Source organism: Lissotriton helveticus, chromosome 8, assembly GCF_964261635.1.
Source record: "Lissotriton helveticus chromosome 8, aLisHel1.1, whole genome shotgun sequence".
Classification (NCBI taxonomy): Eukaryota; Metazoa; Chordata; class Amphibia; order Caudata; family Salamandridae; genus Lissotriton; species Lissotriton helveticus.
In genome coordinates, this window is record NC_136069.1 from 131,324,840 (window position 1) to 131,613,197 (window position 288,358).

Consider the following 288,358-nt stretch of genomic DNA (forward strand, 5'->3'; position numbering starts at 1 on the left):
TCGCTGTATGCCTCGGGTGGAAGTTGCCTGCGGGGCATGCCGCTATTCGGGATGCTTCCACAAGCACATGCCTAAATATACAAATTCAGTTTTCTCATTTGGGGAACGGTGATGAGAGGTATCCATTTATGGTGAGCCACCACAATGCCAGGGGTAGCGAAAGTCACATCATCCAATGACCGTGATGGCATCCAAAGGTTAGCCTACAGTCCAACCACTAGCCCCCTAATCGGCCTAAGATTTAGCTTAGGGAAATAGCAAGGAGTTGAAATTGCAGACCAAAACTAACCCTTTCATAGTCCTGTTTAGTTTCTGTTCTTGTCAATGCTTTCAAGGCCCCTAAGACTAGAGATAGCAAGAGCAGTGTTACGGCAGGGTAGTTAAATACCCCCAAGTGACACCCAATGGTATCTGCTATTTATTGTCATCACTTTATTTAACTTTCTAAGCAACCCCTCTCCTCTGGTCATCTCTGACAGCCATGCCTAATTGATTCCAATCTCCCCGGGTGTGTTACAAGAATATATATCTAAAATGACCGATCAGTGTAAGAAATTGGGTTACTAGTTTAGAGGGGTGGATGCCCCACTCAATAATATACCCAATCCTTGTCAAAGTGAACCACAAAATGTAACTAAAATAACCTGTGCTTAAGCCTCTGGTATCTTGACATAAAAACAGGCAGGCTTAACTTAGAAGCAATGAGTAAAGTATTAATGCTTCTACAAAACCAAAAGAACAAGCTTATTGTCGTCTCAAAAGACCAGCATCCTGTTGGTCACAAACGTATTCTACCTTAAGGAAAACCCATCAGGTTTTTAAAAGAACCCTCACCCACCAACTTAGTTGGTGGAATCCTTCATCATTTGGTTCCCATCTAGGGGGCCAAGTGACTTCAAGGTGTGCTACGATGCCTAATTACAGCAGAGTGGGAATTTTGGGGGGTGAATACGTGAAGTTAAGTGTGTGTAAATCTTAAAACTGCCTTCAGGATACTTAATAAAGTCCTAAACATTTTTAATAGAGAGTTTCTGGGGCAGGAATAAAATCCAAGGTGGATGATAAGGAAAAATGATCTCACAGATCCAGAGAAGGTGAAATGGTCTACATATTTCAGCCAGTCAAACAAGTGTCAGGTGTTTTTTTCAGGACCAGTGCTATGAGGGCCGTGATAGACCCTAAGCAGGTATTGTGTATGAACACTAGTGAGGGTCTCAAGGCACTGGATAGCTAGCTGCTTCATGGTGATCTATTCATTCGAACAGTTAGGTGTTGAGTCCTTTTCTGAATTGCTGGAGTAATGAGGCAGTCCTGAGGTTCAGGGGAAAGTTCTTCCAAAGCTTTGGCCAGCAGGTGTGAGAAGGAGTGTCCTCCTCTTTGGCTTTAACAGATTCCGGGGGTGTCTCCGAGAAAGAGGGGGGTGGATTATAGGTGTGTGGTCAGTTGGTCGAAGGTCAGACATTTGTTGATGTATGCTGGTCCTTCATTGTGCAGAGCTTTGTATGGGTCAACATCTTGAACTGACATCTCTTTTGGATCAGGAGCCAGTGTAGCTTCTTGAGGTGGTGTGTGATGTGGGTCCATCTGGGAAGGTCGAGGATGAGTCGGGCGAATAAATTTTGTATTTTCTGTAGTCTCTTCAGGAAGCATGTGCTGATTCATACTTAGAGTGTATTCTGGTAGTCCAACTTGCTGGTGACTAGTGCCTGCATGATGGTCATTATGGTGTTGACTAAAAGCCATCTGAAGATTTTGCAGAGCACGCAAAGGGTATGGAAGCAAACGGATGAGGCTGCGTTGACCTGCTTCTTCATTGAAAGTTTGCCATCCAGGATGATGCCAACCGAGGTTGCAGGCATGGCCTGTCGGTTTGGGTGATGGGCCAAGCTGGGCAGGCCACCAAAGTGATGTGTTGTTCCCAAAGATGAGGACTTCAGTCTTTCATGAGTTGAGCTGGAAAATGTTTTTCTTCATCCAGTTGGCGACATTCATCATGCCACTGTGGAAGTTTGCACTGGTAGTCTAGGGGTCTTCTGACAGCGAGAGGATGAGCTGGATGTCGTATGCATAGGAAATGATGTTGAGTCTGTGTGATCTGACGATGTTGGCCAAGGGGGTCATGTAAGCGTTGAAGAGGGTGGGGGTCAATCCCACCATTGATTAACCTTCGTTGGACCGTAAGTCACAGGTTTTGGATTTTGGTAGGAGAAGGCCACTTTAAAATCACACCAAGGCTCAAGAACCTGGGGGCACAATTGGGAACTAGGACCCACTCTAACGGGGACCTGCCGCAGGAGGCAAGTAAGTTGCAAGGCCTCTGGAGCTTGATGTGTCTCTTGTTCAGACAGCTAGCTATCCTTTGAAGTCACGTTGGTGGTCTTCCCTCCTCAGGCATCAAGACAGCAGTGCAGTCCTTCCAGCAGTGGGTCATCAGGGCAGTCCTTTCAGCACCAGGGCAGCATGGCAGTCCTTCTTCTAAGTCATCCACAGGTCCTGAGGGGATCTGATTTGGGTTCTGAGTGTCACTTTTTATCCTGAGTGCCAGCCCTTGTGTTGGGGGCAACACCTAGCCAACTCCCCTGTCCTTCCTGAGTTTGGCTCCCAAATGTCTGGGATGAGAAAAGGCAAAGCCAGGTCCTTTGTGTATACTAAAGACAAAACCTTTGATGGGCTACTTGGGGCTGGACACATCTTCCCAAGTCATCCTACCGGGGGAGAGTCGTTCACCGTCATGTGACCGAGAACACTGGCACACTGGCAATAAGGCACACTGGTTTAAGGCACAGAAAATGCCAACTTTCTAAAAGTGTAATTTTCTGAATTGTGCCTTCAAATTCAACTTTACAATTAAAGAGGATTTTAAATTACAGTTCCTTTAAGAACAACCTTAGTTTCCCTACTTGCTCCCAGACTTAAGTTATAACTTATTCGGTGTAATAAGATAACTCAATGTTACTTTATGGGAGATATGGGCCTTACAATAGTGAAAAAAGACTTTTGGAGTTTTTTCAGTACTAGAGCATGTAAAATGTAAACCCTCATGTCCTATATTTTAAATACCCTGCATTCTGCCATAGAAGCTTTCAGGGCCTACCTTAGGGGTGACCTAGAAATATTTAAAAGTAATGCTTAGACCTGGCAAAAGGTTTGTTTTGTGAGGTCGAAATGACAGTTTAAACTGCACTGCAGGCTGCAGTGAAAGGACAAAGACATGTTGTAAAAGGCAATTTTAGTGGTTGGCAAAATAAGTGCTGCAGTCTCACCAGCAGCATTTATTTTACAGGTCCCTGTCGGCATTGAATACCATTTGCTAGGGGGTTGCAAGTAAATTAAATGTGCCAACTGTGTGTAGACTAATTTTACCATGCTTAAAGGAGAGGGCACAAGTACCTTAGCACTGGTTAGCAGTGGTAAATAAAAACAAATTCCGCAAAACAGGGGGGCTGAAGAAAAAAAGTCTGGGGACTACCACCCACCCCAAAGATGTCAGTACTAACAATAAGGATACACAACAATAATTTGTCTGTAAAATCCATGTTTAACATCGCTTGAGCACCATTTGCATTATTGGCAACCTCGAAGCCAAGACCCGGCCGTCACTCGGGTGCAATGTGATTCAGTGACTACTGTGTTCAATGAACAGCGTCATAGGTTTGCGGTGTACAGCTTGCCGTCAATAGCCTGGTGTTGTGATAAGCTTCATGGAGCAGGCATTGACCACAGCGAATCATTCTGGCTCTTTCATTAACTCGGCCGGCCATGGGAAAAATGTTAATTCACTTTGTGCTGAAGACAGAAGAACCACGAGGTAGTAAATTCATTAATTAGGGGAATGCAGAGGCAAGGTTGCAGAACATAATTCAGCAGGAGTACAAGCACTCAATGCAATGCTCAACATGGCCTTCGCTTGTAGAGCACTTGTAACAAAAGCAGAGAGCATAAATGTAAATACCACAGGCTTGTTCAGGGGTTCCCCAGATGTTTCAGAGTAATAGGTGTAGTCTCACATAATGAAGAGTATGTCACCCAGCATAAACAGCAGGTAATATATTTTGTTTTGCTGCCCCCATACTTTTCTATCCCAAAAATGCACCATATAGCCCCTTCTCCAGTTCAATCAGAGCATTAGAATGTTGGGATCTCCAATGAGGATAGTGGAATGACTCAGAGCCAATAGTTGCTGGTATATACGGGGAACAGTGTTTACTACGCAACTTTTACAACGCTGTGCCTTTACGACGCAAATTTTACAACGCAAGTCGTTACAACGACTTGCGCTGGGGGGCGCTCCAGGATAGGGAATAGTTTAATTTACTATCCAACTCCTTCCCTACTATCCACGGGGACTGGAGTTGGAATAGTAAATTAAACTATTCACTATCCAGCGCCCCCCAACGCAAGTCGTTGTAACGACTTGCGTTGTAAAAGTTGCGTCGTAAAGGCATGCGTTGTAAATGCATGCGTAGTAATGACATACATCCGTATATACTTCCTACTCCAGCATGCCAGTGTTTCTCTTTCTGTTTGTCACTGTTTCTTTAGGACTGTGGTTCTCAATGTACAGCCCGGGGGTACATGCAGCCCTCCTGACCTTCACATGTGGCTCCCTGCTGAATGGCTGCGCTGGGGTGCAGTTTACATTCAAACATTTGTTATATAAACAGGAAAACATGTATTTACAGGCTAACGGAAGTAAAGAAAAGAAGCAAAGAAGGTGCCCTGCATAACGTAACTTTAGGAACACATTCATTTTTCAATAACTCTTTCAATAAACTTGATTTTTTTTTATAAAGTCTCTTTAAAATTCAAAAAGTGTATTTCATTAACATGTAGAAGCATTACACATTAGTAACTCAGAATCGATAAGTGCATTCAGAAGTACTTTATTTAGAACTGTTTTAAAAAATGAGAGTAGAAATATTCATGCCTCCTCACACATGGAGCCTTCTGGATGTTCAGGGTTTTTATTACACATGGGTAATGTTATAGTTTATTAAATCAAACACCAGATTTGTACACCATACATCCTAAACTCATGTCTTTCATGGTGCTCTTATATGTCATAATGAAGAAAACGTAAGTAAAGTGAAATTGTGAAATTGCCTAGGATCAAACAGTTGGGTCAAATTGGGAAGACAGGATTGATCCTAGATTTTCTGGTTTAACTGCATCTCTCAAAGTAGTTATAGCAAGCAGAAAGGCTTACCTCAAGGTGCTGTAGGGGGGTGGATAGCTATTCTATTCAGATTCAGAATTACACAGTATTGTCAAATCTATGACTCTTTTAGAGACTATGGACTTAATTTAGAGGGCAGTGGAAAAGCCTCTTCTTTATAGAAGAGCAGTGGAAAATCCTCTTCCTTATCGTACAGCAGTGGAAAAGCCTCTTCCTGATAGAACAGCAGTGGAAAAGCCTCTTCTTTGCAGTGGAAAAGCCTCTTCTTTACAGTGGAGCTGTGGAAAAGCCTCTTCCTTATAGAACAACACTGGAAACGCCTCTTCTTTACAGAAGAGTAGTGGAAAAGCCTCTTCTTTACAGAACAGCAGTGGAAAGCCCTCTTCTTTACAGAAGAGCAATGGAAAATCCTGTTCTTTATAAAACAGCAGTATACAAGCTTCTTATTTACAGAAGATCAGTGAAAAGCCTGTTCTTTACAGAAGAGGAGTGGAAAAGCCTCTTCTTTATAGAACAGCATTGGAAAAGCCTCTTCCTTATAGAACAGCAATGAATAACCTCTTCTTTACAGAAGAGTAGTGGAAAAGCCTCTTCCTTACAGAAGAGCAGTGGAAAGTCCTCCTCTTTACAGAAGAGCAGTGGAAAAGCCTCTTCTTTATAAAACAGCAGTATACAAGCTTCTTATTTACAGAAGATCAGTGAAAAGCCTGTTCTTTACAGAAGAGGAGTGGAAAAGCCTCTTCTTTATAGAACAGCATTGGAAAAGCCTCTTCCTTATAGAACAGCAATGAATAACCTCTTCTTTACAGAAGAGCAGTGGAAAAGCCTCTTCCTTACAGAAGAGCAGTGGAAAGTCCTCCTCTTTACAGAAGAGCAGTGGGAAAGCCTCTTCTTTATAAAACAGCAGCGAAAAAGCCTCTTATTTACAGAATATCAGTGGAAAAGCCTCTTCTTTACAGAAGAGCAGTGGAAAATCCGCTTCCTTACAGAAGAGCAGTGGAAAGCCTCTTCCTTACAGAAGAGCAGTGGAAAGCCCTCCTCTTTACAGAAGAGCAGTGGGAAAGCCTCTTCTTTATAAAACAGCAGTGAAAAAGCCTCTTATTTACAGAAGATCAGTGGAAAAGCCTCATCTTTACAGAAGAGCAGTGGAAAAGGCTCTTCCTTAGAGAAGAGCGGTTGAAAAGCCTTTTATTTATAGAACAGCAGTAAAAAATCCTCTTCCATCCTCGTTCTGAATGTATAGTGAGCCCACAGACTGAGTGGCTTGTGCTGACCCTCCCTGTATTACAGGGAACAGAGAGTATTTACTCCGCTCTTATTGAAGGTACTTGTATGCCCCCTTTGTTTAGTGACATTCTCTGTGGCTGTGGTAATGGTTGGATACACACGGGTCTTTGGGGTGTGTGTTGTTCCACCTTTAGGCTCTTACATGGTTTTATTCCACGGTCTTTATTTTCTATCATTTTCCTATTCTTAGTTTGGTTTTTGGTTTTTGGCATTTGTTTTGGTCTTTTCCTCTAGAACCACCTGACATTTTTGGCACTGCATGGTCACATAGGGGATAGTGCAACATTGGTAGAATTTATTGTTGTTTTCAACGATTATCATTATTGTTTTAGTGACATTATACCCTTGTCCTGATGAAGCCTATAGAAATGACTGGCTGAAACGCGACCGCGACTGCGTCAACACTTTGACGAGGAGTCCTGTAGAAAAAGGGTCAGGCAGATCAGGTCGATTACCCTCTTTCAAGGTTTGCCCGGCGTTAGCCGCCTCTCACCCAACTCACGGTTTACCAAATAAAGAGGCAGGCGCTGGAGACTGGAAGGCAGGAAACAGGAGTTTATTCCGACGGAGCAGAACACGTCAAATCAGACAACAGGGTATCTTCTCGAGGTGCTCTGTCTGCATCTCTGAGGCCTGGCCTCTTATACACAATTTGATGGTTTTATTGCATACATTGCATCCGTAATATTACTTTGAAGTACAGCATGACATCCTCGGAATCCCCGGTCCAGGCCCGTTCCCACACACATCTACAGTAGAGTTCCCACCCGATCTCAGCATGTGATGGCAATCGCGCAGCTGGACATTCCGCTGGGAACGGGAATGTGGGCGATCAGTCGGATCTAGGGGTGTGAAAGTATTGATTAATCCCAGCTCCTTTGATGTGGGGTGAGTTCCTACAGTAGGGGCAATAAACTGCAGCTGCAGGGCAAGGTGGTGGCCTGGGAACGGTTCGGACAATGGACGAGGAGGAAGAGGTTATCAATGTGAAATGAGATGAAAGGAGTCTGGGGGTTCAGCACAGGATGTGGCTCTGAGGCAGGGTCGCGCTGGAGGTGCGTTTATGGCTCAGGCAGGAGAGATCGGGGGCTATCAGAGCACGGGGGGTGCTTGCGAGGCCTGAGAATGAGGGGGGGGAGACGCGCTGGCTATCGACAGTGGGCAGAGAGGCCATGGCATTCAAAATGGCTGCTGCTTACGCGCACGTACGAATCTGAAAAGGGTCAAGATGGCGCCGAAAATGTTTATGCCACAGTCTAGATTTTAACAGTCCCTTAAGTGTTGAGTTGGTTTAAAGAGATTACAGCACCTACGAAATAATTATTTAGGGGTGCTTCACCTCTGGCGCATTTAGGATTTTCTCTGAGTGTACTACTTTTAGTTAGAAGTGTACACTGTGATAGTTCTATTCCTATTAGGGGTATATTTCTTTTGTATATATTATTTGATTTATGTATGTATTGTATATGTTGTACATGTTGTGTATATAATGTATTATGTATTGTAATATAGATATGAATGTGATTTAAATGCGATTAAGAGTGTTATGTTTTTGTTTTACATTTATGAAGTGTATATATACATTTATGTTTATTTGTGCCCTACCCCGCCCTTTGACACGTATATATGTTTTTTTGACCTATGGATATACAGGATATGTAAATAATATTGAGAATATCAGGGTAATTAGTCGTACCTTGTATGAAAATAAATGTTAAATTGATCCCTCTCTACTTCTTTGTTTTTGATATACATCTTTGATGTCCCTTGCTCATGTATAGGAGGGTGATTTGGGCATAACCCCTTATTGAGTTTCTCGTCTTCCGTCCAGAAGAGCGGTTGAAAAGCCTCTTTTTTATAAAACAGCAGTGGAAAAACCTCTTCCTTATAGAACAGCAGTGGAAAAGTCTCTTCCTTATAGAACAGCAGTGAAAACGCCTCTTGTTTACAGAAGAGTAGTGGAAAAGCCTCTTCTTTATACAACAGCAGTGAAAAAGCCTCTTGTTTACAGAAGAGGAGGGGAAAAGCCTCTTCTTTATAGAACAGCAGTGAAAAAGTATTTTCTTTACAGAAGATCAGTGGAAACACCTCTTCTTTACAGAAGAGCAGTGGAAAAGCCGCTTCCTTATATAACAGCAGTGGAAAAGCCTCTTGTTTACAGAAGAAGAGTGGAAAAGCCTCTTCTTTACAGAACAGCAGTGGAAAGCCTCTTCTTCATTGAAGAACAGTGGAAACGCCTCTTCTTCATTGAAGAACAGTAGAAATGCCTCTTCTTTATAGAAGTACAGTGGAAACGCCTCTTTTTTATAGAAGTACAGTGGAAACATCTCTTCTTTACAGAAGAGCAGTGGAAAAGCCTCTTCTTTATAAAACAGCAGTGGAAAAGCCTCTTCCTTACAGAAGAGCAGTGCAAAAGCCTCTTCTTCATTGAAGAACAGTGGAAACGCCTCTTCTTCATTGAAGAACAGTAGAAATGCCTCTTCTTTATAGAAGTACAGTGGAAATGCCTCTTCTTTATAGAAGTACTGTGTAAATGCCTCTTTTTCATTGAAGAACAGTGGGAATGCCTCCTCTTTATAGAAGAGCAGTGGAAAGGCCTCTTCCTTATAAAACAGCAGTGGAAACGCCTCTTCTTTATGGAAGAACCATGGAAACGCCTCTTCTTTATAAAACAGCAGTGGAAACGTTTCTTCTTTATTGAAGAAAAGGTGAAATGCCTCTTCTTTATAGAAGAACCATGGAAATGCCTCTTCTTTATGGAAGAACAGTAGAAACGTCCATTCTTTATAAAACAGCAGTGGATACGCTTCTTCTTTATAGAAGAACAGTGGAAACACCTCTTCTTTATTGAAGAGCAGTGGAAACGCCTCTTCTGTATAGAAGTACAGTGGAAACGTCTCTTCTTTATAGAAGAACCGTGGAAACGCCTCCTTCTTATAAAACAGCAGTGGAAACGCTTCTTCTTTATTGAAGAACAGGTGAAATGCCTCTTCTTTATAGAAGAACCATGGAAATGCCTCTTCTTTATGGAAGAACAGTAGAAACGTCCATTCTTTATAAAACAGCAGTGGATAAGCCTCTTCTTTTTCGAAGAGCAGTGGAAACGCCTCTTCTGTATACCGTGGAAACGTCTCTTCTTTATAGAAGAACCGTGGAAACGCCTCCTTCTTATAAAACAGCAGTGGAAACGCTTCTTCTTTATTGAAGAACAGGTGAAATGCCTCTTCTTTATAGAAGAACCGTGGAAACGCCTCTTCTTTATGGAAGAACAGTGGAAACGTCCATTCTTTATAAAACAGCAGTGGATACGCTTCTTCTTTATGGAAGTACAGTGGAAATGCCTCTTCTTTATAGAAGAGCAGTGGAAACGCCTCTTCTGTATAGAAGTACAGTGGAAACGTCTCTTCTTTATAGAAGAACCGTGGAAACGCCTCTTCATTATAATACAGCAGTGGAAACGCTTCTTCTTTTTTTGAAGAACAGGTGAAACGCCTCTTCTTTATAAAACAGCAGTAGAAACGCTTCTTCTTTATAGAATAGGTCCAGCTTGAGCAGAAACAGTGTAAACTTAACTCATTCTAGAAACGCAGCCCATTCTTTTTCCATCACAGGACCCGTAAATATCAGGTAGCAACAGTGCAACCTTACTTCCTTTCAGCCGCGGGCCGTGGAGGGAGTTAGGGTGGGGCAGGGAGGCGGGGAGGGAGAGGGGCAGGGTGGAGGGAGCTAAAAACTGGCATATGGATAATTGCCGGTAAGTACACAATTTAATTAATAAAACGAATTTCGTAGCGCGCACTGCATCGCAAAATGTGATGCTGTGCGCACTACGAATTTTGTTTTATTAATAAAATTGTGTACTTACCTGCAATTATCCATATGCCAGTTTTTAGGTCCCTCCACTCTACCCCTCCCCGCCTCCCTGCCCCACCGTAACTCCCTCCGCGGCCCAGTGGGTGCCTGAGTGACCTTTCTGGAAGCAGATGGGTGTCCATTACCTCCCTTTTATCAACCAGCAGAGGTGTTACTCCTTTTCTCTCGCTGGGCCGGCCCATTAATTTATGCATATTGAGCGGGGGCAGGGGACCTGAGCAGAAGTGGCCTCACTTGTTTTCAGGTGTGTTTCACCAGTGTAAACAAATCCGTGCATTTTTTTTATCCTCCCCCCCACCACCCATTTTTTTTTTTAAATAAAATTTCGACAAAGCAGTGTTTTGCTGGAAAGCAATATGCAAATGTGGGCCACTTTTTGTTGCCGTGCCAGGGCCGATTTTTAATCCCAATCCAACCCTGGGTACACAGGTGCCAATCTCTTTGTAAATGTTTTGTTTGCGCGCGCACCAGGCTCCGTATAGTCCCAGCCTCGGTACTGAGCCTGCTCACAATGCTGACGGCTGCAAGTGATTGACAGGACACAGGAAGGCCCCGCATCACTTCAACCCAAGGCAGCCGCTTCATGCAAACCAAAACAAAAGGCAATCCATGCATTTATTAACGGGTCAGCGGCCGCTGAACAGTTATTGCTAAATTACTTGGTTTGCATGAGCCATTGTCATTGATTTTGGCATCTTCCGGCCTCGGTGATAGCACGTTAGAACTCCGGGTCAGACGCATACTGTCTCTATTGATTGGGCAGACACCGGATTCGGCATCTTGTTTTTCTCGTTTTCCTGCTTGGTGGTTTAAAATTAATTGTTGCGGCTCCGGCCTCGACCGCAGCGGCAAGGCTGGAGCAGTCCAAGAGGTAACCGAGGAGGCAGGGAGACATCCACAGCTGAGCTGAGGCGGAAGGACCTCTGATGCAATGGCCTGGAGAGGGGTGTGCAAAGAAGGACACACTTTGCAGAAGGTGGGGAGTATACACTGGTGTAGAGGCGCACACAGAAAACTTCCTGGTGGGAAGAGATCACAGAGTGTGAGGCAGAAGAACCTGTTAACTATACCTTGGAGAAATTTCGTTTATGCCCGAGTTATCAAGCCTAATTTGATTTGCTGTGCATAAAGAATATTAGGCAAAATAGTATAAGGTTACATATTTTTGTCACGTTGTGTAATTGAGATTTGATTGGGATTAAAAAAAATCTATTGCAGCAACACAGGAACAGCTCAAACAAACAGAACACAAACAGCTCTTGTTTATGTCAAATGTAATTTTGAGCTATTTTTTTGTAGTTGAAATGAGTCCTCATGTCAAAATAGATAGGAGGATGCATTTTGTGTTAAATATAGTAAAAATGGGCCAGGCTGACATTTCGTGCAATTGTGCTTAATTTATGGGTATTGTGCATAAATTAGGAAAGGGAAATTATAAGAATTTCAAACAGGCCTCCTGTGGATGAGGCAGATGAAATGAAACCCTTCAAGCTGGGTCTGGTAGCTTAGTGACTAACGCGTCCTCTATATGGAGCTATGTTCGACCTTATAGTCACAGGTTAAAAATCCTGGCGGGTCCACTCAGCATTTCATCCTTCTGAGGTCGATAAAATTAGTAAACATCTGTTATTCAGCGCCAAGATACCTTAACCTGAACGAACGTGCGCTTTTCCAAAATACACGTTATATTATAGTAAGTCTATCACCGTTTTTATAGTGCTTTCTACCATAATGTTGGCGACATAGCGATTTCTTTATCTTTTGCGTCTTTTACAAATGGTTGTGAGATTTCATTCATCAATAAAATGAGATAGATCCTGCTAAAGCCCTTTGTGGTGTGTTGTGATATTGCGTATGCCTGGGTGTGCAGGAGGACTTTGCCGTCTTCCATTGCATCATCAGTCGTTGATTCCCCAAATGTTTAAATGAGTAGGGGAGCTAATAGAATAAAGTCACCTCTAGACATCTTCTCCATCTCAAACGTTATCATTAGGGAGTGCGGATATTTGAAGCGAGATATAGCCAGGTCCATACAATTACTGGTACCAGTACATCACAGAGTATTAAATAGACACCTCCAAGATTTAAGGTACCACATCAGGGCTCCGGTAAAGATAAAAACCGCTCAGGATCACTGTGCATATCACGAGTAGAGCAAGGCCTTTACATGATGAGCCAACGACATCAATGAGATACACAGATCTGGATAGTGGCCTTCATACACAGTCTGAGACCTTCTTGATGTCAGAAGTACCTGGAAATCCAGGGAATAATAATAATGACAGAGGTACAGAGTGAGGAAGACATTTGTTGGAAATTGGGTTATGGATTGAAGGGGGTGGAACCCCACAAGCAGCAACCACAATGTCTGTCAGGCTGAAACACAAGCAAACCCCAAATGAACCTGTGCTTAACCCTCTGGTAGTTTGGCACAAAAGTAGTTAGGCTAAATTTAGAGACAATGTGTAAAGTGTTTATGCAGCACTTCAAACAGGAATAGAGTGAAGACAGAACCCAAAAAAACATTTAATAAATTATGTGAGATTAAAATGACAAAAATCGAATCAGTAGATGCAGAGTGATGTAATTTTAAATATTTAAGTGAAAATAGTGCCTAGAAGCACAAGTTCATGCTAAGCGCAATGGGGTGCAGGCAACCTGCAGGTACCAAGATAGGCCTGCTGAATAAAATACCTTAAATCCTGGTCTGAGGAGTGTTGCAAGATACTTTGTCAAGCATCAGTCGTGCAGTAGGGGGTCCGAGGAGCTGTGATGTTTTCTTTTGCAGAGTTTTATATAGCGCGAACTAGACCCGAACCGAATCAGGTATCAGAGCTCTTTACATATTTTCCAGTTACGTTACATGAGGACACACTTTCATTTATTTTTTTAGGCACGGGGAGATTAAGTGATTTGCCCAGAATCACAGGAGGTTTTGGCGTTATTACCGAGACTCGAACCCAGATCCCCAGGTCCGAGGTCAAGCGCCCTAGCCATTAGGCCAACAGTCCTGCTGTTGTTGTTGAGGAAGCCATTAACGAGGGTCTTGCAATGCAAGGGCCTCAGTCGAGGATGCATCATGCAGCGGTGGTTAAAAGGGGACAACGGCCTGCGATGCGAGTGCTGGCATTGGGGATACATCGCACTGTAGTGGGGTCAAAGTGAAGCTGTACAGAGATGCGTTGCGCTGCACCTGTTCCTCCCACAGGACCACAGCTGGGCTGACAGAGCACCTTCACGCCCACTTCAAAGGCCTTGGACTGGGTTGGCACTAATTGGGGTGGGGTAGAAGTTGCAGCAGAAACAGTCCATCTGTGGTGTACATAGAGGTGTGATCCTTTTAGAGTTGCTGATGGAAATGTTCAGATTGTGAGAGCAGGATTATAAGAAGATAGTGGTACAGGAAGATCTCTTCCTACTGTGAGAAATAGGATATTTTGGACTACAGAGGTACAGAGGGGGCACTTCACAATGCAAGGGAAAGGAGACAAAATGATTGAGGTACAGAAGGAGCCCATCGTGGAATCTGAAAGGGGACACTCAGGATGATAGAAAGATAGAGGGATACCTTCACAGTGTGAGAAAGACAACCCAAGATGATGGATGTAAAGAAATAACTGTCACAGCGTGAGTAAAGACACAAGATAATAGTGGTTCAGATGGAGCCCATTACAGTGTGCGAGAGAGACCACAAGAAGATAAAGGTACAGAAGGAGCCCGTCAGTGTGTGAATGGACATAGAAGATGATAGATGCACAGAAAGCCAGTTACATTGTGAGAGAGGAAGTATATGATGACAGAGGTTCAGATGATGCCCTGCACAGTGTATGAGAGGGAGCTTAAGATGCAAAAGGTACAAAAGCAACCCTAAGGAGCCCTCCTTCACCGTATGGAGCATTGGGTAAGATACAGAGTGGCAAAGAGTAGCATTCACAGTGTGAGGTGACGGTACATGATGCCAGAGGTACAAAAGGAGCACTAGGGAGCCCTCCTTCACCATACGGAGCATGAGGCAAGATAGATTAATGGGGAGTCCATAAGGTGGGGCGGGGTATAGATAAAACCTGCCACTGTCAGACCTTGAAGGGACAATGGATGGCTAATGTAGGCCTTTCACATGTGAGACATATAGCATGTGATGGTACAGGTGCAGAGGAAGCCCTTCACAGTGTGCGAGAGAGATGCTACAAATATCGATAGAAGTACAGTTGGAGTCCTACTGCGAGTGAGACAGAGGTCAGAAGGTTAATGGTACAGAAGGAGGGTGCCAGATGATGTTATGTTATGTTAATATGAATTTATAAAGCATGTTATCACCCAGAGGTTTCTAAGCGCTATCATCGGACGTCCAGTACTGGTTGAGAACAAAGTGAGCTGTTCAGAGTGATCGCCATGCCTCTGAGGAGATTCATTTCCTTACAAAGTTTAATGGGGAGGCGGTTCCATGCCTGAGGGGCTATGGTCGAGAAGGCTCGCCCACCCAAGGACGAATGATTGTACCGGGGGCAGGCCAGGTTACAGGCATCAGCCGACCATAGGGCCATACTCAGGCAGTAATTAGTCAATCGATCCTTAATGTAGCTAGGGGCTGAGCCATGAACAGCCTTATCCACATTACGGAGACTTTTAAATATAGTTCTCTGTAAGATCGGGAGCCAGTGTAGGTCCTGCAATAAGGGCGTGGAATGTGTATGTCTGGGTTTTTTAAAGATTAATTTCACCGCGTCGTTCATTACCACCTGAAGCCTGGCCAGAAGATTTTTTGGTAGACCATGATATAGAGAGTTACCATAATCGAGACGCGACAGAATCAGAGCTGAAACTGCCAGTATAAGGGTGCCGAAGGACAACAGTGGAGACAGTTTCCGAAGCTGACGCATTAGGCCCACAGTGGTTCCAACCACCCCCGACACTTGCTGTGTCATGGATAGCAAGGCATCAATCTTGATACCAAGACTTTTTACGACCACGGCCGATTCGGGGAAGGGCCCCAGTTCTGCAGGCCAGAACAGGTCATTCCAAGGGTTTGAGATTGTGGTGACCGCTAAAACCTCCGTTTTCTCAGGGTTGATTTTTAGCGAATTTGCCGACATCCAGTTGATGGTGAACTTGAGAATATCTTGCATTCTCAGGTGGGCCCTAGATGAATGGTCGATCTGGATCAAAATTTGGGTGTCGTCGGCATAGTTATAAACCCTGCAATCCATCTGATTCAGTGCATCAATTGGAGGCTGCAGATAGGCATTGAAACGCAGGGGATTTAAGGCTGACCCCTGGGTTACTCCACAAACCAGTGTGGCTGGATGGGACACCAGATCTCCTGATTATACTCGCTGGGATAGCTGTTTAGTGCAATGGCGCAACAAAGGCCCCCGCAGCCTCAGCAGTGCAGGGGACATGAGTTTCAGTGGCCCTCTCCGCACTGGCAGGCCTCTGGCCTGAGAGTTTCAGACTACATCAGAAGGGTGGGGGGGGCTGATTGAATGTACTTTGTAGGAGGGCCCGTCAAGTTTCGTCATGCCACTGGTTCAGTGGAAGCCTGTCACAGTGGTCCAAAGTGAGTATACGCTTAATTTAAGCTGGTGGTTGCCGATGGGGGCCACCAGCCCTCATTTTTGAGGACAAGCACTTATTTTTCCTCATCAGATGTTTTTTCAAAAAGAGAGAAAGGGTCTGTCTCATAGTGGATGAAAGAAGCATGAGGTGGATTGAAGATTGCGCATCCTTGGTATTCGGCACACTGACATTTAATAGCACTAGTCACAGGTGTCTGAGCAGAGCCTTGGGCACCGGCATTCTCTTAGAAATAACACTGGGGGTGCCCCCTATAGTGTAAGTGAGAGGGAGGACACACATGATCGTGGTACTGGGGCACATGATGACAGACGTATGGGGAGGATGTCACGGACCCTCAGAGGAGCCCTCCACCATGTGTGAGCGAGAGAGGGAGAGAGGGGGGACTGGGTATGATAGTGGTAACAAGGGAGGGCACGTGATGATAGATGTGCAGTGGGTGCCTGTCATAGGAGTACAAGCAAGCCCTCTACAGTGTGCGAGAGATGTAGGAAACGTATTGATAGACGTGCAGTGGGTGCCTGTCACAGGGGTACAGAGGGAGCCCTTCACAGTGTGAGAGAGATTGAGGGCACAGCGTGATAGTGGTATAGGGGGAGGTGACGTGATGATAGACGTGTGGTGGGTGCCTGTCATAGGGGTAGAAGCAAGCCCTCTACAGTGTGCGAGAGACGGAGGAAACATATTGATAGACGTGCAGTGAGTGCCTGTCACAGGGGTACAGAAGGAGCCCTTCACAGTGTGAGAGAAATTGAGGGCACAGCGTGATAGTGGTATAGGGGGAGGTGACGTGATGATAGACATGTGGTGGATGTCTGTCATAGGAGTACAAGCAAGCCCTCTACAGTGTGCGAGAGACGGAGGAAACATATTGATAGACATGCAGTGGGTGCCTGTCACAGGGGTACAAAGGGAGCCCTTCACAGTGTGAGAGAGATTGAGGGCACAGCGTGATAGTGGTATAGGATGAGGTGACGTGATGATAGCCGTGTAGTGGGTGCCTGTCACAGGCCCTCTACAAGCCCTCTACAATGTGCGAGAGAGGGAGGAAACGTATTGCTAGACGTGCAGTGGGTGCCTGTCCCAGGGGTACAAAAGGAGCCCTTCACAGTGTGAGAGAGATTGAGGGCACAGCGTGATAGTGGTATAGGATGAGGTGATGTGATGATAGACGTGTAGTGGGTGCCTGTCACAGGGGTAGAAGCAAGCCCTCTACAGTGTGCGAGAGAGGGAGGAAACGTATTGATAGACGTGCAGTGGGTGCCTGTCACAGGGTTCAGAGGGAGCCCTTCACAGTGTGAGAGAGATTGAGGGCACAGCGTGATAGTGGTACAGGAGGAGGGGCTGTGATGATAGACGTGCGGTGGGTGCCTGTCACAAGATTCAGAGGGAGCCCTTCACAGTGTGAGAGGGAGGGCTGGGTATACTAGTGGTACAGGGGGACAGTGGGAGTCCTTCACAGTGTGAAGGAAGAGGGGGCAATGAATGGAATAGTCTCACACATTTCTTTGCGCATTAAAAGAGACAAGCCAAGCGAGTGCCCCCACATCAGCCACTCAAATCCTCCTCCCCTATTGAGCTATGGACTGCTGACTGTCATGTTGGTTATATTTACAGTATGCAAAAGGAAATCCCACAGCAAATGATAAATGGAGGACAATTCTGAAATAAGCCCCACTCCCTTCCCAAACCCCGCTGGCTACTGGAAGCCAATCCGATTGCTCTGAGGCGAACAATAATAAAGCTATCTCCAGCGCTCTCTCCCTCGCAAATGACTTTTAGTGCAGTTAAAGACTGTTTTCATATCAATTAATAATTCATTTCATAACACAATTAACGCGCAGCTCGCCTGGAGCCATCTCGTGGAGGCAAATGAGAGGCAGGGAGGGGCGCGAGAGCCCGCGAGGTGCGCGAACCCCTCATCAGACTTCCGTGCGCGCGATCACCTCTGCGCCCCTCGGTTCCAATGACGTCAGCGGGTTCCAGGGCAGAGGTCAATGTCAGACCTTCTTTCTGCGGTGGGTACCAAGGCAATCTGCGCAATGAACTGGAGATGGTAGTAATCTGCGAGCGTCGTAAAGGCCACAGATGATTGAACAGTAAATTGAAATACACTGATTCTGCTTCACGTGAGCAAAATCCACCCCTTGCTGGTTGCCCATCAGTTCACCTAGCCTTTCCATTAGCCACAACAAAAGCGATAAGCCAAGAGCATCTCAACGACACTAAAGGACATTGCAATATTTTAACCACAAAGACTGGAAGGAAAGTACATTAAAGATGTCTCTGTATATTCCAAGAACGTCAATAGTAGTCTCAACCACAACTATAGCGGAAAACACCTGACAGAAGACTTCAAGGAGCTGTAATCCAGCCATGTTGTACCATTCAAAAGAGTCTGCGACTCGAGGTATCGCAGGCAATTTGACTGTGCACCTGTCATTCCCTTCTACTGTAGTAGTGATTGAGTTGAAGATCCACACCCCGATGGCTTGAACACATTTTGGTGCTCAAATCTAATAAATGGAAGAACATTGTGTTTGACCATTTTCTAGTAGGGTGCATTTTGACGTCAGTCCTGTAGCACTGCACGAGTGATTGACTGAGTCTCAGACCTGTAGGCCCTTTAGCTGCTAGGTAAGTGAGAGTTTTTATCTCAGTACACTCTTTACCAGGCGCGACCTTATGGAACAAAATATGTTGCATTCAAAAGTAACTAGGCCAAGGTCAGTTTCTGGACAGGGATCCAGTGAGTCTGCGCCTAGAAGCCTGGCTCTTCTAGAGGCACTGTGCAGGGTGGACCTGTAGTGAAGCAGACTCCTTAATACCTGACATGTTGATGCTCCCTTATGTCAAGGAAGTTAGCTGCTGGGGATCCTGACAAGGTGAAGTCCTGTTGGCATTGGAGGGTGTGTGCCGAAACATCATGCCCTCCAGGTTTGGAGGTAGAAGGGACTAGGGATATTAGGTAGACCCTTGGGGGCATGGTATAACCACCACCAAAGAACATAGTGGATTTGCGGTTCAAGTTGCTGCCTTATGAAACAACCCCCTTCCCCCAAATTCTGACGACAACTGCTGCTCATATCACTTTCCATAAATAGTTAGGAAAGTGTTCTTCATCCAGAGTAAGCCTGCAACTGGGGAAACGGCTGGTCCCTCAGGGCACAGAAACTACTAGAGTGATGGAAAGTGTTCCTTAAGCATAGTATAACAGACAGCATGGAATATTACCATCAAAGGGCCATATAATCAAGAACGCCGATAACATTATCGCTTCCTGCCCCTAAAGCGGCGACAAGGTGCTTGATAATATGCCCTAGAGAATTCCAATAGAAGCCCAGGTTCTGGTGTGAAGGACCACAAACCTGGGCTTCTATTGGAATTCTCTAGGGGAATATTGTCAAGCACCTTATTGGCGCTTTAGCAGCAGTTTCCTGCTGCTAAAGCGGCGATCATTTTATCGTTGTTCTTGATAATATGTCCCAACGTATTTTAATAAAATGTAACATAACAGCAGAAGCCGCAACATCACACCAGAATATAAAACAGCAGAACACATGGTCCACTCCCCCATGCTCCCACCGATTCTGCTTGCTATAATGTGTTTTACAGTGTCCCTTCTCCCAAAATTATTTGTGGCACCACCCCATATCCTCCTCGCTCCCCTCCCCTTCCTCCCCACCCTTTCCTCTCCATATATTCCTTCTCCCCTCAGCTTTCTTCCGATGTCCTTCCTACCCCCTCACATTTCCCTCTGTATTGATTTAAATCCCTCACTCCTACCCACATATGTGAACAAATGGATGCTTGTTAATACAAAGGCTTCCAACAGCAGACACCCACACTCTGCTCCGCCCCTTACAGCTTCCTCCCCTCTCACAGTTGTGTTCCGGCATCTTCGTTTTCTGTTATTTATTTCTGTTTAATTTGTACTCATGTTATGCTCACGCCCAGCACTTTGGTTTAAAGACCCTCTTCACATAAACAGACAAACACGACTTCGAGAGCAAAGCATTTTCAGAGAGTGAAAGAGAAGAAAGATGTTGAAATAAAACACCCCTCTTTTATGTCTACAAACACAACATGTATCTCAGCATCACAGGAAGCCATTCAATGGATTATGAAACGTGCCTGTCTCCTGAGATCAGAACCACACTTGGAGACTAAAGCAATTCTTTTTTTCATTTTTTCTTTTTTGTTATCAATTTTTTTTGTGGACTATTGCTGCCGCTTTTATACTGCTGCTATTCCTACGTCGAGTCACAGGGAGGTTGGGAACATCTGCTTGTCCTTGGCAATAAATATATGGCTGATTAATTTTTGGATTAACTTTCTAGCACTTCAAGTACCATAAAAGGGAAGGGAAGGGGCTTTGATTGAGTGCTATTGAGCTGTGAAGCGGGACTGTAAAATTACTAGGTCTGGGCGGAGTTCTGCTATGCAGAACTTTGCGACGTGACCTAAAAAAACTGTTGCGCTATGCGGCGTTCCGCAAGTGGTGGAGTGCATTAGGTTGCGCCGTTAGCGCTGATTTTTAGCGCCGGCTATTTAGCCCATGCTGTAAAATCAGCACATACTGCACTACATGCAGCACAAGAGGGCGATGCTTCTTTCTGTTCCTCAAGAAGATGTTATACTCAAGCGGGAGCTTCCTCAATGCAAACGGAAGGTTTCTCAACGCAAGCGGCAGCGACCGGCCGTGTTGAGAAATCTCGCCAGGAGGTCATCTGGAGTAAGATTTTCCTCGCTCACAATCGCCAATTTTGTGCTGGCGAGTGAGGAAAAAACGGTGCTCTGCATAGTTTTTTCAGAATTCTGTGCCCTACGCATTGCGTGGAGTAGGGAAAACTCTGTTAGCATAACGGAATTGAATGCCTAAAAATAACATTATTGTCCTGTGTAACATTTAATAAAAATTTCACAAAATCACACTTTTACTGAAAAAAAAGTGGTTTGCCTGAGTCTCTGGCAGTTTTATTTTTTATTTTTATGCAGGGGCATACCTCATGTCAAACATTTCCATGAGACTACTGAAAGTAGACTGGTCTGAGAAGAACATCTCTTGGCGAGACATATTCTGTGTGACTCAATCTTTCATAGGCACAAATTACTTAATAAAAATGTTCAGTAAATAATTGCAATTTAGAATATCACACAGTTAATGTATTTTGCAGATTTCACATCCATAATTACAATTTCGCCAGGGCTCATGTTGCACAATAGCAAGAGCGTCATGTACATATATGCAGGCCATGCAAACGGGACTCTGTTTCATTGTTGGGTAGTACAAGACAACCCAACTTGGGTCGCATTGGGCCCCCGAGACCCCAGAGCTCTGTTACCACTGTGACTGCTCCACTAATGATAGCTAATTTCTTGTGTGAATGGGTAGAGCAACGCTTCAGTCAGAGATCCTGTGTCAACAAGTTGAAAACTGGAAATCTCTGTATGGCAACTCCAAGGAACGGCTGTGCTCTTGCACACATTTTAGAGCAAGCATGCACAATTGTTTGTGCTATTGTAGTACGTTATATATAGTAATAAAAAAATAATAATAATAATATAATTATTATATAATTATAATGCATGCTAGCCTGCAATCCCTCAATAAAAATCTGTACATTTCTTGTTAGAGTCTACTTGACATCAATAGTCTCATGTATTTAGAAAATGACAAATCTGCTCAACTGTCATAACCTGAGTTATGACTTCACAATGTCCACTGATAGCCTGTGAAGTCGGGTCTGGTGCCCTAGTGGGCTAATCCATCCACTTAAGGATGAGTGTTTGACCTCGTGGTCACAGGTTCAAATCCCGGCAGGTCCGGCAGGTCCGCTCAGCCTTCCATCCTTCTGATGTTGATAAAATGATTGTAATTGATTTGGATAACAATAAACATCTGTCATTCAGTGCCAAGATGCCCGTGGGTGAGCGTGCAGTTTACCAATACACAATGTTATAGCAAACAGAGTGAAAGAAAGGTCTCAGAGAAGTACTGCCCCTAATGCCTAAACAATGGAAATAAGCTCTTCTGGACTGTGACCTTGAAATAAACTGTCTTGAATAGCAAGTAGCCATTTATAGATACATGGTAATTTTTGTCAAGACTGTAGTTCTTTTTTTCCTCACCCCTCAGTCCCCAGCAACCTCAACTATGGTCTCAAAACCTCAACTCGCTAAACTGCACTTTAACTTCTGTGACTACATAAAATTATTAGGCAACCCACTTGACTCAAATCTAAACATGTGAGCACATATACAAGCTACATCCAGAAGTGCAAACATACATCTGCACATTCTAAGAAAACTGAAACCCTTCATCATACTGCTAGGAGACCTCAAAACGGCGGTTCAATCTCTAGTTCTCACAAGACTGGACTATGGGAATGCTACAATCAATCAATCAATCAATCATATCATTTGTAAAGCGCACTACTCACCCGTGAGGGTCTCAAGGCGCTGGGGTGGGGAATGCTGCTACTGCTCGAAAAGCCAGGTCTTGAGGAGTTTCCTGAAGGTCAGCAGGTCTTGGGTCTGCCGTAGGTGGATGGGGAGGGTGTTCCAGGTCTTGGCGGCGAGGTGGGAGAACGATCTGCCGCCTGAGGTCGCTCTTTGGAAGCGAGGGCGAGGTCGGCGGAGCGGAGCGGAGCTGGCGGGTGGGGGTATAGAAGCTGAGTCGTCTGTTGAGGTACGTTGGTCCGGTGTTGTGGAGTGCCTTGTGTGTGTGGGTGAGGAGCTTGAAGGTTATTCTCTTGTTGACCGAGAGCCAGTGCAGGTCTCTCAGGTGGGGTGTGATGTGGCTGCGGCAAGGGATGTCGAGGATCAGGCGTGCAGAGGCGTTCTGGATGCGTTGGAGCCATCTCAGGAGTTTGGCCGGGGCTCCTGCGTAGAGAGCGCTTTCATAGTCTAACCTGCTGTTGACAAGAGCCTGGGTGGCTGTTCTTCTCGTTTCAGTGGGGATTCACTTGTAGATCCTACGGAGCATGTAGAGGGTGTTGAAGCAGGAGGAGGAGACGGCATTGACCTGTTTAGTCATGGAAAGGGTGGGGTCGAGGATGACCCCTAGGTTGCGTGCGTGGTCGATGGGTGTTGGAATGGTTCCCAGTGCGGTCGGCCACCAGGAGTCGTCCCAGGCCGAAGGGTTGGATCCGAGGATGAGGACCTCCGTCTTGTCCGAGTTTAGCTTCAGTGGGCTGTTCCTCATCCATTCAGCAACGGCCTTCATTCCTTTGTGAAGATTGTTTTTGGCGGTGTGGGGGTCCTTGGTGAGGGAGAGTATCAGCTGGGTGTCATCAGCGTAGGAGAGGATGTTTAGGTCGTGCCGATGGGCGACGTGGGCGAGAGCGGCCATGTAGATGTTAAACAGAGTTGGGCTGAGGGATGAGCCCTGGGGTACACCGCAGATGATCTCTGTGGCTTCGAAGTGGAAGGGGGGAAGGCAGACGCTCCGTGTTCTGCCGGAGAGGAAGGAGGTGGTCCAGTCCAGGGTCTACCAACAGCCAGCCTAGGCCCAGTGAAAGCAGCAATAAACGCAGCAGAAAGACTTTTAACAGGCACTCATCATTACAATCCCATCACCCCATCATTCAGAGGCCTCAACTGGCTCCCAGTTGGAGCTAGGATTCAACTGAACTTTGCATGCATAACACACAAAGAACTACGCAATTTGAGCCTACAATATATGGCAAAGAGTCTCAAGCTCTCAGGAAGCAAAAGAGACTCCAGAAGTGCTAAATCCCTCATACTAGAATCAGCCAGATTAAAAAAAAGGAAAACTCAAGGCCGCACTTTCACCAGATCTGCTACAAAAATAGAGAACTCTCTTCCTCCTTCAACAAGAGCAATTACTTAATTCGGGCTAATCAAGAAGGAAGCCAAAGGCTTTCCACTAGCAAAACATGTGTCATAGGAGAGCTCTTTGGAAACTTGCATCGACCCTACTCGACATTGTATACTATTGTTTTTGCCTTGCTCTTCGAACTCTATGCAGGTGAACCCTTCTACCGCCGCCATTCACCTTATTCAATACTGTCTACCCTTGTTTTATACCTTGCTCTTTGAACTCTATGTACTGTGTATCTTTAAGAGACAAATGTCTACTGTACTGTAACCCACATCAGCTCTTTGTGTACAGCGCTCTGATACCGTGATGGCCATGTTCCTGCTTTATAAAATACTTTAAATAAAATGTATAAATATATCATTGACTGATGTGTTCCTTTATGTGGGTGGCAAGGGCCTTCTCTGTGATTGTTCCAACAAAGGGGAGGTGTGTTTCAACACAGAGGTTGGCAAGGTTGGTTGGATCTAGTGAGAGCTTTTTCAGCAGCAGAAGGATCTGACCAGTCTGTAGGCTGTCTGGGAATCTGCCCTAGATTAGTAAGGAGAAGGGGTATGAGGGCTTTCCCTTGCAGAGACGTAATGCTGGAAGAGGAAATCACATCCCCTTTTAGGAGCTGGCTTTGAGTGACTTCAGAACGTGAGAGAGGTCTGTGTGGAAGACAGTGTTGAAGGGTGGCCATTTAGTGGTGTGGTGGCTGGGTATATGTGACAAAATGCATGACTAATGGTATAGGCGAGTCTGTGGATAATGCTTAACTTCTACTTCAGTTGCTATAACTGAGAGGCCTTTGGAGGGAAACAAGATACAGATAAAGGAAAGGCAACAAATGGCTGACTTCCCTACCGAAAAAATTAATGCACATGGTTTGTTCCTTCTATGCTTGAAGTAAAACTAATCTATTAAAACCCAGTGTAAGTCAGGAATGCAACATATGAAAATCTAAGAAAACAGTTATGTTCTTTGTTTATAACAGCTATTTAATACGTTGTAACCAGACAAATAAATGCTATTTATTATTTTCACTGTACACTTTAAAAAGAAAAAGATCATTTGTGCATAAATATCTTTAGTATTTATATGAGTGATCCTAGTCAAACGTTCCAGTTCCTCAGGACGTAAGTGGAGAAGCCCTATAGCCCTTTTTTATTTCCTTCCGTCTGATGGTTACCTTGGTGCAGATGTGCGGAATAGAATGCACCAGAGAAGGTGGAACTATGAACCAGATATGATGCAGGCCAGCAAGAGGAACGAGTAGAGCTCCATCTGAAAGGGAATTATGTGGGTACATTTATTCAGACTCTGCAAGAGGCATGTTGTTGTGTGTAGGATGCCCTTGAGGGCAACCAGTGAGAAGTCAGTGAGGCCTTGCACAAGGACAGTGCTATTTTCACCTGTATAAGTATGAGGGTTTCAACAGCAATTCTGAATTTGTTTTCTGTGAGGAACAGTTTCACTTTCCATAGAATATACAGCTGGTACCAATGTGCCTCTGTTTTATTGCCAGTATGTCCATTCAGGGTGAAAATGGTGTCCGGGTGAATGTAAGTGACTTGGCAAAGGGGGAAATTTGGGGTTTGAATTAATCTAGGTCCAGGGCATCAAGCTACATTTGGGCTAGGGAATCTAGTCTTGGTAGTGTTCAGCTTCAGGTAGGTGCTTGGCATCCTGATCTGGATGAGGTTCAGGCTTTTTGTGAGTTTTCAAGTGTCTGGAGTGGAAAAGGCTTTCAAGTAAAGTTATGTATCAGTTTCATATTGGTGAATTTAAATGCTGTTATCACTAACAAGATCCCCAAGGGGCTTCATGTTGAGGTTCAAAATGATGGGGTCATGATGGAGCATTAGTGGACAGGGTTGTATGAAGATGGGATGGTTGATGGTGTTGAAGACATCTGAGAGATACAGCAAAATCAGGAGGCAGGGGTCATCTTCATCTCTACTGATGAGGGCAGCTTCTACTATTTGTAATATGGCTGTCTTCATGCTGCAGAGTAGTCTGAGGTCAGATTCATAATTGTGCTGGAGATGTTTGGCATTGATGTGATATGGAAGTTGCACATAAATGGCTTTTTTCAATGATCAATGATCTTGGTGATGAAGGGAGCCATTGACAATGATGAGTAGGGATGAGAGAGATTCTCCAGAAAGGGCTTTAATTAATTATGAGAGTAGTACATTATCTTCATACAAAAAGGCTTTGAGTTCTTGATGTGCTGATGGATCGTCTTTATTTTTTTCACTGAGAAATACGCTTGGGCGAAATTTGAAATATAGCGTAGTAAAAGATTTTGCCATTACTCTACATCACGTGATTTTGGGGAGAAATGCTAAAGAGAGGTGTACCGCTCAACTTATTTGTAAATGCAAGCACCATTTCAGGTAGAATTATTTTACCTGAGTGGACCATTTTGGTGATTTTGAAACATGGATCTAAAAATTTGAAGGCAAACAGCACTGTTTTAAAAGTGATTGGCTGTTTCATTAATGTGGGTGGTCAGCAAACATTTCAAGGAGAATTTTAACTGATCAGACCAAGTAATTTTTAAACACAAAACTGCAAATTGAATTTCGAGAGGCACTGTTTCAAACATGACCAACTGAATCCCATCTCAAAATCACATTTTTTAGTTAAGTTTTCATCTGAACGGACCATTAAAATAATACTCATTTTCAGTGGGGGATGCAGTTGGTGTTAATATGCACAATTTCACTAAATATGCTACCTGAAATTACATGAGTTACGCCCACCCCTACTGAGATAGCATTTTTCTATGGAGTGTGGAATAGGATAGTCATGTAGAGGACTAATGCAGTGGTTGGTATTCTTAAAGTAAATTGCTGTCCAGGGGCCTGGGAATTTTACATTGGATAGTTGTAGATTTTTAAGTGGCGAGGTTATGCAGGTGACATTTTGTACTATACCGAGTGTGCTGATGAGTTTAAGAAGGATGTCACTTGTTTTTTTGTGCTTAAATTGTCTGGGAGGTTGAACTCACCCATGAGGGTGATGTGTTATGTCATATGGTTGAGATAGTGAAGAGAACTGAGCATTCATCAATGACATTCTTGTCCTGCTCAGGAGACCCAGAGAAGAGATGGAGGGTGACTGACTGAGTTGTGGAGAGTGAAACGTGTCATGGGAGGGGTTTCATGGAGTTTAGTGTCTCTTACTCGCCTTGAAAAGGAAATGTTTAGAATGTGTAAGGATGTTGAGGGCAGCCATGTTTGAAGAGTGCATTAAGCTTGTGATTGGCAATGAGGTTATCAGAGAGTAGGCTAAGGAAAATGAGATGTAATGTTTACATGAGTGTGTATGGTGGTTATTGGGATCTGTAGAATGCTATCTGTGTTGTGAGGATTTATTGTGGGTGAGTGTGGTCCAGGTGTGAGCAGTGTGGGGGTCTTGTTAGGCAGATTATTTCATTGTCACATAAATAAACTAACGACCCCACAGCTGACTAGATGTTTAGCACCTCAATCTTAAAGTCCCAAAAGTATCAAGTCATGTGCCAATAGCCACCAAGACCTGCTGCGGTTGGGTCCCACTGGACATCCAGAGACAAAACTTAAAAAAAGTCTAGAGGCAGCACCAGGGATGAAGTCACAGATCAGCCAATGTATTCTTTTTCAATATTCTTTATTCTTCTTTATATGTTTAAATAGGACAACAGCCAATGCGTTTCATTCCTGTTATGGGAACTTCAGCAGGGCGAATACATTTATTGATAGATCCAAATTTCAGTTCGGTGTGTGCAGGTGATATAAAGTCAAATCTGACGAGACCAAGTAAAATCCAATTTCTAGGATGCGTCTATGTAAAGTTACTCTAGATCAATCAACTCGATATTCCTGTTAGGATATGAGCAGAATTAATTCCATATCAAAGGATCCAACGTGGTTCCATTTGTACGTATAGTGCGACTAACTAAAGACCAAACTTCTATAAAACGATAGACCAATTTGTGCCGGGCCAGTCAGTACGATAATAACAACCCTGTATGTTCCAAATTCGAACGATAACAAGGTGTGTTTCCAGAAAAAGTGTACTTCAAAGTGCAGATACAAGTCTACCCTTGTACAGAGCGCTGATGGAAGAATCCAATAATATTGATTATCAGTATAAGCGAGCCATCTTCCAATATAAATGAGGCTATGATAAGCCACTAATGCCAAGGTCCAATCAGCCTGTACTCGAAACAGCGCCCGTTTCCACGATAAGGAATTGTCCCATAAATGTATAAAAGAAGATGTTTTAACTGGTGGAAGTGTTTATCTATAAGGAAACCCAAATTCAAGAATGTGCATCATTATTCTCCTTGGCTAAGTTCATGATTTCCGTCAGTGTTTGTAAACAAACTGTTCTTGTTTTGATGGCCTGGATACAATGCATGAGCTGGTCTGTGGTAACATATTCTTGAAAGTCAAAAAATTGCATGCACATTAATAAAGCTTTGGATTTTACTGTAATTTATACACCAGAGTAGGAATAAACATTTACTAACATTTCCATGATCCTTTATGATTCAACTTTTATATATGTGCAAATTTGTAATTCTTCAGAGATTCTCTATAAGTGGTCTTTAACTTGTGTGGTTTTATATGGGGAAATTTGCCCTTAGATCAATAGAAAAGGGAAAGGACGTCAAGGCGCAGGTAGTCTTCAGAAACCTCAGAACCATATCCTGCCATACAAAAACAATGTATTCAAATCAGTATCCAAAGAGGATGATGGACAAACAAGTAAAGAGGCAAACAGTAAAGAAATATGAAGAGCAAAAGGGACAGAAAGAATATGTTGTGATGTGGCACATGACAAGATTTAGTCCTCAAATTACCATGTTACAATCCCTAAAAGCCATCCCTTATCTAGAACCTGGTGTACACCTGCATGGAAGAACTAAGATCTCCCAGAAACTCTCATTGAACCAGTCCACAGTCTACATGAGCTATTCAGCTACTATCTGGAGTCATGAACCCTAGTTCCCAGCTCTGAGGGTCTAGCATTCCAGAAATACTGTCAAGGGGCTGAGACATACGGTTTGTGAAATAGTCTTCCTGAACAATTATGACTTAATTAGAAGTTGGTCCCTCTCTGGAAACCTTTAGGGACTCACGTGAGGGTGCACACTACACTAGCACTTGGATATCCTTTAGAACTATAGAAAGAATGAAGAGCAAAATAGGAAAGCCTGTAATCCATACTATGGTTCTAGCACCCCAGCTAACCCCATAAATCTATGCAGCCTTCAAGAACATATGTTTCTGTCTAGGTGCTTTTGCCCATTAGAAGAAGATCTCATAAAATGTCTAACCCTGGTTGTGAGTAGAAATTTACATCTTTCTATAAAACAACATTAAAAAAAGGCAGAACGTCGCCTGATTCATTGCTTACCACAGCTTTTAAAGAACTCTGGGGCATATTACCAACAACTAGCGATAATTATCGCTATGTTGGCTTAGCGGCAATATTTTTATCGCCGAGCTGCGGCAATTTTTATCGCTTAGGAACCTTGCTATTATCAAGGTTTATCTCCTAAGTGATAAACATCTGCCGAAATGCATGAATATCGCTGAAAAGTCAGCGATATTCATGCATTACCGAGCTAATGCTCTTAGCCATGTTATCCACCTACCATTGGATAACATGGCTAAGAACTGCTCCGGGGCAGGTGTTAGCTTTTGGAGATATTCGCGCCTAGCGAGAATATCTCCAAAAGTTGGTAATAGGAGATAGCGATGTTAGCGACTGTTTCTAATCGCTAACATCTTGGCACGCCCACTTCCCATGTCATTAGTGATAAATTTCACTGACATGCAAAGCGGGGCCCAAGATGGTTGCTATCTCCTACTAGCTGTCGCTAACTGGTGTTAGCGACAGCTAGGTAATAGGGAGATAATTTTATCTCTGCTTTCTTGGCTTTTAAAGCCAAAAAAGCGGAAATAAACCCCCTTGATAATATGCCCCTCTGAGTTTGAGCTGTATGTTCTTCAGCTGGAGTGTGGGGACCCCTTGTGGTTAGTTCTCTGGCTGCAATTTGTGGCCTAAAAATGTAAATGTAAAAAATATAAAAAACATGTTAATGTTTTTTTTAAATGCTTCATTGAAAATCTTTTGTAACAATCATTATTATTAAACATTACAATGTGTACATTTATCAAATATACATTTGATTATAGTTATTGATGTGCTGGCCCTTTGAAAAAGTCTTTACACCCTCTTTTGTATATTTTCATGTTCTTACCCTTTGAGAAAGCCAGTAAATCTGCCTTACTTAAAATGACATCCTTTATATTGTATAGTATTCAAGAAGAGCTTGCTACTTTGAAAACGCGCATGTTGTATGTGTCTATTTTGGAAAACCTATTAGCTTTTTAGCAGGCCCTCGCCCACCAACCTAGTTGGTGGCATGCTTCATCATCGGGCCCACCCGAGGCACTGAGTGTGCCTCAGGTGTGCTATGACGCCTGTTTACAGCAGAGCAGGTTGTGTTAGGTGAGTGTGCAGTGAAGGTGTTTAGAGTGGGGTTAAAATGCTGTCCTAGAGGTCCCAGTCAGTTAATTTATTAGTGGACCCTAGGCAGAGTTAAAAACAAGGCCTTTGGACGTGGTAGGAGAGACTCGGTGCCTTGGGTGGGGCCCGAAGATGAAGAATGAGTTGGTGGCTGAGGGCCTTCTAAAAAACGAATAGGTTTTCCAAAATAGACACATTCAACATGAGCGTTTTCAAAGTAGCTAGCTCTTCTTGATTACTATACACATACCCTGGGGAAGTGAACTAGCTACTCTAGTTCCTCGCTCTCTCTTGTGATTGTAAGCATCCTTTATATTGTTACACGACATAGTCAGCTGTTTCCGGCTGTGGGCGCAACCAGGCCCTGGGCGAGCACACAACCACATGGCACGCATGGCAATGCCATCTTATTTTACGTTAAAAAAACATAGAAATTCAATTAAAAAAGCAAAGGTTATTGTGCCATTATAGCTAGAACTTGCAATAATATCATTACAAAAAAAAACAAAGACATTAACTAAAAAACAACAAAGGTTAAAAGGATGTTTCAATAATGAGCAAATGTTAGTTAGAACATACTGTTCTAAACTAACAAAACCACTGAAATTCACCAGTTATATTTATCTCAAGTAACTATAACTCGTGCCTTAAAGTGAGTATAACGAGCCCTCACCATGCACTACTAATTACCTCACATATTACATCACTCATGACAAGTCACTGCTACTTCAGAAATGACATCTGTGATGACAAGACTGAGCATAGTGGGGGGCGATGGACTTATATGATCTCATTATTTTTCTAAATTCATGGATTCTGGGGTGAAAGTGCGAGTATGAGCATTTTTTTAGCATGAAATTAATCATTTCCGTTCTCCCTTTCTTCTCTTTTTAGGTAAGTGCGGCTGTTTTTCTTTGGTTTTCCTGAGAAGACTCTGCTTAAACATGTATCTGCAAACAGAGACTTAAGAAAGAAGCACAGGACATTGTTTGTCCTGGAGTTATGCACCTTACTCAGGTACCAAAACCTTTTAGTATTTTAATCTGTGGTCAATGAATTTGAGGAGAAACACAGCAAGGAATATACAATGGTTTCTGAATGCATTGTGAAATTAATAATGTTTGTAGAATGCACTTTGTAAAACAATGAGTTGGAGATTGTGAGATTAATGTTTGTGTATTTGTGTGTGTACTTATGCGCTATTACATAGACACACATTTAACATTGAAATCCTCATGCTGAGCAACATATACTCCGAAATCTAAGGTTAATGGGATACATTCATACATTTGAATTTAGCTCTTTAAAAAAAGGATCTTTGGGAATGCCAAGTTGTGAAAAACAACTTAAAAAACATCAGCCCTGACAAAAATTCAAAATTGACCAATAGCCAATTTAATGAAAACAAGGTTAAAAAAACTAGTGGGTGAGGAGGGTACTAACAAAGAAGGTTTGGGGAGAAGTCTCTCATAAAAAGGGACAGAGGTAAAAAAGAAAACAACTAATGAGCAAAGTCCCTGATTTATTAATCTCATCGGGGGTGTTTTTCATATGAATCCTATAAATGAACCTGGATTGAAGTTTACCACAAAAAGAACAATGTATTTAGAACCGTATGTTGTGCGCTACTTGTATTTCCTCGTTTGTAAATTGAGTGTTTTAATCTGTAGGTCTGAACAATTTACAGGTCAACAAGCACCAGTTTTTATATTTTAATAAAATAGGGAGTGTGGACACGAAGGTGGTGGAAAGAGGTTGGGTGGGGTTCAAAATATCCATAAATTACATGATCTGACCTAAATTATTGTCAGATAGGTTTAGGTACTATTGCAGGAGTTCAGGCCTGTATTGTAGATGTCATGAGTAGGACATATCATTTCTATTACTGTTTGTCTAGGTGGGTTGAATAAAACTCTGTCCTTTGAAGTTGTTTTGATGTTAGAGGATTGCTTTGATTCTCTCCTTTCTACTCTTGGATAACAAGCCAGCATGTAATATTGATGATGTCCAATACAGAGCTGTATCTTCTTAATTTCATGAACCTTACATCTTGTCCACAACAGGCTGACACCAGCATCCAATCAGTCTTTTATTCTCACAATCGCAGGGTAGATGTAAACATTTTCAATCTTTTTTCCCACCTTATAGCCAGTGTTTTCTACTCAATCGGCTCCTCCCTTCATTGATTACATCTGATTAATCCAAAAATCTGAAAAAAGGGATCTGTGACCTTGCTTAATCTTAGCTGAGCTGCTAGAAGTGCTTTAAAAATGAGTGATCTATAGCCAACACCCCTAGATTGGTAGTTGGTGCTACAAGGAACAATCCACTTGCTACATATGCAGACAACAAAACAAAAAAACTAAAAAGCAGTAAATGAACTGGGAATTTATTTCACTGATCAACATGTGTCCAATATTCCTTCTTTACCAACAACAAAAGAAGCTTTAAAATCAACCAGGTTCCTTGGGTCAAGTATTTAAATATTTTCTTTGAAACGTCTATGGAGATGTAGAGAGAGACCAATTGGTTTTTGCACAAAGGTCATCTTTCTGTAGTTTCAACAACGTACTCTTCCCTCCACTGCATCTCAGCTCCATAACGAAGGCTGTTCAGCGGTGTAGCTATCAATGACGCAGCGGGTACCATGGCACCGACACTCGGGCTTATGTCGGGCTCACTTCACCCAAAATATAGCTATCTTTTACTACTTAGCCAGGTTGCCCACTTTTCGTACATCCCCGAGAGCCCATTGCACCATTTCTATGCCACTCAGCAACGCAGCTCGGGTTGGAGACAGCTTCAGTGCGCATGTGGGTTTGGCCGTCCTTAGATGGCTGGACAAACCCACATGTGCCCTGAAGGCAGTGCATACCACTCCCCCTTCAGTGATTGTCATCCCCCTGGCCCCACCATCCCATCTCTGCACACTTAGAAGAAAAATAATACAATAATAAAACGAGTTTAAGACCTGTTTTATGATCGTTTTAATTTTAATGTTATTGAGGGTGCTGGCGGGGCGTGGTGACTCTCCTTCACCATAGTGGAGAAGCCACCGCTGCCTGAGTTTCCAGCTGCCACATAAGTGTGCATGGACTGAATTGTACAGTCAACACCCCGTCTCTTGTGCTATTCGCATGCTGTGCCAGGACCTCATTACCCATCATATGGAGGAGACCCTACTATGAGAGTCAAAGGTCTGAGGTTGGAGTATCCCTACATCCTCCTCCCATAACCAAAGGGCATGTCCACTGCGATTATTGGATGGACCTAAAGCTATGTGACGCAGATTACGTGCAATCCACATCTGTAATAGTCACACCTGGTACCTACAGCACTTAGTAACAGCAGACCTTCACATGAAGTCTCCAGCTAAGCATGTACATCTATATGGCACAGAAATATACACATGCGTGCTTATATGCATTTGTACAGCTAGAATGCATGTTGAAATTCATAGCCTCACATTTACCGCCTCACATTCCACAACTTCTACCAATGCATAGACAAGTCCAACCCGCATGTACGCAGTCGTATCTATATCCCTGTAAGATGCTCAGGGCCATATGTATCAACACATTTCCCATAGACACAGAATGGGCAAAACCCTTTGATACATCTGACCCTCAGAGAGCGGTATACATCCTTTACAACGCAACTTTTACCACGCAGTGCCTTTACGACGCAACTTTTATAACGCAAACCATTACAACGCATTGCGCTGGGGGCGCTCTAGGATAGGGAATAGGTTTAATGTACTATCCAACACCTTCCCTACTATCCACGGGGACTGGAGTTGGAATAGTAAATTAAACTATTCACTATCCAGCGCCCATAAGCACTATGCGTTGTAATGGTATGCGTTGTAAAACTTGCGATGTAAAGGTAGGCGTTGTAAAAGTATGCGTTGTAACGTCATACATCCCAGAGAGCTGCATTAATGGCGTCTCTTAGAACCACTGCTGCAAAGGGCTTTCTACATGAAAAAGAATCTTTTCATTTTATGGCAGCATTTCCTATATCCGAGTATATAGCAAGCAACATATCCTCGTAAGAAGTTTGCAAAAAAAAATTACTGAGCACTCTGAAATTTTTTTTTTTTTGACCACCTTCTTCACTGTCTGTGCTTGTGCACCAGCTGTGTTATGTACAGAAAAAGCTAATAATTTCTTTGTCTAAACTTTTAAAATCTACTTGTTTTCCCTGCATGCCACAGTGGGCAGCCTTTAAATCTCTCCATGTGTGGTCCCACCCACAGGCATAATATCGCATTGTGGAATTTATTTACGGTACCTGTGGGGTGCAGTTGTACCCCCTTGCCTCTGCTTGCCTCTCCTCCAAATTACTTTGCATTTCCTGTTATTTAATATGACAGCTGACAATGGTTTTGGTGTTTCTGAGGTCTCACGATAGAAGCTCTGATCCCTTGCCAGGGGTGGGTGGAGGAAACAAACAGAGTCTGTCTCATGAATATGCATGAACCGGGCTGAAGAGCGCCTGACCCCTCCTCGTCTAGGGCCTTTATCTGATAGGCAGAGACTGCACCACGTGGTGAATCCTCGAAGAGAGCAAAAGGTGTGAAGTGAGAGCGTGCGGAGGACAAGATCATCCTAGGGATTGTCCTATTTTGCAGTTGCTACCCCAATAACTAAATTGTTTTTTGCGACTCTCCCCCCACAGCACCCCCAGCCTCTTTGTAACCTCTGTAGCTTAAACGTGTCTACTGCTTCTTTACAAGTGATCATGCCTCTTCCCTCACTTTTCAAGGCGGGCCTTGAAAGGGGCGGGGTCTCATGCCAAGACCTACCTATGATTCAATACAAAAAGTTTGCCTAAGTCTCTATTTATTACAAGATTTTTTTATTTTTAGCTCATAAGCCAAACATATTTCTTTATGTTTTAAGCTTGTACTTTATTTGTACTTGTTTTAGAAAACTATTTTATACTTTTGTCATACAGTTTTTGCAATGAAAAGGAAAAAAAGTGCATATTTGACAGGTGGTTCAAAACATATTACAATACACAAATATTTACAATACACTTACTGTGCTATACATACTATGTTACAATACATATACATATATCCAAATACCAATTATGACCATGAGTAAAATTTATACAATGAACCAATCAGTTTCATAGATTCTCAAAAAATCCATACGAGTACAGAACTCTTGAACATTCAATTAATTCAAAAAGTTAGAAAAAGTCACTTATTTATCTGTACTGCTTTGTTTTGTGGATATGCCTACCTACTTATGAGGCACTTTTGAACACCACCTCGCCCCAACCCTCCTACCCACCCCCCAAAAGCTTGCTGGGGCTGGTGCTGATGTCCTGGGGTGGTTTCACACCCCTTAGTAGGCATGAGCAGTTCAAAGTCTCCGAAAACGAGCTGGAAAACCACTACTTACAGTGGGTTTCACTTCGTTTTCCTTCCCACTTTGTGACATCAGCTCCTTACCAAGAGACCTTGTGATGGGAGCCAGTATTGTGTGTCACACAGTGGCACTGTGTGAGTTGGCAGGTCTGCTATTGATAACTAATGTTTAGTAATGCGCATTATGCCTCATTTTTTTGTAATAATGGTTAAACAACTGCAGGTTCTCCTTTGTTCGTTCGTTGATCTCGTTGCTCAGACTTGACACATATTCTAATTTGTTGTCAAGGACCAATGAGACGTGAATGCAAAGCACTTCCTCAGTAGCCAATGAAGAGCCCACTGAGAGGAGGCCCTCTAAGAAGGGGGCGTGGTCTGGTGGCAAAATTGCGGGATTAGAACATGGGGCGTGGATTCTAATCCTGGCTCGTGACGGCACTTGATTGTAAATCACGTGATTCTGGACCAATCACTTATTTTCTCTATGCCTAAAATTGTGAACATTTAATGCAATACTAAATATGTGAAATGTAATGTCATTGTGAACTGGGAATGCCTACATTTACATTTGATTTACATTGATATGCAACTAGGTTATCCCTGATGTAAATACTTCAACATACACAGAGGAAAGAGGGGGAATTCTCCCCTATATAATAATTGCTAGTTTATTTAAAGTATTTATTTAGTGTGGGCCAAGACACATTGATCTCTGTGTGCCTTAAAGAGTGCTAACCAGACAAGCAAAGACTGTAAAAAATTATTTTCAAACCCTTGAGGAAGGTGAGGAGGCCAGGTTTCAGCCTGAAGCCATCTTGAATGGAATTCCCGAGTTGTGGGGCTAGACATGAAAAGGCCTGTAGATGTTTTGGCATTGCCAGTTATGGGGGATTTCAAGAATTAGAAAGTTTTTTCCCCTCATTACAGTGGTAGTTCATCATCAATTAAACTTTATTCGGTTGTATCAAACAGCCACAAAAGCATAGTATACTTGCAAAATACATAAAACCACAGTTTAAAAATATGATCTTCAGGGTAAAGTGTCGTAAGGGTAACAAGTTCATTGTGGCGTCATGCAATTTCGGCAAATCTCTTAATAACAGGAAAAAAGTAATTACAGTCATTTTTAGGTTGAGGCTCCAGAGAACAACACTTCAACACGACTGTATATAAAGTGCATGGTGCTTAGGTGAGAAGATTATGTTAATTTTAAGATCAGCAATTAAACAATTAAAAAAACAGCAATCATTCGCTGCAACATGTTAAATACTAGTAAAATCGAATAAAATCATATCAAACTTTAACAGTAAGAACAGGTCGTAATAAAAATAAGCACCCCATGTCAATCCAAGTCTTGTCTATGACTAACGACTAAGCTCAGGAATTTTGCTATCGATTTAGCGAAACACTCTGCGTAAAAAAATTGCAGGGCGAGAAAGGCGGGACGGCACTTTCGTAGCCACATGATTTTTTTAAATCGGTGTGAGCCAGCGTCTCCTTGATTCATGGTAGAATTTACAAAACAATATTGTATGAATCGTTGATTGAGGGGAGGTATCGTCGCAGAGACAGGGTTGTAAGAGCTTTGCCCAATTATTAGTTGTAGGAAAACTGACCAAATGATGAAAAATACGTAGCCTGAACCTAGTTAATAAGAATCTTCTGAAAAGTTGAAAGTTAGGTATGGCTGGACCGTCATAGTTGTTTGAATTAGTAGTGAGTGTTGAACTGTTACTTTAGTTACCTTATTAGACAGCCTCAGGGATTCTAGATGAGCTAAACAAGCTTTTTTTAACAGTTTTCTTGGCAAAACAGCAATTGAAGCGGGGGAATGATAGTATTGTAGCATACCCATTTCATTGAAGAATTTCCTAATATATGCAATCCATCCAATCTTATGGGCATTGTCTAAGGAGATGCAATCCTGTATGAACCTTTGGCAGAGAATAGTTTCACTACTAGACCAAATGCGGTGCCATAAAAGAAGGGGTTGGATTTTGATTATATCTGTTAAATAAGACAGGCCCACTTCCAAATGGCATGCATATGTCGATGTGCCCCGCAGGACTGCGAATAGAAATCTTACAAAACTGTTTTCTACCCTTTGGACAGGTTCAACCTTCCCATATCCCCACACGCCAGCCCCGTAAATTACAGTAGCTAAGCATTTTGCCCTATAAATCTCTATAAGCTCGGCCGTAGGCCGGCTACCCAATTTATTTGCAAAATTGACCAAAGCAACTGTCGCCCTCATAAAGGACAGCTTCCTATGCTCAATAGCATACTTCCAGGTAGATTTATGATCGAAAACAATACCCAAGTACGGATAAGTAGTAGTGCTCTCGAGTTTTTGCTTATCAATGTAAATTGCCTTTATGTTCTTAATCTTAGAACCAGCGGACATAACGAAAGTTTCTTTAATATTGATCTTCAGGTCCAGGTTGGCCATAAAGGTACAATATCTCATGAGAGCTCGCTGTAGTTTCATGGGGGCACGGGCTAGGATCACAGCGTCATCCGCATAGAGTAACACCGGTATTGGGCGTTTGTTAATGGTGAGGAGGTCCTGGCATCCTATAACCATTGCTTGTTCCAGGCCGTTTGTGTAGAGGTTGAATAAAAACGGGGCCAGGACACAGCCCTGCCTTACTCCCCTCTCTACTGTGAATGACTTTGTTAGTTCCCCTCCCATGCCATACCTAACTCTAGCTGTAGCGTCTGAGTATAGCTCGCGTAGGAAAATTACGAGGGACTCCTCTACTCCCATGTCCGCTAAAGTAGCCCACAGCTTAGAGTGGCTGACACAGTCAAAAGCTGCCGAAAGATCGACATACGCCATATATAGAGACCCCCTTTCGCATTTACGTATTTGCCAATTAAAAGAGACAAATTGAGGGCTTGCTCTGTGGTACCCAAACCCTCTCGAAACCCAAATTGTTATCGGACGCCCACTGCTGAAGACGCTCTAGGATAACACGACCAGCCACTTTCCCGAGCGAGTCCAGCAGTCAAATAGGCCGGTAACACGAGGGTAATTGGCGGTCCCCTTTTTTAAAAATGGGGACAGGAATTGATTGGGACCAAGAGTCAACGAGCCCCATGGCACATGATGCTTGATGAACCCTAGTTAAAATTGGGGACCATAGTTCCATTTTAAATTTAAAAAGATCAATTGGAACCCCATCGGGGCCTGGTGCCTTTCCATTCCTGCTAGCCAACATTGCGAGCTCGACCTGCTCATGGGATATATGTATGGCTAACGGGAAGGGATTCAGCTTTGGGCTGGAGATAGCCAAAACTGGGGTAGTTTGCGTTGCGATTAGTGAGAGGCCGAATATCTGCTCAAAATATTCCACCCAAAGGTGCTCATCAATCGCAACGCCAAGACTGGGGTTAGCCTTTGAGTCTGATAGAAATGGCGACTTAACGACCTTCCAGAAGGAGGCGCTATCCCTCAGATTGCAAGATTTGTGCAATTGATCCCAGAGATCCTTTTTCAAATTCTCCTTCCTGCATTTTAAGGCCTGGTTATAAGTCTTCCTGAGAGTAACAATTTCCTTTGAGTCTCTAACCTTTTTGTGTAAGGCTACTTTCAGATTCTGATAGGCATTTGTGCAAGTACTATCAAACCATCCATTAGATCTGAACTTACTAGTTTTCAGTTTAACAAATAGAATTTCCTTTATTGATTTTAATAGTGTTGCAAAATTAGACATAACGGCCTCATTGGTGGTAGCAGGATCGAGACATTTGTCGATCATTAATCTTGAATTTCTGACCAATCTCACAGTGACATCCAACAGGTCCACTTTTTCCCACTTGAGTGAGTAACCATTTATTTTATGTAGTAACAGGTTGTTTTGACCAAGAATCCTCATGATATCATATCTGGGACATTTCTGTGGAATTTTTAATGTGATACTATTGGGATAATGGTCGCTAATGGTGATGTCGTGGGTCTTACAGTTCAATATTGGGGATCCGGCTTTGGAGGACATAAAAATAAAATCAATTATACTTAGCCTTCCACTGCCATTAAAGGTCGGAATAAGAGGTACGGTAGGATTTACCATATCATTAACGAGGGCAAGGTCTAAGCCACAAAAAGTTTCGTTCAAGCAGTCCCCAGCTAGAGTGTGAGGGAAATGAGTTACTGGATTGTCGTGTTCATCCACAACGCCACAAAGTTTATTTACACTATGTTTACATAGGATTTGATTAAAATCCCCTCCCCAGATTATTACCACTTCCTTAGTGGCTTTGTTTAATAGATCATGGAGGATGAAAGATATGTCTTTTATGGTTTTTATTAGATCGTCTGTGGGAAGATTATTGTAGTAATTCACCATTAGAAGAGCGTTAGTTTTACTCTGGTGTAGAATGAGTATTTGGACATTTATTTCCATTTTAATGGGAAATATTTTCATGATCTGCAAAATGTTGGACACAAAGATGGTCAGTCCACCTTTTGCTCTGCCAGAGGGTGATGGTCGGGCGGGGGAAAAGTACGTTTTATAACCCTCTATATGTATTTCAGATGTCGCCCATGTTTCTTGCAGGCAAAAAATACTGAAATGATGGACAAAATCAAGCCAGATGTCATTCACCACCTTGGCACGCAAGCCAGCAACGTTCCAATATATTATTTTCAGGGAGGGTTTTTCCTGATTGATTGAATTTTCAGAGTCTGGGCCCATACTTTCTTCATGGTGACAAAACTGGGTCATAGTGGGCAAAGTCTCTTCACTGTCAGGGATGCCTTGCTCCAAGTTGACTAGATGTTCAGTAGGGGTATAGGTGTTAGACTTTGCATTAGTAATCGAGCCCGCGGACTCAAGTCAGTCAACTACAGTGGTAGTTACAGAGTACAAACCTACCCAGAAAACATAAATAGAGCTACAGAGAGGACTAACTGACTGAGACTTCACTCGGCAGACTCCACTCTGGAAAGCATTGGCTGTAAAACATCACCAAACAACAAGGATACAGGAAGTGCTGCTGAAAGTATGACAAGACAGAAATACAGACATGCACTCAAGGACTCGAACCACTACCCCCACTGATAAGTGGAGTTATCCTGCAGATTGCTCAGCCCTGGCAAAAATGTAAGTTGACCAGTTCCAAATTGTTTCTCCTTTCTGCATTTTCCTGCAAGTGGGTTTCTGGACTTCTACTGAACTTTTATGAAGAAAATTCACACCTGTTGCAGCTTGGAACAGGTGATTTATGTCTGACGGTGCTTGTTGGATCAAGGTTGTAATTTTAATTTATCCTGTTGAATGTCATTCTTTTTGTACCACACTGATATAGTCTTATACCCAAAAAAAGACTTATGCTAGAACTAGTTCCAGTAGAAACCAATCGTAACTTGTGTGCTGGAATTTCCACGTGTACCATTATTACATCTACATAATTCAAGACATCATTCTGTAGTGAAAAATTGCATTAAATCCCAACTAATTGACCATATATTTTCTACTCCCATGAGACCATCAGCCACTCATACTGAAAGGTGGTAGAGTGTTTGTTGCACAACTCCTTGCTGCAGTCCTCTCCGACAAGCTGAGTTAGCAGGAAGCTACTTTAACATTCACAACCAATTCTAGTGAGTAGCAGCTATCCTGTCCATTGGTGCTTGTACAATGCACATTGCAGAACTCTACACCTCCGTGCTCCTTATGGGTCAAAAGGCCCTCCTAGTTCATTTCAGGAAGCAGGGCCAACATTTGCAATTCTCCCCAAATGCATTCTAAAAATTGGTCCAAAATGTTTTCCAATCGACTTAGAGAGGTTGATTAAAAAAGCAATTGGTACATCTCATTTCACCTTGGTTAAGCAAATCAATCCATTTGCAAGGCCAAAAACTCAGCCTGATATGCATTATTATAACTAAAAGAACTGTGGGGCATATTATCAAGGGGGTTTATCTCCCCTTTTTTGGCTTTAAAAGCCAAGAAAGCGGAGATAAAATTATCTCCCTATTACCAAGCTGTCGCTAACACCAGTTAGCGACAGCTAATAGGAGATAGCGACCATCTTGGGCCCCGCTTTGCATGTCAGTGATATTTATCACTAATGACATGCAAAGTGGGCGTGCCAAGATGTTAGCGACTGGAAACAGTCGCTAACATCGCTATCTCCTATTACCAACTTTTGGAGATATTCGCGCTAAGTGCGAATATCTCCAAAAGCTAACACCTGCCCTGAGCAGTTCTTCACCATGTTATCCAATGGGAGGTGGATAACATGGCTAAGAGCATTTGCTCGATAATGCATGAATATCGCTGACTTTTCAGCGATATTCATGCATTGCGGCCGTTTTTTATCGCATTTGCGATAAACCTTGCTAATAGCAAGGTTTATCTGCGATAAAAATCGCCGATGTGCGGCGATAATTTTTGTCTCTAAACAAGTTAGAGACAAAAATTATCGCTAGTTGTTGGTAATATGCCCCTGTGTCCTCACAAATCGGATTTGAAAATAATGGAATTCTCTAACATGGTAGGATTTCTGCGTTTGAAAAGTCAGAGTTCAGGGTGAACAGCACAATGTCGTAGATTTGCTGTTATTCACATATATTCTGCACTTTGTTTCTCAGGCAGAAAAGGCTTGCAAATGTACACCAGTCAAAGCAAAGAGAAAGTGCATTTCTCAGATATATTTTATTGGTGTTTTGGGGTAAGTATTCTCTCCATGAAGAAAAAACTCTGGTCATGGGGGTGCGAAAAAAAGGTTCCACATGCAACTGCACATGGCATCACATGTCGGCATACAAAAATGGTCAACCTGGTGGAAACTTCAAACACATAAATGTTATGCACGTGTATGCTCTTGGAAAAGAATTAAAAAAATAAAGTTGTAGTAGTGGTTTTCTAAGAGTACTCCTGGAATTCTTTGAAAAATTCCATAAACGTCATACATTTTTCCTAACATAGGGGCTCATTAGGATCGCGGATTTCCCGCATCCTCCGGGCCGGCGGAAGCCACCGCCGGCCCGGAGGATGCGGGAAAACCGCTGCGGATGCTTTAAAGACCCACCGCCAAATTAGGATGGCTGATGGGTCTTTGAATCTGTCCGCCGCTTTTCCGCTGCGGTCGCCTTCCGACCGCGGCGCAAAAGCATTAGCATGGCTGGCGGTGTCTATCAGACACCGCCAGCCATATTAGGATGGAGTAGAAAGTATGCTTTTCCACGGCAGCTTTTCCGCCGTGTAAAAGCATACGGACCTTCACTTCGGGGGCCCGTTGCGGGCCCCATGGGTGAAGGGGGTGGGGGGTGCACATGGGGGGTACCTATGGTACCCCCCTGCATTTGCGTGAACAAAGCGGCAGGCACCATGCGGTGCCTGCCGCTTTGAGCCCGCAAATGCCGTGCATGTATTTTTAACATTGCAGCGGGTGCAGCTTGAAGCTGCACCCGCCGCAATGTTAAAGATAGAGGATGTGACCGCCACCCTGGCGGTCACATCCTAATCTGCATGGAGGGACCGCCGCTGCCCCTGCGGACGGTCCCTCCTTTTCTATGGTGGCGGACGGACTCAGGTCCGTCCGCCATCATAATCGGCCCCATAGTAGGGTTCAATAGAAATAGCAAGTTTTTCCGTGGGAAATAGCTCTTTGTGGGCTTGTCCTACAATGAGAAGGTCTTGTAAGAAAGTAGAGTCTTAAGCTAACCAAAAATATTTAACTGGAGTGTTAAAAAAAAAAACGAAAATGCAGGAGCAGCATTAACTCTCTTCATTTCTCAAACTCATCTCATTTTACAGTTTTTCCTCGAAACGTAATCTGTGTTCGTACTTTCAAACTGGGAAAGTTTCCTTTTTATGCTCGGGGGATTTAGCTTTACACCATAAATGTATGGGAAATGCAATTGGGCATTCAGCAGGCCCGGAAAGTGCTGATTTCTTAGTCCCACGCTACAGTACAGTTTCCCGTAATCCGCCAAATGAAAGGAAATATAGTGTTGCATGAGTGTTAGGGAGTATCACACACGAATAATTACATTTTAAGTGGAATGTCAATAGTGTCAATGACAAGGCAGGAGCAGGAGCCGGGAGCGTGTCTGGGCACACTTGACTCGCAGGGAAAATCCAATAACACGGAAACGAGCACCCAGGTAACCGGATATGCTCCATGCTCCACAAATGGGCTGTTTTGATAATCACATTATTAATGTTATCCGAGGCTGGAGCTCAGCTTCCTTGGTACTGTAGTGTTTCTGGTTGCTTGGAGAGTAGGCGAAGAGATGGTGGATTTCTTGACTAAGGGTCTCTGGGCCATCGATCGACAAGAGAGGTAACTCGAGCGAGGATTGGCACCTCTGCTCATTCGTCATCCTGTCTGTAGGTTACCGTAAATGGGCCTATTGTATACCTGTCTCCATGGGATACAGGCGCTGTGGTCCAGCACAGGATGAACCTTCAGAGCTGTGATCCAGCGGATGATGAACATTAAGAGTGTAAAGCGCCAAAGATTCCGGGGCATATTCTCAAGCCCCTATCGCCACGGGAACGTCACTTTTTTCCCGTTCCTGTGGCGATAGGGCCAGTGCCCTATTCTCGAGGCAGCGTTAACCCACTTAACGAGGCTTTAGGCCACATTAAGTGGCTTAACACTGCCTTGAGAATAGGGCCCCTTTCACTCTAAACTTAGCGGGAAAGGGGCGTGCAGTGGGTGTTGCGGTGGGTGTACCACCGGAACACCCATTGACTTCGACGCTGCCACCTATTATCAAGGGCGGCAATAATAGGTGGCAGCGCCGAACTTAGGACCAGAAAAATCCTGGTCTTAAGGTGGCGAAAAGAGGAAAAATGCTTAATTTCTCCTCGTTTTTGCTACTTCCATGTGTGCTGCATAGTGCAGCACACATGGAAATAGCAAAATGCCATGGTTTGTTTATGTACAGGAAGGTGTCCTTTCCTGTACATAAAAAAACCTTTTAACAAATGCTGTTTTGTAACTTACATGTGTGCTGCATGAAGTAGCACAAATGTAAGTTACTAAACGGCATTTTAGGTTTGTTTTTGTGCAGGAAGGGAACCCTTCCTGCACATAAACAAACCTTACTGCTTGCAGACGCCCTTGAACTCTAGTGCAAGGGTGCCTGCGTTGGCGTTAAGTTGTGAGACTTAGCGCCACCGCAGGGGGAAACGCCAGGCTGCACCATATTCCTGAGAGTAGGGGGCAGCCTGGTGTTTCCGAAGTGGCGGTGAGAGGCGTTAAGCCAAGGAGGCTAACACGTCTCACCACCACTTCCTCGTGAATATACCCCTCCGAGTCAAGGAGTATTTCAAAATCACCCTATTTGGCAATGTGCTGCATTTTGGTACATACTGAAAATGTACCCGTCTCTGACACAACTCTGAGTTTTTCTAAATAGGAATTTGCCACATATTCTCCTATATATGGCTTAGATTTCAGATTTTTGCAAACATAACATGTGGTAGCTTAAATCGAAGAAAATGTATTCAAATCACCCCATAAGTAGTGCAAGACCCCTCCTGTGACTTTGCAAAAGTTAACTGTTCACAGGGCCTACTTTGCACAAAATAATAAGTGCTCTCATCAGGAGGCCAGTGCAGCTTGCACCACACACATCCCCTGCCATGCTGCTGATTATAGTAACAACACAACTACTAACAATCACACTCAAAACAAGTGTGACAATTCAGGATATTTCATTCCCCAAAAGCTATAGGACTATCTCAGGAGGCAGGTTATAGTCATTGTTAATGTATACAGACAGCGCCACCTTGTGGCAGACTCACAAGCACCGGTTGTTGACATTTCAGTGCTGGTGCCAAGCCTGGAAACAACGGCTCAAATTAAGCACTGGCTGGTCGCATTCTATATGCAGTGCCTGGAATTTAAAGATATGTTAGTTCTGTCCAGATACTGTTAACTTCACCAGTACTAACAGAGACAGGGAAATTGACTGCATTAGGAATCAAAAACCTAAAGTCCTTACATGTAAATTAAGCTGCTTGGAAAGAATGATTTCAGCTCCTATTACAAATAAGTTTGTTTTCCTTACCCACTCAAATGAATCCCAGGAAAAGCACATGGGCCATATTATCAAGAACGGCGTTAGAAATTATCGCCGTTTTTAGAGGCAGAAAACTGCCGCTAAAGCGGCAATAATGGGCTTGATAATAGGCCATTGAGAATTCCAATAGAAGTCCATGTTCTGGTGTTAACATGGGCTTCTACTGGAATTATCCAGGGCATATTATCAAGCCCATTATCGCTGCTTTAGCGGCAGTTTTCTGCCACTAACCCAGCGATAATTTTAACGCCGTCCTTGATAGTATGCCCCCAAGTTATTACTAGAGGAACGTGCGACTTTAAACGGATCCCAAACACGGAGCAACGGTTTTAGACGTTCCATGTGTTGAATCCTAAAGTGCCATCCCTTGCGACATATACATAATATATAGAATTATAGATGGGTAAGAGTGAATTACGGGGATGCTTTTCACCGAGGGGTTCTGAGTGACATGAAATACATACAAGGAGAGTGAAGCGTGAGCTGTTTATTATGTCACTCAGAACTCTGAGGTGAAAAACATCCCGTAACTCACTGTTATCCAGCTGTAATTTTATGTTATGTGTGACCCGCACACATCATCTACCTCTGCTTTTAGTAACTATGCAGGGGTTCAGGACATAAGGCTTCTTATATCAAAGTTGTAAATTATGCCGTATAAAAACTTGTTTATATCTCGGTAAACATGTCTTATTTGTTTGTGTAACCTGCTCAACATGTTCCATGTAATATGTAATCTTGTAAATACATAACAATGGATTAAATCCAGATCTGTGACTGGGGGTGAATGTTTTGCCATTGTGAAACATTCCGCCCATCATCTTGTGTGTTTTGCTGTTCACCCTATGTGGGAAGGGTATGCCCAGACGTGGGTCCCGTGCTCACTACGCCACTGGAATCAAGCTATCCTGCCTGAAGACGGCTGATAGCCAGAAACGGGTCCTAGGATGCTTGGTTCCGGTCCAGGGAAAGACATGGCTTGGCAGTTCGGGCTGGACTGTTCCCATGAGGCACAGGTTCAAGGCTGATTTGCATATGGCCATGTCTGAACTGGGGTGGCTTGGTGAGCAAAATAACGATGGATTAAACCCAGATCTGTGACTGGGGGTGAATGTTTTGCCATTGTGCAACATTCCGTCCATCATCTTGTGTGTTTTGCTGTTCACCCTATGTGGGAAGGGTATGCCCAGACGTGGGTCCCGTGCTCACTACGCCACTGGAGTCAAGCTATCCTGGCTGAAGACGGCTGATAGCCAGAAACCGGTCCTAGGATGCTTGATTCCGGTCCAGGGAAAGACATGGCTTGGCAGTTCGGGCTGGACTGTTCCCATGAGGCACTGGTTCAAGGCTGATTTGCATATGGCCATGTCTGAACTGGGGTGGCTTGGTGAGCAAAATAACGATGGATTAAACCCAGATCTGTGACTGGGGGTGAATGTTTTGCCATTGTGCAACATTCCGTCCATCATCTTGTGTGTTTTTCTGTTCACCCTATGTGGGAAGGGTATGCCTAGACGTGGGTCCTGTGCTCACTACGCCACTGGAGTCAAGCTATCCTGGCTGAAGACGGCTGATAGCCAGAAACTGGTCCTAGGATGCTTGGTTCCGGTCCAGGGAAAGGACATGGCTTGGCAGTTCGGGCTGGACTGTTCCCATGAGGCACAGGTTCAAGGCTGATTTGCAGATGGCCATGTCTGAACTGGGGTGGCTTGGTGAGCAAAATAACGATGGATTAAACCCAGATCTGTGACTGGGGGTGAATATTTTGCCGTTGTGCAACATTCCGTCCATCATCTTGTGTGTTTTGCTGTTCACCCTATGTGGGAAGGGTATGCCCAGACGTGGGTCCCGTGCTCACTACGCCACTGGAGTCAAGCTATCCTGACTGATGACGGCTGATAGCCAGAAACCAGTCCTAGGATGCTTGATTCCGATCCAGGGAAAGACATGGCTTGGCAGTTCGGGCTGGACTGTTCCCATGAGGCACAGGTTCAAGGCTGATTTGCATATGGCCATGTCTGAACTGGGGTGGCTTGGTGAGCAAAATAACGATGGATTAAACCCAGATCTGTGACTGGGGGTGAATGTTTTGCCATTGTGCAACATTCCGTCCATCATCTTGTGTGTTTTGCAATACATTACTCTCACCCTGAATAACCGTAGTAGCCATACGTTTGTCCCCTACTGCCTTTTTACTCTAAACCTTCTCCTGTAGCACTCCTCGCTCTAATGTAAAGCGCTTTGACACCTCTGGTAATGTACATGCTATATTAAGTTGCATAAATAAATAAATACATTTGTTAGTCATACATACCGTGGCCTCTTCTCCCAGTCCCAAATAAAAAAAAATACCTGACCTCCTGTCCCCCGCCACATCACTCTCTATGCCTTCCGTCGCATCTTCTTCAGAAGCTGCACTCCATGTATTCCAGCCCGGCTTTGGTCGGCCATCACAGAGCCCGGTCTGAGCAGCCTGGAATTCCTTTATGAGGTAGCAGCAATGAGTTATGAGATCTGTAACCCACCATTGCCACGTCACATTAGTAAATTATCACATTTAGAATGTGTCATCAGGGTAATCACAACACAAATACAATCAAATCTGAAGTTTTGCTTGGATGTTTCTTAGCTTAAAGGGGTGCACCCAGAGGCCCTATTGAATGAATGGGAGATGACCTTTACCACGCGGGAGTTTCACCGCGGGCGCTTTACAACTCGGGTTTTAGAACGCCAGTCGTTTCAACGACTTGCGCTGGAGGGCGCTGCAAGCTAAGGAATAGTACAATTTACTATCCAACACCTTCCCTACTGTATGTAGACTGGTGTAGGAATAGTAAATCGTACTGTCCCTAAGTCCAGCACCCTCCAACGCATGTCGTTGAAACGGCTTGCGTTGTAAAAGCCGCGTTGTAAGATACAGCGATCAACATGATCGCGCTGTATCATCACATATTCTGTATAAATACAGCATAACCTGGAAACTAAAGCTACGTTTTAGAGCATAACTGTGATGCTTTAATAAATAAGGTACAACTTTTCTTATAAAAAGTGTGTGCATGTATTTTTGTTTTCTGCAATGTAACATTGTATAGATTTTACACAATCTATATTATTCTATGAGTTAGACACTGTTGATGAAATGAGAATCTTCTACTTCCATGCATGGCAAAATAATTACTTGTTGATAAATAACATTTTAAAAGGCAGCTGCTCAATCTGTAATTTTGTCTTTCTTGAGAAACCGATTCATTTTATTACCACTGGGATTCATTTTGTATGGGTGTGCGATGGAAGTTAAATAAAGCTAGTAATGGCACATAATGTGCAGCATTACTTACCTTCAATCAAATAATATTGCCTTTCCTTGCCACATAATGCCTTTTCTTTTCCCTGCTGCATATTTTCATACTACCTTGCTGCATAGCTCCATTGATCCCGTGTATTTGTCACAGCGCTTCCAAAGTAAGTCCCACTTATTTTAACTAGTACCTGTTACTGGTGGCTTCAGTTTGTTGGTTAGCACTCCCTCTGTTGAGAGATACACCAAGGGAGAGGGTGATCATTTGTCCATGGCCGAACTTTTTTTTTTTCAACTGAGGGAGTTGTGACTATATTTGAAGTGTCTGTGCTTTAGTAAACAGACACTTTGTCATGCTTGCAAATGCCTTCTCTAAATGATGATTTGTAGCTAAAGGTAAAAAAAAGGTGATGTAATCTCAAAGGAATTCCTAAATTTTGTTTAGTAAGAGAACTCTTCCAAGAGCTGATCTGTAAAGGGATATACCACATAATGGCGCGTTTGAGGGTTTCTCTTTCTTCTAGGAGACGTGCAGGAAGTAGGACACCAGAGGACAAACATCTAGTCTCACATTGCAGCTAGTGACCATCCAGAGCCTGGCACTAGCACTAATCCTGACTCTAAAATGGAGAAACCACCAAATGTAAATGTAGAGGCACTTGTATTGTGCACGACTACCCGGAGGCATCTCGGCGCTTGTACGAATACTGCTGAAGAACCCTTCCTGGTCTTTCCCTGTGAAGTGCCCACTCCTGGGCACCCCCACGGTGAAGCCAGGCATCCTAGCTTTGTTGGGGCAGTTGTGGAGATTATGCAAGCTATTTTCCAGAGTAGCACTCATGATTAGAATAGGCACCGAGGCGTGAATTATCAGGTCCGAGGAAATTGAGCCCAAGACCCGCCGAGGCGGGAATTGAACCCTGGTCCCGGGCCAGACTTCTGCATCAGGGTCTGCCGCTCTAACCATTAAGCCACACTTCTCCACTCCAAGAGACTGTTTGCTAAAAGGGGAAGATTGACTCATTGATGGGTGTGACCTGAAATGAAAGTCCGGTCTCATCTGCCTTCTACTGTAGGAATATTTCCATTTACTCCTCTCTAAGTGGCATGGCTCGATTCTCGGAGGATGTCATCGAGTGAGTGAGAATACTGCACTGTGCAAAGCAGCTACCATCTAGGCATCCATAGATAATGTACTACTATAGATTCCAAGAACTTGGGGTTCTTAATTCTTATCCTGGCTTTGCCACTTGACTTGGACATATATATTTTTTTTAATGTTAGACCTTAAATCCATTATAGGTTATTGTTGGCATTGTTAACGTCAGTATAACCATCCCACTCTCGGAAGTAGAGAAACTGTTTAACACAAAAAAAAACAGACTTTAAAAGTGATACAGTTTCCAGAACAAGATGATTTCTTGTCATAGGAGACAATAGCACAAAATTGATCAAAGAAGCTGACGACCATAATCACCTTGTATTGTTATTGAGAATAACATTGATTAAAAGAGAGTTGTATGTTCCTACTGGGACAGAACAAACACATGGCATAGAATTCTGCTGTACAAAATACTGATTGATGCTCTGTAGCTGATGTCAGATTTTGGCCGTTTTGGAAATTGTCTACCGATTTTATATCTATCTTAAATTTCCAGGCAGAAATAATGCATGCAGATGTTTTAGGAATTTCTCTGCTCATAAATTTGGGGACTCGGTGACAGCAGCCATCAGAGAATAAAACTGTACTAGCAGTACCGGCTATACTCATTAGTTCTGACTGACAGCACAGCTGACTGCAGCACATATAGTTATCAGTTCTTTAAAATATACATAGAGTGGGCCTTGGCTCCTCCCATAAAAATATATATCTCCCGCACCTCATTTTCTTGGCAAGTAGATAGACCATTCCAGCTTCGATGATGAGTTTCCGTTGAAATGCACGAGTCCCTTTTAGATACAAAACCTCCACCCAGGATCTTATTACCAGTAAACTGGACTATGGCAAAAAAACATTTTATTTCAGCATCACCTCCCATCAGTGGCGTAACAAAGGCCCCCGCAGCCCCCGCAGTGTGGGGGGGCCTGAGCTCCAGGGGCCCCCTCAGCACATACAATGGCCTGAAAGCACCGGAGTGAGTCGGGAGAGAGGCCCTCCATGTACTTAGCAGGGGGGCCCAATTAAGTTTTATTAAGCAACTGCCTCCTGTCTGACCAGGTGATTCGAGGTCATGCAAAACAAAGTGGTCAGATTCCCACTCAGGCTCTCACATCGCACACACTTCACCCCACACAACACCCCACACATCGAGAGCTCGACTGAGTCCCAGTCCACAAATGTGCACTATTTAAGCTCCTGACTACTCACATGTACACAAACCTTCATAAGCTAGGTCCTGCTTACCTTAACCCCTTGCGTGCTGATGACGGCTCCCGTCCGTCATGCGTCACAGTGCTCCTGTGCTGATGACGGCCGGGAGCCGTCATGACCACGCCCGCGATTGGAATGTCCAGCACAGGAGCGGAATTCCGGCCGCGGGCAAGGGGTTACATCACTGGCAATGTCCACACCCCGACCTACCATTGGCCAGTCTCGTTCACATCCCCCACAAGCACAGTGCAAGTGGCAGCATCTTCTCGTAATTCACACCCAAGGCTGGAACACCCTCCCCCTGCACATCACACCGTCCTCCTCCTCGGTCCTTGAATTTTACAAGAACCTGGAGGAATAGCCCTTCATTTTGACCTCAGACTTGGCCAGTTCAGTCCCCTCCTTTCTATGCCTGGATACCCTCCCGAGTGAGATGTGCACTCTATAAATAGTCATTATGCAGTAATCAATCAAAAGCTGTAGACTACTGTATTTCATGTAGATTGGTTTATTCAAGTAAAGCTCTTCATCGACGTGGTGCTCCACTCATCAGCCAGCAGCAACGGACACGGCTACTGGTTTCTGACTCGAGCACCATGACAACAGAACCTTAGATACAGAAGGTTCTATATGTTATGTCGGCAGCCTTCATTACAAGATCACAACATATTTCCTTTCCTTCAAACATGAAGGAAAGGCACAATGTGCACATGTTCCATGGATAATATGAAATGGAAGCGAACATGGAAAGGAAGAATAAATAAATGCAACAATGATGGTAGGGTTCAGTAAGAAACCCTTATACACTATCCAGACATAGCTGCTATGAAATGATTTAAAGAAAAACAACTAATGAGTGACTAAGGACATTATAAGTAATAGCAACATACATTCTGAGTAAATACAATAGCAGACACTTAAACTGTATAACACAATAGTATATGTACGAAAGTTACAATAAGACCCTGTGTAAATATGGCCCCAACCTCCAAATATCAAGGAACACACGTTCAGTGTATCCGGAGTGGAAGGACTATTCCACTACAAAATCCTGTAGGTAAGTATCGGGCCTCCTGACATGCATGGGTCTCTGACTACGCAGTGCATCCAGAACATTTTCTCCAACTTCAAGACTCACATCTAAATGGCCACACAGCTCTCTTTGCACCATTCACACGCCCCTCGCTTAACAACTGACGATCCTGTGCTAACATGTACTCCCTACTTGCATTTCCATTCTCTCGCCTTATGGGTGTTTTGTCAGCTGCACAATACTGTGCCACCCTCCAGAGATTCCACCTCTCTCTATTAACCAACACCACATGCCACTGATGCATTTCCTTGACTTAGAAAGGGCCACAGAACTTCCTCAAACTACTCTTAATGCGTCCACCCTCCCTTTAACCCAATCATTTTTGTGGATGCCTGGTTGATCTTTTCTCTCACTTGGAAAACAGAAAGTCTCAAGCTCCAGCCTAACTCCAACCATTCTCCCACCTATCAATTCCCTTGCCCAAGATGGAACAAGTTTGGTCGTAGCCTTTCTCCCTCTCATGGCACAATAGAGCCCCCTACTGGTAGTGATATTCTCTGTGGTGCAGTAAGCCCACGCCACATCTGAAATGACCGCCTCTATGTCCGGGTTATTGGCTAATGCCAACTCTATTGCCCCCTTAACCATGCGGTTAGCTCTCTCCATAATTCCATTAGCTTGGGGATTGTAAAGCACAGTGCATGAGTGTTTGATTCCAGACACATCCAAAAACAATCTCATCTACACCGATGTCAACTGAGTCCCATTATCTGTAATGAGCACAGCAGGGTAACCCTCATCTCTGAACGTCTCTTGCAACATCCTTCTGGTACTTCTAGTTATAATCGCGGGCACTAGTCGTACAACCAGCCAGCTGGAATGAACATCCACTATGGCAATTCCAAATCTCTTGTTGACCTCAACTCCTGCCATGGGGCCAATAAAATCCAGACACAAACTTTGCCATACTTAGCCAGGATCATGGATCCCTGGGATGGTTTTGCACGGTCCCCAGGTACCACTGAAGGACATGGTACAGGGACATGGTACAGCACAGACTGATGCCAATACACTTCCTGGCAATGCAGTAAATCGCTAGATGGTGCTCTGAAATCCCGCTAATCCTGCGGGGCCTCTAGTACCCTCAATACGCTGCTCCTGACACTAGGGTGGGGTTAGTCCACCAGATGCCTCTTCCCTCTAAATTTGTGTCATGTTCGGGGCAAAGTGGTAAGGTGCTATGCGGGTCTATGAAATACTGCTAATCCCAAGGGGCCTTTAATACCACCGATACACTGCTCCCGTCAATAGACCGGTTCTTTACAGCAGCCTTGTCTGGTTATTTCTCCTCATATGCTGGCTGCGATGTTGGGCCCCTTGCAACATTCCACTTACAGCTTCAATGTTCTCCTCTGGCCTCTGTGCTGCTCAGCGCTGTGTATTGACTCCAGCCTTGGACATGTTGACGCCACATGTTATTTACATAGGGCACAGTCTATGCCCCCATGCCGCAAACTTGTTTAATTAAGATATTGATGTACACACCACATCCAGCTTTTGCGCGCACACATGTACTTATCTGATTCGCAATTAATTTGTAGGTCCTCCACCATATCTGAAGAGCATCATAATTAAAATATGTAGTAATCAAAAAATATGTAGACTACTGTATTTCATGTAGATTGGTTTATTCAAGTAAAGCTCTTCATCGATGGTGTGTTCCACTAATCAGCCAGCGGCAACTGACACAGGTACTGGTTTCAGACTCGAGTATCATGACAACAGAACCTTAGATACAGAAGGTTCTATATGTTATGTCGGCAACCTTCATTACAAGACCATAACACATAGCCTAACTATATACAGTACAACATAACAAAACATACTATTTTGCATCAGAAAAGTACACTCCATCATTCCCATGTCACATTCAATTTGGTATATATAATAGGCAATGTATAAAGAAATCAATATTTTTTGCTATGTTTTGCTCTTATTAGCAAGTTTAGCAACTCAGGCTTTGATGTGATAAACCGCATTTGTGCATGTAACACATGCAATTAGCATTTTTGCATTCTGTGTCTGCACGAGTTTTCACACTAAATCTAGACCTAATGGCTTTATTAATGTTGTTTATTGCAATAAAAGCCGAGCTGAGTTGGAGGGTGTTCTGATCAGGAATTAACTGCAAAATGAGTCATTTTAGGTGATATGCCCATCACAAGTCCCACATCCCCTAAAATGAAACACTGCTATACGTCTTTGGTCCTAAAGACACAAACATACAATGTGGCGGCGAGGTATGCGTTAGCAATGTGTGTGATGAGACACATAACTAGACACAAACAATGCGGCATTAGAGAGAGATGTCGGAAAAATGGACCAAGCTCATTTCAATTTTAAATGTTTTTCTTTCTAAACATTTAGGAGTCTGAAACAATAAGCACTATGAGCAGCGTTCCTTGTTACTTCATAAATATCGGCATTAAATTGAGAAACACAAACATTTATTTTTCTAGTCTTCACTTTTTTTGTGATTTTTGCAAAGATATATTTTTTTGCTGAAAATAAAAAAACACTTGAAAATGTTCTTATATATTTCTATCTCTGCCCTTATAAGATGTGCTATTTTTCAACTGAGAAACATAGACGAACCATGGTGCTCAAATAATAAGGAAACAGAGCCTTAAAGGTTGTGTTCCAGCTGAATGGAACGTTTCTGCCTTGGAAAAGGTAAATAGCCTGATTGCAGTCTCCTACCCAGACTGATTCGCTGCCAGCGTGCATCAAAATGCGTTTTTTAAGTCTACCCCATACCTAAGGTTGTGCTGATTAGGGCCATGCATGCTCATGAGAAAGGCATTCAGAACCTCATTCTACAGGCTGCTGCTCCCACACTTGGCACTGTCTTCCTCAGAATGTGACACCCTGTTTCTAATGAACAATATTGCTTCTTCTTTTCTGCTTCTAGTCTGTTAAGAATGTATCTTGCCCAACAATTTTCTGCATTACAGATTAGACTTTAAGTACTGCAATGAGTTGCCCAGATTCATCTTGTGAGGCAAGTGGGAGTGTAAGCAGTGCTTAATTTGTAAAAAAAAAAATTGCCAGGCCCAGGCCCAAGGGTGGCCGGCATAGCTTGCGGGTGGGCACACAGCATGGGGGGAGCGGTCTGTATTGAAATAAATAAATAAATAACACTTATCTTTCTGATGCCGGGTCCTGCGTCTTCTCTCCAGCTTTCCCGTATCCAATTCCAGGTCGGAACAGGAAACAGGCAGCCAGGCTCTCAACCCTAAGCCAATCAAAATGCTGCAATGCAGCGTTGTAATTGGTATGAGCGCTGTGACACGGCGCTCAGCCGGGGGCTGTAGGGGTGGGCATGTTCTCCATGCAGGCTGTAATGCAGCCTACATGGAGAAGGGAGAATGGGCGCATGACTGTTTTGTGTAGCCCGGGAGGGCCGACCAAACAGTCATTGTGCACAGGAGTGTTCTACCACTCCTCCCCTTCAGCTCCGCCCCACCCCCTCATGCACCGCTGCAGCAAGACACAATAAAATGATAATAACATTCTGTTATTATAATTTTTTTTTACTTTCTTTTGCTGTTTTCGGGCAGTGGGGCGATGCTCCTCCGCCTTAGTGGAGGAGCCACCACTGGCCTGGACCCTTGTCAGGAGGCCACTGCAGCTTGCACCACACATTGCCCCTTCCAGCGCTACCCATGGCAGTACCAACACAATTACTAATCATCACACTCCTACAAGTGTGACAATTCCGCCTAGTCCTGGCCCGCAAAGCTATAAGAATGGCTTAGATGGCAGTCAATTGTCACTTTTAATGTATATTTAATTAATAAACAACTGTTTTGCTCATCCTTTAATTAATTAGACAGTATCACCATGTGGCAGACGGTTACATGTCCCAGTGTTGAAAATTAAGCACTGAGTGTAGGATCTTTCTGCTATTTAGTAGGACTGCTCAGCTACACAACATGGTGCAAAACAACAATATGTACCATTTGGTAACAGAACTGGTCTGGATCTTTGGAGTTCTTTCTGGTGAGAGCAATACTTTTGACAAAAATGATGGACTGTGAGCTTTCAGTGCCTGGCATTCCTCTCTAACAAAAGAAAAATCCCTACATCCTAAAATACGTGTGCTATGTACCCTACAATTACATAACAGTCTTGCTGTGTGTGTGTTCAGTACTGTTGGAAATGGAGTTTGGCCATGTAGTCCACCAGGAGTTATTGCTTTTGATCTTCTGGCTTTTGGAATTATTGGGAGGGTGAGTCTCACTGGAAGACTCTCGCTCATGGTAATTTCAAAGTTATTAGACTGAGAACTTTTATCACCAGGGCCCGACTTTTAAGTTAATGCAGTACATCTAGGGTAAGGGGCAATAGGTTGGTTATATGTGAACACTTGTGCACATGCAGGTGCGCACATTTGCAGGCTACATGTTAGAGACTACCATCATGCACAGCCTATAGCTGCATACAGACAAGATGCCTGTGGCAGTCAAAAACTGTAAATTGAACCTACCATATAACCCCTTCTGACAGGTCTGCACATTCCTTTTAAATATTAATAAGTTAGCCCTAACTAGGCCTTATTGCCCATAAAGGTAAGACGTATGGTATGTAAAAGTAGGACAGATACAAGTTGATGCTAAACATATCCTTACAGTCAATTATCTCCAAAAGCTATTTTCACTGTAGCAAGGCTGGCTGCTTCGATAGGAAAACACAGGGCTACATTTTTACATTTAATAAATGCTAAATTCTGATTGTCCATCTGTTAAGCAACATGTAATTTAAGAAAGTTAAAATTTTCCTGCCAAGCATTCAACCGTCACCTGGCAGTTTGATTGCTCCCCTGTTGGTAGCTGTTTATTGCTCACATAGAGTGGACAAAGGGCTGTGTGTGTGAGGAGGGAGTTTACCTCTTTGACAGGATGGCCATGGGGCTGTACCTAGTAACTGCATTAACATCACAGCAGTCTTCCCTGTCAAAAGCAGATTAACCTGATGGCAGGCCTTGTCAGTCTAGCCAACTTGGCTCTGAAACCAGTGTAAGGGGAAATTGCCCCAGAACTGGTTTAGAGTGATAACACAGGAGGGTTTCCCCATTACCATGGCCACACCTCTGGGTGGGCACAGGAGTTCGTACAAAGGAAGAAGGGGTTTGCTATGTTGGACTGACCTAGAATGTTGTCCTGCAGGGTTCAGACAAGAGTGAAGGGGTGATGTGAAATACAGAGATAGGCTAGAGATGCCAGGCATCTATAACTTTCCACCACATTTCTAAACCCCTGCACAAGGGAGAGAGAGTGAGCAAGATCCTGAACCTGGAAGGTGACAATGGAAGAATTGTGGGCAGCTGGAAGCAGAAGCCCCCTGTTGGACCAAGGATGTTGCCTGCAGCTAACCCCCAGGACTAGATGGGTCTCTCCAAACTCAGTGGCCCCCTTTTGCCACCTAAGAACTAGTTGGGGGAAGACCTTTACTCCACTGCCTCCATCGGGGCACAAGGCCAGGGGGCCTGAAAATGACAGGCAGAGAAGGAGGGTGGCGCATGGAGCCATACAAGCCAGGACCCTGCAAAGTGTGCACTTTGGAGGGCAAAGGGCCTCCTACAAATGCCCCTGGTGGTAAGAACTTGCCATGAGGAGCAAAATGAGCCCATGATAAAGACAGTCGATCCAATGGTGCCAAGCTATACTCCTTCAAAGCTTAGACCCTAAAAAACCAGCAAGTGACTATCTGCGCAGTTCCCAAAATTCCCCCTCAGGAGGGTTAAGTCCCTAGTGGTTGGTGCCTCTATAATGTATTCCTTTCCATTTGTAAGGAGGCGTGTGTGGGGTCTCCTTCCAGAGCAGGGCCTCAGCCCTAAGGATCCCACACCCGTGGTCCAGCGCAGTATTCGTGGGCTCAGGGTTTCCATCCCCTGGACCCAGGATGCAAAAACATAAGAGCAGCAATGGCCAAGAGACACTTCGCTAACCCAGTCACGCTGTTCGCAGGCTGGGTGCAGAAGGATCCTCATGCTTGCCCCACTCTAATGAGACCAGCATCAGAGGGATAGCAGTTAAACAATTGCTGACTCCCCCACAGCACAGCAGTTGGTCCAATGTGGCATGCATACTGGGTGTTTATCACAGTTGTTAAAGGTAATGTCAGATGTAAAGGACTTGAAGCACTCTGCAGCATACCTGAACTCTCTGCGAGGCTGTGGATGCTCAGATTGTTACTGCAAAGTGTACTTTCAATGTCATCATAATAACCCCTGAGATTATTTTTTTCTCTTCTGCTTTACAATGAATTTGGTCACAAACTCTTGAATCAACTCTTTTTGTGATCCACAGTACCTAGTCTTTCATCTACCCAACTCTAATTATTTTGATGCAGCTTGGCATTTTTTGTCTGCCTCAAAAGTTTGAGACACTGAATCACAGCAAGAATAGTATCCAATTTTGGGTCAGTCGAAAATGTGATGGGGTGGGTGGCATTCTTGGTTATTATCAGTAGAGCATATGCATATTGTTCTATGTATTCAATTAGAGACTCTCTGGCTGTGCCTCGAAATGTTTGGTAGTATGGTATATCCTGCACATCCTCTACGAAGACTTCAGGCACTGGAGTAAATTCCTACAGCCGAAAAGAAAATGTTTCTAATTTGAAGATATGTAACAAGCATGGCTGCTGTTTCGGAAATTAGTATTTCACATGCGCTTGGGAAGACAGTGACCAAAAACTGCTGCATATTTTTAATAATCAAATGTTATTAGTTTTAACAAATGGTAGCTTCATCCACCAACAATTGAGGAATTGCACCACAGTGTGCATTGTATATTGGAGCACAATACAGGTATCTGTAAACATCAACAGAATTACACTATGAGTCTATGGTACGCCCACAATCCACCCAATATTTTATTGTGTTTTTGGGGCATCCCTGTGTCTCATAAACTGTTTTTTTCTTGACACACACACCATTACCCCCTTTTCCTTCAAACGTCCAAAGAGGGGTGCTCTTGCAGCTCCCAGGTGCTAGCAATATCCCTTTTGGATAAAAGTGAGGCTACTCCAATGAATGCCCTTTTGGATCTCGGCCCCCTAATCTCCTCTACGAGACTCAGCATGGCCGTCAGAGGACCCAGGTCAATGTGGAGGCCCAGTACCTCAGAGAGCTCACAATGTATCTTTACCCAAGAACACAGATAACACCAGGCAGGACCAGGTCATATGAAACCAGTCCAGGCAGGACTCATCTCTCACATGCAACCTGAGCAGCACGGCCCACCCGCTACATTTGCTAGGGGGTCAGATATGTTGCGTGAAGGTAGTTAAGTTGGACCATTCAGAGGCGTGAGGAAATTGCTAGTTCTCTCGGGCCACGCCTGTCTCTCTTAAGTCATCGTCCAGCTCCCCCACGCAAACCTCCCACTTTCATCACATGGCCAGGTAGCGATCGGGTGCAGTTACGATTAATGAGCAGTAGAGCATGGAAATGGCTCCCTTGCCCAGTCTCCCCATCTGAGCCCTCCCCTTATAGGTGGAGGTTTTCAAGGCATCGGGCCTGAAGATTGGACAACTACTGCTTATTTAAACAAGCATTGGCAATGCCAATAGGTCTTGCCTCTCAGAGCTATTGGCTTTGCCAGCGTCTTTTTGTCGATGCTGTGCAGCATTGGCCAAAAGAAAATAAAGCACAATGATGAGGTTGCTACTGGTGGCTGTATCATCTCATAGGAGCACCTGTGTGATGATATATGCATGTGCAAGTGTCATCACCCATGCACGTGCCTATGAACAGTGCCTGTGCCATTTTGTTTTTTCAATTACCGATCTGTGATTGATCAGTAAATTAATAAAATTAAGTTAAAGTAGCTCAAAACCTCTATTTAAATTCAAAGGGGCAGACAGCAATTTGCTGCTCAGGCAATCTAAAAAATAGATATTAAATCAAAAGGAATGTGGGGATAGGGTAAGTATAGAGGAGCTAGGGGGAAAGAGAAATACAATAAAAATTAATTCGGTGGCATGGGTAGGTAAAAAGAAGCGCAAGAGGGAGAGAGCAACACAGAGGGAGATGCTCAGCGTGGAGAGAGTAAAACCGACAAAGGAAGAATGGGAGGGAGAAAGCAACATGAAGTCTGGAGATGAGAATGTTTGGTGGGGAGAAGCACTAGAAAGAGAGAGTTGTTAGCACATGAGGGAGAGAGCAACAGAATCTGAGGAGGGAGGAAGAAAGAGCTGAAAAACACATGCACTCTTTTGGAGTGCTTAACAAATAAGAAAAAAGCAATTCCCTAAAACTGAGCAAAAGAAGGAAAGGAGTCAGCCAATCAAAAGGACATTAATGAGGCTATGATCCAGGTGATGGACAAATGCAAGAAGAGGCAGGCAAGTCTTTCAAATTGTTCAACAAGAAAGTTGCCTACGTGCATGATAGGAGCCTCCATGGAGTCCAGGTCAACATGCGGGTGTCTAAAATGGAAACTACGGGGACTACAATGGTGGCCCCATTACTTCATCTTGCCAGAGATTCCTGACTGAAGGTTATCTCAGTATAGGCTGAATCTGAGAATCAGGGAGCATGGCAGCTAAGAAATGTGTATTTGAGCTCAAAATCAAAATCAGTGAACAAAGACATTACTAAAAAGAAAAGTGGAGTTAGGATGAGTTGTGTTTTTCATTTTGCCTGACTTTAAGATGGCACATTAAGATTGTGGCCCTATACGGACAGTGAAGCTTTCTGTTACGGATTCAACAGCACATGCTGCTCACAGTGGTTGAGGAACTTTAAGAATCACTCCTCTACTCAATGTCCTTCCACACACTCAGTCCATAAACTCCCCTTCGTCAGTGCATGGTCCATATGGAGGAACTGTTGTCAGAGTTTCTGCTGCCCTATGAAGCTGCTGCCACAGCTGAGTCTACGTCAAAGACACATCACGGGTACATAAAATATTTTCCCTGTTTATCTCTTCCGCCCAGCACATTTATATTTATAACAATGGGCAATCAAATCTCTGTGATTATTTATTTGTGGCAAATACGATAACCGGTGCAATTTAGGCTCTTTTAAAGTGGTTAAAATTTGCTGTCAGTGGCACCTGGCATGGATAGAGAATGGTGGGGCAGAAATGGGTGGTACTAAAATAAATAAAAGAAATTTACCCTTACCGTGGTTGCTGCATGATGTCCTCCTCGCTCAGGTGTTTCAGTCTTCTCTCTTCGAGGCTTACAACAAATGACCCAGGCAACTCCGCCAACAAGTCCTGCTGTTGCTCTCATGCAGTTAACCAGCATGAGAGACGTGCCGGGATTGGAGGGAGCAGCCTCTTTCAGCGCTCTTAAGATCACTGGAGGACTGTGCTTTCTATAACCCAGCTGTCTCAGACAGCTACGTTAGAGAAGTTTAAAATGCTAATGTCTGGATGGCCGTTGCAAGACATCTTGCCAAAATGAGATGTGTATTTAATATTTAAATGCGCAGATCGCTGGTGCCACTCAGCAGTAATGGCCCAATCCTGTCCTAACACTAGGTTTGGGGGGGTTTGGTGAAAAGTAAAATAATAATAAATAAACTTTATAACCATTTTATTTTTCAGCTCTGGGGCTTTTCTGGGGGCATTTTTAATGGGGCAACGTTCCTCCACTCCAATGGAGGTGCTGCTAATGTTTTGCTTGGACGTCAGAGTTGTGGGTCACGCAGGAGACCCTGGTCATGCCTAGCACTGTGCGCGGGGCAGGAACGCTGCGCACAAGGACTCAGGCGACACCACTTGCCTGATTGGAAGTGATGACCTAGAGTGGCTGCCCTCCTTTTATTTTAACCCCGCAGTCCACACCTGGCCTGCGGATGTGGTATGTGTCTGAGGCGGCCACTAGACCCCCAACTATTACATCCCTATCCAACTCAGTCTTGGAAACAAACACAGTGTTTAAACATGTCAATTGACAAAGTACATAGTCTCAGTACTTGCGTGGACCTCGAGCCACGGTGGCCGGACACCATCAGCAAACAAAGTCCCTCAATCGTTGGCTCGGACGGGGATTCGGCATCATGCTGTACCTCTGGGGGGCGCTACGCAGACCAGTGCTGTCCGGGCCTAGGTCCTCGGAATGAGGGCCCGGGCTGAAGTGAGGAGTTCGTCACTGAGGTCTCCTCGCCTCTGCCGCTTCCCGGTCTTTCCTCCCTGTTCTCAGGCGAGGGGTGGCGATTGAACTTGGCTGGTCACTTGAGGACCCCCGGGGGTGTTCTGATGGGACCTCCTTGAACCATGAGAGGTTCCGGGGCACCTCCTCTCCCCCTCTTTGCACGGTTATCATGGTTCCACGGTTCGCGGTGACTGTACAGGTGCCTGGCTCGTAGTTCGTCCGGAATTTTCCTCCCGGACGGCGGTCCCATAGAATGATGGTAGCCTCTGTGCGGGTCGTTCTTGGTGTGGCACGGCGGTGGAGACTCACTTGGTGGTTGTGTCATACTCTCTTACCTTGCACTTCTTCCACTTCCAGTGGAGGTGATGACCACCCTGGGCAAGTGGGAATCAGGTCTCTTCTGGGGCGATGGAGCATGAGTGCCCACAGGCGTCTCTGTGTTGTACAGTGGGGTGTACTCCGGTATTCTCTCAGAAACTCATGGAGCCTCTGTACTGGGTCCGCTTGCTCAATGACTGCTATGCAGAACATCTTGTTCAGGGTGCGCATGAAGCGTTCAACATCACCGTTGGCCTGGGGCCATTGAGGGGTGATTCATCGGTGATAGATCCCTCGCTGTTTTAGAAACATGGCAAACTCTGATCCTTAGAACTGCGGACCATTATCGCTGCATACTTCATGGGGAAACCCAAACATGGTGAAGACCTTCTCTAAGACTGGTCCCACGTGGTTGAATGTCGTGGATACAACGGGTTCCACTATGGGGTACTTTGAGAATGCATCGGCAACCACTAGCGTGTGCTTACCTCCGGGAAAGCTCCCAAAGTCCACGCTCACTGTAGACCATGGAACGGAGTGGAGAAGCGCGGGTCAATGGTTAGAGTGGCAGACCCTGATGCAGAGGTCTGGCCCGGGACCAGGATTCAATTCCCGCCTCGGCGGCTCTTGGACTCAATTTCCCCGGACCTGATAATTCTCGCCTCGGTGCCTAGTCTAATCATGGGTCCCACTCTGTGACTCTGGGCAATAGCTTGCTTAATCTCCACAACAGCCCCAGCAGCGCTTGAATGCCTGGCTTCACCTTGGGGGTGCCCAGGAGTGGACATTTCACAGGAAATCCAGGATGGGTTCCACGGCGGTATGAATACAGCGCTATGAGACCTCTGGGTAGAAGTGCGATATATAAATACAAACACATTTACATTTACAACGGTGCAGGCTTCCTCGGTGATCACTGGGATTGGTCTCTCGGGGGCGCTTGTCAGCTGACACGGTGAACAGCGGCGGACATATTCCTCAACCATGTCCTCCAGGTCAGGGAACCAGACTTTTTCCCTCATTCGTGCCTTCATTTTGGTCACCCCTTGATGCCCTCCATGGGCTAGTTGGACTGCCCGATGTTTAAGGATTTGCGGCATTACCAGTCTGGACCCTCTCAGCAGGATTTTGCCACTGGTGGCGCTGAGCTCATTTCGTACCCGCCACATTTTCGTCAGGTTGTCGCAGTCTTCAGGGCTCCAGGTGTTGGCCTGGCGAAGTTAGTTCATCCAAGATCCTTCTTGGACCACTCGCAGCGTCTTGGTGTGTACTGCATCGGTGGCGGCAGCTTCTTTGACGTCGTCTAGGGTCATGCTCTGCGGGCACGCTGCTAGGGATATTAGGTGGGCTCTGGCGGAACTGGGTGCCTTGATAGGAAGTCGGCCGGGTTTTTAGATCCTGGTCGGTACACTACCTCCATTTCATACGGTTGCAGCTGAACCACCCAATGCTCAATGCGCGGAGGTGGGTGAGGCATCGTCCCTTTGAAGAGGGGAACGAGGGGCTGGTGGTCAGTGACCATGGTGAATGGTTGTCCCTTGAGGTACAGATGATAATTGGTTGCAAGCCCATTTGATGGCTAAGGCCTCCTGCTCAATTTGAGCATACCTCGTTTCCGTGGGCGTGAGAGACTTGCTGGCGAACGCTAGGGCCGCCCAGTGACCGGGTTTGTGTTCTTGAGCCAGTACGGCTCCAAGTCCTACAGGGCTCGCATCTACCAGTACTTCTGTTCGTTTTGTCGCATCAAAGTAGGCCAGTCCCGCAGGAGGGCATCTTTTATGCCCCAGAAAACCTCTTCCTCTCTTTGACCCCACTGCCAGGTTGCATGTGCTCTTGTGAGGGCCTGCAGCTGTTCCACTCGGGTGGCCAGGCCAGGGATAAACCTCTTGCAGTACATGGCCATACCCAGGAAACCTCGTACTTCCATTGGTGTTGTCGGCACGGGGGAATCTTTTGATGGCCTGTGACTTCCTCGGGTCGCACTTGGATGCCTTCCTGGTTGAAAACAGACCCGAAGAACTCAAGGGATGGTTGGAAGAATTGACATTTGTCTTTGTGCAGGGTTGCTCCATACTCGCTGAGGCACTTCAGTGTGTCACGAAGGTGTTTGTGATGCTCCGCGGCTGTCATTGAGTGGATCAGAATATCATCGCTCACGTTTAATACTCCGGGTAGTCCCGATAACAGCTCTCGTATCGTGTTTTGGAATACTTCGGCTGCCGACAATATTCCAAAATTCAACCAGTTGTACCTCCGTAGTCCTACGTGGGTGCTGAAGGTGATGATGTATCGGCTTTCTTCTGATAGGGGAAGTTGGTGATACCCTACAATCAAGTCAATTTTTGAAAACCATTTGGATCCATTGACACCTGCGCTTATGTCATCCATCGTTGGTGTTATGTGGCGTTCCCTTCAAATGGCTTTATTCGGCAACCTCATATCAATGCAGAGGCGTATGGCTCCTGGTTGTTTCGGCTTTTCAGCAATAACCATTGGGGACACCCAGGGCGTGGGCCTGAATACTTTTTCGATGACCCCCTGTTTCTCCAGAGCTTCTAGCTCCTTTTCCACCAGCGGCCGCAGGTGGAACGGGACTCTCCTATTCCGCAAGGCGACTGGGGCGACCGTCAATGTGTAGTTTTATGGGCTCACACTTGATGCATCCATGCCCCTGGAAGAGTTTGGGGAACTGGCTGAGTAGCTCCTCTACATGGTACGTCTGGATCCTCCTTGCAAAAGAGATGAGCCCAAGGTCTTCCGCGGTGTGGCTGCTCAGTAGGGTATCTGCTTACCTGTTGATAACATGGATGGTTGCCATTACTTCGAGATTATCTGCCTTGATAGGTACTGAGATCTTTCCTTTCAGCGGGAGGGGTGTGTCGGCCCCATATGCATAGATCCTGGTTTTAGACGGCATTACAGGAGGGCGAGGTCATAGGCGGTGGTATTGCTGGAGGCCCATAACGTTCACTGTCGCTCCCATGTCGATGACCGCTTTTATTTCTGTTCCTGCGACGTGGACCATACACATGGGCTGTGGCCGGCGGCGTTGCTTGAGTTCCCTCGTGAATTATACCAGGTACACCTCCTCCTCCCCGTCTTCTGAGGAGTCCCCCACCATCGGTAGGTGTTTCTCGTTCTTTCTCTGTGTGTCTTCAGGTAACATGGCGTCCGTCACGGACAGTTGTCGTACGGCCCGTGTTGGGGGTCACTGGTTGCGGAAGTCCCGGCCCCTGGTGCGTCTTCGGCATACAGAGGCAAAGTGATTGGGTATTCCACAGTTGGTGCAGGTCTTCTCCTGGGCATGGCAGTCTTTTGCGGCATGTGGCTCATGCCCACAGTTCCCACATCTTGACTTGGAAGTGTCTGACTTTGATTTATTGAACGCGTCTCCTCTTGGTATGGCTCGAATGGCATCGGCACGTTCCGTCTTGATGGCATCAGACCGCCCTTGGGGTTTGATTAGGGCCTGGTCCATCTCGTTCACCCTGGCTACGGATAGATCATGTGATCTTGCTAGTATCAGCATGTCTTTGAGCGCAATCTTTAGCTGGTGCAGGATGAGGCCTCTCAAGGTCTTGTCATGGCACCCCTGGATTAGCTGCGCTCTGATTTCCTTCGGTTGGTCATCTTCGGTGCACATGCTGGCAAGTTCACGAAGTCAGGCGTAGAAGGTGTCAATGGACGCTCCCTCTCTTTGGCAGGCTTGTCTGAGCTTGAATCGTTCAAAATCAGGGTTCAGCTGCGGGTCAAAATGGCCATTTAACGCCGTTACCGCCGCGTCATAGTCAGTAGCCGCCCCTGTGTTGGGCAAGTGCTTGAAAAGCATGAAGATCTCATCCCCAGCATAATGTAGCAGCAGGGAACTCTTTACTGCATCGTCTATCTCCCGGGTTGCAACAATATAGTTGTTGAGGCATTCAATCCAGATCTTCCATTGGGGCTGACACAGGATCTTCTATTTCACTGAATGGGGGTAGGACCCCTGAAGCCGCATGTTGGAACGATGTGCGGGCTGGCGCTGCTGCCTGGTGGTCATACCCCATGGTGTCTGGTTGTAGGGGACTCTGGAAGTGTTAGAGCGGGTTGTGTGCTTCACGCTCTCAGCGCAGGCCTAGGGGAGGTGATTGCGCAGGTTTGACCCACGTGGTGTCGTGTGCTAATGCCTGTCTCCTTCCTGTACAGATGCAGGCTCCTTTTGTTGGTCTTTTGTCGGTATGGGTGTCACTCTCTGTGCTTGGCAGTCTTTTGGTAGCTCCCCTGTGGGCTGAAAGTCTCTTAGCAGCTCCCCTGTGGGCTCTGTGGCTTGCTGAGGCCTTGTGTGGGGGCGTGGCTTCGCTGCGTGCAGCTGCCAATGGAGGGTGAGCGTGGGTGTCCTCGCATTGGGTGAGTGCTTGTAAACTCGCTCACCTTTCCTTGCTGCTGCCGCTGTAGGCGTGCTGGCGTAGCGCGGTAGGCCACCCTGCCGCGGATGTCGGCACTGCCTGGTGCCCTCCATCGGGCCGAGCTCCTAATCTTCCGTTCTTCCCGTGACCTCGCATATGTGTGCGACACAGCATGCGGTCGGCGGGGAGCGAGGGTAGTAAATCCCTCCACTCGCCGCCAGTGTTGTGGGTCACGCAGAAGACCCTGGTCAGGCCTAGCACTGTGCGCGGGGCAGGAACGCTGCGCGCAAGGACTCAGGCAACACCACTTGCCTAGTCAGAAGTGACGACCTCGAGCGGCCGCCCTCCTTATATTTTAACCCCGCTCGCCACGCCTGGCCTGCAGATGTGGTGTGTGTCTGAGGCGGCCACTAGACCGCCAACTATTACAGTCAGGCCATACCATCAGCAAAATCACAAATACATAGACAGAACATTTTTAAGAATTCTTCATTTTTTTTCTCACTGTGAGATTAAATTTACAGAGCAGTTGTGCTTCAGAATCAACTGAATTCTAAATGTCTTCATTGCTCTGTTAAATATGCAAATTACATTCTTTATTGACTCACTTTTTCACATGAAAGCATTTCTCTATTCTTTAGTAAGTTTTGACAGGGTGCTAATTTAAAAAAAAAAACTGAGAATCTATACATAATTTAGCAAGTTAAAAAACGTAGCCCTGTTGTTCTCTCTTAGATGGAGTTTGGCTAAGCTTCTTCACAGTTCACATCAATGGGAAGTATTTCAGTTTTTGTTCTGCTGTTTGTTGCCTGGTCCCCGATTCCGGGGAGGTTATATCTTTATAAAGGAACTCCATTTCATTTGAAGAAAAACTAAGAAAAAGATGCTTGACATGCTGAAGTACTGATCTCACAATTATCTCAATGATAATGTTATGTTAAATTATGTTACATCATGTCATGGTGTTTGATTTAGAACAATTATTATGATATTAATAACTTTTCCATGGATTCCCATCCATGCGGACTTTGGAGTTCTATGAATTAATGGTGTCCTTTGGTTCTCCGTGCTGATGTCAGAGGTTTATGTGGATTTATGTAAGATGGTTGTGTATGTTAGTGTGAAAGGTGTGTGTTATTTGCGTATGGTAAGGTACACAAAATATTTTTTCCGTTTTTTTTTCCCTTGATTTGTTGGCAAGTTCTTTATTTAGCCAGAGTAAAGTGGTTTCTTCTATAAGCGGATCCCACTCTATGTTGGTTAATATTGTGGGATAATCCATATTTAAAATAATCCATATTTGTAAAGCGCGAACATATCACCCCTTAAGGTTTCAAGGCGTTGGGGTCCCTCGGGGAGATTTGGGGCCATATGTAGATAATTGACATTTACCGATTCTAAAATACCAACTGTTACCAATTCGGTATTTCAGAATCGGTAAATGTTATGTAGCAAAAAAATCGCTAAATATTACCGAATCGGTAATATTGCGAATCGGTATTTACCGATTCGGTAATTCCCATTCATGAATGGGAATTACCGAATCTGTAAATACCGATTCGGTAATATGGGGAACACATTCAAGGGTGGTAGTTTGTCAAATTAACACCCTGTTGCACCCCTGAATCGTGCATGTGTGCACATGTGGCAGACATACATGCCCTAAGGGCATGTATGTCTGCCACATGGCACCGTTAAAAAGCACAAATTTGCTTTTTAAAGGTTTTCGATATTTACCACCAACTTATAGTTGGTGGTAAATAACGAATCCTGGATGCAAAAGTGCCTCCTACATAGCTTTTTGGATTCGGTAATTACTGATTCCTTAAAATAAGGAATCGGTATTTTACCGATTCCTTAAGGAATCAGTAATTACCGATTTCAAAAAGATGCCTCCTACATCTCAAACCCTAAATGCCGGTCGGTAACGCTGAAATTCGGTAATTTTGGCCGTTACCGACCGGTATTGGACTTCCTACATCTGGCCCTTGGTGAGCTATTGCCTGGAGTCATGATGCTGAGCTGAGCTGCCGCTGCCAAGGGATATCGAACTGTGATCCTCGCGCTCCGGAGTCAGCGGCTCTGTTGCATGGTGAGTGCTGTTGGAAATCTATAATATAGTATATCAAAAGTGTGGATGTGGTAAGGACTGGTGGGGGTCAATCTGAGGTGTGTCTTTCATTGGGATAGGGTTTGAATCCAAAATACAAATTTTCCCTGACAAGAGCTGTTGTATAAGCCTGTTCAGCAAAGCCTCCTGAATTGTGAGTAAGAGAGATACAAGTAGGTGTGGCAGATAAAGAGGGGCAGATTTACAAGCCCCTTGTGACATCTTTACAACACTGTCGAATCACTTCTGTGATGCAGTGGCATTGTAGACAATGTGCCATGATGCAACATATTTACAACGTGACGCATTTAAGGAGATGCGTCACGTTGTAAAGCCCTGCCCTACAATATACCTGGGTCAGGTATAATGTTTGCAGGGTGGACGTTCCATCGCAAGGAAGCCTCATAAAAGTGACACAGTGAAATCTACAAGATTTCACGGAGTCACTTTTACGACGCCACTGCGTCAAAACCTTGCGCCTGCTTGAAGCAGGCGTAAGGAGTGAATCAGCATGTTAGGAATATGCATTCCTAACCATTGCTGGAGTTGCATCGTGCTTGTGACACAAGTCCAGCAATGCGCTGCCCTTACGCCGACAAGATGCATCACGCATCTGTCTATCCTTGCGCCACGGTGCACCGCATTGTAAATGCGGTGAATCCATGGTGGGCAAAAGGCTATTTTTCCGTCATGCAAAATAACTGGAGCATTCCAGCTAATATGCAGGGATACGCCAGTTCTTGTAAATCTGCCCCAGAGATTACAACCACATTTTAGAGTGATCACTGTCTGGGTACAAGAGGTAAAGAATTCAGTAGGAATAGATATGATTTCGAAACAATATTGCATTGTTGACCATGTAGACGTTTGCTCGAATATGTACACCAGGTGATAATGAAAGCAAGCACTGCTTAATGTGTACAGCTGTTTTATGTGATGTACGAGCAGAACTTGCTATGAATGTGCTGTTGAGTTGGTATATACCTATCCAAATATGGCCCTTATTATGAGTCAGGCGGAAAGGAATTTCTGTAGGGAATTCCACTCCGCCTGAATCAGAGTGGACCAGTTTTCCTGCTCCCAGATACACCAGGCACAAGAACAACAGACCTGATTTTACTGTGCAGTAATTTTGCTTGGGAAACTTGCATGAGGCTTGACCACCAACACCAATTAGAAATAATGGTGCTGATTGGCTGAATAGGTTCCTACGAAAAAGGAAATTAAAATAAATATTTTTCTTATGACAAAGGAATTAGTTGCCATGCTGAAATATCATGTTTAAAAATAGGAGAAATCCTGCAATAGTGTATAGGGCGAAACTGCTGAATACAACTCCTTAGTGACTTGACATCTCAACTTGTCTCATTTTATCTTACCACATCTTTTCTTATCTCACTATATCCCCACTTATGTCTTATTGTATCTTATCTTATTAGTATTTGTATAATGCACTTCTCCTATTAGCATGATGCCACGCTGGTTTTATAATATGCATGAATTGTATGGTTCAGGGACTCTGGTTGACTGGAATCTATGAAGCTATTTGTCATTTGTTTGTGTTGCAGACGACCTCCCTTTCCAGAGTTTTGTTTAGTAGAGCTTTGTACTGAACAGTGGAAGACTGCGGAATGCCCTATCCCTTTGAGGCTTTTGTCATTCATTATTTGCACGGATGTATATCCCTAAGAACTTCATCCTTTACTTTGTTCTGCCGCGATGCACAGTTGCCCTCTGCTCAATCAGGGAAACTGCTCTGTTGAGAAGGATCCTTAGTTTTTTTTTTTTTGTAGAGTTTTAAATAGCACGAACTTGGCCCGAATCAGGTATCAGAGCGCTTTTCATAGCACCAGTTATGTTACATGAGAATACACATTCATTTTTGTTAGGCATGGGGAGATTAAGTGATTTGCCCAGAATCACAGGATGTTAAGCATCATTGCTGAGACTCAAACCCAGTTCCCCAGATTCGAGGTCGACCGCCCTAGCCGATAGGCCAACTCCTCTCCCCGATTAGTTAATTGTAAATTTTTTTTGCAGTTTTATGTAGTGTGAACTCGACCCGAAGGTATTTGAGCACTCTTAAGAGCACCAGTTACATTATTATACGACACATTCATTTTCATTTTTTACGCACGGGTAGATTAAGTGATATACCTGGAATCAGAGGATGTTTAGCCAATGCTGAAACTCAAGCTGATCCTCCAGTTCCAAAGTCGGCAGCTCTAGCCGTTACACCACAACCATCTTTGCACTATATGATTGGGTCAAATTGTTATGGATGGCTTGAGTACCTTCATAACCAAAGCAAGTGCTACACTAGGGCACTGTATACAGCTGACTTATGGCCTGATTACGAGTTTGGCGTTGTGGGAGTGGGCTGCCATGCCAGCGCCCAGGTCCCACAAAGTCAAATGTGTTTGCAGACTGTCTGCCAGATTAAGAGTTTTCTCCTGGTCTGGTGGGTGGTGCTTTGGCATTCCCTGGTGGTAAGCCATAGAAAGGCACCGCAGTGGGAACACCAGCAACAGGGGACCCTGTACTCCACCGCCACACCTTTCATGGCGGGCTCATTGCCATGGAAACTGTGGCAGTGAGGAAACTCGTAATATGTTTGGCGGTGCTGCAGCGGAACAACCAGGAATATTGCTTACCTCAGACCTCTGCACCACCACTGGGGATCTGGGATCTCTGACGGTTGCAGCGGTCCTTTGGCGGTCTGACCTCCAAACTAGTAATAGGGCAGTCGGATTAGCGATGCCCGCACCGCCACGGCAGCTATGCTGGTCTAGAGGACCGACGTAGTCGCAATCAGCCCCTTAGTGTGCTATCGCTAAAGACCACGAGATACCTCCAAATTGTAACAAATAGCCTACAATTAGATCTTGTTGATATGGTAGTAGGAGGTGAGGGTACAGAAAATCATTGCATTAAATCTGTCCCCAGCAAGCATGGTTTGCCTTCCTTCTACTAGGTGGTTTTGGCTGTTGGGTAATACTGACAATGTTTTGAGATGGGCAGGGGTTACTGAGAGTGTTTATGAATCCTCAGTGGCCACAGCAGCAGTACAGACCTAGCGTGTAGCTAACAACATGTCTTATGAAGATCTTACAGTAGCAGCCTCTGCAAGTGAAAATCTTATACATTGCTGTACTGTCACAAGGTTGCCACATTCCTCACAAAATCTCTTTGAAGAGGACTTCTGCAAGGTTGAGGTGCAGAGACTGTCTTTTTATTTCCCCATCTTTATTTTATTCTTTATTGTGCATAATACAAGTTTATAAAATTACAACATTACAACACTAGCTCATTGACACATGTTTTGGGGGATAATGCCCTTGTTCACAAGAGGCTGGAGATGGTTTGGAGGGGGGAGAAGAGGTGGCGGGTGGTGGCTAGGGGTGTTGGAGAGGAGGAGCAGGGGAGGAAGGCCCTAATGTCGGGTTCCTATACAAAGCCACTAATACTATAGCAATAGGACAACAGCAGTACGTACCCTCCTGAGTTGTATATCTAAGTGGGGGGTGCATTCAATGACGGAAACAACAAGTGCCAGCAGGAAGTCGGAATATGTAGAGCTATGATTGAAAGAACCTGATGTTCAGTGGTCTCAGCTTCTCCTCAACAAGATCCTAGCTAGATCATTGCAAGCCAATCTCCTGCCCCCGTCCAGGCTTTTATATATGTCACAAATGGTCTCCAAATTTTTTCAAATTTGGGCATGTTGGCGGCAAGTAATGCTGTCAATTTTTCCATTACAAATATGCCATCGTTTACTCCGCCATAGGCCCAGTGGGGAGCCGTTGCCTGGTTCCAATGGTGTGTCAGCATTATAATAGTAATTATAATAATAATAATGTGTGTGAAAAAACCACCCATAGGGAAGGTCATAGGATAGATTCTGTCCTTTTCTGTGAACCCAGGATGAATACTACAGGGTCAAGGAAGAGAGCAATTCCCATGATTAAATTTATGATTTTCAATAGGACCACCCAAAAACTTCTGATCCAGGGGGCGGGACCACCATCTATTCACCTGGTTTTTGGCAGTTTCTCATCCACATATTGGAGGCACCGGGCATGGCCCACAATCTGACTAGGTGAAGTACCATCTGGTAATGACTTTGCATGCATTTTCCCTGCACTTCGAACAAGTGGAGGTTGTTGCAGCTGTAGACTAAATTACCCCCATGTCTCCTCGTCTATTTCTATTGCCAGCTCCTTTTCCCAATTACTCATATAGTCATGTGGCACTGGCTCAGTGTTCAGATCCAGGCTTGGTAGAGACAAGAGACTGTCCTCCGGCTTGAGGGTTGATCTAATATGGTGTCAAGTGCTGTAAGTTCTCAACCCCTCTCTGTGCCCCCTACACTGTGATCCTGCCCTGCATCCGTTTGAACCTATCCCGCCTCTGTAGTAAGAAGGAAGCTTCAAACTCTTCCAATGTCACTAACTGGCCATTATCAAAGAAGTCCCTGACACTACCCAATGCTGGTCCTTTTCCAATGCCAATAATTGGCCATTATCGAAGAAGTCTCTGACACTACCTGATGCTGGTCCTTTTCCAATGCCAATAATTGGCCATTATCCAAGAAGTCCCTGACACTACCTGGTGCTGGTCCTTTTCAAATAATTGGCCATTATCGAAGAAGTTCCTGACACTAACCGATGCTGGTCCTTTTCCAATGCCAATAATTGGCCATTATCGAAGAAGTCCCTGACACTACCCGATGCTGGTCCTTTTCCAATGCCAATAATTGGCTATTATCGAAGAAGACCCTGACACTACCCGATGCTGGTCCTTTTCCAATGCCAATAATTGGCTGTTATCGAAGAAGTTCCTGACACTACCTGGTTCTGGGCCCTCTGAGACTAGACAGGACATATTCCTTTGTCCAGAAGGGAAGCCCACATTACGTGAAAGCGTGGTGGGAGCAGACGAGTAGGAGGGGATCCTTTCCCTACTAATGCAGACACTTTCTGATGGCAAAAATGCTGTCAAAACACACTAGGTGAGTCAACCAAAAGACTTTCTCCTTCTTCTTGCCCTATCAGAATCTGACACAGCACACCATATTATGCCAGGGTTGCCACTTTTTTCCAGTGATTGCTACATATCAAAATGAGAAATTGTAAATATCTTGACATTCATAATATAATACTATACATGATGACAATTTTGATTTCTGACGGAATTTACAACCTTTGTCTAGTTGTGAACAGCTTTTCTCATGCTTAGAAATAGAGGAATGTGACTCTTTTAATGCAATTTAGAAAAATTAATTATCCGCCCTAAATACCCGACATATTTTACTGTGTATGCCACTGCCGTGGGTTTAATAAACAGTGTACATTTCCACATAGAAAGGAAGAGAGCTGTTTGGATGGATTAAAGGATTAAGATGAACACGAGGACAGATATGGCATTCATACCCTTTCCTCCTGGAAGAGATTAATTGAAAAATGTCTGCAAAATTTTATGATCCACGGAGGCCAAAAGGAAAACCTAATTTGTAGTAATTAACCTGTCTCTTCGAATGTGGTGCAACTTATTGTTTGTGTCTGTGTGGGAAGGAGGAAAGACAATGGATACAAATCTATCATGTAAATGATCATAAAGAATTCTTTATTTCTGCTACACAGGTGCACAGTGGCTCCGCTTCTCCCGCTTGATTACCAGCCCTGCAACTTAAAGGTTAATGGTTCTTACTGTGTCTCAGTGACATGATTATGAACTAAACCCGGGTCTAAACTGGGGGCCAACAACGCCTACTCAGGGGATCCGCAACCACTTAGAAAATTAAATAATATTAACAGAATAATAAAGTGTATTTAACAAAGAAGAACAATGTAAAATAGGATATTCAAAAACTTTCCTTTAATGTGAAGGAATTTTAAATAGGTGAAACCAAAATTAAGTTGCTGTCTTCAGATTCATGATATGTGGGCTCAGTGCAAATGCATCACACAGAATATATTATGGACAGTGGGAGTCCTCAGTTGAATTTAGAAAAGCCCCAACTTTCCGGTTAAAATGAATTTTTTAAATATACGTGTGTTTGTGAATTAAATAAAATATTTCATCATTTGCGTTTTGCTTGATCTATGCTTGTTTCTGTATTTTTGTGTCTTGTTTTGAGGTTCATTCCATAGAAATTGATTAACCGCTTCCTCGCGGGGCTAATTCCCCCACGGTGAGGGGGGGCCGCCTGCGGCGCCGCGGTACTCGTGACGAGTCCAGCTCGTCATGCTGCACAGTGGAGCTGTGCTCATGATGAGCTGGACTCGTCATGACTCCGCCCACTCCCATAGAACACCCGCAGAGGCGGGCAATTAGTCGCGTGTGGGCCGACAGCGGCAGTTATGACTAGCTCAGCTCGTCATTAGCACAGCTCCACTGTGCCTCATGACGAGCTCAGCTCGTCATAAGCATGCAAGGGGTTACGGTAGGGTCCCGATTTCCAGTAATGACCCAGTGGTGATCCCTGAATTTTAATAATGATTCAGTGGGGGTCCCTGGATTCGAGTAATGATTAAGTGCGTGTCCACAGAATCAAAGGGACGAGAGAGAGTGAACTAAATGAAGGAACACGTCCTCGGACAGAATGAGACTTGTTTGTGATGATTAAACAATCCTTCAGGACAACTCATGAAAATGTATTCCTACTGAACATAATAGGATCTCAACAAAGCTCTGAAAAGTTAAACCAAACATTGGCAAAACTAATAGGTCAGGTGGTGGATGCTGCCATTTGGCTTTATCAAGATTTGTGAATATTTTTGGGAAAAGTGCAAGGGAGACTACTTTTTGTGTGCAAGTACACATTTTGCAGGAGAAGAATGCCGGCACTCACAGAGTTAAGCCAATGACTGAAATGGGATGACCCCTGTGGAAGTGTGCATAACAAAAATGTGAATGACACACCTAACAGACCAATGAGAGCTGACTAAAAACGCTGATAAGTACGTATATTAAATATATAATTTTTGGTTAAAAAAATAGCTTAGCAAGAGAGTAAAAGAGGACACAAGTGACCTTGTACAAACATGTGTGACAAGATGTAACTACAACATTCTCCAAAATGCAAGCAGCTGTCACACAGTCTAAAATTACTATGCCCTCTAGTGGTGCAGCTGCCACTGGGTAAGGAAGTGGTGGTATCAACCAATACCATAGTGCCAGAATTACACACAGATGGGATGTACGGCATTACGACGCGTACTGTTACAACGCGTGCCGTTCCAACGCGTTTTTTTTTTTCAAAACCGTTACCCAACGCGGTTTTTTCAACGCAAGTCGTTACCACGACTTGCATTGGAGGGGTCAGGACTTAGGAATTTTTTAATTTACTATTCCAACACCAGCCTACGTACAGTAGGGAAGGTGTTGGATAGTAAATTAAAAAATTCCTTGTCCTGCAGCGCCCTCCAGCGCAAGTCGTGGTAACGACTTGCGTTGAAAAGACCGCGTTGTAACGGCACGGCGGTGTAACAGCCGCGTCGTAAAGGCTGTTCACCACACAGATGTGTTATAACAATTGTCCTTTAAAACACGCAGCTCTATTGATTCAATTAAGTTTCCCAAATTTAGCTGTTCAAAAAGAGCTATCTGGATTTTGAGAATAAGAACAAGCAATATCTCTATTTATTTTTCTTTGCTTCTCTGAAAAACGAATTCTGTTATTGCTAGTTAATTGTGGGGTTGCAAATTCTCTCTGCTTTGGTTACAAATGCTTGTTTCTTCTTTGTGCTTTTGAGGTTTCCGAGGGCTTGACAGTGTATAGGATGATTTATCTTCAATGTCTCTGCAACAAAATTGGAATGTTTCATAAAGGGACTTCTTGCAAGCCCAATCCTTGATCAAATGTTTGGAGTGTGTTTACTTTTGGGGTAATTAAAGATATTCTTTAGAAGTCACAGGTGTTAAAATCTAGGGGATATGGAGATAGATCTTTTATGATTTCTTGAAAGCTCATCATCCATCCGAATCCATTCCTGAGGTTTCTACCAATAAGGGCTGATGCGAGTCTGGGCCTTTATAGATCACATTTCTATACTCCAAGTCATAGAAAGGGCTCCCATCAGTATGATCTCAGTTGTGCTGGAGTTCTATTTTAAATAGGTTAAGGTCCTTCTAGTGATCAGTATCTAATGGGTGGGTCTCAAACCTGTGCCTTTTATCAGGAGTGGAAGGAGTGATATATGGTATGCTGCAAGCCTTCTGCATAGCTTAAAAAAGGATAGCTCATGACTTGAGTAGGTTCATCGGAGGGCATTGAGAAATATTGAAAAGAATCATTGATAAGGCTGTTTCGCTCCCTCTATTCCCTTTGATTCGGTCATATCAGTCCCTCATTTCTGCAAATATAACTAAATTGCTGTAAATGGAGTAGGTGTGCCAAGACTTGGCTCCGGAGCTTACCATGTCATGTGCACCAAGAGTGTATCATACAAACACGCATCTACGGTCGTGTGTGCTCCTGTTCATAAGGGTTGATATTTATGATCATAAATATCAACCTGCAATGATATTGACTCCAAAGTATCGACCACCAATATTGCTTAAAGCTAAGCATATATATGGATACATTGATTTACTCTCCTTAACTCCACATCTACTTCCCTTGCCAATATGTTGGAAGTCAATATTGTGCAGTTGATGTAAGTGCAGGTCGATATGCAAACACTCAATTATTTGGCACCAATCAGAAGGGATAATGGCCAAATGTTTTTTAACTTTACTACCACTATGAGTGGCAACACAGATTTGCATATCATTGGTCCTTTTTTTTAAATGGCATGCACATTTTTTTTGTGGAATGCGTCCTGGGTAAATATCAGTGGTTCATTCAAATATTTCCATCCATCACTGTTTTATTAACATCTGATGCTTCGCCAACGCTCATCAAATCCTAAATGCACACACCTTCCACGCACTTGTGCTAGAAATACCCACAGAGTGACTACTTGCTTTGGAGAAATTTACATTCAATCTGGCCCACAGATCTGTCACTCTCCACAAATGAGGATGGGCAGAAGATAGCTTGGCATTTAGTGAGCACACTCTGTGATCTTTCCTGCCTCCTGCTTGGCACGGCATGATGGCTTGATATAATGCGGGCTGGCAACTTGCACCATAGGCTTTGGTTCAGTGCCACTAGACTTATCGCTGCATGCAGGATCACTACTTCCTTTCTGTTGTTTGTCATCATAACCAATGGTATCCCCTCTGCATAAAAATGAAATAGTAAATAGTAGCTGCCAAAGCCCTTAAGTAACAATGCCAAATTCTGCCTAGTATCTGCTCATTTGAATGCTATTTTGCATTTTAGGGATTTGTAGTGTGCACTGCTACCAGAGCAGGGTTTCTTGGCACTGTGAGAAGAGCAAATGAAAAATGTTCAGAAAACTAATGCATACAAAGAGGCACATTGCAGAATCCTATTTTTGTGTATGAAAATGTACTTTGTTTGTTTGATCCGTACCCTTAATATCCTTGTATACTTTAGCCTTAGGGCTAAGATAATACACTCTTGGCTTACAATATTATTAGTTTATGATTTGATTTCAAATAAAACTCACAAATAAAATATGTTGGGCAATTCCCAACAAGCTGTTTTATTCATGGGAACCATGATGCATGTGACTGTCAATGGCAGTCCTTGCATGTTCTGCAGTAGGGTGATTGTTCATCAAGGAAGTCCCTCGAAGATCTTCCACGAAGAGGCTTTTGGTCCACAAACAGAAGCACAATCATTGATAATACCATTTGCATTTGCAATAATATGGCCCATGAAAGTCCTCAAAGTGAGGTAGACTTCTGCTAACCACCTCTTGATTGGCCACAGTTCATATGACTTTGATTTCCAGAGCAGCGAAGGATGCTTTTCGCAATGATGTATATCATCCTTTGAGCAGGCAAATAAAAAAGAGGTCAATTTACCATCTGTACGGATGTCAGCCAATCGGGCCATCACACATCTTAACTGCTGCTCTAGGTTTATCAGGGGGCCTTGAGAGACATTGTACTAAATTCCGATTCATTGAGAGGAAACCCGCATTCTAGAGTCCTCATAGTAATGTTGTGGTGTTTATAAGGTTTATAGCTTCCACTTGTGCGTGCTCCAACTGCACTTCTCACATTCAGATTCCTAAGATGAGTGCCACTTTTCACATGTGCCATCCCAGGCAATAGCTCATCAAGATAGAGGCACCACAAAATGTATGGACATTGGTTTAAGGTAGTTGGTGATTGCACACAAATACATCTATGCACCAAACCTAGGGCCTATCGAACTCTGACATGCTAAAACTGTAAGAAGTTCACAGGCGACATTAAACACATGCTACTAGGCTGCAAACTAGTTAACAGATTCTGGAAGGAAATCAGCTCACCTATTAACTAAATCCTACACATAAAATGGACTTTGTTTTGGGTAATTATCTGGCATCAATCACCCAAATCTCCACAAAGAAGACTTTCTTCTTTTAGATATCCTCATAACAATTGGCCTTAGGTTTATCCTGTCAGAACTAGTTGTCCACACATGGCGAGCATGGACATAATTCACAAAAAGCACATACATTTCTCTTTGACTCCATGAAAATATTAATAATATGATACGGGTACACTTGACAAATACATATCCTCACAAACCTCAGCATAAATTCCCTTCTATAAAGAAATTCTCCCTATCCATGAGGCTACTCTCATGTAATCATAGCCGAAGGAGTATGCTTTCTGCAGTACTCGGGGATATTCGCTATACAGCAATGCTATCTATGTTGCATTATACTACCCTCACCCCCTGCTTCGCTCTTTACCCCTTTCACTTTCTTATTCTTCCCTCCCCATTTAATAGCCTAATATTATTTTTTCCCTCTTTTCTTATCTAAGCTACCATTATCATCTGGCATGGGACGGTACGCTAAACAGTCACTTCAACGCAACAACATTGTATTATATTGATAACTACATGTATCAAAACAAATTGTTCTGTTCCTCTCTGTAACATGCATTTTTGCTGTGTAAGAATGTCTCCCATACCTTGACATTTTTATTTTCAAAAATGTACTAAAATTGGTTTAATATGAAAAAACGACGCTAAAGAACACAATCCGCATCCTTCACTTTCCATACCTTTGCTTTGAATCACAGTGAAATACACAAGCGTATGATGAAATGGGTGCACCACTATCTCCTCCATGAATGGGAGCTGTTTTCAGACCCATCAAATCTCTGACATTTGCTTCAATCGATGGGTATGCTTAATTAGCCACCATAGCCGCCTGGTGGTTTCATGTGATGCATGATATTTGTATCCAGCCCTGACATTTTACGCAACAACACAACATGCTGGAATTTGTCATCCCATACTTAAAGAGACAAAATGCATAGTTACTCACACATGACAGGGTCCCATTGTCACCTCCATGGGTGTTGTGATTTTGGAAAGTTACCACATCTTTCTACTGTTGGCTCACTGGGAGAGGGATGCATGAATGATCTACCTTGTCTCCTACTCTTCTTCCCATGTTCACTGACTATCCTCTAACACTGCCTTATTGAACCCCATACGAAACTAGGTTTTAGACTGAGTGGGATGTTAAACCTCTTCAAGCAATAACCACAATCCCTGTCAGGGTGAACAATTAACAAAATTATCCTGTGCTTAACCCTCAGGTAGTTTGGTACAAAAGCACTCTGGCTTAACTTAAAGGTATTTATGCAGCACACAAACAGAAATGCAGTAAAAACACAACCCAAGAAAAATCCCACACCGATTTAGAAAAATAAAGACAAATGTAACAATTTCAAACTAAAATTCATTAAATCCAATCAGTAGAACCAGAGTTATAATTTTTAAAAATGTTAATGAACAAATAGTGCCTATAAAATCAAGGCACCTGTGGCAGACATCCAGCTGTGAGAGACTGGTGAAAAATCGAAAGTTATGGCTGACAGTGAATGAGTGTGGTTTGAATACATGAGGTGGATTAGGCTCAGTCTCTGCTTACATTTGGACTTAGAGTATATTTTGAAGAAAAATAAAGGTAAAGTTCAACGAGGCAAGGCAGCCAGCAGTTTCTGAGGAGGAGGTGTTGTTGTTGGAGAGCCGTTGGAGAAAGTCACTGTGAAGATTTCTACATTTGGACTGTGCCACGTTTTTGGAAATTGAAAATCTCCAGTGGGTCAATGCTGCCAGTTGTAGCAGACAAGGGCTTTAGGAGGGCAGATACTAGACCTTGGAAAAATTTGATTTACGGTGGAGTAATGTGGTACCGAAATCCGGTTCCTCCCCCTTTCTGCAGCATTAGACATAATTATATATATATTTGTTAGCATGATGTATCTATATATATACCTAATCTATTTCCCGTTTATCACAGTTTAGAATAATCAGTTATATCAATACAGGAACTCCTTTCCCACTCTTGTGTAGTATTCGTTGTCTTCAAATAGAATACCAAACCGACGCCATTTTGGCGTACATGTCTTAGATTCAGGCATCAGTAACGTGCTGCCCTCCAGCAGTCAAGAAGGCCCGTTAGCTGAGTTACACAGACAGCTGAATTCATGTTATTCTTCCACTGTTCTGAGACCCCAGGTCACATCTGGCTTCAGAGGTGATAAGCACATTCCTGGAGGCGCTGTGCGTACCCTCCAAAAGCTCCAAAACAAAAGGGAGTCATCCTTCCTGACCTTCCCAGTAATGAATAGCTAATCTTTGAACTAATCATGTGTGCCATATATGGTTCCTTCCTGGAGCTAAGGGGCCAAGTGGTATTTTTTTTAGGTGACTTCATGTGTTGAACTGAAAGTATGTCTGTTCTGTTCTGACTGTTAGTCTTCAGTCTTCTCCGCGCACTGACTGGGTGTGGACGAGGGGGCTCTTATGTGCAGAGTATTTTTGTTAATAAATGACTTACCCTTCTTCACTGCCAACTGACTGGTTATTTGGGAATAGTTATTGGGCTATTGGTGAGTGTGGCCCTCCTTGTATTTTTTCCAGTACAACAGTAATCAAAGTAATTTCAATAATTACACATTACTTTTGTGATATAAAATTCACAAAATTACACAATTATGCCTGCTTGAATAATTAACAGTAATTTGGGGCCGAAGTTCTACCAAAGGAGCACAAAAACAATGAACTAAGAGAGATCGGGCAGCTGCTATTCGTGTCTTGTAGCATTTAGTGCCATTTTCATAATGCACAATGCATCCTCTGGCACATTTTGGGAACGAGGGTCCATTTTGCACAAATCTCTAAATGCTGGATTACATTTCTAACATAGTTACAAGTAATTTTGGGGTAATTACTCTAGAAAGATTTACACCAGTTATGCCCACCTTTACTGAGAGAAGCTCCTGAACAGGTTTTGCTACTGCAAAGAAGAACGTAGTGGGAGCTACACTAAAGTCAGGCCGACCCGCGATGCACTTCGGGAGGATCAGTGAACAAGCATTTCCGTTCTCCTGTCGGTCACCTCTCAATGGAAAATTTTATACATTCCAAGTTTCCATTTTTGGGTGTTCGGGCACATTTAGAACCATTTTCAAGGGTCCAGGACAGGTGGGGAACCACTTGGAGGGACGGGTACAGGTTTGGGTACAAGGTTATTCAAACTGTTTGTGTCTCTATAGCTCAGAACAGAATGCCAGCCAACTAACCCTTCGCGGCACACTGGTAGTTCTGGGCTCAATCAGCAAGGCAGGCCTCAAGCAAAAGGATAGCCCTCTGCAGGCTTCAAGCAGTAGGGCAGCCGTATGAAGTACAAAGCAGGCCTCAAACAGTAGGGCAGTCCCCTGTAGTATGTGGTAGTCCTTATGGGTGTCCTCAACAGGTACTAGCGTGAACTGTAGAATCAGTCTGAGGGTCCTATACTTATACCTGGTACCAGCCTTAGAAGTAGGAGAACTTTCTAGGCCTTTCTACGCCTGGTTCTGGAAATGTCCCCCTTCCATTGTCCAGGCTCCAAGAGGTCTAGAGTGACAAAAGACTAGTGCCAAGTTCTTTGCTGGAGGCAGCATCTATCAATTGTATGTGGGGCAGGGAACAGCTCCATCCCTCCCATCTTGGCAGGATGGCCAATTCTGCCATCACGTAACCCCACATTATCTCACTGTCTGTAAGGAATACAAAAAGATGTCAACTACACCCAGTTATGTGACACAGGAAAGAAGCTGCAGGCACTAAATTGTTAGGACAAGAAAATGACAACTTTTGAAACTGCCATTTTCCAAATTGTTACTTAAAAATCTGACTCTACCGTTATTGAAGATTTTAAATTACAATTCTTTTTAGACCAAACATGATATCCCACCTGTTCCCAAACAAGAGTTAGCATTATTAAATGTAATAAGGACAACCAATGTTATCCTATGAGAGACATATTCCTCACAATAGTGAAAAACAAAGCTAGGAGCTTTTCTCTACCAGGACATGTAAAACCTAAAAATGTATGTCCTACTTTTTTAAATAAAGTGAACCCTGCCCTAAGGGCTGTTTAGGAATGGCTTGTATGTGTTAAATAGGGAGGTTCAGGCCAGGTCGAATCAGAAGTTTAAAACTGCACACAAGACCAGTTTTAAATGGCTATTTATGTGGGTGTCCTAATAGTTGCTGCGGGCACACTATTAGCATTTAATTTTCAGGCCCATGATACATGTAATACCACTTTACTTGGGACTTACAAGAAAAATAAATATGCAAATTTTATGTAAGCCAATTTCACCATGTTTAAAGGAGAGAGCACAAGCAATTTAGCACTTGTTAGCAGTGGTAAGGCCAACAACATCTAATTTCAACAAACACAAGGGAAGAAGGCAAAACGTTTTTGGGGGAAGATCACACCAAAGGCTGTCAGGTCTAACAATTCTTATTGACACATCCATGGAGGGGGGGTCTGTCTGTTTGAGACCCCCTATCTCCCACCAACGTCCGGCAGGAGGATAAACTGAGCTGAGACATATTTGGTATAAAATGTACCTAATTCACTTGCTCAAAGTCTCAAGCTAGGACAGGTACTGGAGCTGTCTCAAAACTTTCATCATGATGTAGTGCTGAAAAGAGCATGGGTGAGCGCTTGACCACAAGCAACACTTATTACAAAGAACAATGGTCCTGTGCTAACAAGGAATTTAAGGACAGTGATTTATATAGACTACAATGAGTTCTATATATGTTTTTCCAATGCCCAGCCGGGCAAGGAATTTTATTTCAATCAATCTTTAAAAATGGAAGGAATAGAAGCACAGACAATTATACACGGGCACAGTCCTGTACCCAACATAAGGAAGGAAGTGAGGGGAAAGGGACAATAAAATAGTGCAAAAACATATACAATAGTCAGGCAATAACTTTGGAGCCACAAAGGCTTGCAATTAAAATATCGTAAAGCAAGCTCTATCAAACAGTATCCACAGTAATATCACTCAATGGTCAGTTTGTGGCACTGTTTCAAAACAGTCGACGTTTCGATCCCTAGCTCCTATGTAAGTGGGATCATCATCAGGACTAATATAAATTACAATTGCCTGGTATATCACGTTGGTGCCCAATGTCAGGCGTGGGGTAGCGTGATTTCGGGCGATTCGGAAAGTCAACCCGCTGCGCTAAGGCATCTGTTCTTCAACTTTAGCGGTCCTTGGAAGTGTGTCCACGGTCCGTTTAGGTTGTAGGTGTTGAATCTTTAGTGCGGCCACGCTAGTAAGCGGAGTTAGCCGGATTTAGAGCTCTATGGAGTCTCCTGGCGGTGTCATCGGTAGTGATCTACAGTCCTCAGCACAATGGCAGCATTTCTTCAATGTTATACTATTTGTCTGAAATTGGTTTTACTTGTTTCAAATAAATTATGTAAATTATCAAGTTTCAGTAAATGATTCTTTCTGATAGCACAGTTTCTGGCAGTGCACTTTCTGTGAATTAATGTTCTGTATGAGCAGAGTTCACATATTAAAAATATAAAACGTCTATATTTTTAAATTACTTCAATTATTAGCATATATAATGTGATCTGATCCCTAACTTATGACCTGATTTGCAGCTTGTTAAGGAATGACCCGTTGCATACTACCACTTGATCCCTGGGGTAGTTGAAGCCCAATTTGTTTGATAAGCATATGCTGGTTTTGATTGGTTCAGTGTGAAATGACATTGACATCGCTGACCCCTCGCATAATTAAGGAATTTTCTTGTAAAGTGTTCCAGATGCAATGAGTGTGTGACATCAACGTTAAGGCTTGTGCCTGAGAATGGTCATATGCATGCAGCACAGAGCAGCCAGGCTCCTTCCAGGAGCCCATGGTTTCAGAGAAGGACCTAGACACAGTGTAACAGTAGTGTGAACTTAGAGAGAAGGAGCCCCTGGTCCTGATGCGAGCTGTGACCGAGCACCTGCATGCCACAGCAGCCTGCCCCATGGAGGCAACTTGACTTCAGGAAGAGGTCTATGGTTCAAACTCAGTATCATGGCTCCAGTAAAAAGGCCTTTCTTCATATATAGTGACTGTGAAAGGTGTAAAACTGCAACACAGTTACACTATAGTAAATGTAAAGATTCAAATCTAGTCAATTGAAACAATAGCCCCCTGCCACCCATGGAGTACAGAGAGATCCAGTGTGAGACCTTTGTGTCCTATGCTCTCATACACTATTGTCCAAGTAGAAGAACTACTGTCTGCCCCTCTCCATCACCAGCCTTGGTCCCCACTGACCAGAAGTCCTTAAGAATGCCCAGATCATACAATAAACTTATTTTAAAGCACCAGCACCCCCTAATGCTACACTAGGCTTTAGGTCTATCTACCTGCCCATTATTCTTCCTTGTCCTGAACCTGGACATATTTCATATTTATCCATTCCTAGTTGCTCGGTTTACTGTTGCCACTGTATTTCTATTTTTTCAAGTACTTTTCATTGTTTGCCATTGTTAGTATCGTTAACACGAAGATTTGCAAACCTGTCACAAAGTAATCCGTTTTGTCAGGAGGATTGTCGTCTGCTGTGGTTGCAGTCAAGTAGAGGCTGTGAACGCTGCATGGTTGGAAACATTGTGGTCATCTGTACATTGACAAATACTTGGGTTTTTAGTTTCCTCTCCATGTCTTCAGAATTGCTCCTGTGTTCATGATCGTTTATTGAATATAGCAATTATACAGCGTTTAACTAAAGGAGCCTGGTTTTAAAACTGTATTGTGCTAATATTTTTAATGTGCATTTTGATTGCATGTTTTTTGTTACTTGACTTTCATTTCGACTGTCAACTATATATAGGAGTTCTGAAATTCTACTGCAGTCTTGCATCTCTAAAGAAATTCAGAGCCATAACTGGTTACTCGCATTTTTATTACAACTTTGATATTTGGATTCTATTGACCGAGCGCTCCCGCCCCACCCACCGCCCCCCGCACTAGGCTAGTGCAAAATGTTTATTACACAAGCATAATCTCTTGTAAACTAAACTACGGGGTTACTGTTAGTGGGGTTCACCAGCACTCTGTACTTTAAAGGTGTTGGCTGTCCGAGTGAATTCAAGGTTTGTGTCAAGGCCACACAGTAGAGTCCATCATTTTACTACTGCAGCTCATTCATAAGCCCACCCTAACAAAACTCTTAAACTTCCCAATTTCATCTTTTTAGAAAGTGATGCTCTTCTTGCATTAAAAATGTGCCTGTGGTAGAAGACTTCTTTTACCTTCAAATCCACTTAAAAATCCAGATTGCAAAGACGTCTCTCAGCTGTGTAGAGCTCTCACCTACCTTTGAAATTTACTAGTGTCCATTTGAGATCAATAACCTGAAATGGAGAAAAAAAACACTCACCAAGAAAACACTTAGTAAAGGGCAAAATAAAATCTACTTGGACCTGTGCTATGAAAGGAGAAGAGTGTTATGTAACCTATTCAATCGCATGGGATTTCTTGACGGTTCAAGAGCAGCCCCTCACACCCATCCTTTACTCTGAATAAGAGTTATTTGAATTGTAGCTGACAAACATAACAGCTGTGAAGCAGAACAAGAGTGATGCCACACATAAATGTATGCTACATATAGACTGGTATTATTTTATATCCCATAACTTCTTTTGCAAGATTTTTGGAATCTTACTCCACTATTATTGCCAGACAATGTTATCTGTATGGTGTGACTTTGGTTTTCATCACATTTTCCAAATTAAAGTTACAACTTAATTTCAGCATATATTTCCCCTGGCAAGGGACCGTTCTGCAATCTGGTGGATTGGCAGAATTACATCCAGTCTGAAAACCAATTACTTTAGTTTCATGAGTGGCTAGGATAGCGTTATTCTTTAATGTTACTTCATTATTCCCTCTTGGCAATGGTGTACAAAATCTGTTTGTAGAAAACTGTCTTACTTAGAGTAACAATTATGGGAACTTATAAAAAAATATGTTGTGGTATGTGTATTTGCGCACTGTCTCCTGCAAAGGTACCCTGGAGCTGAGCAAGTGTGTGTGTGCCTAACTGTGGCTAAGGTAGGCTAGTTAATTGAAAAGCCAGGTTGTCAGCTTCTTGCGGAATTCAAGAAGAGAGGATGAGGAGGCTGTGAATGATATGGAGTGGGAAGTAGTTCCTTAACTTGGTCGTGATATATGAAAATGCCCATCCTCCTGAACTGGTTCTGTGCATGGGATGTGCGAGCAGGATTTCTACGGAGCAGGGTTTCTGGGTGGTTGAGGAAAAGAGATATGACTGTTTAGGTAGGTTGGGCCTAAGTTGTGTAGTGCTTTGAATGTGTGTGTGAGTGTGTGTGTAAGGAGTTTTAAATTAGCAAATGTACATATCGGGAGCCAGTGGAGCTCCCTAAGATGTGATGTGTTGGGAGTTCTGTGGAGAGGTCGAGGTTGAGTATGGCTTTCAAGCTCCAGATTGTTTGTTGTCTTCATGTGAGTTGCTTGGTGATCTTAGGTTGAGGGTGTTCTCGTAGGCCAACTTGCTGGTGAAGAGGGCGCGAGTGATGTTTCTTTCTGGTTTTGCTTGAGAGCCATTTGAAGAACGTCCTCATTATCTTCAGTGTGTGACAGCAGGATGCAGTGACCCCATTGACTTGTGCGGTCATGTCCAGCGTGCTGTACATGATGATTCCAATGTTGCTAGGTGTGGATCCAAGTTTGGCCAGCCACCAATTGAAGTCCCATGGCGAGATGTTCTTGCCCAAGATTGTCTTGTCAGTGTTGAGACTGAGACATTTGGCTTTCATCCAACTAGCGACTTCGTTCATGCAGCTGGCGAACTTGTTTCTTGTGTTGGGGATCTCGTCCACTAGGGAGAGTATGAGTAACGTGTTGTTGGCATAGAAGAGGATGTTTATGTCATGTATGATGATGACGCTGACCAGAGGGATCATCTATGTGTTGAAGAGTGTGGGGCTAAGCAATAAACCTTGAGGCATACTGCAGAAGAGTATGTGGGCTTCCGGAGAGCATGGTGTCAGGCTGGCAGCTTGCGTTTTATCCATTAGGGAGTAGATCCAGAGAAGAGTGGGTTTTTGGGTGCCAGTCTTGTGCAGATGCCTGATGAGGATGGGGTGGGAGACTGGGTCAAATTTTGCAGACAGGTCCAGGAGAATGAGGTTCTGCCGTGTCTCCTCTGCCAATGTTCATGCAGATATCACCTGTGGCAGTGATGAGTGATGTTTCTAAACTGTGGTTGGGCCTGAACCCAGTCTGTGTGACATTGAGGAGCTGGTGGTTGCTGACGTGGTCTGTGAGACATCAGTTGATTTGTTTCTATAAAACCGTGGCCAAGTATTGTAGGAGGTAGATGGGTCTGTAGTTAGAGAATGTGGCTGGGTCAGCAAATGATTTCTTGAGCAGGGGCGTGATGATGATGTGTTTCCAGGTGTAAAGGAATGTGGGTGAGTTGATTGAGGTGGTGAGGGTGGCTATTAGTGCTTTGCTGATTGGTAGGAGTTCTTTGGTGAAGGGGTGGCGGGACACAAAGTCAGAATTCATTCTTTGGCCATGATGGGAAGTTGAGTTGTGACAGGTTCAAGTTGAGGGCCATAGTTGATGATATGGAGGTAATTTTGTTACAGAAGAATCCTGAGAGCTTGTGGCAAAGGTCTTATGAGTGGCTGATGTTGGTGGAAGTGGCAGGAGGCGTGGCCCCAGGATATTTCATTGGTTGTCAACATAGATCGAATAAATAAAAATTGCAGTTATTCATTAAACAATACTTGAGAACATGGCAAACAGGTGGATTTCTAACAGGTAGATTCCCTTCTTTATCTCGTAAATAAATGTGATATATCAAATGATTGCACAGTTACCAAAATGGACATCATATGCATTAATAATACAAAGGCCCTTAATGCATGATTTAAGGTTTATTTAACACTCTTAAACAAGCTCGTAAGCAGACGTAAGGCAACATTTTCATTCCACAGAAAAAACAGGAATACATCAAATTGACAATGAAACCATTCTGATTTCACGAAACTAAAGGTACACTGGAAACATCAAAACTTTAAACGCAATTGGTTGCATAAGAAGTACTTTTTTAATAACCTGCAAGTGAAACATCCCTAGACTCCCAAACCATTGATCAATACGCATAGGAACTCTCTTAGCATTTATCAATAAGCATAGGAACTACTTTAATCAAAAGAAACATTACCTGCCTTTGATGTAGATTTTACAGCCAATCTGTAGCAAGAAAGAATTCAACCAGCAGGGACAAGAAGACTCTGTCCTTTCATTTTTCATATGTATATATCCTATGGTGTGTAGGTTGCTTTTTTGTAAAAGAAAAAAAAGTCTTCTATAAAATATTGGACAGTTTTGGGGGAGGATCGATACAAGTTGCAAAAATTCATAACAATATCGGAAATATTCCCAAAAGCCTTCTTTAAATGTTCAGCTGTTTTATGAAATGTTCAAGTCTTCCCTTAAATTAATTTAGTTGTTGTCCTCATTCTTAAAGATTTGGGCAGTCTATAGTTTGGTAAAATGTTCTTGAAGACCACATGGTAATGTTTTTGGTTTTATTCAATATTAGTCTCTGTTACTAAAACCTGCCCATTTGTCCTCACGAATGTTTGAGAGTTACTTTATTCTAGAGTTAAATTATCAATGTACATTTCCTGATTCTTTATAATGCTTTATCTCATTTCGAGCTGCAGTAGAGCAGAAACTCATGCATCTTACACCTTCCACTGCTTTTTGATATTTGGGCTTTGAAGCACTCTCTTTCATCGTTTGATGTCTGTGGCAGTAAATGTCCACTCATTTCAGTGTTCTATTGGCTACACTACGGAATATGTAAAGTGTACATTCTTTAGCTTTTTTGAGTATTTTCAGTCTTTCAATGTCCAAGACTAGGACAGAGAGTACTCTAATTTCAGCTAAGGATGTCCTGGTGATGGTTCAAGACAGGAACGAGTGAAGTTCTATAGCTGATGCCATTTCCACCAAGATAGTGAATTTTAGTAGGAAGAGACCGATATACATCCTGGGAGATTATCTCACATGTAAACATTGCGACTCAGGGGGCCTCTTCTAGGCCTACAAGTCTTATAAGTTAAATAATCGATTCCTTAAGTACCTTTTCAGGGTTGGGGAGGGACTAGCTTAAACACCACATCCTAGCTGGTAGCAAAAACAAAGATATTGTCCTGTCACTTTGTCAGCTTTTCTCAGCATTACCTCTTTCACTAATGCTGAGCCGGATCAACCCAAAATCCATACGCAATGGCTTTGAATTGCCTCTATTTTCTTTGAGACCTGCATTAGATGTGGTTTAGTGACTAATTTGATAGCTGCCACACCAGGTGGGTGGTTACTATTGACATGTTACTTTCTTGGCCAAACCTAGTGACGTTAGGAAATTCCTTTATCTAAGATCAAATTGCACTGTATTGTAAATTTGGGAGCAGTTAGAAATCTGCAATACCAAGTATTAGATTCTTGAATGATAATTAGTTTACTGGGTCTAAGGAGAAATTTATATATTTTATGGATACTCTTTTCTCATCCAGAGTAAACTGCTACTAAACTCCTATTCCTCCCATCAACCGTGAGAAGCCCACTTGTGCACGCACCAATTGGGCATCAAGCAGCAGCTAATTTTATTACAATGAGCTATGATTTACTATGAGGTTGGAGTGCACTGCTGAACCGGGCTGGTAAAGAAACAGGACAGCTCCTTATAACATTCTAGTCAATATTTAAACGTACAGTGAGTAACCTGGAGAAAACCTTGTTAGGCATCATGCGCACTGAGAATTGAAAATGAGCAGCACAGTGGGATCACCGTTGATAAAACATGTCCTTTTCAGGATTAAAAGACTTGCTAGAATTGTTTTCAAATGACTGACTTTTCACTGTCATTGACTGACAGATATATGGCACTTATGTGCTATTCAATGCATTGATCTCTGCAGGTTTGCATGTCGCGCAGCTCTTGCTGTCACTCTCCCGCCGCTTGGACACTGATGGAAAATCAAGCGACACAGGCCATGCCTGAGCGGTGCAATTGATAATCTCCTTGGGAGTGTGTGGCAGGAGTGGAGCCCTCAGGCACCTGCTAATCTCTCACATACACCTCCAGTCTGTTCCCTTAATGGCAATGCTGGTGCCTTTATCTTCATCAGCCACTCACACGGTGGCGCGGGAATCAGACGTCAGCGCATCCGCGGACAGCATCACTGTTCAGCACTTAAGATCATTTCAAATGTATCCACCACTGAATCACAGCAATTCTCCTACGCCTCCTTCAGTATTTCCTTTGACCCTAATTCCAAAACTGTGGGAAATGATTTTAACTCCCTACTTACAATTCACTTGAAGAAAAGTAATTTTACATGCTTATGAACACAATCTTTATTTAGTTTCCAATAATTTGCGGGATATATTGTAGTTTGCAGAGCTTCTATACCGAGTAATGCTATATAATTGTCTCTGAAACAATTGGCTCACCCCTGCACTCATAGATTTACACTTTAATGCCAGTGAGATTCCTTCATAAATCTCATTTCACTTTGCATGGAATAAATCCTGTTTCACTATTAAAAATGTATTTTGCAGCCATTTGTCAGGTGAAAAACCAATTATAATAATAAAATTCAAGCAAAATCGATAATCCTGTAGATTTACTGGAATTGTAAAAGAAGCTCACAGCTCATGATTGCACCGAGAACACCCAGATATATTGCTAAGAATTTTTAATCTACGTTTTCTAGCATTAAGATTGGTAAATCTGTTTTGAGACTGAAACAATGGGACATGAAAGCATTCTTTGCTAACCTCACAATTTATTTTTAATACCTTTCTATCCATTTGATTAGACACTAACATTCTCTCTCTCTTTCTCTCTCACTCTCTCTCTCTCTCTCTCTCTCTCTCTCTCTCTCTCGCTCTCTCTCTCTCTTAATTCGCCACGAGGGTAGATGATCTGATGCCCAATGACATTGCAGAATTGAATATTAGGTCACTCTTTGGACGTCAGCAACCTCCTATTCACTGCTGAAATGCAAGGAAAACAAGAGAAAGAAAGAGGTTGTCTATCAGAATATCATTAGGAAAACTTTTTTCGGACATAAATATCATGGCCTAAATATCGTTTACAAAAATATGGATCCTTTGGGTGTAGATGTTCTGCTATTAACTCCTGTGGGGCGATATTTGTGTAAACAATATCTAGGACACAATATTTTTGCCAGACACTATTTGGACAACATTATTTTGCGCTAGTCATCGACAAAATATAGCTCTTTATAAACTTTTTCCTGACACTGTCTTCACAACCACTCGTTCCTGGAGTATCAGGTGCCCTGCCAATGGTAACAAAGGGCAAGTGAGGGGTAGCAAGGGTACTGATTGTATGTCGTTGTGTCTCCCTCTCTTTCTTTGCCCTCCAGTCTTTCTTCCTTTCTTTTCAATCAGTCAGTTTCTTTTTGTATGTTCACAAAAAACTATGGGGCCGATTACGATGTCGGTTGGAAAGCCTCCGACCGTGGTCAGAAGCTTTCTGACCGACACGGTTGGCTTGTGGTCCGACCGCAGAATTACAATGTGGGCGGTCAGACCGTGAACCTGCCAGTCATTCCGACGTGCTAACGAGCAGCTCTCGGAGTCTTCTGTTTGGTCGGCACAGCACCATAATCGGAACCGCCAACCGGAGGTGGATCGGTCCCATGACCGAGACGGTGTCGGTCGGAGTCAACTCCGACCAACGTCGTGATAATCCCCAAAATGTGGATCTAGGGAATTAAGCATTTTGCCCATAGCTGCTGTTTTCTGAAAGACATTGCAGAAAGCCTCTATGCATAGCACAACCTGTCACTTCTCACTTCAGTTTGAACTCGTGACACCTGACCGTCATGCTTTTTACCTGGTATGACTATTTCATTGGCTGTGATTTGACTTGTACTTCTGTAAATTGTCAAACACAGATGAGAGAAGTGGACTGTCCTTGCTTCGCTTTCCTCAGTCATCACACACATTTTCTTTTCCACCTCAAGACTTTTTGTGTTGACATTCATTCAAAGAATACTCCATACCCCAAGAAAGACACACAGCTTATAGTATGTAGACAAATTTCTTTTAAAAACTTAGACAATCAAATGTGTTTCGACCCAGGGTCCCTAGTGAGGCACGACATTGATTCATGAGAAAGAATATACGCAAAATGTTTATACTGAACTCTTCAAGAGGATACAGGACTTGTAATACAGTATCATTTTTTTAGTAACTCACTCATTCTCTAGGTCAGATCATAGGCACACATCTGTAAACCCCAGATAATTATTAATGTTAAGAGCCAAAGAAGTAGACCTGGTCCTATCCTGTTGATTATCCCCTTGGGATCTACGTGCCTGAGATTGAAGTAAGAGGCAGATGTTCAGAGCACAGGAGGAGGGAGTGAGCAGATGAAGAAGATGGAAAAGAACTCCTTCATGTCCATCTTGAGGTACCGCCAGGAGAGTGCTTTCTGAAAGATTGTCTATGGAGTTAAGGAGGGTTATTAGCAATCAGTGGGTTACTGAGAGAGTCCCAGACTTATACACAAATACAAGCTGCCACTCACTCTTATTGGGTTCTTTCTAAATGTATTTCCCAAGGCCATCCTTTCTCTTCTTTAAAATAATGCAATTTTGTGTCAATTACAAGGTGAAACACCACATAATAAATGGAAAGTATGCATGACGTTCACAGTAGATGAAATAACATTCACATTTCTTCCAACTATTTTTATTTGTAATAATATGTAGCTTATTACAGTTTTTGTGTAACACTCGCTCGGTCACTAGGCCTCTCTGACTTCTCGTTCCAATTTATGGAATTAATAATCCCTCATGTCATATCCACCATGAATTTCTTACTTCTAGGAGATTTTAAAGTACATAGTGAGTGCTACACTAATACAGATGCATCTATGCTCCTAGCTGATCTAGTTGCCTTAAAACTTGATAAGATTAATGATGGCCCCGCACATATAGCAGTACAAACATTAGATTTGTTTCTCACCAACTCTCCCAATCTCCTTGCGAACCCCCTTGCCCACTTACTTGGATGGACAATGCACTAATTGACCTCCATATCTTAGGCCCTAGGGTGCAAGGTGCCCCCCTGCCTGCCCCTCAACAGCTTCGCAGACAATGGCACAAATCACCCCGAACCTATTTAAGGACATTATCCAACCTCTTGGAACCTGGACTCTGATAATGTTGAGGAATGCCTGGCTGGATACAATTCCACTATAAATACGGCCAGTGATCATTTAGCCCCTTTGAAACATTACCTTAGCCTGCCTAGGCAGCCCCAGACTGCCTGTTTTTCGCCTGATCTACGGATGGAAAAACGATGGTGTAAGACTCTGGAAAGACGCTGGTGCCACACCCATGATGGCCAGGACAAGATGACAAGAAGCGGGATTGGATCCACTAGGGACCACCAGACGCGCGAAACATGTCGACCGAATAATTTGTTTACCCCAACTTGAGCACCTACCCTGAGAGCAGCGTTTAGTTAGACAACCGCCCCTATTATTTATTGCATAGGAAAACTCCAGGGTCCACCCCCTTTTAATTAACCTTACAGACCCCTGAATAAACTAGTTTGAGGGCACTGTACGGTTATTTTAACTTCCTCATACTCACTACTAATTTTTGCTAGGCCCCCAGACTCCCATGCACAACTGCGGCATCTCCAAAAAAAGAACTCCGCCAAAGAGCCCCCTTGTGGGGCCCGTTAGGGACTGCAGCGCCGCCCACACGAGGAGCAACGCCCAATGATGATCCAGGGCGATCGTAAGGTTGTCTGAGGGCACTAGGTTACCAAGGAGTAGCATTCACTTCACTCCACGCATTTCTTACAACTCCACCTGTAAGTCCAGAACAAGAGCAAATCCATTTTCTCATACTTATCTCTATTTCTCTAACTTTTCTTTTGGAGCATCCTACATTTAGGTATACTCCCCTTGAGGAACTGTTTACCCTATTTTTGTTGACACAGTATTGTACACAAGGCCTTGAATGGCAAAGGCCCCAGTTATCTTGCAAAACAATTCAACCATTATAGACCTTCCAGGTCACTCTGCTCAGGTACCAAATCTCTGCTTATCATCCCGTAGTTCAAGAAATCGCGATTGGGTTGGAAAGCTTTCTTTTACGTAGCCCCTTTTTTCTGAAACCAGCTTCCTCTTTATCTGCGGCAATGCTCTGATCACCTCCAATTCAAAAGGTTCCTTAAAACTGTATTATTTTAACATGTTCCTCCTCACGGCCTACTGCAGCACTTACACAGCACGGAGGTACCCCTTCGGGGGTGATTCAGGCGCTTTACAAATAAATAAATAATACATTTCATGATCTCAAACTGGAGTGACCACTGTGGGTGAAATTGCACAAACATTCCACAAATAAGTGAGTTTGATGTGCGGCATCACAGATATTAACTCGAGGAGTTCCAAACACAAAGGATAACAGCAATGCATAGCATTCCTTTGTTTGTGATTAATAGCATGTAAAAAATGGTTGGATACTTATAGATGCATGCATTATTTCTGATATGTAGTCTCACGCACTGCCTGAAAATTTCAGTGCTTTGAAGCTACTGGTAGGTAGACATGAATCTACAGTTTATGTATGACAACACTCTCTTCATCACACATGTATATGCATATACAATCTATATGTCAAAAGGTGTACCTCCGCTAAGATTGCAGAGGAGGGGATTCTAGAGTGGTTGCAGCCCTTTCGATAATAAAGTTTCAGCAGTGACTCTGCTATAACTCACACTCCCTTTTCTTGGACTTGTACCCTGCTTCCTGTATCCAGAGGAGGTCAGCCTGGGTGTTCTGCAATTACAATTTATAAACCTTTGATGGATGTATCAAAGGTTCTAGATTCTGGGACTGGTGGACATTCTGGGGTCTTTTCCATGGATCATCAGGCAAATTAGTCTAGGCCTTCTGCTGTCCATGCTGGGCATCACACATAAACTGGGGTTGAGTGCCACCAATAATTTGGTAAATCTGGCTCTCAAGCTGACAATTGACAACTTGAGCAAATAAATTGATGAAAGAGGGCTTCTCACCCTATTTTGTCTTGGTGAGAATGGAAATTGTTGACATTGCATGCCCCTGTGTCAAAACCAGCAGGTTGGAATGGGCACGGGTGAAGATTGAAGTCGTGTACATTGCCCGGGCAGGCTAGCAAAGGAAATTGTCCATATCATTTCAGGCAGGCCTTATTACCATTATCATTAGAGCTAATGTCCTCTCCTTGCGTGAGGCACTTGCCTGCAGAATCCCGTACAAGGGACCGGCGAGAACGAGACGCGGCGGTGAGGGTAAATTAATATGCAGAGCCGGGGATGCTAATGTGCAAGCCATTTCCCCACACTAATATATCCCTGGTGTACAAAAATAATAATGTTTTGTCTTGAGTATTTGAGTTGTAATGTACTTTTGAAGAAGGCAGTTGACCCAAATTTGATTGTGTCTGTGGTCTGTGATGGAAATGGCTGAGCCTACAGCGGGAGGCGCAGTAATCTGAATGGGTAATAAGGCTGGCTGCAGACATCCACTGTGAGCTGCAGACAACCAGGAAATACAGCAATAGCTTCTCAAAGCAGGCTTCCTGTTGTCACTGTGTGGCTAGTCAGCAGAAGAGATTGGCCTGTATTGTATTAGCATATTGGTATTCCTTGTTTTAGTCAGAAACATTTATGATATTTGGCTGTTAAGTTTTTCACGTTAGCAAATTATCAGTCGCAGCTGGTGCAGGTAAGAGCGATGGGGCCGGGGTGAAATCGACAGACAACGGAATAAAGAAAATATATTTTTTTAAAGAAACAACGTGGCTAGCGCATGGTAAGTGATTTTACTAATTTTTAAAATTTTCTTTTCTCTATTCCGTCTATCGACTTCCCCCCTCCGCCCCACCTTTGTCCCGCCTCACCGTTCTTACCTGCACCGGCCGCGACTGCAAATTACACATATTCAATGAAAATAGCAAAGGTCGAAGTGACAAGTAGTTATGGATGGTAACATATTTCAAAGGACGTACTGGTTTACAGACTAAATTGAACAGCAGTATGGTGGACGGTGTAATCAGTGATGTCATCAAATATGACATTGAACATGTCATGAGTGGGGTTATATGTTCAGTCATAAGTAGTTCATGGCAGGAGTGAAAGTATAGTTAATTCAGTGATTTTTTTTTGTTTCAAACTGTATTTTTAACTGACATGTTCACCTATATATAATCTTTGGCTTTGCCAGTGATTTTCAATTTTTTTTAAATGTATATAAGATATTATTACTATACCTAAGTATAACGTCCCTTTAAACGGTGTTTATTTTTAAGAATTTCTAGTTGTTTGTTAAATGTTGGAAACAAATTATTACCAACCTTAACTATAATGTCACTTTAACCTTGCTTTTCCTGTGAATATAGAGATTTAACGTAAAGTAAAATAATAATGACATATTTAACTGTATGTAGTAGTTCCTATCCTACATAAGGAGAATTGAGTGTGTGGAGGGAATGAGTTCCCAAGAAGAGCTGCACAGTGCTCAGCCTCTCTGTAGTAGTCCCTTGCCCACCTAATTGGGATTTGGAGTCTGGTGGAAGTGAGCTTTCCATGAAAAGGCACACAAAGTGTGCAGGCTATGTGTAGTAAAGGGCTTGCCAACCTAAGAGGGCTTGGGTGCCTAGAAGGAGGGAGCTCTACACAGAGCCTGCAGACTGAGCATAGACTGTGATTAGTAGAGGGTTCCCACCTTAATGGGACTTGGATCTATGGAGTGAATGGGCTGTACGCAAAGTCTGCTCACTCCGCACTGACTGTGCGTAGTAGGGGCTTGTGTATCTTGAGGGAATGGGAACTGCCCGCAATCTGCACATTGAGCTCAGACTAAGGGTAGTAGGGGCTTGAACACCTAATTGGGCTTAAGCAGTGCTTAATTTGAGCCAGTGTTTGCCGGTGCTTGGCACCAGCACTGAATTGTCAACACCGATGCTTCCGATAGTCAGTGGAGGTGCTGTTTGACTAATTTAAAGACAAGCACAATACTAGTTGCCTATTAATTCAATATATCTTAACAATAACTAATAGCTGCCTCCGAACCATTCTTGTAGCCTTGGGTGCCTGGGATAATCTGAACTGTCACACTTGGAGGGGTTTGGTGATTAGTAGTCATGTTGGTACTGTCTTTGGCATGGCTGGCAGGGGCATTGGCTGGCGCAAGCTGCAGTGGTCTTCTGACAAGGGCCCTGGCACTTATTTTTTTATAAATTAAGCACTGGAAGCTTCTGGGGAGACTGGAGACTCTACACACAATTTACACACTCTGTGCTGACTGTGCATAGTAGGAGATTGTCAATTCACATGGTGCCAACTTGTGTCATACAATTTCGGCTCCCTTCACACAGTCACCCTGTGAGGAGCCGAAATCACACAGTGGCAGAAAAAACAAACTGAAAACGACTGCACAAAGTGGCTTTCCAGCTTGTCTTAGGAAGCTCTGAGCAGGTGATGTCCATTAAGTGGTGTGAAAACACCCCAAGACATCGACGAGACCCTTTGTTTTTTGTTTTGGAGGGGTTGCCTTGGGAGGAGTACAGTGCATTTTAAGTAGGTGTCATCACAAGGTCCTACCCTCTCTGAGGCCCTTCCCTTCCTCACACAGTAAAATAAATGTATTTTGTTTGTCAGCTCATGTTCTCCCCTAATAGCATCGAATCTCTTGAGCAAGTGGCCCCTATGGACAGTCTGCGCACTAAGCACAGACTAAGCGCAGTAGGGGCTTTCCCTCCTAATGTGGCTTAGGTCTTTGGAGGGAGTGGGCTCTATGCACAGTCTATGCACTCAGCACTGACTGTGCGTAGTAGCGGCTTGCTCACCTAACAGCGACTGCATGTTTGGAGAGAGTGGGCTCTATTCACAGTCTGCATTCCTAGTGCAACTGCAAAAGGTAGGAGCTTGTCCACCGATTGGGGCATAGGTCTATGAAGGGAGTGGACAGTACACACAGTCTGCGCACTCAGTGCTGAGTTGTGTAGTGGTGGCTTACCCACATAATAATGCTTGCATGTCTGGAGGGTGTGGGCACAAAGCACACTCTGTGCAGTGAGCACAGACTTGGTGTAGTAGGTGCTTGCTCACCTAATGGGGCTTAGGTTTCTGGAAGATGTAGACTCTATGTATAGCCTATGTACTCAGTCCTGATTGTGCTTAATAGGGGTTTGTCCAACTAATAGCGCTTGTGTTCTTGGATGAAGTGGGCTCTAACCACAGTCTGCACACTAAGCACAGACTGAGTGTAGAAGGAGCTTACACACATAATAGGGTTTAGGTCTCTGGAGGGTGTGGGCTATCCGCACAGCCTGAATACTTGCTGCAGACTCAGCGTAGTAGGGGCTTTGTCCCGTAATGGGTCTTCATAGTGATTTGGAGTCCACTTTTCTTTTTTTTAACAACATTTCAATTTTACTTAAAAATATCCTGAGACACAAGGGCTAGGGGGTCCTAGTATCCCTACCCTTTTACCTTATGTACATCTTTTTTTTTTAATGTTCACTGTGTCCCAGAGTCCTGTAAGTTGGCTGCAACATTTTTCTTCATAAGTCTGCCACCAATCAGCCTCATGGGTCTCCTGCACGACCAGCCAAAAACGTTTCTTATTTTGTCTTTTTTATCTGGCGGGAGTCCCGGGAGAACAAAAAGCATGCTTTCTGTGCAAAGATCTTGTTTTCAACCAAATTTGGTGTAATTTTGTTCAGTGATTCTTTCTGTATCATTGTCTATTTTTCCCTAATGAAACGGAATGGGGAAAAATTCATATTGGGACCATCCCCTACTCCCTTTTCTCTGTTTTTTTGTAATTTGGTGCAAATCCTCTCAGTAGGGTTTGAGAAATTAAGGGGCATATTTACAAGCCCCTATCACCACCATAATGTCACTTTCAGTGACGTTGTGATGGCAGTAGGGGCCTCACCTAACTTACAAGGCAGCGTTAAGCCACTTAAGGTGGTATACCGCTGCCTCATAAATAAGGCACCCTTCCACGCTGTGTTTAGGGTGAAAGGGGCGGGCTCTACATTGTGCTGCTGCTGTTTCTACATTGTGCTGCTGCTGTTTCCACGAAGGATTCACTGTGCTTTCCAAGTTTCCCTCGCATCTCTTGGATACTACATTGTGCTGCTGCTGTTTCCACGAAGGATTCACTGTGCTTTCCAAGTTTCCCTCGTATCTCTTGGATACTGCTTGCGTAACCCGCTGCACGGGTCCCGCTTCGCTTGAGGCCACCTTCTGACATCACAGCTACTGAAACTTAGCCTTTGGGTGCCAGGACATGCAGGGCTGCGAGCGTGTTGTGGGCGCAGGACTACAAGTCCCAGGAGCGCCCACAAATCCCAATCGTCACCAGCTGGGACGCTCTCCCTGCAGGCTCCTCCTCTTCCTCCCTAGATAGTATACTATTAACTCGCGAGCCCCGCTGCGCAGGAGCGCGCGGGAGGGCGCCGGGAGAAGCCCGGGACAAGGGCGGGACCGTCTGTGGCCGTCCGGGGACGTACAAGGACGGGACGGGCTATCCCATTTACATTTTCCTCCCAGACCTCCGGCAATCTGATATCAAGCACGGACCTCACAAGGTATGTAGTGGAGTTAATCAATTGAACCACTGAGACAAAGGTACGGGAATAGGAGTCTGGAGTTGTTATCGTTCTCCGTGAAATCCAAACCCACGCTTTTTAAAAACTTTAAAATAGCAACAATCTATCTGAGAAGGAGTGTAACTTACATTTAATAGGAGGACTTTAGTCACGTATATGGCACTAAAAAAGTTACGATCACGTACAATATTTATGAAACGAATGGGCACCGAGGAAGCAATTAGGAAATCCACAGAGAAATTAATAAAACACGGCAAGATAATCCGGACCCCTGCTATAAGTAAGTACTTCTCTGCCTTATCACCGAAAAAACTATCATCTACTCTTGCCTTGGAAGAAGGTAATATCCTCGACCATATGGAAACTAAGGAGGAAAAACAGCTCTCCTCTCCAATTCATCATTTCACTCAAAACTTAAGTGATTTACATCTCGAAGATAATATAAAAACTACTCCATCATCAGTGGGTGTACAAATCCCGGATCAAGAGGAGTCGCATTTAACAACCTTAACTCCGATAAAATCTTCAGGAAGCCAAGTTTGTGCTGAGGATACCATCGGTACCAACACGAAATCACTTACCAATAAATTAGATCTACAGCCCTGTTCTGATAAATTACTTACTAGCTCTCCGGAAAAATCCTCAGATCATGATCCATTACTCGATTCCTTTCCTGACACTTTCTTTCCTAATACAAATTCTGCAAATACTGTAACACCTATGTCAAAAGCTCTCTTTTCTTTGCAGGAAATCTTGGAATCAGTCCTATCCTTTTTAGGTCATATTCTCGCTAATTCGGATGATACCCTTGACGTACAAATTGGTATTCTTAAAGTTCTATTAGAAGAAAAAAGGAAAAAAGAATCAGTTGAAGTACCAACAAAACAACAAGTATCTGACATGGTGCAACACCTGGAAGGTCACTCAACTAACTTCACTCAAAATACACAAATTCTGAGTAAATGTGATACAAGTACTCAAACCTTTGAAGTAACAATAATAGAAAGAAAAATAAAGGAACCCAGGAAAAATCACAAAGCCTCTACTACATACTCACTGAAGAAACTCTTCAGAGAAGAAACACCGAAAATTCCCAAACAATATTCTATATTTTCAAATTCTATCAAAAAAACAGCTACATATAAAACCGGGTGTGATAAAGACTCTTCTGACATCATCCTCAAAAACGCACCCGTAGTAGATCACGAGGAGAAGATCTCTAAAACCAAAGTAACTCATGAAGTAGGTATGAAAAAAAGGAGAAGAAAGCCACAAAGAAGAATTCAGAAAAAACAAGTGCGTAAACTTAAATTTCCAAAATCAATTACTCCTTTAAAAAGTGAAACGAGCAAAGAGGTCATAACAATTCCCAATACTTCCATATTAGAGGGAACCAGAGTCACTAAAACCATACTGAATGAGAAATCTCTGAACCCAAAAGCTGATGAATATTCCCCCCATACATCAAACACAAAAACAGGGTTGAAAGTCAATGGAACAAGTGAAGACGACGATAAGATATCTAGGCACAAGGAAGGACCAATGTCAAAGCATTTAATAATTGAAGAACTATTTCCTATTGACAATACGCCATTAAATCGAGGAAGAATAATCAATATTCTCCAACAAATACCGTCTTTACAATCTCTCACAAGTAACGAAATAGACTTGGTGATCTTTCCTATAAAAGATAACAACAAACTAGCGGCGGTATCATTCTGGTCAACAGTACTACCCGGGATAATTCTCAGAGACAAGGAAATATTACACAAAAGCGGTTATGACGTAATTGAAAAGCCAGAACCAAGGAAAAATAAATTTAATAAAGGATACAATGGTCTCTTCAGTTTAAATACTGACACATTGAGTAAATATCAGTACAAAAACACCACCAATCTGGAAGAGTCTGGATCAAATGGTATAGGAAACGACACATTAAAAATCCAAGTGAGTAACGGTGAACGGATAGTATGGAGCCACGACTCAGGAGAGAGCGAAGCCAAAAAAACAACAAAATCCTGGGCCTGGATATCGGAGACGCTAAACAGCAAAAAATCTACTAACCTCCACCAATATACTGTTTAGTAAAGGCTTGGAGATCATCTCATGGAACATGGCTGGGATAACTCATAATAAAATGATCGAAGCAACCAAAAATCAACCCGACATCCTGGCCCTACAGGAAACTTGGGCAACTAAATCTTTCATCCAGAAAGGCTACTATGTTTATGACATCCCTGCAAAAGAATCCAATCGGGCCATGCGAAGGGCGGATTGGCAATCCTGTTAAGAGAGGAATATTTACAGTCCCAAGAAATCGTTGAGAGCAAATTAAAAAACCTTCAATGCATCATGGTGGCACTGAAAACACACAATACAGCTTCCCAAAAGGCAATGTTGTTCTTCAACATATATGCCCCTCCAGGTAATAATCAAGACGCCCTGTTTGAGGATATAATGGAATCTATTATTCGTATATTAGATCATCGCTCTAACACGCCATTTGTAATTATGGGAGATCTGAACGGAAAAATCTCTAACATCGAAATTGGAAAATGGGTAAAATTATACCAAGAAGAATCAGTGGAAATGTCCATCCCAAAATTCCGTAAGGGAAATAAATCGGATAAGAGAGGCAGGTCGTTACTATCATTACTGCCAAGTTTAAATGGGACAATTTTGAATGGTAACATGAAAGGAGATATACCGGCATCTTATACCAGACGGGGAAACGGTACCTTTTCAACTATTGATTATATAATTTGTAGAATGGACCTAACGGAGACAGTTACGAATCTACAAACTAATTTTACAGATGAGAGCGATCACGCACTTTTACATTTTTCAACTCTCTGGATGGCCATTCCTTCTTTCGAAGCAAGATAATATTTCACAACACCACAACCGAAGTTAATATCAACCAGAGGCAGATCTACTGGAACTCATCCACATTGGACAAAATAACTGCACTGGTTGAACATACTCAACTCCTCACTATCAAATATTCTGATGACCCAATAAAGAATTTTGAAAATATAGTCAATAATCTCAAGAATGCGTTCTAAACCATTCACAACCGGTTACAATAGGAGAAAGTAAAAACAATAATAACAACAAAAAACGGAATTCGCATATTGCAAAAAAATTGAATAAACTCATCAGAGCTCAACACTTGGATTTCTCAATATCAACTAAGGCCGAAATTAATAGATTAAAAAATCAAGCACGAAGAGAGAAAAATAATCATATAAAAAAGGTACAGGACCGTAACTGGGTAGATATTCAAATAGCAGCTAAACAACATAATCAGCGTAAATATTGGTCCTTAATCGCCAAAATGACCGGGTCAAAAAAGAAACTTCAAGCTATCCCAGTCTCACCTCAGGACTGGGAAACTTACTTGAGCGACTTATATAAACCACATTCCATCAATCCTGAAAAAAAGGAACCCGAAATCACTATGGTGAAGAACATCACTAACATCAGTAAGATCTCTGCAATCTCCATTGCCATGCACATCCGAAAAGCTAGAAGCACTGGAGCTTCAGGCCCGGACCAAATACCCATCAAGGTCCTCCAAACAGACCCCAAAGAGTGGAGCCAGATGCTTTCTCCCCTTTTTAATTACTTATTAACAACCGGAAAAATACCCAAGTCATGGCAGGGAAGCATCATCATTCCCATTTATAAAAAGGGGAACAAAAATGTAGCCGGCAACTATCGGCAAATAGCGCTGATGGACGCTACCGGGAAAATCTTTGCCGCAGAAGTACTGGACCAACTAAAAGTCTGGGCTTTTTCGCAGGGTCTAATACCAATGTTTCAGGCAGGTTTTCGATCCAATCATTCTGTTATAGATAACACAGCAACACTTCAGACCATCCTTGACAAATACACAGTAGGGAGATCTCAGTCAATATATGCAGCATTTATTGACTATTCAACTGCTTTCGATCGAGTTGATAGACCGACTCTATGGAACAAGCTGAGGAGGCTAGGTATCCCTGATCAATTACTCCAGGTTGTTATAAATCTCCATACCACGACATGGTGTCAAGTCCAAATGGGGTGCGAAAAAGGTCTGATTAAAGTAATTAACACGACAAATGGACTTAAACAAGGGTGCCTTTTAGCGCCGATATTATTTTCATTGTATCTCAGTGACCTGCCCTTCCATCTGCAACAAGGCTACAGTTTGCCTCCAAAGCTCGCTGCACAAAGTATACACGCCTTGTTATACGCTGATGACATCGTGATGTTGGACCTTACGCCCTTTGGTTTACAAAAACTTCTTGACATCTTACACAAATATTCGAAAGACAATTATTTAATCCCCAACCTAAATAAAACAAAAATTGTATCTTTCTCTGGTAGGAAACAAAGTGGCAAGTACTGTTGGAGGCTAGGTGGAGAAAAAGTTGAAGAGGTCGAGGAATATACCTACCTTGGTAGGATTTTCACAAAGAACTTGAAAAATACTAAGCAAATTAACCATCTAAAAAAGAAATCCGAACTACACGCTGGGGCTCTCTTGAGACTGTATTCGGCCACTGGGAACAGGCATTTCTCCACATTGCTAAAAGTATACAGATCAAAGATTCCACCCGTTTTATCCTATGCCACTGAATATATCCCAATAAAACAGTGGTCCTATATGGATCTAAAAGAAGGGAAAATACTAAAGAAAATTTTGAAGGTCTCCGAATCTACACCGGTCCAAGCAATAAGACTTGAATTTTCGATCACTAGTTCCTACGCAACGGCTGTTGCGAACGTCATCAGGTGGGCTTACAATCTCCTCCATGCTAAAGGAAAATCACTACGATCAATGTTAAAGATCGAGACTTTTGACCGAGACGCTTCAAATTTAACATTCTTCAGAAATATGAAAGTGGTATTTCAATTAGCTAAGATCAGTACCGAAATCTTGTTAACCTGGTCTCCCTCACAACTTAAACTTTTCTTAAAATGTTTTACACCTAAACTGAGTTACGAACTTGATCATCAACATTGTAGCAAATTATCCTTGTATAAATTATATGCTGAGTCATTGGAGTACAAGCAAGCACAGCCCTACCTTGAGTTCTCTCTTTCACACGGCGCAAGGAGGGCAATTACATTGCTACGTTTAGGTATCCTACCTGTGTTAATAGTTACATCTAAATGGACTCCAGCTGGATCACCATTATGTACCCTCTGCCAGGGGGGCAATCAGAACATTGAGCACCTTTTATTTATATGCCCAAATGCTAATGTAGTAATAGCACGGTTAAGATATTTGGACCCTATATATCGGAAATGTAGAATTCTAACCACAAAAGAAATGTTATTTTTGTGCAAACATCCACCCAATGAATTTGTATGCTATAATTTTTATAAATTCTTAAAATCTTTCTTGACATTTTATTAATATGTAATAAATTGTGTTTATAATATTTGAGGTCCTCAGTCGAGTACCAAAACAAATAAAATCTTTTTGACTTTTTTTTTTACTTTTGGGCGGGCAATTGGTGTTGCGGTGGGATTTCCATTGATTTTGTTGATGCCCCCTATGTACAAGCGATACAGAAAAGGGGGTGGTGATGAACAGAGTGTCTGAATTAAGCAGACCACTCTTACCCAGTCCAAAGATCAGGGCTTGATCCATCACCGTTATTTATCTCACTGCCCCATCCCAGCTCAGAACCTGGCTATATGCAAATTAGTCTGTCCCTGGCCCAGTGCATCATGGGAACAGGGCAGACCAAACTACCAAGCCAATTCTTCACCAGAAAGGAGACAAGCTACCGGGGACCGGTTTCTGGCATTTCAGCCTCTTCGGCCCGGCTTGCTTGAATCCTGATGGAGCAGTGAGAAAGGGACTCATGTCTGAGTATACCCTGCCACACCTATAGTGGCCAAAAACGATACAGAAAAGGGGGTGGTGATGAACAGAGTGTCTGAATTAAGCAGACCACTCTTACCCAGTCCAAAGATCAGGGCTTGATCCATCACCGTTATTTATCTCACTGCCCCATCCCAGCTCAGAACCTGGCTATATGCAAATTAGTTTGTCCCTGGCCCAGTGCATCATGGGAACAGGGCAGACCAAACTACCAAGCCAATTCTTCACCAGAAAGGAGACAAGCTACCGGGGACCGGTTTCTGGCATTTCAGCCTCTTCGGCCCGGCTTGCTTGAATCCTGATGGAGCAGTGAGAAAGGGACTCATGTCTGAGTATACCCTGCCACACCTATAGTGGCCAAAAACGATACAGAAAAGGGGGTGGTGATGAACTGCTTAATTCAGAGACTCTGTCCATCACCACCCCTTGTTGTAAATAATTTTGTCCACCCTAAGCGTGGAAAGGTATACTCAGATGTGAGTCCCTTGCTCATTGCACCATCAGGATTCAAGCAAGCCGGGCCGAAGACGCCTGAAATGGCAGAAACCGGTCCCCGGAAGCTTGTTTCCTTCCCAGTGTAAGAATTGGCTTTTGTAGTCTGGTCTGCCCTGTTCCCATGATGCACTGGGCCAGGGACAGACTAATTTGCATACAGCCAGGTTCTGAAACTGGGATGGTGCAATGAGCTAAAAAACGGTGTTGGATCTAGCCCTGATCTCTTGACTGGGTGAGAGTACTCTGCTTAATTCAGAGACTCTGTCCATCACCACCCCTTGTTGTAAATAATTTTGTCCACCCTAAGCGTGGAAGGGTATACTCAGATGTGAGTCCCTTGCTCATTGCACCATCAGGATTCAAGCAAGCCGGGCCGAAGACGCCTGAAATGGCAGAAACCGGTCCCCGGAAGCTTGTTTCCTTCCCAGTGTAAGAATTGGCTTTTGTAGTCTGGTCTGCCCTGTTCCCATGATGCACTGGGCCAGGGACAGACTAATTTGCATACAGCCAGGTTCTGAAACTGGGATGGTGCAATGAGCTAAAAAACGGTGTTGGATCTAGTCCTGATCTCTTGACTGGGTGAGAGTACTCTGCTTAATTCAGAGACTCTGTCCATCACCACCCCTTGTTGTAAATAATTTTGTCCACCCTAAGTGTGGAAGGGTATACTCAGATGTGAGTCCCTTGCTCATTGCACCATCAGGATTCAAGCAAGCCGGGCCGAAGACGCCTGAAATGGCAGAAACCGGTCCCCGGAAGCTTGTATCCTTCCCAGTGTAAGAATTGGCTTTTGTAGTCTGGTCTGCCCTGTTCCCATGATGCACTGGTCCAGGGACAGACTAATTTGCATACAGCCAGGTTCTGAAACTGGGATGGTGCAATGAGCTAAAAAACGGTGTTGGATCTAGCCCTGATCTCTTAACTGGGTGAGAGTACTCTGCTTAATTCAGAGACTCTGTCCATCACCACCCCTTGTTGTAAATAATTTTGTCCACCCTAAGCGTGGAAGGGTATACTCAGATGTGAGTCCCTTGCTCATTGCACCATCAGGATTCAAGCAAGCCGGGCCGAAGACGCCTGAAATGGCAGAAACCGGTCCCCGGAAGCTTGTTTCCTTCCCAGTGTAAGAATTGGCTTTTGTAGTCTGGTCTGCCCTGTTCCCATGATGCACTGGGCCAGGGACAGACTAATTTGCATACAGCCAGGTTCTGAAACTGGGATGGTGCAATGAGCTAAAAAACGGTGTTGGATCTAGCCCTGATCTCTTGACTGGGTGAGAGTACTCTGCTTAATTCAGAGACTCTGTCCATCACCACCCCTTGTTGTAAATAATTTTGTCCACCCTAAGCGTGGAAGGGTATACTCAGATGTGAGTCCCTTGCTCATTGCACCATCAGGATTCAAGCAAGCCGGGCCGAAGACGCCTGAAATGGCAGAAACCGGTCCCCGGAAGCTTGTTTCCTTCCCAGTGTAAGAATTGGCTTTTGTAGTCTGGTCTGCCCTGTTCCCATGATGCACTGGGCCAGAGACAGACTAATTTGCATACAGCCAGGTTCTGAAACTGGGATGGTGCAATGAGCTAAAAAACGGTGTTGGATCTAGCCCTGATCTCTTGACTGGGTGAGAGTACTCTGCTTAATTCAGAGACTCTGTCCATCACCACCCCTTGTTGTAAATAACCCTATGTACAAGGGCAGTGTAAATAGGAAGGCATCGCCAAAATTAAGACCAGGTTTTAAACAAACGAAACATGGAGAAATGCTTTATTTCTCCTCATTTTTATTCTTTCCATGAGTGCTGGCTTGTGCAGAACACAAAGAAACAACAAACTGCTTATGTTGGTTATGTGGAGGAAGTGACCCCTTCCTGCACATCTATTATCATTTTTTTAAATGCCATTTTGTAACTTTTATGTTTGCTGCATTAAGCAGAATACATAGAAGTTTTAAAAAACTGCATTTCTCCCTTCCTGCACATAAACAAACTTCCCCCCACTATGGTGCAAGGGTGCCTGCATTGGCGGTAGGCAGCTGAACTCAGCGCCATCGCTAAGAGTAACGCAGGGGTACACCACATTCTTGTGAATACGGCACATCCCCGTGTTTTCAGAATGGAGAAGCGTGGCGTTACCAATGTTTGCTTAATGCTGCACTTCTATTTTCTTTGCTGTAAATATGCTCAAAGGGTTCAAAATGTATTTTTATATATAGGTGAAGTAGTACAGCAGATCACACGATTATTTTAGTTAGTTGGCTCACATCAACAAAGATATTTATCAAACAGATTTGTTTTTAAATGGTACAATGGTAGTACAGCAGTAAAATTAAACAAAAAAAGGATGACTCCCGCCCTTTGCTTTTTGAGTCCTCCTCGTGTTGTCCAGGGGCTGTGGGGGCTCCTATATTATGATGGGGAAAGGGGCATGCAGCCCTCTTCTTTAAACCATTGAATAGCCATGGGAATCCCAACCCCTGGGGCAGCAGGAAATATACTATTCATATAAAGAGGAGGGGGGGCATGTGGACCCCCTCCATGAGCCATTATACTGCCCGGGGCCGGCTGTAAATACAATTATTTGTTAAGGGTAGTGGGTGTGTGGCCCTCCTCCCCTGAATCATAAAATGGCCTAGGACACCTCATCCCATGGGCCAGCACCTTGTAAGTGTCCCGGGTACACCATCCTTTGGGACACTGTTGTTTCATTCCCAAGATAGTGCGGGCAGAAAACAGAAAGGTCCCAGCCCGTACTCTCCTGGGCAGAGAACATAGGTTTTCTCCCACCCAACGGAAGCAGAAACAAAAGCTGCTCCTGCCGGGCAGAGGCAAACCATTGGAGCTTGCTCCTGCTGGCACCCAGGATGGGTGCTTGCAGGGTAGGTGGCAGGCTGTGGGTACCATGGGCCTCCCCCTGCGACGTCCAATGGCTCACGGTGTTGTGGGTACCCTTAGCACTGCTTTGCATTACTTAGCTCCAAGGGGGTGGACAGGGTTTAGCGTCAGAAAAGTGCACCCTTTTGAAGTAGGTGAAAGGGAGGATGCTTTCATTTCTCCTTCCTTTTTTAACTTGGTATGTGTGCTGCACTGTACAGCACACATACAAAGAGGGGAAATGGTTTAATTCAGTCTATGCATAGTATTCTGTACTGGAAGGGCATCCTTCCAGTACAACACCTATGCTAGACTCATGGAGACAACTTTGCACTATGAAATTTTGTACATGTAAAGCGCACTTATATCCCAACTAGGGTGTCCTGGCGCTGTAACGTATACCGCTGTGGAACCCTTCCTGGCTTTTCCCTGGGAAATGTCCACTCCTGGGCACCCCCAAGGTGAAGCCAGGCATCCCAGCGCTGTTGGGGCCATTGTGGAGATTAAGCAAGCTATTGCCCAGAGTTGCAGAGTGGGACCCATGATTAGAATAGGCACCGAGGCGAGAATTATCAGGTCCGAGGAAATTGAGCCCAAGACCCGCGGAGGCGGGAATTTAACCCTGGTCCCGGGCCAGACCTCTGCATCAGGGTCTGCCGCTCTAACCATTGAGCCACACTTAGAGTAAAGGTATCTCCGTGGCGAACAGCAGTTGATTTCAGTGCCAGAGCTAGAGAAAGGGGAGGAGAGTGTTATATTTCAGTAAATTTGGCACTCTCCTATTCTCTCCTGTTCACGCAGTACAGCATTTGCGGCTGCTGCACTGCACTGTGTCAAAAAGTAGCAAATCTGCCACTAAGAGTATACCTGTGCTCACCCTCTGGTAGCTTGGCACAGAGCAGTCAGGTTAAACTAAAGAGGCAATGTGTAAAGTATGTGTACACATACCCACAGTACCACAGTGAAAACACCACAAAAGTAGCCCATTACAGTTTAGAATAATAGCCAATACTTATCTGAATAAAACAAGAGCAGAACAACAAAAATCCAACATACACAAGTCAAGATAGCAATTTTTCAAGATTAAATCAAAATGCATTTAATATTTCTAGCTGGGGCTATCTGGTTGCACTTGACCGGGCCAAATCCAAAAGTTCAGTCCAACAGCAATGGAGCGCGAACCGGATACAGGAGTCACGCAGACCTGCTGACAGTATCTTGATGCATCGGAAATTGAAGACGATGCATGCCGCAGAGGAGGTGAGGCGTTGCGGGTGCAGGTGACGCCTTGGTTCCTGAAGGTCGTTAATGCTTTGATGCTTGGGGATGATGTGATGCGCAGAGGAGGTGATGCATCGATTACTGTTGCAAGGCCTCTGTTCCTGGAAGGCGACTCAGCATCGACTCAGCATCGATTTCAAGAGCATAATGCGTCAATTCTATGACATCAATGTCGAACTGCTGGGCGGAAGGCGCCACACCAGTTAGAAGCCACGCAGGGCCATGATTGGGTCGGAGTTTGAATGGTGCTTCACAGACTTCGGTGAGGCGGTGTTTGAAACTCACGCAGTTTCAGCTCTTCAATGGAACTGTAGCAAAGTCGGGCTGCATTGTAAGTCTCTGTCGATGCGTCCTGCACTCGCGAGTGGGGACCACAATTTCAGTGAAGACAGCGGCGATGGGTCAATTTCGCAGGGATATGCTAGTTCCAAAATGACGCTTTGTAGTCAATGCATTGGTTTCTTGGTTGCAGTACAATACTAATTTCCAAGGGCCCAAGACTGTATTTGACACCATTTGGCAGAGCAGTACTCATAGAAGAGGAGCCCAGGTGCTGGTAGCAAGATATCCACAAGACGTCAGCTAAGGCAAGCCCAAACAAGTCCTGGGACAACCCTTAGATGCAGGATGTAGAGTGTAAGGTCCAGTTCTCCCACTTCGAGGGCAAGAAGTAACAGGCCAGCACAGCAAAGGAAGCAGCAAAGTGGCAGTCCCTCCTGGTAGCACAACCGACTTTCTTCCTGGCAGAATGTCCTCATTCCAGAAGTGTTCCGAGTATAAGGTGTCAGAAGTCCAGTACTTATACCCATTTAAGTCTTTGAAGTAGGGATACTTCAAAGAAAGGTCTTTGTAGTGCACATTGCCCTTCCTGGCCCTGGCTCCAGACACACTACGGGGAGTATGCAGCTCTTTGTATGGGAACAGCCCTATTCAGGTGCAATCGTCAGCTCCTCCCACCACTCTGGCTCAGGAAGGCTCATCAGCCTGGTGATGGGCAATCAGGATATGCAGGTACCTTAGTGTGTGACTCCGTAGAAGGAATTCACAAAGCCCTGCTGTCATTCAACCCAGACATGTATTAAAGGGACAGGCAGGGGCACAGAATGGTTAAAGTAAGAGAATGATAACTTTCTAAAAGTGGCATTATCAGACCTGCAATTTAAAAAACAACTTCACTAAAATATGTTTTTTTTGTGTTTTTAAAGTTTGAGCCCAGGAATACCAAACTACAATTTTCCATAGGCTCCCAATTGGAAGATACACATGTAAAGTGTAACAAGGCAGCTCCAATGCTAAGCTATGGGACAGGCATGCCTTGCTGTAGTGAAAAACGAATTGAGCAGTGATTCACTACCAAGACTTGTCAAACTCAAACATACATGTCCTACCTTTTAAGCACACTGCAGTCTGCCCATGAGGCTACATAGTGCCTACCTTAGGGATGACTTATATGTAGTAAGAGGGAAGGTTTGGGCCTGGCAAGTAGGTGAACTTGAGAGGTCGAGCTGGCAGTTTAAAACTGCACCTACAGGCCCTGCAGTGGCAGGCCTGAGACAGGTTTTGAAGGGCTACTGATGTGGGTAGCACATTCAGTGCTGCTATCCCACTAGTAGCATTTGATTTACAGGTCCTGGGCACATGTAGTGCACTGTAGTAGGGACTTATCAGTAAATCAAATATGCCAATCATGAAGAAACCAAATGCCAGTACATATGAGACACAGAACACATCCACTTTAGCACTGATTAGCAGTGGTAAAGTGTCCAGTGTCCTAAAACCAGCAAAAACGAAGACCAGCACACAGTTAAAAACTAGAGGTCAGACGCAAAAACACAGGGAAAACCACCCCAAAAGATGCCAGGTTAACACTAAGATATAGGAAAGCCAAATCCCAACAGTTCCCAACGTTTATTGACGTGATGATGAACAGTCTTTTTAAGGCCTTAAGCCACTGTGTGCCACTTTCAACTTTAAAGAAAGTTATGCACAGACTGATTGCCTTATATTGCACTGGCAGAGCAGGAGACAGAATGTGTCACATCATGGAAGTCTTAATTCTCTTTAACATGAATGATGATGGGTGCCCAAAGATGACTTGCCTTGAAGCTCAGGATACCCTGAAGAATTTAGCAGCATGTTCCTGAGCGGAGGATAGCGCTGGCTGGTTATGAGCTCATTACTTATGCATGAAAGCATTGTGTCTGTCTGTGATTATTATTCGCTGAGTTGACAGTGTAAATATATGACTTGATCTGTATTCAAAGAAATGAGCCAGAATACTCATTATCTCCCATTAGCCACAGGCGCTCTATTTATTAAAAGCACAGGTGGAGTGTACCGCTGCTGCACAGCCCATTAGGAAGGGAGATGAGGAGGATATAGGGGTAAAAATATATCTCTGGGCAATAAGCTGGAAGTTGGTCAAAAACTAGGAGCCTAGATCCTAATTTCAGCAAGTATATAAAAAGGCTACAAGTCACTTTCTGTTAAATAGAACACTGAATAAGGGATGTTTCTCACACTACAGCAGCTACCAACAAATATAGCTGATGCCTATGTGTGCAAGGATCTACCTCTTGTCCCCTAGCTCCAGTCATTACATGTGAAAAAATTACATGATACAAACGTTGTCCTTCCCGGTGGCCGTGTTGTGTATACCGCAGAGTTTTTGTTTCATTATACTGCATAAAGGATAAGTAAAAGGAGCAGTACAAAAGGGGGTTGTGATGGACGGAGTATCTGAACCAATCAAACACTCACACCCAGTCAACAGATCTGGGTATAATCCATCACCGTTCTTTAGCCCACTCTGCCACCCCAGTTCAGACATGGCCATATGCAAATCAGTCTGACCCTGTGCCTCATGGGAACAGTCCAGCCCGAACTGCCAAGCCATGCCTTCCCTGGACCGGAAACATGCTTCCTAGGACCGGTTTCTGGCATTCCAGATGTCTTCAAATTATGGCAAAATAACACACCCAGGCAATACACAAGTACTGGCAAAGTTCAAGAAACAAAGAAATTAATAATAGATAATCAGGCACAGGATAAGCATTGAAGATTCAATGTAATATATTTGATAAAAGTGTCATGAAGATATTCATTGACATAGAAACGGCAAAAAAAATACAATAAAAATTCTTTCAATCAATATTCAATAGATACATGTTATTATATGTATAAATGTTCCCAATAATATGAAGGGAAGATGGTTTTCGTCTACGCGTTTCAACACGTTGAGAGTGTCTTCCTCAGGACACTACCATCTTGTAGCATATATTGTCTCTTTGGGTAATAAGAGAAGGAACAATGTGAAAACGGGTCCAATCAAGGTCTCTGCATAGGGCCTCTTTATCTGAAGTGTAGCTGGTAAGCTGTAGTATCACTTCTTATGTCGGAAAATCATGTCAGCATATATCGCGGTGAATCGAATTAAAAATAGGGAAATGCTCGATAGCTGGGTCCCGATAATCTTTCGTTCCCAGGTTAAAAGGCGCTGCACAATTCTAATATGTGAGGCCGAGAGCTGAATGTTCTGTAGCCAGGTGAAGGCTTCAGGCGTCTTCAAGTACTGATAGTGCGTATGAAGCTACTCACATGTTGATAGAGTATTAAAGTTGATAAAAACGCAGATGTTGCCGGATACCTGTATTGGAATCCGCGTAGTGATGACCGCAACGGCGTGGCGTCTACTGCCTCGTGGGATAAGTCTTATCTTATTTGTACCACTTTGTTCGCCATAAGTTGGCAGGGTATGCTCAGACGTGAGTCCCTTGCTCACTTTTCCACTGGATTCAAGCACGCTGGGTTGAAGGCGGCTGAAATGCCAGAAACCGGTCCTCGGAAGCTTGTTTCCGGTCCAGGGAAGGCATGGCTTGGCAGTTCGGGCTGGACGGTTCCCATGAGGCACTGGGTCAGACTGATATGCATATGGCCATGTCTGAACTGGGGTGGCAGAGTGGGCTAAAGAACGGTGATGGATTAAACCCAAATCTGTTGACTGGGTGTGAGTGTTTGATTGGTTCAGATGCTCCGTCCATCACCACCCCCTTTTGTACCACTTTGTTCACCATAAGTTGGCAGGGTATGCTCAGACGTGAGTCCCTTGCTCACTTTGCCACTGGATTCAAGCAAGCCGGGCTGAAGACGGCTGAAATACCACAAACCGGTCCTCGGAAGCTTGTTTCCGGTCCAGGGAAGGCATGGCTTGGCAGTTCGGGCTGGACTGTTCCCATGAGGCACAGGGTCAGACTGATTTGCATATGGCCATGTCTGAACTGGGGTGGCAGAGTGGGCTAAATAACGGTGATGGATTAAACCCAGATCTGTTGACTGGGTGTGAGTGTTTGATTGGTTCAGATGCTCCGTCCATCACCACCCCCTTTTGTACCACTAAGTAAAAGGAGCATTAATGGTTGCCAAAGAATCTGCTGTCTCCCCACCAAGCTCAAGACCCCCCAATGTATCATTTGCTTATGTGCAATAGACATTTTGACATGTCAGTATTAGACCTAAAGATTTGTTCTGGACTACTCACCTGTGGTACCGAGTCCATCATCCACACCCGCATCCAAACCTAGCTTTGGTTCAGAAGGAAAAATATGTGCAAGTTATTCTTTCCCAACCTTACATTTTAACCCAAGTAATCAATTTAATATATAATTAGTAGGCAGAAAATATCAATGTGTTAAACAAGTCTTGCTGAAATTGGTGTATCAAAAAACAAATGGGATTTTGCCCATATCTTCCGACATAACATAGGCCACAATGTGCATTATTAAGAATACAGTATGTAGTGAGGATAGATTTCCACATGTATTAATGGTCCACAATGAAACATTCAATTATCATTGGACACTTGATTTATTCAAACATCATGAACTCGTTGATTTAATTTAGAAAAAATGCCATCCAAAATATATGTATAGTTCACTAGAGTCTATACATGTGTACATATAAATAAATACATCCTGGTCAATCCAGAAGATAGCGTGCGCTCATGACTAGTCGAATGCTGATAAGTGTTTATTTACATCCACATTAACAAAACCTAATGCTTTTCTACAGCAGCTTTCATCAAAACGCATCAGGTTTTGTTGATTTCAGTGTAAATAAATACTTATCAGCATTCCACCATTAATGAGTACACACATGTCTTTTCGGGAATGGCGAGGATTTTTGTGTTGATGTGACAGGTGCTCAGGCCAATACTGGCACAACTATTGTGAGGGCCACAAAGTTATGTAAGTAGAAATTAACACAGAAGACAATTAATTCAGACATTAAATACAACCAAATATATGCACAATGTTAATCATCTGCTCCTTGCTTTCTCAGGCATTGATCATGAAAGGTGATTATGTGGTGATTTCATTCCATAATCCACCTCAGAGGTACTCACAAAGTCAAGGAGTCCATTTGAAACATCTTGCCTTTTTTAATGACTCTTTGTCAGGCCACTATATTAGCAAACGAGTCAATTTGAAGACTCCTCCGCTGTGAAAGTCGACGCGATTCGGCCATGAAAGATTCTGGCCTCCTATGGACAAGAGGAATCAGACAGCTCATACCTACTGGCTAAAACAACTATAAAATATGAGCATATATGGATGTGTGTGCATATATATATATCAAAACTTCAGGACATAGTTTGGCAGTCGCGCCAAAACATCCCCAGGCACGGACCTCAGCGCGCTCAGTTTAATTCAGCAGACAATCAGGACCAAATATACTGGTGAAGCAGGGAAAGTTTATTGATAGGAAATCACCACCAAATAGTCAGGAATAGTGCCCTCCATGACGCATTTCGCTCGCATCACGCGAGCTTGATCACATGACCATATATATATATATATATATATATCCATACTAATATTATAAAGAGAGAGCCCAAACCTTTGAGGCGGGTAATCTCAGTAACCACAGCACCAATCACAACACCCAATACAGCGTTGGAAAGGGCAGTTGCAGCAGAAGGAGATAGGCTATGCAGACGGCCACCATATTTTCATTTTTTTTTTTTGCAGAGTTTTATATAGCGCGAACTTGACCCGAACTGAATCAGGTATCAGAGCGCTTTACATAGCACCAGTTAAGTTACATGAGGACACACATTCATTTTTTTAGGCACGGGGAGATTAAGTGATTTGCCCAAAATCACACGATGTTTAGCGTCGTTACCAAGACTCAAACCCAGATCCCCAGGTCCGAGGTCGAGCGCCTTAGCCGTTAGGCCAACTCCTCTATACATATAAAAGGTAAAAGAACCGTGCCAACAAAGTAGTCCCTTGTGGGCATGTCTGCGTTGTGCTGTGGGTGTGGGCTGGGGGCGTGACTAACACTGGGGGCGTGTGGTACAGCCATCACATCGTGGGCTGTGGGCATGTGCTGGGGGCTTGACAAACGCTGGGGGCGTAGCAAACGCTGGGGGCGTGTGTCCGCACTTCATGCCATGTGAGTCGTACATACAAGCACCAATTACGTTGCTGCGCAGCATCAAGGGGCACGCTGGGGGCGTGAGAAATTCTGGGGGCGTGTGCTACGTTCCGCCCTTCATGCCATGTGGGTCGTACATTAATCAGAAGATCGTCTGCTGTGGCCATGTGCTGGGGGCATGACAAACGCGTTCACCTGGAGGCCTGGTAAGTAACGTTACTGCAGCCTCTCCTACGCGCTGTTACTGAACTCTCTCATTCAACGAAATTACACATGCCTGCTACCATCAACGAGGGCTCTAGACGGGCTCAGGCGGCGGATCAGTACACTAATTACACGCGCCTGATAACATCAAACAGGCCTGCATCTGGGCCTCAAGCGGGGGAACACGCAAATGAGCGTGTCTGCGGGGACAATAACTGCAGCCTCTCCTACTCGCTGTCACTCAACTCTCTCATTAAACGGATTTACCCGCGGCTGATAACTCTCTCATTCAACGACATTACACGCGCCTGCTAACATCAACCAGGGCTGTAGCCGGGCTCAGGCGGCGGATCACTACACTAATTACACGCGCCTGCTAACATTAACCAGGGCTGCAGCTGGGCCTTCTCAGTCCCTAATCTAATGAAACAAAAAATGTTGTCTACCGCGAGATTTTGAAAGAAATTGCCCTTGCCAAATACACACATTACACACATTCTATTTCATACCCGGACAACGTCGGGACGGGCTGCTAGTATATATATATATATATGAGTTCATGGTTACAGAGACACATTTTGTCATGCATTGGTACTGAAAAAATAGGGCAATCAACATAGCTAGGAATAGCACAGGATGCAATTTCGTTCTTCTCACAATTGCATTCCCTAGTGCGTGAGCAAACCATGAATACAAGCCAAATCCAACGAGCTGCCATCTGTCACTCAGGCTCTGTGCGAAGTAACCATGCACTCATACTGGTGTGCAATCAGGTAGACTAGGCTTCTATTATGCGTCTCGTGCAGAACGAAGGAACCAAGAAAAAGCATAAACCCATGCCGGCATGTATTCACTTATGTTTGTGACACATTCTGCATCCCCATTAAGATTAGATGTACTAGGCTAAAATTGTGAGGCACACACAAGACCATACAAAAGACTTGTGTTGCTATGAATTCAGTTACGAACGTGACACATACTGGAACTCTCATTCCCCAAAGAGGTTAAAAACATATCAAAGAGCATGTGTAGGATCGACTTACCCCAGGAGTAGTATTCTCATTCTCAAGTCTAGAAAACTACAGGGGAAACACAATCCATCAGACCAAATAGATAGACCATCTTTGGAAATCCTTACAATACTCGCAACAATTGGCTGTTCTTACCAGGCAGGAAATCAACAGGCAGTTGTAAACATACCACACTGCTTAGGCCTTGTCTAAATTGCTCAAATTAACCAGATCAATGCATATCAAGGTAAATGAGGTACCTAGTCACCCAAAAGTCCTTGAGATACTTGAAAAATAGCAAATCTTACCCATTGTGGCATGAGGAGGATCTTCTGAGGGGTTTTGTCAAAATTGTACCCATTTGAAAGTAAAGAAATGAATACAATTGAGTTTTATAAGGATATCAGGTGCTTAATAAATATTGCAGTGTTTTATAGAAAGAAAAACTTTGAATAAAGGAATGTTTGGATTGTTTTAAGGTGAAGGTGTGTGTGGGCCTGTGGCAGCAGATGGTGAAGTGACTTTGCAAAAAAAAATAAAAAATAGCCCTGCTGCTGCATCAGATCTAGTGGAAGGCCTGATTTTGTATTCTGTCTTCTGAAACACTTTGTAATCTACGGCTTCTTCCGCTGTTTCGAATACAAACTTCAAGTAATGTGGTACTGAAGGTCTGACTTACACAATTCAGACAGAACGTTCACTTCCATCTGTTTACTTCTGTATCTGGACGGGAGAGTACAGTTCCGCCTTTTTTCAGAATTCAGAACTGTTTCAAAAGATACTCATATTTAGGCATGAGTAGATATATAAACATGCCGGCTCATCCTCGTGAAAACGAAGCCACATTCACAGAGGGGCTGGTGTGTATATATATGTTGTCCCTTGCTCACTCAGAACGTGTCTGTCATTGCAGCATGGGTTATTGGAGGCATGCATTGGTGCTGTGATGCCCAGCTGTGTGTACACCCCTGTGCGCAAGCGCAACCTTGCTTGCAGGCTTTTAGTTGCTGTTGCTCGGAAGGTGTGAATAGTGTGCAAATAAAAACAACCCGTTTGCCAATGCGCTCTACCAACAGACACAGCGCCTCGTGATCACATACTCGGGAGTGTCCGATTCATGGTGTAGCACTAGGACAAGCGCGTGACAGACGTGCTCGTCGTCCCACGGATAAAGCTCCTCTTTGTCAGCGCCTCACTTAACCTGTGAACACAATCAGCCTTTTCACGTGCTGATTGCAGAGCGCGCCAATAGCTCGCGCGGGCCTCTGGGTATAAAGAAGAAGACGTGACAAATCGGCTCTGATGAGCTTCTTTGGCGGCCATCTCCAGTCATTACCGCCTCTCTGCGAGGCTGGAGGTGAGCCGCGGGCCGGTGATGGGCATTAAATGTGCGAATAAGAGCCCCCACGTCCCGCCCCTCCCTCTACCGCCGCTCACACCTCTGGCACGCGCTCACTAACCGGATTACAGGCGAGTCTTTATTAGGGGCCCTCGGCCGGGGCCCTGACCCCGCGGGCTGATTCACAGCCAAATGCTTTATATACTTCCGGCCTCATCGGCTCGTGCCACCGCGAGCCCCCGAGGGGATTCCTGCTCAGGCCTAAATGATGACAAGCAGGGGGCGCGTGGCGGGGGCTTGGAGTGATGGAGGCGCGCGCAAGAGGTAGGAAAATGAGTTCTGCAGATGACTGGGAAAATGAGGTTTGAAACGCGGAACGACGCCTGCCTCTCTCCGCCCGTTAATAAGGGGCTCCTTTGCTGTGGGTGATGCATAGCTGCTGTTAGGACCTGAGGCTGGCTTTTAACAGATTGTCATGCCTGTTTCCATGACAACAAGAGTGAGAGGGGGCCTCCCTGTCTTTCACTGTGAGTGCCATTTAAAACAGCTGTGTTAATTTGGACTATAAAAGTTGAGCCATGTGCACAGAATACATGGGTGTACTTAGGCTGCACACAGTGTTTAATTTGAGCCGGTGGCTGCCGGCGCTGGCACCGGCACTTAATTGTCAATGTTGTCACTTGCGACAGTCTGCCACAAGGTGGAGCTGCCAGGCTAATTTAGAGATGACCACAACAATAGTTATTTATTAATTAAATATACATTCAAACGACTATCACCTACCGCCCAGGTCATTCCTATAGCTTTGGCGGTCTGAAATATTCCGAGTTGTCACAGTTGTAGGAATGTGATGGTTAGTAGTGGGTAGTGCTTTAAATGGGCCAGTACTGTCCGGTACAGAGTCCCAGCACTTTTTTTATTTTGAGAGGGAGAGTACCGGCACTTTTCAAGAGAAATGCAATACCTTTGACTGCTAGTGGGGATGGTACTTTCATTGGCCGCGCTAGCAGGAGCAATGTGTGGTGTAAGGTGCAGTGTCCTCCTCACGACAGCCCTGGCACATATTTTTTTTACAAATTGAGCATTGGCTTCACAGCCCCATGATAGCAGCAATACGGTATAGAGTTGCTGGCCTTGCTAGACACCTTCAGTGCTTAATTTGTTCCACTGGAGGCAGCAGCACTAATTTTTGGAGGCCTGGGATGTACATTATATTATCAGACTTTGACCCAGAGTACCAGAGAGAGAAAGGCAAAGAAATTAACAAAAGCAAAAAAGGACAAACAGACAAATTGAAAAAGCAACGATAACAAAGGACCTGCAAGAGGGAGCTAAAGAGACAGAGAGTGTAGGGTGATGGAAGAAAGAGGTATGCGATGGAATCAAGACTAGACAGCCTTGGGATTCAGCAATCCTGGCATTTGCAGAGCCAGTGGTGGGCTCATAAGAAAACCTTTGGACACTTTCACCTAGTTTTTCACAAACCAAACACTGACCACCTTCTACGCCCTGGGCCTATTATCTGCTCACTTTTGAAGGAGAGGCTACTTCACATTGTATCCCTTGCTACCCCTTGTCACTTCCTTACTTAGCACATTACTGTTAAGGTGAAAATGCCTCTACAAATCACAAAAGGCAGTATCACTTTTTAAAGAGGTCTGTCTTTGTCTGCCTCACCTGTAAACCAGAGGTCCATCACCTTTACAATCAAAGCATTAAAAGTCCATTCTACAAAGTCATGCCTCATGTTTGCTGAAATCCTGATAACCGTACCCACTCAGGCAAGCAGTAACCTCCACCTTCTTCTTCAGTATTGCACAGTGAGCCTGGAAGATGCCACTGACCCTTCCAACCTCTCCAATGCATTTCATTCTCTTGAACGAAAAGGCAGTAACATTAACTGTTACAGATTGTGTGTCCAGGAGATAACAAAAAGGTGGGAATTGAACTGTCGCTTAGCATCTAGCAAACATGTCTGCCGATGTGACTGTGCAATGCTCCCTGGGCTCATTGGACATGTGCATCCTTCAGAGAGCTGCAGTTTTCAAAGCTTTTAGCTTCTTTTTATAACCAATGTCCAGTCATATGGCCGCATCTAGAATACACACCTCCACAATGAAGTAACAATACTCTTCACCTTAAAAACTCACTTCCCCTTCAATCACTGGTTGACTGTTTCTTTGCCTTCAAGACTCTGTAGCAACCCAATGCCTTTTGCCTAGGTTCACACCATACAAATACCTAATGCATACAAACATCCATACATACAGTAGGCACCCTGCTCAATGCAGCGGAATTCTTGTTGCACTTGGAATGCTGGTTGCACGCGTATGCTGAAAGCTTGATCCTCTACCATTGAACTGACCTGATATAAAACTATAGCCTTTCTGTTCCCATAAAGTTATTTACCTCTAGAAGACAGGTGGAATAGCACTACACGTCTAAAGAATTCCTGCCAAGACTGATTTTTTTTCTCACACAAACTCTCCAGAACAAGATCTCGGTTCACGGCTTCAGGTTGGTATAACCTTTCATTAGCTATACATACACCTAGTCTGGTAATTCCAGTTTTCCTCTTCAAAATTCTGACACAGACTCCAGAAATCCAGAAATTCTACAGATGGATTCTGCTGGAGATGGAAAAATCATTCCAATTGGGCTATACCATTTCTACAAACTGTGAGTAAACAGTTGTAGAGTGGAAGTCTTCGTCTAAAGGAAAGAATAAAGTAGAGCCATAAGTATTCATTGTTTTATTACATACTTTGCATATCCTCTGCCATCTACAACATTGGTCTGGCGCTAATCTTACAACTAAGATACATATTATGATCCAAAAAAAGCAACACCTAGGTAGAAGAGGGACATTAAATGGAAAATTGAGATATTTACATATCTGAGCATTTCTGTATTTTTCAAATATGTTAGACTTGCAATTGGCAAGATCGACAATAAGATTATTTTTCACCAAACAAGTGAGGGATATCTTGAAATCCTTATAACCTGCCAGTGAAGTATATCATGTCGAGGTCTAGGGAATGCTTTGTCGTTCTTGCCTGGCACCTTTGAGTTCTTCAGACGGGATCTCTGAAGACAAAAGGCTGTATGAGCTTGGTCAAAGTCTTGGCATATTAGATTGACCTTTTAATGTTTCTAACAAAACCTCACAATATAAATGTATAGGATTTTGGCCTAATAACTCTTTTATACTTTGAGGGAATCAAGGAGCTATCTTAGGCATTGACAATAAGAGTAATTTCGTTTGCATTCTTAGTTGGTTTGTTTTCTGTTTTCTTTTATATTTGCCATTTGTCTTGTGGAATACACACCCAAAGAGCATGAAAATGGGTTAAATAAGCAAGTACCCTCTTTCCTTCCAACATTTAGGAAACTTCTGAACTGTTCAGGCAGGAGATTGTTGGTGGTGCTCTATAGAGCTTTGCTCCAGGTAATAGCATTGACTAAACTGCCTCATGCTTGTATCTGCTCATACGTGTGGATGAGGCTAAAACATTCACGATTGACTCAGCAGCTCAGATACATACCATCACCAATCCCAAGTGTCCTTGGCTTTTGGTTCTGCCGCATACCACGTTGCTCAGTGTTTTCTATGGACGTACCCTGATGTATCCATACGGCGTGTTGATGTGGGGAGTCCTTCTGATCGAAAGTGGTACATCATGCTACTTCGAAGGCATGAGCTTCTCCATATTGTTTCTCACATAACTTTCTAACTTTCAGTTTCAGCCCTTTATACTCTGAACAAGGCACCCCGCCTAGTCTTGAACTGCACTTTCACCAGCAAATTCTTATTCCAGAGGAGATGCAGACTTTCTGGCATACGAATGTGGCGCCCATCATAGAATCCCACGAGGAATCCTGCACTAGCTAATGCATGCATTATCTTATGAGATACATGGGTCGCAGCCCCTGTAAATCATAAGGAGACTCTTAATAAGGGCAGAAATTATGCACCACTCCAAGAAAGAAAGGCAGTTTATGGAGCCTCCTCCTGGTGCCGTAAATCCTGTCACGCGCATCGTCATCTGGCAGAAAGTTTTCAGACATTATTGAACGCCACCATGCTGATGCCCTGATAAAAATAGAGGTCAAAATGTTTGCAGAGAGATTGGTTCATGTCCTGAGCATTTTAACTTGAGTGTTCAAGGCAATCAGACGAAATATTAAAAATCTAAATATTAAAATGGAAAGTGTAAACTATAAAAATATTGAATTTTTTAATTTGACACATTTATTTTAGCACACAAAGTGGATAAACGTGATGAGTAATGTAAACATACCTTTTGCCTGATGAATGGTTGAGGAGCCATTGAGTGGCACGTGATAACAGTTGGAAGCAAAACAAGCATTGGCAAAGCCAATAGGGCTCGCCTGTGCAAGAGGTATTGGCTTTGTCAATGGGTTTTAGCCATGTTGTATGGCTGCTGCTAGCCTGGCAATAAGTTAGTGGTGTAGAGTGGCATGCAGTGGAGTGTCAAAGAGTGAAGTGGTGAATAATGGAGTAGAGTGGCGAAGAGTAGAGCAGAGTGGTGAAGAGTGGAGTAGAGTGTTGAGTCGTGGACCTTAGTAAAGTGGAGTGGAGTGAAGGGGTGTAGAGTGGAATAAAGTGTCGTAGAGTGGAGTGTTATAAAGTGGAGTGCTGTAGAGTAGCAAGGAGTGCAGTATCGTGGAGTAGAGTCATGGAGTGGCGTAGAGTGAATTAGAGTCTTAGACTGGGATAGCGAAGAGTGGAGTAGAGTTGTAGAGTGGAATAGCATAGAGTGAAGTGTTGTTAAGTGAAGCGGCGTAGAGTGGAGTGGCTCACAGTGGAGTAGAGTGGCCTAGTGTGAAGTGGTGTAGAGTGAAGTAGAGTGGAGTGTAGCAAAGTGAAGTTGAGTTGAGTAGAGTGATGTAAAGTGTCATAGAATGGAGTAGAGTGTAGTGTCACAGATTAGAGTGTTGTAAAGTGAAGTAGAGTGGAATCGAATGGAGTAAAGCAGAGGGGCATAAAGCAGGAGGAGTAGAGTTGAGAGGGGTAGAGGGGAGTAAAGTGCCGTAGAGTAGAGTGCTGTGCAATGGAGTGTCGTAGAGTGAACTGAAGTGGGGTAAAGTGGAGTGGCATAGCTTAGAATGGATTAACGTGGGCTAGAGTGGAGTGGTGTAGTGTGGCGTGAAGTGGTAAAGAGTGTTGTACAGTGTTGTGGTGTGTTGTAGTGTGGTGTCTCATAGAGTGGAGGGGAGTACTATGGCTTAGAGGAAATGGGATAGATTGAAGTGGCACAGAGTGGAGTGTGGTGGAGCAGAGTGTTGTGTCATAGAGTAGGGTATCAGAGTGGAGTAGAGTGTCGTAGTCCTGAAGCAAGTTCTGTTTATCAAAAAGGAGAACAGTAGAGTGAGGTGGCTTAGAGTGGAGTGGCTTGGAGTGGAGTATGCACAGTTTGTTAGCGCACTGCCATTACAGACAACATATTTTCAATTAAAATTACCATTACATTTGCACACACAGATTTACTGATAAAACTATGCAGTCCACAATTAATAATGTGTGGAAACGACAGCCCGTGGTATATTGATTTGTTTGATTTATTAAAATATTTTTTTACACACTTCAGAATTACAAAAATGTTCAAGTTTTGCTTTCCTAATTCTGATATATTCTGAAATATTTGCACATTTCATTTACAGACATTTGCATTTTGTTGTGTGCTAGAAAAAACATAAATCCTCTCACTTTGAAGCACCAAACTCCCTCCTCAAACACAGCCAGATATTTGACCTCTGCCTTTGAACACCAAGCAAATGTGACAAGATAAGAAAAACATTTAAATGGCTGTTAACTGAAAGTGAGGACTTGTGGAAAAATACAAGGAACTCTGGTGAACAAGTTATGCAACACAGGAGGGCTGAAAACATGGTGAACAACCTAAAACAAATAAAGCCTACAATTAGAAAGCCAGAACACAGTGGTGCGAGAAGAGAAATCATGCGAGCTAAATCCTTAAAAAAAAAAAAAAGAACTCCACGATAAAAGAAATCTTAAGAAACTGATGTGGGAGCACACTGCTTCACCTCCCAGCAGAGTTGCCCCTAGGCATCATGGTAGGTGCAGTTCAGTTCGACAAGCGAGTATACTTGGAAAGTCTTGAGTGTTTCACCAGGTGGGTGCAGATTAGTGCTGGCCATCTTTGGACATGTGTTTCTGGATTATTATCCGTCATCAGCAGAGATTAGGCAAAATGATTTGGGGTTGCTGAGCAGGATGCCGTATTCTTGGAACGCAGTATCTCTCCTGGCGTGCAGGTGCCTCTCCACGAGCTCGTCAGCTCAAAGCGGCTCGAAGGAGCCTTTAAGTAAGAAACTGATGTGGGAGCACACTGCTTCACCTCCCAGCAAAGTCGCCCCTAGGCATCATGGTAGATGCAGTTCAGTTCGACAAGCGAGTACACTTGGAAAGTCTTGAGTGTTTCACCAGGTGGGTGCAGATTAGTGCTGGCCATCTCTGGACACGTGTTTCTGGATTATTATCCGTCATCAGAAGAGATTAGGCAAAATTATTTGGGGTTGCTGAGCAGGCCGCCGTATTCTTGGAACGCAGTATCTCTCCAGGCGCGCAGGTGCCTCTCCACGAGCTCGTCAGCTCAAAGTGGCTTGAGGGAGCCTTTAAGTAAGAAACTGATGTGGGGGCACACTGCTTCACCTCCCAGCAGAGTCACCCCAAGGCATCATTGTAGATGCAGTTCAGTTCGAAAAGCGAGTACACTTGGAAAGTCTTGAGTGTTTCTCCAGGTGGGTGCAGATTAGTGCTGGCCATCTCTGGACACGTGTTTCTGGATTATTATCCGTCATCAGCAGAGATTAGGCAAAATTATTTGGGGTTGCTGAGCAGGCTGCCGTATTCTTGGAACGCAGTATCTCTCCAGGCGCGCAGGTGCCTCTCCACGAGCTCGTCAGCTCAAAGCGGCTCGAGGGAGCCTTTAAGTAAGAAACTGATGTGGGAGCACACTGCTTCACCTCCCAGCAGAGTCGCCCCTAGGCATCATGGTAGATGCAGTTCAGTTCAACAAGCGAGTACATTTAGAAAGTCTTGAGTGTTTCACCAGGTGGGTGCAGATTAGTGCTGGCCATCTCTGGACATGTGTTTCTGGATTATTATCCGTCATCAGCAGAGATTAGGCAAAATTATTTGGGGTTGCTGAGCAGGCTGCCGTAATCTTGGAGCGCAGTATCTCTCCAGGCGCGCAGGTGCCTCTCCACGAGCTCGTCAGCTCAAAGCGGCTCGAAGAAATCTTAAATTCAAAATTGTTGAATTTCGGATTAATAATTCAATTATGTTTTCGACATATTCATATAAATGTAGATTTCAGACTCGGGTTAGGGTTGCAAAAAAACACAAAGTGTAGTTAACCTGCAGTTCATATATGCAAACTGATTTAAGAAACAAAAAACACAAATAGATTTTCAATAGAGAGCTAGCCGAGCTACTGTTTAAGATCATGTAGCAGTTAAGGTTCAGAAGTATTTGTTATTCACTGGTAAGAGTGCAAGGTTCATATTGCTAGCTGGAGTGGTGAGGTCAAAGACATGACTAGGTAAAACCAGGATGATGCATACGGAGAGCAAGGCTGGTTTGAAAAGAATACAGCGCTTGGTAGGTGTTCATGCAACTAATTACAGTCGATTAGCAGGCCCCTTACGATTCCGTTTTCCTCGTGCCTGTGATTGTACATGTGGCTCTCCCAAATATTGGTTATTCACATAGCCATGTAAATGACTCTGCAAGGAGTAGCGGCCAGTGCTGGAAGTGCTGTAGGGTGGTGAGGCGGGGTGGGTGAGGAGCAGGGTGGGGGGTAGTAAAGTACACCATATGGCCAAACAGAGGTAAGTAAACAAATAAATAAATAAAACGAATTTCATTACGTACGCTGCATTGCCAAATGTGATGCAGCGCACGCAACAGCATTTGTTTTATTTATTCATTTGTTTACTTATCTCCGTTGGGCTGTATTCCATAGTTTACTAACCCCCACTCTGCTCCACCCCCGCTCTGCCTCACCGCCCCACAGCACTCCCACCACCGGCTGCTACTGTCTGCAAGGCTAGAAGAAAAAGTGTAGGAAAAAGGGTGTCCAATATAAACCAAGAAGATCCATGCCTAATTTTCAGGATATCCACTTAGGGTACATTTGCATGCAATGAACCTCAATGCACCAATCTAAATGGTGATTGGCCTTTCTGGATCTCTATCAGTCTCACATGGCAGATTGTGATATAAAAACATAGATTTTTAATTTCGACATATGCATATCTTGATGCCACCATACTGACTTGCACTAAATGCACAAGGTCAGTGGACATGGGATCAGAATACTAAATGTATGCTCCCCTATGTATTTTTACCTTGATAAAATAGTGGTACTCCATACTTTGGAGCTGCTTTATGTTTAGGTGGATATTCTGTGGTCGACATTGTTATTTTGAGATGCAGCCCTTTTCAGAGGATGTACAGTCTAGCATGACAGAACAGGTGAATTAAACACATATTGTTAGTGGCAGCTGGCATGGATCAGAGGTCCATTCATTTTTTTGGGTAGGCACAGGGAGATGAAATGATTTGCCCAGAATCGCAAGATTTTGAACTGACAACGAGACGCAAACCTGGTTGCACAGTTCCAAAGTCAGCATCTCTGAACGTAACGCCACATCCATCTATGTATGGACTCCATGAACTTTGAAGACGTTCTGTGATTGATGCTTTCAGGCCGCATAATGACTTCTTCAAGAACTGTCAGAATACACTAGATTATTTATGAGCATTAATGAAAAATCACAATATAGTTCCCTCCAGGCACTACGTGCTTGCAGAGGAGCGAGCAAAGGGTTGCAGGCTTTATAACTCAGCTACCCTCAAGAGTGTCATAGATGCTGACATTTTATGATGGATGCCCATTGATAAATGTTGGTAATGTATAAAACAAACTTATTTTATTGCTATCCTTGCTGATGCCACCATCCCCTCTGACCCACCTTCAGTCACCCCACAACATACATAAAAGAAAAGCCCTGAAATACTACTTCACATAATCATAAAAGCTCTTGTGAATGGCCCCCAATATGATTTTAGCTGATTAATATATATATATTCTGTGGGATGTCTAACCTCTTTTTTATGTCTTAGTGCAAAATAATTCAACATTATATCCGTCAACTTAAAATAGGAGCGTTACTAGTTGGCCACTAGATACTGTGTGTCCTTGAGGTATGATCACAAACTTTGCACTTCCAGAAGAAGTGTGAAATTCTCAGACTTTGGACTAGGACAGTAAAATGTTATTTTGTACACCCAACCCATTCCCTGCAGCCTCACCTTCTTTCCTCTTCTATCCTTCCGAATCCAAATAACTGACTGACATATCCACCACTTAAAATTTACTTCCCTGTTTCACTATACTAATTGAACACTAATCCTCCATGGGTCCTGGAGTAGCGTGCAACCCGCTGAAAAAGCGCTTTGACGCCTCATCAGGGGTAGTAAGCGCTATACAAATGCAATTACAATACAATACAATATGGTCTTTGTGCCACCTCCCCTGCGACACTCTCCTGTCCAACTGCCTGCAGCCTCCCCCTGCTGCCTCTTGTTATGCCTCTGCTGCTGCTTGTCCCATTTTTTGCTTGCTCGTGCTCCTTTCCTGCTCTCTTTCTCCCCTTTATTCCTGGCTTCTCTGCCTTTTTGTGATCGGTTTTTTCTCTCGTTTTTCGGCTACTTCTCTGCCTTTCTGACTAATTACTTCTCGTTTTTCTCTTCCTTCCAGGCTATAATTGATAATCTTCTGCTGGTTTTTTTCCTCCTTCTCTACTTTTTCTGCAATTCTTTTTCTTCCTTCTTTGCCTTTTCTGCTCATTCTCTGCTCGTTTTTCTTTTCCTTCTCTGCCTTATCTGATCATTTTCTTCTCACCTTTTGGCTCCTAGCTACCTCTTTCTGCTTGTTGTTCTCTCTTCCTGCCATTTCCCTCCTACTAGAATACAATTTGCTCCCCTCACACTTTTTTTGTTGCTTGATATTTCAAGTACATAAATCAAGACTATTTCTGATTATGTAGGTTTATTTAGTTTCACCCTTTACTTTTCAATTTCAAATCCAAAAAGATTCATCATTACATGTATGAGAAACACGAAACATATAAAACATTTAGACAAATATATAAACGATAAATGACAAAACACTTATCCAATTCGAATTATGAAACAATACATTGCACATTATTTAGACATTGCACCATTTGTTCAGAATACTTAAATCATAAACAAAATGTTAGTATCAAGAAAAAAGAAAAAACTCTTTTTCGTAAATTCATTGAAGGACAAAGAGTCTGAAAAGAGGCTAATGGGATACAAATCAATGAATCCACATCACAATTAGTCCTGTTTGTTTTTTAGCCTTCTTTTATGCCGACGCGTTTCGAGCCCGTTAGTTCATTGGACGGGGTCTCATCAGGGCCTTGTCGCTTCTAATGTCTGTGTATTATGTGCAAAAAGAGAAAAGAGAGAACAACGTCTTAGTTATGTTGTCCTGACCCATTTCGCTTCACTTTCACTCTGCCTTTGCGCAAAAACATACCTGTAGCTTTGATTGGGGCCGGATTCACAGGGTTCTACGGCCTTCTGGCTTTCTGACTGTCTTTGGGAAATCTGTGAAAATAGTTTTACCTATTTAGAGAGATTGTAGATTGGGGGGTGATCGACCCTAGCGCATGGGGGGTGCCACCGATTCATACCTGTTATTGGCACCGCGCTCATGAAGAGTTTTCTTCGTGTGCCCCTTTTGGATTGTTTGTCGTCTGTTTCTCTGCTTGTAGGCTTGAACTCCCTATTTGTGGAAATGCGGAGTTACTTTGGAATACATTTTCAAGGCGTGCTTGTGTTTTATCGTGTGTGGAGAGTTTCCAAAAAGGCACTCTACCTTTCAGGGAAGCGTCCCTCGGCAAACGTGAATCTGCTCTCAGGGAGTTGTTCGTCCGTTTTCTTCAATCTATTGAAAAAACGGGAGGGGTTTTAGTCCTTCTGTGTACCCTTGCATTTGTGCGCAGTATATAATTCATTTTAGCCCATTTGTGCATACCTTTGGTAATGAAATGTGGAGCACGCTGTTTGGAGCTTCTGGCAGTCTCCGGAGCTCGGCTAGTCTGATACTTCCGCGTTCCAGACAGGAATCAATGGTGTCAAACACCCGACTGCCAGCATCATCAAGAGCTGTCAGCTGAGCGGTCCGAGGCTTATGGGACTTGTAGTTTGGGATGATCGATGTGCAATCATTCCAGGGGAACGACTCATTGTCGCACTGACTCACACGGAGCACTATTTGCACATATGGATTTAGAGGGAATTAAAGCCTAGAAACTTCTGACAATGTGTTGAGCCCACTTTGGGTGCTATTGAATTTCAGAATTAAATATGCTTCTTTTGTTAGAAGCACATTTTCAGTGTCTGGGGGGCATTTCATCTGGTTGATGCTGTATAATACAGTCCATTTAAAATCAGTTTCTCGATGGTTTTTCTCTGTAAAATGCTGCACCATAGGCGCGTTTGCTACCTTATTTTTTAGTCTGGATCTGTGCTGCGTGATGCGAGTATTCACTTGTTGGTTGGTTTTCCCGATGTAGATTTTGTCGCACGGACAAACAATTGCATACACAACATTTCTTGTCCGGCAATTGGAGAATCCCACATTTTTCCATTTCATGTTTTTGTGGATAAATTCAACCCCTTCCATTGTGGTGTCGCAAGACACGCAGTTGCCACACTTATGGTGTCCCAATATTGGTTTGAGGCCCCACTGAGAGAGCAAATCACTTTTTGTTTTTTGAATTCGCACGTCAGCACGTACTAGTTGTTGACCAATGCTTTGGTTCTTTCTATATGCGAATATTGGCCTCGGGAAGGGACATTCAAGTTCCTCTAAGAGATGCCAATTTTTCAGAATCATTTGCCTGACTTTATGGGTATCGGGACCATAGGTGGTCACACAGACCATCTTATCAAGCTCTGGTTTTTGCTTGTCCTGTGATAGCAGGCACTCGCGGGGAGTGTATCTAGCCCGTTTGAGCGAGTGCTTCAATAGTTTTCTCGGGTAACCTCTGTTGGTCATTTTGCCACAGAATGTCTTGGCATGTTGCTCATATTCCGCAATTTCTGAGCAGTTTCTCCTTATCCTAAGGAGCTGCCCGTAAGGGAGGTTCGCTCTAAGATTTCTGGGGTGGTCGCTGCTGTGGTGTAGGATTGTATTTTTATCAGTCTTTTTCTTATAGAGGGACATTTTTAGGTGACCCTCATCATTAGCAATTTCTACATCGAGAAACGTCATTTTGCTTTTGCTTTGGTCAATAGAGAATTTTATGTCCTGGTGTCTGTTGTTAAGCCATTGGTGGAATGCCATCAACTCAGTGTGGCTCCCCTGCCACAGGAGCCACACGTCATCGATGTATCGCAGCCACTGTTTGATGTGTGATTTAAATGGATTATTGTTATCCACAAATTTGTGCTCATATTCTGCCATGTACAGCACTGCCATCTCAGGCGCATAGGGACATCCCATGGCCGTACCCTTGATTTGGATGAAGAACTGATCATTGAATCGGAAATAGTTTTTCTTTAATGTCAGTTCAGCTAGTTGCAGAATGAATGATGTGGGGACCCTATGAGGTCTCTCTCTGGTGTCTAAGTACATTTCCATGACTTCTGTCCCCCCCACGTCCCGGGACCTAACTCCTTACATCTTAGCATTTCCCTCCTACTGGCATTTCCCACCTCTTGCCACCCAGAACCTTGCCCACTCACGAGGACCTGCCTAATGGAGACTACGGCACAGGCATGCAATGAGCACATTGCTGCATGCCAAAGGCAAGCCCATCTGCACCTGTTTGCGACTGGACCGCGTCCAGCATCAGGACCCATGGCCCTCCTGCCATTTGCCCCTACAGCGCCATGGAGCTCCTGGACCTGGACCCTGGCCACCGGAACAACAGCTGCTACACATCCTCCCCTCAATTACCCAAAGGACCCTTCACCAGACACCGCTTCTACTTCACATGCATCACAGGACCACCAGCCCTCACTGGATCCTGTGCCACTCATACAACCACAAACAGCCCAGTAGCAAAAAAAATGTATAGATGACGGAATTTGGACTCCATGGGGCAAAGGATTGGCTTCAATAGCAGTATGGTTGGTAAATTCTTGCGACTCATAGTATTAGGCTTAAAGATTTCTTATGTAGTAAGACCGAAATGAGAATAAGGTCCAACATTCACTTTTTCGTCAAAGGACTTTATACTTGTGGAGTAATGCTGTATAAGCTAGTACAAAAGCGTCTTCTCGTAAAGCGACATGGTAACCGACAGTGCATGGGGTCCAAATTCCGACATATATACATTTTTTCTGCTACTGACCAGCTGATCATATAGGAGCCCTGACAAAGTTCCCTCTGGCAAAAATCGGGAACGAAATGCGTTGGCTGTGTGCCAGTTTTAAATGATTGATGTTTTGGCTACTGTCTTTAAAAGGTTTTTTGTTCAATACTGGTTTCCGTCAATTATAAGCAGGCATTCATGTTTAAATGCAATTTTCATGCCCCGGATCAGGTGGCTACAGACAGAGTGTACCCTGCCTGTACTATCCCAAACCAGATGCAAGCAGGTAATCTGCAGTTCAGGCAGACTGACTGTATGCCAGGCCTTTAATCCCGACTACATTTCAGATGTGCTGGCACCGCGAATGCCCTGATCTGTCTACAAAATTCCCAATCTGCTGCATAAAATGAAGATTTTATCAAAAAAGTTACTGAAACTGGTACCCCTTAAGTTTAAATACACACATTAAACGCATAATAATTAGGCAAAGGCTTTGCCTAAATGGAATAATGAGTGTTAAATTGACAAAACAGTGAGAAAATACTGCCACATAATGTGTCCTACTATGCCATATACGTTGCCTTTTCTTGGCGCATAATTAAGTCACCCCCACTATCCTGTTAAACAAAGCAATTCGACTGGTTATTCATGGCATAGATAGCATTGGTGTGTGTGTCGACAGACCGAGATGCAGCTACAGAGAGCTACACAGTAGACAGTCAGACAGATTACATAACTTATCTATTTGTAAAGCACCCATTCGACTCGGGGGATCTCGTGTCGCTATGCCATCGATGTTTACTGCGACCCACTTCAGTGGTTCTTTCAGACCGATATTGATAACGCTATGGATGGATGGATGAATACAGATTGATGTCAACAGAGATATATAGATCAATAGATAGATCGATAGATAGATAGATAGATAGATAGATAGATAGATAGATAGATAGATAGATAGATAGATAGATAGATAGATAGATAGATATGCCGATGGATAGACAGATGTGAATAGATAGATAGATAGATTGATAGATAGATAGATAGATAGATAGATAGATAGATAGATAGATAGATAGATAGATAGATAGATAGATAGATAGATAGATAGATAGAGAAACATGCAGATGGATAGATAGATGTGCAGAAAAGATAGATAGATAAATAGATAGATAGATAGGTAGATAGATAGATAGATAGATAGATAGATAGATAGATAGATAGATAGATAGATAGATAGATAGATAGATAGATAGATAGATAGATAGATAGACATGCAGATGGATAGATAGATGTGCAGAATAGATAGATAGATAGATAGATAGATAGATAGATAGATAGATAGATAGATAGATAGATAGATAGATAGATAGATAGATAGATAGATAGATAGATAGATAGATAGATTGATAGATAGACATGCAGATGGATAGATAGATGTGCAGAATAGATAGATAGATAGATAGATAGATAGATAGATAGATAGATAGATAGATAGATAGATAGATAGATAGATAGATAGATAGATAGATAGATATGCTGATGAATAAATAGATGTGCAGATATAGATAGATAGATAGATAGATAGATAGATAGATAGATAGATAGATAGATAGATAGATAGATAGATAGATAGATAGACAGACAGATAGATAGATAGGTAGATTGATAGATAGATAGATAGATAGATGAATAAATAGACGTGCAGATATAGATAGATAGATTCAGACAAAGAAAGGGCGAGAGAGGAGCTCACAAGCTGAGCACAGGGAGGGAAAGTGAGACAGACTGTTGCTTTGAATGGCGCTGAGAAGGATGCCTGTGCCCAAAAGTCATTCTCTGTAATAACCAACATAAAGATAATGTGCAAACAGCGCCAGCATCAAAGGGAGGCCTCATTGGCTGTGTACTGCCAGCAGAAAGGCATACATTCCCAGAGGAGTTTTTGTTTTCCAGACGTGGCCTGTTTTCCTTCAAAAATGATTTCCACCGCCCTTTGAAGCGGTCACGCCCAAACCTCAGTGAAATGTGGATAGAATCCCATATGTATGCAGGAGAAGTGCTAAAAACAAACACGAAAAATAAACACGCCATCAAAAAAATATCTATTTGTTGGACAGGGACTTCCGGTGCTACGAGGTATCTTATGTGTGTACATGTAGATTTGGTGTGCACACGCAGCATGGATTTAGTGCCTTGACACCCTCAGGTAAATGTTCGCTATATAACATAGCATAAAATATTTGATAAAACCCGGCGCCTGGACTTCCCTCGCGTGCACCCTACACCCATAGCCGTCAGTCCAGTCCTACAAAGTCTCAAAGCCTGGAACCCAAGCACCAGCATTATTGGCACACAAGCATGTTGTATTCTGTAATATGTTGTATTCTGTAATTGTTATATTAAGGTACATGTTATGGAATAACAGAACTACACCCCATACAGCTATAGGGGAGTCACCTTTCAGTTTTTTGCCCTGCAATCAATCAATCAATCAATCAGAACATTTGTAAAGCCCAACTCTAACCCGTGAAGGTGTCAAGGCGCTGGGGGGGAAAAGGGTGGTGGTGCTGCTACTGCTCAAACAGCCAGGTCTTGAGTAGTCTCCTGAAGATTACTAGGTCCTGGGTCTGCCGTAGGAGGATGGGGAGGGTGTTCCAGGTCTTGGCAGGGCGGTGGGAGAATGATCTGCCGCCGGTGGTCGCTCTTCAGATGCAGGAGACGGTGGCGAGGTCGGCGGAGCGGAGCTGGCTGTTCCGGTTGTAGAAGGTGAGTTGTCTGTTGAGGTATGCTGGTCTGGTGTTGTGGAGTGCCTTGTGTGCATGGGTGAGGAGCTTGAAGGTGATCCTCTTGTTGATGGGAAGCCAGTGCAGGTCTCTCAGGTGGGGTGTGATGTGGCTGTGGCGAGGGATGTCAAGGATCAGGCGTGCTGAGGCGTTCTGTATGCTTTGTAGTCGTTTCAGGAGTTTGGTCGAGGCTCCTGCGTAGAGGGCGTTTCCGTAGTCTAGCCTGCTGCTGACGAAGGCTTGGGTGACAGTTCTACTTGTTTTGGTGGGGATCCACCTGTAGATCCTGGGGAGCATGCGGAGGGTGTTGAAGCAGGAGGACGAGATGGCGTTGACCTGCTTGGTCATGGAGAGTATTGAGTCGAGGATGAACCCTAGGTAGGGTGCGTGGTGGGTGGGTGTTGGTGCTGCTCCCAGTTCGGTCGGCCACCAGGAGTCATACCAGGCCGAGGAGGTGGAGCCAAGGATGAGGACTTCCGTCTTGTCCGAATTCAGCTTCAGACAGCTGTTCTTCATTCACTCGGCGATGGCTTTCATTCCTTCTTGGAAGTTTTTGGTTTTGGCGGTGAGGGGGTCCTTGGTGAGGGAGAGGATCAGCTGGGTGTTGTTGGCGTAGGAGATGATGTTGAGGTTGTGCAGTCGGGCGACGCGGGCGAGCGGGGACATTTAGATGTTGAGCAGTGTCGGGCTAAGGGATGAACCTTGGGGTTTGCCGCAGATGATCTTGGTGGCTTCGGATCGGAAATGGGGGAGGCAGATGCTCTGGGTTCTGCCGGAGAGGATGGAGGTGGTCCATTCCAGTTCCTTGTCTCAGATCCCTGCGTTGGGGAGGAGTGTGCATAGGGTGCGGTGGCAGACAGTGTTGAAGGCGGCTGACAGGTCCAGGAGGATGAGGGCCACGGTTTCACCGTTGTCCAGCAAGGCCCTGATGTCATCGGTGGCAGCGATGAGGGCAGTTTTGGTGCAGTGGTTGCTGTGGAACCCGGTCTGGGACGGGTCCAGGATGCTGTTCTCCTCGAGGTAGCAGGTCAGTTGTCTGTTGACGGTCTTCTCGATGACCTTCTCCGGGAATGGGAGCTGGGAAATGCGTTGGAAGTTCTTGAGGTCCTTTGGATCAGCCTTGGGTTTTTTGAATAAGGCGTTGATCTTGGCATGCTTCCAGTTCTCCGGGAAGGTCGTGGTCTCGAAGGAGAAGTTGATGGCCTTGCGGAGATGGGGTGCGATGGTGGCGTTTGCTTTGTTGAAGCTGGGGTGTGGGCATGGGTCTGACGGAGAGCCGGAGTGGATGGTATTCATGATTTTGATGGTGTAGTCATCGTTTATGTTAGTCCAGGTGAGCAGGGGATCAGTGTGGATGGTGGCCATGAGGTCGGAGGTCTTGGTGGCTGTCGGGCGGTCAAGGTGTTGAAGCTGTTGTGGATGTCTGCAATCTTGCGATGGAATAAGGTGGCAAGGGAGTCGCACAGGTCTTACGAAGGTGGGATGTCGTTGGTGTTGGAGAGTTCCTTCATGATGCTGAAGAGCTCTTTGCTGTTGTGTGCGTTGTTGTCTAGGCCGTCTTTGAAGGATGCCCTTTTGGCGGATCTGATGAGATGAGGGTGTCTGCGGATGGCTTTCTTGTGGGATGCGTAGCTGTCCGGTGTCTGTTCGAGGTGCCATTTCTTCTCTAGTTTTCAGCAGGTTTGCTTGGAGTCCTGGAGGTCTGTGGTGAACCAGCTGGCTTTCTTGTAGGTGTGTCTGTTGCAGGGTGTCTTGACTGGGGCGAGAGTGTTGGCGCAATCGTCAATCCACAGTCTGAGGTTGCGGGCGGCTGAGTCGGGGTCGGTGGAGTCGACGGGTGGGTTTCGGGCGAGGGTCTTGTTTAGCTGGTCTTCGTTGACTTTGCTCCTGCAGTGGCAGGGGAATCTGTTGAGTGTGGTGGTGTGTTTCCAGATGGTGAAGTGGATACAGCGATGGTCGGTCCATTGGAGTTCGGTGGTGTGGCTGAAGGAGACGTGTGAGCTTGTGGAGAAGATGGGGTCGAGCATGTGGCCGGCAGAGTGGGTGGGTGTTGTGACAAGCTGTCTGAGTCCGAGGTTGGCGAGGTTGTCAATCAAGGTGGTGGAGTTGGTGTCGTTGTTGTTCTCGAGGTGGACGTTCAGGTCCCTGAGTAGGATGTAGTCTGTGGAGGCGTGGGGCGTGCATACTGACGAAGTCGGCGATGGAGTCGCTGAATTGTGGCCGGAGTCTGGGGGGTCTGTAGACGAGGGTTCCTCTGAAAGTGGTGTTGGGATCAGTGTGGATCTGGAAGTGCTGGTGTTCGGCTGTGCTGAGGGTGTCCTCAGCGCTGGTAGAGACTTTGAGAGTGTTCCTGTGGACAATGGCGATTCCTCCACCTGTTCCTTGTAGCCGTCAGGGATGGCTGTGGCGATGTCGGGTGCCGAGGAGTGCTTCATCCAGGTCTCCGTCAGGAAGGCGACGTCCGGGGAAGTGGAGTCGAGTAGGTCCCAGAGTTCGACGGCATGCTTGCGGGTGGAACGGGTGTTGAGTAAAATGCATCTTAGGTGGTTGCGTTCATTCTCGGTGGGTCGATTGGCGGATCGGATGCTGGTGAAGCTGCAGCTCCGGAGGGTGATGGGTCCTTGGATGCGCTTCAGGGTGGCCAGGAAGCAGGTGTGAGATCGTCTGGTGTTGAGTGCGTGGAGGGTGCTGGCATCGTAGCGGTGAGGGGCGCCGTGGCATTCACAGGGGCCAGGGGGTCTGGTGCTGGGCGCGGTCCATGCGTGGACAGGCTTGCCTTAGGCGCGCCTTCGGCGCGCAAGCAGCGCACCCATTGCACGTGGCTGCCATATATAGGTAGGTGGGAGTGACTTGCAGCTGGGAGGTGGGAGCTGGGCGGTGAATGGTCGAGCAGGGGACGGGGCCACAGGAGATGCAACGGCGGGAAAAGGAGGGAAGAGCGGGATACAGAAAGCAAAAGGGGACAAAAACAACAAATCACAGTGCAAAAACAGAAAACAGAACAAAAGGCAAAATACAGTTAAATACAATACTGAAGCAGAAGCACAAATACAGTCAGGCAGAACGAGCGCAGAGAGCTAAAGGGCCTCGAACTACCAGCAGCGACAGCAGCGGGCTTGGGGGCATGGACACACAGGTGGTGCTGTGCGGCGTGGGGAGCGGCCAACCTGAAATCAGGGTCAAGGGTCGCTGCACAGTGGCTGTCCCAGCCCGCAATTTATGTCAGAAGAGTTTGGTGTGTTTTATAATAGAAATGGGGCATTAACATATCAGAACACCAGGTTATCAGCCCTGGGGTAATGGTCTTATTAAGCACTTTAACCATGTGTTGGGTGAGTGTGTACGATTGCCGCTGTCCAGTAACACCTGTTGGAGGAAACAAGTTAAGGAAATGTTATGGAATTACAGAACTGCATCTCATACGGCTACAGGTATAGCCACTAATTGATTCATGCTGAGTACTAGACAGTGAAGATGCACCTCTAACACATGCTGCATCCGCTTGGTGTGGTGGAATCACCAGACGATGGCCCTATAGCTAACAAGTGGACAGTCCTCTGCTGTACAAATATAGAATCTTCTTTAAAGCTAGGTTGCTCAGGCAGTGATGCCTTATTGGGAAGAAAAGAGAACAGATTACCCCCCGCTGTGTCCCCATCAGCAACGCCAATGGAGGAACCTCACATTCCTTCACTCAACACATTCCAGCAAACATTAAAGCACCCCATGCCTGCGCAGAGAGACATACAGACAGGTGGAGTGTATATTTCAACACATGAAACCAAACACAACAAGTTGTCCTGACATCTCATGTGCTATATTTTGCAGCCTCTGAAACCAAACATAACACGGAGTCTTGAATTATTTTATACTATATCTTGCAACATCTAAAACCAAATATACCATGGTGTCCTGAAATCTCATAAGCTGCATCGTGCAGCCTCTCAAACCAAACATATCAAGGTGTCCTGACATCTCATGTGCTATATTTTGCAGCCCCTGAAATCAAACATAACAGGCAGTCTTGAAATCTTATATACTATATCTTGCAACATCTAAAACCAAATATACCATGGTGTCCTGAAATCTCATAAGCTGCATCGTGCAGCCTCTCAAACCAAACATATCAAGGTGTCTTGAAAACCAATGTGATGTACTTGCACCCCAGATAGCAAATATGAAAACATTATTTAAACCCTCATGTGGGTTATTTTTGCAACCCCAGAAAATAAGAATAGCAAGCTGCTATCTTGAACCTTACATTGTGTACCTTGAAAGTACGCATCATGTATCCTGGGATCTAGCCACCTCTGAAAGCAAACATGAAAAGACATCTTCAAACCTTACATTACTAATCATGCAGCCCACAACCCTTCAGAAACCCAGCAGATTTGCCAACTATAAATGGAGAGGGACAGTGATAGAGCTTCAGCTCTGACACACTCTAGATGATCTGTATCCATTTATTACATTTGATAAATTATGGACTTTACAAGAATGGCATTGAAAGAGGGACGTAGAGGTAAATGGGATAAATAAAAAGAGACCTGCAGAAGACAAGTATTTTTATTCTTAAAATAAGTGCATTTCGTATTTTATGAGGTACTGAGAAAGGAAAAAGAAAAGAGGGAATGATCGAAGGCAGGATAGAAGAAGGACATTTGTTTTTTATGAAGTCTTTTTTTTTTTATTGTATGCCATTTTCTTTAGTTTTTGACTACTGTTTCCAATCTGTCAGCAGCTCCCATTTCTCTTTTGTCTATAAATATACTCAAGAAACATATTTTTCTCTGGGATAAACTACATTTTTAAATAATATTTTGTAAGTAACAAAATAAAACAATAATTCAAAGCGCTACAACTGCAGATGAACTCTGATGGGAACCCAGTGCATTTCACAATATTGTGTATGACAATTCACATTAATTGTGGATTTACAAAAGTATGCGTGAACTTAAGTTTAATTGATGTCCGCAGATCCATTTACATTAGTAATTCAACATCTTAATTTGCAGAAGTCTGTCATCAAGGTGGAATTTAAAACAACAAATGCTTACAATTAGAGGTGCAAAAGAAAGCACTGGGAGGTGAGTTGACTATGCCTAGTGCAGTGAAAAAATACTAGATTTTCACTCAAGAAAACCACACAAATGTACTCCTGGTAAAGACGAGTATGTAGGTAGTAACATGAATATATATCAAAACCAATCTAGGCAGGATGATATAGAAGGGTGATTTGACGGGTGTTGGCGCTAAGCGGCAATTTCACAAATATATTTCCAACATAATTCTCATAGTCATTGTAAGCGGTGCTTAAGAGCAGGAAGTAAATCTCCCCACTTCCCCAAAACCCGATTTGAAAAACCAGAAAATAAGCATACAAAACTCTAGCACACGCTAAATCAGGTATATTAATTAAGATGACAATCAAATAATGCACAGTAGACAAAGTTGGTGCCCTTCATTCGAATGTGGTGTCTTTCTTTATTCTTTTCATCATAATCAAATTATTTTCTTTGTTTTTGTAGCCACACGTGTTTCCTCCTATAGGGAGTACCCCAGGACTTCTTCAGAGCTGACACGTACTTGTGCGGCCGATTGAGACGTTTAGGGATTTCTCAGATTTAAACGGTTTGGGCACATGCCTTGGATAGAAACAAAAATTCTAAGCCTGAAAGCAGGGAGTCGATTTGGCATTTGGAGTCTGTTTATTGAAGCACACACACAATTAGTGTTGTGTTCGGTCATGGGGATTTTTGTGTGTGGTGACTTTAAATAGGAATTAGAAAGGAGACAATATACTCTGAGGATATTGTGAAAAACCTTTTGGAATTATCTATGATGTGAGGATTTTGGATCGGCAGGAGTTTCAGGACTGCAGGTCTGAAGAAGTCTTGGGGTACTCCCCATAGGACGAAACACGTGTTGGCTACAGAAACAAAGAAAATAATTGGATTGTGATGCAAAGAATAAATAAAGAGACCACATCCGAATGAAGGGCACCAACTTTGTCTAATGTGCATTATTTGATTGTCATTTTAATTTATATACCTGATTTAGTGTGTGCTAGAGTTTTGTATGTCAATCTAGGCAGCAACAGAGCACAATTAACGGGGTGCAGTTAGACAATGCAAAATCAATTGTGTATATCAGTTTGCATTTTATACATTTGGACTGTACATTTTCAGTCAACTGTCTGAGTCCAGATTGCACCCCAGCTACACAGGTTCCAAAACTGCCAGTTTAGATATTAAGCCACAGATCCTAGCAATGAGTAAATATATTTCTAAGAAGTACAGGGGAAGGGAACAGAGAAACATATTTTCCACGGGAAGCAAAAAAAGCAAAATATGCAAATCCACATTTCTGCTCAATTCAACCTTTAAAAATTTCCACCTACTCAAAGAGATGCATCAGAAACGTTTTGGAAGTATATTCTTCCTGAAAATCTGTAATTGTTCTCGATTTCCAGGAATCAGGACTACTATTGTGATTTTTTAATAAATTCCCCAAAACTCAGAAATGTACTCTAAACATTGGACGACACACAAGAAAATTTCAGACGTATGCAAGTAGGGATTTGTAAGCGATTCCTCATGCACCCATGCATACTTTAATTCAGCAAAACAGCCTTTTTGAGAAGTTGGCCTGGTATATGATGTCCACTATTCTAGTGGGCACCTTGCACCAGTCCAAACGACCCTTATTGATGGTAGGTTGTAAAGTCACCGGACCCGGTGGATGAGGGGAGGTCATAAAGAAGAAAGCACAATGCAGCAAACCTCACACACAGGAGCAAAGCCTTGAGCGTGGATCCACCGGGTACTCTTGAAGCCTGGGGATCATAACTAGTGGGTAGATCCAGGCAGGTTAAAGGTAATTTTGGGTACAAGATGTTACCTGAGTTTGCAATACTTTATGCCTCTTACCACAATTTGCCAATAGCTTTTTTCCTTAGGTTCTGAAGAATCACAGGGTTACCACACCATTAGAGAGAAACATGTCGACCCACGTATTTTAACAAGGACACCAACACGCAAGTATACTCCTTGGGCGAGTGCCTTGTACACCTTTTAAATTAGGACAGGAGACCCCCAGAATAAAATTAGTCCTTCTAGGTACTCCCAGTCCTATTTTACACCACTACACTGTGTCTACACAGTCCAGGACCCATACCCGCACTTCACCATACAGCAGTTGTATAGAAGATCTCCGTCAAAGAGCCCCTTTTTAGGGAGCCCGATGGGTATTGCACAGCCGATCCAACGAGGAGCAGCCCAGCTGATGAAGCATGACACCTGCCAGGATGTGTGAGGGCATTATGATCCAACATATAGATCCCCACCTATGCTCTTTTTAGTGTACAGTGGGTCCAAGTCACTCGTGACTCCAATTAGCACCTTCAAGTGAGGAACAGCATAAAACCCATTGTTGCAGGTTGTAAAGTCAACCTTATAGAAAGCTATCCTAGTGGTAGCTGTGGAGAGCACCCTTCAGGCTAAGAATTAGAGGCAAGTTAAGCAAGTTGTTTTACCAATTATAATCTCTTGAATGACCAAATGAAAGCACACCACACAAGGTATATATCAAATATATATGTATTTAATCTAAACACAACCCCTCTGGTCTCATTATGAGGTCAGAGGTAAAAGTCCTATACAAGGAACTTAATTAGCATACAATAAGTTGTACAGTATACGTTATGCCCTAGGGGCCTAACAAACCATATCCTAAAATAGTGGTATAAGAACCACGTGAGAGTTAGAAAGCAGGCCTAGGGCCTGTAGAACCGCTGAGGCTACCTAGAATCACTAAAGCGTAGGTTGCAGGAGGCCCACGGGGGATGCGTGCAGTGTCTAACCACAGCCGCGGATCACCATTGACTTTCTATGGAGAACAAACAAGTTACAGTTTTAAAGATTAAGGGCACCTAGAGGTGAACTAGTATGGAACCCTTTTAGACTTAGATACTTAGAGAGTCAATACCCATGGGAGCACCGGAGTACATGAGTTACCTCACCCACGGAAGCCGGGTGCATAGGTGTCTTTTGATGTCGGGTTTCGTCCTCGATTGCAATGGAGAGATGTGAAGAAATGCTGCAGGTGACCAGAGGAAAAGTTTCTGGGTGGATCCAAGGGTGGATCGGAGATATGAAGAACCTGAAAGCAGAAGGGACAGAGTCTGTGTCACTAGCCAGTGACCAGGATGGCGAGGAGAAGATGCCAGCCGATGTCGGGTGATTTCAGGTGAAAGAGATGAAGCTTGACTCTTCAGCCACGAGGACCAGGAGGTGCCAACAATGACCAGGAGCTGGATTCAAACTGTCCCACAAAGGATCTAAAGTGCTGTGGTGTCTGAATCCAGATTGGACCCAACAAGCCTTGCAAAAGCAACCCACACAAGATTGACAAGATTGGCTTCGGTGCAGACCAGCAAGGCCTGAGGGACTGCTCCTTTGGAGAGGAGTGAGAGCAAGTCTGGAGCAATCAGGAAAACTCAAGAAATCAAAGATGGCCCTTCGTGAGGGCTCGCTAGCCAACAGACTAGGCACTGCGAAAGGTCCTCGATCAAAAATGCACATAGCGGGCCCACGGGACACTCATGGAGTGTAGGCCTCTGAGCATCAATGCAACAGGTGCTCGGGCAGGGGCTTCAAATACCCTAATGCACAACTTAGGGATATCTTGGGAAGTAGGTGCACTTGCAAAAATGTAGGATGTCCAGGAGTTCCGGTCCCACATCTCTTGTGTCCGCCACAGGTCTCAGCTTTGCTGGGATCGCAGGTCAGCGTCAGAGATGTCTGGAAGTCCATGTCCTGTGTCACAGATTCTTTGGGATCCGGCAGGAGCTTCGGAAATGCAGACCTGCAAAGATGCTGTTGGTGCCTGTTTGAACAGGGTGGTCACTGTTTGACCACAAGGGAGATTTCTTCCATTTTCCAGTCGATGTGGAATGTCGAAGGTCCAAGATTTATGTATCAGAGTTTCATCCAGGGTAACCTAAAGTCCTAGAGACTGGGCTCCTATTCTTATAGCAAGTTTAGGGGTTGGACTAACTCTAGGGTCCCACCTATTGGAGGACCTGGGGAGGGGGTGGTTACACCCCTTCCCCTTTGTCCAGTTTCATGCCAGAGCTGGAGCTGAGTGCCCCAGCAACGGGTTTGAACTGGAAAATGCATGGAGCACCTTGTGTGCCCCAGGCAGTGTCTGAAAAGCATTCACTGATTGCAACCCACCCTGCCCCAATACACTAAAGCCTGTCTGGGGAGATGCCAGCACCTCACTGGACAGGAAATCTATTGTCAAGGCCTCCCCTGACGGAGTTTCATCCAGCAGCAGGAGGGCAGACTCGTGTCTATGGCAGCAGCATTCATTTTATGATGCTTTAACTTTAACCGGGTTTACCAGTAACTACATGTCTTCTCCCTCTTGAAGGGTGGAATGCTACCCCCGCCGCCAGAACTGGAGGGGGGGGGGGGTAGTATTCCAAAGTGTTTGACACCTTACACGACATGTTTTGCTAAAGCAAAACCAAAGTTAGCATTAATCGTGTGAATTATAATGCACTTAAGAGTATATGGTATGGCTATATCATAGAACAGCTATAAGGAGATGGGTCCGAAATCTGCAGAGAAGCTCAGCTCATGCTATAGGTATACTATATCTAAGTAAGGGGTGATTACACCACCTCTCCCAGGCTGCAATTGCAAACCTGTGGTGTCAGTTTGGAAGGCTAACCAGGGGTGGCACAATACATGCTGCAGCCCCTGGTAGGCCTAGGGTGCACCTATGCCCTGGGTACCTGAGGTACCATATACAGTGGCTCACAAGAGTGACCCAGTAACCAATCAGGTATGTACCTAAAGTACATGGTATCAATTTAGAGAGAGAACAGCTAGGCTGTGGATCTGATTAGCAGGGCCACAGACATACTAAAGTTGAGAAACCAGTGAATCACAGCAAAAAGTGGGGGTAACCATAGGAAGCAGACCCTACTCTCCTACAGCCTTGCTTACTTCAAATACAACACATGGAATTCTCCTTTTCATTACCAGTTTAAATTCTTGTGAACCTATTTCCAATTTTCTCCAAAACTTTGAGATCCCATTCTTGCTGCATTTAAAGGGTCTTAAGCATGGTATTTTAGTAGGCTTTGATGAGGTCCCTTTTCTGTAAACAATAGACTTTACGAGTGCCAGCTTGTGAGTGATGACTTTAAGGCAAGGCATCGGGGAGGCTTGTTCAGGTCTGCATAAAACATTATTTCTCTACCTGACCTGAGACTTCTTTGAAGTTGTGTGTCTTGAGATAATTATGAAAAATTTGCATCCAAAGATTTATAAGAAACAAAGGGGATGCAGAGAAAAGGATGCTACGCTGCTGTCAGAAACGTGTTATTTCCTTTAGACTCCGAGAACTTTGCCAAGTTAATAAACATACCTTGGTTAGGTCTTAACACAAGTACAAAGAAATTCTGATCAACACTTTGCAGTTATGGCATAAGTAGTAGGCAATTCTCCAGAGAAATGTGTGTTAAGTTCAAGCTGTACCAGCTATCTGAAAGTTAAGAACACAAGCACAGTAAAATTCACAATTTTGGAAAAATTCTGGAAATAAAAAATGAATGAGCAAAAGCTCCAAAATCATTAAATACGAGACACGAAGAACTGAAGATATTATTTTTCAAAGGTTGTAGGCTGAAAGGGTTAACAAAAAGTAAAAATGCCAATCAGTAATAATAGTTTGTCACTGACTGGCACTTAGGTTTTTAGGCCAGCTTTGATGAAGCGGAGTTCAGATTGCAATGTAGGGCACCCCAGTCAAAGTTTTATCCTTAGGACTAGGTTTAAAAGCCCTCATTATGTCAGAAGCTGAGGCCGGAGAGGGTGCTCTGCGTAGGAAAAAGATGGATTTTGCAGCTTCGTGAAATGGATTTGCCGCCCCTCCCATTCAAGATTTTTACCTTCAGGCTTAGATACTTTTTCAGCTCTCAAAATTCTTCCAGTGAGTCAAGGATGACAGCAATTCCCAGACAGGGCTGTGGGAGCCCAGATACATTTACTGCAAGGTCCAGGTGGGTGTGTTTTCAGCACTGCAAAAGTTCAAAGGGAGATATATATATATATATATGTGTAAATAATCCACTTTCATCCAACTGCTGGTAAAGTACTTTTTGGTCATACCTGGAGACCATAGTTTCAAAGAACCTACAGTACTCAATTTGTGGTGGCCAAACCTTGTTTCAACGCGGGAGTCTCTGGCTCCCTCCAAAACCACTTCCCTACTTAGAAGAGACCTTCTTCCCTCTGACATGCTTCGAAGTAGTTCTCCCAACCTTGCTGTGGTTGCTGCCAATGTGCCTAAGAGGGCTCTGGGAATTAATATGAGCACCCCCCTTCTGTATTTTTAAGTAGAGGAAGCAGAGATGCTAAATACATATATTATTCACAGAAAGGCTTCTCTAGACTAACCTACAGTTAAAATATCTTCGGTCACTGTGTTGCTATTTCAAATAATTAACATGCCATTTTCGATGTATTAGTAACCCCACATTTCGAGCATCTCCAGCTTATTTAGAGGTGGCAATTCATAAGAATAGGTTTCCTTATTTGGAAGAACATTTTCCCTTGCATGTGTCAAAACACTACAGATAAACTGCAAACTAGCCAGGATACAGTGGTGCTACTCCTGACAGCCAGAAAGTTAAATAGATCGGGCCCGATCGGGACTACTGCAATGCGCTGTACGCTGGACTGAATAAGAGTCAGCTGCAGCGCTTGCAGGTAGTCCAGAATGCGGCAGCCAGATTTGTTCTTGATCTTCCCCGACGCTCTTCGGCCACACTGGCCAGGAAGCAGCTTCACTGGCTCCCGTTAAAGGAGCGGGTAGTCTTTAAGTCCATGTGCATGGTCTATAAGGCTCTGGCGAAAAGTAGCCCTACGGGCATTGGATCCATCCTGTCTTACTACAATCCTGGCAGGAACCTCCTCTCCTCCAACCATCTTCTTCTCCGCATTCCTCGTATTCGGAAAACCAGATGGGGCGGCAGGGCTTTCTCCTATTTGGCTCCAAAATGGTGGAATGATCTTCCATTGGAGCTAAGGTCCCTTCCCTCCCTCCAGACCTTTAGAGCTGCCCTCAAAACACGCCTCTTTGTACAAGCGTATGAGTAGTTGCATCCTGCTTTTTGATTCTTTTTTGGTAGGCGCCTTGACACCTCCGGGTTTTAGTTTGCGTGGTACAAGATGCATAATAAAATAAATAAATAATAAATTCCCAGAACTAACTTAAAACAAAATCCTAAACTTACTACTTTTGGTATTCACAGAAGTTAGGATTTTGTCCTAAATTTGTCTTAAGACAAGCTTAAGACAGACTTAAGACAAAATCCTAACTTAAGTCTGTCTTAAGACAAACTTAAGACAAAATCCTAACTTCTGTGAATACCAAAAGTAGTAAATTTAGGATTTTGTCTTAAGTTTGTTCTGTGAATCGGGCCCATCATTCAGTGAACCCAATTGTATCAATACCATTTTAGGGCCAGAGCACACATGCAGTAATTCTGACTAGCAGTGTCACATGGTGCAGAGTCCTAATACCAAACCAAAAATATAGTCCAGAAAAAGGTGAGATATCAGGGGTGATCATGCAGAAAAGGCAGATAGCCTCCACATTGCTACATTCAGTGAAACAGGATGTTGAAATGAAGAAAGGATACATTTTCTGGTTGCACATCTGGAAAGGTCATCAATAGAAATGTTGCTCCATAACCCTTAACCTCATTCTGTGGCTCAAAGACACTGTCTCCTGGTTATGGCTGTCCTTTCCACAACTGAAACAGGCCGGTTCATGAAGCTAAAAACACCTGCACCCTGCCAACATCAGTACGCGTGTTGTCATGGCATGGCCATGTTTTGTTTCTGCTTGGAATGCAGTCAAACCCCCCTGCACTTCACACAGCAGCAATCTATGGAGCCGTCACTCTTGTACAAAGGAAAGAGTTTGATGCATTTCTTCCATCCCTGTCTTTTAAAAGAATTCCTTTTTCACTCAGAGTACAAAGCTAACAGAGCTTCAGCAAATGAAGAAGTTCTGCGTTCAATACAAATCCATTAGTCACAAAAGGCCTGGATCTCTCTCTTTCTCTTCCTCTGTCGTTTGGTTGTTTCTAATTGCCTTTTATTACTTGCGAAACATTCTGACTGCAGGAAATGAGTGTCAGGTTAGCCTTTTCAGAGATGTTTCTCCTTTCATGAAAAGGACTCGCTTCAAACAATGATAATATTAATAACATTGTTTTAATCATTAGAAAGAGCCAATTGAAAAGGGCAGTGTAGTCTACAGCACGCTGGTAAGATCCCACTGTCTTGGTTGCCTATTGGCTAAAGACAATCACAAAGTGAAGTGTGATTGGAACCTATTATGATGTATATAATCCTATCTCTGGGCGGTTCTCGGCCACTGACCTCGATATTTACAGAAAATAAATGTTACAATAGACTTACCACTTTAATACCTTAATGTACACTGATATATGTAGGTTTCTGGAATCCACACAATGTGGGTTTATTCTCAGTGCTTGATTTGAGCAGGCGGTTGCGCATTGCGTCCAACGGCACTCATTTTTGGGGACTGACACTAGTTTTTCCCCAGCAGACTGTGTTACAAAGCAGGAGAGAGAAAAGTGCAAAAGGTGGAAAGAAGGTTGCATTATCCTACACAGTCATTTCTCATTGTAGAGATACCAAAGCTTAGTGAGTGGGGTGGAATGTAAGTGGGGTCGAGAAATTATGGAAAAACTGCAAAATCTCGGAAGATCGGACCACCTACAAGAACACAATCACAGAATACCACCAACGCATCAGATCCACCAAAAGCACCTTCATCCAGAACAAAACCCTCGCCAACTCCAACAACTTGAAGGAACTCTTCAGCATCATTCAGAAATTCACCAAACCCCACAACAAAGCCTCAGATGTCACACCCTCCCAGGACTTCTGCTCCTACTTCCACCTGAAAATCAAGTCCCTCTATGGCAACTTCAACAAACTGACACCAGACACCGAAACCACTCCTTCCTCCAGCAATGCCAGCCAGCCTACCATCTCCGCCTGGACCCCTGTCACCACCGAAGACACCGCCACAACCATGAAGAGCCTTCACTCAGTAGCCCCCACGACCCCTGCCCGTCGCACATCTTCCACAGAGCTGCTGCTGCCATGGCACCTGAGCTACGACGCACCATCAACACCACCTTCCAATCCGGCACATTCCCCAATGACTGGCATCGAGCAGAAGTCAAGCCCCTCCTAAAGAAGCCCTATGCAGACTCAACGGACCTCAAAAACTACCGAACCATCTCTCTCCTCCCTTTCATGGCCAAAGTCACCAAGAAGATCATCAACACTCAGCTATCAAACTTCATATAAGGCAACTCCATCCTCGACCCTTCCCAATCCAGATTCCGCAGCAACCACATCACCCGGACCTCCCTCCTCACCGCCACAGACGACATCCGCACTCTCCTTTACCAGGGCCACACTGTGGCCCTCATCCTATCAGACCTCTCTGCAGCCTTTGACACCGTCTCCCACTGCACACTCACCGCCAGCCTCCATGACGCAGAAATACAGGGGACCACCCTCGACTGAATCCACTCCTTTCTCACCGGCTGAACCCAAAGAATCAGACTACCGCCCTTTCTCTCGGAACCCAGAGAGACCAACTGCGGAGTGCCCCAAGATTCATCACTCAGCCCCACGCTCTTCAACATCTACATAGCCCCCCTCGCCACCATCGTCAGACAACATGAACTAAGCATAGTATCCCAGGGCAATGACACCCAGCTCTTCCTCTCCCTCATGAATGATCCCCACACCACCAGACTCAGCTTCCAGGAAGGAATTAAAGGCGTCACATCCTGGATGAGCAGCAGCTGTCTGAAGCTCACTCAGAGAAGACAGAAGTCCTCATCCTCGGACCCACCCCCTCTGCATGGAACAACACATGGTGGCCCACCACCCTCGGCAACCCCCCACTCTCACAGACCATGCCAGGAACCTCGGCATCATATTCGACTCCTCCCTCACCATGACCCAACAGATCAACGCAGTTGCCTCCACTTGCTCCAACACCCTCCGCATCCTTCACAAGACCTTCAAATGGATCCCCCTGAATCCAGAAAGACTGTCACCCACGCAGTCATTACAAGCAGAGTGGACTACGGAAAAACCCTCTACGCCTGAATCCACAAATCCCTGCTCCTCAGACTCCAGACCATCCAGAACACTGTGGCCAGACTTGTCCTCGGCATCCCACAACATGAACACATCACCCAGCACCTGCGGGACCAACACTGGCTCCCCATTGAGAAGAGAGTAACCTTCAAGCTACTCACTCACGCCTAAAAATCCCTCCACAACACTTGACCCCAATAACTCAACGAAAGAGTCTCCTTCCACGTACCCAAGAGAACCCTCCACTCTGCCAACCTCACCCTTGCTGAAACCCCGCGTATCCGCAGAGCGGGTGGAAGAGCCTTCTTCTATATCGCAGCAAAGAACTGGACGCTCCCCCACTCTGCACACCTTCAGGAAGAACCACAAGACCTGGCTCTACAGCTGACTCGGAGCCACACGCCCCTCCCAGTACCTTGAGACCCGGAGTAGCATGCTTCACACATCCCTGATTGATTGATTGATTGATTGAATGAAGTGGAGAGCCTAGAATGTAGAACCTTGCTTGGGTGAGGAATGGATGAGAGTTTGTCTTCTGCATTGAGGTGGCTGGGGCGTTTCTTGTGCCTCTGAAATAAAGAACGTTTTTTTTAATCTACTTCCTGCATGGTCAGCCCTTATTTACCACAAAGGTGGAAGAGAAAGATAAAACAATATTGGCAAAGCGAGATCACAGGATGAAAAACAACCTGAAAAAGAGAGATAAAGGTGCAGAAAGAGTCTAGTGGTGGATAAAAGAGGCAAGAGGTGTAATCTAAACTACTGAGCCTTTGTATTCGGCATGCTGTCCTTCAATGGTGCCCTCCCGCAGGCATCTGAGCAAAAGTTTGGGCCCTGGAACTTATTCTTTTACAAATGAAGCACTGTTCTAGAGTGGAATAACTCATCCTATGCACATACTGCTCCAATCACCACATTCATTCTTAATTTCCCTCAACATCTTTGACCTCATTCATCTCAAAAAAGCAAACTTCTAATATTTCTTCTCTCACATATTTGACTTTCACTACAAATACCCTGAACCACTTTATTATATAGCTGGCCCCACTAAAGGAAGCAACTGCAATAGAATATGGAAGTACGAGCAAAACTATTTTGTGATTTCACATTGCAGCCCATACATACAGCGCATGCCTATGTGTATTTATGCATGGACTGTGCCATTTCCTACAGAAGTGACCTTCTACTAATGACATTGTGTACCTCATTAGCGTTTTATTGACCTTACTGCAAAAAGCAATGGAATCAGAACATATAATTTATAGCATTATGTTTTTGTTGCAATGCCACTCAGCACCTCTCATAATGCAGTAATATATAGCTCTTAAATTAGATATCAAATGACCCACAGTGCTCAATTAGCAACATTTACTTGAGAAATAGTGAGTACTATGTTGTATCTTATGTTTTCCTGCTGCTCAGCTAGAATGCGTCTTATGTGGAATGTTGGATGAATGGAATGTTAGAGGTTTGTGAATGTCAGTTGGGTGAGGGCTGAGCAGCAGGACAGCTGCTCCAGATGGGGTTATCGTTTTATCTTCCTAATTTAACATCTTAATTTAAATAAAGTAACTTGCTTAATCTATATGGAAGTTCCAGCTTCTTTCTGAATACATCATTTGGCGATTGTTGTGAAGAAGAATCCACGTGTGCAACTTAAAAGAAATTCATCACCCAACGGAAAATGGACTGAAACAAAGGATACAACTCAAAGGTTGTTTGAAAATGGAACTGGACAGGTACAGAAAACATAAGCAAACGAGGGCTTAAGGTAAATGACCTTTTATTGGAAGTAAAAGTGTGTGTGTAGCGCTCTCTGGCACTCAAACCCCATCAGTGACCTTGCCATCGGTCACCCCAAAACCCAGGTGTGCCGGATTTTAATCAAGCGCTTAATAGCAACCGAAGTGTCATTTATTTGAGGTTCGGGGGCAGAAAATCGAGCCTCGATGTAAAGTAAAAGATTACAGTTTGCCATCTGTTGCCATAAGAATAGGTTTGAGAGTTATAGAAGGGTCGATCAAGGACTTAACTCCAGCCGTTTTGTAATTTGTGTGTGGTTCGGGGGCAAAAAGGAAAAGAAAGGAGCCTCGGTATAAGTATGTATTGGTAGTTATCCGGTGTGGAATGGGAGTTGTGCAAGCAGGGTATTCCACATGAATTGAACTCATCGGATTTGGCAAAAGGGGAGCTTTTGTGCTGTTAAGAGGACGAGATACCGTGTTGGTGAAAGAAGGGGCAGAGGAGGAAAAAATGGGAGGATTTTGGCGAGATACCGTGGAGGTGAAAGGAAGTGAAGAGGAGATATTTGACAAAACTTTATCTAGTTTCATTGTGGTAAAACAAGCCAGGTGCCTTTCATGGTTTTTGGCTGTTTTTAACCGTTACTGTTTTCATTTAAAATCAGCACGAGACGGACAAAATATTTCCAGGTTTACCTCATCGATGCCTTCCGCATCTTCCTCTGTGACGGACCAACATTCCATGCACGTCGGATGCTTGGTGCATCTTTGTGCCGTGAACCAGCCGAGTGGACGTCGATGTGCGTGCCTCCATTTTGTAATTGGAATATCCAGGCATACATCGCAAAGCCAAGTCATCGCCGTAGTTGTTGTCGCTATGATGTTTACATTGAATGACGCAGAGGTCAAGGTAGTGACATTGCTTCAATTTACAGTCAGCGATGTTAATAAGAGCACGAACGATATGTAGATGTGACTAACAAGAGCGTGTGCGAAATGGAAACGGATTTTGTGAAGTTTTTTTTGGTTTGCCATGGATGTCCAGCGAAAAACATTACAAATGCATGACACTTTACTCGAGGATTATCGGGTGTGGGTTTAGAGTCAATGTAGCACATTTGGCAATAGTATCAGTTAAAAAAAAAAGTTTAAAAAAAGGAAAAGAAAACGGAAGTAGTTTAAAGTGGAGAATGATTATGGTTTTGTCAAGCTGGTCTGAGAACGCAGAAGATGTGGTAACAGGATAAAGGTCTCAGTGATGGTTAACCGTCTGAAAGACCATGTTGGGACAACGTCCAAGAACTGCAACGCAACGGAAAGCAAAAGATCGGGGTCAAAGAGCCCAGGTTGGGGACACAGGACCCAGAAACAGCTCAAGTTGGAGACTAATGTACGATGACTTGTACCACAACAGGTGTTGTGTGTGAGTTGGTCTTAAGTTGTTAGGACACTCATTAGCTCGTGTGTGTATGAGATGACTGTTGTATGATTAAGTCTCATTATTTGTGTAGTTTGGTGTCTAGAATTGTACCTATTTATTGAATGCATTGTTTAAATTGATTGACATATGTACTAGTCTTTTTGTCTGAATTTATTGATCATATGTACTAGCTATATTGTCATTGTTTTATTGCCTTCATCTACTTCCCCAACAAAGGGCGATATGTTGTATCTTATGTTTTCCTGCTGCTTAGCTAGAATGCGTCTTATGTGGAATGTTGGATGAATGGAATGTTAGAGGTTTGTGAATGTCAGTTGGGTGAGGGCTGAGCAGCAGGACAGTTGCTCCTGATGGGGTTATCATTTTATCTTCTTAACTTAACATCTTAATTTAAATAAAGTAAATTGCTTAATCTATATGGAAGTTCCAGCTTCTTTCTGAATACATCATACTACATGTACATCTATCAAAGTAGGGAGGTACTGCTACAATTTTACACATGGTCTGCCCTATTCAGTATGAAATGTGGGAACTCACCAGGCTAGTTATGGTAAAGTGACCAGCATTACCACCATGAAGATATGGCTATTACTTGTTGGGGTGACAACTGTTCTGTGGGTGCCACCAAAGGTATTTTCATGTACTTGATTATATATATGTTATATGTTATGTTATATGGGTATTTATTACGCGCACAACTACTCTTGAGTATACTGGCGCGGAGCAGAACCACAAAGAAATCAAAAGACACGGCTTGATTGAATAGGTGAGTTTTAAGGAGCTTTTTGAAGCAGCTAAGATCTCTGGTATCCCTGAGAGTGAATGGAAGGGCATTCCAAAGGGTAGCCGATTTAACCGAGAATAATTGACCGCCCAACCTGGTTCGCCGGAAGCGGGGAGTTACCAGCCGACGTTGGGAAGCCGACCTGAGATGTCGGCTGGGGACATGGAAAGCCACTCTTTTCCTGAGATAAGCGGGGCCGATATCATGTAGGGCTCTATGAGTGAGAACCAGCGCCTTAAATTAAACTCTTTGGGCCACCGGCAGCCAATGGAGTGTGGCCAATTGCGATCTTATGCTGATGCGTCTAGGAATGCCCAGCAGAAGTCTCGCGGCCGCATTCTGGATGAGTTGTAACTTGTTTAACAGAAAGGAGGGGGAGCCCAAATAGAGATAATATTTGTAGTTAATGCATAGTATTTAGTAGTGTTTGTGTAATGAAAGTACTAGTCTCTTTTATAAGAAATACCACCAACTCTGAAATAATTTATTGAGCTCTGCTGTTGGGTACCAGCAAACTGAGGTTACTAGCCCACTCCACATTCCCTGAGTAGGGATTTGACTGCTCTTCTTCGCTTCTCTGAGAAAGCCAATTGCTACAATGAGGTACTTGGGGGCATATTAGCAAGGAACCTCATTAAAATGATCGCCGTTTTATCGGCAGTAAAATGCCGATAAAATTGTGATAATGGGCTTGCTAATATGCAATATAGAATTCCTATAGAATCTGAGGTTAGATGCCCCGCACATCTAACCTTAGATTCTATAGGAATTCTATAACGCATATTAGCAAGCCCATTATCGTCGTTTTATCGGCAGTTTCCTGCAGATAAAACTGCTATAATTTTAACGAGGTTCCTTGCTAATAAGCCCCTTGGTTCCTAGTGAAGAGAAAGTTGTGAACGTTTTACTTGTGAAGGACTCGCATCCTTTGCAAATAATAACCTAATTTCTTACAATATTCATTAATTGAATCTAAAATATTGGCCCCACAGAAGTGACTACCGGCACACACAAGACATGCATAAATAGTCCCTTAGATTTAAACCTATTTTGTATGTAATTTTACAATTTAATTTCAATTTTCAAAAGCTATAGGAGGGTGCTAGACCTGTCAACCTTGCTTTACTCCTCCATTTTGCTTCTCTCATTTTGTTGGGCTTAGGACTTTGTGCACTTTACCACGGCTAACCAGTGCTAAAGTGAGTGTGTTCACTCCCTAAAACATTCTAACATTGTCACCTTAATTTACTTGTCAAGATCTTTAAATGAAATGCTACCAGTGGGCCTGCATCACTTACTGTGAGATACACTTCAAGAGCCTTTGAAAGATGTCCCAGGCCTGCCATTGCATTTTTAAGCTGACATTTGGACCTGCAAAATAAACCTTTTGCTAGGCCCCCACCTTCTTTTTTTAATACACACAAGTCTGCCTTAAGGAAGGCCATAAACATACCATGGGGCAGGGTTCATTGTATTTAAAAAGTTAGACGTATGCTTTTAAGCATTATATGTCTTGGTAATGAAAAACTCCCAAATTTGTTTTTCAATATGGCAAGGCCTTGCTCACCCATAGGGTAACATGGGTTGCCTTATTACATTTAATAAGTGTTAACTTTCAATTGGGAGCAGTTAGGAAAGTCATGTTTGTGCTTTACAGAATTGTAATTTAAAGTTGGATTTTAAGTCATAACCCCTAAAACACCTCTTTTTGAATGTTGCCATTGTCTTGTCCCAACCATTTGGTTCCTGATGCCTATTTTCTGTGTCACATGAGTAGGTGTGGCTGGCAGATTGTCTATGTGTGTTGCTCACAGACAGTGAGACAACTAGTGAGTTGGTGTTGGCAGGATGGACCATCTCTGACTTTATAGGGGGTAAAGCTGTTACTTACCACACTTGCACATCAAAAAACCAGGGGCATAGCTTCGGGGGTGGGGGTTGAGGTGTTATGCCAAGCCTGCTTGCTCTTCTTGCTACAGTGAAAACCCTCCGCAATACTCTCCCTGCTCCTCGCTGCCCAATGGATGGCAAACGCAACTCTTCATGCTGGACTTTTGAAGGTAACTCTTTCAGTGGGACTATCCTGATCTCTGTATCCCTCCCACTGCTCCATTGCGTTTGGCCTGAACTTGTGACTTTCATCTTAGTCTCTTAGGACCAGATAAACCACGAAATGTGGTCTGTGCATTTAGACTCTATACTTACCTTAAATATTTGAAATTGCATTTCGTCAGTTCTACTGATTGGAGTTTTGTCATTTTGGTCTCAAATAATTTATCATATTTTGCTCTATTTATTTAAATTGGTGTAGGATTTTTTGTGTTTTGTTTTCTCTTTATTACTGTTTGAAGTACTGCATACATACTTTACTCATTGACTCGAAGTTAAGGGTTGAGCACAGGTTAATTTGTGGCTTGCTTGTGTTTCACCCTGACAGGAATTGTGGTTGCTGCTTGAGTATGGTTTCACCTCCTCAATCATTAACCCAATTTCCTACAGAGAGCTACTCACAATCTACAGCTACTCACAATCTGCAACAGTTTCAGCTTTCTCAGAGGAGTTACACTTTCACATGTGTTCACATGGATTTACAGATGCTAACTTTTTTTTTCTCAATGTGGCAAATACTTTTCCACTTGGTGAAACCATTTTTCCAATATCCCCATAAGGGTGGTGCCCCTCCCCATTTCCAAAATAGATAATGCATAGCTCATTCTCTTGAAAGGAGTAACTATCTGACAATATCAAGAGTGTAAATGGGCTGTGAAAAGGTTTGTGAACACGCTTACAGTTTGTGGCGCTTTACCAATTTTCCATGTCACCTTTGCCATTGCACACTCAATCCTTACGAATAGGAGCAGGGTACTGTAATTTTAAGTGTAAGATTATTTTAGGATGGTAGTTAGTATTTAATGCTTTCCAGATGTACATCATGTGACATCATTTGTACACAGAAGTTAAACTTAAATGTGCAAATGGCTTTATGACAAGGGCCCACCAAATACATCAGAAATATTGTGCGGCTACACTTGGAAAAATCAAGATGTTAGTGATTTTTGATAAAGTCAGTGTTTTCTGATTCCCATGTGTAAAAATAAAGAAATAGGACCTGACTCTTCTCGAGGCATAACCGGGCATGACTGCAGCAGTATTAACACCAAATCCAAAATCAATCATGCAATGGGTCTTAATTAGTTATTTTTAATTTACCAGGATGTGTGTTATTTTTAAATATTTACACCGTGGACAAACACCACATATTTTGACTTTTTGATCTTGGAGGCTGTCCGAGTGTGCACGATTACACATTGGTGATTCTTTCCTGCTCCTGTTGTTGCAGTGTCATTACATGTATGTAGCACTATAAACTTTTCATAAGGTGTGTTGCAAGGTGGAAATATTTTGTGATATGGCTGGTGGACCATATCATGTAATAAAAAAACACAATACACAAAAGTGGTCCTCAGATTCACTCTGAGCAGCCTTAGCTCGGACCTGGTAGAGAGGCACAGAGCAGTCAGGTGTACTCAGAGGAACACGTGTGAAACATTTCACAGTACCAGCATTGACAATAAGTAAGTGACACAACTTGAAAAAAACCTTGGCACCAATTTATAAAAATAGATTAGATTTTTATATGAATATAGGCATCAAAACAAACTTGATATGTTGCATTCACCAGAGTTATAGATTTTCAAAGTATTATACAATAAATACCATGGAAGCTGTCAGATGTTCTCCAGTGAAGTCAATGTTGGAAAACATACTTAGCCAAATGATAGTTGCAGGGTAAGTTCAAATGAACCCTCTTGTGGTTAAGGTTTTCTGCGTCCATAGACCAAGTCCCGACAGTCTATGGTTTTGTCTAGACTGGACCACGCCTGCTCTTTGCTATTAGGTGCTAATCAAGCGGAAATTGATCGATTGCAACGCATCCAAAATGCGGCGGCCAGAGCCTTAGTTGGCCTTCCTCGGTTCAGCTCCGTTTCGGCCACCATCCGGAGGCTTCATTGGCTCCCGGTGGCCCAGCGTATACAATTTGAGACCCTATGTATTTCATTTAAAATTCTTAGACTGTCTACCCCCAAAACGCTTAGCTCTCTGATGAATATGTATGTGCCTACTCGGACTTTACGCTTGGCTGGCCACAATTTAGTTAAAGTGCCCAGGATCAAACGCAGCCGTGCAGGCGGGCGTTCCTTCCGCCTTTTAGCTGCTAAACTTTGGAATTCCCTTCAAGCCCGTATCCGTGAAGTGGAAGGGCTGCTAGAATTCAGGACACTTATTAAGACCTATCATTTTCCGCTTAGGTAATCCTTTTCGTTCCTGCCCGGCTGTCTTCCAACCCTCCTCTCTTATCTGGTTTCAGTGCCAGGACGCCCCTTTGCTGGGGCAGCTGAGCGCTCTATAAATTTATGTAATAATAATAATAATAATAATTAAAGATGTGGCTGAAAAACACCTAAACTGAAAATCTGTGCTTAGCATAGTGTGCCACCTGACTGGGATTTTGCTTCTTCTGTCACTACATCCAGATGTATACTACAACAAGTAACATTATACCTATAACAAGCCAGGACAATTGGTGTTGTCAATTGTTGTTAGTTGCATAAAAAAAACAAGCAACATCTAAGGCTTTGTTGTATATAATATTGAAAATGCTTCAGTGCTGAAATGATGAGACTGTGAAAGAACTATAAAGAGTATACTTGAAGCTGCATCAAAGGCAATGAAGGGTGGTGCTGCAGATTTAAGCATTATTTTTCCCAGAGGGTGAGGGTAAAAATGGAGAGCCCAATAGGTACCCGTCTCGGCACCTGTTTTTTAGAACTGCCGGTGCTCAGGACCAGCAGGACCTGGCCCACTTAAAACACTGACTCTACCCTTGGAGAGTTGAGGCCTTTGGGCTCCAAGGACCTGGGTGCAACAGCTGTGTTTCTTCTACCTTGCTTTGCAGCTCCAGGTGCAGAGGTAGCTGGCAGCTGTCAATCACTGGGGCAGGTTGTGCCAAAGATGCTTTACCAGACACTAGACAACATCAATTTCAGTTTGCAGAAACACAGCAGCGGGGTCATTGGAAACATTGGCCGCTATCGCTGTGAGTTGCTCTTAGGCTGAAGATGTCACACAAGGGGTCGATCACCCAACTGGTGATCACCAAGCCTTGTCAGTGGCAAATGTAGTCCTCTGGTACTTCGATGCCGGGAGGTCGACAGTAGTGGACTAGCGGCTTGAAACTCGGTGTGAGCTTAGCTACCATTCCGTGTTTATACAACACCACTTTTCTTTGGGCTCACTCTCGACAAACCCAGCACATCGCAATTCTTGTGATGCAGCACGTAGCGATTCTTCTGCAGGTTGCAGTCGACTAGTTCCACCAGTCATGGGAGTGTGCTTTGGATTTCTGGCATCCACTGGGGTCTCTCTTGCTGGTAGGAACAAGCTTTAACCAAGGACACATGTAGATCACTTTGTTCCAGTATATGGTCTCTTCAGGGCACTTAAGTGTCTTATCTTTGTTCTGCAGCAGAGTCCAAAGTCCTGTTTTCCGTGACGGCGCCTTCTCTGTGCCTCTTCTCGGATTCCAAGTTAGAATTGAAGTTTTGCTGCAAGGGGAGACCTAGTTCTAGTTGATGGGGCTTTAAGGGTGTGAGGGACAGAGGCCAATGGGCTACTGGTCCCTGCCGTTAACACTCCCCTGTAGTGACAACATCGTGTGGTGTATGTCATTGTGCTACCCAGAATGCTCTATTTTAGGGTCTGCCAAAATGGAGGAACCCTTCCTTGGCTGTACAGACTTCCTAGCCCAACCTAAAGGTGTAGCTAGTATTTGGGGAGTGGTGCCTCCTGAATAACTAATTTTCCTGTCTGCCTGAGCTGTGGGAAGGGCTTTGTCCTCGACTGGACCCTTACAGTAAATATTGCTTTACAGGGTTACTGTGGGGGTACACATATATGAACATATATATCCACACCTTTAATATAATGCACTCTACCTCCTGGGCTTAGGAGAACAACCTTAAGAGTGACTTACTGACATTAAGATTAAGGCAGTGGTGTGGCTCTGCAGCATGTGGTGTGTGCAGAGTCACGCTCGAGCAGACAGGCAGGTCATGCAGGGCTGCAATGGCAGACCTGCGGGCATACTTATACTTGGGTCACACAGGGTGGCACAATATGGTGATGCAGACCTGGTGACCCCTTTTATCACCCTTGCCCTGGGTACCACTGGTACCATATACTAGGAACTTACAAGGAGTGATGAGTTCTTGCCAATTGTGTGTACCAATTCCAGTGGCGGCTCCTCCTCTAAGGCGGAATAGCGATGCCCCAGTGCCTTAAAGCAGGAAAAGAAATGAAAAAATAAAACGATAATAACATAATGTTATTATCGTTTTATTTTGTCTTCCTGCTGCGGCAGCTTGCCTGAGGGGCGGGGCGAGGCTGAAGAGCAAGTGAGGAAGGAACAACCCTCCTACGTGAGCAATGACTGTTTGGTTGGCCCTCTCGCCCAAAACAGTCATACGCACTTTCCCCCTTCTTCATGCAGGCTGCATTACAGCCTGCGCATGGAGAACATGCCCACACATACAGCCCCTTGCTTAGAGCTGTGTAACAGTGCTCAGACCAATCACATTGCTGCCATGCAGCGTTGTGATTGGTCAGTGGAGCCTGTGTACCAGGTGCTTCGTGTTCCTGGAAGATGAAAGCAGGAGCAGAGACTTGCGGGACCTGGCGGGAAGGTAAGTGGTTTTATTTTTTATTGTGACCAGCGTGTCCCCTACGCCCTTGCCCATTTCTGCCCCTCCACCCGTGCTGGCCGCCACTGAACAATTGAACAGTTCAGCTGAAGAGGAAAAGTCCTGGTACTGGCGCCTGGTTAACAGGTCCCAGTGCACTGCCAGATCTATAAAGACAGCATCTAGAGGAAAAAGTGTGTGGGGAACTATGACAACAAGCATTTGCAATGCAATAGGTCTTGCATTTATGAGAGTTTGAGCTATTGGCATTGTAAATGACAATGCCTTTTATTATTGTGTTGTTTTTAAAACAGATAAATAAAAGGCATTGTCCTTTACAATGCCAAAAGCTTAAACTCTCAGAAATGCAAGACCTATTGCATTGCAAATGCGTTCGTGCTATAAAAGGTTTTTTTTAAAGCGTTAGGAGAGTGGCAGGCAGGACAAAGCTATTTGAGAAAATAGTGCTCGGAGGCTGTAATTAAAGCTTACCGCGTAAAAAGACATGTGACGAAGGTGTCGCCATGGGAGGTTACAAAATGAGACAAGGCAGTACTAAGGAGGGACTTCTAAGCCTATTGATCAATGAACAGCCACAGTTTACAGTGGACACAAGTCAATGAAAAATATGGGCGGAGCTTCAAGTCCATACCTGAATACAGCATGCTTCGCAGCGCAGGTATGCGCTGCCCAGGCGCGTTCTAAGAAGGGCACTTTCTAAGAAGATGCTTTTGTGAATTGCTAATGGGTACGTTTGGTCTCTGCTAGTAGTGCCTAGTTGCAGTGGTGTTTTGTTGTTGAGTCAGCCCTGTGGGAGGTATTTGGTTCTGCACATGACTAGAGATGCTATCTTGTCACATTTTGCGCGCCTCGACATGCAGGGGTGTGAAAACATGTACGAGATGATTTACTTAGAAGGGTGAGGGGTGCAGTGTGGCCTATGAAATGTAAAGTAAATGTCCAGTATTTGTAAAGCGCGAACAATTACCCGAAGGCGTCAAGGCGCTGGCGGCCGTCGGGAAGATTAAGCGAGCTATTGCCCAGAGTCACATGGTGCTGGGCAGAACCCTGCCGCCGGGGATCGAACCGTGATCCGTAGCGTCCAGCGTCAGTCGCCCTGGCCGCTGCGCCACACCTCTTCCACAAGGAGGTTTTGGTATTGTGTATGATGGAGACAGGCGCTCATTTTGTGGCTGCTGGTGCAGCTGTGCCTGTGCTTATTCAAGCATAAACTGGAGTGACGCATGGAATGGTTTTCCTGAGCGCACAAGACTAGCGCAACAACCAATAACCAGCAATACTGGACTAACCACTAACTCTGGGCTCTGGAACAGCGTGGCGCCTCGTGTAAAGCGCTTCAGCGCCTTGTCAGAAGTAGTAAGCACTATATAAATGCAAATGCAGGACAATAGCTGGGCACTTGAGGGAGGTATTCTTCCAGTTCTCGAGCAGGTCAGCCATTTCCTTGATGAATGGTTGTTTCTGCTGGCTGATATGATGACCCTTCCTCGTCTGAGAGGAAACAGCCGCATCTTCATTTCCTGACTTTTGTGCGGGGCTTTGCAGGCCGCTGCGCTGCAGTTAAACTGCTTGTTCATCTGTTGCTTGCTCAGCTGTCTCGTTCCTCGCCTCTGCTATGTGGAAGTGTAAATCCCGTCTTTTGTGTGCCTGATTGCTAATTGATGTTTCTGAGCCGGCGATGTTGAAAGCAGTTTGGTATCGACCTTGTGCACAGCCGGTAAAATTCGCGAAAGCCGGCGAATGGCGGGGTGCAGGCCCCGGACACTCCCCGCAGAGGCATATCCCACGGATCTGCCCGACCTCTTTTGCTTGCTGTTGGAAATGTGCTGCCCAGGGAAATTCAAGCCTCTGTTTCACTGGTGCATGCAGCGGCCAGAACCTGAGCTCGAGCTCCCCCTAGAGGCCGGCAGAGCAGCAGCAACGAGAACTGCAGAAGGTCAATCCAGGTAGTGCAGGAGGAACCTGTGTGTTAGAGGTGGGAGAGCCAGAAAGTGCCTGGCCTGGCTCTAAGAGCCAAAGAACGAGCCGAGCCAAGAAAAGATTTGCAATGTAAATGATACACCAGGGAAACGAAAATATGATAACGACTCGGGGCCTCATTTATGAGGCCTTGCGTCAGTTTTGAGCTTCCGATGCGTCACTTTTTGTGACGCATCGGCGGCGTAAAACATGCCTCCTGTTGCGCACTATTTACAAAGTGACGCATCTGAGCAGATGCGTCACTTTGTAAACCCCTGCGCTACATTATACCTGCGTCGGGTATAATGTATGCAGAGGGGGCGTTACCCCGCAAAAAGCCTCGTAATAGTGACGCAGTGAAATCTATGAGTTTTTACTGCGTCAGTTTTAGGACGCTGTTGCGTCAAAATCTTGCGCCTGCCTCACAGCAGGCGTAAGACTGATGCAAGCCCTTTCACATGGGGCTTTCCCCATGTGAAAGGACGCATTGCTGGAGTTGCGTCACTTTTGTGACACATTCCAGCAATGCGTCACTTTTGCGCTTACATGTATCTGTAACTCCTTGCACCATGATGTGTCATAGTGTGAATATGACGCATCATTGGTCTCGCAAGGAGAGCGCAGTGAAAAGTGACGCATCGCTGTTTTCACGCAGCGATGTGTCACTTTTCATAAATGAGGCCCTCGGAATTTAAACACTGGTTGTTTCAGGAACTCTTGTGTTTTACTATAGTACATCAGATTATACCACTGCGTTGACATTATTTAAAATGAATAGTTTTTAAACACGACAACACCACCATGAGTAAGCCAGTCAGTTTCACTGTATATGTTGCAAATAGTGTTGTTACACCCGGAAAACCTTTATTGACAATTAAAACTCAGTTAAGTGAGGCTTTTATGCGGGACACATCTTAAATTAAATGTTGTCAATGTGGTCTCAGATTTGACCCTAAATTAAAATGAGGCACAGTGAAGTAAAACGATTGGTAGTAAGGCAAAGCAGGCCATTCTATTTTTTAAACTTGATTTAATTAGCATTCACTGGCTTCCCTTTAAATAACAAAGAGATTGACACCTCAGTAATGGCAGTTATAGGTATTATCAAAGCAAACCTCTCTCCCACAGAGTGAGCAGCTCCCACAGGGAGAAAGATGCAGCGTAGAGCTCAGCTGCACACAGATGAAGATTCAGATGGTCTGACCAGGTTTTTTACACCTTTGATGACCTGCGGGGGGGGGGAGGGGGGTGGACGGGGGAGGGGGCTGTTGATTAAAAGGCTGGTGAAGTTCAGACTATTCACAGACTCCATTGCATCTTCCTGATTTAGCTAATAGGAATCCTGCCAGGGCAGAATATACACTGCAGAAAGACTTTGTTATAGGATTTCTCCTACCACTTTATATGTTGTGCAGGAGGAGGTGTATAAGCAGGGATTCGAAAATGAGGTGCAATTAAGGAATTTTCTGCTCGTTTTTCACTTGGGACCAGGGCTTAGCCTTCAAGTGGGCCGGGTCCTGCCGGTGCTCAACAATGGCAGTTCTAAAAAGCAGGTGCTGAAACGGGGCACTGTCGGGTTCTCCATTTTTGCCCTTACCCTTGGTGAGAAGAAAAATCTCAACTCTGCACTAGTGCCATCCTTCACTGCCTTTAATGTAATTTCAAACAGGCTCGGTATGGTTCTTTCACAGTCTCCTCATTATAGAACTGAAGCATTTTGAATAGTATATACAATGCAGCCATAGTTGTTGCTTGTTTATCTTATGCAATTAACAACCATTGGCAAAGCCAATCATCCTGGCTTGTTGTAGGTGTTATGTTACTTGTTGTATTATATATCTGGATGCAATGACAAAAGCAGTAGAATACGAGTTGGGTGCCACACTATGCTAAGCATACACTGTTAGCTTAAATGCTTTTAAGCCAAGCCCCAATTACAACGGCCACGCCCCTTTGCGAGACCCTTCCAGTTTTTTCATCCCACTTAAAGCCCTGCCTGGGACTCCTAGAGAATTCGGTACACCAGTTTCTCCAGCCACTAATTGTACCCTCTGCACTCCACCTAGCCCCTAGCCTCTGTGTGCTATGTAGCATATACTCAGATGACACAAGCTTCCATTGCTTTACACCAGTGTCTTTAGCAAATAACAAACTTCTACAAAGGTATGCCAGTTCCTTCAAATCAAATTCAATTTTTCTCAACAAGGCTCCCAACCCAACAGCTCCTTTTGAAGCCAGCACTTTCCTTCCCTAGCATGCACCAAGCCTTTAAATCATCCATAATCAAACATCTCCTAAAATGTAACCATTTGCTTGCCTAACCAACCAAAAAGCAAGCACTCTCTAGTGTACCAACTACCATTCTTCCTAAGATATGGCATTCTTTTCCCTCCAGAAAACTGCTTTCCCACACCAGTTTCCCCTATCCCTTACCCTCTCATTCTCTCTCTCGTTGCCACTCAGTTATTTTCCTGGTATCTGCCAATCAAAGGTCTTTGGGTTGATCTAGCCCTTTAAAGAAACCTTGACTTGAATTTCAAAAACAAGGAATATTGAAATTATCCTAATTCTTTCCTTAAATCTTTTCAGCAGAAAATTGCACCAGAATTTTTTTACCACAATGAACTTCTGTCTAGCAACATAACCTTGAGAAAAGTTGTGTGTTGAGTTCTTGTAAATATTGTTAGATAGTCTTTTGACTAAGTCTTTAATATTGCTGTGGTGACAGCTTCAGAATCTAACTGTGGGGAAGGCATCTTATAATAATTCTGCTTGAGTGATCTTGCCTCTACGTGTTGGCTGAGTGTGTTCTATGTTTGATCTTCAATAAAATCCTTAGAAAGAAAACTGGAACCAGAGCCATTTCCTCACAATGAAGCATCTCTCAGATTTCCAAAGCTGTGTATGGGCGAAGTTTTAAACCTGCCGCTACCACCCCAGGCATGGTGTGTGACATGAATGCCAATCTAAGAGGAGACTTGCCCACTTGCCCCACAGCAGTGAAGGCTTTTCACTTTATTTATACTGGGAGGTGTGAAAGTAGGTTCTCTAAACCTCACATTGTAAAAATGTATCATAGGTAAAAACCCTACATACACCCACAGAAACCCTACTTAAAAACACTGGACTCAATTCACAGAGAAAGTTGCAGATCTACACCTGAAAGTTTGACACTGATGTATTACTTTCTGTAAGTCACACTTCTTTCCAGAAGCACTCCTGGAAAGCTGCAATATTCAAAGTTTCGCAAGCTGAAAAACTGTGAATTAATTTGTTCATCTGTACAAAACAATTCCAGCTGCATAATTATATCTGCTGTTCAGTTGTGTGTCCTGAAATGCCATAAGCTGTGTGGAATAGTTTATTTTTTTTCTCCACTGGGAAAACATTTGTCTTGGCTGAGAAATCCCTCCTCCTACAAACACCCCCACTCGATCTGCAAGTGTTCCCATTCCACCACTGAAACACATTTACTCCTACTTTTGACAGAAATAAATCTCTGCTCATTTCCAGGAGAAAGGATCACATAAGAGTTTGAGAATGCCCAAAAGGTGTTGAGACATCGTCAGATTTACATGCACAGGTGAGTCTGTGAACCAGACCCACTGAGATTTATCGTTAGGGTTACAGTTTGCAGGTGAGCAACAGTGGGTGGGCGCGAGACTGCATTAAGAGATATGTCTCTTTGTCTGTCTGTCTCCTGCACCTTGATGCCCTTTGGGCTAAGTCAGGGCATTACAAGACCTCTATTCATTCATTCATTCTTGTTTCACCACTGGTTTCCTGACAGTGATTGTGCTACATTTATAAAGTAATTGTTTTCAGGTGTTTATATAACACCACCATGCATTCTTATCTAAAGCTGCGATGGTATGTGATTTGCTGTTGAAGGGTTATAGTAGTGAATTCATTTTGTGTATTTTTTAACCGCATCAATGCGGCGGCTTTTCCCGCTGTACGCGGCAATTTTGAAATTACCGCGTTACATGACGAGCTCAGTTTGTCATGAGCGCACGGCAGGTTACGCTCATGACGAGCTGAGCTCGTCATCAGCCCCGAAGGGGTTAAACACCCTGTTGCTTGCGGTTGATATTGTTCAAAGGAAGAGAATGCTGCACGCTTCAGTGCTGTGTAGTGCTTTAAATGGGCAGGTGCTTTCCGGAACTGAGTACCTGTACCAGGGCTTTAAGTGGGATGAAAAAACTGGGGGTTCTCTCAAAGGAGCGTGGCTGATGTAATTAAGGGTGTGGCTTAAAAGCATGTAAGCTGAAAATCTATGCTTAGCTTAGTGTGCTCCCCGACTGGTATTTTGTTACATCTGTCATTGCTTAGAGATATATAATACAACAAGTAACTTTACACCTGCAACAAGCCAGTACTATCGGCTTTGTCAATGGTTGTTAGATGCATAACATAAATAAGCAACAACCATGACTTTGCAGCATAGCATATTGAAAATGCTTCAGTTCCAAAATGATGAGACTGTGAAAGAACTATACCGAGTCTCTTTGAAGTTACATCAAAGGCAGTGAAGGGTGGGACTGCTGCACAGTTAAGATTTGTTTTTTCCGTCAAGAGGGTGAGGGCAAAAATGTAGAGCCCAATAGGGACCTGTCTCAGCACCTGCTTTTTAGAACTGCTGGTGTTGAGCACTGGCAGGACCCGGCCCACATAAAGCACTGACCTGAACTTCTTTAATTTGCAAGGGAGAGTACCAGCACTTCCCAGGAGCAAACAGTGACATGTGGTAGAGAGTATCAGCACTTCTGTGTTTGTATGTAAAGCACTGGTGCTGTGAAGCTGGCCTCTCTGCTCCTTGGCACAGCCCCACTCCTGGTATACAGCCTATGGAAGGGGCCGGGTGGTGCCTGGGGGTGGCGGAAGACTGCAGTGTACTCCAGCTCTATGAGCCACCCTGCATTCAGCACAGGGCCTTGTACAACTGATTCTATTTGACTCTTTCTTTTACTAACTCTCTACTCTCTAATTAATATATGTACAATTGAGTTATAGGCCTCCTTCATCATCGGTATTTGTACTCTTTTTCTATGTCCTCATTCTGCATTTCTTTCCCTCTCTTTTTCTCTCACTCTTCTCTCTTTATCTCGCAGCTCTACTCTCAATACCTCACTTCTTCCTCCTGGTTTCTTTTACAATGATCTTCCTTTTCGCCTCAATCTCATCTCTGTCTTCTCTGTCCATCTCGCTCGCTTGTCTTCCTTTTCCTCACTCACTGCCAAGTTATTTTTTTCATCTCTTTCCCTTATTATTATTAATCTTTCTGTTACTCCCTCATAACTCTCCCCTTCTTCTTCTGTCGCTCTCGTCTCTCCTCATTTCTCTCCCATCTCCCCTTCATTTCTCTATCAATTAATTTCTTTCACCCTTTTCTCATCTCTATTCCAACCCTCCCTCTTTTCTCATGTTCTGTCTGTCGAATTAACACTCTCCTTTATTATCGCATTTTCACATCTGGATATATGACGGTACCACGCGTACTTTTACAACGCGTACCGTTACAACGCTACTTTTACCACGCAAGTCGTTACAACGACTTGCGTGGAGGGGCGCTGGATAGTAAATTTTTTAATTTACTATTCCAACTCCAGTCCCCGTGGACTCTAGGGAAAGGAGTTGGATAGTAAATTAATCTATTTACTATCCTGGAGCGCCCCCCAGCGCAAGTCGTTGTATCGACTTGCGTGGTAAAAGTAGCGTGGTAACGGTACCGCGTTGTAAAAAATGCGTGGTTACCGTTGTATACCTTCACATCTCTTCCTGTTTCTTTTTTCTCACTATCTTGGGTCTTTTACGGTCTTTTTTTCTCCCTCTCTGTCTTTATCAATTCCATTCAGTTCGTTTCACGTCAATCAATCAATCAATCAATCATGGACATTTATATAGCGCACTACTTACCCGGAGGGTCTCAAGGCGCTTGGGGGGGGGGGGGGTGCTGCTACTGCTCGAACAGCCAGGTCTTGAGCTTCTTCCTGAAGGAGAGGTGGTCTTGGGTCAGGCGCAGGTCGGTCGGGAGGGAGTTCCAGGTCTTGGCAGCCAGGTGGGAGAAGGACCTTCCTCCTGTTGTCGATCTTCGGATGCGGGGGACGGCGGCGAGGGCGTGACTGGCTGATCGGAGGTGGCGTTTGGGAGCGTAGAAGTTGATGCGTTTGTTGAGGTAGCTCGGGCCTTGGTCGTGTAGGGCTTTGTGTGCGTGGGTGAGGAGACGGAAGGTGATTCTCTTGTTGACGGGGAGCCAGTGCAGGTCTCTCAGATGTCCGGAGATGTGGCTGCGTCGGGGGATGTCGAGGATGAGTCTGGCTGAGGCGTTCTGGATCCGCTGGAGTCTCTTCTGGAGCTTGGCGGTGGTTCCGGCGTAGAGGGCATTGCCGTAGTCCAGTCGGCTGGTGACGAGGGCCTGGGTGACCGTCTTCCTGGTCTCGGTGGGGATCCACCGGAAGATCTTTCGTAGCATGCGCAGGATGTTGAAGCATGACGAGGAGACGGCGTTGACTTGTCTGGTCATGGAGAGGGGGGAGTCCAGGATGAAGCCCAGGTTGCGTGCATGGTCTGTCGGTGTGGGTGCGGTGCCCAGGGCGGGGGGCCACCAGGAGTCGTCCCAGGCGGAGGGCGAGGAGCCCAGGATGAGGACTTCCGTCTTGTCTGAGTTCAGTTTCAGGCGGCTGGTCGTCATCCATTCGGCTACATCTTTCATCCCTTCGTGAAGGTTGGCTCTGGAAGCGGCGGGGTCGTTGGTCAGTGAGAGGATCAGCTGGGTGTCATCGGCGTAGGAGAGGAGACGATCCATTCCAGTGCCTTCTCCTGAATTCCGACGTTGCTGAGGCGCTGCACTAGGGTGCGGTGGCAGACAGTGTCGAATGCCGCGGAGAGGTCTAGGAGGATGAGGGCCGCTGTTTCTCCGTTGTCCATCAGGGCTCGGATGTCATCGGTGGCAGCGATCAGGGCGGTCTCGGTGCTGTGGTTGGCTCGGAAGCCAGACTGTGAGGGGTCGAGGGATCCATTCGTCTCGAGGAAGGCGGCCAGCTGTTTGTTGACGGTCTTCTCGATGACTTTGGCTGGAAACGGGAGGAGCGAGATGGGGCGGTAGTTCTTGAGTTCGGTGGGGTCCGCTGTTGGTTTCTTAAGCAGAGCGCTGAGTTCGGCGTGCTTCCAGCTCTCCGGGAAGGTGGCGGTGTCGAAGGAGGTGTTGATGATGTCCCGCAGGTGGGGTGCGATGACAGCGTCGGCCTTGTTGAAGACGTGGTGAGGGCAGGGGTCGGTCGGAGATCCGGAGTGGATGGAGTTCATCATGCGGACGGTGTCATCGGTGCTGATCGGAGTCCAGGCGCGGAGGGTGGTGGTGGGTGGCGTTGCTGCGGTCGTTGTGTGCGATGGTTGACTGCTGAAGCTGTTGTGTATGTCCGCGATCTTGCTGTGGAAGTAGGAGGCGAGGGAGTTGCAGAGGTCTTGCGATGGGGTGATGTCGTTGTTTCCGGCGTTGGGGTTGGAGAGCTCTTTCACGATGTTGAAGAGTTCCTTGCAGTTGTGTGCGTTGTTGTCCAGTCGGTCCTTGAATGCAGTTTTCTTGGTGGCGCGGATCAGTTGGTGGTGCTTCCGGGTGGCAAGCTTGAGGGTGGTCATGTTGTCCGGTGTAGGTTCCCTTCTCCAGACTTTCTCGAGGGCTCGGCAGTTCTTCTTGGAGCTCTTGAGTTCGTCGGTGAACCATGGGGCTTTCTTGCTGCCGGGTCTTCTGGGCGGGGTCCTCAGAGGGGCGAGTTCGTCCGCGCAGTTGCTGATCCACTTCGTGAGGTTGTCGGCGGCCTGGCTGGGGTTCGCTGAGCTGGCGGGAGGGTGCTGACTCAGGGAAGTGGCGAGCTGGTCGGCTGTGATCTTGTTCCAGTTTCTTCGGGCAACCTGTTGCTGGTGGTGGTGGGTCGTCGTTCTTCTGAAGGTGAAGTGGACGCAGCTGTGGTCCGTCCAGTGGAGTCCTGTGGCGTGGCTGAAGGCGATGTCTTTGCTGGATGAGAAGACGGCGTCGAGTGTGTGTCCGGCGAGGTGGGTGGGGGTGGTCACCAGTTGCTTGAGTCCCAGGTTTGCGAGGTTTTCCAGCACGGTGGTGGTGTTGCGGTCGTCGTTGTTCTCCAGGTGGAAGTTGAGGTCCCCGAGGAGGATGTAGTCGGCTGAGGGGAGGGCGAGCGGGCTGATGAAGTCGGCGATGTCCTCGCTGAATTGTGTGCGTGGTCCCGGGGGTCTGTAGATGAGGGTGCCTCTGAGGGTAGTCTTGGGGTTGACGTGGATCTGGAAGTGCAGGTGTTCGGCGGGTGCGATGGTGTCGTCGGTGTTGGTCGTGATGCGAATGGTGTTCCTGTGAATGATGGCGATGCCTCCTCCTGTCTGGTTGACGCGGTCTCTCCGGATGATCTTGTAGCCGTCCGGGATGGCGATGGCGATGTCGGGTGCTGAGGAGGCGTTCATCCAGGTTTCCGTGAGGAAGGCGACGTCTGGGGCTGTGGTGTCAAGCAGGTTCCAGAGCTCGATGGCGTGTCTGTGGACGGAGCGGGTGTTGAGCAGGATGCACTTCAGGTGGCTGCTGCTGGAGTTCGGCTTGGTGGGTGCTGGTGCAGTGCAGGTCCGGGTGCAGGAGAACTTGCAGGCCTGGCAGATGAAGGGTCCGTGGGTGCGTCTCGGGGTGGCTCGGTAGCATCCAGGGGTTCGGCCGGCGTTGAGTGCGTTGAGGGTGGCGGCGTCGTACGTCCGGCGGGTGGGCTGGGGTCTGCGGGGGCCAGGGGTCCTGGCACTGGGCGCGGTCCAGGCGTGGACGCGCGCAGACGGGCTTACCTTTGGCGCGCCTTCGACGCACAATCGGCGCGCCCGCTGCGCGAGCACGCTGCGCGTTGACACGTCTATTTATGAAGGATTTCCTGGCATGACGTTGTTTTGCATGTATTGCTGAAGCACTTCCGGTTCAGAGATAGAGCTGTGTAGTGTTACAGCCACTCACTGTTGGTGTCACAGTTTAACATGTATTCTGTTTCCTTTCCTGCTACTGGGATGACCCGGTTGAAGGATGCTGATTATGTACATGGCTCCACATTGCTATGTTCGTTATGTTCTCGTAGCGTTCCCATGTTAGTGACTGTATCAGTGGGACGGTGATGCTTGTTTTCTGATGGCTAGCTTGCTTTGTTGCCCTATTCAATCTTGTTCTTACTTTCAGGAGTGGCTACGTTTTATGTAATCAGCTGTCTTTATTGAGATTGCTCACAGTGAGTACATATTCTGTTAGTGTTTAGTAGTTCGTAGTGTTTCTTTGCCAGGTCTGTTTTTCACAGTTGGTTGTTAATTGCACTTTTCTTTCGCTAAAAATTCAAGAGGGTGCTTTATAAAACAGAAGTTCTCATGACTTTCACTTCAAGGCATGTCATGGCCTTGGTAAAGTTGATATATTACCTGAATGTTTACTCAATGGTTGCATTAACCATTTAACCATGTCTCTGGCCTGCCATTGCAGAGCCTGTGTGTGCAGTTTAAAATAAACCTTTTGCCAGGCCCAAACCTTCCCTTTTAATACATATATGTCACCCCAAGGTAGGCCCTAGGCAGACCCAATGGCAGAGTGCAGTGTATTTAAAAAGTTAGACATGTACTTTTAAGTTTTTTAAGTTTTGCATGTCCTGGTAGTGAAAAACTCGTAAACTAGTTTTTCACTACTGCAATGCCTATCTCACCCATAGAATAACATTTGCGTTGTCTTATTACATTTTATAAGTGTAATTTCCAAACGGGAAGAGATAATTGGATCATGTTTGGCGTCTCTGGAATCCTAATTTAAAATCCTAATTTATTGAGAAGTTGGATTTTAAATTACAGTTCTGACAATACCACTTTAAGAAAGTTGGCATTCTTTTGCCTTAGCCATTTGGTGCCTGCATCCAATCTCTGGTCGCATGAATGGGTAAGTTGGCAATTGGGCTTTGTGTATTCCTCCTCGACAGCTACACACAATGGGAGCTCAGGTGTGACTGGATGGACCATCACTGACAGGATGAGCGAGAGGAGCTGGGGACAAGGCTGTTTCCAGTCTCCACACAAACGGCTGAATACCACCTGTGGTTATTTTGGAGCCAGGGCAGGGAAGGCAGGGCATCTGTGCACTTCAAATGCATGCCTGCAGAAGCTCCTCCCCACTTCAAAGGCACAAATGTGTATAAAAGAAGGACCTCAGACACCACCACTTCAGTACACTTCTAGACCTGTGTCACTCTGCCACGAAGAAGGACTGCCGTGCTGCTACAATGACTGCCACTCTGCTGGACTGCTGCTTTAAAGGAGCTGCTGCCCTGCTGTAGTGACCTGCAGCCCTCTTACCTGGGGAATAATAACTGGACCTGCAGCTTCTTCCTGAAACCAGGTCCGCAGATTGACTACAGCGCCTAGTCTGCTGTCCTCCTGATCTGAGCCTTTGGGACATAAAAAGTTACCCAACAGCTCCTGGATCCACCTTTAGTGAGTTCTTGATGTGGTGCCTCCCAGGTACTGGAGTCTTGGTGTGGCTCTCGATCTTTTAAAATCAAGCTTTTAGGCTCTTTGTGACTGTGAATGGTTCCATTTGAACCAAAACTGTGGCACACACTCTGAAAAGCAACGCTAGCCACTGCCAGCCCATCTTTTCACACAGCAGTATCGACGACCCGTGGGGGACAGCCAACGCGAAGTTCCAGCCTGCTAGTCCACAATGCCTGGGCTGCTCTTCACGTCACGCCTACCACTACCTGTGACGCTCTCCTTGCCTACGGCGATCCTCTCCAACGTGAATGAGACTCGTGGCACAACACTTGAGATGGTAAAACGTTAGCTGGAGCTATATCCGACCTGCGCACCATCACGGTCATCCTGACCTTCCGAATTTGTCCCGATCCAGCACGACCAGATAGCCGTGATTAGTGCTTTACACTTTTAGGCTCTTTATTGCAGTTTATTCTTTGAAAATACATCACTCTGTTTGTACTGATTGGATTTTTAGCATTTTGGTCTCATTTTATTTATTAAATTAAGCTCTATTTTTCTAACCTGGCGTGGGATCTTTTTGGGTGGTGCTTTCACTATTTTACTTTTTGGAGTGTTGCACAAATACTTTACACATTGCCTCTAAGCTAAGCCTGACTGCTCTCTGCCAAACTGCCAGGGGGTGAGCACAGGTTAATTCGGGGTTTTCTGGTTCCTTACCCTGACTGGATTGTGTTTTCTGCTTTACCAGGGCTCATAGCCCAGTCAACCAGTAACCCAAATTCTAACATTTATGTTGATGGCTCTGTAGTTATCTCTGTTTCTACCTCCCACCCCATTCCCTACTCATCTCTCTTGCATTCATATACACCTCTCTTTTCTACATACATTTCATCCTTTCTCTTATCTCTTCTATTTTTGTATCTCATCTTCATCTGTTTCTTTCTGTTTTTCTCTCTCTCTTTCCCTGCATCCTAGCCTGCCTAGTACCTTCTGCTCCTTTGCGTCTTTTTCTCCAGCGCCTTCTGCTTGAAGACTTTGACTTTCTGCCACTGTATGCCCGCAGCTCTGTGCCTGGATATATCGAAGGCTGTTTATCATGCCTCTGCCTAATGGCACCTTTCTTTAAGGGGCACTGTAATGATGTAATATATTGCAAGATCATTTGCTTAAACAGTTCAAGCACTGCCAGCTGAAATGTCAGCTGAAGTTGAAATATGCGGATTGTACCTGTGCGCATAATAGAAGCTGTGACACACTTCTCTAGAATAAATCTTCAGCGTGTTCCATGCACTCTCAGGGGTTGTCAATCATAAAAAACAGCTTCTAAAGTTGTTTCGCGCTATTTTAGTAGCTCAGCTTAAAAGAACTACTTTATCAATCGGATGCTTGCAACCGCATAAAAAGTCAATGTGGTGAAAGCAGCCACACCACAACAGCACAAGTATTTTTAGTAACATGGACCATCCTTGTATTGGTGCAGTGGCCTCCTAAACACTGGGCAAATACAGGAGGGTTTCCCCCTTGGGCCTTCAATTTGCTCCAAGGGAGGCGGGCCGTAGATTAAATTAAACACATTCGTCCCCTGGACAAGGCGTATGCACCATGGGCAGTGGGCCTAACACTCAATAAAAATTAATTAGTCCTGGGTGCCCCATGGATGGCGGGCTCAGGGGGTCAATCTTTTTTATCAAGTTTTGGGCCCACGGGTTATGCGGCGGGCTCTAGGGTCATTTAATTAAATGCATGGCCTACTGCCCACAGGGCATGTAGCGGGCCCAGACGGAAATTATCTTTAATTAAATGTAGGGCCCTCCACCCATGAGGCATGTGGCAGGCCCAGGGAGGGGGCATCCACGGGACATACGGCAGTCCCAGGAGTATTTTTTAACCCCTTGCATGTGGGGCTCATTCCCCCGCTGTGCTGGGGGGCGCGCACAGTGCCCCGGTGCTCATGACGAGCTCAGCTCGTCATGAGCCACGGTGGTCGTGTGCTCATGACGAGCTGAGCTCGTCATGACTCCACCCGTTTCTTTAGAACGCTCGCACAGCAGGGGAATTAGCCCAGCGTGCGAGCGTTCCAACAATCATGACGAGCTGATCTCGTCATGAGCTCGCGAGCACCGTGGCTTATGACGAGCTGAGCTCGTCATGAGCGTCCAAGGAGTTAATTCAGTATATGAAAAAAAAGTGCCACAAAAATGTCACCCAATTTCTATATTTGGGCTGCAAAATATCCTTTTTTGGTCTGCAAAATTTGCTAATCCATACCGCAATATTCTGGGGTGGGGAGGGAGGGGTGGAGGGGCCTGTCTACTAAAGAAATGCAAAAACCAAGGGATTTTGGGTAATAACAGCCTTGCTAGACTCAACCCACCAGGTTGACAAAACCCTGGGAAAACAAGTCTATTGACAACATTTCATGAACCACTGTAAAATTAAATACTACAAATTGTTGGAAACAACAAATAGGAAAACGTAATAACATTTTTTTTAAGTAAAGAACAAGTACATTTATTTTTTGAAGATATGAATGCAATAATATTTCATTAGGTCTCCATTTTCATTTTGCACGAGTAGCTGGCGGGGCGAAAAATACGTGGTGGAGATTGGGAGGATCAATTGAATAAATTATTAGTTAATGAAGAGATAGGGGGCATTTTCCTGATATGGAAATTTAGGATTATGAATTGGAGAATTTGTATCTTTAAGGTAATTGGTAAATAAGCATCAGATTCTCTTAAAAATGGTTTATAGAGCCCTTTTTCTAATTGGGTCGTTTTGGAAGAAATAATGTGAAAGTGGAACTAAAGGAGAACTAATGCAGTTTTGGAAATATATTTTTAATCCATTAGCTTGTGAGGAAATTTGATTAAGCCCGAAGAAGTGGCAGTTTACATTAAGCCATAAAACATGTGTTGGCTATACAGCAGCAAAATATTGCACTTGATATGAATAGAAAGTGACTCTTTTGACATTTGAAATTGTTTGGCTGCACTACATCGATGTCATTTAAATAAGCAACACTCAATTTTGGAAGTAATGTCACACAGGAAACTACTAAAAACCTGGATCTTCAATCTTCCAGATGATTACACTAGGGCCGCCATCTAATCTTAATCTTTACTAGGTAACTGACCTCCTATATATATATATATATATATATATATATATATATATATATATATATATATATATATATATATATATATTCGTCAAACCAACTTTCTAGGTAGAAAAGAAGGAAACTCGAGCCACAATCTCCATAAGCGTGATAGATTTATTTCAGCAAAATGGTTCAAACGCCCGACGCGTTTCGGTGCAGCCGCACCTTGGTCACGGGTGAATTCAGTCATTACATTTTGAGTTTTTAAAGTGAAAAAGCAAAATAAGTGCAAAACATAAAAGTAGGACTACTTCCTCATAACTTCAGGTTTGTTGAACAATGGAGGCGGCCATAGTTGAATATTCACAACAGGTTTCAAGTTTAAACTGATACATACTCAATTTAGTGATACCCAGCATTTGAGATGTTATAGTCCACATATAAAGAATATAAAGTGTCAATGTTGACATTTAAGCAAACAATACAATTTGTATTTCTGAGTTGAAAACATGGTTGTCCATGCTATTAATAAACTCCAAAAAATGTGTTTTGCCCAAGTGGGCATGAATTCGTAATGCCTGGAACACACTTAATTGTCCATACTGATTGTAAAATCAGTAAAGTTCCGCCCGAGTGGGCATGTGCTACTAATGCCAGACGAACATCCGGTTCAGATTACATTAATCATACAGGCAACATTGCACCACATTTTATCCATTTTGTTACATCATCAAAAAAAGGGTTTATCATCTGCTTTGTAGTTGAAAACTTGCATAGACTCCAATTCCTAAGGCAACCCCCAAGGCTTGTTCTCATCTGTTTATAGAGTAGTCTCCTACAAATAGAAAGGAAAAACCATAATCACTAAAAGTGAATAAAAACTGATTAAAAAAGCTTCAATTGTTACAATATCTTTTCTCAACAATGTTTCGGCAAATATATTGGAGCCCTGATTATTTCAATTTAGTTCTCATATTGATTTATATATTTTGAGGGCAATATTGATTGGGATGTGCAGACACATATCCAGGATTTAACCTAGATGGACAGAGAGTTCTTCATCCTTATTAAGACCCCAAGGTTGGACCGTTTGATATTTTATGATCATACGTGATTCAAGTTGGCGCAACTGTTTGAGTCTGTTGCCGCCCCTTTCTGATTTAGGAATCCTGTCTAATGCACAAAATTGCAGCAATCTGACATTTTTGTTGTGGAAATCTTTGAAGTGCTTGGCAATTGGATAGTTCTTATCCTCATTAGTGATGGCCCTTGTATGTTCCAACACCCTTTTCTTCACTTCATTTATTGTGCTCCCAATATATACTAAGGGGCACGGACAACGTAGTGCATAAACACAGTAGTCAGATTTGCACGACAAATGCTTTTGTTTTTTAAAAGCTTGATAGTGTTCTGAGAGAACAATTTCTTTCCTATTAACACTGTTCTTACAAGCCTTGCATGTATTGCAGGTGAAGAAGCCTCTGACACCAGTTTTTTCTTTCTTGTCTCTTACAGTGCTACTGCATAAAACATCTTTCAATGCAGTGCATTTTCTGAAAGTGATCTGTGGCTTTCTTAAGTACTGGGTCGAGATTAAGGACGTGCCAATATTTTTTGAGACTACGTCTCACCTGCCAGGATTGATCAGAATATGAAGTAATGTATCTGATTGGGCCATTCTCTTGCTCAAGGTCTTTGGAAGGTATGGGGTTCAAGAGGTCACTTCTGGCTACATTCTTGATTTTAGCACACGCCTGCTCTATAATTTTGGTTGAATAACCTCTCTCAATGAATCGTTGCTTCATGCATGTCATCTCTCTGGCGAAATCTATGGGAGTGCCGCAGTTCCGTTTCGCTCTCAATAGTTCGCCAAAGGGTATACTGCTGATCAAATTTTTGGGGTGGCAGCTGGAAGCATGGAGCAAGCTGTTCCCTGCAGTTGGTTTACGATACAGCCTGCTTCTAAGTTTGTCCTTGTCGACAAATACCACTACATCCAAAAACTCTACCGACTGTTGGTCGATCAAGCAAGTAAATTTCAAATTACAACTGTTTGCATTCAGATCATCAACAAACTGTAGTGCCGCCTCTTTCGTACCTTTCCAGAGGCAAAACACGTCTTCTATGTACCTGGCCCACAGAACCACATTGTGGGAAAATGCCGAGTTGTTCTTGGCCACCTGCTCCTCCCACCAGCCCAGGAACAGTCCTGCGTAGCTGGGGGCGAAGCAGGTTCCCATCGCGGTCCCCCGGGCCTGGCAATAGACCACGTGATTGAACAAAAAATAATTGTTCGTCAAGCATCTATGCATCATGTCTACGAGCATTTTCGTATGCAGCAAATATTTTACATCACGTTGCTTTAAAAAGTGTTCATTCGCGGCTAATCCCAGATCATGGGGTATGCACGTGTAAAGGCTGTTGACATCAAGTGTCATCAGCCACATACCGTCCTCCCACACAACTGGATCAATGACATTCAGAAAATCTCGGGTATCCTGTAAGTACGATGGTAACTTTTGTACATACGGACGTAGAAAGTGGTCAATGTACTTAGAGGTGCTTTCATAAGTACTTCCCATGGAAGACACAATAGGCCTACCCGGGGGATTCTGGGCGTTCTTGTGTAGCTTTGGGAGTAAGTATAATGCTGCCAATTTAGGATGATCGCATTTGAGGAATTTAAATTCATCTTCAGACAAAAGACCCTCTTGTTTCCATTTTGACAATTGGATTTGATAGTTTAAATTGCTATCCTCATAACACATTCTATTACTGATTGTGTAATTCTCCTGATCATCAAATTGTCTCTTGCCCTCAGATAAATACATTTCAACCGGCCATACCACGACATTACCACCTTTATCTGACATCTTTATCACAACGTCCCTGTTGTTTTGTAAGTCACTTAAGGCTTGTCGTTGTTGGCGTGAAAGATTATCCTGTCTTGGTTTACTCATTTTCTCAAATTTCTTAAATTCCTCAATTACTCCAGTTTCAAAGACATCGATCTTGTCATTATGTATTTGAGGCAAGAACCGGGACCTGGCTTTGAACCCACTTCCGCTCAAGCAGTCAAATCTTAATTCTTCCTGTTCCAAACATTCCAAAGTACTTGGGACACTCTCAGTGTCATTATTTAGACCTGCCATTGTCTGTAGGAGACTAACATCTCCAATAGTTACCACAGTATCCTCCCCTTGGGTTGTCCCCACAACTTGTTTCCTATTGCAAAACCACTTTTTCAATTTTAATTTTCGTATAAAGTGGAACAAGTCTATTCTGCTTTCAGTATAATTAAACTGACTAGAGGGACAGAAAGTCATTCCAAGTGACAACAATTCAATTTGATCAACAGATAAAATCAAGTTCGAAAGATTTACCACAGTGTAGATGTCCTTCATGGTTTGGCCGTTTTGCCTCTTGTTGTTACTCCCACGTAGGCATCTAGTAATCCCTGCTTTTTGGCGGTTTTTCTGTTGCCGCCTCTGGCGCCTCTTCCGCGACCTCGATTTGGGGTGTCCTGTGGCTTTGGACTGGGTGCTCCTTGCCTGCCTTGTGCCATCAGGGCGAATTCTATTAAAATGTTGGTTTTTACTCCACTCATATCATTTCCGGATGTATCAGGTATGTTAGTATCTTCGCCCGTGGTGCTAGTTTCTGTTGCAGCCTCCACCTCAGTATGGGAATTTGCCATCTGTTGTTGACCCACTGCTTGTTGTTTTTCAGGAGTCTTTGAAAGTTTTTTGTTCAAATCTCGCAAATGATCAAACTTTTTACCAAAAGTAAAAATTTGCCCCCTTTCATAGTCAAGCTGGTCACGATGAAATTTGCTCTGTTTCTTTAATTTAATTTCTTCCTCAGCTTTATGCAGTCTGGTTGTAACTTTTTTCATTTCTGTCTCGAATTCACTTTCAGAATTTTGTTCCTTGAGTGTTTGTATTATCTCTGCCATTTCCTCAGATAGCCTCTTGGTCTCTTTTAAAGCCGACATGATGAGTAATTTTAACATATTTGTAGAACAGATGTGATTGTTCTGAACCCACTGCTCGATCAGTTCTGGATCAGGATCGACAAACGTGGGGGTAATGAAAATGCGCAAGCCACGAGGAATTCTCTCACAATCCACGTATTTTTGTAGGGTGGTGGCCTCCCACCACTTCACTTGCTCTAACTTGGCGCATTTCCACAGTTTATCCCACAACTCTCTTTTGCTCGCTACTTTTCCTCGGATAGCGGTGCCTGTACTTCCATTTGCCATGGTGTCACTGTCGAGCGGAATGAAAAGCGTTTCCGCCGCCTCCCGTCTTGAAGCTTCCCTGTTTGACAAATCCATTTTGCCGAAGTGTTGTTAGTCCAAAATAAAAACCCTCGTCCGAAGGTTTTATCGCACTCAGATTCGTGCACACTCACGCTGTACCTCAGCTGCAGCTTCAGCCGAAGCCGCGCTGGTTACCGCCTTCCTCTCCTGTGTCAGCTGTTACACCGTGATTGAATACCGGTTCACGAGTCCCCGCGCAGCACTACTCGCCGAGCCCGGCGTCTCCAGATCGACTTTGACCGGAACTAAGTGCTGCAAAGACGGGAGGTGCTCCAACAGCCTGACTGATGTACTCGTTTTCCGGTTTCCCACAGGTAGGCGGGCGGGGGGATTTTTTTCAAAAGAAAAGTTCTCCAAAAGTCACAATTCGCCGATCCCCCAGCCTCTTAGTGGCGGCGGGCTCGAGTGAGGAGGCGATCCTCTTACAATTCGTCAAACCAACTTTCTAGGTAGAAAAGAAGGAAACTCGAGCCACAATCTCCATAAGCGTGATAGATTTATTTCAGCAAAATGGTTCAAACGCCCGACGCGTTTCGGTGCAGCCGCACCTTGGTCACGGGTGAATTCAGTCATTACATTTTGAGTTTTTAAAGTGAAAAAGCAAAATAAGTGCAAAACATAAAAGTAGGACTACTTCCTCATAACTTCAGGTTTGTTGAACAATGGAGGCGGCCATAGTTGAATATTCACAACAGGTTTCAAGTTTAAACTGATACATACTCAATTTAGTGATACCCAGCATTTGAGATGTTATAGTCCACATATAAAGAATATAAAGTGTCAATGTTGACATTTAAGCAAACAATACAATTTGTATTTCTGAGATGAAAACATGGTTGTCCATGCTATTAATAAACTCCAAAAAATGTGTTTTGCCCAAGTGGGCATGAATTCGTAATGCCTGGAACACACTTAATTGTCCATACTGATTGTAAAATATATATATATATATATATATATATACATACATTTCTTGCTGAAACATCAGGGCAGCAGGACAAGCGTTAGTGGTCTCATAGCTGGACATCAGAAATGCAGTGCAATCTGCCCTCTGTCAACATGTGGAGAAGTGTGGCTCAGGGGTTAGAGGCAGCAGACCCGGAAGCTGAGATCGGTCCAGGACCAGGGTTCAATTCCCCGCCATGGCGGGTCTTGGGCTAAAAAATTCCACAGACTCGATAATTCTCGCCCTGGTGCCTCCTCGACTCACGGGTTCACACTCTGCAACTCTGGGCAATAGCTTGCTTAATCTCCACAACTGCCCCTCGCAGCGGGATGCCTGACTTTCACCTTGTGGATACCCTGCTATCTCACAGGGGAATACCAGGAAGGGTTCCCTAAGCAAGAGCCGGGAAACCCACTGTGGGTAGCTGTGCGCTATATAAGCTCAACTGCATTTACATTTACATTTATATATATATATATATATATATATATATATATATATATATATATATCACAAAGTTTTGTCCCCAAAGAATGAGTCCGCACTCCTAAGTCAGGTTGGTTACTTTCCATTTATTTCTCCACTTCAAGCGGGCATATTAGTCCAATTTGCACTCTCTTCTTTACTGCCGACGCGTTTCGGAGAACCATTCTCCTTCTTCCAAGGCAATTGAGTAAATTGAAGCCCCACAAGTTACCACGATCCCGCATTTGTTCATCAACGCTCCCAGGTGACTTGCTGTGCTTCCAGGTTTGAAAGCGGGTGTGTCACGCAGGGATTGTGGTATTCGTGGTTTCATCCCCTCCAATGGGTTTGTGGCTGTTTTGTAATTATCGTCAGGTAGAGCTGAGCAAGGCACAGGGGTGCCGAAACGCCATGTAACCGACAAGCGAATAAAGATATGAATGCCGCAATTCTGGTCCGTGCTTGGTGTACCTGCACCTGCTGTGATTGCTACACGCGTAATATACTTTGGTTTTTGATATATATATGTATTTCCGCTCCTCCGCACCTTTCGAAAATGAATCACTCGTTTGGCGGGTGCCACTTTACATATATTATATATATATATATATATATATATATATATATATATATATATATATATATATATATATATATATATATATTACCTACTGGCGGTCGCCAGTAGGTATATATAGTTAGGATTTTTTCTCTATGGGATTTTTGAAAATTCTATGTCTAATAACTTTGGCGTTTGTGGACGGAATTGGCTGAAATTTTCAGGAAAATGGAAAATTTTGTGTCTGAGCAGCCCCTGAATATTTGGGGGGGGGGGTTTGTCAAGGGGGGGCCGAGAAAAAAGGGGGGTCCCAAAACGCGTTTTTCCAATGTTAATTTCCATAGGGCGGTTGGCCTCACTTTTAGCCCGAACGGCTGAATGGATTTGCACGAAACTTGGCAAAATTGTAGGGACTGTTAGCCCGATGTGCCTTTGCTAGGTCTCAATATATGTGCTCCAGTGGATTTTGAGAAATTAACGTTCAAAAAAAGATATATATCTGTAACAGCGCTCCGGTTAGCGCTCCGGTTCGCGTACTTGACGCGTAACGGAACTTCGCGAAGCGAAGCTGATTGGCTCTCCGGTGTCTGTCAACATTCTAAACAGTCCGGAGCGGCCGCCATCTTGTCTCTCGGTAGGATCGAGAGACAAGAGGAGGCCAAAACAAAGGGGGAAATGACCATAAGGGGGCATAGTAGATCCTCCCTGACCCCCTAGGTTTGATGTGGAGGCTTTTTTTTTTAAATCGTTTTTTTTCGTGGGGTGCGCCCGGTACGCGTAACGGAAAGCGGACTGGGGAGCGTACTACAAGGAAACAAGAATGATTGACTTTTAACTTATTGTATGTTTATAGACTTTTTTTTTTTTTTTTTTTCTGCTGAGTGACGTCTCGGCCTATCTCCACGGGATGCAGTCCCTACCATCTCGGCGTTTAAGCCCAGGGGGACCGGTAGTGTGGGAGAGATAATGTCTGTTAACGTTCGATTCGAAGGAAATCAGGAAGTGTTGATAAACATTGTCTGCGCCATCTTGCCTTTTTTCAAATGTCACACTTTTGTCGTGCACGGCAGCCATTTTAGATGCCTTGACCAGACCCACTCTCTGCACGCTGTCGATCCTTAGCATGGCTCCCCACCCTCGCAAGCATCTCCCCCAGGCACTGGTCACCCCCGCTCTCTGTCTTATGCATGGGCAATAAACCTCCCCCCATCTGCGCTGCTCTTCCTTGAGAATCACACCCTGTGCCCGCCCGACACCTCCCTTTCGCCCTATTCACTACCGTACCCTCTGACACTCCTCTTCCTCTGTGTCCGATTGTCCAGGCCGGTCCCAGGCTATCACCTAGCCCTGCAGATGTAGTTTATGGCCCCAGCTGTAAAGAATCACCCCTCTTCAAAGGAGTTACAGTAGATCAAGGCCCCCACCCGATGAGATCCGTCACACCACACGCGTTCCTACTATCTGAAAACCGTCCTGTATTGTGATTGGGGAGGGGACAGAGCCTGACGCGGAAGATTCCAGGGATGCCTCTTTGTACATCAAAGTTTTTACAATTATGTGTCACATTAAAAATATATAGCACTCCAACAAAGTAGTAGGATTATAAAACTTTAATAACTTATAAATATATACAACGCAACAAAAACAGTAAATACATTTAAAAAAAAATTTGAAAAAAGAAGCAACAATGGTCAGTAGCTGTGTTTTGTGCGAATAGTCCCAAGGCAGCACAACGTGCTGAGTTCTGGACGGCACCCAGGTGATGTTACCTGGGTGCCGCACTGGTTTTTGGTATCCTACAATGCAGCTCCGAAAAACGGCGTGGGGCGTCCCGGGGGGTGCGGGGGAGGCCTCGTCAGTAGCGGTCTGTTGTGCGAATAGTCCCAAGGCAGCAGAACGCGCTGAGATGTGGATGGCACCCAGGTGATGTCCAGTAAGTTGCCGCACTGGTTTTGGTATCCTACAATGCTGCTCCGAATAACGGCGTGGGGCGCCCGGGGGGGGGGGGGTGAGGCGGCGTGAACGGGCCTCCCCAGGTGGAGGCTCGTCTGCTGTAGTGGGGCGCCCCTTTACCGTTTCAGTTGCCATTCCGCCCGCTTTTGGAACACTGTTCCAAAATCCGCCATTCAGCTGAGTTGCGCCCACTCTTGCGGTGCAGCGATAGGCGGCTGCCACAGGACTCTCAAAATGGCGGCAGGCTCTTTCCTTTTTGGGCCTTGTCCACTGAAACGGCCCTGGGACACCTTGGAACTCGGACGCTTGTCTGCTAGGTCTTGGACCCCATTCTCGAAAGCGTCCCCTCAGCCTTGAAGATTATACAAAAGTCTTGGGGTCCCCGACTCCTGCAGGCTTCCGGTGGGGAGCGGCTGCCATGATTGCTCGCGGAATGACCACGACGGAGCCACGAGATGGTGGTGCTTTCATGCTGACGCCAGCTTCAGTCTGAAACATCCAGAAACAAGGTGGGGCTTTCATCGTTTGGGAAAAAAAAATGTTTTAATCCAATGAAAAGTGTTATTTTTAGGTCATATGATCAAGCCTTCCATCATTAGGAAACCAAAAGTAAAATGAACCAATGAAAAGTTTTATAAACAAGTCACATGACCTGTTATGCGGCATAGGGCTATAAAAAGCGTAGAAAATCCGTTGGCACGTGAGGCGGTGTCAGTAGCGGACCGATGTGCGAATAGGCCGAAGGCAGCACAACGCGCCAAGATCCGGATGGCACCGAGGTGGTGTCCAGCAAGTTGCCGCACTGGTGTGGCCATCCTACAATGCTGCGCCGAAAGTCGGCGTGGGGCGCCCCGTTGGCCTGTGAGTTCGCGTCAGTCAGTGGGGGCTGTTTGAGGATCTGACTGCATTGGAAAGCAATGTGATGCTGTGCGTCGCCCCCAAGATGGAGGTTCCTCGGCTGCAGTGGGGCGCCCCTTGGTGTTTCACTCGCTATGCAGCTGAGTTGCGTGCGCACTTGCGGCGAATAGGCCGAAGGCAGCACAACGCGCCGAGATCTGGATGGCACCGAGGTGGTGTCCAGCAAGTTGCCGCACTGGTGTGGCCATCCTACAATGCTGCGCCGAAAGTCGGCGTGGGGTGCCCCGTTGGCCTGTGAGGTGGCATCAGTAGCAGACCGATGTGTGAATAGGCCGGAACCAGCACAAGGCGCCAAGATCCGGATGGCACCGAGGTGGTGTCATAGTTGAGAGTTCTGAGCAGCACTTGTAACACTGTCTGAAGCTTATTTGCACCTGCTGCAGCTTCACTATTGCCCTGGTGTGGCCTAAGATCGCCCATGACATAGGCGGCCGCCTCCCGGGGTCCGGCGGAACTTTTTTCCTTTTACTTTGTGCAACTTGTCCCACAATCCGTTTGACCTGAAGACACGACCAGGTCCCTGAATGTGTGCAGGGGGACGCTATTGATTGAATCAAAATGGCGGCTTCACACAAAGCTGACTCAAGCGTTGCTGCTGATGCTATACAGACAAAAACTGGTTTTCAGTTTGTACATTCTTCAGGATTTTTCCATCCAAGGCTGGTTGAGAGTTTGTAGAACAATGGCTTCAGATTTTCAACATATTACTCTTCAACATTCTTCCTAAATGTAACAATGTGAGACTCACTAGGAGAACGGTGTAGTGAGGGCCACAAACGGCTGTTTATCTTTCCTTTCAAAATGCTGCCAACAATATTTTCGGAATGGAAGACACCACAAGGCGCTGAGATTCGGTTGGCACCGAGGTGGTGTCCAGCAAGTTGCCGCACTGGTGTGGCCATCCTACAATGCTGCGCCGAAAGTCGGCGTGGGGTGCCTGAAGGGGGGGGGGAAGCAGCACAAACGAGCCTCTCCTGCTTCTCCATGTGGAGGCACTTCATCTGCAGTGGGGCGCCGAGATCCGGATGGCACCGAGGTGGTGTCTAGCAAGTTGCCGCACTGGTGTGGCCATCCTACAATGCTGCGCCGAAAGACGGCGTGGGGTGCCCGAAGGGGGAGGGGAGGCGGCGCAAACGAGCCTCTCCCGCCTCTCCAGGTTGAGGCACTTCATCTGCAGTGGAGCGCCGTCTAGCTGAGTTTCGCCCGCTCTTGCTGCTACAGCGACAGGCGGCTGCAACAGGACTCTCAAAATGGCGGCCTGTTCTTTGGATTTGGGCCTGGTCCACTAAAATGGCCCTGGGACACCTTAGAACTCGGACGCTCGAATTTTTTTTCCTTTCCTCTACATGCAAAAAAGGTAAATGCCCGGTACGTTACCTGCCTCATCTGCCACGATGTACTCTCCAGAGGAACCGAAAAAAAATATAGTTATGGTAATTATACCATGCATCGTCATATGGAGAGGTGGCACCGATTAATTATAGTGCTGCACAAAAGAGAGATTTGGAGGACAACCCCCGACCTGCCAGTACATTCACCAAAGAAGTGGCACTGACAGCATCAGAGGCAAGGGAAACGGTCCCAAATATTCAGAAGAACTTTGGAAAGATTAAAATGACATGTTTAGATTGTGGCAAATTAATTTCATGTGGACAGATGAGTGTTACTCTAATAAATACAGCATATGAACATCATCATAGTCGATGGTTGGTGGAGACATTTTGACTATATCCTGGACCTGCCCGTCCTCGCCCAAAATGGCGCCGGAATAAATGGGACTCGTAACTCCTTGTTGTGTACTGGTTGCACAACCTTGATATCACGAGATATGTATGCAGTTTTGAAGCACATGGCGGGCGGGGACGAGAATTGATTGAATATTTCGACATCCCTATTGATATTAAGTTCTGATGTGTTATTGATTACTGTACTATTGAAAGTTCGAATTAACGTCACCCATGGTACTTGCCCGCAAATGTATATCTAGATAATTTTATTGTAACTGGCCCTGTCGTATTTTAATTATAAAATGTACGTCCACCGATTCCGCAACTGTTAGACACCTTAGTTCTTGCAACCTAATGGGCCGCCCGTTACGTTCCTCTACAGTGTAAATGTCTCCTCATCATATACGATTACAGTTTGCTCCGTGGCCGGCCCACGTGGTTATAGGCCCGTATTTGTATACTGACATTTTCACAATAAATGTTTTTAAAAGAAAACATGGTAGTAGTATTTACATTGGTAAAGTTTTTAATAATAGTCACTGTTTTCGAATCAGTAAAAGGCAAGTGAAATAAAGCAGTCCAATTACATGAAGGGTAAAAGGTATAATACGCAGGAATGCAGTAAAGATAAATGGTCAAGGGCTGTTGTGTTTTCTACTCCTGCAACATAAAGTGATCGATAAGAATCTGATATTCAGGCGTATCGGCGACTAAGACAGCAGGCCGAGCCTCTTTTGCTCAACGGCTCCGTCATGGGACGAAGAAACGCCCTTTTTCTCGAAAAAAGGAATATATTTTACTTGCAGGACAGTTGTAAATTTTCCGGGAAAGTACATTAGCCTGGAACATTATAACATATATGTTTAAGAAAAAATAATGTTCGAAAGTAATAAAAAGTGTAATTTTTAGGTCATATGACCAAGCCTTTCATCATTAGAATAAGAAAAGTAAAATGAACCAATGAAAAGTTTTATTAACAAGTCACATGACCTGTTATGCTTACGTTACGCGCTGCGCGCCGCGCCCCGGATCGCTTCCGGGAAGCTGCGCTTCGCGCACCGGAGCACTTCCGGATGCGCTAACGCGGCGCGTCATATGACGCATTACGCGACAACGCAGGTCCAGAATATAGTCAAAATGTCTCCACCAACCAGCGGTCGGAACACAACCCCTTTCAGCAGGCTAAATAGTTCTGTTAAATGACAACAGAAGGGACAGGCAACAAGAACCATCAGTCAAAGAGGGGAGGGCAAGTTCTTCTCTACCGGGTCACGTTGGGGCGCTACCGGAACTGATCGAATTGGTAGTCTACAGTGTTTCTGGATGTTTCAGACTGAAGCTGGCATCAGCATGAGAGCACCACCATCTCGTAGCTCCGTCGTGGCCATTCCACGAGCAATCATGGCAGCCGCTCCCCACCAGAAGCCTGCGGGAGTCGGGGGCCCCCAAGACTTTTGTAGAATCTTCAAGGCTGAGGGGACGCTTTCGAGAATGGAGCCCAAGCCCTAGCAGACAAGCGTCCGAGTTCCAAGGTGTCGCAGGGCCATTTTAGTGGACCACGCCCAAATCTGAAGAGCCGGCCGCCATTTTGAGAGTCCTGTGGCAGCCGCCTATCGCTGCACCGCAAGAGCGGGAGCAACTCAACTACATGGTGAGCGAGACGCTGTAGTCGCAAGAGCGGGCGGTAAACAGCTGAATAGCGGAAGAGGCACAGTGTAGCAAAAGCGGGCGGAATGGCAACTGAAACGGTAAAGGGGCGCCCCACTACAGCGTGTATTTAGGTCAAACGGATTGTGGGACAAGGTCAAGAATGGAAGAGTCACCAAAAGGCAAAAAGTTCCGCTTGACCCCGGGAGCCGGCCACCTATGTCGGGGGCGATCTCAGGCCACACCAGGGCAACACGACTTGGGGAGGGGGCCGGAGCCAAGCGCCCCCTCCGAGTCCGCGCCATCACACCGTCCCTCGGGGGCCTCCGTCAAGCGGTTCAGGGAGGCACCGCATCACATTGTTTTCAAATGCAGTCACGTCCTCAAACAGCCCCCACTTACATTGAGAATAGTGAAGCTGTAGCAGGTGCAAATAAGCTTCAGACAGTCTAACAAGCACTCCTCAAAACTTTGAACTATCAGAGTGCATGAGTTTCATGCTCGATCGATTGAGCTAGCCGGAACGGGCAACAAAAAGTATAAAATAGTTATGTAAATAGTTATTTAATAAAATGTTTTACCCTGTTACTTTGCTGGTGTGTTGTATATATTTGTAATATTTGCATAGAGTTTATCGTTATTTTGGGCGGGGTGGGTGGCGGAGCCGAGCTGTCTTGCAGCCATCATGGTGTGGAGCTCAGTTCATCTCACTAGTTTCGTATTTCTCATGAGGGGTTGTTCCTAATGTTTCTATTTTAGCAAGGTCAAAAAGAGATCCCATTAGTGGCCTACTGATTTTGCTCGATTCCTTTAGTTTTTTTACACGATTTTTCGCTATCTGCAAAGACTAAACAGAGTATTGCGACTCTGTGCTTGTTTGTAAATAGAGAATGAACCAAAGAGAACCAATTCTAAAACAGTAAATGCTTGGATAACAATCAATCAAATGGAGAGAGAAGCAGGCACGACGGATTACAACGGGGGCAAAGGCCTGCGTTAACTACCCTTCACTAACTGCAAAGAGAGAGTACTCCTAATAGAAATGAGGGGGGGGGGGGGCAGCATTCAAAGCAGATCAGTGTGCATAAACACGAAAATGTTTTTACTTACCACGTACTTGACATTCGACAGCTTATGATATTTGCTATTAAAAAACCATTGAAATTCACTGAAAAAACCATAGGTTAGAGACCATATATAGTTAGGAATTAGCATTTACAAAACCTTGAAAATTCACTGAAAAAACCATAGGTTATAGACCATATATAGTTAGGGATTAGCATTTACAAAACCTTATTTTACTCGCACAAAACCATTGAAATTCGCATATATAGTTAGTTGCGCTAACTATATATCGCGCACCCGCAATCCACTGCTGATGATGTCACATATTACATCATTCATGACATGGTCAGTGACATCACTGATGACATCACTGATGACATCTCAAATGACATCACTGATGACATCTCATTTGACATCATTCTTGTGCTAATGCGATGAACCTCTTCAGACTCTAATATAACCTTAGATACACTCAGTGTATACAGACACTCACACACTGTCACTCATCCATGGAGTTACTCACACACCTAGTCAGTCATGCAAAGAAACAATCTCACCTCCATTTCCTTAACTATACAGTTATACACACCTTACTTATTCAAACATATACTAACACATATTTACTCTCTTATACAATCCCTGATACAAGTTCACAATGATCCATACAGCCACTCACACATTCAGTGGCTCTCATGCACAGTTATTTATATATGCCAACTCTCACATGTACTGTGTTTTACATATGTACTTACTATGACATGTAGCATTGAGATATCCATTCACTCATCAATACACTCATGCACACAGTCAACCGCCCATGTAGCTGTTTCCACATGCACTCTTGAACTCATAGAACTTGAGAGTGGGCGGAGCCGGGAGCCGGGCGGACGCTGATCGTCTCGGCTCCCGGTCCACGAAATGCTCTGACCCGGCCCTGGGCAGTTACAGCCCATCTTTTTGACCGCTCTTCTGTCCAGCACGAAGCGAAGCGAGTGGGGCAGGAGCGGAGCAGCAGCGATCGCTCCGGGGTTGGCAGACAGGCTCGTTCTCCCGAGGTGAAGGAGGAGAGGGCAGAGGCGCTCAAGATGGCGGGCGGCACGGCGCCGTGGACTCTGCCGACTGCGGCCGCCGCTGGGAGGTAGGATCGCGTCCTGCGCTACCCCGGCTTGCTGAGACTCTCGCCGCAGCTACTGGCATAATTGCCTCTACCCCTATATCGGTGGAGACCACCACCGAGGGAATCCTCCCAGCGCCTGCCTGACTCTAAGATGGCGGCCGGAGGCGACTGCTGATGGGGATCGCCGCTTCCACTGGCTCGCCCCAACTTTTCCCCGGCCCCCTGCTAATCCTGTGGCCCTCTCTTGATCTAGTGGCCTGCCTCCCGACCTGTTGCCAGCTTGGGGCCACTGCCAGTGCCGGATTATCCGGACGTTTATTTCGTATGAACTGCAGTTTCCTGTTATTTCCTCGCATAAGAACTAAGATGGAAAAAACTGTGTTGGGGTTATTTATGGCCTTGAGGAACTATCACCAAGCGCGGAGAGAAACTTGGAGACAGAGAGCTCACTTGGTTGCTGCTGGGATTGAGACTTCCGTCATGACTTCAAACAAAGTAGTTGTAAAGGGACAGCTGAAATTCCAGGAGCCTAGTCCCGACAGTTCGACGACTTCGAAGGGCTGGAAGAGGTCCCCCGCTACACGGCGGAGGAGGGCACTGGACATTCCAGGAGCCTAGTCCCGACAGCTCGACGACTTCGGAGGGCTGGAAGTGGTCCCCCGCTACACGGCGGAGGAGGGCACTGGACATCGAACGCTGTCTTATTTAAAGCGCTTTGATAACCTAATCGGTTCAAGTTACTGAAATGTGCAACGTAACTGATTCTATGTAAACTGCTGTGATAACATGTAACGGTGATAAATGTAACATGTGCTATGTAAAGCGCTCTGATAACCTAATCGGTTCAAGTTCGCGCTATAGAAAACTCTAAAAATAAAAATAAATAAATACACCTAGTGAATCAACTGCTCACACATCTATGCACAGAGTCACACACCTCCCAGCCACCCCCACACAAACTCAATCTCCCATACAAATACTTGGGCAACCAATCAATAACACATATAGCCTCTCGTATAGCTAATGATCAACACATGCAGCAGTTTACATCACAACAGACATACTGATGCCCACATTCAGACAGTTTAGTCACTAACCCATGCATTTAGTACGACACATTTATTCACTCACTCATACAGTCAGTCACGCACCTACTAAATCCTTCATCCAGACACTTATACATCCACTCATTCTTCAATATATCAAACATGTTTAAACTTTACAGAAACACACAGTCACTGGATGATGTCATCAGTGATGTCATCAGTGATGTCATCAGTGATGTCATTTGAGATGTCATCAGTGATGTCATCAGTGATGTCACTGACCATGTCATGAATGATGTAATATGTGACATCATCAGCAGTGGATTGCGGGTGCGCGATATATAGTTAGCGCAACTAACTATAGATGCGAATTTCAATGGTTTTGTGCGAGTAAAATAAGGTTTTGTAAATGCTAATCCCTAACTATATATGGTATATAACCTATGATTTTTTCAGTGAATTTTCAAGGTTTTGTAAATGCTAATTCCTAACTATATATGGTCTCTAACCTATGGTTTTTTCAGTGAATATATATATATATATATATATATATATATATATATATATATACATATATATTCATTTTAGCAAATGTAGTTAGAAGTTTGTCATAGAACACCAGTGAGGGAGACATTCAAGTGGCACTAGTATTGCAAGGCAGTTCTGTACTTGAGGCGTGGCTGAGGAGCAATTTGTCATTTTTCTACGTTGGCTTCGATTTTAGAGAGAGAAAAAGCTCAAACAGTTAGCTTTTACTGACATCATTTAGCTTCATTTTTATGCAATGGGTTCTACTTTCAATAGAACAAGTGGCCAGCCCGGGATGTCTGGAATGTGATAGTTCAATTATTTTATTGAGTTTTTCTCATTACTGTAACAAGAGTGGCAGAATAGAAATTCACAGACCAGTCGCCACGCAGGGCGTGAAAATCAACAAAGTAAAATGCTAGTGCAAATTCCAAGTGTAGACCATATCTTCACTAAAGCAATTATTAATTGATAACTGAAATGAAGAAAAAAGAACACAACTAACAAGGAAGAAAAGATAACACACTTCCGCAGTGTGAAGGAATGATGGTTAGCACTCATATGGGAGGAAATACAATAAGATGGTCTTTGATCCATGTCTTCTTCTTTTAATAAAAGCCAACATATTCAACAATAGGGGTCGAACACTGAGAAACCTCAAGAGTAAGGGGCCAGGGAATGAGTATAGTGTTCTGTATGAAATATGAAGTAGGACATGTTCACTGTAGGCACCTTAAATAAATAGTTGAGCTTGACACTTCGATCATTGAGAAAAGCGCTCCAAACCTCATCAAATATCTGCAACTTGTCATTTAGCTTATAAATGAGGTGCACAAAGCATGCCATATTATACAAGTTATCCACCTAGGTCTGTAGAGTGGGCATTAGAGTCGACTTCCAAAGACGCATAATCACCAATTTAGCAACCCCTACGGTTGTGGAGGGCCATCGATTAACATTCTGGTTCACTGAAGGGGGGGCAGAAGTATCATGTAGGAGCACTAGCCAAGCTGTCAAAGATCTGCCTACCCCAAGGGCCTTTCTCAAATTATCCCAAACCTGCGACCAGAAGGCCTTTAGTTGGTCACATTACAACAAAATATGGACTGGTAAGCCAAATCTCCAACAGCATACATGTCCATTAAGGTGGACATTTGGTAACCTTACTGGGGACTAGTGCCAGCAGTGCAGGATCCTAAAAATCTATTCTGAAGGTGCGCTTCCAGTAATCCTTTATTATAATCCATCAGTAGAAATCACAGTCATCACCCAAGAATTGTGTATTAAGATGAGTTTCCTACCAGACACGCAGTACTAAGGATGTAGGAGCAGAGAAACGAGGGTCTAGCAATGTGGCATACAATCCCAACATCGCCCACCCAAAGTTTTTCAGCGTATGCATATATTAAATAATGGTCGTGCTAGGGAGGTCAGTATGTGCGTTCCCCGAGACAAGTGATACGGCATGGTACATTTGAATGTATCTCTAATGTTGGGAGAATGAAATCGCAAATTCTCATCTCAGGTCTGAAAAAGGATTAGAGACAAGGTGCTCAGTGTGGTGCTTACCATGAGTAATCAAGATAGACCAGTGAATTTCCTCCCCACCTACCGTAATGGCCGGATTACGCCACAATGGGCGTTTAGCTCGGGACCTGCACCAGCCTATGAGCCTGTTGCCAAGCTTATTGGGGAGTGTGAATGATCAGAGTACTGAGGGGAGTGATTGGAGGTCTCGAAGTGTAATAGACAGCCAGATATCTGAAGACTGCAATACATGATGCTCCATCACCATCAAAAAGGGTGTGGCCCTAGAAGTAGGCAATCAGTGCACAGTATGGGCCAGCTGCTGCGCCAGCCAGTAACTCTCAAAATGCCTCCAGAAATTGGCTTGTTTCATGAAGCAATGAGATGCTTTTATGCCATTGTGTTTCAAATGAACATGCTCCTAGGTGTCATAGCTGCCTCCCTTGTGAATATGTTTTAATAAATGTGTACATTCGAATGAAAATACTTAACCTTCAATGTGTATTCTCTGTATGAGGTTTCTGTGGCAGGCTATGCCAGGAAACAGGAATGAACATAACTCCAATCTTCAGTATATTCTTTTAGCAAAGAATTTAGCAGATAAAATCAATTTCATTTAGGGAGGCCTCAGCCATGTGGCTACATATCATTCAGCTGATGCAACCTGTCCTGATTGCAAGGGGCAAGATGGCGCTCTCTTGATAGCATGATTGGCCTGTATCTGGTCAGCACAGATACTTATCCTCCTGAATGTCTTTTGTGCAATGGCTATCTGGGAGATCGGAGGAGTGGGTCCTATTACTTGCACAAAATAGTGATACTACCGAACGTTGTTGATTTTCGCTTCCACTTGCTGCTGAATGTGCAATTTCACTTATCTGTCTTTCAGTTTGGCTATTACTTAGCCTAGCTTCAGAAACGTTGTTGTAACATTGCAGTCAATAATTCAAATCCAGCAGTGAGTCAAGAGTACCTGGTGAAAGCCAGCTGTACACTGGCCTGAAACTCACGATGAAACCAATGGGGAACAGCCTTTACAACGCGGGTATTACCACGCGCTACATTACAACGCTGCTATTACAACGCAAGTCATTACAACGACTTGCGCTGGAGGGCGTTGTTGGATAGGGAATAGTTATATTTTCTATTCCAACACCTTCCCTACTGTAACGTGGGCTGGAGTTGGAATAGAAAATTAAACTATTCCACTATCCAGCGCTTACAGTGCAAGTCGTTGTAACGACTTGCGCTGTAAACACAGCGTTGTAATGGCACGCGTGGTAAAAGCCCGCGTTGTAATCCATACAACCGAAACCAATACCTGCAGGGAAATGGTGTGCAATGTACATATGTACATATCTTGCAACAACAGTTTGTCACTTCTCAACTGCTCATATTCATGACATTGATTGGACCCCTCAGTATGAGCTACAAAAGGAATCGTCACACCCTCCAGTTGAATGTCAAGAACAAGCCCTGTCACTTCATCATCTTCATTCAGAATGATGCTTATCATAGAGTAGAATGTCTCGCTGAGAGATTGAAGCTGTTTGACAGATGAGAAATCACTGTAGAATGAGTTATTTTATTTAATGATTTTCTGTGCTTGGTGCTTCTGCTTTCAGGTGTGTTGTTGCCAACTTCAGCCTTGCTCGTCAACTCTTGGGCATGCCAGCACATTTTGTATTCCTTTTTTTCCCACCTTCATTGCACTTATCATTCTGAGTATGACAGTCGACTCAGAGGTTGATTCGGTACCCACATTTAAAGCAGGCTATCTTGGGCCAATGAGAGCAAATGGGGAACAGAGCAGATGGCAACACAAACAGATTCCAGGCATGTAGATCGATAAAGTGCTGTGATCTGCCCACGCCATGCTTAAAACGGCTTCCAGCGCCCTTAGTTTCTGAAGAAGGTTAACTACTAATGAAAATCAACAAATGCTGCCAACCTTGGATATCAAGTTGAATACTAGCATCGCAATAAATCATTCCACCATACAAGAGAAAATAAGTTCAATACACTATTTTTTCCAAACAGGCTTCGAAATTGTGGAATTCTTTGCCTATGAAAATAATAGCCACTAATCACCATTTAAAATTCATAAGAATGGCTAAGAGCTGTCTATTCCCAACATGACCATCATGGACACTCTTCTAAACAAGAGGAAGCACATGGAGAATAAAGCCTGCCCTGGCCAAGACCAACCTCTCGAGATTGTTTGCAAGAACTCAATCAGTCATCCTAACAGACAGATCTTCCTCTCACCCAATCCCATTAAAACTAAATGTACAAATAAAAGTAGCAACCACAAACGTATCAAACACCAAAATATATTATTCTTTTCTACTTTGGCCTGCTCAAGAACATGTGAACTCCAACAAGCTTTCCCCCATTATATTGCATGATCCCCTACACAAAACAATGATTTAGATTTGTTTCTATTGAATACTGGCTTTCCGCTGAATACCTTGCTCTCTGTATTTTGGTCCTATTCCAAACTGAATGTCCTTATTTGACTCATATACAACGCTTCATGCCCTCTGGCGTACTTTTCTATGTGTACTTGTCTGAATTACCCTGTCTCGGCTCACAGCGCATAACCCCTACCTTCTCACTCACTGCTAATCCCTTGCCTGCAGTCTATCACTATTCTAAAATTCCTGTACCATATTTATTCACCTCACCAATCAGTACCACAAACCTTATCTCCCTTACCTTCAACTAACTCTCTAGTCAGAGCTTCTTCTACCCTGTCTAGTCTCCCCACCAGCTCAAACGAACTTACCCCTGAACCTCTCCGCTAGCAAAGACAGCTAACTCTATCACAAACAAATTGGGCCAAGGTTTTCTTCTGGAAACACCAGACTAAACACACTAACCTAAAAACCAATAAATTAACCACTAACCTTTGCTTCTGGAGTAGCATGCTACTTTTCATAAATCTCTTCAGTGCCTAGTCAGGATAAGTAAATGCTATGTAAATGCAGTTAAAATCCAATATCTAAGCCTATTGATGTCCTGTCCACAATTGGATATATATAATGCAGATATACCGTTTTTTTAAAAAATAAAACGGGCCCAGGTAGTATAAGTGGGAATCAAGTCCCCCTTTAAATCAATTTCTCAAAATACCTAAGTATTTTGCAAAATTGACTGCTGCAGATGATGCTTTTAGTCTACTCTCAGTGTATTGGAGGATGCTGACAGATGTCCCCAAACTCACATATCTTGCCAAGGTTGAGAACTGATGAAGAGAAAGAACAGTGGCTTCCTTCATTGCATCTTGGTTGCTGTTAGATGTCTTGTGGAGGGCACAGCTTTACTTATCTAGCGCCAGCGCAGCCCAGCTCCACATGCACCAGGAAGCGCTTCAAGGACCATCAACAAGATTTAATTGTGGGTTGAAGGTGTGCAGGTACTTTGGATGTGGCCAGGCGACTCACTTATGTTGATGAGTAATCAAGTTTGAGATTTGGTTAATTCTGTTGCTTATAAACAACAATTTTTAAATCCTCATTTCAGGATAATGATGTCATTCCTATGAATAATTCTGAATCATTTCCAGAACCTGGTATTTCGTTTTAATTGCGGGTTTCGTCCTGTAGAAGCCCTACTATCAGTCTGATCTCTATCCTCTCGGATAATTCGTCTCTGAGCATGGCAGTGCATTCAGATAAGGAAAGCATGAAAACACATTGGGCCCGATTCACAGAATGAACTTAAGACTAAATCCTAAACTTACTACTATTTGGTATTCACAGTATGCACTTACTACTTTCGGGATTCACAGAGTGAACTTACTACTTTTGGGATTCACAGAATAAACTTACTACTTTCAGTATTCACAGAATAGATTTAAGACTACTAACTCTAAGTCCGAAATCGGGGAGTAAATTCCGGCCCAGAGGCGGAGCTTCCGGCCCGGAGGCGGAGCTTCCGGCCCGGAGGCGGGGCTTACGGCTCGGAGGTGGGGATTTTTGTCATGCTGAAATCTCCAACTCTGGGCCGCGAGCTCCGACTCCGGGCCGGAAGCTCCGCCTCCGGGCCGTAAGCTCCGCCCCCGGGCCATAAGCTCCACCCCCGGGCCGGAATTTACTCCCTGATTTCGGACTTAGAGTTAGTAGTCTTAAATCTATTCTGTGAATACCGAAAGTAGTAAGTTCACTCTGTGAATCCCGAAAGTAGTAAGTGCATTCTGTGAATACCAAATAGTAGTAAGTTTAGGATTTAGTCTTAAGTTCATTCTGTGAATCGGGCCCATTGCCCCTGTACCTTGCTGTCTTAGGGTGAATCAGCACTGGGTCCAGGAAAGGTACCTGAAGCTTCAAAGCACTGATTGCAATCCTAGGGCCCACTGCAATGAAGAGAGCAACCTTCATTCACTCCTTCAGGTGAATGTGCTTTTTAACACAGCAAGACATGTGTCAATATTTGGTTCTACAAACCATGGTATTCTAGAACTTATATCTCATTGCTTGAACAGAGGTGAACCTGGACTCCAGCTGCCAGAATGTATTTGGCAGATACATGAAAGTCAAGCCCCGGGACAAGGAGTCAAATAAAAGTCCTAAAAACAAGGAAGACCAATAAATAGACCTATAAACAGGCTCAAAAGAGGCTTGGAGGCCGCCAAAGACGACTGGTTGAACAGATAGGAGATCCCAGCGTTTTTGCACATTTTGCTCTACTCTGGGTAAAATGTGAGCTTTGTAGCACTGCCGATGAAATAAACCAAAGGGCACATTTACAAGCCTCTTGCGACACATTTACGCCGCTGTTGCATCACTTCTGTGATGCAGCGGCGGCGTATATCATGCGCCATGTTGCACCGTATTTACAACGTAATGCATCTAGTGAGATGCATCACGTTGTAAACCCTTGCGCCACATGAAACCTGCGTCAGGTTTCATGTGGGCGTTCCAGCGCAGGGTGGGCGTTCACTCGCAGGTACGCCTCGTAAAATTGACGCAGTGAAATCTACAAGATTTCACTCCGTCACTTTTATGGCCATGCTACATCAAAACCCTGTGCCTGCTTGAAGCAGGCGTAAGGATTGACGCAGCATGTTAGGCATAGGGCCACCCCGAGCCTTACTGAAGCCACGTCTTGCTTGCGACACGACTCCAGCAATGCTCCGCATTTCCGCTCGGGGATGCAACACACATCTGCCCATCCTTGCGCCACACGCACCGCATTGTAAATGCGGCGCATCTGTGGTGGCGCATGGGTGGCTATGCGGGTCGCAAGTTTCCTGGCGCATCTCTGCTGATTTGCATGGATGCGCCAGGAAACGTAAATCTGCCTCCAAGTTTGGTGTGTGCAGAGGTTTTAGGGAACAGATCTTTGTGAAGCAGTGCAGGCTGGCGAGTGCTGTGAAACCAAAGACTGCACTTGGGGAGAAGTTTCAGCTTCTCCGTGTAAGAGAACGAGTGCCTTGTTGCACTCAGTACTTGTCTGTGTATCAGTAATTGTAGAAATAGCTGTGTGCTTGTAATCATGAAATTCGTGGGCCAGCTGGGTAACCGTGCTCACCCAAGCAAGAGTGGGTGGTTTGGCTTGGGTGAACAACACCACCCCATTCCTCCTCCCTACCATGGCCTGGCCCCGCCCTTCCTTACACAGGCTGGCTCAGCCAGCAGCTAAAAAATTAAAACAATAATAAAATATAATTTTATTTTTCAGTTGCAGGCTCTTAGCCAGTGGGGCGATGCTCCTCCGTCATTGCGAAGGAGCTGCCGCTGATAGAGGGTTACAAAGATGGAGGGCTGCAATAATAGATAGAACAGGATATTCAAATTGATGGCACAGATTCAATTAGTAATATAATAGTTAAATGTGTATGTAAGCATAGCATCAAGAACACTGAAATACTAAAAAAGACATGCAAGCAGGAAACAGGGACATAAAACCAAACTATATTGGCTTACACTTGAAACTGGTGTCTTCAATCAAAGTACATATCTGTATGACATGCAGGAGTGTGGTTATAAATGCACATCATTGGGGGCATACTAAAAAGATGAGAACATCATAAAACATAGTTTCATAGGGATACAATCTGGTATGCTGTGAAAAAGCAGCAGTCATGTGAACAAAAGGCACACTGGAAGGAATGTATAAGTGTGAGCAGCAGTGGAGAACTGATAGGGCTGAGATGTGACCTGTGCTCACATAAAAAACAATGTAAAGAGCTGTTAGAAAGCACCACTGCATTCAGAGTCTAAATACAGAACGAAAATGCAACACTGAAGGGATTAAAGGGAACTACTTTTTCTGTGAATGTGTTCCTTGTGAAAGGGCAGAAGTTAAGTTAACCAGTGGCTGACGTGGGAGGAAGGAAAAAGTGATTCATACAGCAAAGGATCAATGGATGAAGAGAGCTGGCTGAAAGTCCCTGTAAGTAGGTATATTATACATATAATTTTACTAAAATCGAAAGATCTGGGCCCATGAAAGATGTGAAAATGTGTCCACAGTGGCTATACATTTGTGCTCGCTACACACAGAGCTTCTGATTAGCTTTTAGTAGCAAATCAGAAGCCAATCAGATTATTGTTGTTTTATCAGTCGGATTGGCCACCAGTTCACGCTATCGGAATGTATCGTTTGTTGAAACCATTGTGATTCGTCACTCGCAGCAAGTGAGAATCTCTTTAAAATAAATTACCTGTGACTCACATGTGGGATGGTAATATCATAGCAGTCCATCGACTATTTTAGGATGCTGCCTACTTAGTTAATGGGAAGTAAAAGCAGATGCATGAAAAAGGTGAATTTGTAGCAGGATTTGCATCTATCCACAGCATACTGAAAATAAATGTGCAGGTCTAGCATCATATTGTCTGAGGTGATTACTTGTTTTGTTTGCTAGGCGGATAGAAATGTTTTAAGGTAGAGGCAAAGTGGGCAATTACCCACGGTCCCCCACCTACCAAGCCTCCTCCCCTATGAAAATGAACTTTTTCTCTAACTCACTTCTGTGTATTTCTCTATTTTCAACTTTAACGTATAATTCAATATTGTTTGGCAACATAAAATTTGAATTAGAAAAAAAGTTATACAATTAAATGTTGTTCTGAAAATCCTTAAGATGATACTGTAAGTGGGCACCTGTAGAACCTTACAAAATGTGGGGTCTAACATCCCAAGTCGAAACCTCTGATCTAGTCACCAATCTATTGTATTATCCCGACGGGTTTGCACCGCCAAATATGGACACTGAGCCATTTTCTATCTTGCTCAGCTCCACTGGGATAAACGCGAGTGATACTTGGAGTCCCCTACCATGATTTTGTAATGCATGTGGTCACAGTCATAGGGCTGCTTCTCAACTAGATGTATTGTAGCACAAGTACATTTTCAACTGAAGCCGCAGCAAAATTAACTCAAATGGGCTCACTCTCTCATGCACCGCACGGTGCTGTGTGCACTGGTTTTCAAGTGCTGCTCGTGCTACTGGCGCTAAATTGCTGTGTGAGCAGCGCAATGTGCATATTTTTTACGCATGTTGGCAGAACTCTGCAGAAACTCAGAATTCTGATGAGTGAAACTCTGTGAGTTCCGCCCACCTCTAATATTTTTTTAGGCAGGACTCCGTTTACCACCCTTGCGTGATTGGCTGCAAATGCAGGATCAAGGCTAGCAAGGGATAGCAGACCTCTATCCCATCATTTGCATTCTCCAACAGGAAACTTGCCTGTGTCCAATAAAGGGACAGGTGTTGCTCTAAAAATAAAAAGGTTTCCTGTCTGGGAAGACATCATGGAGAGAAGGCTGCTGCCCAATGGACTACTACCTGCTCTCCCTGAGGCTGCTATTACAGGTCACTTTTGCAAAACAAATACTGCTTCCTTTGAAGTGTCAGTATCTGACCAATGGCCTGTGACCACATTTAGGGTCACAAACCATTTATACATTCCTCTCCAAATGGCAGATAGAAGGGATGCCATATTCACATTTCCTCCTATTTGCAAAACCGCCAGGGTCACAAATCCCTTTATACAAGCGTTAAGATTTTTCTGACTCTTAAAAGGGCTTTTGCAAAAAGTAGAAGGTAATGGGATTTTGTGAATCGCAGGCTTTACAGCTGCATAATATCTTTGTACATCTTGCCATTAATTATTAGATGCTGTGTTTAGGATAACTGTGTAGAAGGAATAGTTACCAAGGCACAGGTAACCTAGATACCACATTGGGCATACTTGGCCAGCTTTAGGGCAGTGTGACTGGTGCAGCCGCACAGGGCACTGACCTGTGTAGGGGGCTTACTTCAGGGGGATGCTATGTTTAGTAATAACTTTTGATTGGAGAGATGAGAGCCACTTTGCCCCGTGGTAGTGATAGAATCCGAGGAGGTGGTCATTGGGCGTGGGGGTGCCAAAAATGATTGTCGCACCGGGCGCCACCTGCGCTAAAGCCAGTTCTGTGGGCATATGCACATAGGTGTGTGCGTGCTTGTACGTCTGTAAATGTATTTCTATGTGGCTGATTGGAAAATGGGGCCTGTGGAGTAGTGTCAGGTACTGATGCGTTAATCCAAATGCTTGGTAGACCCTGCAAGGATTTTATGTTTCTAGACCTGTGCTAGGTAGAGGGGTGGGGGGATGGGGGTTTGTGTATGTGTATGTTTTATCAGTAGGGCTCCCGGTTATTATGGTATTTATTTTTTTGACATTTCCATCTGTATTTATCCATATTTATTTTTTGCTAATTTTATCTGTATTTATCCATATTTATTTTGGGTTTTGTTGAAAAATGAAGCTGAAATTGGTATATTTCCACATTTAAGTAACCAGTAAATATGCACTAATGCTTGAATGCCTACTAAGTTTCAATGCTGTAAACATCGGCAGAAGATAAATTAATGTACTTTTTTGAAAATATGCACATTTCAGTATCAACCTTGTGCATCTCTGCTGCTGTTAACGTCACTTTACTAAAATGTCTTTCTTTTTTAGCCCCCTTACCTATCAATCCACACAGCTATTGGCCTGGCATTCATGGCAGACAGTAATTAGAATTACTCAAAAAGTAACCCAATTTCCGTTTTTATCCACATTTAAAAATAGAATCTGACAAGACAATAAATGTTTTCTGTCTGTATTTATCTGTAAAAATCAGTAAAAACAGAAAACAGGGAGCCTTATTTATCATCCTTAGGGGATGACACACTCACATTGTGGGGAGTTGTGTGTGTGTGTGTTTACTCCACCTTTGTGATAATGTAGTGATTAGTTTAGGCATAAAATTAAAGGTGCAGTGAGTCTGAGACTGGGTGAAGAGAGAGAGAGAGAGAGAGAGAGAGAGAGTGTGTGTGTGTGTGTGTGTGCCCGGACAGATACTGTACAGATGGCTTATTAGCCAATTAATTCCGAGGACCAAATTGACTAAATGAAACCAAATGGCAATCACTTCGTCCACGAGGCTGTACATGGGTGTCGGAAAGTGCTTTCAGCACGAGCATTAATGAAGGGAATGGGGTCAAAGTGGGCCCGATGAAGGAGATAGGGGCGGGGTGGTCGGGAAGGACAGAGGCAGGGACAGCGCGCGACAGAGGAAGAGAGCTCGCGCGCATTGCGCCTGGCCTGCATCCTAATGGCGGCGAGCTGTTGCCCTGTCACATCTCCGAGACGGCAACAGATTATTTTGTTAAGCGATGTTTAAGCAATTGGATTTTAATGTGTTTTCGGATGGACATTTTAATGCCAGCGGATAGGAGTTTAATTTAGCTCGTTTATTTTAATATCAGGGTTTAGATGGGGAAGACGAGGGGAGATTCATCACAGTTTAGTGCTGGCTGGTACTGCCTTTTTCATCTTCTGCTCTGACCTCCACGAAATACCAATGGCAGTGAGTTGACCTTGCCGTGCGTCAGCCAGGAGCTCCAGGTTGGGATGTTTAGTCCCTGGGCATATGCTTGTCTTGTGTCAGTCTGGTAGCTTTCATGCTGTTCCAGGGTCTCTCAGAAAGGCCTGGGATGAATACAGGTGTATTCATTATTTCTACCTTTGTGTCTTTTAAAACTTTTCTGCAGTCACAATTTTAGTAGTCCTAGACCCTGACTACCATGTAGTCAGTATATTCCTACACGTTTATGCATGGGTCGGAATTACAAGTTTAATGCTTCCGATAATTATCGGATGTGTTAAATAACTCAACCTTTATTATATTTCGGCAGGTCAAACCTGCAAAAACTGACGGGTGAAAACCTTACACTATTTACCATATCATGTGGATTTTGTAGCGTTAAAACCAAAATCTGCCTGTTATTCCCCAACAACTCGTAATAAATGTTATTTGTTGTACTCGATAAGAAACGTATCCCATTGTATTGTTATTTATCATGTGTGATAATTACACCTATACTCATAATCAGGGCCTATGTGAGTAACTTCATGCATGTAACATTGGGCAAGTGCACGTCCGATCTTGACTCAAAGATGGACAAGTAGGTGCCATGCTTAATTTGAGCCTGTGGGGGCCACCAACTTTTATTTTTGGGGACTGGCACTTATTTTTTTGCCTCAGATATTTACAGAGAGTAAGAGAGGGAAAAACACAAATCGGAAGGAAATACGGAGGGAAAGGTGGAAAACCCGTCACAGTGGGAGAAAGAAGGAACCCATAAGAGAGGTACGAAGGGTAAGGTAGCATCTGGTGGTTGAGTAAAGAGGCATGAGGCGGACTCTACACAATGCAGCCTTGGCATTCTGTGCACTGAGGTTTAATTGCTCTTCTGGCAACAGCACTCTCTTTCACAGATCAAGTACAGAGTAAGTGTGTGCTCTGCAATTGGATTGGATTCACACGTTTAACCAAATAAGGTAACCTGGTATGTGTATGTCTGTGTTCAATTATGGAAATTTACATCTGCAACTAACTCAACAGGGGAGGAGTAGATGTAGCCACGCTTTGTATTGTACAAATTCACCTCTATTCTAATATTACCGCAAAATGGGTCAGATTGGTTAGTGACTTGTGGTAATGTGTGAGTATGTCTCCACTGTTGCGAAAGAAGATGGGTTGCTGTGTGTCTGCTCATCAACTTGTGAGTACTCACCCACTATTTGGAGATGGGGTAATCCATCTGTGTGCCCACTGTTTAAGTACACTGCCACTATAACTTCCACCACAAATGGTGAAGATGTGTTTTTATGCGTGATCATATGAGTGAAGCTTCATTATCACATCAACAACAGTATTTTGTAAGTGTATCCATATTTTGTAATGTTTGTATGTACTTCCACTATTTCATTACGATTTAGTGGTGTAACGTTATCAGTAGGACATGCTGTGTGAGCGTACTTCCACTATTACTTAAACAATGATTGGTGTTGCGTGTGGCCACTTAGTGTCAAACATCCCTAGGCGAAGTGTCTGAGTGACAACCTGCTTCTCATTTTAATGTTGTGGCAGACTCCATATTTTTTCTGTCACAAGAGATCTGTGTTGCAAGCCTCCTCACTAGTGCTGCATGTGATACAAACTGTTGCTCACCAGCAGAGTGCTAGCCTTTGTTGGAGTAGTGGTTATCCTATCAACCAACCTGGTTCTCCTTTTAGTGTTGGTGGTTACTGTCTCCTTGGCCAAGCCATGACCCTACTATTGGTTATGGAAACTGAAGGTAGTAGTGTATACAGGCCCTTTTATCTGAACCACAATAGGGAGATTCACATTAGACTCTCCCCTCCCTGGCAAATCCAGGCCAGAAGCTCATGGCTGGGTCTCCTCATTTTCCCTGACTGTGTGTGGATTGTGCCTTTGTGTGTGGGTAACATGTGTATGTATCCTGAAACTTGTAGTATGCTTCCTAGGTAAAGTGTTAATCGGAGATAGATATCTCTCCTCTCCCTGCATGATTTCTGCATTACAGATCAGATTCCCCCTTTAACTGGAATACATTGTGAAGCCAAGTACAGTGTCAGCCTTTGAATAGTGAAAACAAAGGGCCTTTTTACAAATGACTGAAAATGGACTAGTTCCAGGGTGTCTAGGTGATACCTGGCTGAGAGAACTGATTGGACAATGACTATTGCCTGAAAACATGGCCTTAGATATAACCCCAAAACACGCAAGATGATGGACGGAATGTTGCACAATGGCAAAACATTCACCCCCAGTCACAGATCTAGGTTTAATCCATCGTTATTTTGCTCACCAAGCCACCCCAGTTCAGACATGGCCATACGCAAATCAGTCTTGAACCTGTGCCTCATGGGAACAGTCCAGCCCGAACTGCCAAGCCATGTCTTTCCTGGACCGGAATCAAGCATCTTAGGACCGGTTTCTGGCTATCAGCCGTCTTCAGCCAGGATATCTTGACTCCAGTGGCTTAGTGAGCACGGGACCCATGTCTGGGCATACCCTTCCCACATAGGGGACTTAGGTAACAGTCCTGAAGACTTGATTTCAACTGACCTCTGCAGCATATCTAGGGTATACGTTTTACTTCCAGGACATCTGCACACCAGTGGAGAGGAAGGTGAGGTCCAGAGACACTATTCTTGGTGCTCTCCGTTCTAAGCGGGAGGACTGTACCCTGAGGATTGAGATGAACCTCTGCAGCTGCGGGACCCCGGAGATACCCTGACGGGCATGGAGAGAGCAGGCCTTGCTTAGCCGAAGGGTGAGTTCAGGTTGAGCATCTTACTGGCAGGAGGTCAGACCCCCCCATCATGCTGAGACAAGGACCTGTGACATGCTCTTCAGCCCATCCTGAATTCTCTGCTGTGTGTGGTCACACTTATTCTTGACCTCACAGAAATTTGAATTCTGGTGCTGAAATTTGCGAATTTCCTAAATTCCACATTTCCACAAAATTCTTTACATTTCTCGGTGTTTCACTTAATTGTTTTTACTTATTGTGCATTTTGAATTACCAGGTCTCATGAGATGCCTGCCGGGATCCCGCTAGAGTCTTAATGTGAAGTGCGCACTCTGTTAAAAATAAATGTTGCATAATACTGACAAATCATGAAATTTATACGGAATGTCACGAAATTTCATGAGAAAAAAACTATGCAATTTTACCCAGTCTTACCTTCTCATGTGCCCTGAGCAAGAACATCATCCCTATCTCTCAAGGATAGTGAGCTGCTAGAGTTGGTTAGAGTTGGTAGATTCATATAGCGCTGCTTATCACCCGTGAGGGTATCCAGGCACTGTCCATGGGCACAGGGAGATTAAGTGATTTGCCCAGAATTCGCGAGAGTTCCTGCACCGGGCATTATTACATCAAAAGCACCCAGTGGTTGTGGGAGGCCAGTGTGTTTGCATCCTGTATCTCTACATAATTTTTTCAAGTGGGTATGGCCTGTTGGCTCTGCTCCTCATTTGCTGCAAATTAATAATCCAGCAAAAGTTCATTGTGTGCGGTGCACTCGCCGCCGTCTTCTACTGCAACTCACTCCTCCCTTCGCTTATGGATGGCCATCACAACGAGTGGGCCTGTGCACCCGCTTTCACGCGTCCTTCCACGATGCTCAGGCTGCAGCAGCTCCTGCCATTGCCACCACTTGAACCCTCCAGCATCTGTGCGTGTTCACACAGGTAGTGGTAAATATGTGTGGCCCATAGCATCCTGGAACAACTCACTCTAGAAGCAGTCGTCCCCGTGATTTTAAGGACAGATGCAATATTTGTGACAAGAATTGGCTGACTGCCCTTAAGTGACCTCTGCTAATATATCAAAAATGGATGAAATTGTTTTATCAGGGTCTCACAATATATGAATATCTCTCTGCTAATACTCAAGATAATCAGGCACTTTTACCTCTGACTACTCAACATGAGCACACCTCTGCTATCAGCTCAAGAAAGGGTGGTGTAAATGTATACGTGAGTCACATTTTGTGATTGTACTTACACCAGTTCCTTAACTGGAGAAGATATAGGCAAATGTGGACTGAGAGGATGGGAATTCTGGGAGCATAGGCATATTGTAGGCATTTGAAGTTTGATGCCACCTGACTTTCTTCTGCCCTCTGCGATATGTCTGGCACACCACAAAATAGGGAAACATCCTTTACAATGCAGTGCTTGTACATCGCAACTTTTACAACGCAAACCATTACAACGCATTGCGCTGGGGGGCGCTCTAGGATAGGGAATAGATTTAATTTACTATCCAACACCTTCCCTAGTGTCCACGGGGACTGGAGTTGGAATAGTAAATTAAACTATTCACTATCCAGCACCCCAAAGCGCTATGCGCTGTAATGGTATGCGTTGTAAAAACTGCGATGTAAAAACATGCGTGGTAAAAGCATGCGTTGTAATGTCATACATCCCACGAAATAACTATGTGTAGGGACCTAGCCAGACTCTTAAGTACCCTGCATGTTTGGAACTGCAGACACCCCATTGCACAAGGACTCTTTTCATGCTCCCCCTTTTAAGAGACTACTGTTCAATCTCCATGGCATACTCATTACTTGGAGTGGGGAACAGTTTCAATTTCACTCTAATTCCAGTAACCAATCATTGACTGGCTTCTCCACAGAGCAGACCAATGCAGAGCAGACCAATGCAGAGCAGACCTATGCAGACCTGTGCATTCCAGTGCAGTCACCTTTCTCACATGCTGTAGCCTATGTCCATCTCCCCCTGCTCGCCTCACGGACAGACGCCCAGAGCAACAAGTTCCTAGACGGTCAAAGTCCTGGCCACAGCCCATTTCTATTTTCCTTCCTCCATACATTTTGTTATCCGGCCCCGGCTCAAATGAATTTCCCTGCATGTTCCTCATGACTCTGGGCCTGTGTGCTCCCGGTCTCTTGACCGCATCATATGAGATCTTTGTCGCTGTCACTGGTGACTCCAAAGTAACTCCAGATCATTTCCACTCCTACCTCAAAAGTGGAAGGTGAAGTGTGTGCATACGGGTGCCAAAATGTGGGTGCACCACCACAGGGAGGGTGCAGGGGTATGCCTCCTTTCAGATTCCAGGAGTCAAAGATGCTGTTAGTCAATGTGGCCCACAGGAAAGGCATGTCCCAGCTCTCTCACAAGGAGAAGCCATTGTGTGCATATGTATGACACTCTCCGTGGGAACTCCTCCACTTTCATCGAATTAAGAGATTGCTCAGATGTGAATGAGTGCACTTTCACTTTTCATTCATGAGGGAGACACTGGGCAACACAACTGTAAAATGCTGCAGGTGCACCCTCATCCCTATAAAATAAAGGTGCAGTCTTTACTGTAAGTGCAACCCACACCTATGAGGGGAGAGCACATCACTGAAAGATGGACCAGCAGGTGAAAACGTATGTCCGCCGTGTAATGCGGAAGCACCTGCGAAGCTTGTGATTGGCTGTTGAAATGGGATAATATTACTGGGTTTTCAATAACAGATGAACTACTGAGTTCTGAAATGTTTTCTATCTATAGAATCCATACCAGGAAAAGCTCTCATTAACTAGACATGGCTTGTCACTACAGACTCAAGGTTAACCCATTATAAAGATTTCGTTTGTCCCTGAATGCATAAATTCAATATATTTTTCATTAGTAGTAGTAAGTAAGTTATACCTTGGATTCAATTTATCAGAAATGTTCGGAAATGTTTTACCTCCAGCTTCGTCTCTTTGACCCTTATACTTATATCCGCCAATTTAATAATGCATCCGTTAAGCTGCCAAAGCTTATGAAGCCTTTGGATTTCCTGCTTCTTTTTTATTGCTCTTTATTGAGTTTTTTTCTGTACTTGACACCCGCGGCAGTAGTTACAGAACAGTGTATGAGTGGGCACTGGCCATAAAAAAAACATAATAGAAAAAGGAACAAGCAAAATATGAGTTTAGTTATTTTATTCATTTATTTGAGTTTTATATGGCACTAGCTGGACCCGAGGGTATCAGAGCGCTTTACGGGTTATGTGAATACGTAAACATGTTTACTAAAGGTACATGAGGGTATTCATACTTACAATTCATCACAATTGTAATTATGAAAATAAATAAATAAATAAATAAATAAATAAATAAATAAATAAATAAATAAATAAATAAATAAATAAATGCCAGGTCAGATAATTTCGAGTTGGCTCTATCTGTTACTGAGAGTGGCATTAAACCCAGTAGGCATGCTCTGGGTGTGAGAATATGATGTCGACCCCTCAACTGGACGATAAAGTCACGCACAACGTACCAGACAGGTCATAGTGCATCACACGCCCACGTCACGTGGAAAATATCTTCATCAGTGTCACATCCCAGGCGCTTGGGGGCGGTCTTAATAAGGAGCAGGTGCAGCCCCACTGGGGTGAGATATGCATGATGCACATAATTAAACTGCAGAAATTTGAAAAACACGAGTTTCTAGATACTGTGGGGATGAGACGAAGTATTGCAGCTCAGTCTGAGGCATTGTAGTCTATTTGGACATCCTGGCTCCAAATTACCCTCAGAGCTGTCAAGGGTTGTTCTAGTCTAGGCCTTGACGCCCGTGGGCTAAGTTCATGCTCTATAAATCCAATATTCATTCATTCATTCTGGGAGCTTGACGTACATGTGTGACCCTGTGGTGTTTAGAGCTCCATGTCAAGTGTCTACAACGCTGCTTCGGTCTCCAGTTCTGCTTCTTGTCCCCCCCAAGTGTCTCCCATTGCAACTGTCAGAGCTTCATGCATCAAGAACTGACCGACTGATAGAGCATAAGACACTAGTAGTTGAGTAACAAACCAGAGCTGTACAATTGTCTGACTCATGAGCGATGCATTTACCCATTTCATCTTATCAGGGCTTTAGCGCTGGTGACGCCCGGTGCGACAATCATTTTTGGTACCCCCACACCCCATAACTTTCCCCTCGGATTCTTTCACTGCCACTGGGCAAAAGTGCACCGTATTTCTCCAATCATAAGTTCTTGCTAAACATAGCCCCCCTGAGGTCAGTGCCTCCTCCACAGGTCGGCGCCCAGTGTGGCTGCGCAAGTTGCACTGCCCTAAAGCCGGTCCTGCCCCTTATCAGCCACTAGCCGTGTCCTGAGAAACCTGGGCCTGTACCACAGCCAGAAGTCAGGGAGTTGGCAACTTTCTCCCACATTCTTCGAGTGAACCTTGACCATAATGCTTTAAATATCACACTTCTGTGGGTCCACTTGGGGTGATCCAATACATAATCTCTTGTACCTAAAACACCAACCTCAAATGGAAGAAACTATTTATCAAGAGCACCTCACACCTGTCCGAACCCCATATCATCTCCGTAAACCACGCATTGAGTTTGCGGAACACCAGTTGATGTATCATCAGGGGCACGTTTACAAAGAGATATAGGAGGGTTAGCAATGCCACCATTTTTGGCAGTACTAAGCACCCTTGTGGAGTCAGCAGCAGTTTCCTCGAAACACAAGGAGCACCACAGGGATGCCATAAGTCTATATAGATTCCCTTCTTTATCTTCTTGTACATGACTATATACCTGTTCTCCAAGGTACCTGAAGGTCTGCGGTGTAACTAGTATACCAGATGGGCTGGTACCTGCAAGAGTGCACACGTTTCAGATAGTGGGAGTATGTAAGATTTAGTCTTATATTTGTTGCAGATTTATATAGCGCAAACTCAATCCAAAGGTATTGGAGCGCTTTACATGAGCGTCAGTTTCGTTACACAAGGACCCTTTCATTTTTTGGTATGCACGGAGAGATCAAGTGATTTGCCCCAAATCACAGGATGCTGAACCAACACCGTGGCTCGAACCTGGTTCCCCAGCTCCAAAGTCGGCAGCTCTGGCCGTAAGGCCACAACAACTCCCATGATTAATTAACAATCCCAAAATTACACCTAGGTCTTCTAGGACACGCAAAATCAGGTCCATTCCCTTCATTACATCTGCCAAATAAGTCAGAACATCATCTTCATAGAGAGAAATAGAGTGATTTTAACTGCCTATGTCCTGGCCATAGAGCGTATCCTACTGTCGTATCACTTCAGCCAATGGCTCCATCGCGAGTACGAAAAGCAAGGGAAACTTTGAGCATACCTGCCTAGTTCCCCCTTGGATCTGCCATGGCTCAGAAAACTCCTGGCCAGTTTTAACTCGTGCCACAGGGTCAATATACAAGAATCGAATGCAACTCATTGTGTTCTCACCCATGCCCTTTCTTTCCAACACCCCAAACAGATATTCCAATGAGAGGCTATCGAGACCCTTCTCTAGGGCTATGGACAGAATACCCACCCGTGAGAGATCGACTGTCACTCCATCCATATTATGAAACAGCCGACAGATGTTAATTGCTGTGTTCATGCCCATAATGAATCCACACAGGTAGGAGTGCAGTATGCATGTAACTTGGGTAAAATACAATTCACAAGCACCTTGCTCAGTATTTTACAATCCAGATTCAGGATAGACAAAGGCTGGTAGGAGCCTGTCTTGAGGCTCGCCGCCAGCTTTGGGCTTTATTACTTTCAGTGCCTCCTGAGACAATGGTGATAACTTGCCACGCTACCGGGGTGCGGCATATACGTCCCTGAGATGCCCTACAAATTCATTTTGATAGCACAAAACCAGGAGTTTAACCTGGTGGCAATTGTTTGATCGCAAGGGCTATCTTGTGTTCCTTGAGCCAACCCTTTATGTCAAGCCTCCGTTCCTGAGAGTTACCTCCTCCAGGCTCTCACTATGGATGCTTTGGTGATCCCATATCAGCTCTTTTGGGAGAGGCATACAGTTGTTTATAGCATACAGTCAATACCTCATTAACATCTGTCTGCTTATGGACATGATGTCCATTTGGGTGTCCAATGAATTGAACCGTGAGCCCTGCGCTCTGGAGCCAGACCCTCTGGCCGCTGCGGCAAACCTAGTAGGCAGCTCCTTTATATGGAAGCAGATTTGGGCGGTGACAAAGATATCAAAAACACTCTTTTTCTACCGAAAGGCTAACTGTAAGTCACATTGGGGCATATTACCAACAACTAGCGATAATTTTTGTCTCTAACTTGTTTAGAGACAAAAATTATCGCCGCACATCGGCGATTTTTATCGCAGATAAACCTTGCTATTAGCAAGGTTTATCGCAAATGCGATAAAAAACGGCCGCAATGCATGAATATCGCTGAAAAGTCAGCGATATTCATGCATTATCGAGCAAATGCTCTTAGCCATGTTATCCACCTCCCATTGGATAACATGGTGAAGAACTGCTCAGGGCAGGTGTTAGCTTTTGGAGATATTCGCGCTTAGCGCGAATATCTCCAAAAGTTGGTAATAGGAGATAGCGATGTTAGCGACTGTTTCCAGTCGCTAACATCTTGGCACGCCCACTTTGCATGTCATTAGTGATAAATATCACTGACATGCAAAGCGGGGCCCAAGATGGTCGCTATCTCCTATTAGCTGTCACTAACTGGTGTTAGCGACAGCTTGGTAATAGGGAGATAATTTTATCTCCGCTTTCTTGGCTTTTAAAGCCAAAAAAGCGGAGTTAAACCCCCTTGATAATATGCCCCTTATTTCCTCAGCAAGAGAGCATTTAAAGAAGCAAAGTGTGCCTGCTCTTCGGAATATATTGTCACAGCAAGTCCCAAGCAAACACTACTTTTATTTATTGTAGGTGAGTATTTTTAATATACTATCCTAATTTCACGTTGCTACTCCGAAACATTGCTGGAGAAGAAATGTCTCTTGGCAAAAGAGAATTTTAATGAGTTTTGTTGCACTAGCAACGCTTTATGTATAACTTACAGAAAATTGGTGGTATTGGACATAAAATTAGGTTGGCGCAGAAATGCCTTATTTAAACAGTGAAATCACGTGAATTGTGTTGTGTTAGCAACTTCTCCCACAGGAAACGGAAAGATGGATGTGTCATTTCCTATTGTAACAAAGTTGCTTATTTATCAGACTTCATACTTTAGGGTAATACATGTGAAGGGTGAACAACAAGATCTCAAAACGAAAACGTCATAACAGTCCCAAATGTGAAAAGTCCAATTTCTCTTATTCGGTCTGGTCGCATGTCTCATGTTGACCTCTGCTTTGAATTTGTACAGATATTCTGAGATCCTGAAGACACAAAGAACATTTTTAAACTTTAGGGGGAGCTGATGTTATCACTAAGCGGTGCAGCAGTGCATGGCGGGAATCGAGAAACATGGTGGACCCCCGCGGGTTAAGATGTAACATGGATAAAAGTGAGAGAACGATGGTTCGTAGCAGCAATGACATCTGCAACACCGCTTCCTGGTCCCAGTTTTGGACACTTTACATGTGCAAGGAGGTTCAAAAGGTGCAATTCAAATTAGGCATAAGCTTGACTTTCTTCCCCTAACCTACCCAAGTTAATACAGTGTCATGGGCATACATCTGCTGACACTGAACACATAGCTGGTGTCCATCAGCTGTCAGAGTGAATATGGGCTCTCACTAAAACATGGGAATGCCTTGTAGTGCAGCTGTGATGGCTACAACTGATAAAAAATGCTGCACCATGTGTGAAAGTCATGGGCTCGGCCATCAGCCCCCTCTTCAGTTAGATTGTTGTACCCTAGCAGGAGGTGTATGCAAGGCAGCCAGTGAAGCTCATTATGCAATCTAAGGTACCGTTGAGGTGTTCTAGAACCGTAGCTTCATCTTCACCACTATACAAGTAGCCTGAGAACTGGTCACAACAGCATGCTCACATTTCCTTGTTTTTCCAAGCAGAGGAAAGGGGGTCACACATGCTTGGTTCTGTCGTCCTGACTATGGCATAAACTTCAATTATGTTTACAGAAACCATTTTGCTTTCTTAATTTAGGGGAGGGCGGTATTTGCGTAGTCAGGCTACGCCAAGCTCCGCGAAACGGTAAAAAATCTCTGCGAGCACGCAAAAGTTCAAAGAACACGCGGAATTGCTTGTTCTGCCCGTTCGCAATGCTTTTTTCCTATTCGCGAACGCTTTTTGCCTGCTCGGTGAGAAATATCTTGCAAACACACATTTTGAAAGCACGAACAAGCAAAACATTCCGTGAAGCCAAGGATCGCAGAATTTTTGGCAATTCCGCGATCTCTGCAGAACGCGAAATTACCCAAATTCCACGAGCGGAACGGAATTTACCGCCCAGGCCTATTTCTTATAAGATACTAAACATGGTTTCAGCTACTCTTTACATTTCTCAGTATAATGTATCCTTGCCGGTAGGGTGAAGAAACCTCTGGGATGTCATATGTAATGGAGCTCAATACAACATCATCAGGTCCAGTGATCTAAGGCTAAATATGGTTGGTTTAGAGAAATTCTATGTGGTGTAAAATGAAATTCCTGCAGTGTATTGCTGCATTGTCTTAGGAAGTGTATGCCCAGCTTTGATTGCCAAAAGTGAATAGCTTTTATTGAGAATGTAGGAACGTCTTAAGTGGTCTTAAATGTTCTTGCTACCATCGGTTTACATCTCTCTACTTTGAAGACCCTCCATAGAGCCCCTTATATTTCTTGTGAACTGTATCAGACATTGAGAGTCCACTTCCCTGAAGTCTGAGACGAGAGGCAGACGGGATGGGCTGTGATAGTCAGACATGGCTCTTGGATTGTTCCATAGCTTGGTAGGATTAAACACCATTTTTAATTTAATTTACTCAAACGTGGTTTTCGGGACCTCAAACTGACTCTTGGTAGAAGGGTCACCACATATCCATTTGATGGTCTCCTTGTGAATAAATACTTATTTAATTGTTTTATGAAGTGCTAGCTTTAGTTTCTTCTTGTGAAATGTTCAGGAGGACAATCAGGAGTGCGGTATCCATGCACCTCCTGTAATTCCTGATTCAGCCGGAATCTGTTACCATAATGAGAATTACACGAATGATGTAATAAAGCCTATTGTATCATAGGGATTAAAAGTCAACTTGTAGACAAATGTTGTCAGCCAGACAGCATTTGTCAAGAATATATGACCTTTCTTGACTAATGGAAGTCCTTCAACCCCGGTGGACAGTCCAGCCTCTTTTGCACTTCCGGGTCATTTTGTAATGTTTGCCATCAGGTCTTCTCTCTTGACTGCATTCACAATCGGAGCAATAGGGTGAACAAGGAGTCAGATGCCCCCCACTCAATCAATTATAAACAATATCGGGTCTGACGCCGGAGAGCAGTGAATCACACTTTTTTTCAGACTTCTGGGGGTTATTAATACTTTTTTTTTAAACTCCCAGTGCAGTTCCGGTTAACAATCCATGAACTGATTAGTCGTTACTGCTCAACTTTAAAAAGATTTCTCAATAACCACATCAAATACACATCCCACCATGGTTGACATTAATGTGTATACATACCTCAAAATATTAAAGAATTTAGAGAAAATGTGTGAAAAGTCTAGAAAGCACCTAACGTGCGCAACCCCACAGGGCTGCTGGATGGTACTCACCAGGATGCCCACGTTATCATCATCTATCACTTTCTAGCCACAACGAAAAAGTAAATAAATTAAGAGAGGCGTGTGTGACAATTCTTTCGAGGTGGAAAGTCAAACAACATAAATAAGTGTGTGACAAACAACACTGAAATTCTGTAGATCTCTGTGTTTGCTCAACCCCCAACCATACACAGAGAATACAGTTCTCAAGTTAAAAATGAGGTATCACTCACACAGGAAACATCCTTTACAACGCAACTAAAACAACGCACTACCATTACAACGAAACTTTTACAACGCAGGATCCATTACAATGCATGCCATTACAACGCATGCCATTACAACGCATCTGCTATTACAAGGCATGCCATTACAACGTAAGTATGGGTAAGTATTTCATTTAATTTTAACCCCTACACCATCCAACACTTACCCTACTATTACGCCCCCTGGAGTTAGAATAGTAAATTTAACCCCTACACTATCCAACACTTACACTATAAATTGCTTACCCATACTTATGTTGTAATGGCATGCGTTGTAATAGCAGCTACGTTGTAATGGTATGCGTTGTAATGGCATGCGTTGTAATGGATCCTGCGTTGTAAAAGTTTCGTTGTAATGATATGCGTTGTGAATGTATGCGTTGTAACGTCATACATCCACTCACACACAGCACGTCCTTTATTAATTGTTGTGAGCGTTCTCCGCTTAAAAAGCAGGCATGTCACTGGCCCCTTTTAACTGCTCTCTTGACTGCCCGGACTTGCACTTATAACTTGACTTGACAAATGAGAGGACAGCTCAATGATATGTTCACACCCCATGAAGGAAAGACCTGAGCAGAATGAAGAATTAGAAAATATTTGTCCACTGGCCATCTTAAGTTCCAGTTTGTCGCCATTGACAAGAAGACGTATTCAGCTAATGGAACCTTCAGTGTCATAGTGTAGTTACTAAAGTTCTAAGATATGCATCCCTCCTGTTGGTGCCCTCAAGAAGGCAGAGGGACAGAAGAAGCAAGGTTTCTGTTGTGCTCTGTTACTTTGTGATGGATTGCGATGGAGCGCCACTTGCCTGCCGGCTGGGACGCCTTCCAGTAGCTGGAGCGCTGGCAGTGAAACGTAGCTGCTGGGGGTTATCCTTTTTATGCTTTAAGGTGAACGTCAGAGACAAGAGTAGCATTTTTATGGGACATTTAAAGTTTTAGTGCCGCGCTGTGTGCTGAGGGAAGAAATATGTCTTGGCACTTGAGGTTTTTAGAGGCTCTCCAGGCTCGGCAAGATGAAGAAGATGCTGGAGGAACGTTGAGGATGATGACGCCGAGCTGCAAACCACCCTGGACCTTGACATGCTGCTCACGTGCTGCCCATGAAGGATGGCCACGGACCTCCACCACGGTGTTATCATGTTGGCATTGAGGGGGAAATTCAAGGATTTTATTTATTTTGGAGGATTTTATATATCAGTGCCCCGCTAACAGTTGTCATAGCACTGTACGGTGAACAATAAACAAATAGAGGGGAGAAAAGCGATACAATCCAATATAAGAGCAAACATTGAGAAAGCCAAAATGTCCTTCCTGTGATACTGGGCATAGACCTATTGGCTTAGCCAACACTTTTATTTTTGTGTGTGTGAATGGACGACAACTATCTTTTATTAATGTTTATGAAAAAATGTTTCTGTATGGTGGCATGTTTGTGCAAGCAGGTATGCAAGTGAAGTGTGGCCATTTTGAAGTGCTTTTTATTGAGTTTTAAGAAAAAACCTTCCAAGATGGCTGCTATTCCTTCACGCGCATGGCATCCATCTTGGTTACAATCATAACTAAAGGCACTGCAAAGTTTCCACCTTCTGTTCTCTTGTGTTCCTATGCACACATATGGGTGGCCATCTTGGAAATGTTTAGAAATTATTCATAGATGTCCTCACAGTGAGATAGTGGTGCCTTGTGTACAGATCACAACGTTTGCAGGAATAAGCATGAGCTAATTTTCAAATAAAGAGAATGGGCAAGAATACATTTAGGAATAAAGAGACAGAGAGAAGCATACACAAAAGTACCTCATGTACTGCCATGCAACGTCCTGATGTCAGCAATGAAATCATACAACCCCCTGTTGGACTTGGCCCTTTTTGCAGGGTCATCCCAGAAATTTTTTGCCTTCCTCCTGTATTTTCTCTGACCTGTTGTTTGTGGTTTTATGACTCTGTGCACTTTACCACTGCTGATCAGTGCTAAAGTTCATATGCTCTCCTTTGTAAATTGTGTTATGTATGTTATGTTAAATCTTTTTATATAGCGCACAACTGCCTCAGCGAAGAGGCGTCCCGGCGCTAGTAGCAGTAACAATAAGGAAATACGGGATTAAGCCACAGGAAAAAGAAAGGTTTTGGCAGCCTCACGAAAGGACATCAAGCTATCAAGACAACAAATCTGCGTAAGCAGGGAATTCCACAATTTAGCTGCCAAACAGCGAAAAGATCGTCCACCAGCTCGGAGACGCTTCACTTGGGGGACCAAAGGATAGATTAGTGTTTCCATGATTGGCTATTTGATTTACTTGTCAGACCCTAGTACAGTGCACTATGTGTACCCAGGGCCGGTAAATCAAATGCTGCTGGTGGGCTTGCAGCAATATTTCTAATACTATATTGTGGATTTTTGTTGTTTGTTCTTATTTGGTTTAAATAAACATTACTTATTTTTCTAAACTGGTGTGGTGTCCCTTTGTAGTGTTTTTACTGTATTACTATATGTGTTTAGAAATGCTCTACACACTGCCTCTGAGATAAGCCTGTCTGCTCATGCCAAGCTACCAAGGGGGTGAGCAGGGGTTACTTTAGGAGTATATCCCCTTACCCTGACTAGAAGCAAGGATCCCTATTTGGACAGAGGTACCTTCCTCTGCCAACTGGAGACCCCCATTTCTAGCACCCCCCAATCAGAAAATTGCAAAACTGGAATGCTCCAGGGGCCGGGCAACCACAAGACTAGGAAGAAAAGCAATTAACTGAGGAGCAGGAAACTGATACAGACATTAAAGCTACTCTAAGTATATTTCCGATACAATAAGTCTGTTGCCAAAAGACAGCTAAAGATGTCCATACGTGAGACTTAAAAATGACGAAAGATTGGAGGGGTAGAAAAGAAGTGGAAACTTTAAGATCAGCTGATCATATGTTCAAGGGGAGTTACATGAGGAGCCTAATTTGTGCTGATGATTGGAGCCAGAGGGACATGGCACTCATTTTGGGGGATTGGGGCATGTTTTCATCATCACACATTGACACAGAGCAAGAGAAAGAAAATCAGAAATGGGCAAAAATGGAAGACAAAAACATAGGGAAGCAGTAACAAAAGTATTATTAAAAACCTGCATGAATGAGATAGGAACAGAGATGGTAGGGTGGTAGAAGAAAAAGGAATGATGTGTAATCAAGGCAGGTGATACAATTGTGTCGTGACTCAATACACCTGCATTGTCTATCATCAGTCTAGCGAAAGGTGGAAACATTTTATTCAATACATGGAACCCTTCCCCCACAATGTAGAAGGCAGACATCTGGGGCCTCATTTATGAGGCCTTGCGTCAGTTTTGCGCTTCCGATGCGTCACTTTGTGTGACGTATCGGCGGCGTAAAACATGCCTCCTGTTGCGCACTATTGATAAATGGACACATCTAAGCAGATGTGTCACTTTGTAAACCCTTGCGCTCCATTATGCCTGCGTCAGGTATAATGTATTCAGGGGGGCATTCCCCCGCAAAAAGCCTCGCAGAAGTGACGGAGTGAAATCTATGAGATTTCACTGCGTCATTTCTAGAACGCCGTTGCATCAAAATCTTGCAACTGCCTCACAGCAGGCGTAAGACAGACGCAGGCCCTTTCACATGGGGCTTGCCACATGTGACAGGACACACTGCTGGAGTGCGTCACTTTTGTGACACAGTGCAGCAATGCGTCACTTTTGCGCTTACAGATACGTCAGAAATACTGAAGTATCTGTAACTCCATGCGACATGATGCGTCATACATTAAATATGACGCATCAGGTATTTTGCAAGGAGTGTGTACTGAGAAGTGACGCATCAGCTTTCCTGGTCCTTGGACTTGTGGGCGCGGAGAAAGAAGAGGTGTGCAGGGCCCCCCCAACAGCACACTGCAGATTAAGAAGCACTGAGCGGCATTGGGAACGTCCCCCCTACAGAGAAGGGCCCATTTTTGCCCCCGGCATTCTTCCTTCTTTAAACGTTGTCATCTTCACGGTTTGCTAAGCTGACAAATGTATATTTAAAAATATAATGATAAAATAAGATGTCTACCTTTGCACAAAGCTAGATCTTTTTAAAATAAATGCACTAGTTCAACTTCATCCAATGACCATAAAAACAACATACAAGCTAAAGTGCATCAACGCCTCTACAATGTGAAACCACCTATTCGAAAAGAGCAATGGGTTCTGCGCTTTGACTCTGATGGAAGAGTCAGCAAAGTGTCTGTGATTGGTCGTTTATCTAAATGAGGCTGCGACAGCGAGCCATCCGCATGTGGGTGACCAGGATAACTTTAAGCCACTAAACTGAATGTGGGTGTGTGGCACGCGAGTGAGTGTGTGTGATTGTGAGTGTGTGTGGGCGTGTGTGTGTGAATGTGTGTGTGGGTGCGTATGATTGTGTGTAGATGTGTGTACGCACGCGGAGGGAATAAAAACCTAAGGGACACATTAGCAAGAACCTCGTTAAAATTATCGCCGTTTTAGCGGCAGGAAACTGCAGCTGAAACGGCAATAATGGGCTTGATAATATGCATTATAGAATTCCAATAGAAGCCCAGGTTAGATGTGCAGGACATCTAACCTGGGCTTCTATTGGAATTCTATAACGCATATTAGCAAGCCCATTTTCGCCGTTTTAGCGGCAGTTTCCTGCCGCTAAAACAGCGATAGTTTTAACAAGGTTATTGCTAACATGCCCCCTAGTGACTGATTCTGGGGTGTTTGATTCGTTGCCCGGGAGCACCTGGTGCACCAAGAAACAAAATGGCGGATTAAACACTGGTCTGCGAACATGCTTTACATTTTAAGCCCGCAGGAAGGCCAGAATGCAGACTGAATAACACACTTGTTCTCATCTATTCTTCTGTCGATAAAAATACAGGACTGATCAGAATAATCTGTTACTTAGAGAGTGTTTAGCAAAAGTGATTTGCTTGGATTATTTTACATAAATTGTTAACCAATCGAAATTGGTGTTCATTCCCCAAAATAATAAATTGCAGGCTTGACCCTTCCAGGATTCCGCACTGCGATCCTAACTTTAAAAAAACCTTCAGCAGTGAGAAATTAACTCACCGAGCATATCCCTTCTGAGTTCAACCAAGTTTATTACCAACTGAGAGACATGTAAGACCCTCTTGTTTCATGGTTGGTCATTGATATGAAAGAATTCCAATAAAAGTATGGCTGCCCTGATGGACAAGTGCTGTTGTTGTCCATTCAATGTGTGGAAGAACTGTTCGAGTGTTGGTGCTATCCAATAAAATTGCACTAGGCCTGCGGACAAGGTTTGGTGCAGTCCAATATAAATAAAGTAGGCATGCTAAGGATTGTTGGTGCTTTCCAACAAATGGATTGTAGGCCTACTTAGAGGTGTTGGTGCTGTCCAGTAAAAGTACCTTGACCAGCTGAGAAGTGTTGGTGTATTCCAACAAATGGACAGTAGACCTGCTTAGAAGTATTGATGTTCTCCAATACAATTGCAACAGGACTGCTGAGAAGTGTTAGTGCTGTCCACAATAAGTACAGTAAGCCTGCTGAGAAATGTTGGTGCTATCCTATAGAAATAAAGCAGGCCTGCTGAGAAGTGTTGGTGCTGTTCGACAAATGGATAGTTGGCCTGCTTAGAAGTGGTGGTGCTATGCAACAAATGTACCTTTGGCCTGCTGAGAAGTGTTAGTGCGGTCCAGTAAAAGTACCCTTGGCCTGCTGAGAAGCATTGGTGCTGTCCAGTAAAAGTACCCTTGGCCTGCTGAGAAGCGTTGGTGTGGTCCAGTAGAAATAAAGTAGGCCTGTTGAGAAACCCAGGTGCTGCCCAATAAAATTACAGTAGACCTGCTGGGAAGTTTGAGTGTTGACCAATAAATGGATAGTATGGCTGCTCAGAAGTGCTGGAGCTGTCCAGCAAATGAATAGTAGTCCTGCTTGGTAGTGTTGGTGCTGGCTAGTAAAAGTAAATTGAGCCAGATGAGAAGTGCTGCTGCTGTCCAGTACAAGTACAGCAGGCTTACTGAGAAGGGTTGTTTACGACCAATAGAAAGAATGCAGGCATACTGAGAAGTAATGTTTAGGAAAAATAGAAATGATGCAAGATTGCTGAGAATCACTGGTGCTGTCTGGTACTTTCCAATGTAATTGCAGTAGTCTTACTGAGAAATGTTAGTGCTGTCCAATAAATAGATAGGCCAGATGAGAACTGTTGGTACTGTCCAACACATGGATAGCAGGTCTGCTGAAAGTGTTGGTGCTGTACACAAAAGTACCATGTTTCTGTTGAGAAGTGTTGGTGTGGTACAAAAAAGTACAGTGTGCCTTCTGAGAAGTGTTGGTGCTGTCCAATAAAAGTTCAGTCGGTCTGCTGAGAACTGTTGGTGCTGTCCAATAAAGTACAATGTGCCTCCTGAGAAGTGTTGGTGCTGCTCAATAAAAGTACAGTGTGCCTCCTGGGGAGTGTTGGTGCTGACCAATAAAAGTACAGTGTGCCTCCCGAGGAGTGTTGGTTCTGACCAATAAAAGTACAGTGTGCCTCCTGGGGAGTGTTGGTGCTGACCAATAAAAGTACAGTGTGCCTCCCGAGGAGTGTTGGTGCTGACCAATAAAAGTACAGTGTGCCTCCCGAGGAGTGTTGGTTCTGACCAATAAAAGTATAGTGTGCCTCCTGGGGAGCGTTGGCGCTGTCAATAAAAGTACATTGGTTCTGCTGAGAACTGTTGGTGCTGTCCAATAAAAGTACAGTGTGCCTCCTGAGAAAGGATGGTGCTGACCAATAATAAGTACAGTGTGCCCCCTGAGGAGTATTGGTGCTGTCCAATAAAAGTACAGTTTGTCTGCTGAGAAGTATTGGTGCTTTACATATAAGGTATAGCAGGCCTTGTGAGGAGTGTTGATGCTGTTCAATAAAAGTACAGTGGGTCTGCTTGGAAGGGTTGGTTCTGTACATTAAAAAAGTACAGCAGGCCTTGTGAGAAGTTTTGGTGTTGTCCAATACCAGTACAGTGAGCCTGCTGAGATGTGTTGGTGCTGGCCACCTCTGCAGAAGCCGGTGACATCACCAGCCCTACATCCTGGTTGTATGGGAAGCAGGCACCTGTGCTTTGTGCTGGGTCTGTGTGTCCATGTCTGTGTGGTTATTCTTATAAAGCTGCTTTTAAAGCACATATTGTTTTCTTTCACGCTTTTAGCCCAAAAGATGCTGTGGAGAAAAACTCCAAATAGTTATATATTTACATTTTATTCAGTTGTCGCCCATGTTACTCACCAAAAGTACTTCAAAATACATTGACCCTCATATTCTAAATAAATATTGGTAGATAACCCTTGTCTCCTTGTAAAGTTGTCTTTAAATCACACCTAGTATATATTAAGGTTACTGGATTGGTGGACTCAAAATTTACTTTTTCCTCGAACACTCTAGCGACTTCTAGGGGCGAACTCTAATTTCCTTTGTACATTTCTACCCATTTTCGACCAATATTCTTAACCTGCAGTGCTATAAAATAAACCACTTTTCTCAGATATACCTAATGTAATTTTTTTTGCTTACTTCTATGTTATCCTGTGTTTTCCCAGTAGCCTAACATCCGTAATGGATCTAGATGCACTTAACCTAGCTACTCAAGGGGGTACCCAAAGTGTTCCTCCTTGTACCTGAAAATGCTATCCTCTCAATGGTTCCTGGCAGTGTCAATGTGCATTTAGTGCTATGGGCACTTTTACTTGTGGCTTTGGGGAATAATTGTATGACCCTCTTGATTCCCCCGAATAGAGTCAGGTACTACTGATAAGATCTGCTTCGGGTAGCAACCATGAGTAGCTTCTCTTTGAACTCTCTTGTTGTTTAACACATGCTTGGCATAGGTAATGGAATACACAATTATGCTGCTCAGATGAGTCCCATTCAGCCTGTGCTTTACATCTAAAGAGAGAACCAAGGAAACAGCCAACCTAACGGACCCTCTGCTCCTGTTGCAGCCCGGCTCCAGAATCACAGGATGGATTTCATGTAACAGCAGGATGGCTTTCCATGCCTTCCCTACTTATGGAGAGTTGCAGTGATACAGAAGCCAACACTTGATATCACTAGGGCTTATTAAGAAAAGTTTACAGGTCAGTTGTGTGCGCCAGGGGTGGAACACAGCAGCCTTTAGCATACAACCATGATGATTCTAAGGAAAGCCTGAACCTGCATCTGTTTCCCACCCATCTGTTTTCCAGCTTTGGGAGTTTGCCTAAAGTCCATATGTGACTTTTGTTTGTTACAGTGTCATTGGCTGGACACAATCTCTCTTCGAACTTGCCACAGATAAGGGCGACTGTTTCCTGTCGCATTTTATGGTTTGAGATCTTGCAAAGATGACCACTGCCTTTGAGATTGGCCAATATTTGGAAGAAAAGCCAATGGAAGAACAAAAATCCACAGAGGCAAGGATGCTTTTTTGAAAGCGAGAAGCTGAAGACGACCTGGGACTCTAACCAGCAGGGAGTGGAAGGAAGCCCGAATCCAGGAAGTCAACAAGGACAAGCTTGAGATAGACGTAGGATTTAGGAACAAAGAAATGCCTCTTCGAATGGTGAAAACATCAACTAAAGATACTGGAGCTTTGTGACTCAATGAATGGCAACTCCAGGCTCCTTTTATAAGAAGCAAACAGGAAATGAAGGAAAAAGATCCAGGAAGTGATAGGCAAGAAGATGGTGGACATCATCGATTGGATAGTAATAATAGTCTCAATGGAAATAAAGCCATCTTAAATTAGTAAACAAAACACCACTCTCTGCCACGTAACCAGGAATAAGTGAAGAACCATTTTGGAGGCTAGCAAGTAAACAGGAGCTTACAACACTCAAAGAGGTGTAAATGAAGAGGGAATCTTTATGTGATGAAGAAAAAGAAGATTGTTCTCCCTATTTTCCTCAAAGTCATTCCATGAAGCCCTACACCGTAATGACTCTCGTGTCTTCACGCAACAGCCTGTCGCGCTGCCCATGGTGATAGCGCGTGCCCTCGGCAGCACCAGTCCAACTCCATTTAAAGCATGAAGAAGACCAGTGCGTCACAGCCGTTAGACCTTGCCCTGAAGAATGAGGCTGACACGCTTGAATCTTTCTACTAGTATATTTAGGTGGATTACATATATTAGGTAAACCACCTGGTTACACCAAATATATATTCTTTCATAATACTTTATGGGCCCTACCATTTTCTGTACAACTCAGATTACTGCGAATGTTAGAATTGTTTGCATATAATTCAGACAAGTTACTATCTCAAATTAGCCTGGGCGAGATATAAATTACGCTGGCGTAATGAAAATAATTTGGGGAATTTCTCATTACTGTTGTGATGAAATTCTGAAAATTACACCATTATGCAACTTAGCATAATTACGCAGTATTCATGGTATAACGTTAGCGTTAGTGCACAGGAACAACAGAACGTGAGCTTCTGCAGTGCTTTTATTTTTTTGCACTGGTTTTTACTACAAAATGTGTCCTTGCGTAAAAAAGAAAAAAAACAAATGCTGCGAGGAAGCTTCTCACCCTAAAATATAGCACAAAATGATGGATTTGCACTTTACCTAGTTGAGCATAATTTTATAGAATTTTGATGAAATTTCACATAGTAACGCGAAAGCAAATTACATGAATCTCACCCATTCCTAATCTCTAGAACACATTTTTACCCCTCCAACTGGAGGGTCTCGCCATACAACCTAGGCCTTGCTGCCTCAGATTCCCGCCTCTTGCTTCCTGAGCCGGAAGACGTCAAGGGCCACGTGATTCATCGCGTCTACAGAGCAAGGCGGGTGCACCGCCATTATTTTTGTACAGTGCTCTCAAGCCGGGCAAATGCGAAACACAGTGGAAACAAAAAACAATGTAGCAGGTGTTGTTTATGGTCTTTGTTTTCGTGCTCAGCGGCAGAAAATATTGTGCAAGCCAGACAAAGCGAGTGCAGAGCATAACTATTGTTTTTACAGTCTACTGAAAATCAACAAGCGACAGTTGAGAAATCACCCCCGCCTGCTCCTGCCAGCAGACAATCTGCGCAGACTCTTCGGCACCAGGCCTGTCTGCTTGCCTGAGTAGAACAGCGTGCATGCGGTCTCACCCCAGGCCGTCAAGCCCGGCGTTTCCAGACTTGAGCTTTTCACCTGCAGCGGGCGTTAAGCGGGATGAGAAATCTGGGGGTCTCTTGAAGGGGCGTGGCCGATGACATTAAGGGTGTGGCTTGAAAACACCTAAACTGAAAATCTGTGCTTAGCATAGTGTGCCGCCTGATATTTTGCTGTTTCTGTCATTGCATTCAGATATTTAATACAACAAGTAACATTGCACCTATTACAAGCCAAGACTAGTGCCTTTGTCAGTGGTTGTTAGGTGCATAAGATACATAAGCAACAAATATGGCTTTGTTGTATAGAATATTGAAAATGGTTTAGTATTGCAATGACAAAAGAACTATAATGAGTCTTTTTTTATTTCTTTTTTTAAATTTATTTTTATGCAAGAAAACATTCGCAAACATGGGTTAGCATATGTTGGGTGAATTACAGTTTATACAACGGTGTTTGTTTGTTTAGCTAACTCCACGTGACATTATTTGTTGAAGAAGAGAGACAGGCAGACAGAAAAGAGCAGGAAAGCAAGAAGTGAGAGAAAAAAGAGGTAGGGGACAGGTAGTGAGAGAGATACGTTCATTATTAATAATAACATCTGAGATTTTGTGGCGATGTTGGAGCATGCATGCAGCCCCGACAGGGCTATATTTGTTGAGACCCGCTGGGACCAGTTCGATTCAAGTTACATCAGTGGCCCTGAAGTGTGGCACCACTGCAGAGTTAAGATGTATTTTTTCCACCTAGGGTGAAGGCAAAAATGGAGAGCCCGATAGGGACCCATCTAAGAAGCTGCTTTTTAGAACCGCCCGTAATGAGCACTGGGAGGACCCGGCTCACTTAAAGCCCGGCACCTACAAATAATTGCTATCAGGTGTGTTAGTTCATTTAGGTGAATAGAGTAAGGTTACTGGATTGAGCCATCTCCCCAGAAGAAGCAGGGCTCCCGATTAAGGTTAACAGTCTAATGCATTTTGGTAATTTTAGTCTTGGTTCACTTAATTTGATCTGATTCAATCAGCTGACACAAAGACATTGATTTGTACAAGGAAGTGTTTAGATACTTCAGGTCCCAGAATGCATAAGGTTATCACACAAAAGACCCGGACAGAAAGCAGAGGTGTGAGCTAGCCACCTTTCCTCCCGTGTCTTTGTATCAAGGTGGGAGAACAACAATGGCAAATATATTCATGAGAAACTAGTACAGTGGAGGCAGTTTTGTGAAGACAGGTTCGTCTTCACTGCCTACAAGGAACATCACTAACCAGTTCTAGCGTAGACATCACTCTATATTACAGTCATTAGTCGGAACCCTGAAACAGCAAACCAAGCTAGGAGCAAAGAAAATCTTATTGAAACTGTAATGACGTGGTGACTGGTTCGTTGCCCTGTTCACTCTTTAGAGAAAAAACTCTTGTCTGACCTATATTTCTTTGTAAATACAGATGGATGAAGTACTATCCAGTGTCTAAGAGAACCCCCGTCCACCTTTGATATTGTTTTTCCTAATCTAAATTGTCCTGATGAAGGTGGTTATAGTTTCAATCCACCGAAACGTGCATTGACCGACCATATGGGAACCCTACCTACGGCAACACACCAGTGGATACTTTTTAGATGAAATCATACCACATAATTAATGACTAGGTGTATGTCATATGAAATAATAGGAGTATCCCACGAAAATTCTTTCTTTTCTTGTGTGTGCATGTGTTGTGTGTCTGAGATGGTTATGACTGGTGAGTATGACTGATAGATGGTTGCTAGAGGGATTACAGTTAATTCATTTTATGATGTTATTTATTGCATTGTGTATGTCACCTTGTCTCTGTCTTTGGGTAAAATTGTGATGTAAGTATTGTATATGTGTTTGTGACAGACCTCATGGTGCCTATCGTGTACCAATAGTATGAAATAGTTGTTTAATTCTGTTCAACGAAATGGATATGAATGAAAAAAAGTTATATAAAAACATTTTATAAAAAAATACTTTGTATATTAAAAAATGTATTTTTTATCAAAACGTCTAGTTCAGCTCTGTGCTGTGGATCTACCCCGAGTATGAGCCTATTGGAGGCCATTTACAAAAAAATATAGGTCAGACAAGAGTTTTTTTCTCTTAGTAATTGTTATTTCTCTCCTAACTCTTGGACCTTATAGCTTTTGTAGGGGGTATCTTTTCTTAATACTACTTTCAAATAACTCCAGACTCCAGTTTGCACAGCATCCTCGAACCCAAGGTAGGAAGATAACATGCTTTATTGGTGCCTTGAGGCCAGGCCAGTTGCCGAAGGCACATCATATACTTATGTATAGAATAACATATCTTCAAAATAGTTGTATCTGTTTAGCGTGTTAAATGGAAGAACTTGCACATACTTAAATGCTTATACAGTAAGACCCGTCAATAACATATACCGAAAAGCTTTTGCTTTCTAAGCATGTATTAGAACTTCTTGGAAGTGAATTGAAATACCCAATTGTACCCACCGTGCTCACTGAACGGTGACGTGTTCTGCCGTGGGCTTAACATTTATCAATAATATTTTGGGCCAGTGAGAGGTTTTCATTTTTTAAAATAAAACTATATTTAATCTACACACAAGCAAAACCTGAAGTCTCCGCCTGTATAATTTTTGGTTATGACATCAAGGTGGTAGGGTAGAACTGAAGACCACGGGTGTACTTAATCCAGGTCAGAACTCAAAAAACATTTTAGCACTTATGGTTTTCATTACGAATCTTATTTTCCAATAGAGAGTTCTAAAATGGATTAAAAGATTTCTTTTGATATTAAAAATCATCCCTGGCTGGCCTTTTGAAGCTCTTTACTTTGCAAACTGAACACGAGTTATAATCCACCAAGCAAATGATATAGGTCAAAAAGACAGAAAACAACTAAGAAGAACCTGAACCAAAGCAGTATGTTTTTGAGAATGTGCTGATTCTATTCCAGAATAAAACCAGTCTCCAGAGGAAACTCTGCACATCAAGTTCAGAGAACAGAAAACAGCTGCTACTTAGACCTATGAAGGCTGAGCAGGACAGGAACAGGGCACAGGGTTGTATGACAGTACAACGCGTACCATTACACGAGTACCTTTATGATGCAGGTTTAACAACGCAAGTCGTAACAACGACTTGCGTTGGGGGGCACTGGATAGTGAATTGTTTAATTTACTATTCCAACTCCAGTCCCCGTGGATAGTAGGGAAGGTGTTGGATAGTAAATTAAACTATCCCCTATCCTAGAGCGCCCTCCAGCGAAAGTCGTTGTAATGACTTTCGTTGTAAATCCTGCGTTGTAACGGTACCGCGTTGTAACGGTTCCGTTGTAAAGGATGTTTCCCGGGTACAGTGATGGACATGTATCCTATTCACAGGCAGAACCACTGATTGGATACAGGGTGTTAATGGTGTATCCACTCCCGGTGTGGCATGTCAAGCCGGGTACAGAACTTTAGTAACAGGCGCTCTTTGTGTCACGCTTAGTTGGTGCTGCTACAGAGGATGAACACAATGCCCAGTTTATTTATGAACCAAAATGCTTCGGTAGGTCAGGACCAAAGATTTGAAAGGAGTGTGAAAATCAGATAACTTCTCTGGATGTGGAGCTGGAAAGTAGTTCTGGGCAGTACTATACCATTATGGCCCTCTGCCGAGGTCTATACCAGTGGTTAAAGGCCCTGAGCCCGAGTTATAGCTAAAATGAGGGATAGAGCTATTAATAACCAGTATATCCTAAAATGGCAGGGCTATACGGCTACTAGAACATTCCACCCACTGAGGGTAGAATGTTCCTAATAAAAAAGGAGAAAGAGAAATATTGCAATGTTGGAGCAGAAGGCTTATACCAACCATTATTAGCCCTGAACCATGTTATTGTCTTCAGTGGAGCTCCCAACAGTCCAATGCTGTAATATAGCCTTTCATGACTATGCAAGTTGTTAAAGGCTCTTAACTCTACTTATAGGCCGGAGCAGTAGGTGAGGGCCTATAAGGAGGGTGAGGGTCTTAAACAACTGGTATAGCCCAAGGCAAAAGGGCCATACGGCTATTAGAACATTCCACCCACTGCGAGTGGAATGTTCTAACTTAAAAAGGGAGAAACAGGAGGACAAACATTGGAATGTTGGAGCTCCGGGATTTTACCAACCATTATATGCCCCTAGCTACTCCATTGTCTTCAATGGAACTCCCAACATTCCAACTGTGTGATATAGCCTTATAGCCCACCGTAGAGGGCTATACCGGCTATTAAAGGCCCTCTGGGCCTTTAACAAGGCAGAGGGACTTTAATAGCCGGTATAGCCCAGCAACGAAGGGCTATAAGGCTATTAGAACATTCTGCCACTAGAGGGCAGAATGTTCTAACAAAAAAAAACAAAGCTTTATGGGAGCGTGAGGGGATTGGAATCCCCTCAGGCTCCCTGAAGCCTTTGTTCACAGTTAGAGCTGTGAACAAAGAAACATTGGAATGTTGAAGCTCCAGGCTTATACCAGCCATTATAAGCCCGGAGCACTCCATTGTTTTCAATGGAGCTCCCAACATTCCAATGGTCTAATAATGTTTAGCGCTGTGGATTACACTGACTGCAAAACAGTGGAGAACAAGTAGGATATTTTTGGCTACCCCAACCCAGATATCTGACAAACTCATAGGGACTTGAAGTTCACCACAGTTGATGCTTGGATACTGAGGAGGACTAGCTAATGATTCCAGTCTCACCCAAGACGACAATACAAAAGGATCTCCAAGGTGTAGACCCCAATGTCAGACACATGCAGAGGGACATATCATCTGGTACTGGCCAGTGTTGAAAATTTATATTTTGTGTCCATCAGTGTAATACTGAGTCCTTGTTGACACCATCCTGACAATATACATTTAATAAATGTAATATCTCTGCATACCAGATTGCACTAATGGCGGAAGGAGTGAAATCATTCAACTATGGGAGATAAAGTAGATTAAGAAGAGAGATATAACCCCTCTTCCTTGATTATATCAGATGTAGGCATTGAAAGTGTCCTTAAACCAGCCGAGCTGAGGACTCTTCTGAGAACCAGTTAAACAATGTGGGACTTGTCTTGCAATGGTCTCTGAGATATAACCCTAGAGGGCAGTGGGCTGAAGGGAGGGGTGTTCAAAACCACAAAGGACTCTAGTATTAGACCTGGAGAAATAGAATGGTAGCTGACTTCCCAATCATGGGCTTCATGAATACATTGATATATAGGGAATATGGGGCTATGCCGGTGACCTGAATTCACTATCCGCACCTCGCCAAAGCACACTACTAGCAGAAAATAGAAAAAAAATATTTTCAAAAATTCTGTGAACACATCACTTAATGGTAAATTCTTGAATCTTGATGGTGACATACAAATTAGTTTGATTCCATATTTTGTCAAAATTAGTTGGCACGCACGTCTCAAGCACAGTGTGGATGGCCACTAGCAATGCGGCTTCCACCGACCTGGCGTTGGAGATTTCTTGAAAGGGACCCTGTGAAGTTACTCTACTGGCTGGTGGATATGGGAAGCCTGTATCGGAAGCCGTTGACACATGGAGTGCAAAGCCTTTGACTTTCAATACATGGTATGGAATGATACTCCCCTCTGCTTGTCTGAGCAGAGTGGAGACACAAAGGGGTACATGTACTATTTGTACTTGCAATACAGCACAGCAACCAATTTTGTTACGCTGCTTTGTGTTAAATGGAGAGAGCAGAACAGTGCCATATCTCTACTGTGATAAGATGCTGCTGCTCTCTTCCCAAGTACCGGTACACTTTCTGGCTGCCTAGTGTTATCCACACATTTCCACCACAGTACAAACATGTCAGAAAGAGTCTAGCAGAGGTTTTCGGTTGGAAGGTTCCAGTAGAAAATACCATGATTAGACTAATTTGTCAACTTTTCCCACTTTGTTCAAGCGGTGTACAGTACACCACACATGAAAAGTTAAAAAGGTTTTAGAAAAGAAAACGTGTCTCCTTCTTTTTGTCTACTTCAAAGGGGCATCATTTTTTTGTTGGTGCAACCCCTGTACATATGTTAGCAGAGAGGGGTTTTGCGTCAAAATTATGGATGATTGCATGGGAAAGCCCATGTACCACCCATGGGATTGCCCCCATGCAAAGTAAAGCAACATAGTGCAAAGTCTTCCTTATTTATGTAAACGTGGCACATTTATAAAAAGCAAAACATTCAGTAACATGGGGTATCACCCTGGTGCTCAAAAACGTGTTTTGTGTCAATTTAAAAAATACATTGCATTGGAAAGTAGTTTCCAAATCAGTACTTCATGCTGGTTTGCATCACTTTTGGTGGCTTTTCACGGCGCAAAGTGTTGATAAATTTGGTCCTCGGTGCTAAATTTGTAAAAATATGCTTGGGGATGTTCTTAGAAGCCTTTGGTAGTGTTGACACATGATAGGTTTCCAAATACCAAGGCCCTCTAGTTTTTATTCCACTTCACACTGCATTCTTCCACCACCCTACACTTCTGCAGTCTTTGTCTGAATGTGGCAGCATTCTTTTCATCCCCTTCCCCCCTTTCCTATGTTTTCCTGTCTTTGCCTTTCTCTTCCTCTTCTTTCACACTTTTCTGCTTTTCTCTCTCTTGCTCTGGGTCAAAATGTGATGATGAAAAATAAGCCCAAGCTCCCAAAAATCACTGCCCACCACCTTGAACCACTGTCCCATTTTAAGCCCTTCAGATACTACCACATTGCTTTTACGATAGAGAAGTAAGAGGCTACAGTGGGATGATGCACTTGATGCAGATGAAACACAAATATTCCAGGTCAATGAGACTCATGTTAGAAGAAAGCTGAGGGTGGCAGGACCACATATTTATGCATGTCTGGCAAGAAGTGTATTGCTATGACACAGAGCCTAGCAAAAGGCAGGAAGTGCTTGTATACTGATTGACACTTGGTCTCCAGGGAGGTGCTGGGTGAGGGTAGGGATGGAGGCGGGTCTTAGGTAGCCTTCTTTGATAGGATTCCAGGAAACCTTCAGTGGGAGGGCATATGGTTACATTGTAAACATATAGGCATGTCACTGGACCAGTTGACCAACTACCCTCCTGCAATGCACACTGATCCTCTGCAATCGGGGACTAGGTTTGCAAGTTACAAATACCCACAATAAAATGAAAGCAAATAAAAATGCACCATGTTTAAAGTGATATATATGCTCCAGAACATTTGTTTTGAAAGTAATCCATACATAATTGTGCCCATTTTCGTGTTGTGTAGAGCCATGCTCAATTAATGTTTTTCAGTGGCTAAATTGGATACGTTTTAAAAAAAAAAAAAGCAGAGTGATGCAGCAGGTCAGAAACCGAGCACAACTGGTCGAGAGAGCACTCACAAGCCATGCTAAAGGCCAGAGCAGAGCACAAACGCCAGCTAATGCTATAATCACTGGTACTGCGGGAGACTGCGATTGGTTAGCGCGGCACTGACAGGCGGTGCTGCAGGTCAGGAACAGGGCAGGGTAAAAGATGAAAACTGTAATTACAGGTGTTGTGTACATCAGGAACTGGCTCCAGTGATTGCTAAATGGTATAATGGCAGGCCTCACCGAGGCTCAGCAACGCGCCAACATGATTGGTCCATGATTCAATAACCAGCAGCGGTGCGGAAGGTCGGTGGCGGGGCACAATGAAGGATTAAACCCGTAATTTCAGGTGTCACCGTGGACCAAGAGCTCAGCACCTTGATTGCTGAACGTTGTAATCACCGATACAGTGTGCAGGTCACAGGTAGGACAGCATTGGTTAATGTGGCAATTACCATCGCCACTGTGCGGTGCGGAGGGTCAAGAGGTCATGCCTAGCGTATTGCTAACCGCTAGCTGCTAAAAGGTCAGTCACGGTTAAAACTTGTTCACTATCCAGTTGAGCAATGACTTTTTACAGGTTAAACAATTGCAGAGCTGTGTGTCAAAGTTCCTACAATTGCTACTTACTGACAGCTCTAAAAGCCTGAAATTCTCCTATCAGGGAATCGTTAATATTATATAGCATTCATTTCGCCTCACAAAGTCCTCAGAGTTCAATTGCTGGAGTGAGAAAGATACAGAAATGCCAAGATGGAATATGGAGCTTTTCAGAGAGGAGATTTATGCGTATGTCATCTGGCCAATGACAAATCTTGAGTGTGCTATAACCAACAGGTTTAATAATGTACATGCACAGATTTGACCCCATTTCATGGCATATCCTGGTCATAGTTTTTTCCTCACACTGTTAATCTTCAAAGTTGGGGTTCTCCCGGTAATCTTGCTTGTGAGTACCACTTCAGATCGCAAATTGCTCTGACCTTGAGCTTCCTTTGGTTAGTTTGTGTCCTGGGCTTAAATGACGTCCAGTCCCCCTTAGCCTACTGGGCTCCACCTGATTTCTCACTCCCAGTATTTCTCTAATTCCTGGCGAGATCCAGGGCCTTCCACCTTTTTTTTTTCGGAGCTTTACATAGCGCAAACTTGACCCGAATGTTTCAGGTATCAGAGTGTTTTACATGAGCACCAGCTGCTTTATACAAGGACACATTCATTTTTGTTAGGCACGGGGAGATTAAGTGATTTGCCCAGAATCACAGGATGTTGAGCATCATTGCAGAGACTCGAACCCGGTTCCCCAGATTTGAGATCAACTGCCCTATCCTTTAGGCCACATCCTCTCCTCTCACCTTGGAAAAAGGAGGACTTTTAATAAGAAAATGTGTTGTGGTGTTGCCATTCCCTCCCCCCCTCCATTGGACTAACCTGGAAACAAGAACATATGGTAGAGGGTGTTGCCACATAGCCGCTCTCCATCTGTACCAATGGAAACCTGACTTTTGTAGCTCCAGGTCCTGCCCCTTTCTTTCTCTGTCCCTCCCCTTCCATTCTCAATCATGTCCACAAAATTCTTGCCACTCCTTCCCCTTGCACCAAAACTCCTGGCCCTGCTCCCTACTCCGCACGAACAATTCATGGCTTTCTTGGTGTTCCGATATTTTCCTGCTGTAGGGATTATACACGCTCCCGGGATCCTGCCTGTTCTCCCTTCCTAGGTCAGTAAGAATGCTCTCCCTATTCTAGAACAGGTATCCTGGTGAAAAATAACTATAGCTATGTTGTTTTGGCACCCTCTTATTTAGTGTCCTTTTGTGTTGATGGTGATTTCCTATTCTCCCACTATGGTCCACCGTCTCAACCCCTGAGGGCACCATCCCTGTTGCTACTCCCTACACAGGTTGGTTCTAGGGGTATCCTATATTCCCCTCCTCACCGTGTGTCAAATCCATAGGAGCAGGGGATCAGGCTGAGTTTTAAGTCATGACTCGTGAAGAAAGCTTTGCACCTTTAGATGAAGTTGGAGGGAGTTCCATAGAGCGTTGTCTATGAACAGATATTTCCTCGCATCATTTATACTTCATCAGGTGGAGGTAAAGTTGTTTTGGGAAAGGGTGTTGACCCGAGGTGTCTTGCGACCTCTGATGGTGATATATTTTAGGGTGCTCACATGTATTGCTTTGTGCACCAAGCTGTATGTTTTGACTCTCAGCAGTTGATTGATCAGAACCTAGTGAAGTGAAGTGGTTGCAGGTATGGGTGATGTGGTCATAAAATCACAGGTAAAAAATAAGGCAAGATGCTTGGTTTAGGGGTTCTGTGTGAATGATTTAGTCCATACAAATCCCTTCCCGTGTCTCATCTCAAAATGCAAATAATTTTAGGTTAAAAAATGCCACACGCAAAGCGTATCACGTCCAGGGCAGTTTTAAATGTACCGTTTACTTCCATTTGATAGATTCTGAAGGCTCTAAATCATTTTGCATTTTTTGCTCCGTATTTTTAACCAAGCAGTGGAAAGCTCACCTTTCATTAATGAAAAAAATAAGTCACAAATGAATCAATCATTACCCCTAGTGCTCTTGGTTTTACCAGGTGATGCATGCTGTTGTTACAAGACTTCTCTACATGAAGGGTGATTAATTGATTATCTTGTTAACTTGGTTTTGGAAGCAGTTGATCAGCTGTTTCATAGCATTGAACATAAGCATGGCATTTCTACAATGGCCAGTCTACAGATCTGGGTGTTTTACTTTTGAAAACATGATGAAATTACTTTTCACCTAATCATTTTAGTTTGAAAATGTCCTATGTGCATTACCTAAACGGTTAGTTTAGTATTTCTCAATGAAAAGATTTGCTTTGAAATCTACCTAACCAAATTACTACTCAAACATCAGCCTTAGAATAATTTGAGGCAAGTTGCTCCTTATAAGTCCTTGACATGGTGCTCACTTTGTTGTTTTGGGTTACACAGAGCTATAGCTGTAAGTTGGCAAGACCTATTGTTTCGAACACAAACTATATACTTAGAGCGGGCTTCCATTCACCCCTTGCTCCTGATTGGATGGCTTTGAGTTGGCTAATTGTCAGCTCTTGATTGGAAATTTCTTCCATATATCTCAGGGACTCAAGAAGGAAGCTAGAAAGACCTTCAAAGCATCCAGTCCTGGACACTTAGGAGCATATCATTCTGAGAGTGCTCTAATTGGTTGGGTTGAATCCTTTCACTGTACTTTTTTTTTAACTTTGCCTCTCACCCAACTCTCTTTTTATTTATTGTCTTTGATGCTCCTCATCCTGCAGCTTAAAATTTCCAATTTTATATTTAAGTGTTTTTCTTTTGAAGGTCCAGCAATTGGAAATTGCTAACGGGCAGCTAGCTCTATTTCTTCACATTTCTCTCACTTCTCTTTACTTTAATATAGTATTCTTTCTTGGCTGTGCGCCATATTCGAATAGTAAATTCAAAATGGCTGCTGTGCATCACGACTCATGCGCATGGCCTACTCCTGCACATGCATCACAATTCCTGTGTTCACATTGGCTGCCATCATGGAATGGAACAATTGCAGACCATGTGTGTGCTGGTGTTTTGAGTATTTACAAAGGAATTAGCCAGTCTTTTACAGCCAAGATGCTACAATTGCTACTTACTGACAGTTCTAAAAGCCTGAAATTCTCCTAACAGGGAATCGTTAATATTATATAGCCTTAATTTCGCCTCACAAAGTCCTCAGAGTTCAATTGCTGGAGTGAGAAAGATACAGAAATGCCAAGATGGAATATGGAGCTTTTCAGAGAGGAGATTTATGTGTATGTCATCTGGCCAATGACAAATCTTGAGTGTGCTATAACCAACAGGTTTATTAATGTACATGCACAGATTTAACCCCATTTCATGGCATATCCTGGTCATAGTTTTTTCCTCACACTGTTAATCTTCAAAGTTGGGGTTCTCCCACTATTCTTGCTTGTGAGTACCACTTCAGATCGCAAATTGCTCTGACCTTGAGCTTCCTTTGGTTAGTTTTTGTCCTGGGCTTAAATGACGTCCCATCCCTCTTAACCTACTGGACTCCACCTGATTTCTCACTCCCATTATTTCTCTAATTCCTGGTGAGATCCAGGGCCTTCCACCTTTTTTTTCCGGAGCTTTACATAGCGCAAACTTGACCCGAATGTTTCAGGTATCAGAGCGCTTTACATGAGCACCAGTTGCTTTATACAAGGACACATTTATTTTTGTGGGAAACAACCTTTACAACGCAACTTTTACAACGCACTACCATTACAACTAAACTTTTACAGCGCAATATCCATTACATTGCATGCCATTACAACGCAACCATTACAACGCATGACACTACAGCGCATACCATTACAACGCATGTCATTACAACGTAGTCATTACAACGCATACCATTACAACGCATACCATTACCATCCAACACTTACCCTACTGTTGCACCTCCTGGAGTTAGAATAGTATTTTTTACCTCTACACTATCCAACACTTACCCTACTGTTGCACCCCCTGGAGTTAGAATAGTAATTTTTACCCCTACACTATCCAATACTTACCATACATGCAATGTAATGTTATGCGTTGTAATGGTATGTGTTGTAAAGGTAGTATGGTTGTAATGGAATGCGTTGGAAAGGTAGTTTTAAAAAATTTGTTATAAAGGCATGCGTTGTAATGGAATGCGTTGTAATGGATGGTGCGTAGTAAAAAATGCATTGTAAAGGTATGCGTTATAAAAGTGTGCATTGTAACTTCATACAACCATTTCTGTTAGGCATGGAGAGATTAAGTGATTTGCCCAGAATCACAGGATGTTGAGCATCATTGCCGAGACTCAAATCCGGTTCCCCAGATTTGAGATTGACTGCCCTAGCCTTTAGGCCACATTCTCTCCTCTCACTTTGGAAAAAGAAGGACTTTTAATAAAAAAATGTGTTGTGGTGTAGCCATTCCCCCCCCCTCCAGTGAACTAACCGGGAAACAAGAACATATGGTAGAGGGTATTGCCACATAGCCGCTCTGCATCTGTACTAATGGAAACCTTTCTTTCTCTGTCCCTCCCCTTCCATTCTCAATGATGTCCACAAATTTCTTGCCACTCCTTCCCCTTGCACCAAAACTCCTGGCCCTGCTCCCTACTCCCTACTCCGCACCAACAATTCATGGCTTTCTTGGTCTTCCGATATTTTCCTGCTGTAGGGATTATACACGCTCCCGGGATCCTGCCTGTTCTCCCTTCCTAGGTCAGTAAGAATGCTCTCCCTATTCTAGAACAGGTATCCTGGTGAAAAATAACTATAGCTATGTTGCTTTGGCACCCTCTTATTTAGTGTCCTTTTGTGTTGATGGTGATTTCCTATTCTCCCACTATGGTCCACCGTCTCGACCCCTGAGGGCACCATCCCTGTTGCTACTCCCTACACAGGTTGGTTCTAGGGGTATCCTATATTCCCCTCCTCACCGTGTGTCAAATCCATAGGAGCAGGGGATCAGGCTGAGTTTTAAGTCATGACTCGTGAAGAAAGCTTTGCACCTTTAGATGGAGTTGGAGGGAGTTCCATAGAGCGGTGTCTATGAACAGATATTCCCTCGCATCATTTATACTTCATCAGGTGGAGGTAAAGTTGTTTTGGGAAAGGGTGTTGACCTGAGGTGTCTTGTGAGCTCTGATGGTGATATATTTTAGGGTGCTCACATGTATTGCTTTGTGCACCAAGCTGTATGTTTGTGATTGATCAGAACCTAGTGAAGTGAAGTGGTTGCAGGTAAGGGTGATGTGGTCATAAAATCACAGGTAAAAAATAAGGCAAGATGCTTGGTTTAGGGGTTCTGTGTGAATGATTCAGTCCATACTAATCCCTTCCAGTGTCTCATCTCAAAATGCAAGTAATTTTAGGTTAAAAAATGCCACACACAAAGCGTGTCACGTCCAGGGTGGTTTTAACTGTCCTGTTGTCTTCCATTTGACAGATGCTGAAGGCTCCAAATCATTTTGCATTTTTTGTTCTGTATATTTAACCAAGCAGTGGAAAGCTCACCTTTAATTAATGAGAAAAATAAGTCACAAATGAATCAATCATTACCCCTTGTGCTCTTGGTTGTACCAGGTGATGCCTGTTGTTACAAGCCTTCTCTATGTCAAGGGTGATTAATTGACTATCTTGTTAACATGGTTTTGGAAGCAGTTGTCAACAGATCAGCTGTTTCATAGCATTGAACATAAGCATGGCATTTCTACAATGGACAGCCTACAGATCTGGGTGTTTTACTTTTGAAAACATGATGAAATTACTTTTCATATAATCATTTTGGTTGAATCCTTTTGGTTGGAATTGTACTATGTGCATTACCTAAACTGTTAGTTTAGTATTTTTCAATGAAAAGATTTGCTTTGAAATCTACCTAACCAAATTACTACTCAAATATCAGCCTTAGAATAATTTGAGGCAAGTTGCTCCTTATAAGTCCTTGACATGGTGCTCACTTTGCTGTTTTGGGTTACACAGAGCTATAGCTGTAAGTTGGCAAGACCTATTGTTTCGAACACAAACTATATACTTAGAGCGGGCTTCCATTCGCCCCTTGCTCCTGATTGGATGGCTTTGAGTTGGCTAGTTGTCAGCTCTTGACTAGAAAGTTTTCCTCTATATCTCAGGGACTCAACAAGGAAGCTAGAAAGACCTTCAAAGCATCCAGTCCTGGACACTTAGGAGCATTTTATTCTGAAAGTGCTCTAATTGGTTGGGTTGAATCCTTTCACTGTACTTTTTTTTAACTTTGCCTCTCGCCCAACTCTCTTTTTATTTATTGTCTTTGATGCTCCTCATCCTGCAGCTTAAAATTTCCAATTTTATATTTAAGTGTTTTTCTTTTGAAGGTCCAGCAATCGGAAATTGCTAACGGGCAGCTAGCTCTATTTCTTCACATTTCTCTCACTTCTCTTTACTTTAATATAGTATTCTTTCTTGGCTGTTCGCCATATTCGAATAATAAATTCAAAATGGCTGCTGTGCGTCGACTCATGCGCATGGCCTACTCCTGCACATGCATCACAATTCCTGTGTTCACACTGGCTGCCATCATGGAATGGAAAAATTGCAGACCATGTGTGTGCTGGTGTTTTGAGTATTCACAAAGGAATTAGCCAGTCTTTTACAGCCAAGACCTACAGGCTCTGCTAAAGCTCATTTTATTGTTATTGCTAGATTAGCCACAAGTGTCAATATACAAGACAACAATAACATGGATTCACCATTACCTTGATTACTAAGTTCATATATATTAGATAGGAACGAACTGTATGGTGATCAGTTGCAAAACACTGGCACATTAATAACAACAATATAGTCATTACTTTTTTAATTCCGGTTCTAGACATGTAGTCTTTATCATATCCTAATGCATAATAACCCATTTGTTGTTATTGACGATGTGATGGTTCAATATAACTTCTCTGAAACATATTGTTGGAAATCGGACTGATTGTTGAAGGGGTGAGAAGAACCCACTTGAAAGAATGATCACAATTCTTATTATGATGAACCTCTAAATTCTCTAAATTCATTAATTAGGCCTGTGCTTGACCCTCTAGTAGCTGGGCACAAGCAGCGAAGCATAATTTAAAGACAATATGTGAAGTATTTATGAAGCACTCAAACAGTAATAAAGTGAAAACACAAAACAAGAAAAATCACACTCCAATTAAGAAAAGTAGAGAATATTTTATGTTCTCAAAATATTTCACAAAATCTGTGTTCATTTAATTTTTTTCAATCGGTTTCTTTTTCTTCCAATTGTTTACTACTAAAAGGCCTTATTCTCAGAACTGCAAGCTACTTACAAGAGATATGGCTCAGTCAGATTCCGCAATGATGCTTGCATCACTAATATGAAATTAAAGACCTGGCCATGTGATTTCCTGTATCAAGATTAGCAAATCCACATGAAGCATGTACACCATACCTGAAACAGCTAAGGATGGCTGCAGTGTTCCATGAATGCATTTGTGCTGTCACCTTTTTACTAGTAGATCAGTTTGCCACTTCATACTTTGTTGTGTTGAGTCTATGTGATGTTTAGCAAAATGCTCACTGCACTGATAACGTCATGGTGGAGTTGATGTCTTCTTAGGGGCATATTAGCAAGGGAAATAGAGCTGCTTTAGCAGGACTTTTCCCGCTAAAGCGGCAATATTTTTTTCGTCCTATCAGCAAGCTGTCGCTAACAGCAGTTAGTGACGGCTTTTAGGCGACAGCGACCGGTTTGGGGCCCGCTTTGCATGTCAGCGATGTTTACCGCTAATGACATAAAAAGTGGGCGTACCCAAACTATTAGCGACTGAAAGCAGTCGCTAACACAGATATCGCCTATTAGCAACACATGCTTAGCGATAAAAATAGTCACGCTAAGCGTGATTATTGCTAGAATCTAACGCCTGCAAATAGGATGACTTACCTGTGTATTCAATGGGAGGTGGATTGTCAGGTTAAGCCCCCATTGCCGCTAATGCGCGAATATCGCTGGATTTCCAGCGATATTCACACATTTCACCACTATCGCTGGATATTTTAGCACAATGGAGAAAAACGTTGCTAATAGCATGTTTTCTCCGCTAACATATCCAGCGATAAAAAAACCACGCTAAGCGCGTTTTGCGATAAATAGCGCAATTCCTTGCTAATATGCCCTTTAGTTGGTTGCTGGATGGTTGGAGTCTTAATTATTTGTTTATCACAAGACTCTTATGAAAAAACGAAGAAGGGCGATAGCAGAAGGTGAATAAAAACAGATACTATTATTTGATGTACTAATGCCTGGTGGACTGATCCAGAGCAGAAACCACCTGGTCATAGTTTCTAAGACATCAGGAAACCTTTTGATGTAATCCTATGCTTAAACCTCATAAAGTCTATTGTGTCCAAACTGCCTCTCATCCTTCCACAATCAATAAAGTGAGGTTTCAGCACCAAGAAGCCCCTGGGGTTGAACATGCCCTTTGCAAACGAAGGTTATGTTAGGGTCACAGAATCACTTCTTCATTAAAAGGAGGACTCAGTATTATGTGCACATAGAAATCTCCCTCTGTACAGCATCTGTGCTGCTCTAGAGGCCAATCATGCTGAGCTGGGGAACATCCTTTACAATGCGGATGTTACACCGCAGTTTCCTTACGACGCAACTTTTACAACGCAAGTTGTAACAACGAATTGCGCTGGGGGGCGCTCCAGGATAGTAAATAGTTTAATTTACTATCCAACTCCTTCCCTACTATCCATGGGGACTGGAGTTGGAATAGTAAATTAAACTATTCACTACTCAGCCCCCAACAACGCAAGTCGTGGTAACGTCTTGCGTTGTAAAACATGCGTCATAAAGTACTGCGATGTAAAACATCGCGTTGTAACGACGTACATCCTGCTGAGCTACCAGGGCCAAACCCGAACACATTTAAAAACAAACTCCTTTGTTCATAGTGGTCTTCACAATAATGTAAGATAGGACAGTACAAATAAAAGATACACTCTGAAATTTGACTAAATTGAAAAATATGCATTTGCCTATCAGTAGGTGGCAAACGCTGTAGAAATGTTAGAAGAAACACAAGCCCCTGCACATTAGAGCAGCCTCAGCAAACCTGATATCACAAATCTGCGAAGCTGAATGGCCAGTGTTTATCTATTGCTTAATGTTTGTTTCGAAGAACTAACCATGCTTGCAGATAAGGGCACCAAGGCACAGAAAGATAGTGGTTGGCCCAAGATGACACATTTTGATCAAGTGAGGAAGCAGGGTTATAAATCAGGCCTTGGAATAATTCCACAACCTACAGTTTAGGGCTTGGACAACACCTCCCCCTGGCGGAAGCAGACTGTTCTGTTGTGTGTTTTTGTGTGTCACACCCCCTTGAAGTGTTAGTTTTAGGAGAGGCTGTCCAGCGGGGTTTGAGAGCTCCAATTTTACCTATAGCAACTAGGGGGTGGCGTAACTTGTGCAATTTCTCTGTTGCCTAATTATGTGGAATTACCACAACATCATGTGAGATTCCACTACTCACTAAAAGCAATTCTGCATTTAACGTTATTTTATTAGTGCAAAATGCTGCCTTCTTATCCAAAATTGACCCAAGGATGCATTTTGCACTAAGGAATAGTGCTAAATGCACAATAGCATGAAAATCAGCACCCGCTAAAGTCATTGTTTCTGTTCTTATTTTACCCTCACATTACTCTGAATTACAAAAGCAGGCACTATTATTGATAACTCTGCATCAAAGAGTAACGCACCACTACCTACATTATTCCAAGTACTCCGGTGTAATTAAAAATACTCCCAGGCTTAATAGTAACCAGCTGCCACATATTGAATTTTGCGTGTGCAAAACCGCACTGACAGCTGTAAGGAGAATATTTGTACCAAGCTGTTCTTTGGCACCATGTTACATACTATAAGAGTGTACTATTGCTCCTTTTTAGCAGCGGTCAAGGGTGTTTTGCTGAAGTAAAAACCAAGCTTGCTATTTTATGAATATATTGACTAATTAATACCGCTGCATTTTTTATTTCCATCTCAAAGAAGCAATGACCACTGTAAAAAAGAAATGGAGCAACGCTCTCCCTGCAGAACACAGAGCGAACCAAAGTCTATTAAAAATCGAAGTGGCCTACAATGATGGTTAAGCGAGGAAATATTGTGCATACACAGTTGGGGAAAACGGAAACAGTTGCGTTGCATGGGCGGGGCCACAGGGGCGGTTGCCCGGGTGCAGAATTCTTAAGGGCATTCTTAGAGGCGCAACCTTTTAACCTCTTTAAACTCAGCTCGTCATGAGTCACGGTGCCGCTGTGCTCATGATGAGCTGAGCTCGTCATGACACGTGCAACGCTCACTCGCGGTGCTAATTCCCCTGCTGTGCTGAGCGTTCTATTAAACGGGCCTGGTCATGACGAGTTCAGCTCGTCATGAGCACAGCGCCACCGTGCTGCGTGACAAGCTCGTCACGATCACCGCGGCGCTGCGTGCGCTCCCCCTCCCCCCAGCACAGCGGGGGAATTAGCCCCACAGGGAAGGGGTTAAAAGGAAACTGGATTGATACTTGCCTTGCCCCGGGTGCTGGCAACCCACACTACGCCACTGAAAGAAAAACTTCAGCAAATGCATAATAGCCAAGGGGTTCCCAATTTCATCAGCTACGCATGCACTGTCAGTCCTGGCAATTTCCAGCTCAATGAAGGCTGCGACAGGCAATAAACAGCACCTTTCATGGCATACCGGTAGATTGTAGGGATAGAAGCCAGAACTATGAGCACATCAGGGTCGGACTGTGGCAGAAAATAGGCCTGGGCATCAAAATAGAAGTTGCCCACATTTTCAAATCAGGGCAGTTTAGAACTTGTAAAAATAAGAGGCTTATTTACTTGCACCTTGCGCCGTCAGTGCGTCACTTTTAAAATGGGGAAAAGTGAGACACCAGTGGCAAGGTAATTGTAAATAAGCCCCAAGGTGTGATGGTCTTTTACAAGATATGGGTGACTCCAGGCATTTGTGCTAATTGCAGGTCATGTTTGTGGCAAAACCAGAGGAAAACGCCACACCAGGAGACCAGAAAACAGGCCCACAAACAGTCGTCAAAATGACCTACCCACAGCCCTAAGGGCCAGTCTGACATTGGGCAGATTGGGAGCGTTTTCCTTGCAAATTTTGGCATGAGGTCTGAGCAGCAGGGAGAGCAGGAGACCCACTGGTGGGAAGGGGCTGGATGGCTGCTGAGCAACACCCGTCATGCTGCTGTTTTGAGCTTTTCCTTGTTATCATTTTAACCACTTCACTGCGGCGGCTATTCCGCCGCAGTGCTAGGGGGGCGGGGTGGCCGTGCGGCGGGTGCATGCTGGTGACGGAACCACTCCGTCACCAGCCGCGGTTGCGCTGTGCTCATGACAGAGCGGTTCCGTCATGGCTCCGCCCGCTCAATGGAACGCTCAGCGCAGGCGCGGAATCCGCGCCGCGCAGGCGTGCCGAGCGGGCCGTGACGGAACCGCTCCGTCATCAGCACAGCGGGACCGCGGCTGATGACGGAGTGGTTCCGTCACCTGCAGGGGAGGGGTTAAAACTATGAGTAGCTACAAACTTTGAGTAGCTTCTCATAGTTTAATAAATTGCGTGCAGTTGTTAGGCTAAGCAACGCCTTACCTTATCTACCAAATTTGCAGTGGATCCGTGAATCTGTGGTAAAACATGAAGGAAAACAAATGCAGGCTCCCTTGCAATCAAAAATCACAAACCCCCCGAGGTGTGCCACGACCCGAGGGGGCATGTAGACCCATCCTCGAGCGTTGTCTCTGGGAAAACATCACCGGGGCCAGCATTGACAAATAAGGGAAGGGGGAGCACATCTCCCCATCCTGAGTTTTAAACATGCCCCAGGGACACCATCCCCAAATTTGAAGAAGGGGAGGGTAGTCTGTTTGTTTATTTATTTAACACTTTGATATCTTGCCAATGAGGCAATATAAAAAATACACAAATATGCATTAAAGTAAACTAAAATCACACTTCTTAAAACCTCCATAAATGAATTTCATCCCCCTTATAAACATCAACATATTTGATAAGCCGCTCATAGGTGCTCAGTTTTCTAAAAAACACACTCTCAGGAGTTTCCCTATAGTAAGACAGTATCTTTGTTATGTGTATAAAATACAATTGTTAATTTGCAAGATACGCTAATCTTCGGTTTAAAAATATTCTAAATAACCACATATCGGAATTTACCCATAGTATTACAAAATCAGTAATAGTTGTGCAAAATGCAATTGTTTATGTGCAAAATACAATTATAGCAGGGCTTCAACTTCTGCTATAAAAAATAAGTACAGTAAGTGGCACAACACAGATCCTAAGTACAAAGTATTTAAAGGCCGCAAACAGGGATTTATCCCTAATTTAGCAGGATCCTTTTATTTTTGCAAAGTACAATTATTTTTGTGCAAAATACAATTATATCAGCAACAGGCCAACCTCAACTCCCAGGGATGGGCCAGGATCTGAGGAGGCATAGAATATTAATAAATAAGGGGAGGGGCTTGTGTCCCCCTTCCTCAAGCCTTAAATTGACCCCAGGGACCACATCACCCGGGAGGGAACTGATATATAAGGGGAGGGGGGCGCGCGCAGCCCTTCACCCCCCAGTTTTAAATGTGCCACAGGGACCCTATCCCGGGGACAGTAATTTGAAAAAGGTGAGGGGGTGCATGGTCCCTCCACCCTGAGCCTTGAAGTGAACCCAGGTACCCTATTCCATTGGCCAGGGAATCTAGAAAAGGGGAAACGGCATGTATGAGGCCCCCCTGCCAGAGGCGATCAGTGGCCATTGGGAACCCCATTCTCCTGGGGACAAATACGCCTGCAGTGCCCCGGCACCCCGTCCCCAGGACTCTGCTGTTTTCTGTCTGGGACATACGCTGCACACACTCTCCTGGGTAGAAAACTGAACTTTGATCTTCACCGGTGGGAGCAGCAAAAATGCTGCTCCAACCCGAGCAGGAGCAAAGGAATGGTGCCGGCTCCCTTTTGTTTAGGCAAAGTTATACCTCTCTGATTATGTCTAACTAGAGCGAAACACATGTGACAGAGGTTGCTTGTATTCATTCCAAGTTGGCTTGGGTGTCATTTTGCCATTCAAAAGCTGTTATATTATGCCTGGAGGGTAAAAGGCTTTTGCCATTTTTCAGCTCAACATGGATGGCACTGTGCTAATCCTATGCTTAAAGACTTTCCTGTAAAAATGTCAAAAGGTGTTGTCCCTTTCTAGCTCTGCGTGGCTGGCACTGTGATAATCCTATGCTTAAAGCTCTGCTAGAAAAAAAATGGCATTGGAGGTGAGAATGTTCCGTGTATCGGTGGTGTTGTAGAGCGCTCCATACAGGAGCTGCTCTTCACCTACACTTGGGAACCACCCAGACTTCCCTGGTTCTTTTTTTGCATATGTATGTATATATATATATATATATATATATATATATATATATATATATATATATATATATATATATATATAAATGCTATTATACTATTATAAAGAGAGAACACACACCTTTGAGCCAGGTAAACTCCGGAACCACAGCGCCAATCCACACACCCGATACATTGTAGAAATTGTCAGGGTGTGCAGATGGACATAGGCTATAAAAAAAAAAACGTACATTTAAAAATATATAAAAGTAGTGCCCTGAAAGTAGCCCCGGCCGCGACGCTGCTCTGGCCGCGACGTAGCGCTGGCCGCGACGTGCGTGATGACGAGGAGGAGTGGCGGACATGGAGCGGCGGTGAAGTGAGGAGCGCGGGTAGAAGCGGCGGCTCAGGTGCGTCATGGCAAAGAGGAGCGGCGGCCATGGAGCGGCGGTAAAGTGAAGATCGCGGGAAGGAGCGGCAGCTCAGGTAATGTAAATGCTCATTGAAATCAGGGCGGGAGGTGTAAAAACAGGTCAAGGACAACCAATATTTGCCCGGCGGTATCGCCTCTTTAACCCACAAAATATTAATCAATGAAGAGGCAGGCGCTGGAGACTGGAAGGCAGGAAACAAGGTTTATTCTCTCCGGAGGAGAACACATCAGTTCGGACAGCCAGTATCGTCACGAGGTGCTCTAACCGCATCTCTGAGGCCTGGCCTCTTATACACAGTTTTGTGATCTTTATTGCAGGTAACACATTCTTGCAATGCTTTGAAGTATGAAAGGACATCCTCGGAATCTCCCCTTCAGGCCCGTTCCCACACACATTTACAGTTGAAGTCCCCACCCCGGTCACAATAGGTGATGATTATCGCGCAGCTGGACATTCCGCCGATTCACGGAATGTGTGGGGTTGATCGGATATCATAGGGTGGGGGCTTTGATCAATTCGAGGGTCCTTTAATGGGGGAAGCTTCCTACTGTACGGGGGGGGGGGCAATAAACAGTATCCGCAGGGCCAGGTGGCGGCCTGGGAACGGGGAAGACAAACGGGCACACAGGAAAAGGGGGTTTGTATCGAAGGGTCTGGGACCATGAAAGGAGTGAAGGGAGGTGTTGCGCTGGGAACAGGATGGGGTTTCAAGGCAGAGCTGCGCTGAAGAGGGGTTTATGACCCAAGGCATGTGAGAGCGGGGGGTGGCCAGTGCGTGGGGGGGCTTGTGAGGGCGAAGGGCTGTGCTGGGGGCCAGTGGCGTGCAGAGGGTGGTTCTGGTCGAGGCACCTAAAATGGCGGGTGCGCACCCCAAAAAGTGTGGCATCAGGGGAAAAGGCAAGATGGCGCAGATAATGTTTACCAAACCGTACTAATTTTCCACAGTCCTCCCTTTAACATTCCCAAGACATCTTGCTGGCCTATTTCCTATCCATGTCTACTGTGGCGGTCATAAGTAAAGAAGTAGGAACCCAGGTGAAGGAGCTATAAACATTACATTTAAAATCTTTCGTCTTAGGAGGCGGGCCTATCGATAAGCTCGTTTGCAGGAAAGTCATAGTAATGCAATATCGGACAAAAACGATTCTGTAGCGAGAGTGTTGATTACATTTCATAGATGCTTATAGTCATTCGGAATATGAACTGATAGGTTATTACATATGTAAGTTCTTTTCGTATTCGGTTGGAGCGTGATCAATACAATGGTGGCTGGGAGAGAAATGAGACGTAGTAAAAACGATAATCAGGGGTGTCATTGTTCGGAGGGGAAGTCCTATTGTCATGGACCATTATTAGTGAGTTCTCAGCATTCTTTGTCGTCTTCTGTTGGCACTGTGGAGCACCGGTGGTGGAGCTATGTGTCCAGCTCTATTCTAGGTCCCGCGTTACAGGGCAGGACCTTTTCCTCGCTTTCCTGGTCAAGAAGGTCCTTTTCGCCCTGTGTCCTTATGAGTCGATTGTCAAAGAGTTCAGGTGGAAGAAGGGGGGTGTGTGAGTAGTCCTTAGGGTAGGTCGGAGGAAAAGGGATGGAGCAGGGCCAGATCGGGAACAGACCAGGGGGACGGAAAATTTTAGGTAGGCGGGCCCATGACCGAGTTCAGAGAGCGGGGACTTTTCGGCACACGTTGATCATCGAGCAGGGGCATCAGGTCAGCCCTTTCCTCTCATTTTGTCGGAAACAGTGCCTCGTCCTGCGACTCCTTACTGTTGCGGTCTCGTCTTGGCCAATGTCGCAGATGTTCCACGATCTGTAGTCAGGCCGCATGCTCCCACATCCGGTCTCTCTCTCCCCCGACAGTGGTACCCTTAAATGAGTTTGAAAAGACAGTCTTTAGAGAATTGGCAGAGGAAGGTAATCACATAAGTCTATTTCTCTCCCAGCTCCAAGCCAATGAGAAACATTCGTTACATTGGGGTTCACAACCAACATATAAATAATTGATGATGGGCTTGCTGGATTTCCTATAACTTTCTTTCGTAACTATTTCTTTGGTGTTTGTTGGTGTTACATTCATTGTCGTGGTACGAGATCTGGTACCTATTCATTGCATTTTGTTTATTACAGTCACATCAGTTCTTCTGGCAGAGACCCACTTTCCTAGTACGAGCCTTACGAAGCTATACCGTTCTCCAGGGCTTTATATTTTACGAAAAAGTGCAACGTGCTACCACCATGGTCTGATAGGTATCTTTCTGAGGAACGAACATAGGCTAAACAATTTTCCATTCGATCAATGCATCCTACCTTTCAGCTAAACATTTTACTTCTAACAGGGTTTATTGCAACAATTTCTTCATTTTGGTCTAATCTCAACTTTGCAAACATCATTCTAATTCCTACATAGTCTCTTACAACCTGACTACTTCATTAAAAAACCTTATGGAAAACAACTAGGAACATAGCAAACTGTGGTGAGGGACTATCGTCTTGCTTTGTGTCATGAGGGCGTTATCTAGCAGAAGGCCACAGTTCAGTTAGTAAGCGTTCAGTGACATTTCTCGAATTCTAAACTCTGTAGCTTGCTCATCAACAAATCATTTCTAGGAACAACGGCTGGCCTGTGTTAGTCGTAAGTCGACCCATCTCTTACAACCGGGGGTGAGGGACATTTTTACAACTCTCGTCCGGGGCAGCTGATACAAAACTGAGGGCGTTCTGGGAAGATGGGGATGTTTCGATCACTTTTACCGTTTGGGTATTGAGACAATTCGGGACGGGGGGGGTCGCGTTATCTGAGGTATCTTTTTTATCATAGAAGCCACTGACATGTAGTTCCCTTATTACGGGTCAGATTAGGGAACCTCAGTCGTCTTACCTGTCCTTTCCTTTTTGGCCAATTCTAGGTTTCATCAATATTTAGCAGAAAGGAGAGGTAGTGACACGGCATCAAGGTGATTTTTATTTAAGACAAATTTTCGCAAATACTTGCGGTAGCTGGAGCCAATTGGGTGGTGCACCAGGGGTGGCGGTTTGCCAATTAGGTGCTAGTCGTTCAGAAGAGTGAGAGTGTGGAGGAGAGAGAGAGAGAGAGAGAGAGAGAGAGAGAGAGAGAGAGAGAGAGAGAGAGAGATGTGCAACAATAGGCTAAATAGTACACGTGCGACATGGGGAGTGGCCGTGTATTAAGATAGGCTATTCAGCGCATTACACAACATGAGACATTACGGGTCTGTGTTAGAATTTTGAAAGCATGCAGTTTGGGACGGACGAACATTAGGCCGGGTACAGGGGACATGCATTGAGTAAAAGGCACCATTGTGTCGCACTTCTCGCACTCTCGGTCCTTTGACTAGTTAAGTCAACGCCTCAGTCGCATAAAAACATTTTCTCATAGTCTCAGACATACCTGACATGTGCCCATTCACGCAACACGGATTAGGGGTGATCGTGTTTCATCATATCATACAACTTTTTGGCTCTTTCGTTACAAGAGCAGTTTGTGGGTGTGCTTAGGTGCCACCTTGCAGCGTTAGTCCGCTTCATGTATCAGACATGGCGAGGCTTCAGATCTTCACCATATCTCAGTCGTGATTCCAATGTAACCTGTAGAGGGAGGAAAAGAGGGGAAAGGAGGGGGACAACATTTGAGCATATCAAATGCATGGGCACGAAAGTCCTTTACTTACCACATACTCGTCTTATCTCCTCGGGATAGAATCCCTGGGGTCTTGGTTTCTGAAGCCAGGGGGGGGGGGTGTGTCCTTATAGGCCGTGTGTAGGGAAACGTTAAAAAAATCAGAGGCACTTAGTGCGAGGTATCTAGTTGGTAGATGTACCTAGCTATCGGGGTCCTTAAATCTTTTTCAACGCTGTGATGTTCTAAGGCATATCAGCTCTTCGGCCAACTCTGTTCCCTAGTACCTTTGAGTGCCGTACCTTTATAACATTCTATCATTTACACCGCTTCACTTTACCCGTCCTCAGAAGTCGAGGTCCTTCTCCATGCGTTAGTTCCTGAGCCAGTCGCATACTTGGAGGCAGAGTATCGTGTCTTAGATTCGATCCTCCATCCGGGGCTGAGCAACCATTTTCTAATAACCTTAAAAAGAGAGCAAAGCAGGGTGCACAGAAAAACTCTCCCGCTGATCCCATATTTAAAAAAAGCATGCAATACCTGTTCATAGTTTGAAAAACCTTTATTTGCACAATCGTTCAGCATGTAGATATGAGAGTGCAATCGTATTTGGCCGGACACGGCGATGGCTGAAGCACGTACAGTAAGGGGGGTATTTTGCAGCATTAAAAACATTTAAAAGGGTTTATTTATTCATTTGCAGGAAACTAAAAAGGTCTATCAATAGGTGAGGGATCAAGGGGCATTCATTTCATAATTGGAAGCACAGTCAGACTAGTTGCAATCAAATTTCCTAAATGCATACCGTGGGCGTGTGTCACAAGCGAGGTTATGTATCAGTTACAATAATATCATAATAAATCGTACATTGAAACCAACATTTTTTTTTTTTTTTAACAGGGTCCTTTTACATGTTCGTCGAGTGAACCCTCCCTCTTTGTCGTCAAGTGTACAAAAGATCATATACATATCTCAGAACATCAAGTCTTATTAGTTAAAAACACCACGAGGTGTTCGTAAGTTCTTATTGACACCGGCGCCATTTTGGGCGGGGCCGGGTTAGTCCGGAAGTAGCATCAGGGACAAAATGTTTCCCACAACCGGCGGTTGGACCAGAGTCCTTTTCGGCAGTTCAAAAAAACTCGTGCTAACAGAAGGGGTGGCTATGTCGTGGTTATTTCGTTAGCGATCAAGGCAGTTGTTCCTCATCGGAAGCCTGCAGGGGCCGAGGGCTCCGGGGACTTTTGTAGAATCTTCAAGGCTGTGGGGATGCTGTCGGAGGTGGTGGCTCGTGCCCCGGTGGGCAAGCGTCCGAGTTACACTGCTGGTCAGAGTTACTTTAGCGGCCTAGACCCGCCTTCCAGGGGGCCCAGACGCCATTTTGAGGCCCCGCAGCAGCCGCCCTTCGTCGAGTCTGCAAGAGTGGAAGAGGCCCTTTGGGGTGAAAGAAATGGAACACCGTGCCGTAGGAGCAGGACATTCGGCTAGGGTGCAGCTGTGGTGCCCCCACCTGGGGGGGCGAGGGAGACTCGTTTGCGCCGTCTCCCTCTCCCAGTGCACCCCATGCCGCCCCCTTCTCACGGGCATACATGATGGTCACTCCACATCCCGTGCTCCACAAGTACTCTTGAGGGCCATCGTATGTCTTGTGCTGCGCAAGTACGGCCGGCGCCATCCCATGTCCTGTGCTGCGGAAGTATGGCCGCCTGCAGTGCATGTCCTGTGCTGCGGAAGTATGGCCGCCGTTGCATGTCCGGTGCTGCGCAAGTATGGGCACCGCCGTTGCGTGTCCGGTGCTGCGCAAGTATGGGCACCGCCGTTGCGTGTCCGGTGCTGCGCAAGTATGGGCACCGCCGTTGCGTGTCCGGTGCTGCGCAAGTATGGGCACCGCCCGGCTGGAGGATTTCGGCGCCGGGCCGGGGGCTGGGAAACCTCTTATCCGGGGAGGTGGGAGAGGCTCGTCCGCGTCGCCTCTCCCTCCCAGCCCACCCTGTACCAATTTCAGCAGAGGTATTTGTGATGGCCGGACCAGGAGATACGAGGGAGGGGGTCATCTGCACCCGCCCCCTCCCTACTCGTGGCCCAGGGGACGCCACCCCACGAAGAAGAGGAAGGGACGGCCATTTCATGCTGGGCCCGTGGTGCCTCTTGGACATCCCACTGGCGATCTTTTCGATCGATGGCTGTCAGCAGGCTCCGCCCCACACGTGCTGTGTGTTTCACCTTCCGGATGGGCGTGACCGGTGACCTGTGGCATTTCGGGAACTTCCGGAGTGGGGGTAGGTATTTTGTTTGGACAGGCATGTCTGGGTAATGGGGGGTTGTCTATGCAGGCCTGTAATTGCTCCTTTTTTTTTACAGAGTGGGGGGGGCAACAGAGAGTAATCAGTCCCATTGCACTCGAAGTTTGAGTTCATTAATGGAATGTATACTAATCTGTCCGAGACTACTCTGTGTATTGTTTCTGTAGGTTATCCGAAAAAGGGTGGCTTTTTTGTGTTAGGGAACAGTAGCGGTAGTACGGGGTTCGTCACCGGGTAACTTAGAGCTAGACTGGGTTTCCCGTCTTAGCGTTGTTCGATCTATGAGGACTCAAACATGTCGCTGAAATCGGTCTGGCGAAATCTGTGCCATCGGGCATAATCAAACGTGGTGGTTCTATCTGGCCTGTCCGCGTCAGTCTGATTTATCTTTGTCTCACGCCTTTTCCCTTTCTGCCGGCCTGTTATTTCCGTCGGCCCTCTGCTCTTACCCTCGTTCAGTAGAGTCGGGCATTGGGCTTTCCAGTGCCCGGAAAATTTACAAAAAGCACATTGGTTTTGCTCTAAGTCTGGTCGTCCTGTGCGTAGTGTCGGGGGATTACTTTCGGGTCGTTGTGTCTTGGGGTTGTCCTGTCGATATATTCCTTTACCTACTCTGACTTCGTCTCTTTTCTTTCGTTGCATTGCTTCTTTGCGCCACATACCGAGACTGTCGAGCATAATAGGCGTTGTCTTATTACTACAAAGGGCTATTTCTAACGTTTCTATTTTATCAAGATCGAAGGATCCTATCAGTGGCCACTGTTTCTCTTGATTTTCTTTGGTATACCTGTGCCACAGCTTACTATAGGCTATGGTAACTAATCCATACTTTGTGAACATGTCTTTATTAGGGGTGCCTTCCAGCGGAGCTAGATGGTCCACCTCTAATAAACGGTCCGGGCTGAACCAACTACCAATCAGTGGGGAGAAGACAGACATGACGGCTCACAACGAGGACAAAAAGTCAGCACTGCCTATCTTATCACTGCGTGCAAAGACTAGACAGAATATTTCTATTCTACGTTGTTTGCAGGCAGTGAATACCTCATGAACCAATATCAAAAGTCAATAAACAATCAGTGGGGAGAATAAGTAGGCCCGCAAAAAGGTCTGCGTCCTCTACCCTTTCACTATCTGCAAAGAGGAACCTGTTCTTTCCTGTTTGCAGACAGAGAATCTCCAGAAAACAATCCGCGAACAGTAGTTCGGGGTAAAAAACAATTAATCAGTGTGGGAGAGGGAAATCTCCCGAGAGTTCAAAACAATCAATCAGTGGGGGAGAAAGATAGGCACGATGGCTGCGTTACCTATCCTTCACTGTTTGCAAAGAGAGAGAGCCTATTGTTTCTCCGTTTGCAGACAGTGAATCTCCAAACAAGTCAACAAAGAGTAATACTAGTATTTTCCGATCAATTAAACAATCATTTCGCAATTCGTCGTGTTTACACGACCTTACCCGGACCGTATGGACAGTTTCTTATCTTCCGAATCCAGCGCCCGATCGTCCTCTTTTCCTCGTATTCCTCGCGGCACTCCTGATGGTTCCCAGTCAGGACCGTAGATCACTCGAGAGAGGTCTGTTCGGAACCAGTGAAGTTCGGATGATCGGCTGCCAGACGAGGGTCTATTGGGCAAGAGCTCTCCCGATCGTTGCAGTCGTTCACTCTGTCGTCAGGACCTCTCCCACTGGATCCACGTGTCGCTGATGGGCCCCACGCTTGGGACGCCAATTGTAAAAACAGGTCAAGGACAACCAATATTTGCCCGGCGGTATCGCCTCTTTAACCCACAAAATATTAATCAATGAAGAGGCAGGCGCTGGAGACTGGAAGGCAGGAAACAAGGTTTATTCTCTCCGGAGGAGAACACATCAGTTCGGACAGCCAGTATCGTCACGAGGTGCTCTAACCGCATCTCTGAGGCCTGGCCTCTTATACACAGTTTTGTGATCTTTATTGCAGGTAACACATTCTTGCAATGCTTTGAAGTATGAAAGGACATCCTCGGAATCTCCCCTTCAGGCCCGTTCCCACACACATTTACAGTTGAAGTCCCCACCCCGGTCACAATAGGTGATGATTATCGCGCAGCTGGACATTCCGCCGATTCACGGAATGTGTGGGGTTGATCGGATATCATAGTGTGGGGGCTTTGATCAATTCGAGGGTCCTTTAATGGGGGAAGCTTCCTACTGTACGGGGGGGGCAATAAACAGTATCCGCAGGGCCAGGTGGCGGCCTGGGAACGGGGAAGACAAACGGGCACACAGGAAAAGGGGGTTTGTATCGAAGGGTCTGGGACCATGAAAGGAGTGAAGGGAGGTGTTGCGCTGGGAACAGGATGGTGTTTCGAGGCAGAGCTGCGCTGAAGAGGGGTTTATGACCCAAGGCATGTGAGAGCGGGGGGGTGGCCAGTGCGTGGGGGGGCTTGTGAGGGCAAAGGGCTGTGCTGGGGGCCAGTGGCGTGCAGAGGGTGGTTCTGGTCGAGGCACCTAAAATGGCGGGTGCGCACGCCAAAAAGTGTGGCATCAGGGGAAAAGGCAAGATGGCGCAGATAATGTTTACCAAACCGTACTAATTTTCCACAGAGGGAGTCCGGGCGGGGGGGAGTCAGGGCGGGAGGGAGTCGGGGCGGGAGGGAGTCGGGCGGGAGGGGAGCGGGTGTGCACAGAGGGACAGGCGGGAGGAGTGGGGGCAGGAGGGAGTCGGGCGGAAGGGGGTCGGGGCGGGAGCGGGTTTACTGCCCCCAGCCCCTTTCTGCCCCAGGCAACGCTGGGGCAGGCTGCTAGTATATATATAAATATATAAAAAAAATATATATATATATCTCGATGTGTATCACAAATTAGTAACACAAGATCTGAAGAAACTTTACACATCGGTCAACAAAACTCACCATGTAACTAGCAAACTCAATCTATGCTATAAAAAGCTTATGAAAAAATTGGGGACAGATGCCAACATAATTGTGAGACAAGCAGACAAGGGGGGCAATGTGGTCCTATGACCACGACAACTCTATATGATTGAAGCAGAAACACAGCTATCAGACTTAGCCGGCTTCAGGAAAAGTAATATCCAGGTGGTCAAAGCGGCCTGGAATGACCACTCTCTAAAACGTCTTGCTTGGAAGAGTGGGGGACTACTAAGTGATGCAGAGTATCGGTTCTTGAAGAAAGAACACCCAGTAATCCCTACCTTCTATCTAATTCCGAAAATACATAAATGCATTGCCAAACCACTGGGCAGACCGATTATATGGGCGATCAACAGCATAATGGAGAACACCTCGAAATATATCGACTATTTCCTCCAGGAATAGATTCAGGGTCTGAGCTCCTATGTCCAAGATAATTCAGATTTTTTAAGAAAAGTTGCTAATGTGGAATGGAGTTCGAATTTATTGCTGATGACATTGGATGTAAGCTCGTTGTACACCTCAATCAGACATAATGATGGTATAAGGGCGGTCGAACATTTTTTGAATAGGTGACCTATGAACTGTGCACCACATAACAAAATGCTGCTGGCCATGGTGAAAGGTTCCCTTGAACAAAATTATTTCATGTTCAACAACCAGATATATCACCAGGTGAGAGGAGTAGCGATGGGGGCCTGCTTCTCCCCCAGTTACTCATGTTTGCACATGGGGCAGTGGGAGGAGCAGGTCCTGTGGGGTGATCACAGGAAAGTCATGGAAGAACATGTGGTGATATATCTTAGATATATCGATGACCTATTCTTCATTTGGAGAGTTATAGAGCTAACTGCCATCCAATTTGTGGAAAGATTGAATACCAACTGCCTCAACCTGAATTTTACATCAACTATTGACACACATGCTGTATGTTTTTTAAATGTAGAGGTGTACATAGAGTGATGCATTGGCAACTAGACTATACAGGAAACCCACAGCGGGCAATTCTGTGCTGCATGCGTCGAGTCACCATCCGCAGCATCTGATACGCAGCATTCCTTTTGGTGAGATACTGCGTATGAGACGCTTATGCAGCTCGGACGTGGAGTGTCAGATTGCCCAGCTAGTCAGCAAAAAATGCTTTATGGCTAGAGGTTATGCTGCTGGAGTTATTGACGAAGCTAAGCATAAGACTAAGTCCATTGTAAGAAGTGAAGCATTGATACCTAAGTCACGAAGGGAGGGACAAGTTGAGATTAAACCAGGTTCTCAAACTAGATTCATGCTCATTTTTAACAGACAACATCAAGAATTACGTAAAATCTATACCCACAACTGGAATTTGCTGTTGGGGGATCCTGTGATTGGAGGGTTAGTATCAAATAAACCTGCACTTACATTCAGAAAATCACAGTCAGTGGGCAATAGCCTGGTGAGCAGTAGCCCCTAGGTACTTACTCAGGGGACATGGATGGCGCAGATCAAGGCCTTCAGGAAATGTCCTAGTTGCAAGGCCTGTAGATTTGGCAGCAACAGAACCCAGTTTGTCAGTCCTTTTAAAACAGAACCTATCATGATTAATTAAAGACTGACATGTAAGACCGAATATGCTATTTATGTGCTGGAGTGTCCCTGTGGGCTAAGATACATCGGCAGTACAAAACTGCCAGCCACAAACGGATACTCCAGCACATAAGAGCAATTACAGGAAAGGACCAAGCATATCCAGTAGCCAGGCACTTTGAGCAGGCCCAACCACCTACAGTTTTATCTAATAGATACGGTTCTTCCCATGAAGCGGGGTGGAAATCAGAAGGCCAAGTTACGTCTCCTTGAAACTAGGTATATAATCGAACTTGATACAAAACATCCAGCGGGGCTTAATTCTAGTGAAGATTTCCATAACTGTTTATAATTTGGCTTTTCCTCTATTCGCATGCACGCAATTCTGTAGTGTTCTCCAGTATATACTTTTTACATCATTCTCTTAATATCAATATGGGCTCATACTGATTATAGGGATGACAACTGAAAGAATTATGTTCTGGCTTTTTTAAAATTATGAAACAATTTAGGTACTATTATTATTCATTAGATTTAACACTTTCTCGGGGAGATCTAGCGTCAGTATTTAATAGCACATGTTTTAGGTGCTCTGACGCACTTTGGTATAGGGGTTTTTAGTTATGCACCATTTTGCACATATATATTTCTTTGAATAAATATTTGTATAAAGTGTTAACATATACAGGATGGATTTATAGAACTATCTCAGGTTCTTACAAGGATAGCTATTGCCCAAATGGGGCTATATTACATGGATGCGAAGCATTTCTGGCTAACTCGACATGAAGGTTAATAGTGCAGAATGCATGGGACTTGATATTTGGTAGTCCTGCTAAGGAAATATTGCCGGTCATATGTCTGGACTTCCAGGACATTTAGATGTACAGGTCAGAATTAACCTTCAAGGTATAAGAAGGGATTCAAGCCAAATATTTTACCATTGAACTGTTTATGACCAAATGGGGTTATTATTTCATGAAATGGATTGAGAATTGGTGTTTTTTTAATATTTATATATTTATTTACATATTTATATATTTTTCAAGATGCTATATTATACTCCCATTTCATGCTGAGGATTATTTTTGCATATTGATCAAGCATTATGCTGCTCGGAGGTCATTATTACTCCCTGTCTTGAATTTTGCACTGAGATCTGCTTATTTTGCACAGTTCTAAAGTATTATGCTCCTTACCCTTTGCATAGAATTTTGTACTGAGATTTGCTAATTTGCACAGTTCTAATGCATTTTGCTGCTATAAGTAACGTGTTGCTTTCCATCATGATCTTGACACTGTGTCACTTCCTGTACATGCACTTTAAATTCCTCCCCTTCCTATGACAACGCATCATGTGATCAAGACCCGATTGGGGGTCGAAACGCGTCATGGTGGACTAGCTGGTCGATAAATAAAATAATTTTTGATTGGCACCATTACCTGGGTCTACTTTTCGTCTTCTTGCCCACCAGAGGCAGTCGCGACGATTTGGATTCATATATATATATATATATATATATATATATTCACTGAAAAAACCATAGGTTATAAACCATATATAGTTAGGAATTAGCATTTAAAAAACCTTACTTTACTCACACAAAACCATTGAAATTCCATATATAGTTAGTTGTACTAACTATATATCGCGCACCCGCAATCCACTGCTGATCATGTCACATATTACATCATTCATGACATGGTCAGTGACATCACTGATGACATCACTGATGACATCTCAAATGACATCACTGATGACATCACTGATGACATCTCAAATGACATCACTGATGACATCACTGATGACATCTCATTTGACATTACTGATCACATCACTGATGACATCATTCATGTGATAATACGATGAACCTCTTCAGACTCTAATATAACCTTAGATACACTCAGTGTAAACACAGACTCACAGATTGTCACTCATCCATGAAGTTACACACACACCTAGTCAGTCATGCAAACAATCAATCACACCTCCATTTCCTTAACTATACAGTTAAACACACCTTACTTATTCAAACATATACTAAAACATATTTACTCACTTATACAATCCTGGATACAAGTTCACAATGATCCATACAGCCACTCACACATTCACTGGCTCTTATGCACAGTTATTTATATATGTCAACTCTCACATGTACTGTATTTTACATATGTACTTACTTTGACATGTAGCACTGAGATATCTATTCACTCACCAATACAGTCATGCACACAGTCAACCGCCCATACAGCTGTTTCCACATGCACTTTTGAACCCATACATCTATGTAGAGAGTCATACACCTCCCAGCCACCCATACACACTCTCAGTCTCCCATACAAATACTTGGGCAACCAATCAATAACCCATATAGTTAATCATATAGCTACTGATCAACACATGCAGCAGTTTACAGAACAACAGACATAATGATGCACAAATTAAGATAGTTTAGTCACTAACCCATGCACTCAGTGAGACACATTTAATCACTCACTCATACAGTCAGTCATGCACCTACTAAATCCTTTGTTCAGACACTTCTACATCCACTCATTCTTCAATATGTAAGACATATTTTAACTTTACAGAAACATACAGTCACTGGATGTTGTCATCAGTGATGTCATCAGTGATGTCATTTGAGATGTCATCAGTGATGTCATTTGAGATGTCATCAGTGATGTCATCAGTGATGTCACTGACCATGTCATGAATGATGTAATATGTGACATGATCAGCAGTGGATTGCGGGTGCGCGATATATAGTTAGTACAACTAACTATATATGGAATTTCAATGGTTTTGTGTGAGTAAAGTAAGGTTTTTTAAATGCTAATTCCTAACTATATATGGTTTATAACCTATGGTTTTTTCAGTGAATTTTCAAGGTTTTGTAAATGCTAATTCCTAACTATATATGGTCTATAACCTATGGTTTTTTCAGTGAATATATATATATATATATATATAATATATATATATATATATATATTATATATATATATATATATAACATTTCTATGGCAAAATGAAACCCCTTATTTTGTTCCTTTTCAAATTAAATGTATTAAGTGTTACCACTTTATTCCAATCAAGATGACTTCAGGTGTGCCATACTTTTGTCATAAGTAAGACTGTTAGCGTTCTAGTTGTTCTTTAAAACACTCTGGGACATTCTGTCACTGGGCTATAGTTGGGCTACATCTGGCTGATATTTGGGCTACATTTGTTTTTTTTGTCTCTGGCGGCCATCTTTGGGCTACATTGGGCTTCATTGGGCTACATTGGGCTACATTTGGGCTCCAACATATATATAGCCCAATGTAGCCCAATATATATTTTTCAAAGTTAATTTTCGTAAAAACCACTGGAGCATATATCTTGAGACATAGCAAAGGCACATCGGGCTACCAGTCCCTACAATTTTGCCACGTTTCGTGGAAATCCATTCAGCCATTCAAGCTAAAAGTGAGTCCAACCGCCCTATGGAAAACTCAATGTTAAAAACACGTTTTGGGACCCCCCTTTTTTCTCGGCCCCCGCTTGACGAAACCCCCCCAAATTTTCAGGGGCTGCTCAGAAACAAAATGTTTCATTTTCCAGAAAATTTCAGCCAATTCCGTCCTCAAACGCCAAAGTTATTCAACATAGAATTTTCAAAAATCCCATAGGAAAAAAATCCTAACTATATATACCTACTGGCGACCGCCAGTAGGTAATATATATATATATATATATATATATATATATATATATCAAAAAGATCCCGACCGCCTTTTGCTGCGGTCTTGAACGGGCGCGGACCTCCTCTCCTCTTACTCCAATGAACCTTGGTCAGATATCAAACGCCAATACACCAGTATAGTGTAAGCAGTGCAGAAATGTATTTTCGATGATGCCAGAGCAAGTGCCCTCCCTGACGCGTTTAGCTCCGCGGACGGAGCTTGGTCACATGACGCGTCAGGAGTAGGCAGGTACATTTATAGTGAATAAAAGCCCATGCGCCTAAAGAAACAGAACGCATGGGTGCACAACAATGCGGACCTAGCATTTAAATAAAAGGTTTAACGCAATTCATTGCAGCAATGGAACAACAAAAAAGAAAGAATTGTAGCGTAGTGCCCAAAGCAACCCATGAGATAGAAAAATCAATCAATCTCAAATTCTAGATAACTTCATTAATTCAATTAGGTATAAGTACATAATACTACTAAATAAGAAATTCAGGAATTAAATAAAGAGAGCATGGTGCTCCAACATTAATGTCAATGATATTATCACATTGATAAAAAATCATTACTAATTCAATGCAAGTGCATTAAAAGTAATATTGAGTTGCTTCCGAAATTATATATATATATTAGCTACTGGCCAGTAGGTAGTTACAGTTAGGACTAACTTTTCACATAGACAAAGTGTTTTTTGTTTTGCTAATAACTTGGGTGGTGCTGTTTGACAAATTAAAACTAGTACGCCAGTTAGTTCAGCTGCTGTCTGGAAAGGTTTGGGGTGATGCATCAAGCAGTGGCCTTGAAAAACGGGGATCCCAAAATGCTTTTTCCCCATAAAATATCTTTGGGGATTTTACATTTTTTGAATGCACTACAGCCGGAACCGCTGAACGGATGTGCACCAAATTCAGCAGAAAGCTAGATTCACTGAAAAAAAATATATATATGTTTCATTATTATGTCAGTCACATTCCACTACAGCATGATGCAGTGAGTGAGCCCACTACACCCATTGGCTAACATTCCTTTAACTGTCAGCTCTTTCATACATATCATGTTATTTGTGCTTTCTAAGACCAATAAACATTTTTTCTTTTACCCATTTTTTCATATTGGTGAGGTCGCTGCAGCTATCCAGGTGGGACCCGATGATGAAGCATGTCACCAACTAGGTTGGTGAGTGAGGGGTCTTCTAACAAAGGATGAATCTGTCCTTTTCTTGTGCACCTCTATCTCTTTGACGGAACCTCCTATTGTTTAGTGATATTGATTAAGGGGACCAGGAGTATTCCCTTGCAGAATACCCTTTCTCTCTCAGTGTTTTTTCGAGTTCGCTGCAGCTCCATCAGAAATAAAGTTTTACAAAACCCATGACAAAACGAAACAAGCTCTGATAAAGGCAAAAGGCTGGCATTCAACATGAGACCTAAAGCTTTGCTTATTCTTTTTCTACTTTCTCATATTGTGTGAACAAAGGTCATAGCTGAGTGACGTCCACTGCTTTCATTGGAAAAGGACATGTGCTGTGGCTCAAAGTTTTGCTCATAATCCCACGAGCAGTGGTAAGCCAGTATTTCGAAATCCAAGGCTTCGTACTCTTGATTCTACATCATTCCACTGTAATGCTCAACAAGTCACAACTTTTCTGACTTTCTTTCTCCTTTTTTGTCCCTTCTGTGTTTTTCCCCTTCTTGTTCTGGGTCAACTCTGATGAGGAAAAATTTACACATTCGTAGTCCACTTACAATAAGATTTTTTTTTCTTAATTTTTGCATCTCTTTCTTTAGATGACTTTATAGTTTTTTTATACACTGCTTAGAAATTTACTTTAAGAAACACAGCTGACACATACTCTCGCTCAACACCCGGGAGGGTACGAAGAAAAGAAATGCAAGGATTGGGAAAAACACATCAAAATGGTTATATTTTTCATCTTTCTTGCTAGAGAAGTCTACCATTAGAAAGCAGAAAGGAGACAAAATGTTCCTCCATCTCAGACTCTTTTCAGAGGGAAGTGAGTTGGTGCTGGCATAGAATAAATTCAGAGTGATCTCACCCTGGAGTCTGCCAGGGCTCTGATCAGACTTAAAAGGGTAACACGACTATTGCAGAGCAGAGAAAGCGCACAGATAAACCGGTGTCTTCTGGGACCTCGCTACCCCTGCAAAGCTAAGAACGGTTTTAAGGCTTTATGCAGAAATAATAGAAACTGTGTCCTGATTTACTAAAGTTTCTCCTGATCTCTGCTGGAGCAGGTTGGCAAAAACACAAATGTTGTGCTTGTGCTAGCACTAAAAAAGAATCTGCTTGTGCGTAAATTTGGGTCACTAAAAACTCTTTATACATGTTTATTTGCCAGTTCTGTGCCTAAGAACATGTCAGAGACTGAGCCTGGTGTATAGTTTTTCAAAGAGTTGATATCTAGGTTTCCCTTCCTTCCTTCCCCCTACACCTAATTTTTTGTTACTAATTAAGACTGTCTCTACTCAAATATATGTTGAAACAGCTGATTTGTTTTTTTCACTTCATTCCATGTACAGCAAATTACATTACAAACATGTACCTTATATTTGAACATCACCAATTTAACACATAGAAGTGTTTTATAAGTAAGACACATTCATGTTCAAAACTCAGTGGCTGTTAACTCGAACAAAGAGTAGCCATTTTAGGGTGTAGGAAAGACAGCTGTAATGAATATGCAAGAGAACCACTTTTTTCAGGTCAATATCTATTAGCACTGCCAGCTATCACCAAGAGCTGACATGCTTATGGTTAAATCTGTTGAAATCCAGAAATTTTAATTTGTTAATACGTTTTTTACCCCTAAAACGTTACATAACTTGCGAAATTCAGTCTTTTAAGAAGAGCCACAAAGGATTTGAGGTCAGTCTCTATGAATCTGCAAGTCATTTGGCAAAACGCTAGCAATTTGGAAATGGCCACTCGAAGCACAAGTGTCTATTGTGACCAACTCACTGCAGGTCATTACGACAGTGCCGAAACATTCTGCTGCAAATGATTGTTCTCAGGTGAGTTAATCTACTTGATTCAGCAAAACAAGGCTGCAACACTCAGCGGCATATTTACAAGCCCCTAACTCCACCGGAGCGTTACTTTTTCTGATGCCGCGGGGGCGTTGCTCTCTGCCCCATATTTACGAGGTGGCAGTCCACTGCAGCAAAGGGGCATGCAATGGGTGCTGCAGTGGGCATTCTACCACAAGATACATTGCTTTTTGATGCTGCCCCAACTTTACAAGATTTGGGTAGCACTAAAAACCAAGGCCAGGTAAAACTGGTCTTAGGATGGCGATACGATGCGTTTTGAAAATGTCGACCTCAGTGTTGCCAAATTTGGCGTTCTACCACACTCCAACATTTTTTTGTACATATCCCCATCAGAGTGGGGTTGTCACCCTAAAAGGTCCACTCTTTGGAATTGCCCAGCCCCACTCTCTCTACAACCCCTTTAACTTCAACTTAATGGAAACCTCCAAATCCTCAGAAATATTTGTTCCTGATGGCCTGTGGCCCTTGGCCAAGCTGACCGTTCTTGGCAAGGATTATTGCTTAACTTGCATTGCTTCAGAACAGGAAGAGTGGTACCTCAAAGACATTGTAAGAACTGGGGTCACCAATTCCACTGCGGTAGCTTGGCGTGAGCGGGAAGGCACCCGAAAGCTAGGTGTAAAGCAGAAGTGCATCACACACTCACACTGAGACAGGGAAGCCCTCGCAATAAAATGACACCACACCAGCTAGTTGTTTTAAAACAATATTCTTTTATCTAGCTTTATCTCATTGCAGGTAAGTAATTCATTATCATAAACTAAGCATCAGTTCATCAGGCAACATTTAATTATATAAGCATAGGCAACAACATTCCTTCAGAGATCAATCAACATTTCATTGTATAGGCATATGCTTCAACATTGGCCTAAGCAGATTCAGGATACCCACATTGTATAAGACACTACAATATGGAACAACATTTCTTCTCTGCAAGTTGTAACATTTCATAAGTCTACTTTCATTATAAACCTTTTCTGGTGAAAGGGGGGCCTTCAAAACAACTCACTCGAGGCCCAACTTGAGCTCCAGGATCATAATCCGTAAGTCCTGCCCAGGGGCAGGCTAAAAGAACCTTCCCCTCACAAAGGGTTAACTGTAGCACACTATACGAGGGTTTATGTGAGGCTGGTGCCCAGGTCCACAGGCCTTTACTTAATTATCCCCTCCCTCCAGGTCTCTATGGGGGTAACCCCGCTCAACCAGGGCCAACAGCATTCTCCTGTGGCGAGGTTACCTCTTTCTTCAGCCTTGGAGGAGGCTCTTGTGGCGTGGGGTGAAGGGGGCTCTCCCTGAATGGGGAGCCCCCTCGCTGGTACTCTGGGCCGCCGCACAGTGTCGCGGCCGCCTGGGGCTTGTATTTGCTGGAGGTGGGCCCCGCACTGTCGTTGGACCGGTCACGGGCCTCTCGATAGCTCCTCCGGCCCCGAACCAGTCAGGACGTGGCAGTGAAGGGGCGCGGTCGCCTCGGCCAATGCCTGGGCAGCTTCCTCGGGTGTCAGGCCTCAGGAGCCAATTAAAGGCTCGCTTTCCTGGAGGCTCGGCCACGGCCCAATCGGTGCGTGGCGTTGGACGGGGCGTGGTCTGTGACACGGCCGACGCCCCATCACGTGATGGTGACTCCCGGCTTCTATAGGCCCGGCGCGGCCTACCTCGGCCCTGAGGCGGTCCCCTCCTGGCTCCGGGGGCTGACGCGAGGATGAATACTGCAACGGGACCGCGGCAGTGACGGCCGGCCCCCAGGCACCTCAGGGTGTCGTGGACAGCTTCGGGATGCGGCAGTGAGTTTAGCCCGCAAAAGCGCTTCGCAGACACAGCGCTTCGGGGTGGTGGGGGTCAAGAGGCAGGCCAGCGCTTCCCAGGGGCACAGCGCGATGAAAAGGATGAAAAGGGCACAGTGCTGGAACACGAAGGCAGCCTCCGGTAGCGGCGGCGGTGAGGGCGAGTTATCGCTCTTGGGGGCACAGTGGTTTATAGGAACAGCGTTCTCAGGGGCACAGCGCTTAGAAGGCACAGCGCTTGGAGCAATACAACATGGTGGGTCACAGAAGCAGCCTCTTGCAGCTGCAATGCTGGCAATAGCACTTTTAACCACCCAGCACTTAAGGAGACAGCAGTTCAGGCAGTCCAGGGCAAGGCATCTTATATAGGACAGCGCAGAGGGGCACAGTTCAGTCAGTGAAGCGCTTGGATGGTGCAGCGCTGTTACCTGGTTGATCTCCCAGCAGTCCTCACTGTAGGTAGGTGCTTCCTTGCGGTGCTTGATTGTTTCTGCGCCCTTCTTATGTAGTTTCTTGGGGGGGAGGCAGAAGGTGGGTTGAGTTGGTGGCTCAGAGGCAGGATGGTTCCCTTGGCCCACTGGAGGTGGTTCCCTGGGTTCCCCAACGCTGGGCCAGATCAGTGGGTTTAGTAGAGTCCCTCACCTAACTTAGAAAGCAGTGCCTAGGCACAGTCAATTCCAGTGGTGTAGGTTCCTCGCCTAGGCCCTACTGCCTAAACTCCTGCAGAGGTTCCCCCAGGTCCAGTGATGCCCCAACTGACTGGCAGGTTTCCCTCCTTTCCCCCTATACCCCTAGGTCAGGTGACCACTCTCTTAAGGTGACAATATGTAACACCTCTCCTATTCCGGAAGGTTCCAGGGGCTTCCACAGTCTAGGCTATGGGCAGAAAAGGCAGGATGGCAGTGCTACTGTATCCTCATGTCCTAGCCTGCTCCTGACTACTAGTGCGTGTTTAAAAAGGCCACTCCACACTAGCAGGGGCCTGTGGCAGCCATGTTGTTAGGAGAGAGCACCTGCACCTTAGCACTGATTGGCAGGGGTAAGGCGCCCAGAGACCTAGGTCCAAAGAAAAAGGTGGTGAAAAAAACAAGGCAAAGGGCAAAAAATGGGGTAAGACCACATTAGGGCTGACAGGTCTAACAGACATGAATATCTGTTGAACCTTGGTTTTCTTGCTTCCCCTTTGAACCTCCATGAGGAGGCTCAAAGGGGACGTAAGCTGAACAAAAAAAAGTAAAACAATAGAATTAATGGACACACATGCCCCCTACGTGTCTATTGTGTGCTTGTTCTTATACTAGTGATGGCACAGCCCACCACAAACAGCAGGTGTAGCCCTGGTACTGATGCATCACAGAAAAATATTTCCAGAGGGTCCCCTGTGGCATTCTAAACCAGAGAAGCAAACTTTTAAAGTGCTGCTCCATGCAGGTTTGATTTGGAGCCTGTTGATTTATGCCCATGTCAGAGAACATTAATTATGCTGTTTTTAAACGAGTTATTTCAATCCGCTGCACCAGTTCTCATGTTCAGCTCATGCAGAGACAGCACAGTTGCTGTCAAGCTTCCTCTTGTACAGGTCTCACAGTTTTAAAATCCAGTAATTTTAGTTATTTTTCCTCCTCAAAATTTAAGGGCATATTTACAAGCCCTTATCACCACAGGATCGTCACTTTTAACAAGGTTCCTTTGGTGATAGGGGCTTCTCCTTATTTACATAAGTAAGGTCCCCTTTCACGCTACACTTAGTTGTTGCAGTGGGAGTTTAACCGCAACACCCATCAATTTTGACGCTGCCCGCAATTTAAAAGGGTGGCGTACGTAACTAGGAGGCAGCACGGACATTGCAAAACATGGGGAAATGCTTTATTTCTCCTCGTTTTCGCAGTTTCTATGTGTGCTGCATTTTGCAGCACACATAGACACAGCATAACGCCATGAATGGTTGTTTATGTGCAGGAAGGTGCCCCTTCCTGCACATAAACAATCATTCTCTCAAATCAGGTACCCTTGCACTATGTTGCAAGGGTGCCTGCGTTGGTGCTAGGCAGCGGATTTTAGTGCAAGTGCAGAGAGAAATGCAGGGATGAGCCGTATTATTGTAAATACGGTGCATCACTGAATTTCTAAAATAACAGAGCACTGCGTTAACAATTTCGGAGCTAACCAGCGCGCCGCCACTTGCTTGTAAATATGCCGCTAAGTTCTTCTGTCCTATTCCTGGATTTATTCGGCCCGCCACATTTGGTACATCCTCTGAAAAAACACTTATTCAGAAAAAAACACAGAGAAATCAAACCAATGGGATGATTTGTAAAATGCTACATCTGCCCTAACTAGCTGTCTCAGAACAGGATACATTGCATATTTGACAAGTTTTAGATTTTTTTTTAAAGATAAAGATAGAATCAGCTAGACGAAGATCGGTGAGAAGTATGTTCCAATGTTTAGTGGCCAGGAATGATCACCAATTCTGGTAGGGCAAAATCTAGAAATGCTTAGCAGCTCTGCCCCAGTAGACCACAGTGCTTTTCCTGAAGAATACTGGTTGTTAAACCTGGCACCCTTAGTGTGGTCCTCCCCTTATGTTTTGCTTTCCATCCTCCTGTTTTGCTAACTTTGTTTTTACTCGCATTAGAATTCTGCACACTTTACCACTCCTGATCGGTGACTAAGTGTTTGTGCTCCCTCCCAAAAACATGGTAAAATTGGCTTTTACCCAATTGGCATATTTAATTTACTTTTAAGTCCCTAGTAAAATAGTACTACTTGTGCCTGGGGCCTTTAAATTAAATGCTACTAGTGGGCCTGCAAACTGACTGTGTAATCCACCCAAATAGCTCTTTAGACGTGTCTCAGTTCCATGGGCTGCCGGCATTGCTGGCATGTGGGGGGCAGGCATTGGGGTTAGGGGTACTGGCTGCTTTAAAAAAAAAAAAACTTACCTTGCCCCCGCCAGGTCCCACATCATTCAACTCATGCTTGCCTGTGTCTCCAGGTCGGAACGAGAAGCAGGCAACCAGGCTCCCACTCCTAAGCCTATCACAACGTTGCAATGCAGCGTTGTGATTGGTCTGACACCGTCAAATAGCGTTCAGCCAGGGGCTGGAGGGGTGGGCATGTTCTCCATGCAGAACTTAATGCAGCCTGCATGGAGAAAAGTGAAATACGCATGACTGTCTTGGGTGACCCAAGAGGTCCGACCAGTCATTGCACACAGGAGTGATCTACCACTCCTCCCATGCAGCTCAGCCCTACCCCCTCGCGCACTGCCACATTAGGAGGAAAACATTAAATGATAATAATCTGTTATTATCATTTTATTTTTTCCTTTCTTTACTGCTCCTGGCAGTGGGGCGACACTCCTCCACCTTAGCGGAGGAGCCTCCACTGCTCAGGTCTGCCATTGCAACCTGTATGAACAGACTTAATCTGCCATTTCAATCTGTCAAAATGAACCTTTTGCCAGGTCCAAGCCTGCCTTTTTAATACATGTAAGTCACCCCATGGGTACGTCCTGGACCGCTTAAAGGTCTGGGTGCAATGTTTTTAAAATGTAGGACATTTACTTTTAAGTTTTTCATGTCCTGGTATTGAAAAACTCTAAATTCGTTTTTCACTACTACACAGCCTGCCTCTCCCATGGGATAACATTGGTGTTACCTTATTACATCTAATGAGGGATAGTTTCCAAATGGGAAAGGGTAATCAGTTCATTGTGTGTTTGGATTTGCATTAAAAAGTACTTTCTCACAGTGAAGTCAGATTTTGAAAGTGCCACTTTTAGAAAGTTGGCATTTTCCTGCCTTAGTAATTTAGTGCCTGCAACCTGTCACTGTATCACTTGACTAGGTATAGCTGAAAGTTCGGCTTTGTGTATTCCTCCCAGACACCCAAACACCAAAGAGTTTTTAGGTGTGCCTCAATGGGCCATCACTATCAGGATGGGAGGGTGGCGCTTGGGCATAGATAGCCCTTCTTACTCTTGAATTGGCTGTGGCCTGCCTCCAGACAAAGGGCTGCATACCACCTGCAGGTGATCAGGGGCCAAGGCAGAGAAGTCCAGAAATCTGGGCCCTTCAAAGAGACGCCTCTACCAGCTTCTCCCACTTTAAAAGAAGATCCAGGTATAAATGTTGGACTTCAGACACTTACTCTTCACAGGTGGTGTGACTCCTGAACATTGAGTCCAGGATAATGTGGACCTAACAATAGGGTAAACATATCAAGGATATTGAAAGGTAAGTATGTATAGATGTTCTGTACCTAACTGCACATCTGTGTAGCTTGATTTTATTGAATACTATATTCTTGTACTCGATAATCAAGTGTACAGTCCCCTAGGATCCTGCTCAATCTTTGTGTAATCTTGGCATTATGATTAGCAGAGTGTACAACTGTTCTTTTGTATGCTTTTGTAACTCTCTCTCAATTGCACTGTGACACCCCTGGGGTACGGCTCTCGCTAATTAAATTTGACAATAAATTAATCAAATACAAATATGCAAATAAAAATTATAGAAAGGGAAAGAATAAATGGTTTATGTGCCAGGGACTCAAATTATTTCTCCAAGCATTAAGGTTTCTAAGAGATGGGCAATTTGGGGTTTTGAACTATAGGGTTCCCTCTAGCTTTTGAAGCCCAGTATATTATCCCTCCTTCAATGGAGAGTAAAGGGGCAGGTAGGTAGCCTCTTACTACCCTGTGCAGGTGCATCGTCTGGTGAGGTGCTTTGATTAGCAAGGTTCCCTAGGTCCTCTAAATAAAAGAGCCTTGCCCGTTGCAGTGACAACAGCAATTTTCAGATGATTAGCTGTAGGTTTTCAACCCAATAGGCATTGTCCTAGAAATCGCCTTAAGTACCCACTGACTAGGCGCTAGCCATTTCTGACCTGGATATCGATTGCAGGAGCAAGCTGTAGAGTACAGGCAGGTGGAGTGGACAGTACCAGTCAAACTGACGGAAAATATGCAGGACTGGGGCATTCTCACTGAAGGTATAGGTCAGAGTGAAAAAGGATGAAAAGGCATATATTGTGCATTGATAAAATGCCTCCTCTCGAATACAAACCTATAGCCAAAGCTCTTGCCCATATTTCCCCACTGACACACCTGGTGTTACAGCATCTCCCTGACAGTCAACATCTGGGTCTGAAATTCACTAGGTGTATATCCTGGGAGGTCCCTCATTGCCTGGAATGCAGACTCACAGCCAGGAATTTCTTTCGGTAGTCCATTGTCAAATTGTAGCTCAAGGTCATGCATCGTGATAACTAGTGGTGGGCCGAATTTGCGTAATCGTGCTACGCAAATCTCCGCGAAACGGTAAAAAATCTCCGCGAACCCGCAGAACTTCCGCGAACACGCGGAATTGCTTGTTCGCAATGCCTTTTTACTGTTTAAAATCACTGTTTGCGTGCTCGGGGGGAAATATCTCACGAATACGCATTTTGAGAACACGGACAAGCAAAAAATTTGGCAAAGTCGCGGAACGCAGAATTTCGAGCAATTCCGCGTTCTCCGCGGAACGCAAAATTACCCAAATTCCGCAAATTCCGTGAGCGGAATTGAATTTGCCACCCAGGCCTAGTGATAACCAGATGGCCATGCAGTGTGTAGGGTTTAGCACAGAAATAGAACAGGAAAAGGGAGTGACGATTACTGGTGTTAAGATGGTGGTAGTCATGTTTGTAGGTTATGACAAATGTAGAAGGATGGACTGCTGCATGACTGGGTATTCAATCTATGAAGTATGTTGGCGTTTGGTGTCTGCGGCCAACACTGGGCTAGTGGGAGCAAGACAGATATAAAATACATCTTGCTGCTATGTATTGTGATGTGCTTGCCAACTTGTAAATAGTTTTACCCTGCTGCAGAAATGCCTATATGTCATCATAGGACAACTGTCCATTTCCTGAGAAGTGTGGACTTACACCAACAGAACAGGAAGTGCATCAACACAAAACAATGAATGAAAGTGGGATCTATTGTGACTTTGGTCTCCCAGGAGCTGGGGGGAGGTTGAATCTTTGAATGAAGTACAGCTAAATATCCTAAAATTACAGCTAGAGCCTTCCACTGACTGACCACCTTAACAAAGGTATTGTAGGACTTGACTGCAAAGAGAATATCCGAGTTCAGATAAAACAGATCAATAACACTTGGCTCATTAGACAAGGATTTGATTCATCTCTTTCTATCCAATCTCGTCTGCTGACTTGAAGACACAATTAGGCCAAGACATGGGCATTAATCAGGGCTGGTTCATAGATACAGGTGGAAACCCTGAAGACTGAGAAACTGCAGGTGAAGCACTCCTCTGTTATTGATGGTGGCAGCTTTGTGTGAGGAAAGTACACTTCATATGAGATCTACTGCTGATGTATTGTTTAACCCCTTCGATGCTGGTGATGGAACCGTTCCGTCATCAGTCACGGCTGAGCTGTGCTGATGACGGAACGGTTCCGTCACGACCGCGCCCTGTTCTGGAATGTCCAGCACAGGGGCGGAATCGGCGCCGCGGCCTAGGTGTTAAACCAAGGGAGGAAGAAAAGACAGAAAGGAACAATGGAGTGGAACAATATGGAAAAAATACAAAATATACAAATGTAAAAAAAAGCCTTAAAAAAATCAAAAGTTAGAGCTACATTCCCGTAGTGTCCGGGGTCAGTGAGGCAATGTGAGGGAAAGAGCCGAATGAGCCCAGGCATGCACTATTTACTCTCCTGTAAAAGGTATGACAGTACTAAACTGTGTGGAGGAAGAGGCAATGGCCCCTGAGGTAACCCATGCCCTGAATGTGGGGGTCAAGTTCACTAAATACATTTGGGGCAGATTTACGAACCACTTTTGCGTCACCTTTCCCATGTTAAGAGTGACACAAAAGTGGCAGAAGGGGCTTGTACATCTGCCCCATTTATTTCTGATGTAGGTCCAGGAGGGCTGGATCCATGCCAGATTTGTAGGACAGCCACAGACTATGTAAATGCATTATGTAAATATATATTTTGTGGACATCTTGGCTCAGATTTACTAAGGCTTTGCACCATTGCAAAGTGGCACTAAGGGAGACATATGCATTTACTTTCTCACGTAAAAGGAACTCTTTCCTCAGGACAAAAAGCGCGTTGCACTGCTTTGCGTCAAGGGGGCGTTCCTGGGGCTTTATGGGGTGGGTCAGCCATATGGTGCATTGAGTCAAAATCTAACGCCTCCTTGAAGCAGACAATAACAAGGGGAACTGATTTTATTTCCCCAACTTACCTAATCATTGCATATGTGCTGAAGTGCCCAGCACACATCTAGTCTGTAGCTCCTTCTGAAAAGTGCCAATGCATAGGAATCTCTAGAGGAAGGATATTCCTCCAGTACAAATCCTATGCTAGATTGCACACAATCACCTCTATCCTATGGGGCAAGACCGTGTGCCGCACATAGCAGCCTAATTGAAGCGCCTCTGGCAGGGGCATGACAGTGGCAGTGGGCCAATCTTAGTAGAAATGTCTGTGTGCTTTGATTTCCCGCGTGCAATGCAACCAGCTCTTGTTGCTTCATTGCATGACAAATTGTAAATCTCCCCCTCTTTCTTAAAGTGCCCTCTTGCAAGATGCTAGGAGGTAAAGGTGGATTAATAAGAAATGCCCTCTGCTAAGGAATCTGTGGGGCAAAGACTTCCTACTCTGGCACAAACTGCACGCACGTCTGGGGCTGCAGAATTCAATTTGACTTTGAGTGAATAAGATATGATGGAATGGACACATTCGAATGAACTGATCTGAAGAAACACATTCTTATGTATTTGATCTGCTCACGACTTGCATCTTTTCTCTCTTTTCCCCCTAGGTAAGTGACACATTCCTCTTGATTTATATGAAAAGGTGAGAAAGAGTTCTGGAAGGGAATGAAGACTTCTACCAGTGAGTAAGGACCTTCTGTGGTGCAGTCACACCTGCCAAGTTTATTACCTTGTACATTCTCGGCAGTCATATTATTCATTAAAAAAATGGTTCCTGTGCAATGTAATTCGTGTATTACAGTTTATTGTGGTAGTGTGACAGTGATCCAGATTACAATATAGATTTGGAATGCATAAACAATACAGGGGTCACACTGCATGCTTGCATTCCATCGCTTGTACAGTGGATCCTTTCCGTACTTCCGTGGACACTGATTGGTTGACTTTCTGCAGCTTTTCTAAGCACACTGATAGAGCTGACATGCTCATGGGGAGCAAGCAACACGTGTATCCATGTCTTGTGTGAGTGAACATCTTAATTTATCATGTCGACAAGTGGTGTGTATATCAAATTAAAAGGGGGAGAAAGAAGGAACTGTGATCCATTCAGCTACCTTACTTGTACAACGAATATCAAAAGGGGAATGGATCACTTAACCTGAGTAACCAGTGTTGCATGTCAGTGTGCAGTCTAGATGTGTCTCTGCATCATCGCAGTATGCACATATATTACCATGTGAGTGCTGACTGTATCCTTACAGGTCTGGTCAACAATGGTGTGGGTCTGTGGCTTACAACGCTTTGTAGAATGTTTCGTGCTGTGGTCCAAGTGGTTTGTCCACCAGGTTTTTCTGGTCCTCTGTTTTGAGTCGGTCAATAAAAAGAGCTAGAAATTGAATCTCACCTCTTATAGCCCATTTCCACGCTTCAGACTCTGAGGTTCAATTGTTCCAATCACATTGCTGCTGGATCTCAATGGCATGAGTGCCAGAGTGCAGGGTGATTTTACCAAAGACATAAGTGCCAAATTCACACACTGGGTTAACTGTACCATCCCGAAGGCAGGTCACTGTTTCTGAAGTTTGTCAGTCTTCCATTTGAAACCATCGAAATCTATTTGATGTAGGGAACATTAAATAGTGTGATTGTAATGTTCTGAACATGCTCACAGTCTTACAGGTGCCTGAGTGAAATGGTATGCTTGTTTTGAGAATGTGATTCAAGAAACGCTTGGGGACACTGTAGGTTGGTGTGAGAAGCTGTGCACACGACACGATCGAAGGCTCCTGCTATCGTGAATAAACTTACCTCTAAACTGTCGTACCTTCCCCGCTGTTCTGATCGCCATCCGGGTTGTCTACAGAGGAATGAGACATAATCCTTCTGTGTGTCTTTAACGTTAAAAAGCTAAAAGGCATCGCGATGCAGTGTAATTCTGACACTAAGTTGCATGGAACACACAACAGAGAGTGAGCATGAATCATGAAATAGTGTAACAAAATTTAGAACATTGGAATGTTGGGAGCTCCATTGTCGACAGTGGAGTGCTTCCTACTTCTACAGGCCGGTAGAGGCCCGCAGAGCAACATTCCAATGTTTTACAAAGGCCTCTCGGAGCTCGGGGGATTTAAATCCCCTTGAGCTTCAAGAAGCCTTTGTTTACTTTGTTAGAACATTCTGCCCTCTAGTGGCAGAATGTTCTAATAGCCTTACAGCCCTTCGTAGCAGGGCTATACGGGCTATTAAAGTCCCGGTCCCTTGTTAAAGTCAATCGCCTTCGGCTCAGGCCTTTAACGCGGGAGCGGGCCTTTAATAGCGGGTATAGCCCGCTATGGCGGGCTATAAGGCTATAGCAAAGATCAGTGTGATACTGTTCGATTTGTAGAGTGTGTTACAGCTTATCCCTTGTTGTGCCTACAGTGGTAATGATGTTAATCCCCAAGAAACAGCATTAAAGGGAGGAGGATGGTAATGCTTTAGAATTGTGAACGCTTGTGGTGCTAGTGAATACCATAGTGGAGTATTTTGTCTGCTAATCATTGCTATTTTAATAAGCACACATGTCACAGTCATAATTCATCTAAATAACATGTCTGATCTATAAGGTTACAATAGAGAATCACTTCAACTGCTTCAGTTTCGTATGCAATTTAGGCATCCCTACATCTTCCACAGGTTTGCTTCTCCCAAATGACATCTTTCACAACCATCTACATGTTAAGATAACCCCAGGTTCCTTCCCACCTAGATAGTTAGATGTACTGATTTGGTGGGAAGAGACCTGGGGCTATCCAGTCTTACTATCCATTGGGTCAGCTTGTATGAAAATTCTACAATCAATATGCCAGAACTTCGAAAGAGGTGAAATGTCAAAGAATAAGAAATGAATAAAACATTACCCAAATACAATGTCCCGATTTTTCCACCTTGATCCGCTTTTTCTGTAGGACATGCAGGAATGATTCATCCAATGTTACGATTGGTCAAAAAGTCTACTCAACCTCCATGAATTTATCACTTTGGTCATTTAGTTGGTAGATAATCTGCTCAAATGATGCGATACAAAACATTTACTGTAGCCAAATCTCAACCGTCAGACATTTATCTGACTTCCACTAACTTAATATGCAAGTTTTGATCATTGCGAGTTCTGTAGCAAAATATTCTTTGAAGTGCGATTTTAGGATATGAGGAATCATCATGCAGGAGGATTGTCGTAATGTTTAGCAGAATTGCTACCTGTAGAGATTGCATAGTTGTGCGCCATAGCGCAGTATTTTTGTAATATAGCCTTATACCCCACCGTAGCGTGCTATTCCGGCCATTAAAATCCAGCTCCAGCATTCAAATCAGACCTTGAATAAGAGAGTGGGCCTTTAATCCTCTGGCAGGCTATAAGGCTTTTAGAACAGTCTGCTCCTTGAGGGTAGAATGTTCTAATTATAAAACCAAAGGCCTCTCGGAACTCAAAGGGGTTAAATTCCCCACGGCTCCAAAGTCTTTCATTCAACAACTGTGAAAAGGGGGTTGAAGTCAGTCCCTGGTTCTCCCTATTGGCTCAGCGAAACTGATTTTTTTCTGGCTCAGCCAGGCCATGGAAACCCAAGAGCTGAGCACCATTACCCTTGCCTCCTTCTGGGGCTCAAGTGATGCTGTGAGCTACAGGAGGAGGACGGAGGAAGGCTGCTGTGTTCCCTGCAGCACAGCCTCTGTCTGTCGCTTTCCCCTGCCCACTCCATATATTTTGCAGAGGCGGGGCAAAGAGAAAGGCAAAGGCTGTGTATTTGAACATTGAAATGTTGATGGCACTGGGCCTATATCATTTCATATAGGCTGCTGCTGCGCCAATTTCACAATGTGCTAAGGTAGTAGAAATATCACCACACTTGGGCCCTAATTAGAACTACATGGCTAATTCATTCCATGTGCATATTCCTGCTTGCACCTAAAAAGGGGGTTCTAAGTTGGGTAGCCTTTGCCCATGCAGTATTCGCCCATGTGCCATTTTCTCATGTACAAATTGCATACTTCGGTCTTTTTGCCAACACATGTATAGCAGTAACTCCTGGGCGAAGAAAATAGTGTGACATATTGATTTATTTTCCCTGGAGCACTAGGGTGCAAAATTCTTACTTGCACTTCCTGGACCTTTTTAAGGCTTCATAAATTGGTATTTTATGCTATTTGCCAGCAGCATTCCTACCATGTTTGCCTGCTGAAAACTTGAAGGTAAATAGTGCAGGGTGTGCCATTTTTGCCTGGGGAAGTAGGACATGTATGTGCATTTACTGTGCACCCTAAAGGGTGTTAGACCTGTATCTGTAATGAGGGCCTTGGATTGAACTTTACAATGTAGTTTCATAATGGTTGGCTATAAATGGAGAAGCCAATTTGATGCAATGTAACTGTAAATAAATATTGTGTGCACATCTACTCAGCCCTTAAAATGTATGTAGATGTTTTTTTTGTGCAAACATCGCATCAATTCCTCTTGAAAAGCCTGAGTAGCAACTGAAAAGAGTGGAATGGTCAAGCATGAGTTTGTGTTCAGCATATTAAAATCCCTTTACATTATTATTTGGAACATTGTAGTTAGTAGTTTGCAAAAGTTTCTCTTTTAACAGAAAAAGTTTGCAAATTTTGGGATTTTCATCCTCCATATTGGCTGCAAAGTTTCACTTTGGCCAGAGAAAAGATCTTTTTGTTATTTCAAGATAATTGTCACCACATTGCGAGATAATTTTTACACTAATGGAACCCATCCCAGCTGGAAGATGATGCAGAATGTTACTCTGCAAATGGATCTTTTGCAGATCCTTTCTATGCAGAGCGACATGGCACAGGAAAAAAACTCAAATAGTTTTTTGTGAAGTACATTTCCGGAGAACCATTTTGTTGGTATTAAATATGGAATTAAGCTGCTTAAATTATCGAAATATCACTAAATTCATGTGGATACGGAAAGAGAAAAAAATGTAATCCTTTGAAAATGTGCAACATTTTCCATTGACCTTTGTGAAGGATGAAAAAAACCTTTCAATATAGTAATTAAAAGACAGAGTAAAACGTGTTAATACTATTAATGATATTTACTGACTTCTGGGAAGGCTATCTTTTTAATTTTTAATATATATTATTAAGTAAGAGTGTGTGAAGTTGCAAACGTTTTCTTCCTCAATGTTTGTGATGTTGTTTTGAAAACATATGGTTTTAGACTTTAAACAAATTTACAGGAGAAAATCCTCTAGATGTTGCCTTTCCTGTAAAAAATGCATCCAAAAACAATTGTAATGGAAGACTTTAGATGCACACAGATATTTGGGGAATATATTCACAAAGGGCAAAGTTTATCAACAAAATGCTGTAAACAAGTGTACTTTGTGTAACCTAGTTAAAAAAGGGGTAGATACTGGAGATGAATAAACTAACAGATGTGCTAATTTAATCCTTATTACAATTTCATAACATGTCAGCAGACATTCATAGCTTCAACCTTAAGGTTGTTGATTTTTCCCAAAATCATAAACATGCATTGCTTTGCTTCCAGGATGGTGACAATCCTCTGCTTCACAGGAAAATGATCTGTGGGTCCAAAACGTGGCAGTCTATTTGTTCAATGAAATACAAAAAATGGACACATATCAAAGGCCTCTTTCGCAGGAGATTGAGTTAAAACCTCGAGTATTGTTTTTCAAGTTATTTATATGAAGTGTCTAATATTCTAAATGGATCAACTCTCTCACTATCATTCATCATGATTATTCCAAAGTCTTTCTTTGCCTCTCCTTCTTGGCTGTAGCCCTACATCACTGGAGTCGTCTATCACTCAATTTGTGCCCACTTTCTATCCAACTCGCCTTCCACAAAGCTTTCAAAACCCATGGGGCCTCATTTATGAGGCCTTGCGTGAGTTTTGCGCTTCCGATGTGACACATCGGCGGCGTAAAACATGCATCCTGTTGCGCACTATTTACAAAGTGATGCATCTAAGCAGATGCGCCACTTTGTAAACCCCAGCGCTACATTATACCTGCGTCAGGTATAATATATGCAGAGGGGGCGTTCCCCCACAAGAAGCCTCGTAATAGTGACGCAGTGAAATCTATGAGATTTCATTGCATCACTTTTAGGACGCTGTTGCGTCAAAATGTTGCGCCTGCCTCACAGCAGGCGTAAGACTGAAGCAAGCCCTTTCACATGGGGCTTTCTGCATGTGAAAGGACGCATTGCTGGAGTTGCGTCACTTTTGTGACACACCCCAGCAATGCGTGACTTTTGCGCTTACAGATACTTCAGAAATACTGACGTATCTGTAACTCCTTGCGACATGATGCGTCATATTATAAATATGACGCATCAACCATGTCGCAGGGAGAGCGCAGTGAAAAGTGACGCATCGCTGTTTTCACGCAGTGATGCGCCACTTTTCATAAATAAGGCCAATGTTTCTCTAGAAATATGTTAGTACGGTTCCTAAAATGAATTACTAGCTGGAAGCCTTGCCTCACAAAATAAATCCCAGTACCAGAGGCCAACAGGCAAATGTGCACTTTATATATTTTTTTATTGAATTTCTAGTTGAGATGAACCACCTTTTAAAAGTTAGGGATGGCTGAGCAATCTTACAACTTGGGGTTTGTTAAAGTAAATTCTTCACGAAGAATCTTGCTTGAAGTCTATTTTTCAGTCAAATGTTGAGATCTTTCTTTTGAAAGTCATTCTTGCTGTGACAGATGCTCATCTGGAATCTTTCATTCTTTTCTGTTGTGTACTTTGTGTTCCACTATATTGTGCCTTCTCTCCTTTCCACCATAGTGTTTGTTCTTGGACATTTTATGTTATGTTGTCACAATATTCTCATTAACAATACCTTGTAGTGTTTGGAGTTCAGGTACTTCGTGACCCTTTTCCATAGGATCCCATTTTTGTAACTCCTTGCATTTTATTTCACTCACAGACAAAAATGTTCTGTCAACCTATTGTTCACTTTTACTAATGTGAGTGAGTGAATTAATACAATTAGTTTACCAAGTACATCTGTCTAGCAAGCAGGCCGGAAGCACAAAGCAGTTGAAAATGGAGCATTTGTCCTTTTGAGGGTAGTCACAGAGATGGGGCCTTACCTGAGAATGAAGGCCCTGACTATCACTATGGTAATGGATTTATGTAATAGTGCATATGGAGAGGCCTTCTGTTATAACATATGCGTTTGTAATTGTGGTGCCAGTTGTGCAAATCATAGAAATTAGTCTGTCAGAGATGTTTGTAAGAAGATGAATGTTGTGTCATATTTCTGAAGTAGCTGAGTTCAGGTCTGGTGGTAAAATTACCCCAGGAGGATTTACTAATTTTGATCCACAAGAACCTTAACCACGCCTGATGTTCAGTATATACAAATTAGATACATTTGAGCTCCATTCAGTGAATTGGGGGCCATTTATATAAATGTTTTTTCTGTCGGAAGGGCTCTGTGAGTATAGTGCTTGCTGCTAACAAAGGCAGTGGTCGGTAGATCACAGTTTGAGTCTTTGCAAGCCAGACTCAGTGTCTCATCCTTCTGATGTCAGTAACTTGAGTATCATGCATTTGTTAATGGAAACACTTGTTAATTAAAGCACTTAGAAACGACCGAACTGTGTTTTTTAAGTGTGAAATGTGCTGCTAATAAAAAAAATCCATCAATTTAGTTTAGTAGTTAATAAAAACCATAACATAGAATTGAACACAATAATAATGTATCTAAACAGTAAAATACCAGTATAAAAAGCCCAAAAGAGTGTGTGGTAATGTGTAACTATCAGGCCATAACTACAAATAATAGACGATTCCCTTAAATCTTACGTTGATCGGTGGAAACCTAATGTATAGGTTATTCCGAATAATACAGCATCTTTCAAACATTGTACCACAACAATAACATTAGGTTAAGGTGCACTGTGCAGTAAGTCAATATTGATGTACGCAGGGAGTATAAAGCACTAGCAAGTTGTGGAGTTGCTATTGAGAGTGATGTTGCTAAACAACAAGTAACTTCTGCAAAATACTTCAACTTTAAGAACGGTGTCAAATCTCCTGACATAAAGATTGGTGATTGGGTAGTGGTTAAACATGAGGGAATAGTTAACAAATGTGATAGTAAATTCTCCAAGCCTATAAAAGTCAGGACAGTAAAAAGAAATGTTCTCATTTTATCTGATGGATCTGCTTGGAGTGTTGTGATTAATGTTCTTATTGTGAATTTCTTATTCTTATATGTTATTATTAAAGTGGTATATTGGGTCTTATTGTACTATGTATAAGGGGGGAGCTGTGTGGAGTTTTCATACATACGGAATTTAGGCCTGTTGCCAAGGTAGAATGCTATTATTTGAAGTAGCTCACTGAGAGCTGTGAAGCCAGAGGAGGAAGCTGGAGGTACCGGTTTTCTTCTGCTACAATAAAGCTTACTTTCTTCATATCTTGTGTGGAGAAGATCTTTACACAAATCTCAAGCCTTAACAACAGACCCATGGCCTTTTACATTTCAAAAACAAGACATAACACAGTTAACACTAGAGTGGTAAAGTGCAGCATTCAGTCCAGCAGTGCATAATTAGGCATAGAACAAGGATCCGCTTGCGACATATCAAAATTAATTACAAAGACAAAGCACCAGGAAGGGGCAGCATCACCACAATTGTGACCATAGGTTAATTGAGCACTAAAGTGCGCAGTGCCGTGGAGTAATGCTAATACTCTGAGTCACTGTTTAATTTGTAACCAAGCAAATTCCAGGGCTCTTCTAAGGAGGAAACTGCAGCTAGCACCACCGACTGCCCAAGACAGCGTTGCCAATGACAGTACTAACATCTCCCTCCTACAAGTTTGACAACTTACACTATTTCAGGCCACCCAAAGCTATAAGTATGCTGTGGGTGGCTGGTAGTATTTATTTTAATGTATATTAGTTTAGTAAACACTGTGGTTGTGCTCATCTCAAAATTAGACATACAGCGCCACCATGTGATGGGCCCTCATTAGTGCCGGTGCTGGGAATTAATTGCCGGTGATAAGCACCGGAAACCACAGGCTCAAATTAAGCACCGCTCTCTGTGTGTAAAGGGTGGGGTCCATATCTCTTTATACTTCATGATGCATAACATTATTTTGATGCTAGTATTAGATATTTGTTGTCCGTAAACTATGCAAAATTACTGGTCCTCATAAACCAGTATTGGGCTACCATCGTCCAGAGCCAGGACCTGGTGAAGTATCAGTCCAGTAAAGCTGATGTTCTCATACTTAAGTCTTAAATTAGCCACATGGATAGTCTTGCTTCTAATTTGAAAGCCTTGGTTGTTAATAAGGTGCTATAAGCTGTGGTACAGTTTGGAAGTAAAAGAAGGGGACAAGATTCCTCCATTGTCTGACTATATTTATGTGGAGTGATTTGCTGTAAAACATGGTTACTCGATATCAATCAATCAGAAGACACAGGAAGAAGATACTCAGTACAGCACAATGCCCACCTTAAATTGTGTCCCTTAAGTTTGGCCAAGGCAATTGAAATGGAGTGATTCTCCTAATAGATTTTGTTCCTACTGTGGGTAAGAGTCCATTTTAAATCTTGTTCATGTCCATTTTAAATCCTGTTCATGGTCCAACAGCAGCAGCGAGAGACACAAATCCTAGTTACGAAAAATGCAAGGGTGGAAATTGTGTATTGAAAGCAGATAGGCTGAACAGAATGGAGATGCTGCTGTTTGTTGGAAAGAACAGTATCTTAATATGTCTGGACTCTGATATATAAAGAAGATGTCCTATCAAGGTATACTTGGGACAAACAGACCCTACTTGGAGGTACCAGCTCAGTCTCATGTAAGAGGTACAAGGACCTCTTGGGAAATTTACTACCACTCAAGTAAGATAGATTCCAGCTAGGTGGTTGTCATGACAACAATGTAATTTACAAGGGGATATCTATCAACGCCTTATTTTTTGCCATTAGTGCCTCTTCACTGTTCTCATAAGCGCACAAACTTCAATGGGTGGCTTCAATGTACTTTGGAGGTACGCAGCTTGACAGACCAAAATTAGTTTATAGATGAGTTGTTGTTCAGCACGCCAAAGGATTGGTAATTTGTTTTGCATTCATTCAGATATCATTGATCAAGGCAACATCAATAGACATTTGAAATATGTGCACTTGACTCTCTGTGAAGGGGGAGATGGATCATTGAAGACAAACTTTGCTTATCAGAAGTTGGAGATAAATTAAATTCTTCTATAAGTGCATAGAATGTTAGTGTCTGAAACTAAGTTTTGGTTGAGAGAGGTGCAAATATATAAGGAAAATAATCGATAGTGGACCTGGAAGGGGTAGAGAGTAGAAGACAACTTTCAATAAAGGGACAAAGTGATTGTGAGCAGGGCCGGCTTTAGGGCAGTGCGGCTGGTGCGGCCGCACTGGGTGCTGACTTGTGGAGGGGGCGCCGATACCAGGGGGTGGAGCCGTGTTTAGCAATAACTTATGATTGGAGAATTGAGGGGCACTTTTGCCCAGTGGTAGTGAGAGAATCCAAGGAGACGTTTATGGGGTGTGGGGGTGCCAAAAATGATTGTCGCACCGGGCGCTTCCAGCTCTAAAGCTGGCCCTGAGTGTGAGGAACAAGAAGAGAGAGAGAATAGAAGATAGTGTAGAGAAGATACATGCTGGATAGTATAAGAAAAGACCCGACAAAAGAGAAAGTAAGTGAGCGGCAGAGAGAGGGTAGGGAGGGACATGGAAAGAGAGAAGAACAAAGAAGAGCGAGAGTGAGGAGATAGCAGGATACAGACCTCTCTCTCTCATCTCCTTTCCTCTCCTCTCTTTTCCTCTCCTCATGGAGGTTGAAAGGACATCCCTGACTGTGCGATATCAGAAACTCAGCACAAGTGTTTATGTTCGGCTATGCGGTTAGGAGTTATAAGTGCGATAGCAAAGGCGAAATCTATTAATCTGTGGAAAGTGCACAGGGATGACTTTTATTGACAGCACTAAAGA